Source organism: Equus asinus, chromosome 3, assembly GCF_041296235.1.
Source record: "Equus asinus isolate D_3611 breed Donkey chromosome 3, EquAss-T2T_v2, whole genome shotgun sequence".
NCBI classification, from domain to species: domain Eukaryota; kingdom Metazoa; phylum Chordata; class Mammalia; order Perissodactyla; family Equidae; genus Equus; species Equus asinus.
In genome coordinates this window covers 39,895,127-40,183,484 of record NC_091792.1, presented here as the reverse complement: position 1 = coordinate 40,183,484, position 288,358 = coordinate 39,895,127, and the positions used below count along the sequence as shown (strand labels likewise).

At 40.9% G+C, this 288,358-nt stretch overlaps 4 protein-coding genes and 1 non-coding gene across 18 annotated transcripts; 2 read left to right on the top strand and 3 right to left on the bottom strand.

Moving 5' to 3' along the window:
- Positions 1-30,188: 30,188 nt before the first annotated feature.
- On the bottom strand, positions 30,189-68,469 carry FHDC1 (FH2 domain containing 1). 4 transcript variants are annotated; one of them, XM_044767095.2, is made up of 12 exons: positions 68,098-68,469; positions 60,491-61,110; positions 53,501-53,562; positions 52,740-52,842; positions 46,920-47,005; positions 46,729-46,829; positions 44,613-44,683; positions 44,406-44,513; positions 42,274-42,344; positions 40,053-40,170; positions 36,468-36,632; positions 30,189-34,469 (listed from the first exon to the last, which is right to left on the bottom strand). In XM_044767095.2, exons 2-12 carry the CDS (start codon positions 60,977-60,979, stop codon positions 32,445-32,447), a joined length of 3,399 nt encoding a protein of 1,132 aa, XP_044623030.2. In that variant the 5' UTR covers positions 60,980-61,110; positions 68,098-68,469; the 3' UTR covers positions 30,189-32,444. The 4 variants fall into 4 exon arrangements, with proteins under 4 accessions (XP_044623030.2, XP_044623028.2, XP_044623026.2 ...); XM_044767093.2 differs by lacking the exon at positions 68,098-68,469 and adding an exon at positions 67,850-67,982; XM_044767091.2 differs by lacking the exon at positions 68,098-68,469 and adding an exon at positions 66,314-66,710.
- Positions 68,470-82,616: 14,147 nt separating this feature from the next.
- On the bottom strand, positions 82,617-204,230 carry ARFIP1 (ARF interacting protein 1). Of its 7 annotated transcripts, none has more exons than XM_014868514.3 (10): positions 204,094-204,228; positions 184,159-184,238; positions 162,245-162,346; positions 143,640-143,748; positions 137,924-138,019; positions 129,441-129,553; positions 126,236-126,457; positions 118,558-118,715; positions 112,387-112,561; positions 82,617-84,457 (listed from the first exon to the last, which is right to left on the bottom strand). In XM_014868514.3, exons 2-10 carry the CDS (start codon positions 184,234-184,236, stop codon positions 84,302-84,304), a joined length of 1,209 nt encoding a protein of 402 aa, XP_014724000.1. In that variant the 5' UTR covers positions 184,237-184,238; positions 204,094-204,228; the 3' UTR covers positions 82,617-84,301. The 7 variants fall into 7 exon arrangements, with proteins under 7 accessions (XP_014724000.1, XP_014723999.1, XP_014724002.1 ...); XM_014868513.3 differs by having other exon boundaries at positions 203,959-204,094; XM_014868516.3 differs by lacking the exon at positions 184,159-184,238 and having other exon boundaries at positions 204,094-204,230.
- Positions 91,297-91,404, top strand: LOC123284867 (U6 spliceosomal RNA). Its single transcript, XR_006526312.2, has one exon. It is a non-coding gene; the product is annotated as a U6 spliceosomal RNA (small nuclear RNA).
- A 52-nt stretch (positions 204,231-204,282) lies between the features above and the next one.
- TIGD4 (tigger transposable element derived 4) lies at positions 204,283-214,100 on the top strand. Of its 5 annotated transcripts, XM_070504915.1 has the most exons (3): positions 204,442-204,613; positions 209,018-209,111; positions 211,705-214,100. In XM_070504915.1, the coding sequence occupies exon 3, from the start codon at positions 212,253-212,255 to the stop codon at positions 213,789-213,791; it is 1,539 nt and encodes a 512-aa protein (XP_070361016.1). In that variant the 5' UTR covers positions 204,442-204,613; positions 209,018-209,111; positions 211,705-212,252; the 3' UTR covers positions 213,792-214,100. The 5 variants fall into 5 exon arrangements, with proteins under 5 accessions (XP_070361017.1, XP_070361016.1, XP_014723996.3 ...); XM_070504916.1 differs by lacking the exons at positions 204,442-204,613; positions 209,018-209,111 and adding an exon at positions 204,283-204,421; XM_014868510.3 differs by lacking the exon at positions 209,018-209,111 and having other exon boundaries at positions 204,475-204,613.
- Positions 214,101-220,813: 6,713 nt separating this feature from the next.
- Positions 220,814-225,515, bottom strand: LOC139044792 (uncharacterized). Its single transcript, XM_070504920.1, has 3 exons — positions 225,410-225,515; positions 224,802-225,314; positions 220,814-223,974 (listed from the first exon to the last, which is right to left on the bottom strand). The coding sequence occupies exons 1-3, from the start codon at positions 225,439-225,441 to the stop codon at positions 223,884-223,886; spliced, it is 636 nt and encodes a 211-aa protein (XP_070361021.1). The 5' UTR covers positions 225,442-225,515; the 3' UTR covers positions 220,814-223,883.
- Between the last annotated feature and the right edge of the window lie 62,843 nt (positions 225,516-288,358).

Here is a 288,358-nt window from a genome sequence, read left to right as displayed (position 1 = left end):
CAGTTATTAAATTAGTGTTTACTTTACTTCTATAGGACTAGGCACTGCGCTAGGATTGAGGATATAAAGACGGACTACACACCTCTCTTTTCCTTAGGGACATGGAAACTTTAAGGAGCATGCAGCCAAGTGAACTGTCAATCAAAGACTGGTCAGCGCTGTGATCACAGCGCGTAGAGGAGAACCAGAGAAACACCTGTTGGAGATTCTTGTTCCCATTCAGGCTGATTTTCAACGCTAACATCCAACAGGAGCACCAGGATGTGGCTCCAACTTTGGAAAGCAATTTTGCAATTCACAGCAGGAGCCAAAAAGATATTCATGCCCTTTGACCTAGTAATTCACTCCTGGGAATTTATCTTTTCTTTTCTTCTCCAAAGCCCCAGTACATAGTTGTATATCCTAGTTGTAGGTCATTCTAGTTCCTCTATATGGGATGCCGCCAAAGCATGGCTTGACAAGCGGTGCTATGGTCTCCAACCAGGATCTAAACCAGCAAACCCCGGGCAGAAGCGGAGCGCTCCAACTTAACCACGTGGCCCCGGGGTGGCCGCAAGGGAATTTATCTTAATAAAATCATTCAAAAGAAGAAAAAAGAACTATGATACTATAGGTTTCTTGTAACATTTTAAAAATAACAACAATAGGAAGGTGAGAGGAGGCAAGAGGCATTTCGAGACATCTGGGGAAAAAAGCTTGCACATGTGTGGCTGATCAATGAACAGGAGCAGAGGTAAAAGTTCAGCGGGGCTGATCAAATTGCTTTGTGACCGAACCTCTTGAAGCCCTGGTCCCCCTAGACTCGCCCACTGCCTCTGAGTAACAGATGTAGCCCGTCCTGGTCCCAGCATGTGTCTCTGTGACCGGCTTCACTCTGACCCAATTTGTACACGTAGCCAAGATGGCCAACCTGGGGGAAAGTTGTGTTCATAGAATATGACAGATAAACATGGTGAAATATCATTCAGCTATTTAAAAAAATAAATCAGGAAGGCTATATTGAAGTATGGAAAAATGTTTCACAGCAGAAACTGCCTAGATGACCATGAGGGGAAAGATTAATGAGCCGTGACAGATCCACACAATGGAATATTACAGCAGCTATTTAAAGAAGGGTAATCATGAAGAGCTTGTAGGGCCATGGAAAAAATGCTGGATATTGTGTTAAGCAAAACAGCTGAACGCAGAATTACATATATGAACAGACTATATAAAAGATTTCTCTAATTCTCATTTTTAAATATTAAAGACCTTTTATCATTATAAAAATAGAATATATACAAATAGAAAGTGATATGCACAATTTTTTGAGTTTGATGGAATGATTAAAACTTTCATTCTTCATTAGCATTATTTCAGTGTTTTTTCAGTAGGGTGAACAAGGCTTTTAAAAGATGATAAATTCCAAAATTAAGAGAACTCTTCTAAACCAGCAGAGAAATAAATATTTCTCAAGTATCTTCAAAAACGTTGTTCTAGGTTCTGGTGGTACAGGGTGAAGAAGCCAGACTGGTGTCTGCTCTCGAGCTGTTCACACTGTCTCCATCACTGTCGTAGATTGCCTGCAGAGATGACAGCCCACAGCTCCTCCATTCCTGTGCATGTTCCCCTCATCGAGACGAGGAGACTATTTACCTGCCCTTAAATCTGGGCTGTCCCTGTGACTTGCTTTGGCAATAGAATGTGTTGGAGGTCATCCTATATGATTTCTGGGCCTGATTCAGACCTTCCTGCTTCTGTCTTCACCCTCATGGAAGCTGCTGCCATGTAACAAATCCACCTGTTCTGCTGGAGAGAGGCCACGTGGAGAGAGAGGTGCTGGAGGACAGAGGCATCAGTTCAGCTGGCCCCTGGCTGTTCCAGCCACCCCAGCTGGGGTGCCAGACCTGAGAGCGAAGCTATCTTGTAGCCTCCAGCTCCAGCAGAGCCACTCAGCCAAGACTATGCGGAGCAGAGGCGAGCTATCTACACTGAGCCCTGCTCAAATTGCAGAATTGTAAGCAAATAAATGCTTGTTGTTTTCAGTCACTAAATTTGGGGTGTTTTGTTACATAGCAGTAGCTAACTGAAATGACTCTAATCTTGAATAGACTGAGGGACCCTAAGACCAGGGCTGAGTTACCCCTGGCTTTGCATCCCCTCCCCAGCACAGAGCCTGGCTCTTCACACACGGTGGTTGGATGGATTCAGGTGAGAGAGAAGAGAGAAGCAGAACAAGAGTCCTAACAGCTCAATTTTATTGAGTACATTATAAATCCTTTTTACATATTGACTCAGCTATTCCGCATCACCATACAGTTGAGGAAGTGTGGCACAGAGAGGATAACTAACCCAGCCAAGGTCACACAGCAGTAGATGTCGGTTTCAGACCCAGCCAGTTCAGAGCTCGTGCACTCAACCTTTTTGTTATAAGACCTCAGAATAACATGATGATGAAGATTAAGAAGGAGTCTGAATGCTGGCTCTTGACAAGCACCTTCCCGAATAAGTATAGAGAGAAGCAGGACAGGATAATTACCAGGTGAGGGCCTGTGGCAGAGGGGTGTTCATGGGTGTGAGGAGTCCATGGCCAGGTTTCCGAAAGCCCTAATTCCAAGGCAATTCTGCACACATGGCCCCCAGAGCAGGCTGGCTCCACCATGTACCTGCAGTCTCCAGGACATCCGCACACAGATTTCCAGAATTCAGGGGTTCTCACGGGCTTAGGTATGTAAATGGGATCTGGAGAAAGTTAGATAGAGAAACGAACTTCACGTTGATTTCTTTTTTTTTTTTTTTTCTGCTGAGGAAGATTAGCCCTAAGCTAACACTGGTGCCAATCTTTCTTTATTTTTTGTATGTGGATTGCTGCCACTGCATGGCTGATGAGTGGTGTTGGTCACTCATCAGACCACGTTGAGGCAGTGTCCCACATGCCACAACTAGAAGGACCCACAACTAAAATATACAGCTATATGCTGCAGGGATTTGGGGAGAAAAAGCAGAAAAAAAAAAATTTATTAATTTAAAAAAACAAACAGAAATACTTCTGTACCAATACCAACTGAGCCCCCAGGCATCCCCCTCCTCCCCCGCAGCCCTGGCCTTTCCCCCACAACCCTTTCCCCGACTCTCCCCATCATCTCTCTAATATTCAGCTTCTAAAGGGTTAATATCTGGTGCTGCTGAGCTCTCTGAGATCCTGTGGCCTCATGATGGTTGGTCAGGGCCTGTGCCTCATCAGTTGTTAAGTTTTTTAAATATCATCCTTTTCAAGAGCTCCATGCAGTAATCTACCAGCAGGATGCCTCCATTTTCTTCTAAAACACATTTTCAATCCTTGGACTTAAAATCTGTCTTCTAAAATAGTCATAATCTTAAAGTTCTGATCTTTTGTCGGACCTCAGTCCCTAAGTGAGCAGTGAAAATGAAAAACATCTTCCCAAGTGAGCTATGGGAAGGAAGGCAAGAGTGTGAATGTTCGTGGTCTCTGGCCCATTGGGTTTGGCGCCACACGGGGTGCTGAGGCTCAGAGGGAAGAGAGCTGACTAACCTGGTTGTCTGGTGAGGAGGGTTGATTCTGACAACGCCTGCTCCCCAGAGTCTTCTCCAGACAACTCCAGGTTCGTGCATCTTCTAGAATGTGCTTGCCTCCATCATATGGGTTCCCATATGAACAGGGTGAAAGAGAAAAGCGGTCTTCACCGACGCAGAGCATGGCCAGCTGCCGCATGCCAGACCTGGGCAAGATCAGGGGCTCATTCCTCAGTCGTGTCCAGTCTACTAATAAGCTCATCGAAAGCATTCTTTATTTTTGATCTCTAGCATTTCTTTTTGGTTCTTTCTTAGGATTTCCACCTCTCGGCTTATACTGCGCGTGTGCTAGTTCAAGCTGTCTACTTTGTCCGTTGCAGCCCTTAGTGTATTGATCATAGTTGTTTTAAATTCCCAGTCTAATAATTCAAACATCCTTGCCGTGTCCGAGTTTGGGTCTGATGTTTGCTCTGACTCTTCCAATTGTGTTTTAGTATGTATGGTCATTTTTTCTTGATAGCTGGGCATGATGTACTGGGTAAAAGAAACTGCTATAAACAGGCCTTTAGTAGTGTGGTGATGAGATGCGTGGTCTGATGAGTAGTGTGGTGATGAGATGCTCTGGATCCTTTGAGCTTGTCAGTCTCCATCTGTGAGTGAGCCTGTGCCTCTGGACTGTCTTCTCAGCTTTTCTCCCGGCTTCAGTGGAATAGGATGGCTGGAGATGGGTATTTCCATTTGCCCAGGCTAGGTAGGGTCTGATAAAACACCAGCAGGTTAGGCTCTGGTTAACTAGTTTCTCCTGAGGGCAGGCCTTGTCAGGAAAAACAGAGTGCGCTGTCATATTTCGAAATGGTTCCTTTTCCCCTCCCCCTGCCAGAAGTGCGAGGGGATTTTTTTCTGATATTCGTTTTGAGAACCTGGTAGAGCTCCAGGAGGTAAAACTCACAAAAGTTTGGGGATTCCCTATGCCTGGGTCCCCCTGGAGTTTTTAACGCTCAGAGTCGGCCACACTGAGCCTCCAGCAATTCATCAACTGCAGCTGAGGTTTCCCCACCCCAGCGCTGGTTCCCATGAGGTTTCAGCTCGTGGGGTTCTGGTCTGGTAAGATGTGATTCCCTGTGTTTGCCTGTCAGTCTCTCCAACTTGAGGAGAAGCACATTGCCCTGTAACATCACTTCTCTTATGGATCTGAGATGAGTTGTTGATTTTTCAGTTTGTTCGGCTTTATATCTTGTTGTTAGAAGAGAGTGGTAATTTCTAAGCTGCTGATGTGCTGGACTAGAAACTGGAGCTGAACCTTGCTTCATTTTAACCAGCTTTTCTTTATTGAGAAAAGTTGTTGTAATGCATCATGTCTCGTGCTAGACCCTGAGTGGCCTACCCCTTCTGGCTGTAAAGATGTGGAAACTGAGGCACAGAGCCGTTACGTGTTTTGGGTGCCCGCTCCCATAACATGAGCCTCAGGTGGTCGTTTTGAGGCAACATCCTCTTCTCTGATAGATAAGTTTGATGAACTGAGACCAGACACATCAGAAGGAGTCTGAACAGAGTTTCCTAGGGGACATTCCCATAAACGCTATTCCTGCCAGATGCTGAATTTTTTTTTTTTCCTTTTTCTCCCCAAAGCCCCCTGGTACATAGTTGTGTATTCTTCGTTGTGGGTCCTTCTTGTTGTGGCATGTGGGACGCCGCCTCAGCGTGGTCTGATGAGCAGTGCCATGTCCGCGTCCAGGATTCGAACCAACGAAACACTGGGCTGCCTGCAGCGGAGAGTGCGAACTTAACCACTCGGCCACGGGGCCAGCCCCAAGATGCTGAATTTTTTAAAAAGTGCTCAATGTTTCTATGGGATGACCATCACCCAAATAAAATATGGAAGCTTTCCATTATCCCTGTGCGTTCCCCCCTGCCCTTTGCTAATTCACCCCCCACCCCCAGGGACAATCACTGCTCTGATTTCTGTCACACTGGATTAGTTTTGCCTGTTCTTTAATTCCATATAAACAGACTCACACAGTAAGTACTCACTCAGATCTGGCCTTGTCCACATGTCTGTGACACTCATCCATGTGGTTGTGCATGTTGGTAGCTGGTTCCTTTTTATTTCTAAGTAGTATTCCATGGTATGACTGTACCTACCCAATTTATCTATTCATTCTCCTGTTGATAGGGATTTTGACCATTGTGAATACAGTCACTGTGAACGTTTTGTGTAAGTCTTTTTGAGGATATATGCTTTTATTTTTCCTAGTAAATACCCAGAAGCAGGAATGCTGAATGATAAGGTAGGTACATGTTAAACTTTAGAAGAAACTGTCAGATAGTTTTCCAAAGCAGTTTTACAATCACTTTGTTAAAGATTTTATTTTTCCTTTTCTCCCCAAAGCCCCCTGGCACATGGTTGTGTATTTTTAGTTGTGGGTCCTTCGAGTTGTGCTATGTGGGACGCTGCCTCAGCGTGGCCTGATGAGTGATGCTGTGTCCACACCCAGGATCTGAACCCAGGAAACTCTGGGCTGCTGAAGCGGAGCACGTGAACTTAAGCACTCGGCCACAGGGCCGGCCCCTTTTGTTTTTTTTGAGGAAGATTAGCCCTGAGCTAACATCCGCTGCCAATCCTTCTCTTTTTGCTGAGGAAGACTGGCCCTGAGCGAATGTCCATGCCCATCTTCCTCTACTTTATATGTGGGACGCCTACCACAGCATGGCCTGCCAAGCGGTGCCATGTCCGCACCTGGGATCCGAACGGGTGAACCCTGGGCCGCCAAGAAGCGGAACGTGTGCACTTAACCACTGAGCCACCGGGCCAGCCCCTACAATCACTTTGAAACATGGTTTAGCAGTTTCTCAGACCTGCATCAGAGTTTTGAGTTCGTGTATCTTTTTTTTTTATGTGAGGAAGCTTGGCCCTGAGCTAAGCTATCTGTTGCCAATCTTCCTCTTTTATTCCCTTCTCCTGAAAGCCCCAGTGCATAGTTGTATATCCTAGTTTCGAGTCAGTCTAGCTCTTCTATATGGGATGCTGCCACAGCATGGCTTAATGAGGGGTGTGTAGGTCCTCGCCCAGGATCTGAACTGGCAAACCCCGAGTGGCCAAAGCAGAGCATGCAAATTAACCACTCAGCCCCAGGGCCGGCCCCTTGAGTTTGCATCTTTTAGCAGCAAGCAGGAGATGGGTCGTCTCTTCCCTGTGTCTTCTTTCACCAGCAATGTGTGAGAGTTCTGGTTGCTCCGAGATCTCACCAGCACTTGCTATTGTCAGTCCTTTTAAGTCTAGTTCTAGCAGGTGCCAGGAGGGACAAGGATCACTTTTTTCCACCCACCAGCCTCTTAGGCTCTGGGCTTTTGTAGTGATTTCTGTGTGCCCCTTCGCCCCCCGTCTCAGTGAGGCGTCTCAGAGCTTCCTGTCTCGATCACTTTCCGGGTCCCCATCTCCAGTCTTGGCCTGTCGGAGCCATGGGAAGTGTTGCTCTGAAATGTCAGTCATTTGTGTGAAGAACTGCGCTTCCCCATGGGCCTAGGAATATGACCCGAAAGCCTTTGCAGATAAGCAAATTGAGACTTTGAAGACCCCAACAGTGTGGCCTTCACCTGCCTTTCCAATCTTACTTTCCTCAGCCTCCTTGCACACGCCATGCTCCAGCCAGCAACTGCTGCTGCTTCCTTTGCTGCCCCTGACGCCTTTCAGGGGCTCTGGGGTGGGAAGAGGGGATTACTAACCTGAGGTCACTGTATTACTTAGCTGACAAGCACAGTTGCTTCCAAGCCCTGCACCCACCCTCTCTCCTCTTCTCCTGGGTGTGAACTCTTTTAAGTCGGTTTCACAACGATTGGGAGGTGAACTTGCATGGAGGCCCCAAGTGCAGCTGGGTGCTTTTGGAGGCGGGGTATTTGCCACATAACAATTAGTGTCCCTCACCCCCTGCCCTCACATGTCCTGCTCCTCCCTCTTATCTGCCAGATCCATCCTGAGGTAGGAATTAGGAAGTGACACTCCCTGGCTGCATGTGTTATTTTCAGCACACAACCACCATTTTCCATGCTGCCTGCTCTGGCCCCTTCCTATAGCTCCTGCTGGCCAGGGTTTCTGTCTGGAAGCTGTGGACAGTATAGATAATGGCAAGTCCTAGGTGAAGAGTGAGTAGTTATGGCTGCTGGAAAGCAGAAGGGCAATGACGGAGGCTGACCTCCATCAGCTAGTCCTCGGGACCATGGGAATCCACCTTCTGGAAACTCTTGTCTCAGGCTGTCCCCGAGGCCTCTCGGAAACGGGCCTGGCTCACGCTGCTGCTCTTGGATTCAAGCCAGACTGCAAGGGCTGCGTCTCCCCACCCTACATTCCCCAGGACCTGTGTTCCAGGCTCCACAGCAGAACTGACGGGAGACCCCAGCTCCACCCCAGCCCATGCCCCGGCATCATTTATGGTGCCATTTCTGAAAACAGCACTGGAGGTGTTCCCCCCACACCTGCAGAGCACCTGCAGCGCATCACGCCCTGGTCTGAGTGGACTGCGTGTCTGACTGCACAGAGGTGGAAACGGAGCCACAGAGAAGTTCAGTGATTTGGGTGCCAAGACCCATGAAATAGTCTCAGGTGGTGGTTTTGAAACAGCGTCTTCTCTTTCTCATAGGTAGTTTTGATGGATCTAGACCAGACTCACAGGAGGGAATAGGAACAGTGTTTCCCAGAGTGTGTTCCTGTAAACACTACCCCTCCCAGATGCCCAATGGAGGAAAAGTGTCCTAATGTCAAATTTAGAAATCATTGCACACAAATTTAATTTATATTAAAAGCTCTGAGAAGTTCTGGAGTCAAGAAAATGGTCTGACCCAGGTGTGTTAGTTTGCAAGGGTGGTGTTAACAAAATACCACAAATGAGATGGCTTAAACAATAGAAATTGATCGTCTCCCAGTTCTGGAGGCCAGAGGTCAGAGGTCAAAGTGTCAGCAGGATTGGCTCCTTCTCAGGGCTGTGAGGAGGAGTCTGTTCCAGCCAGGCCTCTCCCTTAGCTTCTGGGGTTTGCTGGCAATCTTTGGTGTTCCTTGGTTTGTAGAAACATCACTCTGATCTCTGCCTTCATCTTCACGTGGTGTCCTCCCTGTGTGTGTCTGTGTCCAAATTTCCCCTTTTAATAAGGACACCAATCATATTGGGTTAGGGGTCCACCCTACTCCATTATGACGTCATCTTAACTAATGACCTCTGCAACAATCCTATTTCCCTATAAGGTCACAATCTAAGGTGCTGAGGCTTAGGACTTCAACATACGCATTTTTGGGAAATACAATTCAACCCACAACACCGCATTTCCCACATTTAATTTGGACTTAGTTCTGGAAAGAAGGTGATGATATAGCTCAGAGAACCAGAACACATACTCCTAGACTGGAAAAACCAGCCCCTACCTTTGAACCTCCCCAAACTGAGGTTTCACTGGAGAATCTGCCACCCCCTTGGATGCCTGCTCTAAGCATCAGGCCACAGCCCCTGACAGGGGAAGACTGATGATCAGCTTAGATGAGAGGAGGCGCCAACAGCTAGACAAGGAGGCAGTCCAAGTCCTGGCCCCGGGGAGAAACAGGATCATCCAGCACTTGCTTGTTCCTCACCCCGGTGCTGGGTATTGGCAGGAGGCGCTACGCCATAGTGCCCGCCCTCCAGACTGAGGAAAGGAAGATCAATTCTCTCTTGATATTCAGTGGTTCCTGGGCACTCACAGTTTCCGGTATTCAAGGGGAACCGAAGCTCTGAGACACATAGGAATGTGTCATTTGTCTGGGGCATGAATTTGACACCGTCTGGTGGGACTGACATATGAAGTCAGTGAGTGGTAGGGGCGCCTAGCTGAGCGCCCGCCCAGCAGGAGCATCTCGGCGTGGCCTTCCTCCCTCTTCCCCACACACTCTGGGGAAGTCATCAAGGGTTTCTTTGGGAGGAATGACCCTGCCGGAACTCTCTCTTCTGATTATCCCAAGAAACAGAGGGGAATAGAAGGCTTTTTATTCAAACTGTATGCCCAGCTGGCCTTCAACAAATCACTGAGGTTGACACGAGCATCTTATTAACCAGAGGCTAGCTCAGACGCCACAGTAGGAAGACTGTCCTGAGATATTATTGGCACAAAAAGTCACATTGAGGGGATTAGAAGGGTGGCATTTTGATGATCCCAGACAATCCTAGAAGGAAGGAAGCTCTGGTATGGAAGATGAAAGTCTAAGAGAGAATATGCTGGAAATTTAAGAGCTCACGGACATCTCAGAGGAGAACATTTTGGAACACTTGAACGAACAAGTATTGCCTTGAAACTTAGTAAAAGCAGCTGTAGGACAAATAAAAACAAGCAGTACTTTTAGAGAAGGTGATAAACAAAGAATTCATTAGCCCAAGGGACACTACAGGCTGATGACATTAAAAATAGGTTTGAAGAGTTTAAATCAATAGACTCAGTCCTGGAAGATAAATGTAGCTAAGCGAGGGGTAGCTAGGATTCAAAATGTTCAGTGAAAACTGCTCTAAAGTTGCACAGGCCAGCTTTGAGGCCAAAGCCCAGTGCAAATTTGTAATATTTACAAATATGGTGCTAATTTTAAAAGATCCTTCTCCTCTTCTACTCTGTGTTTTCTCCTATATTCTGGTAACCTCTGTAGCATAATATAAGGGAAAGAGAGTTACAGGCTTAAGAACCAGAGGGTCAGTTAGTTCGTGATTCTACTTCTCATAGGCAAATTTAGGTGAATTATTGAACTTCGTTCTGTCCAAAAAGGATAACATCATCAAGCTAGATTTTTATGAGTCAGCGAGATAATTTATGTAAATTGCTTGGCACATGATAGATGCTCAATAAAATTAGCTCCTTTCCCTGCTCCCCTCCTCAGGATTCTAGAGTAGAAAGAAGCTTTTCCTGAGGCAGGACCGACAAAGCACAGATGCCAGCTAGATGGAGAGATAGAGAAAGTTCATCTAAATTTGCACCTCTGTCGCACTTTCTTGCTTCTCATTTCCCTGATCTCGCGCCTGTATTAATGGGACTTCCTTAGGAGCTGGAGGCAAGGCAGGCCCTCCTCGCAACTCCCATCTCTCAAGAAGACCCAGACAATGGCCTAAGACTACATTGACCAAATTCAATACTTTTAAAAGAAGGTGTACTTGTAAATAAATAAGTTTGAACATCTCCTTCTCCTTCTCTCTCTACCTCACTTGTCATCACATGCCAACCTTGTTAAAGGCAGCCTTCTTTATTTATTTGTGTTTTCTTTGAACACGGGTTTACAAGCCAGGCTGCAGGAGACAGCAGGGCATGAGGAAGAGTGGGTCCCCACCCTCGTGGGACTCAGAGCCCAGTGAGAAGGGAGGAAAGTTAACACTGTCTATGTGAAAAGCTGTCTTTCCTTTAAACGTGTAAGAATTTCTGAGGCGGGGAGAAGGCCTGAGCCAAGGGACCTGACAAGACCTTACTCTATCCATCAGGACACAGTGATGGAGGGGTGCAGGAAGGTGAAAGAAAAAGAAATAAGAGCGAAGTGAAGAGTCAGGGAGAAAGCGATAGATTTATCAGGAGTCGAACAGGCAAGGAGAGGAGAACGCAGACAAGACAGGCCAGAGAACAGCTGCTCGCTCGCAGGGGCAGCAGCCTCGGTACCTGGCCACAGGCTTGCTCAACCCACTCCCACAGACTAAATGTCTGCTGTAGACAAAGCGTGTTCTAGCAGGAAAAGGGCAGGACAAATAGGGCCTTCATGTGGTTCTGCCCAGAAGGAGGGCTGGCTGTTCCCACCTGCATGTGAAGGCCCCAGAGAAAGCTGTGTGGGGTCCCCTAATCCTCTGCTCCCTTCTTTTCTTTACCTTCACCAGAAAACAGCTGTCCAAAGGCCTCTCCCTCCAAGGTGGTGATTTGAATGACAAAGGGGGAAAAGAAAGAAAAGAAGTGCCTCAGAGCAGCGTCTGACTTGCCTCCCTGCTCCCAGCAACCCCACTGAGGAGCCATCAGCCAGCCCCATCCACCCTTCACAGATCGCATATCGCAGATCGGAGGCCCTGGTGGCAGTGGGATCATGTTTTCTATTTTAAATGCCATAATGAGCCATGTCTCTGTATTCTGGGAGAGTGACTCTCCTTGGGCCACATCCCCCGGCTCTCCCCAGCAAGATAAAAGCTGCTGGGGGGACCAACTTGTCCGATTTGCCTGAGACTGTCCCATTTTGAGCGCTGAAAGTCACACATCCCAGGAACCTCCTCAGTCCCGGGTCACTCTAAAGATTCCTCAGGGCCGCTCCAGCTTTGGGGTTTTTCTGCAGGCTCCCCTAGACACCCATGGGATCCCAGCCTCTCACACTGGATTCCCCTCTGAGGACTTGCCCAGCGCTCCCTCACCATTGCAGAGAACCAAGGGGGCTCGCCACCCTCCCTGCCCAGCCAGGCAGTTCTCTGTCATCCTGGTCGGGTGCTTTTCCTGGGGGCCTTACAAACCAGAAACATATTATGTCATGTGATGCTGGCTCCCAGCCTGCAAAGTTGAAGAAATAAGGAAAATGAGCAAGAAGCAAGCAGTAGATTTGGGATTAAAACACAAGTCTGGCAAACTCCAGAGCCCGTTCTCTGAAAAATAAGAAAGAAAACCAGTATGTAGCATTTTGAAGGATGGTAGTGAGCCATTAAGCAGTTGGAGGGTAAGACCTGAGAATCCTTCCTTGGCTAGTCAAAGAGGCTTCCCAGAGACTTTTTTCAAAATGCCCGGCTCCCCTCCACCCCTCACCCCCAGAGAATTAGAATGGGTGGCAGAGGTGGCAAATACATTTTTAAAAAGCTCTTTTGGGGGGCCAGCCCAGTGGCATAGTGGCTAAGTTCGTGCCATCTACTGCTGTGGCCCCGGGGTTCACAGATTTGGATCCCAGGCCTGGACCTACACACCACTCAGCAAGGCATGCTGTGGCAGCACCCCACATACAAAAAATAGAAGAAGATTGGCACAGATATTAGCTCAGCAACAACCCTTCTAACCAAAAAAAACCCATCAAAATACAAAAAGCTCTTCAGGCCCTTCTGACACATCTCCCATGCCCATCAGCCACTGAGCACCACTGGGAAAGGCTTGGCTCTTCAAAACAGAAGGATGGGGAGAGACCAGCTTGAGCTTCTGTAAATGCATTTAAACTTCAGGATCTATGAATCTCTCAGGAACATTCCTCCAGCTCTCTTAGGGTCACGACTCCTCATTTCATATCCCTCCTCCCTAGGAGAAATTAGGCTGGGAGCTGATGTGTCTCAGAGACAGCTGTTTGTAACCTTTTCAGAAATGCAATGCTGGGCAGCCCAAGCTTTCTTCTGGGCACAGCTGGAAAGGGTCACCCTTGAAAATAAATGAAGCCCAAGACCCATAAGAAATTCCTGCGAGCCTTTAAAGGTAAGAGTAAAGGCCTTAGTACCCCCAACTATAATTTTTCTCACTCTCCTTGTGAATATATCAATGCTTGGCACACGTAGAAATTTTTAGGGGAGCTTGGAACCTGTCTGCCACCAGCAAAGCCTCAAGGCATTGCTAGATGGCTCAGGACTGCAGACTAAAATTTCCCAAGAATATCTCTTAATCCTTTTAGCTACAAAATGAACACATCTCTAGTGCTTTCTAGAAGTCCAGGGAAGTACTTCTTTAATATCATTTAATTTATTTTAGTTGTAAAATGGAAAAGTCTCTAGTCCTTTCTCCAATTTCAAGGACGTGCTTCTTCGGGCTATAGGGAAGAGCGAAAAGAGGCAGTCTCTTGCTGGCTCGCTGTTGTCCTTAAGACTTTCCGCCAGGAACCTTCACCAGCCATTAGTTCCCATTGGTCTCCTAGGTCAGCTTTGGCCGCCAGACCCCAGGCCTTTCACTGTTGTTTACTGAACATGGTACTCTGTACCGAGCACCTGCCAGGGGCCCTCCCATGCAAATCTTTTCCTTGAGGTCTGTTCATGCCAGTCTCTAATTTATTTGATTCTTCAGGCTGGTCACAGTGCCTGTCCCATGATTGACACTCAATCATAGTGTTTTATTAGTGTACTTAACATTATTTCACTTAACTTTCACCATAATCCTGTAATGGGCATCTCTTTGCTTAACAGGTGAGGCTCTGGAAGGTTCATTGACTCTCCCAGGGTCATGCGAACAGAAAGTGACACTGCAGGATCTCCGGGCTCTAAGCCGGTGCTCCTTGCCCCTGACTTGTTTTCACAAGTGAGCGAATTTCCTCATATAATAAGCATGCACTGGATGCCCATTGAGATAAGTGCCGGGGACACACAGAAGTACATGACACCAACAGAGTGCAAGAGGGACATAGAGAGAGATTGTCTCATCTCCGAGTGACACTGAGTGTGGAGCTGTGTTCTGCTCCTGGGAGGGACAGTGCAAAAGAGGGCAGGTCACCTCTGCTTCAGTGCGCCTCAGGTCAGGTTTCCCAGAGCAAATGACCCTTAAAATGGGTCCTAAAGGGTGACAAAGATCTCCAGACAGCTGGGGCAGGGAGGAGGCAGCTGGCCACTCCCAGACTGAGGGCGGTTTGCTTTGCCTGGAGAGTGGGTTGGTGGGGGCGGTGAGCAGTTAATGATGGAAATGAAAGGGTCCTTCTTGCCCTTCACCTGCCCCAATCATTTGCCCTCTCATAGCTCTCTCTCTCCCTCCCCAGCTTTGGGAAAGGATTTTGTCAAAGGAGCTCTGAGTGGCTGCACGGCAAGGATGGAGCACAGGGGCAGAGGTTTAGGGTAGAAGCAAGAAGGACTGAATTTGCAGCTTCTCATAATGCGTAAACCTCTTTCTTCTCCGTGAGCACCTCTGCACTTAGCCTCAGGCAGAACAGAAGTGCTGCCATCCCAGGGCCCACCCCTCACCCTCTGAGATCCCTGCCACCTCTGGTCACTGCGTGAAGGTACAGGCAGTAGAGATGTGTCCTGGGACCCCAGCCCTGAAGAGCACCCACCATTCATCTTCCCACAGTAAGTGGGAGCGGTCTGAGTGGACAGCAGGAAGGAGGGGCAGTATGAAGACACTTAACTCAAGGCCAGTCTCCGGAAACCTCAGTCAAGCTCCCAGAGTACAATCGCATTCGTTGGTGCCCCCACCCCCAACAGTGAATTTGCCACTGGAATGAGAATGGCTCTGGCAGAAATGCAGAGACAGAGAATTACAGTCCAGCTTATGTACGTACGCTCCTAAGGTACTAGAGTATGGAAAGGTTTGGCTGAGCAATGGGAGCTCTGCCTTTGGTGGGTCAGGCAGATTCCCAAGATTCCTGGCCTGGAGGGAATTTTCAGGTTTGGAGGTCACTGTCGTTGCTTCTTTCCCTTTGCCCCCATCTCCCCACTTTCCCCACCTGCTACTCCTTAGAAAAGTACAAAATGGGGAAGCTTCACCCACGACTGCCAAGCAAGAGCCCTGCTCTTTGTACGTAGACCCGTCTGATGCAGAATGTTCCTCCAATGGCACGTCCAAGGTTCAGAGACTGAAGGTGGTGCAGTGTGGTGCTTTCATTTGTTCCAACCCACCCCCAAGCTGCCTGTTTCTGGCTGTCCTGGCTCCCTGTGCAGGGTTCCAGGCCCCAGTCTCGTGAGTAATTGTATGTCACAGGAGCGGTGATATATGAATCTGTTTGACCAGCTTGCTTTCTTGCAGTAATATGTCATTCACGGTTCCTGAGCCTGCTACATTACTAATGAGTGTGAATCAGATAGGAGAGCAGGTTTCCACGGAGTCCTCTTTTTCCCCCCAAAGTAAAAGCACTATCGTTGCTGCCTTTTCAGGCGTGTGACATCCATGTTGGGCTGAGACGGGGAAACCTCAACCTGGATTGAGGTTCGAAATTCTACACCTGTTGGAGTCCAAAGAGCCCAGGGTCCCAGACCCCCAGGCACTGTCCCCACTTTCTAAGTGACAAGTGAACCTGAAAATTAAAAATAAGAGCTATCGTATGAGTCACTGCACTTGGAGGGAGGGGAGGCAGAAATCTCCACTCCTTCCTCCCACCTCTGGTTCTCAAGGCCTAAACTGGTCCTCTTCTGCAAAGCAGGATTTTCCTGGCGGTGCCTGAACTCAAGTCCCCTTTGGGCTGGCCCGGAGAACACCCGGCAAACCTGATCTGCTCACCCTGTTCGCAGCAGGGCTGTGCCAAGGGGGATTTACTTGGTGGAGCTGGGGAGTGACAGGTAGACTGGGGGCCTCTTTAGCAGGCAGGTGTGCTGCTGCTGAGGGCTCTGGTCCCCAAGGGCCCCACAGAGCTTCTGCCGCCCTCTAGGTGAGAGCCACCTTCCTCCGGCTCCCTCCCCCCCCAGCCGAGCAGCTCTGCCCCGCCCCCGTGGTTTATGACTGTGTGAGTCCAGCTGCCCAGTGCTCTCACTTCTGGAGAACCGTCCTCCCACCTGGGCGCTCAGCAGAGGCCCAGAGGGCGCAAAGCCGCTTTGAACTTCTATAGAACATATTAGTTTAGAGGCTGGGTTCCTCCTGCTGTTCTGTGTTCTCTAGAGCTTTGGCCATTGTTTGATGAAGGATTTTTACGGAGATCTCCCTTCCTAGAGGCTGCAGCCACAGACAAGGGACTCTGGGAAGAACCAGTCACCGGACATTGTGCTTGAACGTCCTGCGTGCTCTCTCTGTGGCTAGAAGGAGACATGAGGTGACCTAGGTCAACGTCTTCACTGTGCAATGGAGGAATTTGAAGTCCATGCCTTGTCCCATGTCACACAGTGGCTTCTTGGCTGGACCGGAGCTGCCCCAAGTATGCAGGTTCTCACCCCATCATATTATCTGTATGGCAGTGACCAGTGTCTAAGATGCCTTCTGTATTTCCATGATTACTTCCTGTCTTTTCTCTACCCACACGTCCACCAGCATGTAAGCTCCTTGGGATTTTGCTTGTCTCATCTCCACCACATCCCTATGCCTGAACAGGGACACACGGTAGGACCACAATAAATAGTTGTTGATTGACTAATGACCTTGGAGTCCAGTGCCCTTCCACGACCCTGAGCTGCCTTTAGTAGCCCTATGAACGACGTGTTTAAGAAGAAACCCCAAACCAGAGACTTACTCGGGTGAATAAAATGGCCTATCCTTACTAGAGCCTTCATTCAAGTGGACCAGGCTCGTCACAAACTGGACAAATAAGGAAAAGAGCGCTGTGAATCACTCTCTTCGCTCCTGTGCTGGCACCAGAGAGGTGACCTCACCCACCGCCGGGCAGGAAGAACTGCTGGATTACTCACCTGCTGGAGAGCCCAGAACCAGCTGCCAGTCCTCCCTGCATGCGCACGCACGAGGCAGTGTGGAGAAAGCAGAGGCAGTGCGGGACAATATGGGGACAATGGCACACCTGCGCCGTCTGTGTATGTGTGTAGAGAAAAAGGGCCTGAGAGACACACCTATTCCAGTAAGCGCCATTAGCCGTGAGCTCCCTGAGGAGAGGGTTAGCAAGGAGGGGGACTCTTACTTTGTGCTGTATAAATTTGCATGGCATAAGTGTGTGAAATAAAAAACTACTATGAACAATTAAAAACAAATAAACTTTCCCTCAGAATCCAGAATAGCTGTGCTGTCCCCTCCTCCTTTCTCGTCTCCTCCTTCTCCCTTCCTATTCTACCTGGGCTGTAGGCAGACCCAGGAACTCAAAAATCTGGCTCAAATCATAGCAAAACAGTTGAATTCAAAGATACTGAGGGGGCCGGCCCCGTGGCCGAGTGGTTAAGTTCACACGCTCCGCCGAGTGGTTAAGTTCACGCGCTCCGCTGCGGCGGCCCAGGGTTCGGATCCTGGGCACGGACATGGCACTGCTCGTCAGGTCACATTGAGGCGGCGTCCCACATACCACGACTAGAAGGACCCACAACTAAGATATACAACTATGTACGGGGAGGGGGAGTTGGGGAGATAAAGCAAAAAAAAAAAAAAATACTGAAAGCCTAGGCTTCAAATGTTCAGACCCTTGAGAAATGAGATCAAAGGTTTCATTGACCAACAGGCCAAATAGCTTGCTGGGTTCCATGGACACAAATTGCCCCTCCAGCCCCAAGTAACTATGTCCTCTTTTTTCTATCTGCTTTCCCAGGCCTTCACTCCCTGGAGACACAGGTCAAGATTTAGCATCTAAATGACCCGGTCCTCTCCTAGTGCAAACAGTCCGCTAACAATACGTGATGTGGCTTCTCTTTCCAAACCTTGGGTGGCACCAAATCCCCTGGGGAGCTTTTCCTAGGATCTGCACCCTACGGGGCCTTCCTGAGTCTACCTAGAGCCCAGGTAAGATGGGAAGAGAGAGAGAAGAGAAGGCGGAGGTGAGGAAAGGAGAGAAAGCAACATAGCTGTCACAGGGTGAACTTCTTTTTTTAAACAAAACAACGGAATGTATCATTTTATTAAAAAAAAATAAGCCCCCCAGTGATTCTGACATCTCCCTAAGCAGAGAGCCACAGCTATATGTCACTCTAACCAAGCTAGGTTGAAATATGTCCCCAGGTCCTGTTTCCAGGATGAGACTGAGAAAGCCTGGACTTCCTCTAGGACGGGCATGCAGGGGCTAGAGAGCTGCCTGAGGAAAGCCAGTGTCACCAACATTGAAAAGACACGAGAGGCCAATTTTTGGCACCGTTTCTAAGCGTAGGAAGCTCACTTCTGCCAGGAAGCGGGCTGTAGCCCGGGGTTTTCCTGGTCGGACAGTGTTGTGCTGACAGCGGACTTCACAGCCCTTTGGGGGGGCCCTGGCAGAGAATTGCCTGCTCTGCTGCTGCTGTTTCTGGAAGCTGGGAGGGCAGAGGAGAAGAAGGATGGCAGAGACTGCACCGGTTTTCAACTTGGCTGCATGGCAAGGGATCTGAGGTCCCGGAACAAAGGAGAGACTCGAAGGGCACAAAGAAAGAGACAGAGCTGTCAGGTGGCGGGGCAGTGGGAGGAGGATCAAGGTTTGAAGGCGCGGTAACCCCCGGACACTTTCCCAGAGAAAAGCAGAGCCTGAAAGTCCAGTTCAGTCAATGGGTGGAGAGGAAATAAAAGTGTCTTTTCTGCAAAGTGAACGTTGAAGTAAGCAGAAAGATAATTATTTCTCCCTCAGGTAATGAGGCTTCCTCAGTATGGTGTGCTCAGGAGGGTCCTACTAATTTCAAAGGCCACTCTTTAGGTTTCAGTTTCAGGAGAGAAGAAAGAAAAAGTTCCCCCATCCTGGCCTGTGAGCTCGGGTATAAAGAGAGGCGCCCTCCCAGTGCCGGGAGTGGCCCTGTCCAAGGCTCTGCCTGCCAGGCTTCAGCTGTGTGCCCTCCGCCCAGAGAGTGAGGATGGCCAGGCAGCCTGGATGGCCGTTCCTAGGGTCTAGTTTGCCCAGTGGCCTTTCTGGCTTCTGGAAAACAACTTTGCCAATGGTTGTTTGCTGTACGAGGCTGGGGACCCCTATTCCATGAGGAGTTGTCTCTTTGGCTCAAAGGGCTCTCTTTCTATTTACCCGGATGAGACCCTACCCGCTAGCTTCCCAGACGCCTCAGTTCTTCTCTGGAAACCTAGGGCTACACATTTACATACATTTGCACAAATGTGTAACCTTCTAAAGCACAAATTTGTTCCTGCCACTCCCCTGCTTATAATTCTTTGATAAATTATTGCCCCCACGATATAGTCCGTGTGGCCCCTCTGAGCCGCACTCGCTTTTACTTCTTCATTCTCCCCACATCCCTGTCCCCCTGCAGCCTCACCTCCCTGCTCCCCAGACCTGTTACCCTGCCTCCCAGCCTTGAACCTGATGCTCCAGAAGCAGACATTCACAAGCCGCTGCCCACACTCTGTGGTTCTGATTCAGGCCTTTGCACAGGTGCCCCTCCCCAGATGCCCTTCTCCTCCTGCCTTCAACCCCAGCCATCACCCCCTCCATGCTGCCTTGATAACCACCCACTCTTCCGTGCCTCCAACCTCCTGGGTGAGTGACAATTTGTTCTTTTTTTTTTTTTTTTAACTCATCTCTATGCATTATAAGGATTGCTTTCATGACCTCCTCCCCTACTGGACAGTGCCTGTGAGAGTTTCTCTAGACCAGATCCTAACACAGGGCTGGGCACACAGTGATGCCCAATGTAAGGGAAAGGAAGAGAGGGAAGTGGGAGAGGAAGGTACCAGGTTAGACACTAAACTTGAGGTCAAAAGCTTTTCTCCCTTGGAAACTGTATTTGAGGTCAGAGCTGGTCTAGCATAAGGCAAGGGAGACCCCCAATCTCAGTTCGGACATGTGCAGGTCAGCACCTGAGAGCGAGGCCTCCTTCAACTTTGTGCCCTGGGCGCCTCTCTTCCCTCACCCTGGTCCTGGCCCTGCTGAGGCTTCATCTGTATTCCTTAGAGCCCAAGCTCACTCACTGATTTCTAAATCTAATAGATATTTGCTGGGCACCTATGGTGTTAGCTCTGTCTTGGGCATCAGGCATCTCGGACATAATACAACTGTCGTGAGAAAAACCTGCCTGCAGAGCACTTGCAGTCTAGCAGGAGAAACACAATCAAATAGTCAATCAAATCACACTTAATCACAAATCATTGGGTGGGCTACAAAGGAAAGGGATACGTGGCTTTCAAAATTGGAGCCAATCAATGAAAGATGTGCCTTCTCCAGAGAAGGGAATCTGGAGCCAGCTCCAGACAACTCAGCCAAACAATGCTCTTGTTCAGCAGACCCTTTGCCAGGCTCTGCCTCCCCAGCGCTTTGCAGCTGTCCTCTGTCCCCAACCCAGAGCAATCTGGCGGTACTTAGTGACAGTGACCATACATTCATAATATGAGGTGGCAGTTCCCAAGAAGCTCTCTTGGGGTCCTTAAGGGGAGGTGTGTGGAAATGTTCATAGCGGTGCCACGTGAGATAACATGGTGTGTGAGTAACCTAGGGGTCCATCAATAGGGGAATGGATAAGAACAATGAGGTGGCCACATACTAAGGAATTCTGTGCCTCAGTAAGAATGAACGAGCTAGGCGTATACATAGCAACATGGGAGGATCATAAAAACAGAGTGTGGAGTAGAGAAATAGAACGAGATTCATAGTATCCAATCACTATGTAAATTAAAAATACACACCCAAAACAATGCTGCATATTTTACAAGGATATATCTATATCTACATATAGACATATAGATACACACACATATCTAAGAACAGATATCAAATATACGATGTTAGGTGCCTACTGAGGACTAGGGAATGTGAGTGGAGATCAGAGATGGGGGAGAAATAAAATAACATGCGTAGACTTTGCACAGATAATTGTGTGCCAAGAACTGAGTATGGTCAGCTTTATGCTGCTCCTGTGGTCCAACACAGAACAAGACAATACAAAACCAACCAACCAGTTGGTAAAAACCCTGACGAAGGATGCTTCACACGGGCACAATGATTTCATTCCATTTTTTAGGGGCCTTAGGAATTATTCCAACCCAATTCCCCACTTTAGGTTCGAAGAACTCAAGGCCCAGAGAGGGCATGTGAGTTGCTCCAGTTGCACAGCTCCTTGGTAGCAAGTTGAGGACTTGATGCTGGTTCTATCCCCCAGCTGGCACCCTGTGTCCGGTTCTGTTTTCTAATTGCTCAACCTAACCTCCCCATGGTATTTGTTTAAAGGGCTCGGCTATGTTTACCTTAGCACACGGACGCCCAGTCTGAAGTAATGCCCTGGCGTTAACTGGCCCTTCCTGAGCAGAGTTCAAGGTAAACACCTCATAGGGAGCTGGAAGGCTCAGGGACCACATTATCTTTGTTGTTTGGTGTTTCTCCTCCTTCCAGGACAACTGCCTCGAAGCTCAGATGAGCTCATGGCTCGCCTGGGCAGGTGAGTGCCGAACCTGACGGGGCTTTAACCGGAGTGGATCCTGTCGGAGGAAATGATATCATCGTGGGGCTGAGGGCAGGAGGAGGGAGTCTTTAAAGGACCCATCTTTCCCACAGCCCATTCAGTACTCGCTCTGCCTGTGGCACGTCCAGAAGCCCCTGCGCAGTGTGGGTACAATGTGCTGATGTCAACCTTTTGCTGGAACCCACAGACCCATAAAATTGCTGACAAGAAAATCCAGCAGGGTATTCACGGGGGCAGCAGGGGGAGGCTTATGACAGTAACTTTCCCGAGAGAGGGGATGAACAATGTGTCCGAGAGTCTATTGAAGGAGCAGCCTTCGAGAAAGCCTTATGTCACTAATGCCCCCAAATCCTGCATGGCCCAGTTTTTTACTAGTAAAGCACAATGGATGTTCATAGAAAACTGCACATAATATAAGGATGAATTTTGACAGATTCCACATACCCATATAATCAATACCCTGATTAAATTACAGAACATTCCCAGATGGCAGAAGTCCCCCGAGTCCCTTTCAGGTCACTCCCCACCCTCCAAAGGCTGGCCAGTCTGCTGACTCCTAATAGAACAGAAGAGTTGTGAGTCCTCATCTTAACTCCATCAGCATAAGAGTCCGCAGGTGTCAGCAAACAAGAGACCCCATGCTGGGTGACACCTGAGTTAACTCCAGACGTGTGAGGTTCCACCCGGCTTGGAGCGGGAAGCTTTTGGAAATGTCTTCCTGACATGTATGGGTCATGCGAGCAGTTCTGTCACTAGACTGAGATGCAACCAGTGTCTGGAAAATCTCTCAGAGAGGCCAATTTAGTGACCGGCAGAATGAAGAAGGAAACAAGTAGGCGGTGGCTGTGTTTGTATTTGGGGTGAACCTACAGCAAAACACCACTCATGGTTAGCTCCTGGAAAGACGATGATGTGGTTAAATACGGTTCGGTTCCAAGTTGCCTTGTCACTCAAGATTAAAGCCCTTTTAAAATATGAGTGCCTGACCCCACTATTCTCTTGTGAGACAGGCAGGTGACCGGCAATGTTCCCATCCTGGGGGCTGCTGAGATACAAAGAGAACTAAGTGGCTTGCTTCGTCACGGAGGCCCACAGTGAGTCGGCAGTAACCTGGCAGATCAGCCAGGGCCTCCCCCTGGCTCCCGGCTCCCCTGCACCATCTGACTTCCATGGGCATCCTGCAATGGGCTGCAGCTCTTTGCTGAGCCATCTGGGCCCTGCTGGGAGGGCCACAAGTTTGAGGCATGATGTAGAGGCCTGGGACAAGCTTCTGGCACTTTCCTCCAAGAGGCCTCAATGGTAAGCAACCTCAGAGCCTTAAAGATGGATTGCGGGAAACAGCCAAACATTATAGCCACGTGTGAGAAGCAATAGTCTGATGTGCTCAAATCACTCTTAGAGTTTCTCTTCTAGAAATTCCTTTGGAGCCAGATGACAAGCCAGAGTTCTCTTGTCTTGTGTTTGTAGCACATTTGTGATGAAAGCCCAGTGTAAGCTTGTATGACTACCCACCGTTTTTCTCACATGTGTGCCCAACAGGAAACAAAGCCCCAGCCCACTGTCACTAAGCACAGAGGAAATATTCATGGAACAGACTTCCCTAACAATCCCTATTCCTGTTTATTGAGTACTTCTTTGCACCAGGATACATCTCCCATTTTATTAACAACTCCCAAAGGTAAGCCTGATTTTTCCCACTTATAGAGGAGAAACCAAGATTCAGATGGTAAGCCACTTCCCCAAGGTAACCCAGTTAGGAACAGCAGAGTTGGGATTTGAACCAGGTCTGCCAGCTCCAAAACCCACTCCAAAACACACTCTCACCCATCAGTCTGCACAGGTCCCAGTAAGGCCTTCAGGGCAACCACCTCGACTAGGGATGGGCAGACTTTTCGAGTCCCTTCTGAGGAGACGTGTGAGGCCGCTGGGGTGAGATGTGAGCAGATGGAGCAGAAGGGGTGGACTGTGATGTGGCCCCAACATCTCTAACATGCTCACCAGGAACCGGACCTTTAGAATCAAAGACATCAACCCTGATGGAAACTTGGAGGGCATGGAGCCCCACCTCCCCCGGAGGAATGAGGGGACTGACATTTAGAGAAGATGTGTAACTGGCCCGGGTCATCCAGGGCAGGATGAGGAGGTCTCCCGAATTCTAGGCCTCTGGTCTTTTCCCAGTGTCTGGTGACTCCTTTCTGCCAGTGTCTGCAGACATTGGAGCTCTGGCTGTCTCTCCCTTTCTTTGCGGTCAAGGTGGCAGTTTTTATGTGGCAGAGGACACACCTGCTCAGGTGTCCACGGGGAAGCAGGTGGTCCCACGGGGGAGTCAGGAAAGAGTATGCTGGGCTGCAGACACAGCCTCCCATTCCTCATGCTTCCGCTGGGCTTGTTGACCTTGAGGGAGACTCCAGTTACAGGGAGTTTCCTTGACCTTTCGTGAACCAACACCAAGCCTGCTGCTGTGTACAGAGCATCTTCCCTCCATAGATGTGTCAGGCAAACATTTCCCTGGAGAAAGGACGCCAGGAGTCCCGGGTGGGAATCCCCTGAAGACTTTGGCCTCGAGGGTGAGATCATGGGCCTTGCAAGTAAATGCATTTTATAGATCCAATAAATGAGACACAACCCGGTCATGTGTGTACTGTCAGGTGTCACGGAGCCCTGTCTGCTTACACTGCTGGAGGAGGAAGCAAAATAGAGGCACAGCTGGATTTAGTGGACTGCGCAAGGTCACTTGGCCACATAGGGACAGGATCCAGATGAGGACCCACTGCACTGAGTCCGCAGGCTGCTGTGGAACATGCTGGCCTCCCTGCCTGATGCACATGGGTCTCCAAAGCCTTCTCAGCAAGCCAGCCCACATCCCTGAGCCCCCTCAGAAGATGCCAGGTGGGGCTCTGACCTAGAAGAGTAATAATGGCAAACATTTATACCGTCTTAGCATATTTAGTCAGTTAACCCTCTCAATTGCTCTGGAGTTACATCGGGCTATGATTCCCAAACAAAGATTTGACCAAGGTCACACAGCTAGTAAATGACCGAGGAGGCAGTAGCCTAGCTGCCAGTGGAGGACAGGCACCCAGCCATGTCTATCTCCCCAACATCCCCAGAAGTGTGCTGGGGCCCTTTGCAAATCAAAGATGGAGGGGCCATGTTTGAAATGCCTGGTGGCTGCTTCTCCTTGCTCTCAGTGCCCGGGGGAGTGGTTTAGGGGTGTCCAGGGCAGATGAATGCAGCCCTGCAATGGGGCTTGGCCACCCCAGAAGGAGCTGCCTCCCGGCAGACCTGAGGGTTTGCAGGTGAGGGTCCCATTCCTCTCAATGTAAAGCATAGGCCCAGTGCCTGGGGCACTCAGTGCTGTCTTTATCTCTGTCCTTGTCCCTTTTCTGGCCTCTAAGGGTTCTCCTCTCCCAGAAGCCCTTTGCTCCCTCCAAAGGGCCTTCAGCTGGGAGCCTTGGGTGCCACTACCTTACCTCCTAGGGCCCAGCCCAGGCAGAGCAGAGACCTGTCAATGAGGGAGGGGTCTTGGGCAGTGGTCCTCAGTCATGTGCTCCCCTGGGGCACAGGTCCCCAAATCTTCCCCTCACCCATTCAATTCCATCAGCCCAACATGATGAGCACCTACCCCGTGCCACCTAGCACCGTGGCCTCAAGGGTTCCACCGATGAAGAAGCACCCCCACCTAACCAACTCATACGCACCCCAAGGAGGCCACAGCTTAGTTCAGGAGTCAAACAAATACGACCCACAATTGTACAAGGCAGCGGGGATCAATGTTATAATCCCGCGTGCTCTGAGAGTTCAGGGGAAGGGAAGATCAATTTCCAAAGTGAGGGGTCAGAGGAGAGCTGGTGGAAGGGAAAGAAGTATTCCAGCTGGACTTGGAGGATGGTTGGGCTTCTGAGGAGCCACTAGACAATGCAGGCCTGGGCACCTGTTAGAATCCCTGCCAGACTCAGAGCTTTCCAGAATTGCAAACTTTTCTCTGACTCTTACTGAGAATAAGGTGACTGTCCTTGCCTCCAGAACCCTGCCATATGGACAAATCCAAGAGAACACACAGAGGCTGCCCATGGCAACAGTGGGCCCTATGCCCAGGAGACATTCACCAGATGCTTTTTGGTGTGATGAGGAGGATGCCTGTCATAAAGCTTCTTCTCATGACGTTATAGATGCAGCTGGGCCTTCCAGGAGGAGACCCCTGCAAGGGAAAAATGGCCATAAGGGGCTACTGGATCAACTCGGATCAACAGATCAACTCAGTCTGGGGCAGGCATCTCACAAGTTTGGAGTCTTCCAGGTAGGAGGGACTTAGAGGTCCTCCAGCCAAGGGAGGTGGACGTGCAGCTGTGGTGTGAACTCCTCCTGTACGTGAAGATTTATCTCCATTTTGCTTTGGAACAACACAGAATAAGGTTTATCCCACTACCCAGTTCTTATTATCCTTTTTCAGTTTAAATGGTCTTGGCAGACTCATCCTCAAGCTAGTCAGCCTCAAGCAAGGTGTCCAGACCCTTGGCTGTCCTGGTCATTCTCCTCTGTCATGCTCCAGCTCATTGAGCTTCTTTTTGGAAGCTGTTCCAGGGCTGGGGACAGTGTCCAGATGTGAACTGAGCAGCTGGATCTCATACTGGGTGCTATCGCTTCCAGAGATGGTACCTCGGGCAGCCATGTGAGACCACCGGCTCATATGCTCCCCTTTCACCTCTCCCAGAAGACATACCTCCACTGAAAAGTGGGAATGACAAGTTTTACCTCCCACAGGGTCACAGGGATGGTGGGTGTGTGGTGAGTAACTGCAAAGCCAGGAGCTTCTCAGGAGAAAAGCACTAGCCAGAGTTCAGCCCATTATGAGCTGGTTGAGAAAAGCAGGGGCTTGGGAAAGGGCTGAGAGCATTCGGCACCTTCTCCAGGTGCTTATCTAGTGACTGTTACTTCTATTGTATTGGAGTCGAACCTGAACTTGGGAGTTCCGGGGGTGGGGAGGCTGTTCAACTGTCTCTCAGCGGTGGCAAGAAGCCTGCCCTGCAGGCAGCCCACCTCTTCCCTCTCCTCCCTGGGGATGAATCAGCTGGTGGGAAACACTGGTGCCTTGGGAAAGAAGAAAGAGCTGACCAGCGAGCCTGACGTCTCCGCTCAACCACAGCTGAATGGAGGCACTGTTCCTTCTGCTGAGGCAACTTCCAAAGCGGAACCATCGTTTCAATCCAGATATAGCTCAAACCCCTCTACTGCACCTGCCCCAATTGGCCAAATGCTTGTCCCTGAAAGTGACAAGACTGTCCAGACTCTCTCAGTAACTTTCTCGGCCTGATGGGGAGCCATTTAGAGCACGATGCGGTGAAAAGCAAATTATTCTGTGCTGACGGCTTTGGAAAGAACCAGGGCTCAGTCCTCCTTCCAGGGAGAGTTTCCACACGCTAAAATGGGTGTAGGGGGTTGTCTTCTCACATCCCTTCCTCTGCCTGAGTTCTGAATGTTGCACGTGAGCACGCACCCAGCTCCCATCCTGCACTGAGTCAGCACCCTGGAGAGCTGCGCCCCACCCCCTTCCTAGCTGGTGAGGTCAGCCCAGATGCTCGCCTGCCTGGCCCCAGTACAGGAAGAGAAGGAACTGCAGCCACTAAGAAAAATTCCCAAGAACAGAGTTGAAGGGATGCTCATGAAGGCTGTGGAAAGCTCCAGAGGCCCAGGGAACAGGGCTCCAAAGAGAAGCTTTGCTGACAAAAATCTCACTGTGGGGACTTGCATAGGTGTGGCATTGTTCAGCACTTACTAGCAAATTGCTTCATAGACACTGAATTATAATCCTCCTAAAGGGCAGCAGCTACAAGATTCGGGTGAAGGGTCATTTCCTGTGTTCCCCTGGAACCATTGTTCCCGAAGCTCTGATGCTGCATTACTGAGATCTCCAGACTCAAAGGAGTGGCCACGTGTATGACTGAGGGTGCTTTTGTTTTAAGATCCAAATTAGACCACCTCCTCAAGCTCACATGAGGCAGCTCTCCTCCCTACCGGGCGCTGAGCTCAGAGTCAATGCCCTGCACGGCTTGCCCAGGGGAAAAAGCATCTGCATTGTCCTGACAGAGGCTCAGAGAGGGGCCCAGCCCAGAGAACACCTCATTAGCCCCACATCAGAACCCCAGCCTCTGGCCTCTCTCCAGCCCACTGGTTCTCAACAGCAGGGTGAAAATGAATCACTGGGGAGTTGTTTAAAATGCAAATTTGGGGGCCCCATCAGAAAGATTCTGATTTGTTTTACGTCTGGGGTGGGACCAGGAATCGCCCACCAGCCCCGGGGGGATACTGTTGCATATTGGAGCGCTCCACAGCGCAGCAAAGTGGGTGCCACAGGGCGCTCCAATACTGTCAGAAGTTGGGAGGCACCACGGAGAGCTCACCACCTGCCGCAAACATCCAGCTCTCACTGAAGAGGCCCACTTGCCTGGCTACCGCTACCAGCTGTCCTTGGCTCATGAAACCGTGGCCCTGGCCATAACCCCTGCCTTCTTCTTACTGGTTATCAGGAGGCTAAGAGAGTGTGGCTGAATCCAGCCTTCCTCCCAGAAAATTGAAAGCAGAGGGTATACGCCTTTCTGTGGGGCTATTAGGAAGAATAGACAAAAGGTAGTCTCTGATATATTTACTGGAGTTGGCCCCGGAGATGGGAGCTCGTGTGTCTGACCTCAGGAGTGGAGAGGGTTTTTCTCATCCAGCAGTGCAAAGTCAACATCACTGGTGCCCTCAAGCTGCAGTGCCTTAACCTCTACTTGATGCCATGAGGCAGGGGAGGAATGTTCCTGGCCTTCTGGCATTTTCCGCGGGGAACACTGCTACACGCCAGGTTCTCTTTTATAGGAACATTGGTGCCGTAGTCCACCCACAGATGGGTTAGATAGGTTCCTAATGGGTTGTCCTGGAAACCCACCTCTAACACATGAGAAGGTTGCTCTGGGAAAGTGCATTCGGAACTTCTCAAATCTAATTGCGAGCAATCCTGGGGAACGTCATCGGCTTGCGAGTTAGGGTCTGCCTGTAAGACTCAGCCCTTGAATTTTTCCGAGGAGGCTGGGGGCAAAGCCCAGACCCTAATTCCAGAGGCCTGGCATGAATGCGCCTATGGGGACCTCAAGCAGCATTCAGCCATCTTTAGTCTGCCGGCTGGCAGTCAGGTCGTGCCAGACTCCTGGGGGGCTCTGGGTCAAGGGCCCATGGATGAGTAGACGGTGAATGCTGCTTGGGGCTGCGGCCCCTCTTGCAGGGGGTCCAATTGTCTTACGTACCAACCAGGAAGCCAAAAGCCTCGTTGTAGAGCTCTGGCCTAGAAGATAGAAAAGCCATTTTCTTCAACCTATAAGAATATTACTTTTGTCTTCACTGAGGTGATCGGTGAGCCACAAGACATCTTACTGGAAGATATTTGATGATGAAAAAAAAAACCCAGGGAGACGTTGCTCTGGGTTATTCTCTCAACCCTGCCACAGATTCAGTCTGAGCTAAGTGCTACTACACCGTGGATGCTGGTAAGGTGAGTCTGCAGACCCGCTGTCCCCCATCTCCTTTGTGCTCATGGCCCAGATAATTTTACAAAGTACTGAGTGACCAGATGCAACGCCCTTTATTCACATTCGGTTTATATGTTTGATGCTTATATGTGTTTGAGGACACACACCAACAAAAAAATTTCTTCTTTTTTTTGGGCAGGACTGGAGCATAAAGCAAAAGTATAATAAAGAAGTAAGAGCAAAGTTTAAGTTTCAATAGAAATCCTGTGAAATTGCAGAATATCCTCATTGCTAGATGGGAGGAGGCAGAGGAAGGATATCGCATCCTAAGAGGCAGGAGCTGGTGAATTTGTTGATCTCGGATGGCCCAATTAAGAGTTCCACCCAACGATTCCAGTGGCCCTCACCATAATATGTAAATATGCAGAACCTTGAATGAACAATTAGGACACCATGGCCCTTTAAACTAAAAAATATCTTTAGGAGGAGCACTGGAACACAGGCTCTTGGTGAAAGCCATTAAAAAGGAAAGGTAAAAAGAAAAATACTTGAGACTCACTGTGAAAATAAAAGGCTTTTTTTGGTTATGTCGGTAACCCCTGGTACAGCAGGGTTGAAGGTATAGGGAGGGGTCTGGCATCCCACACTGCTTATAACAGGCAAACCCAGGTTCTAAATGACGACATCTATTCCCTCCTCTGTTGGTGCCCGACGCAGACATCTTCCCCTAACCTGCTTTCAGATAAAGCAGGAGAGTCACCAGGGCTAAAACTTGATATGGAACCCTGAAGTATGAGGCGCAGCTTCTGCACAATCCCCCTTTCTTTTCAAATGAGCACCAACTCTGCATTTCAAATAAAAACCACACCCCCCTCCTTCTCTGCTCATTCCTGAGCCAGCCGCAGAGGTGAGCTGCGATTTCCCAATAGTGTCCTGAGCCAAAACACATGAGGACACACAGGAGCAGATCCAGACTTGCCGGCCCCATGGAGATTACACAAAGCTTGGCCCCAAACATGGAATAATGTGATCGTGTACGAGATGCTGAACATTCCATCGACAGCCTGTGTATCAGATGCACGCCTGCGTTCCCACAGGTCTGGCGCAAGGCCCGCTCCTCAGCCCTCAGTTAAATGCAGGTTCTGTGCTACCAAGATGACACACATCAACAGCCTAATTTTGGTTCTTGAGGCTTTTGAGGATAAGATTGCTGTATCTCAACCCTTCCGCACCTCCTGCATCCACCTTCTCGCTGTGCGGGAAATTACACACCCTCCCGCCAGGATCACACGCACACCCCCACAGAAGCAGGTAAAGCATAAAACACAACTCCCATAAACAGGAACTTTATTAAACTACGTGGTATGTAAAAGAACATATAAATGGACCTTTAAATACATTCAGTTCATCTTAACAAATTTATATAGAAACTTATGTACATTTCTCCTTTATATACTTAAATTATTTTTCCAAGTTTACTACCAATAAAAGGTAATAGAATGATCACCTGCTCGCACAGATGTATACACAGAAGTCATCCACAGGGCTAAGTAAATACACCACTTCTCGGGATTTCACAGCAGCAACCCATTCTCAAGGTGCCTTCTTCCAAGCAGGCCTTTACGCGAGGCCTGTGCTGCAGAGATGCTGGGGGTTGGTTGGGAGAAGTTCATCCCAGGGCAGATGGGTCATTGGTTGCTTATGATGACTCGCATTCTTGGAGCTAGAAGGCCCTTGGAGACCATCATTGAGGCCATGTCCCCACTTCTGCAGACTGGGAAACAGGAGTTTAGGGGGAGGGAGTGACTTGCCAAAGTCACACGGCATTGGCGATGGAGCTGGGTCTCCAGATCCTGGTCCCCAGGTCCTGCCTAAGGGTCGGGACCCCATCACCATCCACAAATCCAAAAATTTTTGACCTCTTTCATCCATCTCCACCCACCCATGGGCCCTATGTTTTGAACGTTGTCTGCACGGTTAAATATGATTTCTTAGGCTTTTTTAGATGGTGACAAACAGCTCAGGATTCCATAACCATCTTTGTGCAGCCCTGGAAACAACCACTCAGGGCTATTTTTACAAGAGGTTTTTGCAGTCAGATGTCTTACTTCTTCAGCCATAAAATTTACTTTTTCAATTTAGCTGACTTATGGAAGCTCAGCTTCCAACTAATTTGGATGGATGGCCACATTTTACAGGAGGGAGACTGTAACATTACCCACACAGATTCATCACAAATACATCATATTGGCCTAAATCCACCCATCAATGTTGGATCTAACATGAGGTTTCACTAATAAGTGATCAAAAGTGAAAAAAAGTCAAGGGAAATTTTTTAAACTCAGTAAAGTTTCAAGAATTCCCACACTTCCCAATTAATCTCAGAGGACAGCAATGAATGGATACTGAGTAGAAAAGGTATGTTTTCTGCTTTCTTTTGAATGAAGCCTGATTTAAAAAAAAAAGTTTCTGATGATTTAAGTTCTTCTGAAAGCAAGTTCATATTTTTGGTCTGTTTTCAACGATTTAATTTGGTTTTTCTCGGGATTTTAAAACCACTGTATCAAAGAATAGACATCAGCATTAAAAAGTATCATCGCTGAGAGAGAGACAGAGAGACAGAGAGACTCTCCAGGCTCCAGGTCACATGAGCAAAGAAGGAAGGGCTGGGAGCAAAGAGAGAAGGGAGGAAGAAGAATGGGACACGGAAGGGCTTACTCCTCCCGTAACTGGAGTGAACCCAAGTCATAGCAGCCTTCACTCAGTTTTACAACAGACACACAAATGAGAAAACACAGATCGGGAGAGATGCGCTCAGCTGGACAGCCCTTGATGCCTTTCCATTATAATTCGGCACTTCTAAACTCTAGAAGATCCAGCATCCTCCCAGGGGCTGCCGCTCATCTCCAGGAAAGACTTGCCCGCAGCATGTGATTTCTGTCCACCAGTCTCGCTTTCCCTCCTGCTCACACGCAAACCCTCACCCAGAGTCACACAGTGAGGGGTGAGCAAGGCAGGAACATCTTCAAGGAGATGGGGCCAACCACAGAACACCAAGGGCTGGCAGAGAAGTCCAGCCGCCTGCAATGCTTGGTGTGTGGGCAGGTGGAACCCTGAGACCAGGGAACACAGGAAGATAGAAATATCTTCATATTAAGGGGTTTTTCTTCTTTTTTTCCAGGGAGGCATTTCACTCTGCAAAAGGAACCAACTGGAACAAAACTTAATTCTTATATTAAAAAATAAGTCTTTGATGTATAAAAACTGGCCAAAATTCTTTTTTTACTCGTTAGATAAGAATGACATTTTACACGTCGACTGGGTCTTCGTTTTGGGGGAGAGGGTTCGCTTGCACACACCTCCGCGGTGTGTGCGCGAGGTGCCGGCCCCTCACCGGGTGACACACGTCCAGACTCAGGATAGCAGGAGTCAGCGCAGCAGGCGGCGGTCCACCGGCCTCCCAGATTGTGCCTTCGGTGACACCAGTGGGTCACTTTACGTGGAACAAAGACATTTGGTGTTGGCCTTTCACAGAAGCCAGTCCTCTCCATCTGAACCCCAGGAGGTGACAAAGGACAGGCACCCATCACTTCCGGAAGGGATGAAGGATGTTCCTGGGCGTGGTCGCATGTGAGTCTTTCAGGCGGAGCGAGGCCCTTTCCCCAGCCCCTCTGCCCTTCAGAGGGGTCTCCGTGTTGGTACTGGAACCCGCAGAAGACTCTGAACACTTTTTGGGGGCGCGGGCGCTGCTGGCCCGCCGCAGGGCGCCGGGGTCCTTGGGGGCAGCATCCTCAGGGGTACTCTTCACCCTCAGCTGCCGCTGCGAGACTGTCCGCGTGATGCCAGGGGCTCTGGCCACAGAAGGGGCCTCTGTTCTCGTGGACCGAGATGAGGAGGCGACAGTGTTTCGGGCAAAGCTCGGGATGGGGGCTTGGACACGGGGGACGCTGGGAGCCGGCGGCCGCCTGGGCTCTTCTTGGGGTCTCCCGAGGCCCTGGGAGTTGGAGCAGCAGATCTTACTGTCCTCAGGTTTCTGTCTGGGGACGTTCCTGAGGGGCTTGGCGCTGGGCTTCCTGACGGAGCCCCTGCGCTGCAGCGGGGGCTCCTTCCCGGGACGCGCGCTGCTGGAGCTGCCGCTCGCTCGGGGCAGCCTCTGCTCCTCCGCCACCGTCCCCGGCCCCGTGGAGGGCCTCCTGGGCGACGTTTCCGAGGTCCCCCTCACAGAGCTGCGGCGCGACCACGGCGCGTCGGTGCTGCCGGGGGTGTCCCGAGGGGGCCGCGTCCAGCCCGCGGGGCCCCTGCCGGCCCGGGAGAGCGGCACGACCTTGCGCATGCTCTCGCTCTCCGACGCGTTCAGGGTCCGCACCGGCCTGGGCGCCGCCCCGTGGCCCCGCCGCGCGCTCGCGGGCCTGGAAGCCCCCTGGGACGCGTCTTTGAGGGAGTTTCTCTTCGGCCCCATCACATCCTTCCCTTTGGCGGGTCTGTCCCTCGGAAGGCCACCCTTGGAGCTAGGCTGGCTTTTCACGGAGACCGGGGCAGGGGCCTCCCTGGGGGGGCTGGAAGCGGGGTTAGAGGAGACCTGGCTGCCAGCCGTCTCCCCAGCCCCAGAGGACATGGAGCCATCTCGTTCGCCCCCCGCCTCCCGCTCCCCAGGTCCCGGTCTGGAGTCGGCTCCCTCCGAGGAGTCCAGGGTCAGCGAGCAGTCGGTGGTGTCCGAGATGTAGATCAGAGACCCCGGATCTTTGCTCTCAGGGTCGCTGCTGCCTACAGATACCAGAGCTGCGCTGCTGGGCTCATCAGGGGCAGCCCCATCACCCCCTGGGGCTGGGCTGCGACCCGCCTGGGCACTTCTGCCCACAGGTGTCAGGCGGCTCCCATCCCCCAGAGACGCCATTGGGCTGGAGTCATTCAGGATCAGCCGGGGTGTCTCCGGGCCTTTGGAACCCTGGAGGTCAAACTGGGCCAGTCCGGTCACCAGCTCGTGCTCCTTAATCCCCAGAGCCAGCGGCGAGAGTGGAGGGGACCGGGCGGGACCCAGGCCCACAGGTTCGCTGTTCCTCTTTCGGAGGATGCTGGTCCCGCCGCACCGCGCTCGGGGGGAGGCGGAGGCAGGCTCCGCAGGCCCGGGCGCTGGCGGCTGGCTCTGCCACGCTGAGGGGGGCTCGGGGGCTTCCTCCCGGCTCTCTGAGGCCCCAGGTCTGTGTGCGCGCCCGGAGTCCTGGCCCCTTGGCTCTGCAGGATCCGTCCAGGCCACGGTGGGCCCAGCGGGCCGGGGGCTGCTCCGGGGCAGGCTGTGAAACCTGGCGGGCTCCTCGGAGGGGCCGCCGGTGGAGCTCTCCAGGAAGGTGAGGAGCTCGCGGTCGGCGATGAGGCCCAGCGACAGGCGCGAGCGGCGCGCGTTGGGGGTGCGGTAGGAGGGGCTGACGGGCCTGGCGTGCAGGAACGAGGGCAGGGCCTCCGCGCCCTTCTTGGTCAGCTGCTCCACGTCATTCTCACTGCTGCTCCGGCCGAAGCCCCCAAGCTCCCCGGCTGCCCAGGAGCGACGCTTCTCCTCCAGCTCCTTTAGCCGCTGCTGCTGCCTCAGCTCCTGCACCTCCCGGTCATGGTTGTCCTGAAAAGGGGCAGAGAGAAGCCCAAGGATGCATGAGGCACGACGAGGGAAGGTCCTACGTGCAATTCCACAGCCACCTGCCCCGGTAGCCCAGTGAGCGAGACGCGCAGAGAGGAGAGGCCTGGGTCACGAGCTTCACTGAGAGAGACTGTGTGTGTCTGCACGTGCGTGTGTGTGGGGAGGGCTGGCTTCCCCCAGCCCCACTTGAGGATCTGACGGGAGGAGCACATCAGGTCTGGCCCCAACAAGCTAAGGTTTTCATCGGATCTCTGGGCCCAACTTCCATTGTCCCCTCAGGGTAGGCTGTGATTCCACACATATCTGCAACCTCAACTCCCAGGAAACCCAACCTGGTTTCTAAGCAGGGCAAGAGAGAAAGGACTTCCAGGAAAGGGCTATGTAGGCAGTGGCAGAGAGAAAAAGACCATGGGTGTTAAAAGAGGGAGCCTGAAATTGTACCTCTGAGTTGCATGGATACATGTACGCACACACACACACACACACACTCATGTGCAGCACATTCTACTTAAAAAGGATTTGGATGCATAAATGTATACCCAAGATATTAAGAGAGGCCTTTCAAATCTCTGTTGTCCTAATGCTCCCTGGTGAACATCCCTGCTCCAAGCTCCCCCAACAAAATGCAACCAGCACAAATGCACAAACCAAAGCACACTTCACCGCCTGGCTGTGCACTTTAAATATATCTGTGTCACATAAATATGTGGCTCTCACAACCCAAATCTGTTATCCTTAGTACTTTTTACTTGAAAATCACTTTCCCCAGACGGTGGACTTTCCCGTCCAAGTTTCTGTGAGGCTCTGGCTCTGGCTGGGGACGCTTGGCTTCTCCTGCAGCTCTGGTCTCAGACTCCCTGTGTTCCCAGGCCTCTGAGGCCTCTCCTTTCAAGGCTGCCTGCAGTTGGGGTAGGGCCAGCTCCTGGCTCTCAGGGCAGCTGGGCGGACAGCATCCCACAGGTGGCCTCTCCAGCCTATATGATTCTGACCCGGAGTGACGGCCTCAGAAAGAGCCGATTTCGCCTCAACCACCCACCACTGCCTCCCCTGCTGAGCTCACTGCTTGGACATGGGAGAGTAAACGTGGCCAGAGGCTTAGCTGCCTTCTCTTAGCTGGAGAGAGAAAGGAAGGGTTGAGGTCTGAAGTAACTCTGGGCTACTCACTTAGGACTGCAGAGAAATCTGGCCAGTCCTCAAAGAAATTCAGCTATGGCCAAACCTGCTTTTAAAATATAGGGAAAGAGAGGATGCACAAGTATTCGGTTCCTTGGCACCACCTGACGTGAAAAGATGTTGTTTTGTTTTTAATTGACAGATGAAAGTTTTATTTGCAAAGGCAAGCAACCCAGAGAGTCTTCTGGCTTCTGCACTGAACTCAGAGATTACTAGAATTGGTGGTTGAAGGGCAAGAAGTGTAACTGTTGTGCTCAGACGGCAATAGGTTCCCCAAATATTTGAGAATTTCAAAGCCTGCTCTGGCCGGGACAACACGGTCGCCGTGGTGCCAACCCCACCCTGGGCAAGGGCTATGGTGCTTAAAATAGGTGAGAGGGGACCTTTGGATCATCCCACCACAAAGAAATCCTCCCTGAAAGAGGAAACCTTCTCCCCTGGGGCTGGGGGGGAGGGTGAGAAAGATGTTCAGGATCTTCAGACTTTTTAATATTGTGACCGCCATTATAAATAAACTTTACCAACAAAATGCTTTCAGGCATTAAAGCGAGTGTTTGTATGAGCAGCAAAGTAGCAGAAGCAGCCAAGTGCCAGATTCCTGAGGATGCGGAAGCGCTCAGGGCTGGGATGGCACAGCCGCTTCCCAGTAACCCCAACCAAGAGCCTGGCAACAACACCCAGGCCAGACTTTCCCGGAACTGTGGCAATGCTGAACCACCTTTCCGCCGTGGGCAGAGGGCTGGGTTCGGAAGAAGAAATATAAAAACCCAAACAACTCAGAAAACACAGAGATGGCCACAGCCGTACCTTAACTGCCTTGTTGAATCTGATACAAAAGTCTCTAAATATCTGAAGGCATTCGTCCAGTTTCATGGTTTCCTTGTCTTCACAGAAAAAATCGATCAGGGTGTGGGCCTCGTCCTGGAGCTCTCCTTTCCAGCGCTCCAGTTCTGTCAGCTTTTCCACCGCAAACTGCAGGAAAACAAACAAGCACACGCTGAAGGAAACAGGGTCAGCGGGTGAGGTGCTCGGCGGCCCGACTGGTGCCCAGGGAAGACATGCTCCTGGGTTCAATTTCAGGTCTTGAGAAAGGGAAGGTTTATTGTGAGCCCAATGCACTCGGAGCCAAAAGGAAAGAAATTCAACCCAAACCAAACCTTGGGGAAGCAAGATGAACTCCTGCGTGAGCCCTGGAAGCCACAAGAGAATGCCACTAACAAAATGACTAACAAAATGTTCACCTTTCATGTCATTGAAAAAGTGACATGGGCGTACAGCTGGTTTTATTAAGGAAGACCTATTCTGCGTCTGCGTCTTCCTTCTCTTAAAACTGAGTCTTACACTGGCCAAGAGTTTACTTCAGGGTCCCAGAAGGCCCTTGTTGGATGGAGGAGTTGTCTGCTGAGAAGGCTGCCCTGTTGAAAGCGAGTTAAAATTTAACCCCAAATGAGCTGTGTCAGGGTCAGTGTCACCCCCACAGGACTGAAGCTCTCGTGCCTAGACCGACAGCCCAGCCAGGGCTACTCATGCAGGGGTCCTTACCCAAGTCAGCCACGGACCTCTGTCTACAGTCCGTGCTTGGACCCCACCCACGCAATTTAGTAGGCTTGCGGTGGACCTGCCATTAATACTTTATTAAAACTCTGATAGGTACCCACGGCTGGGAATTACTGCCCTATACAAGTCCATCCTCTTTACTTCTTCATTTTCTCCTAATTCTTCTAGACAAAGTCTGCAGGGCCCCTACAGACCCAAGTACTGCCGCAACCAAGCAGTGGGAATGAAAGAGCTTGCTTTCCTCTAGTGAGCTCCCAACGCTTCCAGGATGGGGATCCACTAGGGTCAAGGGGCACAAACACGCTTCCCTGACTGCCACTCAGTGACATCGAACGCTGAGCTGAAACGAGGACACGGCAGGTTGGAGGAGCCACCACCCCCTGGAGGCTGAATATTTGGGATCACGGTGAAGTCTCATGCTGCTTTCTTTTTCACTGGGGAATAAGGCTTATATGAGGAAGAAATGTATGAAGTATTTTACTTTATGAAATAACACATCATGTTTTTAAAAAGGCTTATATTTGAGAAAGTTCTTTTTGAGTGGGGGGACGGGCCTAGCAATGGTGAAGTTATAGGTTGCCCACTCTTGAGGAGTGGGATTGCCACTTGAACATGCTCAGAGAGTTACAGAACCGAAAGAGAAATTCCAAGAAGACTTGGAATTTCCAACGCACTTTCCCCCTTAAAAGCCCTTTTCTTACACCAAACACATTCAAGAGGTAGCAGGAAACCAACACTATTTAGGAAACCTAATAGCAGAGAAAGTAACCATCTGAGTCAGTAGCCCAAGGCAGTGTGTGCATGCATGCCATATTTTTCTTTATGGAAAGAAGGTTGTTAACGAAAGGATAAATTTTTGCCTGTCATTCTTCCACAGGGGGAAAGGTGGATTCCAGCCAAGAACAGCTCACGTGCAGAAAAAGAGGACACTTGACAAGAATCTATATGGTCGCTTAGCTCCACCCCGTAGGTCTCATCACTAGATCCCGTGGGTATTGAGAACATACCAGGAAGGAAAAACTTCAATGCAATGCAGTCACCTTTAGGACTTGGGAAAGTCCTAAACATTCCAAATATGGATCTGAAAAATCACCAAGCTCAGAGTTCTTTGCCAAGAGTTCATTTTCTACACATTTAGGGCCCCAAACGAAAAAGCCCGAAGCTACACTGACAAGTGTGATTGATGACAGATTAGCAGTTGTGGTAGCAAATTCAACTTTCCATCTCCAACTTGTTTGTTACGGACCAAAGTTCCAAAACAATTTACTCGGTATTTCTTGCCTACAGGGTCAAAATACTGACATAGATCTGCAAAACTGTGTTCCTGTCATTTTTCTGGTCAAAAATTTTCAATGGTTCTCCACGGTTCAAAGCACAAAGTCCAAAGTGTTCAGATGCATTCACAGCCCTTCACGGCCTGACCTTAACCCACCTTAAAAAATTCTCATCTCCCCTATTTAAAAAGAAATTGAATTTAAAAAAGAAAAATAAATAGCTGTGTGTAACATTTTATTTACAGAGATAAAAATGACCACCAGAAAGAAGCGTTCGGAGTTAAAAACAAGGTTGCCTCTGAAGAGCTGGCTAGAGGCGCAGCTAAGACAGACCTGATTTCATCATAAGCCTCTCTGTATTACTATTAAGCATAAGATATTCATATTTAATGTAAGAACTGGAGAACGAGACATCCAGAATTCTTATCTCGATGTGTGATGGGCCCTCTCCCTGGGTTTCTGGACTGGTTTCATTTGAATGTGCTTACTGTGGCGTACTCTCTTGCCTACTGTCAGGTATTTCTGTGGCGGCGTTTGCTCTGTGGTTTCACTTTGAGAAAAATCTGTGCACTTTAAAGGGAAAATCAGAGTTTGGTTATATTTGAAAGAAAATACGGAACACACGTTTAACGATAAAAATCAACTCACAGCAGAGCCCAACAAAATCAAATGTTTGCGATGGGAGCTGAAGCTCATAATATTTGAGGTAGCCTAATTACGAGTAAAGGCCTAGGTTGGTGCAAGCTTTGGACCTCACTGTTTCTTCCTGGTGCCAAGGGCAGCCTGCCACACAGAGTCCACCTTGCGAGTCTCAAAGCACTGACATTTACGGTAGCACGCCGTTTCACTGAAGACTGGAAGCATGAAAAGGGGCCACTTTTTTTTAAATAAGGAAGAATGAAGAAGTATGTCAGACTATGTGATTAGTGAGTCACAATGAGCTGTCACAAACACGTCCACTCTGCTGTTTTCTTGTTGATGTTATTCGGAGCAGCGCCCGACACACCCTGTGGGGCTGATGTCTCCTGGGCGTTGCTAGGCGCAGCTGTACTGTGTCTCCCGCGCTCATTAGAACACACGCCAAACACCGCTTGCTTCTTCAATAAAAACAAGGGGAGGAACAACAGCCCAAGTTCTCAGGTGTCTTTACGACTTCTGGGGAACTTCATTCTGTTGTCCAAAAGTTTGAGTGGGAGACAGGCACTCCTAAACCATGGTTTAGAACCAAAACTTGAGTTGCCAGGCATGAGCCACCATGTGTAAGCACGAGAGCTGACGCCCATTCACTACAGTGGGGTGCCATCACGCAAATGGGGCCGTGATCAACAGGGGCCCAGGCCCCAACAAACATCTTCGGTTTAGACTATATTGAATAGCCTCTGCTGAAAAAACAATCCAGCAGAGAATGAGCAGTGAAATACCAAGTTCCTTTTACTGACTTGGGGGGAAAATATGAATGGGCACCTGTTTCTTCCACAAACACACCCATGCAAATTTAACCAGCCTCAGCGGTGCTGCTGGAAGATGAAATTAGAGGGACTGACTTGAATCACCCACAAACCTGAAGGAAATCTTCCATCTGCTGACAAAGTTCACCATCCCGCTGGATGTTTTCCTTTAGAGATCTCGTCCTGACAAAGAGCGAGTGTAGCTCTGCCTCCGTGTTATCCAGAGATAATCTAAAAGAAGAAAGGGGAGAGTGGGCAGCTGGCACAGGGAAGCCATGTGTCATGCAGGTATATCAAACAAGACCAACCGTCGGACAACCCTAGAAACAGAAGGGGAGAGCTACTGTGGTCACCTTTACCCATCCCTGTATTTAGAGCTTCCTTCTATGTTTTTTTAGGAGGTGATTCCTTCCTGAAGACACACTGGGTCAGAGAGAGTACGCTGTAGCCTTGTTCTTGGTAGCGAGATAACCAAAACCATGGGACTAGTCTGAACCTTTATGCAATAAGCATTAAAAGCTAAAGCCAGCAGGACTCAGATCCTTACACGCTCCTCTGGCCACTAAACACAAACAAAAAGCTCTAACTCAGGAAAAGCAAGACAGCACGTATGTTGACAATCCCAACATTAAGGGTAACATGAAGATTCTAAGCAGACTTCATGTCGCTTGCCTCAGACAGCCAGGGTAAGCACTGCGTGCTTTAGAGAGAGCTAACACAGAGCTACCAATTCTGCAAAGCAACGGGAGGACTGATTGAAGGCTTTTGTTCTATATGTCAAACCAAGATTAGTAGAGTATGAATGATATTTTTGTCACTTGGTAAAGTGCATAAATGACATCTAAAATCCAGGTGGAATTCCATTTGCAAATTTATAAATTAGGATGCTTTCATGCTTCCATTGTCAATCTAACTTCTCTTTTTGCAATAAAGCTTTCCACTTTCATTGGTCACTGGCACCCATCTATGATCTGTTTGTACTTCACAAGCGTATTTCACCTTTCATTTCAAATAAACAAAACTTACTGAATTGGTTTTTTTCTAAGACAATATCTAGCTAACCTTCTCCATCTAACTCTGACCAGAAATGTCAGTTCAAAAATGTAATGGTTATTTCTCTCTCTCTATCTCTTAGTAACATTTCTATACTAATCAGAGGAAAAAGTATTCCCACACAAATTTCTTTTAGTAATTCAAAATCAAAACAGTCTATATCTTATAAGATGCTCGTTTTTTGGGGGGAATAATCTGATGATCTGTAAACATGCACTGTGAACTGTTTACACCTTTGGACTGATAATCTCCCTTCGGGAAAGACATGCAATTTGTGGTTAGATGTTCAAGTCAATAACATTGAGATACTGTCCAGTGACAGGGCTTAGCTCAAAAAACTACAGTTCATGTGTTTATGCACATGGTTCAGAGCCGTCCTAACTGGATACAATCACTCAGATAATAAGTATATGACACAAACTGGGTTGATCCACGAAGTAGGGTGCTGAAGCCAGCTCTCAAGAGGCGACTATGGGTATGGGTACCTCTTCCCAACTCTGCAGTCAGTGATGCCACGTTGGTAGCTTGAAATCAGCCATGGTAACAGTATTTATGCCATGGAAATCAGCAAATGCTGCAAATGAGGACTTTTTTTCCCGAAAAGCTAGTTATAGAACATTTACCACTGAATACATGAAAATGTATTATAAATTTAAAAACAGAGAAGTTGAAATAGCAGTATACACAGATTACAACTATAAAATACACATCTATATTAGGATCAGAAGAAAATTAAAGTGATGTAAATAGAGCTTTGTGTTGGGTAGGTACTTTCTCAGTAAAGTTAAGTGACTAGTTTAAAACAAAATCCTTTCACAGCCCTTGGTATGTTTCCAACTTCTTCTAATGCAATAGAAAATAAATGTTCCATGCTAGATTATACATGGGAACAGTGAGGGACGGTCCTTCAAGTTTGACTGATATGTACCAACTCCCAGGGTACAGGCTGTGTTGTTTGAGCTCTTTCTTTTGGGTGTGGAGGGATTTGAAGTTCTTAATCCATATTTTTTTTTTAACACTGATGATATTCATTAGAATAGACTGCAACAGGTTTTTTTAGATTAAAAAGAAAGATTAATTTTTCAAAACTCCCAAATTCCAAAGGTGCACACACACATCTGTAAGCAAATGAAAACAATGTCTGAAAGTTCAACAAGACAAAACTTTTTAAAGTTCAAACTTGAATGCAAAAGTTATAAAATATCCATCAATTTTCATAGGAAGATAGTTTTTAAAAAACCCTTGAATTCTCACAATTCTCTTTCAGTCTTCCTCGCTTACCTAGCAGCCTCCTGAACGTGATGCAATTTTTCAGAAAAGTTTAGAAGAATGGCATCTTTCTTTTGTGCTTCCTGGAACAAAAACAGAATTTCCTCTCACTATATGGATAAAACTGGAACAAAATCATTTTCTCAGGGCTTAAGGGAAATTTAACATCACTGTTCCCGTTTTTTTGCTTGATTCATTCAAAGCAACTCACTGAGCCATGAACTCTGATATTCTCAGTAAGACTTACCAGAACTCCCCTACTCTCAAGATACGTTTAACTTCCCAGAGCTACTGATCCTGACACAAAACACAATTCATGTGCATGAATACTCAACAGAAGGGGGTGGCAGCTTAGCAGGGCCCATTGTCTCGAAGAGAATCCAATATATGCTGATTAAATACCACCCGTACCTATGAGAATGCCTTTAAATAACTGAGATACCTTCAGCGGTTAAACCAGTTTGCAAACTGAGTTTAATCAGAAGGTGCACAAGCCACAGGGGTGTCTGGATTCTTTATCTGTGCAGAGGGGGCGAGGCAGGCAGATGGGAAGGGAGCAGTTACCAACTCGGGACACTTTTTCCCATGGGCAGGGACCTAGTTACACAGAGCACCTTGATCATGGATCTAAAACAGCTGCCTGAAGAACTCTCTGCAAACCACATGGGCCGAGGAACACATTTTCTGGTTTGAATGCCCTGAAAATTAACTTTTTTTTTGGTGCAGAAGATTGGCCCTGAGCTAATACCTGTTGACAATCGTCCTCTTTTTGCTTGAGGAAGAGTGTCTGTGAGCTAATATCTGTGCCCATCTTCCTCTATTTTGTATGTGGGTCACCGACCGCCGTAGCATGGCTTGATGAGCAGTGTAGGTCCACACCTGGGGTCTGAACCTGAGCACCCTGGGCTGCTGAAGCAGAGTGTGCAGAACTTAACCACTATGCCATCTGGCCGGCCCCTGAAATTAACTTTTAAATTAGTGCTGAGTTAAATGTGCCCTCTGTCTTCAGAAGTATATAGTAATAATAGTGTGTATTATTTATGGAGCATTTACTATATTCCAAAATTGAGCTAAGTGCTTTATGGAGTTATCTCCTTTGGCCTCGTCAATTACCTGGTTTTTGGTAAGTATCACTAACCCCATCATTAGATGAAGAAATTGAGGGTCTTAAGGTTTAAGTGACTTGTCTCAGGAAGTACAGCTAATGAAGGACAAGTCACAATCTCCCAGTTCGGCCCCGTTCTGAAGCTCACACTTGAAACAAGCATGCAATGCGGCTTCCTCCGAGCGTTCAAGTTACCTCTATGTGATTGCTGTCAAAACAACAGGGTGACTCGATGAAGGATGGACAAATCGGTACAATTCGTTATTTGAGATAATTTAACAACAAAGAGATAACTGTCCTTGGCTGATTCTTCGCTTTCTAACTAGTTATTTTGATGTCACACAGACCCAGTCAAAAATGGAAGTGATGGACAGGGTCCAGATCCCAAACTCTGTGCTAGCCTGTGGTAGGGCACTCTAACCCACAGCTCACAAAGGAAAAAAAATGGAAGTGATCTTCTTAATTGCTCTGACCCCCTCACTCTTCACACATAGTGAAAAATCAAGTCAATTCAACATCGGAAATATTTCAACACCCAGGCCTCTACTCTGCATCCTTGTGGCTATTACTCTGAATCTTAACTCTCACCAAATAATTAGAGTCGACTTCCACCAAGAGGCGTTTCTACTTCTAGTTCTCTCTCTGCCCCAACCCATCCTCCACATTGCCTCATTTTCTTAAACACAAAAACAAACCTGGTCAGGCCATTAGGCTGTGCACAGACTTCTATTGACTCCCCACTGCTAAAGCATGCAATCCAAATTCCCTAGCTTCGGGATTTGAATCCTTCCCAATCTTGATTCACCAGCCCTGACCTCTGCCTCACTCCCCTGATCCCTCCACTTCCCTCCAGTCCTATAACCCTAGGCACAGCTCAACCCAGGAATTTGCAGATAGGGCTGCTGCAAACAGAACCATCTCGGAACCCGCCATGCCCTTTCCTAACTCTGTTTGACGCCACCTCATGCCTCGTAAAAACTCCAGCCCCTCCAGGGGGATTCACATACTTTCTCTCTCTGGGTAAGTCACTTCCACATACCTGTGCGACAAAGTGCAGAAGATTCATCCCAGGTTTGTTGGCTTTTGTGTCTGCCAATTTGAGCAAAGAAGACAGTTTAAATCCTACTGCATTGCCAGCATACCCTCCCTAAAGAAGACAAATCAAAAGAAAAAAATATGCATATACCTTTAGACAGATACATAAAGTTGGAAATAGAACATTTTAATTCTCTTGAACTTTACTTACTGCATTCATGATATTCCCCGCCTGTAGCACCAAGTGTAATATCGAATGCAGCTCCTCGCACGACATCAGCTCTGTCAAAAAGAACACATCGCAGGGCTTAGAGAAGCCTTTAGCTTAAATGCACAAAAGACAGCTCCCACATCCAAGTTCAAGTGTGTCTGAAGCAGGCTCTGACCTGAAACTCTGTACAAAGACTGAGAAACAAACAGAGCAGCACATCGATGGTACATCTGATGCACCATTTGCTACTGGCAATGCGAGTCCTAGTGTTTACCTGGGAATCAAATACATACGACACCTAAATATCACAAAAGACTTCAATAATGAAAATTTTCAAGCAGTGGACAACGCAAAGGCCTGATGAAAAGCAGCACACTGTGTTATAGGAATAAGTTTCTCCTCAGCTGTTATTCCTCTGTTTTCTTCCTTTAGCTCCACTAGCCTTTGAGACTATATTTATGGAATCTGAAAACTAATAGCAAGCAACATTTTGCTTAGTCGATGAGCTACAAGGAGATAAAAAATAAACAGACTGGGATGACATGCAAATAACTTGCAAAGTACCTTCCCTTCGGGACCAGTCACCCAGAGAATCTTTCCATTTTATTCAAAACTACACATTTCATTTGGATTGGCTTAAAGATTTAAAAAGGAACTTATCCCTTGAAATATATTGGTAAACTGGTTCTTTAAACACAGAATCTTTTGTATACACACCTACACAAATAAACTATTAAAAACTGTTAATGTATAGGAAAAGGTAAAAAGAAAGTTCGATTATTAATATTACAGTCTATATCAATGATAAAATGTCACCTATGATATTTTTAAGTTAATATTCTCCATTAAGTCTGGTATTACTTTAAAAAAATTACATTTGGATCACTGCCTATATTATGTTATCTAAGAAGGCCAGTTTGGAAGGGTAACTAGATAAGAAACGCTTCCACCGTGCCTGCAAGTTTACACTGCTCAATGGGAAACACGTTCTTCCACCTCTGTTTGAACAGGAGGAACAACCCTCCCAAAGTTGCTGCAATAGCCTGGGTAATGGAAGAAATTTGAAAAGGCCTTTATACTAAAAGAAGAAAAATTCTCCTTAATTCTTTGTCTCCTCTCTCAAATGAAGAACATATGACGGGGTGAAGAGAAAAACTTTATCTCGACACAGGCCAGAGCAACTAAACAGGAAAATCACATACAAATAGACATGCTACAACAGTAACAAGAAATCTGGAAAATGACCGCGGGGAAATCAGGCTGGTGCTGAGGAATGCCGGAAAATGTGAGGGTCAGGGAGCGCCAGAGATTTTGCCTCGGAGAGGAGACCAGAAGAAGGCAAATGCAAATGCTGGGGCTGCATTCTCAGTGCCATAAATGCCAGAAGGCACAGCTCCCATCCCTGTGGAGTGAGAGACTAGAGCAACTCTGAGGGTCTACCCATGCGGGGTGAGCAAAAATGGAGCAAGTTGTACACAGAAACGGAAATGACCAACTCGCCCATCTCAAATGTAACTAGCCCACCAGATGTTAGAGTCTGGAGGGGAAGTGGGTGGTAGAAGAAACATCAGGATGCTGGGAGAAGGGTCACACTGGAGACGCCCGGGAGGAGTCAGGAGGAAAGGAGGTCTGCTTCTGGAAAAGGAAGGTCTTGAGACACCAACAGAGGCCAGAGCATGAGGAGAGATGCCACTGGCCCAGGGGCCCAGGCTGTGAGCAGACACCACCACATAAACGCCACACACACCGCAGCCCGCCCCCCCACACACATACTCCACACACACACACAGAAAGCTAACCTAGGAAAAGAACAAGAACGAGCTGCAACCAGCAAGCTTTACTCCGAAGCTTGAGATGAAAGAAAGCTGCTTTTATGGGAGGATAATACACTAATTAATTGATTGATTGGTCAGTTAATTAAATAATTCACTAACAAGGGGGGAAAGGAAATGAAAATAAGCCTTAATTGTCATCCCTGGGGACATCTCACTTCCCTTTCTAGGGTGTATCAGAAATGGGACCTTCCACTCCTAATTTCAATTGAATAGTTTTTAGAAATAAAGTGCCACCACAATTAATAAAAACAAATGACATGAAGCATCGTGTATGTACTTACCTTTTGTAGCAGTTCTTAGAATTGTTATATCTGTGTATAGAGAAGAACAAGAAGGTAAAAATTCCTTCTTTAGCACCATGGCTTCAATCCGAAGTGAATAGCTGCAAAATTTTAAAAAGCAGAACTGTAGAACTTGATGTCATTCATGTAACAACCCTACTCTGCAAAGAACAATGATGGGTGGTCCTTACTTTGGCACCTGAATTAAGCAGTGCAGAAAGGAGTCTGCCAGGGACAGCTTGCACACATCGCCACTAAATGTTTTTAATTTCTTGATCTAAAAGACAAACGAAAAAGGGGGGCAGAGAAAAAAATAACATGATTAAAATGTAACATGATTTTAAGTTTCATCTTAGAATTTAAGAAAACAGAATTTCAGTGCTAAATTCAAATGGATAAAAATGTAGACCTAAGAAAAGACAGAAAAGGAAATCATTACATCTACTACTTTTTTTTAAAAAAAGGAAGAAGAACCAAACAAACAAATCAGAAAGAGAAGAGCTGAGTCACGTCTGTGGGTATAGACAATCCCATAGAAGCCATAGAGCAGGAGCCACCAGAGTCCTCAGGAGGAAACTAAAGGGAGACAGAAACAGGGTCAGTTTGAAAGATGACAGTTTTCTGTAAATTATAATCTGGAAGAGAGAAGGAAGAGGAGACTGGGTAGTCATTATAACACGGTCCTTTAAGTCATAAGTGAAAAGCCTTACTGTTTTGAGTATTTGGGATATGAAATACTTGGACTGGGTACGGTCCAACAAGATCTCCCTTCTGTGATAAAGTCCCCTTCATATATTCTGGTGTTACAAGAAAGGACTGTTGTATGTTGAGGCCAAGACACACTAACTCTCCAGCAGGAAGATAAAAAGGAAAAAGGCTTGAACTGAAAAATCAATGTCAAGAGATCCCCCTATGAAAAAACTAGGTAATAAAGTAACAGTATGTACAGTAGGATGCCTTTTCTATAAATTAAAAAAAAAGTGTCTACCATTCCCTAACCTTCCACTGCCCACACCAGACAAGACTAAAAGGCCCCACCTCCACTAGGTAATGGGATTACAATGATTATTATTTTCTTCTGCTGCTCATTTTTATTTTCCAAAATGTCTACGATAAACATATATTACTCTTGTAAAAAAAGTTTAAACTAAAAGTTATTAAAATATTCCTCGAACTGTAGTAAAGAAAAAAAAAAAACAGTTTGACATAGGGATATAGCCAAACAGTGAGCAGGTGGGAATGGAGGCGAAGAGAAAGTTCTCAAACCGCATCACAGAGCAGGTCACGCCTCCCCTAAACAGACAACTGGATCAACCCCGTGGCAAAAACACTCCTCCGCCCACAGTAACAGAGAGTCTTTCAACAGAAACACTTGTTGCTGAGTAGCACCTTAAGACTACTAGGAAAGTAGACAGCCCCTCTTTGCAGCTAAGTGTTGTCAATAAGCCCTAACCTCTTTTTATTATTCTTTATAAAGCCTTCTCTCTTCTTACCCCCTAGATTATGTTGGGTGCCCATAAAAAGAACATGATTTTTAAGCCACTTGAAAAGTAAGAAATGACAGCTCAAAAACACAGAGAAGGGAGTATTTACAAAGATTCACAAACTGAAACATCCACGTCAATTATCTGAAAACATAAAATGTAACATGCAGATGCACACCCTAGTATGAAGACTGGTCCTTAAGACTACTTTTTTTTCCCCCATAGGCAGAAAATGGTCATTTATAGAATTGCATTATTTCCCCTACCTTTGGGGCCCCAAAGTGAATTTACCATTTTTAGCCTTACTAAATTTAAGGGGAGATGGAGCTTCTGGGTTAGCTAAACCCAAATCAGTGCCTAGTTTCTGACCTGAGAAAGCCATAGGATGAATTCTGATCCCTTCTGAACCAGAGTCTAACAATTCACTATATATGGGCAGAGGCAAAGTGAGGTTGTGCCTTTTATAAGACCATATATGCAGCATGTGCAAAACTTCTGAAAACAACAGCACAGTTTTCTGTCTAAAGCACAAGAACAGGTCACGCTAAGTAAACTTGGTAGATATTTCTATTAAACATGTGCTCAAGTGTAACTTAACAATGATTAATCTCCTTCCCTTATGTAAAGAGCTAAAAATGTTTATGGATTTCAAGAGAATGGTGATGAAAAGATAGCATTTAATTTAAATGCCATGCATACAGTTTTTAATTCCATTTCAAAATGAGATTTATGTTCATTAAGAGGGATTACTGTACCTTCACAGTGGCAGGGAGGTAAAAAAGAGAGGTGAACAAACCCTATAATTATTATGCATTCTCATCATCATCAAAAAGCATTTATCCAGCATTGTTAGGCATAATTTCGTTGGCTGAGCCAAGTGACTCTCGTCATGACCTCGCTGTGCCCGGTTTCTGCCCTAACAGCAAACAGCACGCTCCTGAAGACTCACACATTCCCAAAGGCAGGACTCCTTCATCCCATCTAATTCCACTCACATGGTCTTGAAATAGGAGGATTTCTCACCAACAGATGACCCTGGGCTTTGGTCCCTGTCACTCCCCTCCCAGGCGCAGAAGAAACAGAGAAGGTAGGAATGAGGAGATAAAAATGTCAGAGGAGGCAACTCAACCTGCTTCAAGAGAGAACAGAAAATTTCTAGCACCTTCCAGCCGTGTAGCCCTGAAACCAAGATGGAGCCACAGGGTACCAGCCTCACCAGAGGGAAGGGCTCGCAGGCTGGGAGGGGCCTCCCTCCCACCACCCCCTGGCTTCTCCTCCAGCCCCCTCTCAGGCTGAGGGAATACTGCGCGGGACAGAGAGCACTCTCCCGGTGCTTTTATTTCTGGGTCTACCTTCTTCCTCTGCAGGCTGGAATCACAAGCGTGAGGCAAGATGAACAAACATGCCAGATAAAAGATTTGTGAGGAAGGGCAGAGAAATCCTGAAAACAAATTAACCTCAGGCTGGCTTGTCAGCTGAGAACGCAGGAGAGAAAAGGGCTGTTTCCGCTCATATTTTTCTGCATGCTGATAAGATTACAGTATTATTCAAGTGACACTCAGTCAGACCAGCGCTTGGGGATGGCAGAGGTGATGGAAAGGCTGGGGGCCCAGCACGGTGCAGGGCGGGGCTTTGCAAACCTTTGCCCTTCCTTCCTCAGAGGGAGGTGGTGGACTGGAGCAGAAGGAACTGCTCTGGGGTCGGACCATCAGGGTTCAAATCCCCTTCCACTCGGGCCTATCAATCACGTAACACAAGACAAGCTCTAGCTAACTGTGTGAGCCTCAGTTTCTCCTTTGTAAAATGAGGACTATCTTATAACGTGGCTGAGAGGATTAAATGAAAAAAATACACAAAATATTCACAGTGATGATTTCTTGACTTTCTATGCCAGGCAGTGGGCAAAGCATGTGAAATATATTACCTCCCTTGATTGAATTTTGCCCTGTCCAGGTTCTGGAACATGGGGGAACTCAGTGCTTAGTCCCTTCTTGGGCTAAAAATGGGCATAGAATGTTACACACAGTCTTAGCGACACGCAGTTATGCACATGCTTATGCATTTACTAGCATACTTCTGCCACATTCCTGAACCTCTGTCACTTGGCCCTGGCTCCTCCTGGGCCTCAGCCCCATCCTCCACCAAAGCCTCCAGGGTCAGCCCGGGATCCTGGTGGTGCTAGAGGCCATGCACTCATAACAAAGCCAATCTGTCCGTGCAGTGGGCATGAGTCCTGAGGTGGCTTCAGCTCGCTCTGCCAGCATACAGTGATTTAGGGAGGGGCGCCCAGCAGCCCTGGGGACCGTCAGGGAGTTCCTGCTGAAGGAAGCTCCCAGTTGAGTTTGGAGGGTGTGGTGAGCTAAAGCCAAGACTCACTAATATAAACAAGGAGAAGTGTGACCAAGCTCGTCGGATATTCATGCTGAGGTTGACCCTGCCGCATGAGGGTGACGGGAGAAACAGCTGCAGCCTGGTTCAGTGGCAGGCAAGGCAGTTCAGGAGCTGTGGGCAAGGTTTCATCTCAGCAGGGCACTGTCTTCTGGGGTTAGCTAATTAGGGGCGGGGTGGGGGGTGGGTAGCGCCTGGGGGGCTCAGGGCAGCACTTGGGTGGGTTTTAGTCACCTTCCTTTAACATTCTGCCCTTCGAATTATATCCCACACACAACTCAAAAAACAGAGTTCTTTCAAACCTGAGAGGTTTGACAGCTAAGCTGCTTCTTTGAAAAATCCCTTAGTCTTCCACAGCCTTTGCAGTCTCTAATCACCTCTGAATTTTAAATTAGTAATGAAGATATTAAGAAAACCATACTTAATCTCCCACCTCTTCACAGCATGAAGCTGGCAGCCTCCCTCATGCCTAACCTCCGTTTAGTTAGAAATTTAGAGCTTTTCCGAGCACTTTCGCATGTGCTATCAAATTCAATTCTCCCTTGAAATCACAATGAGGTCAGTTAGGAGTGGAGACCCAGCAGTCCTAAGGAGGAGTCATGAGAAAAGCCCAAGCAGCAATACGATTTCCAGAGCAACTAAACGTTTTTAAAAGCTCAAATTAATTCCACCCTAGCCATCCTAATTAAAGATTTTGGAACTCCCATTCTTTACATAAAAGAAAGCCTAAGGAGTGTTCAGGATATAAGATCCAGGGTAAATCATGATTTACTGTACTTTTCCCTCAAGACTTTAAGACTCTTTATTAACATTAATAAATGTCATTAATTAATCTCGGCTTAGGCGAATCACACTTAATTTGCAAACAGAAAACCCACGGTAGAGAGAGCTTCAGGTTATTAGATGTACCTAGAACATCTGGCTATTCACTAAGCCCCTCGATTTGGCAATGTGAGTTTATCACTGATTGATGTAAAAGAAAAGCACAAATATATATTTCTCTTGTTGTTATTAATGGCACTAAAGTCAAGTTCCATAAATTAAGTCTAGGAAGAGGAGTGGAATGGGGACGGGAGCAACGAGCAGCATGTGTAAAAAGGGAAACAACTTTTTACTTTATAAGATTTTATAATATCCAAATGTTTACAAGCACATGTAGTCATGCAATTTCTTATTGAATGTTTTCCAAGGGTCACTTCTTCAGAAATAAAAGGCAATATCACAATTTTAGAAGGTTTTGCAAAATTGTTTTTCTGTGTTTTCCCAATAAGTTCCTAACCCTTCAAAAATTCAGTCCAAAAAACAAAAAACATTAGGGGCCAGCCCTGTGGCATGGTGGTCAAGTTCATGTGTTCTGCTTTGGCAGCCCACGGTTCACAGGTTCCGATCCTGGGTGTAGACACAGCACTGCTCGTCAAGCCACGCTGTGACAGCATCTCACATAAAAGAGGAAGATTGGCACGAATGTTAGCTCAGGGCCAATCTTCCTCAAGCAAAAAGAGGAAGATTGGCAACAGATGTTAGCTCAGGGCCAATCTTCCTCATAGACACACAAAACTGATTAACCTTATATTGTGGTACTAAATTACAATCACAGCAATTTCTACCTTCTAGTCAATTATATAGACAACATTTATTAACAGTTTACCTCTCTCTCCAATTTCTTAGAGAATCTTTATCTAAATGGGGGTTTTCTTTTTCTTTGTTAAAAAGTATACGTATTATAAAGAACCTGGGTACACCCTAGGCAAAGATCATCGGTAGATGACGGAAAAGGGAACTGAAATTTATGGAACTCCCATGTGCCAAGCACCACGTTACACGCATAACTAGGACTGAGTCATGTTGACAATCCAATGAGGTAAGCATCATTATCCTCGCTGTACAGGTGAGGAAATTAAAGCGCACAGGAATTAAGTTGCCCAAGTTTCTCAATTAAGAGTAAAGCTCCAATTTAACCCTAGACTCTCTACCTCCATAACCCATACTTTTTCTCCTGGGTCACTTTCCACTTTTATGTGAGAAAACTCTGGTTCTGGGGAGGAGGGTGCCCTTCTCACTTGAGTTTTGACATTCCCCAAAATATTATGCTTTTATCATCACTCTTAACACCTAAAACTCACGTGCCAAACTCCTTACCTCCTCTGACTCTGGCAAAAGCTTCAGAAATTCTCGCAATGTCTCTGCTCCATAATGCTCACTCTTTCCTTGATGAATATCTTTCACGATGGACTGAGGAGACCTGAAAAAGACAATTAATTAAGATTCCACTTCACATTTGCTGGAGTGCCAGAGAAACACAGGCCAGTGGAAATTAAAACCCCCTCCGCCCTCCATCCTGCTTTCTTCCCAGTCTGACAGGTGGTTTTGTGTCAGGGATCACAACAGCCCCACTGCCGGGAAAGCAGGGATCTTGATACAGCACTCAGAGGCCCCTTCACCCAGAAAACCATCCTCAGGCACCCCAGAAAGGATGACAGTGGCAGCAACACTGAGGGTCTTCTTGGTGGAAGAAAAGCAATCCCGTTTGGGCTCATGCAACTCCTGCAGAGCCTGCCCATTTCTACTTCACAACTCTTAAATTTAACCGCTGTTGGACTCACCCGTCCGACCTCCCCTCAAGGGGCAGCACCCCAGATAAACTGACAAATTCCCTCACACAGCAGTCTTGAATAGACACCCCAGGGGACAATCCCTGTACTTCAAGCCACTAGTTTATGTTTTCAGAAAGGAAAACAGCAGAAAGTGACACACACTTGCAGACTCATTAAGCTATGTGCCTAAGAAGGTATGAGGAGAGACTTTCACTCATATTGGAATCTAAATTTCAGCTCACACCCACAGCTCTGATGCTGACAGCATGGATATGACTAAAGTTTCAAATGTGTGCAAAATCTTACTTCTTAAATTGCTTAAGAAATATCCCAATGTTCATGCTCCGTTTTGCATCCAAGAGGGTAATCTGGAAAAAAATAGAGACATGTAAGATCATTAAAGTACAAATAAGAAGAGTTGGAGAAAAGAAGAGAATGAAAACATATCAAAATACAACACTAATTTATAAGAGAATAATTCCCAATATGTAAATCTGATGATTAATTGATATACCTCACATAGTTTTACGAATATTAAAATATTATCATCTTCCCAAATTTTCTGCAATGACATTCTATTTCCTTAGCTGTAATAATTTTATATCTATTTTAATATTATATAATTTTTAATAGATTATATATATTTAAAGTTTTTCATTTAAGCTGTTTCCTTTTACAGTAATATAGCCCACATTTAAAAGCCCCGATTTGGAAATAGACGTCTTAGCATAGCAAGAATCATATGAGATTTGAACTAAGGAAGTAAAAAATAACTGAAGACATTGCAGAGCGAGTCCCAACCCTGATTTAGGGATATAAACAGATCAACACTGTTATTTCCAGAAACATAATAAAATTCTTCATTTTTTTCTAAAGGAAAAATTTCTTTTCATTGAAAAAGAATATATATGTCCAACAGCCCTTTTAGGAGGAGGTAAGAAAGCATCCTACATTTTATTTACTCATAATTTAAGAAGGAAAACTCGTGCTGTAACTCACCAGGTCTAAGACATATTTTTTTTGCATGTTAACATCTCTGGAATCAGGACGTCTTACAACGCATGGCTCATCTTTGATGTAATCAAATATGGCGGCCATCCTAATGTACCATCAAAACCCAGATTTGCGGTACAATAGGTTTAAGCTGTTCAAGATTAATAATTTGGAAGGTTTTATCAGACTGGAAATTATATAGAACACTTTTTTGGTGGGGAGGGGAGATGTTTTTAAAAACCAAAGCCATTTCTTTGGAAGTAAATATCTAGGCTGTGTGGAGGAAAGACAATCTTAAAACTGCTGTAATTTTTTCCATTTGTTTTTTGGTAAAGGGAGACTAGCTAAAATAGGAATGTTGTTATAATGCTCTTCCTTTCCAAATGTATGTGATTCACTGTGAACAAAAGAGAATCAGGTTTCAGATTAAATTCCTGATGTCTGGGCCTGCTTCTAAGCATATAAGCAGCAGCAAGACTGTTAAGCAAAGTTAATGGCACTTCCTGGCTATAAGGTTAAATTTTTACAAGAGTATAGTTGCCTTCTTTTGGAAGACTAATCTTAAACAATCACATTATTTACTACCCTGGGGGTTTATTTCATGTTAACACAATCACCTGACAGCCATAAAATAAACTCCCAAACTAAAAGGGCAGGCTCCTTATTGGGATCCTCCCCAGGGATCGCAGTTCAAGTTCAGTGTGAAGGGAGGGGAGAGGAGTGGGGAAAGAAAGGCTGAGAATAAAACCTCTCCAACTTAACACCCCTTAACAAGGAAAGCTCACACCAAAAGAAGAATCCAAATTTATTAAGACAGAAAACCATGTGTTCATTATAATTCATAAATTAGAAAGCCACAAGTAAGAAGATGCATATTGACAGAGCTGCATCCACATCTGAAGACCTTTCTCTGCGCCTACTTCTCCACCCATTCTCTCCATTCTAGGGAGAAGAAAAGACTTCTTTTATATTTCTCTCATTAAATTACCACCTCCTGCTGTATTGAACCCTTGATGGCAGCACCCTCCCCGCACCCCAAGCCCTACCCTCGTCCTCTTCCCCTCCATCCCCTGGGACTCTCGGTACCCTTGGCCCAGATCCATAGCTGTAGTTGTGTGAAAAGTGATGGAGAAATTACTCTTATTTGTACTTGACAGATAATGAAACGGAGCCTTAGAGATGTCATTTTATAACTTCCCCAAAGCAATACTTGAACTGCAGTGCTAGCCCGGGTCTCTCTGACTCCCCTCCTCTCTTAGTTCCTGTGAGTTTTAATATCGCCAAGGATATGGGCATATAGAGAAGTGGCAAATGTTCCATCATCAGCCTGGTATTCACATTGGGATATTTCTCCAGGAATAGCGGCAGATCTGTAGAAGGCCATCCATAGGGTCTGGCCAAGTCCCCTGGGGACCCCAGAGATGTAAGTGTGGGGTGATGGATAGAAATTGTGTTCTCACCTGCGAAGATGGCTCCAGGAGCAGAAGCCCTGGGCCTCCAGGGGCAGCCCTTCATGCTCAACACAGGGGCAGCCACGGCCTGGAGCAGCGGTTGTCTCCACAGCTTGAAGCAAGGCTTCAGAAACTGGTCACTAGTTTAAGAGAAGTCAGCAATATTCCTAAGGAAAAACCTGGGCTGGCCGTGACTGAGCACCTCAAAGGGAAAACAAAGCCCAGCACCTCATCCAACAACAGGAACACGAAACAACTGGTACCACGGCGGGCACCATCCCACTGTCCCCGGGCATCCTCAGATTTGCCTAGCGTTGCAGCAGCCTCATTCTCACAGGTTATCATGCTTGATTCTTCTGGGGCAGTGTTAGAAAGCGTCTGTTCAAGTCCTTTCGAGAGGGTTATCACTACACATGTAAATTCGCTCATCTTACTGACCGAGTGCTTTGCCATCTCAAAAGCTGGGCAATTCAGAAACAGATACGTGTTGGACTGGGCAGTGTTTCAAAATCACTCAAAGCAGTGAACACCGTACATAGGACCCCGAGAGAGGCCCTGGCTGTGCAGGCTGAGACAAACCGCCCCAAGAACAGGGAGGAACCGACCTGGCCCCCCCCATCTCCACCGGTTCCAGTCAATCTGTATCTACTTTCCTGGACACCACAGGACATAGGGCAGGACCCTACTGAAGTCAGGGCCTGCAACAGCCGTACAGTCAGGGTGCTGGAGCTCATGAGCTTTCTTTCCCCTTAAAGGCCCACCGAAGAGTTCAACCATCCCCGGCAAACAGGGCAGCTAAAATGGAAGGTAATGTGCTCAACTCGTCCCATCCTGAGGATGGCAAACTAAGATGTGAGGGAAACCTGGCTATAATAACAGGCTCCCCACTGACTGCCAGGGTGGCCAGGTTGCTCTGAGGCCCTCTGAGGCACTGAGACAGCAGTACTATGTACTCAGTAAAGGGGGTCAATGGCTATACCACATTTCTTGTTAAAACCTCCAGATAAGCTCTCCTAGTTTTTCTACTACAATTCTTGTGCTTTCACCCAGTATCAATCCACTACAAAATCTGCCTCCCATATTCTTTAAAGGAAGAAGAAATTTTTTAGTTGTGGTAAAATACATATAACATTTCCTTCTGAACTGGGTTTGTTTGTTTGTTTGGTTTTTTGGTGAGGAAGATTGGCCCTGGGCTAACATCTGTGCCAATCTCCCTCTATTTTATATGTGGGACACTGCCATAGCATGGCTTGATGAGCAGTGTGTAGGTGTGTGCCCAGAATTTGAACCCACGAAGCAGAGCATGCAAACCTAACCACTATGCCACTGAATCAGCCCCAGTTCTTAACTTTTTTTAAAGGTAGAGTTCAGTGGCATTAAGTACATTCACACTATTGTGCAACCATCACCACCATTCATCCACAGAACTCTTCATCTTGCAAAACTGAAGCTCTATACTCATTTAACAACAACTCCCCACTTCTCCCTCCCCCCAAGTCCCTAGGAAGCACCATTCCACTTTTTGTGTCTACAAATTTGACTACTGTGGGTACCTCATAAAGTGCAATCATACAGTATTTGTCCTTTTGTGACTGGTTTATTTCACTAGGTGTAATGTCCTCAGGAGGAAGGAGAAAATTTTTTTTTTTTTTTTTTTAAAGATTTTTTTATTTTTTCCTTTTTCTCCCCAAAGCCCCCTGGTACATAGTTGTGTATTCTTCGTTGTGGGTTCCTCTAGTTGTGGCATGTGGGACGCTGCCTCAGCGTGGTCTGACGAGCAGTGCCATGTCCGCGCCCAGGATTCGAACCGACGAAACACTGGGCCGCCTGCAGCGGAGCGCGCGAACTTAACCACTCAGCCACGGGGCCAGCCCCAGGAAGGAGAAAATTTTAAACCACTTTTGTTTCAATATTTCAAAGGGGGCTTCCTCACCTATTTAAGTAACACTAAGTAGTGCTTATTTCAATACTATATCAAATTCTGAAAAGCAAAATTTTTAAAACCTTCCTGTATCCTCCAAAATGGACTTAGATTTTAGTTTTTAATGGTTTTTCATTTTCTTTTTTATTTTTGGTTGGCTATCAATTGGGAAATGTTCCTCTCTCTGTTTTAGGGAAAAAATGAAAACCCAGTTGAAGCTTTTTTTTTTTCTTTCAAATATATTTCAAATATTCTACCTAGTTCTAGATTTCTGGATGGAGCATGTCACAGAATTCTAGAACCTACAGGGATCATAACAAAAATTGAGGAAGCATGACTGACACCTGAATTACAGTGTGAGAGAATAAAGCATTTCTTCTCACAAATTTAGAAAAACCAATCTTCCTTCCATCCTTCCTCTCTTCCTCTCTCCCCCTTACTCTTTTTTTCTAGTAAGTGATTTTAGTTATTTCTTATATGGTTAATTAATTAATATTAATTGTAATATCACTACAGACATCATAGTGAACAACCTCAAATGTTTCAACATTTGTGTTTTCTCTTTCTTTTCTTGATTTCAGTTTTACTGAGGCATAATTGACAAATACAATTGTGAGATATTTAAACTGTACATCATGGTGATTTTTTTTTATAAGATGGATGTTTCTTTATTTCTTTATTTTATTTATTTATTTATTTTGGAGGAAGATTAGCCCTGAGCTAACATCTGCTACCAATCCTCCTCATTTTGCTGAGGAAGACTGGCCTTGATTTAACACCTGTGCCCATCTTCCTCTATTTTATATGTGGGACGCCTGCCACAGCATGGCTTACCCAGTGGTGCCATGTCCACACCCGGGATCTGAACCGGCAAACCCCAGGCCACTGAAGTGGAATGTGTGCACTTAACGCTGTGCCACGGGGCCAGCCCCCATCATGGTGATTTGATATACACGCTCGGCTCGCACATGCGCTCATTCACTCCTTCCTTCAAAATTCTTGAAATTCAGTAAGCAGAGCTGGGAAACAATGGTGAGAAGTGACCTACTGTATAATAAGGAACCTCTGCTGGAAGCTGGGGCAAAGGCCAGGGTACTAAGGAAATGACTTCTGGCTCCTTCCAATATTGAAAGGATCTGCTGAGAAATAAAAGGACTTTGCACGAAGGAAAAAGCAGGGAAAAGCCCATATTCAGCACCGGAGGGGCACTAAGGGTTGTCCTGAAGAATTCTGCTCCAAGTTCTTCCACCGTTCACACTTAATTCTAATCCCAGCATTCTTCGCATTTTATAATAGACTGTGTGCTCTTTCAACAGGGGACGATCCCACCAGCTTCAAGGCCTCTAAGTGAATTTTTGGAGAGAAGTTAACATGCTCCTGAGCCAGACAGAGAAAAGAAGCCAATATTGTCAGCTCAAGAATTCAATAATGCAGAGATCTGCTACTTCATTCCAGAGCCCTGCTCACTCTCTTATCTAGTCAACTCCATCTCTGACCTATCTTCTCTGCTCCTTTTACAACAGATTAAAAAATGATGCATTTCTGTTGCCCTGTTTTTTGTTTTTTCATGAGGAAGACTGGCCCTGAGCTAACATCTGTTGCCAATCTTCCTCTTTTTACTTGAGGAAGATTGTCGCTGAGCTAACATCTGTGCCAATCTTCCTCTATTTTACATGTGGGACACCACCACAGCATGGCTTGATGAGTGGCACACAGGTCAGCACCCAGGAACCGAACCCACGAACCCAGGGCCACCAAAGAGGAGCACGAGAACCTAACCACTAGGCCACCAGGTGGGCCCCTTGTTGTCTTTATTTGGTTAGTTTTTATTAGCGGGCAGCATTCTTTCCTTTTCTTTTTTTTTATTCTTCTTCTCCCCGAGGTGCCCCAGTACATAGTTGTATATTCTAGTTGCAGGTCCCTCTAGTTCTGCTATGTGGGACACCACCTCAGCATGGTTTGATGAGCAGTGCTAGGTCTGTGCCCAAGATCCAAACTGGTGAACCCTGGGCCTCCAAAGCCGAGTGCACGAACTTAACCACTTGGCCATGGGGCTGGCCCCAAGCATTCTTTCCTTTTAATTCCTAGTTTCCTAATTATTTCTTCTAACAAGCAGAAGTTTCTTAATTTACTTTCATGTTTCCAGACAAAGAGTACTTACAAATGCAATTTTTGACTCCATTTCTATAACATATGGTGATCTGCAGCCCTGAGGCCATGCTTTCAGTTAACTTCTTATAATTTGCCAGCTGTATTTTTTCCCAAATAACACATTTAGTGTTAACTGGAAATACGCTTCCTAGAAAGTCTATCTGAAAATAGCTTTATGCTTTGGCTCTCTGGAAATCTCTGTTCCACAATGGCCACAATTCAATTCAGAGATCTGAGGAATGAAGGCCATCTCAAAACAATTGTGGAAGAAAATGTGGAGGGAAAACCATGGATAAAAGTCCTAAGGATGTATATTAGTTAATGACGTTATTTAACCAAAGGCATTTTGTCCCAGAAAGGTCCAGTTAGTCTCAGATAACTGGGTTCAGGAACTTGGCTTTCTGTTTCAATAGAGACTAATAATGCTGGACTTGAGCAGAACTGCCCCACTAGGGGAACGGCAGCAGATGTGCTAGAGACAGGGCAGTGCCGGGAGGCCAGAGAGCAGTGGCCCCCGATAGCATGTTCTCTGCATGAGGTCATAATCCACTGGGATGTCTGGGAGGATACAGCACACATGCTTCTTATACTTTTTAGCTACTCGGCTCCAGCTCATCATAGAAGGCCCTTTCTATCATTTCCAGAGCACGTTCGCTTGCATCATCTTATTTCTTAGTGATTCCAGCAAGTTCTGAAACATATGCGCACATACCACCCCCCCCCCCAAAACATAAAACAACACACTGTATGGAGGCTTATCCCTCCACATTCCATTCTTACCTCTTCTCTAGCATCCCTGGAGGACGAATTTACACTTCCTCCTCTCCTAGAAGGGGAAGACTTGGTGGTATCTTCTTGCTGCCCAAAGAGCTCTTCAATGGTCTTCGTATCAATTTGGTAGTGATGCTTCTGCCTGGCTGCCAAAGTCCAGATGTTGGTTTTGCCGCGAACTTGCTCCTCTGGAATGGTTTTCCAAAAAAAGCTTCTCATCCTCTTTTTCTTACCAAGGTGGCTGTAGCCATTCACGTGAGAAGTTGGGGGTAGGCCTGGAGGGGGCGGTGGAACCAGAGGCCCCCCAGGTAGTGGAGGTGGGGGGGGAGGAGGAGGAGAAGGAGGAAACCCTTCCCCTGAATAGGGACATGGCGGAGGTGGAGGGGGTGGCGGAGGAGGAGGGGGTGGTGGTGTTTGCCCGATCATGAATCCAGCTGCCATGGCGATATTCCCATTTTCTTTATCATTGACCAAGGAGACACAATTCATAACATGCATAGTACTGCTGCCTTCTAAGGAGATAACTTCTCGACCTTGAGAAAGCAGACGCAAACATCAAATTTGCATCATACGCTTGCCAGTCTGCCGCCAGAGAAAAAGGCACTTCTGTTGTGTGTCATCTTGCAAACCTACAAAGAAAAACCAACTTTAAAATCAGCACAGGAAAACATTTTAATACTACCTATTCCCTTCAGAGGCTAGCGCCAGTGCTCCAGAGTAGTTGGACATTAACATCAATGAGGGGCAACACATCCACAAGGGCATTAAAAGGAACTAATACTTTCCCAAATGTGAACCAACTTTTACTACCTGGAAATGCTCCCAAAGCATCAGCAGTAAATCCAACTTGGAACCTTCCATTAATCAATAGAACACATATTTGTTGAGAGCCTCCTATAGGTTCAGCCAGTATTGCTCACTTTATGAATGAACCACTGTGCCCTAACTGGCTCATTTTCTTTGGGCAATGGATACCCAACCCCTAGGGAAATTACCCAAATGGCTGACGCGTTAGGTGTTAGTGACCCTGCCTTTCTCGAGTATGGACACGTCCCCTACCAATCAGTGGGTCAAAAGGCACCTTCCACCATGCACGTAATAGGCAGGGCATTTGGAGATGATAAAATAACAGCCAAACTCATTCCCTTGGAGTCAGGGCCACCATATTCCTGCCCCACTTGGTGATACAGCTTCCCTGCAAACAGAGAAAAGAGCACTAGACACAAAGATTAAAGGTTCCAGCTCTAAATCAGGCTTTCCTGCTTACAGTTTTAGACAGGTCACTTCGCCTCACTAGACTTCAGTTTTCTCATTTGTAAAATTAGGAGGTTGGGTTACATTACATGACCTCCACCATTGCTTCTGATGCTGTCATTTTTTTTTCTCTCTCTCTCTTTTTTTTTTTTGACGAAGATTAGCCCTGAGCTCACATCTGCTACCATTCCTCCTCCTTTTGCTGAGGAAGACTGGCCCTGAGCTAACATCCATGCTCATCTTCCTCTACTTTATACGTGGGATGCCTACCACAGCATGGCTTTTGCCAAGCGGTGCCATGTCCGCACCCGGGATCCAAACCAGTGAACCCTGGGCTGCTGAGATGGGGAACGTGAGAACTTCACCGCTGCACCACGGGGCCGGCCCCCAATGCTATCATTTTTGATTCTAGTTAAGCCACTCTTAAGAAACCATCAGAACTTCTCAGCTGCCTCTTTGGCTTCTCCCATGACACAATTAGCAAAGAAGACACACACATAAGGACATGCTGCCCATATCAAACCTGCCACATATCTATCCCTTATCTGCACAGCCACTGACTTATTTTGATAGCCTGTACTTTTATCAGCCTTTAAATGTCTGTTTTTGGTTTTGGGTTGTTACGGGCCTGATGTGAAAACAGGGGTCAAACAATTACATTTATTCAGCTATGAGAACAGGCAAGTGGGGATGTGGAAGAAGGGACCCCATGGGGGTACGGAGTGAGCCCTCCAACCATGTGGGCATGTGAAAAGGGGACTGTTGCCTCCAGGTCATAAAGAGCTTTTCAGATCGGACTTCTGAGTATAATCATCTTTTACAGCATCACTGTCAAAGTTCACACTTACAAATACATTGGTCAAACAATACTGGATGACACAGGAGTAAACTGTCTGATCTCACTAATTCAGATATTACAAAATGTTTACACAGAACCATATACAAAAGCCAGGACTGCCTTGGAAACAAAAGTGGAGGCTCTAGGGGCCGTATTTCCACTTCGGTGGCCAGGGTTCACCGGTTCAGATCCCGGGCACAGACCTACACACCGCCCATCAAGTCATGCCGTGGCAGCATCCCACGTACAAAACAGAGAAAGATTGGCACAGACGTTAGCTCAGGGATAATCCTCCTCACCAAAAATAGACTGTTTTCCCTCAGATCCCAGTTCTGCTACTTCCTAGATGTACAACCTGAGGTGACGTGTCTTATCCAACCTACATTTCAGCATCCTCAACTATGATATAAGGATATGCCATTTCATTGGTTTGTATAAGAAAAAATGAGCTAACAAATGCACAGCCCTTACCAAGATGCCTGGTCCATAGCCAGCTATTATTAACAAGAACAACTGGTGTCATACATACATACGATTTCTCTTTATTTTCACAGGGATTATATTTGCATTAAAATATGTATTGGGTTTATGGATAAATGCTAAGTTACCTCATGGCTACCTGAAACATCTTTTAATATTTCCACTCTCTGCTTTCTAAGTTATTAGGTTTGTGAGATTTGTCCTTTTTCAATACTCGGTGATGGTATATTAAATTATCTCCACATTACAAGAACAAATGTTTTTATGACACATTTGAAAATTTAAGCTCAGAAAATTACATATGGGTAGAAAATAGCATTTCCAATTATTAAGTGGATAATCCATGTTTTACCATTTTTAAGTGTACATCAGTGGCATTAAGTACATTCACCGTGTTGTGCAGCCATCACCAGGGGGTAAATTTTAGAAAGTAAAACTGAAAATATTTATCCAAGCCAACTTACAGCTCACTTGAGATGCGACTGGCTTTTAAAGGGAGTTTTCATAATTCTCATTAGGACACAACTAGGCTGTTTTCACCACTGGCACCCCTAAAGCCAATGAGTCATTGTCAATTACAGTTTATAGTTATATTTGAACTCTTCTTTTTTCAAGACAGTACAGGTAATCTTGGCAGTTTATCCCGACATATTTTAAAATACTTCTGTACATAAAATACCTCATGTATAGAAGACTTGCTAATCCTCCAATTCACCTCCAATCCCAGATACGCTGACTGGGTCATAGATTATCCCTGCTAAGAATGGTGATAAGCTAAGTCTCCATCCTAGAAAGCAATAACTCATTCAGTGCTACATAAGTCTATGCACAGATGTGGCCTTAAACCTCACACAGCAAATGTAGAGATACTAATGAAGAAAGACAAAGACTACACAGGCGGAGGTTGTGCAACAGTACTATCTTCTAACACTAAAGCTCTGAAGGAAGCAAGCCTTTTTGAGTCTTGTGTGTTGCACAGAGGGAGCACCAGATAAAAGCTTGTCAAAGTAAAACACGACATGTGTTAGCTATGCATTGGCTTCATTCTAACCACTGCCCTATCTTAAAAGAATGTTATTTTAAAAAGTTAAAGGAATGAAAGAAAATTTACAACAAAGTTCCTGGTATGTTGTTTGGCTGATTTTTTCCCCAGGGTAACATACAAGGATCCTAGGCCCCCAACAGCTTCTAATGAATAAGTTCTCCAGCAATGATTAGCAAATGCTTTTACTACCGGCTTCAACAGGGCTTTGAGAAGGCTGCCCCCTTGGCGAAGATTTCCAGCGGCAGGAAAAAAGAGGGGGCAGACACACACATTCCAACCCTTTCCACAGTCTCACGAGATATTTAAAACAGAGGACACGCAAAAAACATTTGATTTATTATGGTCCTGTCCACAGCAAAGATGCAGATGCATACTGTCCAAGTACGCTAGGAGAACACAGGTAACGCAGCAGCCCTAAAGACACTGGCTGTTTCACACAGCTGGCAACCACCAGCGAGGACAATGGAATTAGCCTTGGCTCTGTCTGAAAAATGTCAAGAGTCCCATCAATCTCCCCAGGGCAGACAGAGACAGACTTGTATTTAACATCTCACCTACAGGTTGGGGATCTCAGCAGCAGGGAGGGTTGCTGCTAAGGCTGACAAATGCCCAGCCCTGAGTAAAAGGCAGAGCAGCCACGGTAAGGCTCTGAGGATGAGAACTGCTCTTCAAGTCCCCTGAGAGCTCATCAGGACCCATCGGGGGTGTGTCTGAGCAATGGAGCCCCGGGGGAGACCGCGACTCAGCTGAGAATCCTTTAACTATGTGAATTTTTAATAGGGGACGCTGCGAACACGTACTTAGCCTTTAGCTGATCATAGGTAAAAAGTCTTAGAATTAGAAAGTTCCTAAGGGTCTTCAAAGAAGCCCTCTGGCCCCTCCTAAACTCTTCTTGACTAAACAGCCGGCATTACTTTGCTTTTGGGGTCAGAAACATCGCTGGAGTAGCCACCTACCCGTGGCGGAGTGGTTAAGTTCCCGCGCTCCGCTTTGGCGGTCCAGGGCTTGGCGGGTTCGGATCCTGGACGGGGTCATGGCACCGCTCATCAGGCCATGCTGAGGGGGTGTCCCACATAGCACAACCAGAGGCACTCACAGTTAGGATATACAACTATGTACTGGGGGGCTTTGAGGAGAAAAAGAAAAAAAAAATCTGGAAGCTAAAACAAAAGAAAAGAAAAGAAACATCCCTGAAGCTCTATTCTCTTGAAGGGAGTGGGTGGGAGGGAAGAAAAGAGAAAGCATGTATGCTTCATTTCACAGAGTATTTAGGAAGAAAATATGTTCCTGAACGTCAGTGCAGAGCTCAGAGCTTTCCTGAAGGAGGGTTAGCGGGGCCTTGTTGCTCAGCTAGTCACTCACTCCTTAGGTCAACAATAATCAAAAGTACACGCCAAGGAAAACCTGCCAGAAAACCATTTCTCTTGACTCCTGACATGTGTCACAGACGAGGTGGGAGCCGGCAGGGCTGGCCCACACCCTTCTGACGACAAACGGGGGCAGAGCAAGCCGGGTTTGGAGAGAACAGACAGAGGAACACACAGCACTACTTTATCTGGGGGAGAAGAAAGGGCGGGGGAAATACAGGCAATTCTCAAATACGGAATCTTTGCTCTCACTTCACTAACTTACTGGGAAAAGGCTCCTCCTCCACCACGTATCTTTCAAAACCTCTCTTGATTATTAAACATGGAATGTCAATCACACAGTCGCAGCACAGCTGGCAACATCCCACTCCTCGCCGTGGCACTCTGTCTGGCCAGCCGAGAAAAAACCCAACCCCGTCTCCAGTCGGCGCGTTCAATGGCAGCACAACACTAACATTTCACAGATGGCCCCGAGCGCGATACCCTGAGAGCGGGGACGGAACGTTTCTGAATGCGCATTGTCAGTTTCTCTCAATGTCTCCAAACCAAGGAAAAAAGCAAACAAGCGCCAAAGGATGCTCTGGAGAGAGGGAGGGAAGAGCCCGCAACTCCTTCCAGGAAGACAACTGTGGGTCGGTAGAGGGGGTCACAGACGGCCGAACACTGGGGGCAGTTTCAGCGCAAACAGATGTTTGCAAACTGACTACTAGATCCGGGGACACCGGGGGCACAATTTCTTTCAAAAACTACTGGACACACAGTAGTTTCCTAGGTCTTTGCACCGACGAGCAGTCCACCGCGTCCTTCCGCCCCCAACCCCGCGCCCGCGTCCCGCCCCAGCCACTCACCGAAGCGCCACCGGCTCCGCGGCACAAAAGACTCGGAGCGCGCCGCGAGCCCCTGGCCAGCGACGGCCACACAGCCGCGTCCGTCTGATCCGCCGGGGAGCCCCGTTCAGAGTGTGGCGGCAGCAAGAGGGACGCAAGTGGGAGGTCCCCAAGTGGGAGGTCCCCGAAGGCGGGCGCGAGCCCCGGGCGGCGTCTTTATCTGGGCCGCGGCGGGAGGGGCGCGGGCGCGCGGCGGGGAGGGACGCCCACACGCTCCGCGCAGGCTCTGCGGCGGCCGCGCGGCGGGGCAGGGTCGCGTGCCGGGGCGAGGCCGCTGCCTGCCGTGCGGGGACAGCGGGGCCGACAGCGCCGACGCCGGGCAAGGCTGGACGCGCCAGGCGCCCGCACGTCCTGGAGCAGAAGCAACTGGAGCAGCAGGCGCACCGGTTCGCCCCTCCCGAGGCCCCTCCGGCCGGCGGGTCGGGGCGGGCCATGGTGTCACTCGGCCCCGCCCCCTTGCCCCGAGGGCTCTAGCTTTATACCCGCCCCCCCCACCCCCGGACGCGGATCCTGGGTGCCCGCCCCCTCCGCGAGGGCAGCTACACGAAGCTCCCAGAAGCTGGCGGGTGGCGGGGAGAAACACGGGTTGAGTAGGGAAGGTGTCTCTGTGCTTGGAGCGAAAGGCGGGGGGTCCTCCTGGTTCGCCGACACGGGCTCCACTCTCTCCTCGAACCTCCGCGGTGAACCTCCCCAGGTCCCGGTCACGGTCCCGGGCGCGAGGGAGAAAGCCACACGGCCGCACTGCGGCTCAGCCAAAGGGAGCCTGGAAGAGCCGGCGAGAAAATCAGAGAGGGGAGACTCCTGGCGTTTGGTCGGAGGATTAAACCGAGAGCCCGCTGGCCCCGAGCTGGGGGCAGTGCAGCCGGCTGGAGGTCACCTGCCAGCCCACCGCTTCCCCTGCGAACTTCCATGAGCGCAGGGCGCAACTTCTAACTTGAACTCTCACTACCAGACGAGTGTACCCAACAGAGAGCTGTCCTGTCCTCGGTCTGCATCACCCAGACGCAGCCCTCGCCCAGCCCGCACCCACTGTCAGGAGGGTCAAGTCGTGGCTCTCCGCTGGCCAGGGTTCTGGCGCGGCGCCCCCAGTCGCGCGCTCTTGGACAGGCGGGGATCCAGTAGGGGCGCAGTCTATCCAAAAGCCCTAGCAGCTAAAGCTAAGTCAGTTGACCCACGTCCAACCCGGAGGCGGCCCGCGAGCCCCGACCTAGCTTGCTCTCCGCACGCGGGTCCAGATCCGCGCGTGTTCGCCTCAAGGGATCGATCGCTGTCCTCTGCGTCCTGGGGAACGAAGCCACCAAAGTCCCCTGGGTCGGTGTGGAGGGAGCTCAAACCTCCCCAGCCTTCCCAGTAAGGCTCGAAGGCAGCCGATACCCGGCGCCGCAGCCCCGGGTCCAGGCTGATCTCCGCCCCGCCCCTCTGGAGCCGGGGAGTCTCCGGTTCCCGGTGCCCCCGGGCCGTGGGCGCCCCTGCCTCGGCCGCGCAGCTCACACTCACCGCAGCCGGCGCTCCTCGCTACGCGCCGCCCGCTGTCTCCCGGCGCTGCCGCCTTTTCCCCGGTCACTGCAGCCCGGCTGCCCGGACCGCGAGGGGGCAGGGCGGCGCGGGGCGGGGCGCAGCCGCGGCCTCAGGTAACAATGCTGCAGGCGAGGCTGCTCCCAGCGCCAGCCGCAAAGGACAGCACGCCCTTTCCTACTTGGCCCCTTCCACCCTCCGAGCTCCTACGTCGGCGCTGAGGCGCTCACCTTCACCTGCGCGGGGCCCCGGGGACCTGGAAGCCGCCACTGGGCACGCTGCTCCCCGCGCGCGAAGGCTGGCGCGGGGCCGGCTGGCCGGCCACCGAGGGAAGTAGGGGTGGCGGGGGACGGAGAGGTGCCGACTGCGAAGAGCCAGGTGTCCTCGTGGAACCAGCAAGGGGAGGCGCCAAGCTGGCTTCTGAACCGGCAAGTGCCTTCCACAAAGGAGCCTCTGCGGCAGCCTCCCCGGCACCCTCCCCTGCGCACACGCGCGCACACACACGTGCGCACACGCACACTCATGCACGCACACACAAACGCGCGCCAGGCCACCTCTGTCGCGCACTTGTTTCTCCCCGGAGCGCTAGGCAGCGCTTGAGTGAGCCGTCCTAGCCCGTGTAGCAGAATCCTAGCTGGGCAGAGCTTCCCAAAGGTCAGCTCCTCCCCGGGGCTTGCAGACCTGTAAGTTTGTTACTTTTTTTTTTTTTTTTTAAATCGTCTCAATGATGCTGGTAACAGGGAGCTTTCGGTTATATTTAAGCACAAAAAAAGAAAAGAAAAGCTCCACTCCAAGCCTGATCGCATGAACAGACGCTGTCTGGGAAAGGCTTCTCACAGGAGGAAACCGGGGAACATGTAATCGCATCTTTTTTCAAAGTGATTTGTGACGCCGCGCAGGGAGAAACGAGCAGTCGAAGAAAACCTCTCCCGGGCACACCGGCTGATCGGAAATCAGTTGCAGGATTGGGGAGGAGCCCTCTGCGGGGGTGAAGTCATCACTACCTTTGACACCGTGATCCCAGGTAACAGACCAGAGCTTTTCCAGCCTCTGGTGCCTGATGTCTTCCACCCCTCCACCCTGGTCCTCAGCGCCTGAGCTCCCAGAACAGAATTCCCAACGTCCATAAGGATTAAAAAAAAAAAGAAAGAAAGAAAAAGAGAGAAGCTGTTAGGGTGAAAACCAAAACAAACAAAAAAACAAACAAAATCCACTCCAGCCAATAGCTCATTTCTTAGCTGTTGAGCAGGCTTACACTCACCATGAAGAGAAATAGATTCAACAGATAAAATGAAATTACAGAAAATCAAAATGAGAAGTGGAATGGCATCCTCTCCTTTTCTTTTCTGTCAGCCTCCGAAGATCAGAGGTCCACCGCCCCCGTTGCACACTTCCTGCTCTTCGAGCCCCCTCCCCCCAGCCTGGGCTTCCCTCGCACTCCACTGAGAGTGTACTCTTAACTCAGGCACTTTTCTGAGGGGTCAAGTCCAGTGACCCATCCTCTGCCCAGCATCGCTTTGATCTCCCTGCAGCCTCCTGGCCTACAGGCCTTCTGTCTGCCTCTCTGGCCTCCTCTGCTGACCCTTCTTGTCCTTTGAGGACAGTAACTGGATTCTTCCAACTCTTTATCTCCCACCATCCCATGGGTGCTGTCTTCTGACTTGAACCTGGACAGGTCCTGATTTTGTGGGGCCTGAAGCTTGTATAACTCTTGAGGGAGCTTTTTAAAGAAGAACAATAAAAACTTCCAAACACAACACTAGACATGTGTCCTTGGAAGTGTCCGGGGAAAGCGAGGGGCATGAAAACTTGAGTTCCGAGGTAAATCCACTTCTGATTTCACTCTATGATGGGGAGCCGTGAATCCTTTTTGTCCCTGGATATCTCAAGTCCAAATTTAGTGTCCAAAGTCAACTCATCTTTCTCTCAAAACTAGTCCTCTTCCTGTCCACACCCCTTACTTAAGACTTGATTTTCAAAATTTGAAATCCCAGCTTTCCTCTGGCTCTTTTTCTCTTCTAAATTCCTTATATCCAAGTGTTTGCCAAATTTGCTGCTCTTACATCTGGACTTTATAGCCACTGCCACCGCACTAGCCCCCATTACAGAAGGGGGAACTGATATCTATCTGCTGCCGGCCATGTGTCAGGCATCACACTTGATTCTCACAACAATCCTAGAAACCCTACATTCTGTATTTTTCTAGCTTAGAGAAGTTAAATTGGAGTCCTGCGTCCACTGCCTCAGTGTTCTTTCTCCTTCTCTTCTCTTCTCCCTGACTCTGCTCTCAGGTCAGTGTTTTTAAAAGTCTGATTTCATCACATTACCTACCTGTTCAAAACCTTCTGTAGGTTCCCATATGTGCCTACAGGAGAAAGATGGCATTCTTCAGCCCGACACTCCAGCAGCATCCTACCTTCATCTCCCACAGTCTCAAGCATCCTGTTTCACTCAAGCAGCGCTGGGTGCGGCCCCTGAACGTGTCATGATTATTCGACTCTTATTTTGTATGCTGTGCATATTAGGAGGCCAAAAAGTCCCCGAATAGAGCAGAGCACAGCTCTCAAATAGAGTTAATGTCTCGAGGGATTGGATTGAAGCCTGCAAATCTAGAGGACAATATATTCTTTGTCTATTAATATGCTTATTGTTAGCCACTCCCTCATCTCACCGAGGTGCATGCTTGAGGGTTAGGACTTGCCATCCGCCTCTATCTCCAGAGATGTGCCAGCCACTCTGTCAGCAAGCAAGGCTGGAAAGACACCTCGAGCCAGGGGGGCCTAAAGTCAGCCCAGCCCCTGGAATTTGCGGCTACTGCCCAGGGCTCTTGAGCAGTGCACAGTGTGGCCAGCTTGCACTTTTTCAAGCAAGCCAAACGTCTCAGGGAGAGTGTCAGTAGCTTAGCATGGCCCAGGCAACGGGCCTTACAACGTGCCAGTTCCAAGCTCTATGGAAGAATGCTCTCAGTGCAGCTTGCTCTTCCCTCTCCCCAGGCTGTCCCTTCCAGATTGCTCCATGCCCTTTGCTCAATTCATGTTTCCTTCTTCTGGTGTTATCTCCTCAGCCCTGAGAAGCTTTCAGTTTCTCCTACATGCAGCATTTTGTATTTGAATCAGGCATTAGGAGCCATGAAACAAAGATTTCAAACCAAAATGAATCAAATTTCAGGATCCTTTCTAAAAAACAATACCTTACTGTTCTAAAATAGCCTTATTTGCTTAGGGGGTAAGTCTAACCCGTGAGCTGACTTCCTGGGGCTCCAGGGAACCACAGTGGACACACTGAAATGAGTCCCCTCTGCCATGGGAGTGAGGCATCAAACTGATTTTTAAATTTCTCTCTCTCTCTCTTTCTCTTTCTCTCTCTCTGATACAGACTGAGACTTACTTAATCTTTATTCTTCTTAAAACGTATCTGATGAGATCAGTTTTTCTGTATTTAGATTATAGGCTGTGTCCTTACTCTTAAAATTGGAAACTGCAAAAGAAACGAACTCCACCAACTCTAGTTAAACAGACTTGCAGACAAAGACTCACTAACCCTTCTAGCAACAGCCATTTCTCAGAGAAGTTGCTAGACCTCGTTTCCTTCAAAGGATGGAAAGCGTAAAATAAAATCAGCACAATTGTTACTATCACTGTGAATGCAAATTTGCATCAAATGTCTTATTGGCAAAATGCACACACTATATTGCTCTAATTTCCCAAAGAACTTTGAACTGACAAAATGATGTTTTATTTTTGCAGGCTAAGAAATTTAAATAGTTGCCTTTAAATATAGTAAGTAATGACTAGGCTCTGATCATTAAGAAGGAGAAACTTTTTTTCTGGATGCTAAGTAGTGATTTCTGAAAGTTTTAAATAGAAAATGCTTCCACATGTGATGTTGATATCCATAGCAGCATCAGCAGCATTTCCCTCGCCAGAAGTAAATACAGGTACTTTGTCAATAACAGTGCCCGGTTTCTTTGAGGGTAGGATTGATTAAGGACCACGCTTACCCAACATATAGGAATGAGGTAATTAGACATCCGATGACCTTTGTCCCTGCCTATCTATGTTTCCTTACAGCAAATTGTCCATTTTCTCTTTTCAGGGGTGTGTGTGTATGTGTGTGTTTTCGAGGCAAGATGGAAGATGAAACTAGGGAAAGAGACATACTGTATATATCAGAATTTTTACCCCAAAAACCTTCAGCTAGGCCTTTTTTTTAGTTGACAATTGGTACAGTCCTTAGAAAATTGGTTGGTGTTAATTGTACATGTCGGATCTGGCTATCATCTTATTCAAATTTTAAGGAGAAAAATAGCTTTAAAACAACAAAAAAGCGAATCACTTCTTTCCACTACCCATTGTCAAAAACAAGTGTGTGAGTCTCTGCAAGAGGAATTGAGTTAAAGAGTATGTCAGATGCCAATTTCTTTTCCTACCGGTTTTAACTGTTTTCAAGTTGTTTACCCTTCTAAGAAGTGAGAAGAGCAAATAGTAATTTGAAACCATAACACACACAGTATAGGCAGTCCCCAAACAGAAACCCAATAAATCAACAATATTGGTATGTGGGGTGTGTTTGTGTGTGTGTGTGTGTGCGTGCGTGTATGTGTGTTTCCCTGGGGAAATGCTATGTGCACGTCCCATGCAAGACTTTGTAGGGCATATAAAGGTGGGCAAAAGGACATGTTGGTGGCTTTGCAATTTGTAAAGCCTTTTTTACTCCCCTTGAAATTGGGTGTATACTTCGTTTAGCAGACCAGTTATGAACAATCCCTTTGCGCTAAGCTTCTGTTTTTAGTAAGAAGGTAAATACTTTGGATATGATAGCAAACAACAAAACCAGCCCGTAACAATTAGTATCTTAATATTTCTCAAGGCAGATTTATAGAAATAATTAAAATGGACCATTTGGGGAGAAAGTAAAGAGAGTTAGGCTTTTAGTGGAAATACCATCATTCAAGTTTTGACTGGCTTAGGCCATAAAGAAATTTCCTATCAAAACTCTTAAGCATCACAGTTAGCTCACCTTTAACATCCTCTTGTGGGCCTGAGCGGGCTAAAACTAAAAGGGGTGCATTGGGGTTAAGCCAGGACTTCTCTTTCCATCCTCTCTCCTAACTTGCTGGCCGCCCCTGAACAAGAGCCTCCTGTATTTGATGGAACTCAGAGGGGTGGTACTAAGCATTCAGCCATTTGTAGTTTAAAGTGGATGAAAAAGTTTTCCCTCACTTTTCTAAGTTCCTTTTATCTAGTATTTTTGTGCGTATGATCAACTTTTGTGTGTTAAATTGTATATCAGGTCATAAAATTTATCGTACAAAGTATCTTTTGATTGGTGGTGATTTCTCAGGACAAGAGAAAAGAGTAAACGACTTTACTTTTAATTTTTCTTGAGATGTTGCTGGTTTTCTAAGTAAAACCCTGGGCTCACTCCCCACCACACCTCTTTGTTGAAGACACAGGTAAATGAATTTCTGAATTTTTGAGTTTTGAATTGAATTGTGTCAGGCTTCCTGGGGAGTGATTGATGGGCTGTGTCACTGGGGTGTCTGTGTTACATGGCAGGGGGGGTCAGAGGGGGTGCAGGGCAAGCACGCAATTAAACACCGGACTTTAATTTACACTGTACAATGGAATTATTTTTATGCCGGAAATGGCTTCACACATACACACACACAAAAGAGGTAATTTTTCTTCCCAGGGAAATTGAATACCCTCTCACTGTGGATTCTTATTTACCTCAAGTTTGGGGGCACAAAGACACATCATATTTGTAATTTTAAGAGGAGTATAAATAAGGGAAAGCAGAGAAAATGCTAGATGTTTACACATCTTCATTCACACATCTTCATTCCTCTCTCTGTACCCGCCATTATCAAAGATCTGAACATATTTTCTAGCTTTGTGTTCTTTCCTTTACAAGCATGCCCTGTTCATAGTTGATCTCAATAAGAAGTCTAATTTCTGAGGGCGTCTACTTGCCCGCTGGCCATAATCAGGTGAAACCTCGTCTACTGAAGGGGAGAGCAGAGGAAGGAATTCTACCCCAGCAGCTCCACTGCACAAGGGCTCATAAAAAAGGGGGCCCCATGTGATCCCCATGCTCACAGTACAGAGTCTACAGAAGTCATGTGATGGTTCAAAGACCTTTGTCCTGTGTGACAGGCTGGGTAGAGGCACCATAAAGAAATCAGAGGGGCTAATTCAGAAGGCTGGAGCAGGCACAGGGACGTAAGGAAAGAAGGGAAAGCCATGGAGATTATTACTCACCTCCAAATTTTTATTCCCATCCTGATTTTTAAGAGAAGTCACACGTCATTCTACTTTAGACAAAGCTCTTGAGACAACCAGCAAAGACATGTTTTGCATGTGTGTCTTCCCTGTCAAAATAAGCTTATTTCTTCTTCATTAGGCTGCAATAATTGAAACGACAATAAAGGACTTTATCAGAATTGTTTTCAAATTACAGAAAGCCATTTTTGCAGATTCTAAGGCTTCCTTAGGCGACCTTGAAACACTCATGCACCCCAGTCCTTGTGTGCCTAGTTATAACCCACACATTCAGCTAGGTAACTAGTTATTAATTTCTTTTTCTTCTTAAAAATGGGAACAATCAGGTTGACCTCCAGATGGAAACTAAGGTCACATATTAAACTGCTAAATCTTCTGACCAACAGTTCTCTCCTGATGACCTAGAAGCTGTAGACAAATTCTGCCTCTTTGTCCAAATATACTCTAGTGCTACCAGGTGAAAAAGGATCAAGCATTCTGTTAGTCTGACTGGTAGGGGAAAAAAGTGTTCAGACTCGAAGCCTACAAAGAAATAATATTGTACTATATTTAAGATTTGATTTATATGAGGTTTAGTTTGACAACATGGATAGGACCATTTCTAGTGACCAAGCTGCCATGGTAGAATGGTAAAATGCACCCTTCTGCACCCAACACACACAGATGTGCAAGACATTCCAATTTGGAACTGAAGGCTGGCTGCTTCCACACTCAACCACTAATAGTATGTTCCGCGCACTGGTCCCTCCCCTCTCCACACCAGTCATTCCCAGGATTTGTGTAGACTTTCTCCCCATTAAACCAAAAAGTTTGAGGGCATGGCTGTCTTATTCATCTTCACATCTCAGTAGTATCTACTCCAGTGCTCTGACAATAGAGTTAGTCAGTGTCTCTGCCAACTAAACTTGGTCCTCATCACCAGCAAATGACACCAGTGGACCTCTAGTCCCTCAAAGCTAGAGGCTCTGACAATGATAATCGTCATTATTGGCAAAACTGAACGCCTTTTGTGTGCAAGGCACATAGATGGCTACAAAAATGTTCAAAACAGTTCTGCCCTCAAGAGGATCGGAATGGAATTCCAGAAGGGAATCCATCAGATGAGACTCAAACTCTTTGAAGCAGGATATAAGAGCACATGGAGAAAACAGCCAGATAGCATAACATTTCATGGCGAACTGAAGAAATGTAGACGTGCATAGATCAGTCAGGGGAAACATTTCAGAAGACATGCTGATGCTCGACCCAAAGCAGTGCAGCCCAGTGCTGGCTGCAAACACCTCCAGCCTTGACACGGTTTTGCAAGAAGAGTGATTGGGATGGAGTTCTCTCTTCTGAAATTTGATAGTGGGTTGAGAATGGAAGCATGTAACTGTGATCCTCTCCTCCTTTTAGGACAACACCAAAGAGACAGGGATTCCTGATTTCAAACGAGGAGGGGCTAAGCATGCCCTTGGTAAGACAGCTGTCTGCTCCATCGCTGCTTGGGTAATCTGCTTCCATAGGCTGGGTGAACAAGATTCCAAAGAGGCTACTGTAAGGAAAAAAGATATTATAATATGAAAAGTCAGCACCCTAGAAATTAATCATGAATGAAGTTTTTCTTAATTGAGTGATCTCAATTCACCACTAGTGAATAGGAATTCACATAAAAATGAGCCAAAAGAACTAAACAGGCAGAGTTCTTCCTAGAATAAGTCAAGGTCAGTGTTGGGGTCACTGGCAAGGAAGTCTGGAGTAGCTTGGACTGCAACTATTGTCTTGGGAAAAAGACTTGTTTTCATGGCTCTAGGCATGAGCACAAATGGTGACTCCAAAAGCTTGAAAACCCAAAGAGAGCACTACAGCCTCTCATTATGTCATATATATATATTTTTTGGTGAGGAAGATTGTTGCTGAGCTAAGATCTGTACCCATCTTCCTCTATTTTGTATGTGGGATGCTGCCACAGCATGGCTTGATGAGCAGTGTGCAGGTCCACATGTGGGATCCAAACCCGCGAACCCTGGGCCTCCAAAGTGGAGTGTGCAAACTTAACCACTACACCACCAGGCCGGCCCCTGTAATTTTTTTTTTTAATTTCTAAAGGACAAAGAGGCAAATTAGGACCAGATCCTGCTGTGAAGCTTTAATACTTACTTTCTCTTCCCTTGTGACTTTAGGCAAGGTCTCCTATATTAAAAAAAAAAAAAAAAAACCATTAGACTTAGGCCGTTCATCTGCAATGTCTAACTAATTTCTCTTGTTTTATGGCTGGCTTAATTGGAGGAAAATGCTAACTGAACTTCACAAGGAAGTATAGCGAGTGTTTTTAGATAAAGTTTAAAGAACAGAAAGACATGGTTTAAAAGACAATACCATAGGAAATCTAAATGATGAATTAAGGTCTAGCCTTCTCCAGTGGCCAACACTAGTCTAAGAAGAAACTGTTAGACCCATTTCAGGGGCCATCTGAACCTCTTGAAGGTGTTACTGGAATCAGGTGATGAAAGTCAACATGGGTAAGCTGACCAGTCATTCAGCAAATACTCATGACCGTTTAAATTTACATAGATTTTTTTCAACCCACTAGATAGTACCAGTGATTATATAGTAACCATTGCCATGGTAAAAACTCACTTGTCAAAACATTGTCTCGGCTTTTTGCTGCTTCTATTATTGGTGTAAACTAGTTAGAAGATTTTAATCCACAGAATTTTCCTTGTTCTGACTTAAGGTAGGGTGAGGGAACAGGAAACAGAGAATTTAAGAACAATGTAAACATCCATTATTTATTTGGGGAGTTCTTTAAAGATTTAAACTATTTTATTAATTTAAGAAGTGTGAATTAGGGGAAATTTGGCCAGCTCATGAAATACTTTTCAGCTTGAAAATGTTATTAAAAATTATCAATGTACAGATATAATTTATTTTAAACAGTCTAAGTTGCTAAAATAAATGAAGCTATAAGCAGCTAAGTTTAAGAAATCTGGAGTAATAGTACAGAATGGTAGTACATGAATATTTATGAGAAGAGGGGAAAAAATTGAGACAGAAGAAACCATTGGCATTAAGCTAAAATAAAGTTAGTGTTTTATTTTTGGGCTTAACTTCCTATATAGTTTCCAACAGCTATTTAGAAAGTTGAGGAGAAAAAAGAGAGAGAAAAATCTAGTTTAGTAAACGTATGTTTTCCTACATGACTTTTTTCTTTTTTTTTGAAGATTAGTCCTGAGCTAATATCTGCTGCCAATCCTCCTCTTTTTGCTGAGGAAGACTGGCCCTGAGCTCACATCCGTGACTATCTTCCTCTGCTTTCTATGTGGGACGCCTACCACAGCATTGCTTGCCAAGCGGTGCCATGTCCACACCCTGGATCCAAACCAGTGAACCCTGGGCCACCGAAGTAGAACATGCGAACTTAACTGCTGTGCCACCGGGTGGGCCCCATGACTTCTTTTTTCTAATTAGTCTTGTATCCTAAACTATTTCTGCTTCTTCCATTGCCCAGTTTCTGTAATTTTTACTGATAAACAGAAAACTGTTCAACTTTACCCTTTCTTGAATTTCTCTGTCTCCAAGTACAAACCAATGTCTTTCACATGCTAGAAGGGGGATTCTGATAAGTGCAGGAGTGAAGCAAGCGGCGTCATTGGCTGTACCAAAAAAACCCTGATTGCCACCCTGGTGCAAGAGGGGAAAGTGCGAAAGAATCCTCCCTGCATTTCTGGACCAAATACCCTAGGTTTTTTAAACGAAAATTTTCAAAAAAGGAAAAGTTGAAAGTAGTACAGTGAAACCCCACATATCCACCCATTTCAACAATTGCTAACATATTTCCATATTTACTTTAAGACATCTTTCTCTCCTTCCTTTTCTCTTTCTCTCCTCCAGCTTTCCCTCTATGTGAGTATGTATGAATGTATTTGTTTTTGCTGAACCATTTGAAAGCAAATTGCAAGGGGTGGGGTGAAGGTGAAAGGGGTAAAGGGGCACACACACATAGTGACAGATAGAAACGAGACTATCGGAGGTGAGCACGATGCAGTCTATACAGAAGCTGAAATATAATAATGTACACCTGAAATTTACAGAATGTTATAAGCCAATATGACCTCAAGAAAATATAATAAAAGTAAATTGCAGACATCATGCCATTCCACCTTTGAATACTCTAGGCATGCATCTCCTATAAGGCTATTCCCCTACCTTATCACGATATAATGTCATACCTAAAAAAATTAATAAAAGTCCCTAGTGGCATCAAATACACATTCAGCCTATTCAGTTGTTCCCCAAATGTTTTACATAGCTATTTTTTGAACTGTGATCTAAAGTGTATTTTATAACAATATTTCTAAAATAATTTTTTCCTTTGTGACTGACTTTTTGAAGAAACCAAGCCAATCATTTTGTAGAATGTCCCAGATTCTGAATTTATCGTTGATTCCTCATGGTGTCATTTAACTTATTCCTTAACCCTCTGCATTTTCTGTACACTGGAATTTCAGGCAAAAGTCTTGATTAGTTTCAGGTTAAACAATTCCAGCAAAAATATCTCGTAAGTGATATTGCATAATTTATATTGCATTATATCTGGAGGCACATGATTATCAGGTGACTAGCGATGTTAACTTTGATCACTTGAGTTAGATCATAAGCACAAATCTCTCATTAATGGTATTTTTTCCCCCTTCACATTGAGTAATATGTGGTGTAGCGCTTTGGTATTATGGACATAATCTGTTTTCCCTCAATCTCTAATGATTTTAGTATCCACTGGTGATCCCTGTGTGAATCAATATTTCAGTGGGGGCTGCAAAATGATTTTTCTAATTCTGCCAATTTCTCTACATTTTCTTTAGCTGGCTATTCTTGTGTAAACATCCTGGTATCTTAGGTAACAACCTGGCATTGATTTCAAATAAATTATAAGTGTACTGCCTCCTTTGTAAGTCATTGAGATGAAACAGCAGTGCAACCACCAAATGCTTTTCTGCATTTGAATTTTGTATTAAAAAACTGAGCAAATTTTTTGGTACATGGCTCCTTTGAGGTAAGAACTATGCAAGGAGTTGGGAATAAAAAGGCACACACTACACCTTTCTCAAAAGCTTAGAGTCTAGCCATAAGTATCTATTCCTCAAAGGAAAGAATTATAATTATCTGCCTCAAACTTTGGGTAGTTTTTCATAAAAAGCTTCCTAATATAGAATTAGAAGTCATTTCGGGGGAGGAGAAAAGTAAAGTCACATATATAAATAATTTCAGTGCTTTGCTATTCTAAAAACTCCATAAGTTAAAACTTTTCAGCAAGCCGACAGGAATAAAGTTATCTTCCCTCTCCATACCCCATAATACCCTCCACTTATTTGAATGGGAAAAAAAAAGTATTTTTTACGGTCAGAGTTTGCTTTTTCTTTAGAACTTTAATAATCAAAGGCCCAAGATATAGTGAGGACTAATATGGTTTAAATTTTTCTTCCTCATGTGCCCCATGCCAGCAAGGTGTACATTTCACCCCTAAGATATTTATACAAACACGTACACCTGTACCAAAAGCAGTGATATGGAAGTCTAAATCATGGAAAGCTACTTTAGTTTAAGATCAACAAAATGGTATCTTGTTCCTCTTTCATCTTCCTCATGAATCAACACTTCATGATAAATCATAGTTGCAGAAAGCTCACAATCTTAGACAGAGGATGCTTATGGCAAAACCCAGCGTGGGCCCAAACAAAACAAACTGTGGTTTTGGTTTAGTGTGGAAGTTTCATTTGTAAAAATGTCACTGAAATTCCCAGCTCTGATAGTATATTAATCAATTAACTGCACAGAAATAGGGTTACGGTTCTCAGACTGGGTCTAATTTCCTTTCCTCACATGGATCGTCTCCTCTTTCCATTTCAGAGTTAATACTAGAAAAACAAATAGTTCTCATTTAAAATTCATAAATTACTGAGTCAATCTTTATTTCACAAAAACAAAGCTGAACTTCACAGTTTCCTGTACATTAGGAGGACCACTTGGCAATTTATTATAAAGGCTCATTTATGCCAAGAAACCTGTTGAGCAGGAAACCTTCAAGTGGGAACATGGACTAGAATTTAATGAAAGTCCTGAAAAGAGGAAAGCTGTTTGCATTGTCATTCTGTTTTAATAGGTCTTGCTATATTGTAAAAGTAGTAAAGAATGGGTGGCCTGTGGAAAAGCTTTGAACGAATGCAAAATAAAACTGGCCTTCTGATCAGAAAATAGTCTATTCACTGGATAGTCTTATTAGGCTATATAAAAAACTGCAATCTTACAGGGGGAATCAGAGTTTTTAAGTGCCCAAATTTGATTAGAATTGAGTGAAGGCTCTCTGATGGTCTCACCTCTCTTAGGCAACTAAAAGGTTCAAGAAAAGAGCTGGTGGCAAAAGATATTTAGGAATATTATTACAGAATATAGGTAGTCTTAGTACTTCACAAAAATTAGTACAAATTACATACAAATGTACTAAACTAGCAGTTTTAGATAATTTGCTTTTATTTTTCACACCTACAGTATCTCCGGTGACGGATAAAGGAGACTGGGCACATTTTGAGTTAGATACATTCTTCTTCGAATGAACAGTCCCTTAAAGAAACTTATCTTTAGCTTTTTCAACACGCATACTTTTACTTTATATAGCACTTTTCAGGTTCATATGATTTCTTTTTCAGAATACTTTAGGTTAAAGATCAGTGGATTGCGAGAATGAAGGTAGTATATACTTAGAAATGTACCTAATATGAATCCATTTGGGGGTTGATAGATTTTTTTCAACTGAGAAGACATTTAATACATATTGTACTTAACTTTAGTAGAAGAAACAATACTCTTGACATTAATTAGGCAGTTGAAATGCCAGGATTTAAAGGGGGATTCATATATTTAGTTGCAAATCATCATCTGGCATTACATTTGGAGATGGCGGGTTGGCTAAGTCAGTTTAATATACTTTTGGGCCTTTGTGTCTTCATCTGTAAAAACGGGCGTTAAAACAGATAATCTCTAAGGAAGCTTCTAGTTGCACACTCTGTGGGATAAGCTTCAGTAACATTATCAGTGTGCTTTGAATATGGAAAAGATGCTTCTTAAAGTCTAGATTTTAGCTAAATTGCTTCTGCAAGCCCAGGTCCTCCCTGGGCCCTAAGATGTGGAGGCTTTGGGATTGTTAAATGAATTAAACAAGGAAGCTATTAGATTGAGAGGGCTTTAATGCTTTAGTAGCCACACAAGCCTGAAATGCCTCCAGGTTAAGAAATCACAACTTAAGGACAACCAATCACAAACAGCCAACTTGGCTTTCCCATTAAGGCAACTGCTTACCCTGCAGCCAATCACGTCACTTCCTTGCTTTGCCTCCTTCTCTTCTATGTAAGTCTAGCCCCCTGGCTCCTGTCAGCGGAGCACTCCTAACCACTTCTGGTTTGGCGCCACCTGATTCAAACAAATTTTTGCTCAAATAAGCTGTTAAAATTTTTAATATGCCTCAGTTTATCTTTTAACAGGGTGAAGAGTTCAATTTCACAGATTTGCACTTTTTTTCTTGAATAATTTCTATTTTAATGAAAGAAAAGTCAGCCATTTCTATCTATCCCCTGGTCCATACTCCAAATCTAACCCAAATCCTGATTGTTCAGCCTTTATCTTCCTGACAATTTTTCCCTTTCCACTTAGAAAATTTATGAAGCAATGTTCTGCTGATCATACGCATTACATCCTTTTATGCATACTGGCCTGAAAAATATGCTACACAGGCACATGTGTATGCTCTTAGATGTGTAACTTGGCAAAATCTGTCTTGAAAGCAAACTGATAACACATAACAAAATCTTAAAAGTGTGTATACTTTGAGGGCTTACTTTCACTTCTAAGCATCTAACCTAAGGGAATAACCAGGTAAGAGTACAAAACTGAATGCAGGCATGTTAAGGAATTTCAAACTACAGCTTGTAATATAAATCACTGTAATTAAAATATCTAACTTCAGGGGGTTAGCTGGTTCCACGCAGTACTTACTTGGGAAGTTACTTATCTTCAATCTTTTGAAATTATCTTCCAATTTTTTTTCTACAATGAGTATGAATTACTTTCCTAACAAAATAAATACACCACTGGCTAATATTTTAATTTACTTATTTCTTTTGCACGTGTACCCACTACTCAGAATCACTGATATTGTCAGCTTATTCTGAGAAATCATCAACCCATGAAACTATTTATTTCCTTGGCTACTACAACTGTTATTAAAATGTGCTAAGAGGGGGCAGGTTGTGCTCCCAAAAGAGATTCCAGTTGAGGGAAAAGAAAAACTTACTGAGATAAAACAATTACAAGCGACAGAAGCATAATTTTTTGTTACTGTTTTTAAAGTTTGGAAAAGACAAATCATATGTCCTCAGAATTTCCAAGCAGTTGCTTCTTATTTTAAATGAGGAAGAGCCAGAGAAACAAGGTACTGCAGCAAACACTTTTAATAAGAATACAAAATTCACACCAGAGGCACATTCTGGGGAATGTCAATGAACTATCACAAGTAGTAATTCCGCTGGAAACATAAAATAAGGCTCTCTCGGAGTACAAATATACAGGAGGGAATGATTTAAAACAGCTCTATGATTTACAGTCACATTACATTGGATTAAGCACTGAAAACAGGCATATTAATTAAAAAGCCAGCTAAAAGGCATCTGAACATATATAACAAATCTTACAGGCCACAAAGTTCATGTATAACAGTAATTTAAGTAGTTCATTTCAACATAAAAGAAATGAACGGGTGAAGAGACACCTCTCAAAATATTAATTTATGTCTATGACAAAAATCAAGAGAGCTTATACTTAAAAAGGATTACATTACTGACAGAACCACACAGTGGACAGGCCACCCCCACAACACAACACCAGCAGTGCTGAGCAGCTAACACAGTACTGGCCTTTCCAATCCCCTTTCTTCCTGTGACCACGACACTGTGCCATGTCACAAATGAAAAGAATTCCTCTGTCTTCTCATTCCACAAAAGGAATGAAGAAAAACCAAACAGTAAATTCAAAAGTTGATTTCACCATAAACCTTAAATGTGGTTTAACAAATACAAAGAAACCCAACAGTTATACACAGTGCTCCTTTCCAAGGAAGGAACAGACACGTCAAACATTATCCGAAAGGGGTTTCTTTATGGATTATGTACATTGGTTGAATGAGAATTACTGTATCTGAGAAGGCACATATCTGTCATTTAAGGCTTAACCGGTATTGTTACATATGGAAGTCAATGAAAGCTGTCTAGGAATTCACTTCTGTCAAAACGGAACTTACCCAAAAACTAGCTTTCTGAGCACAGAAAAGAATTTCTATTCCCAAGTCCACCTGTCAGAAAAAATTCTCTTAAGCAGGTTTCATTAAGAATCAAAAGGAAGTGCTAATATAACTGCCCAATGACTTTGGGTGATGCAAATTCATAAGCTCAAAAGCCTCACAGAAATGACAGTGTGATTCCTGCGTCTTTAAAAAAAAAAAGTCTAAACAAAATTACAATGGTACAGATTCATTTTTAAAAAATTATTTGCTACAACTCCACAAGCCAATCACTCATTCATTAGAGCTGCCACCTCTGTGTGGATGCTGCAGGAACACCATATAATTTTACTCTGCAAAATAGTTTCTTTTTTCTTTAAGACAATAGATGAAAATGAATCTTTTAAAGATGTTTAATATATTCATATATAAAATATCTGATGTTGATACAAATCATGTAAACCTCCCTTTGGAAAAGTTACAACTGGCCCTCATTTCCAGGACCAAAAACCTTGAATTTTTGTCTTGTCAGTGCAAATCTATATTAGATGTTTTCAAACTACAGAAATAGCCATCAACCCTCACAATACAAAAGGATTTCTCAAAAAGGAAAATCATTGTGTTCAGATTATAGAAATTATGTTTACATTAAAACCACCCACCTTCCTATCAAATTTAACAGTTCAATTGTTAAAGTATGAAAAAGGGAAAAATTAAAGCTGTTTGTGCAAGAATCACTATAATGGTGTCACTCCTTCCCTCTTCCCCCAACTCTGCTTAATTCTTATTACGTTTGTTTAGAAATATAACCATGTGACTTTCTGTTTTTTTCCAGGTGTGATTTTACTGTTCTTCAAGCCAAGATGGGGCATCCACTCCAGGGGTTTTCAATTTGATATGGAACTGTTTAAGTGTCTGTTCAAGCTGCTTCTGATTCCCAGCAAAATAAGCGGCAATGGCGTTGTGGAAAAGGACCAGCTGATTGTGCAATACTTTAACCTGTGAACAGGGTAGAGTGACAAGAGCAAGCATTAACAACAATGACAATGAAATATGAGGTGACTTATTACATGTCTTAATAGCGTCTGTCTCCTCAGGAACAGCTGTTTTCAGAATGACAAAGTGCTTCACACACACCAAACGCACATTGCTTGGCAAGGTCATTGAGCCTTTGATGACTTTTTAATTTCCCTAAAGGAAATAGGTCAGTTTAAGAAACTAAATATGTACTCTGTTCATCATTTTCAAACATTATTGAGAGCATTAATTAAAAATATCATTAAATCCCACCTCAAACTAAGTATACTCAAAATCAAATACTGAAGAGGGAAAATTGTACATAAATAATGACTGTATGACACATGCTATATACCAAGTATGCACATCATCAAGGTTAAACTTTACGTAAAACTGAAAGGCTATCCACTTAAATTCTGCAGTTGTCTGCAAAGAAATAAACAAGGGGCAGCAAGTGTTGCCCAGAAAGCCTATTTACTCAAAGTTCATACAACTCTTATTTTCAATGCTTATTATTTCTAATGAGATCAAGAGAATGTTTAACCAAGTTAACACTACCTCTATGAATCCTTCTTCAACAAATCACCAAAGCATCACAAAGATTTCTGAATAAAGTTGTTTCCTGAGGTCTTATTTATAACCATAAAATGTTCAACAATAAAGTATAAAATACACTCTGATTTACCCATCCGATGCAATATTCATTAAAGCTCAGCTTTTATAATTTTTTTTTTAAAGATTTTTTTTTTTCCTTTTTCTCCCCAAAGCCCCCCAGTACATAGTTGTACATTCTTCATTGTGGGTCCTTCTAGTTGTGCCATGTGGGACGCTGCCTCAGCGTGGTTTGATGAGCAGTGCCATGTCCGTGCCCAGGATTCGAACCAACGAAACACTGGGCCGCCCGCAGCGGAGCGCGCGGACTTAACCACTCGGCCACGGGGCCAGCCCCTCAGCTTTTACAATTTTTAATGATGTAAAAACATCTGATGTATAATGCTAAGTGAAAAAACAGGTTATAACATTTTATATATATGACATTTGTATTTACTATATTATACACACACATAAACGTATACACACATAGTCTCTCTAGCCATTTCTTCATCTATCTACCTCTATAAACGAAATAACACAAACATGTTTATATTGGATATGTTTGATTTGTAAAGCCTTTATTTTTAAAATTAAAATATTATAAAAATAACATATGCTCAAGATTATAAAGTAAAATCTCCTGATCCACTCTGCACTTATCCCCCCCCCAGAGAATCACTAACATTTTATTGTGCATCCTTTGAGAAATTTTCTAGGCATATACACAATATTTAAAACATATAAATGGATTGCATTATGTACACTTTCAGTAACTGGTTTTTACTTAAAATATCTTAGATAACTTTTTATTCCATTCATTTAGTCATTCAACAAATATTAGTTAAGTATTGCCTATGTGCCAAGCACTGTTCTACGTGTTGGGGATATAGGAAAAACCCCTTCCCTCCTGAGCTTACATTCTCAGGGGGAGGGAAAAGGTAGGAGGGAGGCTAGAAACAAAGTAAGTATTGACACCCAGGGAATTAATATCTCAAGCCTTGAGAGGAAGTTGGGTTAACTCTCTAACTACTCAAACCTTTCAAGCCTCTGGCACTGCTGATTGACCTAAATGTTGTTTAAAACAAAAGGAATTTTTTCTCTTCCTCTGACAAAGAGAAAGTTTCTGGCAGGCAAATAGTTTAAGAGGACCAGATAGCATGAAACAATGCAAACTAAAACAAGTCTGTACAAACTAAAAGAGATATATCTTGAATTTATCTGGTCAGACATTTAAGGCCTGCCACCCTTCTAAATGAAACCTTTGGTGCCGAGTCAACACGGACGACAACCAAACAGTTCACACTATGCATCAGGCACTGTACTAGGGACACAAGAATACAAGGATAAGTAAAGCACAGGGCAACATAAAATGATTAGCGTCATAAATGGGGAGTAAAAATACATACGGTTAAGTTAAAAAAAAAAAAGGCACTTGTGCAGACAATACGGTTTTTCAAGAAAGACTGAGGGAGAACACTGGGACAGGAGAACCCTAACTCCTCTGCCCTCTGGTTCTGCGATCTGGGCGATATTTCAAAAGATGATGAGCCTCAACCTGGGGCAATTATTAAGGAAAAAGGATAATTATAGGAAGAGCAGGTTTCTAGAAGGCAATTCAGGAGGTGAGTGAGGTATTTCATTATAGTGGACTCTTACAATAATGGCTCCAAAGAATCACCCCTCTTAATATGCACACCCTTGGGGAGTCTTCTACCATGAAAATGAGCTTGTAATCATCACTGTTCACATTCCACACTGACTGGAGGCCCTACCTAGAGCTGTAAAACAAGATAAATAAAAGTTAAAAAAAAGAAAGAAAGAAAATGAGCTCGGCCTTGTAACATTAGAAAATGAGGCCTGATAAGCAAGTGCTTGCCCTCTTGGACTACTGCCGCCACCTTGTGAGGAAGCCAGGACTGGCCTCCTTCGGGATGAAAGCCCACAGAGAGAGAGGACAGCCATTCCTGCTGGGTGCTGCACACAGCAGGCCTTCCAGCAGAAGGTGAAACCAGAAGAATCCACCTAACAGACCCACATAATTGTGGGAAATAATAAACCATTATCGTTCTAGGCCTATGTTTTGGGTTTCATGTTATGCAGCAAAAGATAAGTGGTATATCTATGATGAAGGTAAACGCTGCAGTTTCTAGGAACGAATAAAAGGTTTTACAAAACACAGTGAAAAGGAGGAAAGTTAAAAGGGGGAGGACAGGCTTGGAAAGAGAAAAGGTTAAGCTGAGTGATAAAGAAAGAAACTGAAGAAAGGCCTGTACCTGGGAGGTTAGGAGTCAGGGGTGCTTGCGATACACGAGATAAATTGAGAGAGAAAGCAGCTAGGGAACAGAGATTCAAACAAGAAAGGCAAAAATGCTTAACCAGCCCTAAGACCTAACTGCAGTCTCAGAGTAAATGCAATATACCATCTTTGAAAATTTTTACTTCCAACTTTCTAGGAAGACCTAACAACTGTATTAGGCATAGTTTGAAATGGTCACGGCCTCCCTGAATTTGCGTTTGTTATTCACCTAGGTCATTAGTAAAATATCTTCATTATTAGTCCTAGTCCTTTATAGAAATTACCGGAAAGAGCTTTGGAATCAGGAGGCATGAGTGCCAATCTTAGTTGTACCAGGTCCCAGTTTTGTGACACCAGGCAAAGGTTACTTCTAACTTCACTGGCCAAGGTCTTCATCCGTTTATCAGGGATGCCATCACCACACTGAAGTTGTAGTGTTGTTGTAAGGGTTAAATGAAAGGAGATACTACCCGGCACACTGTGTGACACACAATAAGCACTCATTCCATTTCAGTGAAATCTAAGCTTACCTATTTGACAGTCAAATCTTCGAACGACATTGACTTTTCTTGGTAAAATAAAATTTCATGTATTTAGAACCCACTGATTAGGAACTTGTAAAAAGTAAGATTGTGATACTGTGATTTATAATAAGGAATATATATACATACTTCGTTCTCATTTCTGGCACAAAGCTCCTAAAAGCCTGGTAATTTCCTAAGTGATAAGAGTCCCGGAAGCATCTTTTGTTGTAATAGTTCATCTCTCTCGCCTGTTCCTGAAATAGCTCCAGAGCTATAAAGGTGAAAGGAGTGTCTTTTGTTTTTCATAACAAGTCCTTTTCAACCACACCTGACTTTACGTTAATGAGGAGATTTCTGGAAAGCCTCTAGATAACTACAGGACGGGGGCTGGTTGCCAAGGGAACTAAATCAATAATTGGAGGGTGGGAATTTTCCAGGGAGGGGAGCTCTACAGAGGTGAGAAGGGGCGAGAGGTTGAACTAATCACCAATGGACAATGATTTAATCAGTTATGCCTGCCTGATGAAGCCTCCATAGAAGTCTCTCAAGTATGGGGATGGGGAGCTTCTGGGTTGGTGAACCCATCCGCATGCCAGGAGGGTGGTGGGCTCCAAACTCCACGGGACAGAAGCTCTTGTGCTCAGGGCCCTTCTAGTGCCTCTTCATTTGTATCCTTTAACAATCTTTATAAGAAACTAGTGATCTAGTAAGTAAACTGTTTTCCTGAGTTCTGTGAGCCACTGGAGCAAATAATCGAACTTGAAGAGGGAGTTGTGGGAACCTTCGATTTATAGCCAGTTGGTCAGAAGCACAGGTGACAACTTGGACTTTCGATTGGTATCTAAAGGTGGAAAGGGCCCCCCACAGTGTCAGGACTGAACTGAATTGTAGGACACCCAGCTGGTGTCCAGAGAATGAGAGAACTGGTCGGTGTGGCAAAAAACACACATCTGGTGTCAGAAGTGTTTGAGAAGTGTTGTGAGTGTGAAAGAAGAAACACAGAGAGTCTTTTTCCTTTTCAAAGATAGACACTGATGTGAAGTTTACCTTAGCACAATGAAAAAAAGGTGTGTGCTAAGCAAATCCATTTTGTTGAAAAGATTGCAGGGGCACAGTCGGCTTATTAACACTGTCTGCCTTGACATGGCCTTCAATCCAAAGGCAGAAAACAGCCAGGGATGCTGCAGAAGGAATTCCTCTGCTAGACAGATCATCTCAAAAGAACCTTTAAGTATCCCTTTACAACCTCATAATTCTGTCCTGAAATGAACCCATTTTTCAAGCACTGCAGAGGCACTTAATTTCTTCCATATTATTCATTGGTTAGCACCACTCAAGTTAACAGTAGTACATCTAAAGTTTTAAACACTTTGTTGTGTATTAGTTTAATATGATTTCAAAGCAACTTGTTTATGACTTAAGTGCATATGTTTTTTCCCACTTGTTTATGGCTTAAATGAAGTTGTTTTTGAAATAAGAATGATGTCAGCTGTGTCAGGATATTACCGTATCATCTGCTCTCATTGATAAGCACTCAGTAGCTCAGCTGGATGAACGCTGCTGGGTGGCTTATCGGTAAGAGCACGTGGAGAAGCAACTATGGCAAGGGGACATTCCGATTATAAATACCGAAAGTTTGTGAGGACTATTCAAGAGTTTTCGGTCTGGGCATGGCAACTCTTTGCTGACCTAAACAACTCTGAAGATTTGGGGGCATTCAGCTCCTGCCACGATAAAGGCAGCTCTTTAAGATCAGCTTGCTGGTCAACAGTGGCACCAGTCGTTCCCTAACAATGTGCTCCAGCAACAAAGTACTTACATTTTGTGCTGGCAGCTCTTAGTTGGCCAAGCTGTCTCTCCTGAGTACCAACTCATATAAAGGTACATCTTGAACTAAATTTGGACTTTATCCTTTTCACTTCCCCTTGCCTGGAACAACAGTGTGATTAATCTATCATTGGTTTGGAGTATATTATTTCTTTATTAGTCAGCCCTAGTAGTCTAGTGGTTAAGATTCGGCGCACTCACCATAGGCGCTTGGCTTCATTTCTGGTCAGAGAACCACACCACCCATCTGTCAGTTGTCATACTGTGGCAGCTATATGTTGCTGTGATGCTGAAAGCTATGTAACTGGTATTTCAAATACCTGTTAGAAGGAGGGTCACCTGTGGCGGACAGGTTTCAGAGGAGCTTCCAGACTAAGACAGACTAGGAAGAAGCACCTGGCCACCCACTTTTGAAAAAAATTGCCCATGAAAACCCTAAGGATAGCAGCGGATCATTGTCTGATATAGTGCCAGAAGGTGAGAGGATGGTGCAAAAGACCGGGCAGGGTTCCGCTCTGCTCTATACAGGGTCACCAGGAGCTGGAACTGACCCAACGGCACTAACAACAAATTTCTTTATTGGCTTATTAGGAGACACTGTCTTGCATGCTATTGGCTTGTGAAATCATTTTAATTCCCGCAGTGAACTGGTACTGAATAAACTATTTGGCAAAGACAGTCTCAGTCTCTGAGAATAATTTTGCTGCCCAAAACAAAAGAGACTTTTACTAATTCATAATGACTTTCTTTTTCTATGTCTAGAGTGGGAAGTGCAATCACTTTTCAAACAAGCTTTAAAACGATAAACTAATTTGCATAAGTACCTACAGTTGTGTGTCAATTAACGACAGGGATATGTTCTGAGAAATGCATTGTTAGGCAATTTCATCATTGTGTGAGCATCACAGAGTGTACTTACACAAACCTAGATGGTATAGCCTACTGCACACCTAGGCTATATGGTACTAACCTTATAGGACCACTATTGAATATGGGGCCCGTCATTGACCAAGTGTTGTTGTGCAGCACATGACTGCACTAAGGTCAAATCATTCTTACTAAGGTTATACGCAGGGTTCACCTTACGATGGGTGACGTTTGATTTCAGGACCAAATCTCTTTCCTGTAAGACAGTGGTCAATTAAAATTATAACTAGCAAAAAATAAGTAAAAAAAAATAAAACATTACAGGCTCTCTCTCATCTGATTCCTTTTTACACAAAAAAGTTTTCTAAAATTGAACTGTTCTCAGTCCCCCTGCCAGTGTGACTGAGTTTCAGATCTCTTCTGGTATAGGCTGACAGAGATTGGTCCAGCAATGTTTTGAAAAAGGGCAGAAAAGTTCCCAGATGATCTTAGATATGACAGAACTTTTTAAAGATAAAAAAAATTATAAATTATAAAGGAAAAGATTGGTAAATTACATTAAAACTGAGAATTTCTATTCATCTATAGATAGTGAAAAGATAGGTTACAAACTGGGGAAAGGTATCTGCATTACATGTACTGAGAAAAGATATGTATCTAGAAAATTTGAAGAACTCCCACAAACCAAAAACTCAATGAAAAACAGCAAATAAGTGCTCACTTCAGCAGCACATACACTAAAAAACTGGAATGATACAGAGAAGATCAGCATGGCCCTGTGCAAGGATGACATGCAAATTTGCGAAGCCTTCTATATTTTTAAGGAAGGAAATAATAAAAATCAGAGCAGAAATAAATGAAATAGAGACTAATAAAACATATAAAGGATCAATGAAACTAAGAGCTGGTTCTTTCAGAAGATAAACAAAATTGACAAACCCTGAACCAGACTAGCTAAGAAAAAAACAGAGAAGACTCAAACAAATGAAAGCAGAAATGAAAGAGGAGAAATTACAATGAATACCACAGAAATACAAAGGATCATAAGAGAATACCATGAAAACCTATATGCCAACAAACTGGATAACCTAGAAGAAATGCATAAATTCTTAGAATCACACACCTTCCAGAACGGAATCAAGAAGAAACAGAGAATCTGAATAGACCAATCACAAGAGACTGAAACAGTAATCAAAAACCTCCCCAAAAACAAAAGACTGGGACTTCACTGGTGAATTCTACCAAACACTCAAAGAAGATTCAATACCTATTCTTCTTAAACTCTGAAAAACTGAAGAGGACAGGACGCTCCCTAACTCATTCTACAAGGCCAGCAACACCCTGATACCAAAACCAGACAAGGACAACGCAAAAAGGGAAAATCACAGGCCAATATCCTTGTGAACGTAGATGCAAAAATCCTCAACAAAATGTTAGCAAATCGAATACAACAATAAATTAAAAGGATCATACACCACAGGATCAAGTGGGATTTATTCTGGGGATGCAGGGATGGTCAACATGTGCAAATCAACCAACGTGATATGCCATATTAACAAAATGAAGAATAAAAATCACATGATCATCTCAATAGATGCAGAGAAAGCATTTGACAAGATCCAACATCCATTTATGATAAAAATCTTAATAAAAAGGGGATAGAAGGAAAGTCCCTCAACATAATAAAGGCCATATATGACAAACCCACAGCCAATATCATATTCAATAGTGAAAAACTGAAAGCCATTCCTCTGAGAACAGGAACAAGACAAGGATGCCCACTCTTACCACTCTTATTCAACATAATACTGAAAGCTTTAGCTAGAGCAATTAGGCAAGAAAAAGAAAAAAAGGGATCCAAATTGGAAAGGAAGAAATAAAACTATCACTATTTACAGATGACATGATTCTACATATAGAAAACCCTACAGAATCCACCAACAACTATTAGAAATAATTAATGAATACAGTAAAGTTGTAGGATAAAACATCAACGTAAAATCAGTTGCATTTCTATATACTAATAATGAGCTGGCAGAAAGAGAAATCAAGAATACAATCGCAACACAAAAGAATAAAATACCTAGGAATTAATTTAACCAAGGAGGTGAAAGACATACAATGAAAACTATAAAACATTATTGAAAGAAATCAAGAAGACATAAAGAAATGGAAAGATATTCTGTGCTCATGGACTGAAAGAATAAACATAGTTAAAATGTCATATTACCTAAAGCAATCTACAGATTCAATGCAATACCAACGAGAATCCCAAGGACATTCTTCATGGAAATAAAACAAAGAATTCTAAAGTTTATATGGAACAACGAGAGACCCTGAATAGCCAAAGTAATCCTGAGAAAAATGAACAAAGTTGGAGGTATCACTCCCTGAATTCAAAATATACTAGAAAGCCACAGTAATCAAAACAGCATAGTACAGACCAAAAAACAGACACATAGTCAATGGAACAGAATTGAGAAATAAACCCACATATTTACAGTCAGCTAATCTTTGACAAAGGAGCCAAGAACACACAGGGAGAAAGGAAAGTCTCTTCAATAAATGGTGCTGGGAAAACTAGACAGCCACATGCAAAAGAATGAAAATAGACCATTATCTTACACTATACACAAAAATTAACTCAAGAAGGATTAAAGACTTGAATTTAAGACCTGAAACCATAAAACTCCTAGAAGAAAACATAGGCATCTTTGACATCGGTATTGTTTTGAAAACATGCCTCATCAGGCAAGGGAAACAAAAGAAAAAATAAGCAAATGGAACTACATCAAACCAAAAAGCGTCTGTACGGCAAAGGACACCATCAACAAAATGAAAGGACAACCCGCCGACTGGGAGAAAATATTTGCAAATCATATATCCAACAAGGGGTTAATTTCCAAAATACATAAAGAACTCACACAACTCAACAACAAAACATCCAACAACCCAATAAAAAAATGCACAGAGGATATGAACAGACATTTTTCCAAAGAAGATATATAGATGGCCAATAAACACATGAAAAGGTGTTCAACATGACTAATTATTAGGGAAATGCAAATCAAAACTACAATGAGATATCACCTCATACCCATCATAATGGCTATTATTAAAAAGACAAGAAGTAACAACTATTGGAGAGGGTGTGGAGAAAAGGGAACCCTCAAACACTACTGGTAGAAATGCAACTGGTGCAGCCACTATGGAAAACAGTATGGAGATTTCTCAAAAAATTAAAAGTAGAAATACCATATGATACAGCTATTTTACTACTGGGTATTTATGCAAAGAACATGAAAACACTAATTAAAAAAGATACATGCACCCCTATGTTCATTGGCACATTATTCACAATAGCCAAGACTTGGAAGGAACCCAAGTGCCCATCAATGGATAAACGGATAAAGAAGATGTGGTACACACACACACACACACACACACAATGGAGTACTACTCGACTGTAAAAAAAGGCAAAATCATGCCATTTGTGGCAACGTGGTTGGACCTTGAGGGTGTTATGTGAAGTAAGATAAATCAGACAGAGAAAGACAAACACCATATGATTTCACTCATATGTAGAAGATAAACAAACACATAGATAAGAATAGATTGGTGGTTACCAGAGAGAAAGGGGATAGGTGAGGGTGAAAGGGGTAAAGGGGCACATATGTATGGTAACAGATAAAAACTAGACTATTGGTGGTGAACACGAGGCAGTCGACACAGCAACTAAAATATAATAATGTACACCTGAAATTTACACAATGTTATAAGCCAATACGACCTCAATGAAATAATTTTTTAAAAAAGAGCAAATAACATGAATGGCATTTCACAGAGGAGGAAACAGGAGTAGCCAATTAAAGCTGAAAGGATATCCAGCCTTGTTAGAAAATAGGAAAACGTAAATTAAAACTAACTTGGGACACCATTTTATACCCTCTAAATTAGGAAACCTAAAACAAGGAGAACTCTTATTACTGTTGATTGGTGTATAAACTTGTACAACTACTTCTGAAAACAATTTGGCATTAACTAATCAAATAAAAGAAGAATATACCCTCTGGAACAGCAATTTAACAAAAGAACAGGATTATGCCCTATAGAAGCTTGCATGTATGTTCCATGAGACATGTACAATTAAGTTCACAGCAGCACTGTTTTTAGCACCAAGAAAACAACCCAATATTTGTATTTACAGGTGAATGGATAAATAAACTGTGGTCTCTTCATGCAATGGGGATACTATACAGGAGTGAAAATAAATGACCTGCAGCTCCATGCAGCAACATGAACGAATCAGGAACCTCAGACAGAGCAAAGCAGAGCAAGTTGCAGAAGAACACCCATAGTAGGATTCCACCTAAATAAAGTTCGAACACATGCACAACTGAATGACACATTCATATGTGGCAAAACCATCAAGAAAACCAACAGGAACCATAAGCAAAATTCAGAATCGTGGTTGTGGAGGGAGGGGAAGGGGGAGGGTGAGGGAAAGGAAGCACAGAGGGGGCTTCAACAGTGCTGATAGCTTTGTTTCTTAACCTGGGCAGTGTGGAACAGGTTGCTACTTTTTGTTGTCGCTACTCTTTATATTTTGCTTGCACGTTAAATACTCTTTTGAATGCATTTAACACTTTCTCATTATTAAAAAATGAGAAGGCTATGAAAGATAAAGTCTGTATCATGATTTCACTGAGGATCAACATTATTCACAGTGTTCTAATGAACTACAGGCACCTCCACTCTACATTTAGAGAAAAAAATACCACACCTAAAATGTTACTTACATTCATTCATTCAATAAATATTACCAAGGGTCTCTTGGTGTCACGCACTACTCTAGTGGCTGGGATGCAAGCAATCAACACAAAAGACAACTGTGTTCTCAAGAAGCTTACATTGTATTGAGGGAAGAAAGAAAAACAAGGTAAGTAAACTACATAGTATGTTGGATGATGTGCTACAGAGAAAAAAAAAGCAGCAATGTGGAATATGAGAAGTGTATATAGGAGAGAGGGTTGCAATGTAAATAGGAAGGCTAGAATGGGTCTCCTAAGGTGACATTTGAATAAAGACCTAAAGGAAGTGAGGGAATGAGCTTTAAGATACCTGGAAGAAGAACATTCTGGATAGAGGAAACCGCAAGTACAAAGGTCCTGAGGTGGGTGGTGTGCTTGGTATGTTTGACAAACAGCAACAAGGCCAGTGTGACTGGAGAAGAGTGAGTACGGCTCTGGCAGGAGATGTGGTCAGATAGGTAATGAGGGGCTAGATGGTGCAGGACCTTAGATGTCATTATAAAGACTCTGGCTACTTTTCTGAGTGAGATAAGAAGGCACTGGAAGGTCCTGAGCAGAAAAACGACAATATTTGACTTAACTGAATAAACATGCAAGGGTGGAAGTAGGGAGACCTGTTAGAATGAGGCAGCAGTAACCCAGGTGAGATGGTGGTGGTCTGGAGTAGGGGCTAACAGAGGAAGCAGTGAGAGGAGGTGGGATTCTCAACATAAAGGGAAGGCGGAGCCTGCAGACCAAATGCGGGATGTGAGAGAAAGAGAACAAAGGGGATGCCAAGACTTTTTCCCTGAATGACTGAAAGAATAAAGTTGCCATATACTGATATAGCAAAGACTGTGAGAGGGGCAGGTGTGGAGGAGGGGGAAAGCTGGATATCAAGAGGTCAGTTTTGGACAAACTAAGTTTGAGATGCCTTTCAGGAATACACATGGGAATACTGAGTAGGTAACTGTATTTTTGAGACTGGACAGAGTTCAGGATAGCAGTCTAGAATGGAAATGTAAATTGGGAGTCAACATATATCAATACAAAATATTCAAAGCCACATGACTAGATAAACTCATCAAGAGAGTGGGTAGACAGAAAAGATATCCAAAGATTAAGTCATGAAAAATGAACCTTGATGGTCATACCTCATAACATATACAGAATTTAGTCTGAGATGTATCATAGGTCTAAATGTCAGAGCTAAAACTTCTGGGGATGATGAACATACTGTCTTGTTTTGGTGATGTTTTCAGCGGGTGTCTGCATATATCAAAACATGTCAGGGGCTGGCCCCGTGGCCGAGTGGTTACATTCATGCGCTCCGCTGCAGGTGGCCCAGTGTTTCGTTGGTTCGAATCCTGGGCGCGGACATGGCACTGCTCATCAAACCACGCCGAGGCAGCGTCCCACATGCCACAACTAGAAGGACCACAACGAAGAATATACAACTATGTACTGGGGGACTTTGGGGAGAAAAAGGAAAAAAATAAAATCTTAAAAATATATATGAAATATATATAAAATATATATAAAAATATAACCAAAAAAAGATTAGTGAAAAATATATGAAGAGCTCCTAAAAACCAATAGAAAAAAACCAAATAACACAGCAGAAGTATGGGCAAAGACATGAATTGGCATTTTCTACTGGAAGAAACACATATATGATCAACAAATAATGAGGGAAACAAAAAGTGAAGAACACACACAAAAATATCAGTTTACTCACTTGGAAAAAATATGGATCAAAGGGAATTTGTATACACTGCTAGTGAGAATGTAAACTGGTTCATCGACACTGGAAAACAATTTGGCTTTATCTTTTAAACATTCACAATTCCCTGTGAGGCATGGTCAGGAACAATTATAGTAGATACAGAAACGGTGCAAATGTCCTTTAACAGTAGAATGAATAAACAAAATGTAAGGTAGGGGACTGGTGAGAGGATGGGTTAGGGAAGGAATATGAAGATAGAAACAAATTACTGGTAATGTTCTAGTTCTTGGGTTGGGTGGAAGGGTCACAGATGTTCATTATTATGCTTTATAACATACATGAATTACATATATTATTTTGTATGTATATCAAATGTTATTTTTTAAAAAGATGAGAAAAAATAGGAAATATGAAGCTTTATGATTCATTTCAGACAGTTTCAAAAAAAGACTATAAATAAGTTGACAGATGTAAAAATCAAACTAAATCAGAAAATTTCAAATAATCTTTCCAGATTCTAATTATCTCTGAAGTTCTGTTTATATTCAAGACATTCACCTTTGTTTGTGGAGTCTGAAGTAACAGACCTCAGAGAATTCAAGGAAAACTCATATCTGTCCCTAAAATACAATGTCACAATCCTCACGAAGTGACATGTGATGTATTCTGAATTTTTGCAAAGCAGATTTAGGTAAAATTTCCTTCTCCAAAATGGCATTTTCCAGATTAGGAACAAACCGAATTTAACACAAATAAACCGTTTATTAATCTTCTCCTTTCTGTGCCATTAAGCAGATAATCCCTTTCTTTGCCTGTAGCGACTCTTGTTAACTGCAGAAGGAAGCTGATATAGTTGAAGTAGAATAAAAGACTCAGGAAAATCGGGCTCAATTCCCATTTCTATCCCAAGTTTATTATGTGAACTATCTTCTCACTTGCATAATGAAGAAACTGAGATTCAGATAATTTTTATGGTTCCTTTCTACTAAAATCTTCTGAGAAAAGTAATTGCTTTCTAAGTAGAGGTATACATATGTATGGAAACTCAAATGGCTCTCAAAAAGCCCTTCTTTTGAAAGCCTTTCTTTCAATTAAAAAAAATTTCTATTTTTAAGGACAGAAACTGGCTCCTCTTTTAGAGATTTATTAAATTCAACTGAAAGTTTATGTATCAGTTTACGAACCACCCCAGTAATTAAACGCTCTTCTCTACTTACAGTTACCGTACTTCTTTAAGGTTTTCAAGCTGGTAACCTGCCTGGATCACAAACTCATTCTCCACCTCGCTCTACTAGTATTATTTGGCCTTTCTTGTTTTCCTATTTTGGATGATCCTTGGCTCCTGGAATTACAGAACAACTAAGGGGCATCTGTATTCTTAATTCTAATTTTCAGAAGTAGGTTCTAGCCAATTACTTTACGGTTCTTTGGTCACAAAAGTTTTTTGACTTGAATGTTAATTCCCAATGTTTTAGAATTAGAAGAGACCATAAAAGCAGAAAACAGGACTTGATTCATGTCCTGCACCTGTAAGAGAGCTGTTGCAACAGTCTAGAAAGTCAGAATCAGACAGAAAGTGGGAAGAGCATAGGACAGTTTCCAGCTAACCCTGCAAATGTCAGCACACGTCAGTTGCCTCATTCCCTGGGGGCCTGACAAACCGCACACAGAGACACACCTCTCCTTGTAGCTGAGCAAGGCATGGTAGCCCACTAACAAAGCCTCAAACCTAGTGTATTAGCAGTATTTAAAATGCTTCCCCACGCCCCAAAGGAACTTAATCCTTGGGAAATCAATCAAAGAGGGTAACTTTTAGGACTGAATTCTAGTTTTCACAACAAAACAATACGTATTTTCACAAAAACATTCTCCCAGTAATTGTGAGAAGGCTGATGTGTAAGGCTTTTAAAGTATACACACACTTCAGAGCAGTTCCCTGGGAGAGAGAGAGCCTTTGGGGATTCACAGCTTTTCAATTATAACTATAGAAATAAAGTATAAAATTTCACTGTCACATTAATCTTAGAAGCTATTTTATACCAAAACAGATAACTTACCTCATTTTTCTATTAGCACTGATAATGTGTTATCCTAGTACAAGTTTTAGTTTTGGTAGTATGCCTTCAAAATCAGACACAAATTTAAATAAGAATAGTAAGTTGACTCTTTTATCCAATCAAACCATTACTAAATCAAAAATAAAGGGAAATTAAAATAAACTAATAAATCAATTTATATTGAATATATTTTCTAAACTAAATGAATTAAAAACTTAGAATATTCTGCTTTTCTGCCTATTTTTGATTAACTAACTTGCACTATAATATGTATTCATGTGGTGTCCTAAATGCAACTCTGACTGATATGCTACAAAGAATCCTCAGGATGCTTCAGTCATTAAATAAATAGAAATCAGTACCAATAAAAGGAACAATTAAGTAATATTAGAAAAGCAGTTGCAATACAATTTTAAAGATAACTAATTTTAGCAATTGTAGTAATGACGGTGCTGTTGTCACTACATATAAGCAGTTTTAAGAAGACTTACAAGTATTACGTTATTTGGCTTGGTAATCAGGTTCACTTTACTGGCTGCTTGGCCTTGTAGAGGTCAATCTAAGAAAGATTCTGGCTTCTCAAACAGAATTAGCTTAGGGAGAGAGATGAAGAAGGATGAGCGGAAGATCAAAGTCTACTTTCAGGAGAAGAGGCCAAAAGCCAAAATGTTTGAGGAAATATTTTAGGAGCATTATACTTTTTCAATTTAGTTCTATATTTATGCTATCAGATGACGAGAAGTGACGAGCACACAGAATCACAGAAACAGCCGAGTGTTTTTGGTGGAGTATTCTTTGGTAGGGTGGGTCACAGTGGATTTTGCGAAGCACTTTCTGTGTGACAGATAACGTTACCCTTACACCTACTCTGTGTGGCCTGCTATCCTCTCCATGTAACTCGGACAGTGAAGTAACTTACTTCAGCTGAGACGGCCAGACAGCAGACGAGCCGGGATTCGGGGAACTCAGGAAGAGCTACTCCAAGTCTGGCCCGCATTCTTTCACCTATTCTAATTCTAACTTGCCTCTATTTATAAAGCAATAAACATTTGGTAAAGATCTTAAATAAAGTTTGAAACAACTGAAAAAGAGATGGCAGAACACTTAAAGAAAGGGTAGAAATGTAGAAATGATATACTTTAACCTCCTTCCTAACTTTGTCTCTGGCCCTGAAGTTGCATTTCATATCCTCAGGACAAGGATCTAACACAAGGGTTGGAGTAAATGAAAGAAATAAAAGTTAATTCTTTCTAAAATTATGAACAATAATGCAATATTAAACCTTCATATAATCTTTCCACAATTACAGAGCAGGAAAAAAATCTATATTGAACTATCTATGTGTGTCCTAACTTAGAAAAGATTTAAAGTAGTTATAAGGATAAATAAAATAGAACAGAAAAGCAGAGATTTAAAATAGGAGCAAAAGAAGATAGAGGCAACAATTCCAGGCAGAAATAGGATGATGACAAATTTGACAAATTTTCAAAACCTAACATTAGAAACAATTACAGTAATTTAGAAGTACACTAAATCATTGTGAACTCAATTACAAAGAACTTACATAAAGATCTGCCAAACAATGAACAACTCAGATCAGACATAAGCAAAGCCACCATAGCAACATCTGGTGAATGACCTAAAATATACCATACAATACGTGAATTGTTAAAGGGCAAAACAAACTTCAACACTGATGACTAAGGCAGAGACAAGCTGGGCTTTCAAACAGAAAATGGGTAAGAGAAATTTAAGAGCAGGACTGATAGATGATGCCAAGTGGATTACCCTGAAAACTTTCTCCTGCCTACACAGCATGTATCAATAGAAGATAAGTGCCATTTACAAAGTTACTGACTGAAAAAACTTAAAGTATTACTTTGTCGGCATCAAAACCATAAAAAGACACTTTATTTCTACCAAATGAATTCTTTCCAAATCAAATTCAGATGGTATACCTTCTTATCAGAGACACTGAAGTGATTAAACGGAAAGAGGCAATTTTTAGTTAAAATGAAAATTAGTTGCAATATATGTACAATTGTTAAGTTCTTCAAAGCAATTATTGGCTCTCTCAGTAATTCTACAAAGTAGGGGTTTATATTAAGTGTACAACAATATTGGAGCAGTAGCTTGGCTTACACATGAGGAAAATCTGGAACAAAATCATTCTTTAGTAAGAAGTCTCCAACCACTAATATGTAAAATATTAACTCCTTTCTTTACCCCCCAACTACTTAAAAATGTATAATTATATGCCTTCTCTGCCCATCATTATCTTTTCCATTAAGTAAGAGATCAGAAGAGAAATGAGCAGGACAGTATACCTGTCTTCGCCTTTTATTAGGTTCGTGAAGTATTTTATTACTTTGTAATAGCTTTGGAAATGCCTGTCATGTCGAAGCAACTACCAGTTAAGAAAGAGAAGCACTATCAAAAATATGGGTGTGGGCATTGGGAAGAGAGTGAGAGAAGGAGAGACAAATATGAAGGACAAGTGGAGGTGGAAGAACAGATTTTATTTTTCTGACTCATTGGGATTAGTTTCAACAAATCGCTGACAAGCAGGTTAAAAAAAAAAGCATCCTATGAGAAAAAAGGGCAGTCATGTTTTGAAAAGAAGATAGTTGATGAAACATAATCTGTAAACTCCAGTAACAGTAGGTCACAAAACTGTGGGAACATGCTATAATTCTTTATCCAATGGTACATGAAAAGTCTCAATGCACTGGCTTTCTCCCCTTAACAAAAATGTCTACTGCCCTTCTGTTGTATGAGGGACAGTGTTAGCTCCCTCCCCTTCCTCCCTTCCTTCCAAGAGCTCCACGTTTAGATGTGACCAATATGGCTTCTGTTTTCCAAGGTTATCTCCCATCTTCTCCCCCCGCTATTTTAAGAACCTTACTTGGAGTAGCATTATAGCATGACACTTTACTAAAAGCAGGGCTGTGGCATCAAACAGATCTAGATTTGAATCCTGGTCTGACTGTGAAACTTCTCTAAATTTCAGCATCATCATCTGTACATTAGTATATGATCACCTAGATCACAGTTTAGGTAGATATACACAAAGATATTATACAAAATACTTACAGAGAGCTTCTTCCATATACAGGTTACTCCAAAGATCAGGGTCCATCAATTCACTTACTGTAGGAAGGGAACGCTCTATGGATGCATCCATGGAGCTTACCTCTAGGGAAAAAATTAGACCTGCAGGCATTCACAGCACAGTATGATATGTGCTTTAATTGGAAAAAGCCCTGGGCACTACAGTAATACATAGGGGAAGAAAGAAAGAAACTTTCAAGTTGATAGAGGAAATATTTAGTAGCATAAATCATTCAAGTTAGCATCTGAACTCGAAGTTCAAAATTAATTTAGGTACAGAAGAGTAGTTACGGAACTGGGTATTTCCTTTCATCAATTAGGTGACGCTGTTCTCAATGGCCTTTGGACATTTGGCAACAGGAACTTACAATTAAACCAACGGCCCATTCACACTCATGTTCACATTCAAAAAATAGTTTTCCTTCGTAAGTATGCTTCTATATTATATCTTAGAAAACTCTTTTTTAAGATTAAAAACCAAATCTCCTATATACTGTTACCTAACCTAGCAGGCACTTCTAGCCCACACTAATGTTTTCCTTCATCCACTTCGACATTTCTTCTTTCTCATGCTTAACTCAGCATTTTGTATATAACAGATTTTTATTAAATGTTCTCCATTAGACTGTAAGTTGCTTGTCAGTAGGAAGTTTGTCATAACACCTTTATACAACATTTCTTTAGGATTAGGCATTATAGTAGTCCAAAACAAGCACCTTTAAAAACGTACTGAAAAAAAAAAGCATCTTTTGAAAATTTAAGAGAAGAAATAAGGATAGGGAACCAAAATGTTTAAGGTTTAAGAGGAATAAAGAAAAACCTAGTTATCAAATGATATTTTTAATCTAACAAAGCAAAGTGTAGATGAGTCATGGAAGGAATATATATATACATGTGGTCAACAAAAGTGCTAAGTCATTACTGTGAGGACATCAAGGAAAGGCTAAAACAACACCACCAAGTCAAATTCTTAAATACTGCTAACATCTTTTGAGATTTTACTCAGAAATAATTATTAAAGGTTTTACTTTTAAGTAAATCGAAGAGATTGGAACTAAGAACTAATTTTAAAAAGTGCAGTAAAGCTACTGCCACCAAAACCAATGCAGATTATTAGTGATCTGTTCAAATCTTATATTGATCACTTAAAAACTCACCTTTATCACAAAACTGGGTGACCTGACTTGGGTGATATCCAAGCTTGGCAAAATAAGTGAAATGTGGATCTGAAGTATCACGCATTTTAGAGAACAGATATACTGTAGTAGTAATGGTTGAGAACTTTTACAAGTGAATCCTATCCACTCAAAGTGAAAGGACCAAAGAATCCCCTCCTCTCTAAAATAGAGAACACAAAATGAAGCCCAAACATCCCGCCCTACAAATGAGTTCATCACTTCTGACCAAAAACCATTACGTACTTTGTAACTGCCAAAAAATAGAGAGAACCAAATCAAAGCTATAAAAACAGCAATTCATGATTATAAAGCTATCCCCCCCTGGAAAGCTTTTAAACCCTTTGTACAAAACACCCCTCCCTTCACAAAAACTGCTTGCTGGAAATCTTAGCACAACTGAGAGAGAGACTACATGAATAACTTAATCAGACATGCTCTCTCTCCTGAATTCACTGGCTGATTGCACATTACTGACTGATTCTGGATAGGTATGGCTTGGACAATGCTAATTTCAAAATCAACCCACAACTCACAATTCTTTTTTGTTGTATGGTTTATATAAGGATAGTTAATTTCTACCTCTTTTCTAAAGAAAGAAAAGCGGCAATGCAAACCAAAGGCAAATTTTTCCTCTTCCATGTGGGTTTAGAAAAAATTTTAAAGGGATCTGGGAGCTAAACCACTAACAGCAGCAAACATGGTACTATACATGGAAATATTTTCTGATATAAATGGAAGGTACTACAGCACAGCATTTCTAATCAGCCACTGAAGAATGATGTAGGGAACTCATGTCCCAGCAAGTTAACTGTTTTTCCGTTCTCTCCAACACAGAACTGATCATTTGATTTTAAGCTAAGAGGAAAAGTATAGGCTATATGAATACATATATTAGATTGTGTTTGAAAAACAGAAATCTAGTTGAGTCTCATTTTGCAAAAAGATAAGGCATACTATTTAAAAAACATTTTCTGGCTGTACTTATTTTCCTTTCTTTTTATAATTAAATCTTATTATTTGAATAGGTAAGATCAAAGTTGAAAGGCTATAAAAAGCACATAATGAGAAGTCTCCTTCTCACTCCTGTCTCCAACTACTCTGTTTCCCTCATAGGTAACCAATTTTAATTAGTTAACTCTTCCGGTTTTTCTTTATGCAAGCACAAGAAAACAGGATTATACATTCTTATTTCCTTCTTCTTACAGGAAAGGTATTGAACCATATGGACTGTTTTGCACCTTGCTCTTTTCATTTTATAGTTACGTTCCGATGATTTTTCTAACAATAGCATCCCTATTCTTTTTTTTTTATAGCATCCCTATTCTTTTTTTTTAAACAGCTGCAAAGTATTCCATTGTCTAACTATTGGGTTGTTTCTCATCTTTTGACACTACGATGCTGCAATGAGTAACCTTGTACAAATGTCATTTCACCCTTGGGTAGGCCCCTACCTACTTGTCCAGCTTCATCCAGAGCTACTCCCCCTGTCCTCATTATGTTCTGGCCCAACTGACCTTCAGCTGGCTTTCCAAACATTTATAGCATATTTTTATAGGTACTAGGCTTGAGTATTTCCTATTACAGTACGTATGTGCATAAAGCCACTGAGTCATCACAACTACATATATAGCTGTCTCACATTACATGAGCATGTTTACTCCATTCTAGGTTTTTTATTCTCTTTGTATTCCCCTCTTTCTCCTGCCTCACCACTTTAGTTCACTGGATTTTTCTCTGAACAATTAAATACACAATAAGATACACATGAAATAAGTCTGTAATATACTAGAAAAGAAATAATGTAATAAATACTATATTAGAAAAGAAATCCTAACACACAGGAATACTATTGTATTATGATTATATATAAAATATAGTGTGAGTGAAAACAACCGTTGTTTCATCAATCTAAGATTTGGAATGATACGATTTTTAAGAAAAACATTTTTTTAAATTAGTAGCTATATTAATCAAATATGTGTCCAGGATAGATCCCAAATCTGGTTCATCTTTTCCTGCCCCCCTTGTCATCCTGTAAGTCACTGAAATCTAATAAGGGAAAAACCCCTGCATATACGGTTAAAACTAATTAACTGACATTAGCTTTAAAGTAAGAGTATATTTTATCCTTCTTAAAATAAGAATATAATGAGTAAGGACTTTTTATTTATATCTTAAGCTGCTTTGTTCAATCTTTTGACAAATTCAGGGTTTTTTTCCCCCACAGTAAACTAGTAGTCCTGAAAAGAGATTTACCACTCCCAAGTTAAATTATACTCATCTTAAGGGAAATATTAATCTAAATTACTCTTTCCACATTCTTTGTGGTTCTATGCCATATAAAAAGTTGTTTTTTAAAAAAATAAACATGAGAGTTGCTCACATTGATCTGTCTATTTTTCTCTAAATTTTTGCTTCCTCTTTCCATGCAAATAGTATCTACTGCAGACAATAGAAGCATTTCTGAGAAAGCAAGCTTTGCCCTTACTAACGCAGAGCGAGGTAAGCAGGATTCACCTTCTAGCCCATCCTAGTTGACTCTCATTTACTCTCATCTCCTTCACTTCCCTGCAGTGGACCGCTAATTCTGAAAAGAAATGCAGATATGCATTTGCTAAATGACTACTATACTTTTAACACCATTGCTAGGCATCATGATGGCTGTAAAAGAAGGCATGGTACCTACTCTCACAAATTCTGCAAAGCACCAGAAATATCTAATTCTTTCTCTTTACTAAAGTAGCCTATGTTTTGTTTTGAAACTTGAAAGGAACGATAAAAGCTAAACTGCCTTAAGTCACAAAATAGCTTAAGTTACATTATTTAAAGGTCTAAAAAAGGAGAAATAGTGATGAAAAGAGAAACATTAGAAGAGCCTAATTAACTTTGTCCTTACTGCTATGCAACTCAATGTTGTTTAGTAAACAAGGAAGAGAATATCTGAGATTAATAAGGGTTGTCTAAGTTAAAAGTAAACAATATATCAGGAGGGTGGGTGGATAGAGTATAGACTGGAAATAGCAGAAGAATTCAAGTTTTTCCATTAAGGTTAAATGACAAATACAGATATGTGCACATATCACTCAACATTCATCCATGCACATACACAGGAATGTGTATATTTTACACACCTATTCCCTTTGTTTTGCCAGAGAGAAGGAAGGCTGGACTAAGTAAATATAAACACCTCAATTTTTTTTTTTTTTTAAGATTGGCACCTGAGCTAACATCTGCTGCCAATCTTCTCTCTTTTTTTTCCTTCTTCTTCTCTCCAAAGCTTCCCAGTACACAGTTGTATATTCTAGTTGTAGGTCCTTCTGGTTGTGCTATGTGGGACACCGCTTCAGCATGGCCTGATGAGCGGTGCTAGGTCCATGCCCAGAACCAAACCAGGGAAACCCCAGGCCCCTGAAGTGGAGCGTGTGAACTTAACCACTCGGCCACGGGGCCGGCCCCTCAATTTTCTAAACTATAGCTGAGTCTACCTCCCTATCCCTCTCAAATTTTTTTTAAAAGTTGTAAGAATGAAACAAATAAAAACATTCTCACAATGTTTGGCCACTAAAATGTATTAAGACAGTCACAGGAATGGCTTTTAGTCCTTTACTCAATGACTATTTGCTTTTACTTTATGCACTATTCTAGCTGTTTGGTTGTCTGGCCTCTCATTTTAGATAAGTGTTGCTATGGGAAGACACTCCAAAAGCCATGAGATGAGAATCAAAAGAAAGCCCCCCTGCCCCAAAGAAGCTATGAAAACAGCTTTGAAGAAAGTAGTAGTCTTCAGGATGTCATCAGATTACAAAATAGCACACTCACTGATGTTTCAGATAACTCATGTTCTTAAAAAACTCAATATACAATATTTAAGAAATAGGAAGAGTATACTATATTTTATTAAAATTCAAGTGCTAAGTAGATTACCTGACAACTGCATATAAAAGAGATATTAAGGTACAAATTCAGCTGTAGTTTAACAAAAGAACAAAGAAACAGATTCAAACTGCCAAGAAAGCAAACAGGGATGATAGACAGTTCCCAGGCCCAAAGGCTTGCTTTTTCCTCCCTTTGTTAGAGCTATTAAAAATAAAAGAAAAGGGTAAAAGGTGCTTAACAACAATAATAAAAAAACAGAGAAAAGTTTTCTCAGGGATCTAAGTCTTCAAATTATATCTATTTAGTGCTTAAAATAAGAGACCAACATTATCTCTTTATAGTTGTGAAGAGTCAAATAAAAACGATAAGAAGATGAGAGGTTTTTTTAACAGATTTTATTTTAGACATAGCTGGTCTATTGAGTCCACACTGAAACTTAGCTTGATGACAACTGTGGAAAGCCAAAAACAACAGATATCTCTAGGCTATCTAAGAACATAAAATCCTTGAGAACAAAAGCAATTTTCTTTTTTTATTTTATAGTAAGGTAGGTCAAAATAAGAGCAGATGAGACAATAACAATGTTATTCTTAAAACAATGACTTCCAAACCTTTATCTCTGAAACCCTGACTCTGCTCATCCAAACTCCAAACCCACATCATTAACTTCCTACCAATTGTTTCCACTAGAAAATCTTGTCATTATCTCAAACTAAACACCGGGTTAAACACAAATTCCCATCCCACATCCCTCACAACCTTCAAGCCAAACCAGCTTCCGATGTAGATTTCCCAACCCCCGTCACACAGCCTTGAAATCACTGTACTTTTGCTTTCTACTGCTACTGTAGTGACCCTAGTCCTGACTCTTAATCATTTCATTTGGCTATGAAAGATTCCTCATGGGCTTGCGTGCTTCTACTTTCCTTCTTCCTCTAAACTACAGTGCCAGGAGAGTGTTTTTAAATCATATTTTTTCTGTTACTCCCAACTTCAAAAGTTCTTCAATGCCAACAAGATAAAATTGGATGAGAGAGCCATCTGACTGACATTAAAAATTTACAGAGATGATCTGGCTGGTGATAAAGGTGTCCCCTTCTTCCATCACTATTCAGTATGCATCCCTTTTGAGACCACAATTCAATCTTCATGTGATCAAGGCTCAATATTATCTGGCTTGCAACTACCTTTCTGCTTCTCTCTTCCTTTAAAATTTGTGATGGCTATGTCCCGTGACGGTTGTCTACTTCTCTATTAAAGATGTATATTCCTCTATTCTTACATGCAGCCACTCCCCTTGCCAAGCAAGTTCTCCTCCCAATTCTTTTAGGTCCCTCCTTCTGATCTCTCAAGGCTAGACCTGAAGTCCTCTCTCTTCCATGGATCTTGAAGATTTCCCTGAACAGCCCAGTCCACAGCACTTTTGAACTTGTCATCTGTGCCAGTAATTTGGAACTTTGCACATACTTCTTTGGATTACTTGTTAACAAATGACTAGGCAAGTTGTACATATTTTCTTTCCAACATAACTAATAAAAACACTATTGCCTCCAATACCAGCAGCTTTCATTTATTAAGTTCTTAACTTGTTGTCAAGGCATTTATTGGGAGCTTTACACATTATCACTACTACTCAAAAGCAACCTTGTAAAGCAGGTGCTACTATCCCCTTTTTATTTATAAGGAATCTGAGGCTCAGAGAGGTTAAGCAAGTTTTCTCAAATCAGAGAAATTTTAAGAATTGGCATTTGTGCTAATACAACAGCTACTAGCCACCTGCGGCTACTTAAATTTTAATTAAAATAATTTTAAACTTACTTAAACTTTAAAATAAAATAAAGATTCACTGCATTAGCAATGCCTCACGTGACCAGCAGCACACTTGGCTAGTGGCTACCAGGAAAGCACAGACAGAGAGCACTTCCATCACTGCCAAAGTTCTACTGAACAGAGCTGCTTTAGCTTTCCGGTTAATGCCTTTGGACCACCACCAATGTATCTGAAATCGTAGAAGCCTGATGTATGTCTAGATAATAGCTACTTATTTATTGCTATGAGTAGAGAATACTACAGATACTAAAATAACATAATCATACTTCTCTACAAAAATAAATACTACAACGCTAGATGAGGGATCACTAGAAGGCACATAAAAGCTATCTTAAACAACGACAAGAGAGTAAGAAATTATTGTGAGTTCCAAGTCTGAAATATTATGGCCAAAAGAACTCTATTTCCACTCTCAAATGATCAGCGTTTCTGTCTTCGGCAGCTTTTTTTGCCAACTACTTATCTTAGGTAGGAGCACTGGCTGAACGCACCTCAGACGATTCATTATCCTTATTCACCATTGAGGAAGTGTTGCTTATGTAATGACAAATTATATAATTTAACATTTCAAATAAATACATTCAAATACATACAGTTCATGTCTCCTGGCACATCTTTCTAATGTCAATTTCTGTTCATACCAGCAAAAAATGCCACAAAGCGGTCAGGACACAGGTTAAGTTTAAAAGCCACCAGGGGACAGTGTGAAGGTGATAACTTCTGGAAAACAATACCATCTTATGTTTTTCTAACCCTGTCAGGTCATGAGCTTTATCTTCCGTCTCCTTCATCCCTTCACCTACCAAAGTGCCTGGCATACAGTAGGAATCCCATAAATACTTGTCAACAGTACTTTACACTTTACAGAGAACACTGCACTTTTTTTACTTGCTCACCACAAGGTATGATTTACCCTCATTTTCCAGAGGAAAATACAAAACCTTGAAGAGACTATGCATCTTGTCCAAGGTCATAAAGCTAGTAGGTGACAGAAGTGGGTCTGGAACCCAGCTTTTCATATTGTTAATCTAGGATTTTTTGCAAAAGACACAGTCCAACTTGTCTAGTCATTTGACTACACTATTCAACTCTAGAGCAGGATAGAGGACAATAAAAACCAGGGGAGATAAAGTAAGGGCAGAGGAGAAAGGACAACTGCCACCTCTGTTCCTCCTTTCTATTTCTCACATTAGCACTACAGCTGTTTTCCAGATACAGCACAGGGTTACTTTACGCAGTAATGACACTAGATTTAGACAGGCCTCAAATCACTTTTTCAGCTTATTTTCCACAGCTCAAATATTGATTTTGATGTTCCCAGGATCTAGGAGAACTTATCCTGGACACAGGAAAAGGAAGACCATGGGTATGTCATACACCTCTTCCTACTAAGTGAGGAGTATCTTTACAGTGAAGACATCAGGAAGCTAGAGTTCCAAAAGACGAGAAGTGAAGGGCATATGTGGTCACAGAAGGTGATGTAAAACTAATTCACTCATCTGTAAAATGTGGATAATGAAAGTACCTGACTGATAAGAATGTAAACCTCAAGATGACAGAGATTCTGTCTGCTTTGTTTTACTTATTTTTTTTACTTATTCTGCCAAGAACTATATAAGCTGGTTTAGGGGTACTGATTCCAAAATAACTTTCCCTCCTATTTATAAAGGCAACACAACCTTTCAGAGAAAATGTCTAAAATACAGAAAATACATAGAAAACAAAAATTACTCATACTCTATCCAGAAATTGGCACACAATACCAATAGATCTCAGTGGAACAAAATTACCATTTTATGGATTTCCTAAAATAATTTTCTCTATTTGTAGAGATCCTGAACCCCCAAATTAGGAGAATTTCTTTCCTTCCCTTCAAATTAGCTTAGGATACAACCCATAAAACACTAGCAAATTTCATTTAGCACTACACTGTATAGTGATGATTCATCATAGGGCAGTATGTCAAAAATATTTTTATATTTAAAATATACATCTTTATCTAAGTGTTGATATATCCTTATCCATCAAAATAAACAGTGTAACTGATAAATACATATGTATATATAGATAGATACATATATGAATAACCAAAATGAACGCCATCTTACATGCTCAGCTCATGAAGGCTAAAAGGCTGCACTGTGCTCATTTGTATGATGCTGGGCAATCTGTCTGATAACTCGGCTGAGGTTTCCTTTATTGCCATGATATTGCTGTCTGGTGAATACTTTTCACCCATTGTAGCCAAATAAAAGTGAGTGATAGTGCTGGACTTGGTAGAGCCCAAGGAAATGTATCATTCTGCAGCTTTTATGGTAGCCAGACGAGTTTGTAAGGAAATGTTAAGGAAAACAAGAAGATATCAACAGACAATTAGAACTGAAGAATTATTTTTAAGAGAGTACTTGGAAAAAAGCCGAGTTGACGGCCTACCACGACTTGAGAGGATGTGTAAAACACAGGATGGGGACCACCAGCGTGCAATGGGAAGACCCTATCTCCACAAGACTGAGCTACACCTACTCTGAAATGTGCTCACTACTGGCTCTCCCATTTCCAGAGCTGCCGCCCCTCTCACAAAATTGAGTATGCGTGTGATGGAAGAAATGTTAAACGTGGGTAACTGTTCTTTACTCAAACCAAAACTCAGGAGCCTGTTATTTGAATCCATCTCCAAGTGAAGCGTATAACAGGTCCGTCTCAGCTCTCACTGTTCTAGTCCTTGGATGTGTTCACATAACATGAAAATAACATGGAAAATTAATTTCTTGGCTTGTTTCTTCGAGGTTATGCTAACTGCAGCCCTAAGCTGGGCCTTTTAGTCATTCTTCATTTACCAGTTACCGGGAAGAATGCTGTTCTCTTCCTGAAATCTGTACCTATCATTAATAAAAAGGCTTCAAAATACTCAGAGCAGAATCTATCATTATATAACTTTTTAAAGCACTTGAAACCAACACCGATCTTAAGATCAAAGGTTGAACATCAAGTATTTTTTGCCAATTGTTATATACGAAAGACTAGTACAGCAGAGCTGATGATGACTTTTATGACAGACAGGTAAATATATTTTGTGTACTTCTAAAAACTCAAACACCAATTATAAATGGAATTCTGTTTTGCAACTGTAATGAAAGAGTTAACAGAAACAAAAAATTTTCTATTTATGGCTCTTTAGGAAGACTTCATTTTAAAGTCCACAGAAAGATCTCAGAAGGTAAAAAAATAAATTTACCTTATTTTCTTCTAGAAATTTCAACTTGATAGAAACATCATTGCGCATTTTATCATATTTTTCCTTATGTGCTTGGAACAGATGCTGTGATTGCTCAATCTTTGGCAGAGTGTTTGCATCACGTGGTCCAAGATTCAGTTCTTCCAAATCAGTGCGATAGGCATCATATTCAATCCTAGAAAGAAGAGAATAAGTGAAGTACACTACAAAAACAAAGTGAAATAAGTTCAGGACGTGAGTTGGAAATACATCATAGTCTCATATTATACATTAATATAGATTAATTCTCATATGTATTTTATATCTCATGCTTTTAAAATCATGTATTTCTTTGACACGAAGAGCTCATTAATATAAGCATGGGGGGAGAAAAGCTGCTTCTTAATCTCACTAACTATTCCTCCCAAAGCACGATATTAACTGACAAGTAAAATTTCCTAAATTTAAAAACCAGTTAGAAAAAAGCAGATGTCAAAACCTAAAGCTAACAAGATCAAGAGTAGTGATCAATCCCCCATGTGAACCGGTTAATACTTATAAGTCAAAGCAGGTGAGGACAGTAGACTTCAGAATGACATACTTAAATTAACAGGCAACAGGAAGTTACAGTGAGGGTCAGTGATTCTTAAAGTGTAGTCTAGGTCACCAATGGACAACAGAATTATAATGCAAGCTACATATGCAACTTAAAATTTTCTGGCAGTCACATTAAAATAATAAAAATTAATTTCACCTGTTTTTTAATGATATATTTTATTTTACCCAATACACCCAAAATATTATCACTGCAGCATGAAATCAATGTAAACAAATTGTTGATGAACTAGTTAACTTTTTGGGGAGACACTGAGTCTTCGAAATCCATTGTGTATTTCACACTTCCATCACATCTCAATTCAGGCTAGCCATATTTCAAGTGCTCAACAGACATGTAGCTAGTGGCTACCATACGGGACACTGCAACTCTTCATGGATGTCTGTAACATTAGTATTTAGAATGTGACAATGGCATCTATTATAGAGCACTTTACCACCTTGTGTTCCCTGAGATGTCTCCCCCTAATATTCTCCCACCACTAAATGAAATAGTTACCAAATCACCATCACTCCATGATCCCATAGCACCTCATAATGCCTCTCTCACAGCATCTGTGTAAGTACAGCACTGCCTTGCTTATTAACAGTGACTTAGCCAGCAGTCTCAACTATTCAGTACTCAGCTAAGAAGCAGCAAAGTGACCTCTAATTTAGTGAAAATCAGCATCACAAAGCTTACACCCTAAAACTAAAAGTCTTTATTCAAGTACCTAAAACACAATTCCCATCTTGTATTCTGGGAATTAAGACTATTTTAAACAACATAACCTATATTGTATATATGACTTGAGAAAGAATATACCAGTCCCTCACACTGAGCCTACTTTCTTCTTAACTTATACTGAATTTAACAAACTTGATCTTTCAGGACCAAAAGAGGATCATTCATTCATTCATTGATACACTGATTTATTCACCAAATTATTAAGTGAGTAACTTCTACATTCCAGGCACTGCACTAAAAACTAGAGCTATAAAGATGAACAGATAAAGTTTATCTTCAAGAAGCTTGCAATCTAGAGGGAGAGAAGTTCTTAAACAACTACAACAAAATGAGATCATGGAAACTGCCGTGAGGGAGGGAGGATAAAGTATAGTAGAAATCAAGAGACATAATGACCAAATTAGGGATCTGGAAAGGCCTCTCAGAACATAATTAAAACACTAGAATCAACTTTTAAAGGACGGTGAAAGCTTATCAGGTGGATTGGGGCAGGGAAATTGGTAGAACATTACAGGAAGAAAATAGCATGGACAAATGCAGAGATTTCTAAGATATCATGACACATTTGGAAAGTAATTCAGTATGTTAGAACCTGAAGTTGGAACACCATAATGAAAGGAACTAAAGTCAGACAGGTAGGCAGGATTGAGATTAAGCAGGGCCTTAAAGATCATGCTAAAATAAAGGGATCAGATTTAATCCAGTAAGGACAAGTGATGGGAAGCCACTGAAGCACTTTGATCTAGAAAGTAACATGTTTTATTTGTTGGATGACTAGAAAATAGAAAGATGACTTTAGTGGCAGTATAAGGCATGGAGGATGGACTGGAGTAAAAGATTAAGAAATCAGAAGCAAGGAAACCAGTTAGGAGACTGTGGACAAAAGAGAAATGAGCCACTGAATCAGGACAATGGCAGTGGAGCTAAGAAGGAACAAACAAATACTAAAGATTTAGGAGGCAAGACTGACTTGGTAACGATAACAAGTTAGTTAAACTCCATGGGTCCTAGATAGCCAAACTGAATGACCACTCTGCCCTTCACTGGCTTTAATATCTTGAGCTACTTTACCTCTTTCTGCTTCAGTTTTTCATCTATAAATGGGAATAATCACCTCCACAAAAACTTCATATATGTAAAGTACTTAGGACACCTGGTAATAACCAATATTTGAGAGTGCTTATTATTATGGCCAAACTAGAAGAGGGACAGCCAGAAGCAAACATACTAAAAACAGTAAGAAATGAAAGAGAAAAAAGCAGAACAAAAACAAATAGTACTATGTAGTGAGTTAATGTGAAGACAAACATCCTTCAATAGCCTTGGAGCACATTTCTAAATAATAGTGATTAATGTAAACATAATCAAAGTTATAATACTGACCTTACAACCCTTAATTTTTACATCCAGAGGTTGTAGATGGTATCAAAGTAAAACTTTCCATAAGAGTTTCTCTAACAGGGCTCATTACTAGCCAGGAGGAGAAGCACACTAAGTTTTCAGAATGCAACCCTTCACTTCAAGGTTGCCAGTCTGAACTGAGTCCAATCAATAAAGTTAGTGACAGCTGGTTATTTATGGCTTATGTAAAACCTCTAGAGAACAGGTGTCCACATCTGAAAAGTCTTGACCACAACTGACTCCCTTGTCGGTGCTGCTGTGGAGACGTGTTGAATGGGCTGTCATAAGACTTTCTATACACGAAGCACCAGAGGGCTAGGAAATACTTGTACACAATGCATAATAGGCAGCATTAAAAGGCCACCCGGACATTTGCCTAAATTGCCACTTTTTGTGCTGATCAAATAGCTGACCCTTGCCCTAAAAGTCAGTAAATTCTGGTTTTGACAGAGACGACAATTCAGCTACAGAGACACTTTTAAGCTGGGATTCTTTTTGAATGTTATCCCTCAGTAGGCAATGTTTTAGTGTCCTCAGCTACTTCATAAACAGCACAGAAAAGTCAAATCCCAAACTAAGCCTAATGAATAAAATCACATATTATAATATCAACATATGACTGTTATTGGTTTTTGAAGTACACACAGAGGTTTCTAAAGGTTGCCTGATAACCAGCTACCAAGTACATATAAATTGATTTATAACTTTGTTCAAAAGTTTCAAACAAATCTATATGTTGGATAAACTGAGATTTTATATCACATTGCCTTTAAGACAGATTTCTCATTCTAAGATGTGAAAACTGTTTTTTATAATTAGACGTGAAAATCTGAGATTAATCCAGTTCAAGTTTGAAGCCTAATGATCAAAAGTAGAAGGTAGGGAGCCCATGGATTCTCATTTTGGCTTTGAAATTGGCTCCAAGAAACAAACCGTTTACTCTCTAGAGGCTTATTTTTCTCCTCTGCAAATTAAACATAAGATATTCAGTGTATGAACAGTGACTTATCTAAGAAACTTGTCTTTCTTTTATGGGTTAATATTTTTAAAAGCATGTTAGAAATAAAGGCTGAAGAAAAAGATATTACATGCTTAAAATAAAATATATTTTAAAATACACTAAACTGGTGTATTTTCTGACAGGTGGACAATTACAAGTAAAGAGACAGCAACTAGATTCATGTAGTTCTTAATTGGGAGGTGGTGGGGATACTTTTGGAACAAAATAATTTTCATCTTCAAAACTCACAAATATTAAAACAAGTGGAAAAATTAGAAAAGAATGCTAAAATGGTTAAAGAGATAAAAGGAAGAGTATTCATTATGAACAAATTAGGGCATTACGAATAAGGAACAGACAGATTTGGAAAAGAACCAAATAAAATTTATAGAAATTAAAAATATACATAATAAATCCTTTGAACAATACAGACAAAGCCCATGAAGAGATTTAAATAGAGAATGGAGAACCAATTACTGGGAATGCTATTCCTCTTGACGGATATCTTATTGAGAGATTCCTTCAATGTTCTTGAGGGATATCCTATTGATATGCTTCTGCTTGTTTTTTTTTTCTACCTTCAGATTTTAATATTATGGTAGTAAACAAATCAAACAATAAAGAAAAATAAAAAACCAAGTCCAAAACCTAAATAAGGCACACAGCCCCATCTCTGCCCTTCTCCTACCAGACAACCACAGCTATTTGTCTTGACCTTCATTTCTAAGTCATTAAGAATCTCACGTTAATACTCAAGTGAGAAGAAGATGCTTCTTTCATAAGAAGCATTTCTTCTTGTGAAAAGATCAAAAGTTAACTTTCCAAGTGATTTGGACTTTTACTTATATAAAACAGAAAGAAATACACACTTAAGAATAGCACTCAATTGCAAAAAGACTACATGAGTTTTCAGAGGCATTTCTCACATCATTAAACTAGAACAAGGGGCAAAAAAGTAAACTTATACTTCTAAAAGGTAAAGTTTGCAGTTATCTTCAACTATGCTATAGAAAGTATAACAGAGGGGCCGGCCCCGTAGCCAAGTGGTTAAGTTCTCGTGCTCCGCTTCGGCGGCCCGGGGTTTTGCTGGTTCGGATCCCGGGCGCGGACATGGCACGGCTCGTCAGGCCATGCTGAGGCGGCGTCCCACAGAGCACAACCAGAGGCACTCACTGCTAGAATGTACAACTATGTACCAGGAGGCTTTGGGGAGGAGAAGAGGGAAAAAAAAAAATGGATTGGCAACAGATGTTAGGTCAGGTGCCAATCTAAAAAAAAGTATAACAGAAAATAAGTATTTTAAGTGTTCAGAGGAAAAAACCTCAAAGGTGATTGGAATTAGTGGAGAGAAAAACTGGGTCTAGAATCAAAAGTTGAAAAATGCTACTATGTGTCAGCTACTTTTTAGACACTTATAAATATTTATTAACATGTACTTTGTTTACCTAATGGGATGCTTATGAGATAGACAAATCGTATGTGTGTCTGTGTATAAAATGTATGAAAACACTACATTACAAACAGCTATGAAGATATTAGGAAAACATTTAATTTAAGGAAAAGGTGAAAAGGTTGGTTATAATCTGGATAAATGGAAGATCAGGGAGTTGGTATCCACAACATGAACACAACCATGGAGGCAGAAATGAGTTTGTATATTGAAAAGGAATTGAAACTGAGTCTGGCTATTGTGGAAGCAGTGGTAAGAAGGGTGAAAAGGTAGGTTTAGGCAAGATTGTAAAGGGCATCTAGTATCTGCCTGGTAAGCACAAGGCCCTGTCCTCTTTTTTTTTTTTGAGGAAGATTAGCCCTGAGCTAACTTGCTGCCAATCCTCCTCTTTTTTCTGAGGAAGACTGGCCCTGAGCTAACATCCATGCCCATGTTCCTCTACTTTGTATGTGAGACACCTACCACAGCATGGCGTGCCAAGAGGTGCCATGTCTGCACCCAGTATCCGAACCCGCGAACCCCGGGCTGCCAAAGCGGAAGGTGCCCACTTAACTGCTGGGCCACTGGGTTGGCCCCACCCTGTCCTCTTCTAAGGACGCTGGAGCTGGAAGATCCTCGACCTCCCTGTTCCCTCGCAGACGGGGTTTTGTACACGACCAAGGCTCAATCAGACACTCCCTCAGGGCAATGAAGCAAAGTATTCAGGGGCCTTCCGGAAATGATTTATAGTAGCTGTGGCAGCATCAAGTACCCGAGGCACCCACCATCAGGGTCCTAATTAGATCCTTCTGAGGGATTATCTTGGCTTTGATTCTTGCCTGTTTCTAGAATCTGTTCTGCCTTTCTGTTAGTTCCATGGGCTATTCTATAACCTTCTAATACATTCAATCTTTTCTGCCCATCTTAGTCAGAGTCTGTTTCTCTTGTCTGCAACCAAAAACCTTAACTGAACTGTGTACCATCTATAAAACAGACAACATAGTGAAAATTTATACTTACCTGGCACTTTCATACTGTTTCACAGTCAATAATGTATCTTCAATTGTTTTATTCACCAAAGTGTTCACACTAGCGATGAAAAAATTAATAGCTCCAAGAAGAGTCTCTCCATTTTTAGCCAGCAGCTTCTGAGTATCTGCATTATAGCCAAATTCTTCCTAAAACAAAAAAGTCACCTTAACTTATCCAACAATAAATTAGTAAAGGTGACTAAAAAAATCTCAAACGTATCACTATTGGGAAAATACTTGATTTAGAAATCTAGTTATAGAAGTTTTTTCTTTCATTGTTTAAATAAACAGGAATCTAAATCACAACCAGTTATATAATTATTGAAAAAGTCTAGTAAACCAAAACTGTCATCAGCTCAGATGCATAGCTAAAATCAAATAATTTTAAAGTTAAACCTGTTTGTACTAGAAAGAATATTTTCATTCCTACATTCTGTTTCTATTATACTGTAAGCACAGCTGTTAAGAAGAAAAATATAGCAGATTATTAATCAGAGAAACTATAACTTTCACAACCAAATTAGGTAACAATTGGCTAAAAGTTTCAGACATAAAGTAGATTGCAATTTTTGTGTTTTGACTGAATCTCCTCCAAGTATAAATATTAACAATACACATCTCTCTGTAAATTTAGTGACCAGCTGACCCCCGAGCTCAGGTCTGTGTAGGCCCCACAGCTGAGGAAGGGTCACTCAACACCAGCTTCAGTTCATTCTTTCTGAATAAACGGAGTCTTGGCTGAGCAAACATTACACCCGACTCCTTCAGATTGGGCAAGAACAAATCAATTTTCAGCAGCAAAGGCTTTCCAGTCCAAGTTTCATTAACTAACAGATTATCAGGAACACATGTGACCAAATAAAAAATCTGATCGTATCTTATTGTAAGATGTACCATTCAATTTGAGAATTCTGAAGTTTGTTATAAAACATTAATTTCAGCTGAAAAAATAATGCAATATTAAATTAACTAGAATTTAAGAAGATGCAAATCCAATGCTAGTACTATAGTTAAAATTAAATTTCTAGGTGATAAAATATTCAATAATTAATAAATAGCAGGAAAGCAAAGTTATCTTTATTGTGTTAAAACATTTTACTTTTAAGAGCGGTCCATATAATTCTACTCTGGATTCAGTCTTCAAAATTTTATAGACCTTGATTTGCAAATATTGGCAGATATAGGATTACGTAAAAGGAATATCAATCAATGTACGTAAAAACTAAAATGAAAGGCAGGACAGCTGAAGATTTTGGCAACAAGTTTTTATAAGCTAAGCTATATACTGAAGACTAAATAAATGTTACTAGAAATAGAATACAGGAGACAGCAATTTGTACAACTTTAAGAAAAAGTTCACATACCATGTTACAACTGTGCTTATTATCTTTGGTATTTATTGAGAGGTAAAGGTAAAATAAAACATCAACAAACAAGAGGAAGAAAAATATGAAAGTTGGATTGGATATAAATATCACGTTCATAAAAAGCAAGGAAATTTCTTCTCCTCACTGTGTACCTAAGTATCTGTCAGTACACCATATCCTGGACCACTGTTCATCTCTAAAAGCTCTCAACATCCAGGATTCCACGTTATTAACTGAAAAGCTGCAAGTCCTACTTTAGCCACAGGGAGATCTACACAACCTAGCAGGCTGCTCTTTTACCAAAACAAACAAAAACACTAGAGTATAGTAAGATGAAATGCAGCAGATCAAACTGTTACACAGCAAATTTGCAATCCTATATTTATAGGTGAGAAAAATAGGCCTAAATTCAAAGCAGACAGGGAGAATAAACTGACACAGTTTTGTTTCATAAATGTAAATCTCACCCATAATTCTGTGAAGAAAATGTGTATAAAACTTAAAATTTTAATGTATAATTTGAAAACTTAACCAGATAGAATAAAAAAGCTTTTTCAGGGGCTGGCCTCACGGCATAGTGGTTAAATTCATGCGCTCCACTTCAGAGGCCCGAGGTTCACAGGTTTGGATCCTGGCACCAAGCTACACACCGTTCACCAAGCCATACTGTGGCAGCATCCCACATACAAAATAGAGAAAGACTGCCACAGATGTTAGCTCAGTGACGATCTTCCTCAAGCATAAAGAGAAAGATTGGCAACAGATGTTACGCTAAGGGCCAATCTTCCTCACCAAAAAAAAGCAGAAAGCAGCAAGCTTTTTCATAGTAAGGTCCAAGAGAGATAGCAGTGAAAGATATAAAACAATTAGGGCACTAGAAAGAAATGAATATGCATACATATATGCATTATAAATAATTAAATACGCTTTTTTGGGGGCACTGAAAATAAGATAAAACATGACTCCTAAAGTTCATTTAGTTGATGTTATTTTCGTATTCTCAGTTGGGCAGGTTGCATTTTACACATTATTATAAATTCCCTTAGCAATTATATACATATAAACTAAACCTAAAATAATCAAAGGGTATATACATCAAGAACAGGGCTGTAATTCTAATCTGCCACTGAAGAAGGAAGGCCAATACAATTTCTCGATCTAAACATCTGCTTGCTTTATATATCAAAAGAGAATAAACTTTCAAAACATTTGTATTTTTTTTCTCTTTAGCAACTCCTACATTATTTACAACATTTACCAGATGTAAATAATTACCATTTCCTATTAAACTTACACATTAGCACCAAACAGAAGCATCTGATTGGATCTAAAACACCAAGTTTTAGTAACATAAATTATTACCTAATTAATAACAAGTGGGTTATTTTAAACAATAATACAGAGCAGTAAAAAACTAGACTCACAAGGACTAATTGGTAATTGACAGTAACATGGATTGTGTGAACCTTCCTAATCTTGATGTAGATGTTACCCTCTAAACTGAGAAATCACAATTTAAAGCAGTGCTCCACTATAACAGAACTAGGAGTCAGAAGGCATGTGAGAAAATGGTAGGACTCTAGTTAGGACTCTAGTTTGAGAATTCAAACAGTCTGAGAATTCATACCTGAGTCTGCCACTGACTGCACTTGTGTCTTTCATGAATAATTCAAATTCTTTGTGCCTCAATTTCCTTACTAATAAAATGAAGATAATTCCCTTATAAGCTTGACAGGAAGTGTAATGAGATAACCTGTATAAACTTTCTGACAGCTGACAGGCATTCATTAAAAGATCATTTCCTATCCCCTTCAGGAGATCTGCTTTTTTTTAACTGCTGGATGTTGGTTGTCCAGAAAATGAAGGAATTGGACTAACCTTTAAATTCTTCCTCAATTCGCAAATGCCACAATTCCAACAACAGCTCTCACAATCATCATAACTTATTCAGTGCCACTATGTGCCAGGCCTTTTGCTAAGTTTTTTTCATGAATGTCAGTTAATATGGCATAGGGTGAGAGGAAGTGGACGCCAGCTCTTCACCATTGCACTCTATAAACTCTTCCTCAAAAAAAAAAATCAACAGACAGAGAAGGGAGTGATTTTGCTGGCTGGTGTGATGAATCCTGATTACCAAGGGGGAACTGGACTGCTACCCTGCAACGGAGGGAAGGAATGTGCCTGGAACACAGGCAATCCCTTAGGATGTCTCTTAGAACTACTATGCCCTGTGACTAATGTCAACGGAAAACTACAGCAACCCAGGTCATACAGGGCTGCTAATGGCCCAGATCCTTCAGGAATGAAGGTTTGGGTCACCTCACCAGGCAAAGAACCACAACAGGCTGAGTTGCTAGCTGAGGGCAAATGCGGTATGGATTGGGTAGTGCAAGAAGCTACGACCATGTCACCATTTGTAGAAATGAGGGCTATAATTGTTATGAGTATTTCTTATTTTGTTATAAATGTGTTTGTGTGTGTGTGTGTGTATGTGTATATAGCAAACACCTTAGTTTTCTTCCCTCTCTTATCCCCTTATCATATAACATAAGATATATTAACTTTAAACCATAGTATTTAAATATTGCTAACTTTACATCATAGTATTTAAGTTGCACGATATCAAGAAAAAAAGTGAATATCACCCAAGGTCTTCGCATCCTTTTCTGGGGAAAGGGTTAGTGTGTCTTTGATAGCATGCAGGAACAGTTGTATAATGTTAGGTGGAAGTAAGACTTGGTTATTGTCTTTATTTGGAGAAAATTGTATGGTTTAAGGAGATGTGTCTAAGTCCTGCTAAACTGACAAAGGGTAGACTGTGATGGTTAATTTTTATGTGTCAACTTGATTAGACTATAGTGTCCATTTGTCTGGTCGAATAGTCTAGATGTTGCTACGAAGGTACAGATTTTGTTGATGTGAATAACATTTACAATGATAAACACTGTAGATGTAATTTAAAGTTGACTTTAAGGAGATTATCCTCCATAATGTGGGTGGGCCTCATCCAATCAGTTGAAGGCCTTAAGAGCAAAAGACAGATTTTAGAGAGAAGGAATTCTGCTGTAAGATAGAAATCCTGCCTGAGTTTCTAGTCTTCTAGCATACCCTACGGATTTCAGACTTGCCAACCCCCAAAACTGTATGAGCCAACTCCTTAAAATAAATCTCTTTATATGTGGGTATGTGTGTATTATGTACATATCTCCTATTGGTTCTATTTCTCTGGAAAATCCTGACTGATACAAAAACATCCATCCTGTAAATATTGATTCCAGATTTCAAATACCTCTCCAATAGGATTTAGTTGACCTTATTTTTACATTTATAAACACAAATGAAAATGTTCAATCCAATGAATTTTTTTATTTCTACATTCTCTATTTCCTTCAAATCACTTTTATATACACACTTGCCTTCAGCATTTGTTCATTAACGAATTATATCAGGTACATTTTGGTGCATAAATATAAAACAAGAATATATCACATCTTTTTAGCAAAATAGGATGGTCCAGATTCTTGTTGAAAAATGTTGCATGAAGGAGTCATTCCTGATTAATGAAAATACCTATGATGGTTAATTTTATATGACAACTTGTCTGGGCGATGGTGTCCAGATATTTGGCCAAACATTATTCTGAATGTTTCTGTGAAGCTGTTTTTTGGATGAGATTAGCATTTAAATTGGTGGTCTATGAGCAAAGCAGACTGTCCTCTGTAATGTGGGTGGGTCTCATTCAATCAGTTGAAGACCTTAATAGAACAAAGACTGATTTCCACTGAACAAAAAGGAATTCCGCTACTAGAAGACTGCCTTTGGACTCAAACTGTAACTCGTCCCTGGGTCTCCTGCCTACCAGCGTGCCAGCCTACCCTGCAGATTTTGGATGCACTGAAGCTCCATAATCACATAAACCAATTTCTTAAAGTAAATCTCTATATATTTACACATCTTGTTGGCTCTGTTTCTCTAGAGAATCTTGATTAATACAATACCCTATTTCCTTTTTGTCCTTAAAAATACATTGTTATTCATCAACTCTTTTTTATTTATTTATTTTATTGAGGTAAAACTGGTATATCACTGACTTCTGAATTTAAGAAAATTCATCTAGGATATCATCATTAGAAGTCTCATGGCCTGATATTTTACTTATATTATCAACTTTTTTGCTGAGGAAGACTGGCCCTCAGCTAACAACTGTGCCTATCTTTCTTTACTTTACATGTGGGATGCCTGCCACAGCATGGCTTGACAAACCATGCATACGTCTGCACCTGGGATCCGAACCTGCGAATCCCAGGCTGCCAAAGCAGAACATGCGAACTTAAGTGCTGTGCCACCAGGCCAGCCCTACTTATATTATCAATATTGCCATCATTGTTAGGAGTCAATACTGCTGTCTCTTTGTAATCATCTTCTGATTTGTCTAATAATTATGAAATGTCTTCCTCTAGTATCGTCTTCTTTTTGCCATTATGGGCCAAAAATGAAAAATTCTAAATTCCCAACTGTGTTGCATGAAAATTAAAACAAAAAAAACCCAACTAAAGAAATGGTTACTTCAGATTTCTTTTTGGCAACGCAAACAAAAAGTATTTATCTGACTATTGTATCATTCTTCTAGCAATGCCATCATTCTTTTGTTTTCTTATTATCTTAGTCATTTTTAACATGGTTGGAAATAACTGATGAGTAAGGATGAAATAATTCCTAAGATAATGAAACAGCAAAATACAAGATATAGGAAAATAAGATCATTAAGATCCCATATTGTGTCTCTGATTTCAAATGGACCCATATGGTAGCTGCAAGACAAAAGTTTTATTCTATTAAAAAAATAAGTAAATTTTCTCATTGGAAGATCTTTAAGAAAGAATAAAAATCATGAAATATCAATCCTTACATACAATGAGAAATGCCCAAACAAGAAACTCAAAAATTAAAACTGGGTCCAATGGACTTGAATACTGAGGATTAACCTCGCAGTTCTGTAAAAAAGGGCTTTCAGATCTAGCAAGGAAAGATAATAAAAGTACCTACTAAGTAAGACTAAGCATTAGATGAGCTAATACATACAGAAATCATTTAGAACTATATCTGGCATATAGTAAGCCCCTAATCTGTGTTAACTGTGATAATTAATAGGGCCTACTGAGTGTAGCATCACTGATAACATTGCTGCAATACCTTCCCAGACCCTATACCCTGACTACTTCTTTCCATACTGTGGGGAGTTTTCTCTGGATTACAGACCCTCGAAAGATTTCGCTTAAAGAGATAGCAAGAGATCATGAAGAAACATAAGACAGGCCTGGATATAAACTCCAGTTCTATCTTTTATTTGTGTTGTGACCTTACAATAATTACCTAAGCTTTCTTGGCCTCAGTTTTCTTATGTACAAAATGGGGATAACATTTCTTGTAGTGTTGTTAGATAAATTACACGATATAATGGCTATAAAGCACCCAGCCCATTACATTAAAATGGTGGACACTCAATAATTGCAGCTGTTACGATTAGTCAGTTTCCCAAATATTAGACTACTACTTCTGTCTGTCTAATGATGCAGTTAGAACTGAATCTCAGTGTTTTTCTCTATTATGATACATACTGCTACCTCTAGCCAAATTTTCTTTGTCCAAGATTCTAGATATTATCAAATGATTTACTGCTCTAAATTATCTAACTCTTCAAGTTAGAAGTCTGTAGGCAAGGGATTTCTGCACCTTTTGGCTCCAGGTGAGGAAAAAAAGAAGACAGAAAACATAAGAGGAGTCACTTAAGATATCATAAGAAGTCTTAGGAATGCTTTGCTGAATACTTATAGAGACAGCTGCAGGAAAATAGTTTCATTCTAAAATTCGTAACTTATGTTGATTTCAGTAAAAGTATATCACGAATCCAGTCAAGCAAGTTACTATTTGTTCAAGACACTTGGAAACTAGGTAAGAGATTTTCAATAGGTGCCTGAATTTACTTTTTACCCACGCCCAGCTCGACATAGCTATGATTCTTTCTACCCTCAGGCAGGCTGAGTACTCTCTTTTTCCTTTCCATCAAACAAATTCCCTTCCCCTGAAACCTCCAGCTGACATCTTCTCTAGGGTACAACTAGATTACTATATTGAGAGAAGTGAGCTGGGCCTTCTTAAAAATTATATGAAATATCTTAAAAGAACGCCTAACGATTCCAATTTTATTAAGAGCTGAGCAAATTAGAAACGTACAAATTACCTCTTAGAATACTCCTATTGCCATTCTCCTCCCCCAACAGTTACTTAAAATAATCTTACATGGAGTTCTAGTGACTTCAGACTCAGGTCAGCAAATGCATCTCCAAGTTGCCTTTGGGTATGCACCATCTGGAAAAGCTGGGTTGACAATGTCTGAGCCAGTCTTAGAATATTTTCATATTTTTTCTTGTTATCTCTTAATATATCAATCTGAGCTTCAAGTTCAAGGTCCACAGTTCTTGATCCACGGCCTAGCTTCTCAGAAATAATTTGTCGAGTGCACTAAAAGTGGAGAGATGCACTTTGTTTAGAAAAAAAAAGAACAAAAGAAAAAATAATAATATAGCAATCCAAAGTACAATTGCTAGAGCACATGGCATACACCATTTTTGGCTTCAAACAAGGTAGCCTAACAAACTGAAAATTGTCAGCCCCTTTAGAAGTTCATCGGGACTCAGAAAGTAAATTTACCAAACGTGCCTAATAACTACTACTAATCCGAGGAAGTTTTAAGACTAGTAGCTAATTTATATAATACTGCCAGATGAGCTCTCTCACATAATCATATTTCAAGCTTAGTGCACTTGGGTAGATTATTTCAAACAACTGAGATACTTGACATTGACTTAAGAACAATACCGGACTGTTAACGTAGGAATAAGAAGAATACCAAAATTCAACACTCCTATTGGTTGCAAACGCTTTTTTTCCTTCTATCTTCCCCTTAAATACTTTATTCAGCCCCAGAAATAATGATATAGGAATTCATAATTTTTTGAAAGTACCTAATTTCAGAGCACATGGAAATAAGGTTCCTAGTAATTTTTGTTAGAAGTAAAAAATTATAAGCAACTTCACTATTCAATAATACGCTTTGAAAGTAACCATAAAGGGCATTAATTAATATACTCCTCATTATTTAAAGTTAACAAAATTATTCTTAAAAAGTAGTAAATAAGTATTGCAATTTTTAAAATTTGCAGTTTCTCTTTTATCATGTCTCTCAAAGTTTTGATTACAGAATTAATATTTGTTGTAAAAATTAAAATAATGAATGAAATAAAAGGTGAATTTCCCCTTCCTTCATTTAATCTAAGTAGTAGAAAACTACTCTTAATAGTTTGGTGGGTAGTCTAGATGCTCCTCTAAACCTATATAATCATATAGATAGTATTTTTAAAGGAAACATGAGACCATGCTATGCTATACATAATATCCTGAACATTTCTTTTCTATGAACAAATACCTTAAGACTTTTCCTTGTCAGTATACATAAACATATATATTATCCTTTTAATGTTAGCATATTATATGCTACTCATATTTTTCTATTTAAAATTGAAACAAATTCCCTGGCACATTCTCTGTTGTCATCAATTAAGGATCTTTACGAATAAACATTTTTTATAAAGAAGTTCTTTGTAAAAAAAAAAAAAGTAGAGAAATTATCTACATAGAAAATGATAGGAAAGGTGAGAGACCAAACTCACAGAAGGGAGGTAAAACTATTCCTATGGAAAACATACAAACAATGCTGGGAGATGAAAATCACACTGAGAGAAAAGTTCAACTGCAGACTTTGTGATTTTAATGAGAGAAACATCAACATTATTATTATTTCTAAAATGGTAACAAGATAAAGGAGATATACCACTCATTCCCACTTTTCATCTACACCAGGATTTTCCCTGTGCAATATTATCTGAGACATTTACTCTATTCACAAGCCAAAGCATGTGACACCTTCCATAGCAACCCAGATATAATAGTTTTTTGAAAGTCAGGAAGGCAGAATTCACTGAAGGAGCTTGGGAGACTGGGCAAAATGAAAGTAAGGTCTACTGTATTGTCTGAGTGGCCATTTTTCCACAGAAATAATGGTTACAAGCAGACAGTAGGGTCAAAGCTTTAATGAGAAATGTTTTTTTACTTCCAGGAAGCTAAGGCAATACGAAAAGTAAGGCAATAGTGATTATGAGGCATATTAAGATAAACATGGACACTTGAAACAAGTTTTGAAATTGAACTTACAGAGCTTGTATTCCAATACAGATATCTATACACTCTTAAGCACAATCTAAGTAATCAGGAAGTGAGTGTACTATAGATAACCTACATGGAGCTTTGTAAAGAAAGTTATAGTGAGAAAGTATAAAGTTGCTAGTCATTTCACCACTCATCAGGGTTCCAGAGCAAGTTTCTCATATAATCACTAAAAACCAGATTTTTATTTAAAACGCTTCCTAGTATATACTGAAATTAAAATGCAAAATTGGAGACTGGTATATATTATGAAGCAAGTTTAAAATAGAAGAGAATTAAGAATCTCAGTTCTCTACTCTTCAAGGTCCCTGAAAATGCAAATGACTTACAGTGAGCTGGTGGTCCTATCCAGTTTTCCACACTTATAAATTAAGAATTCATTTTGAAGATAATAGGACAAATGGAGCAAAGTTAAAGGGGGAGGAAGAAGCAAAAGTAAATTAGTGCTCTATGTAGATCTTCTTCTTGGGGAAGAGTGGATAAAACAAAATGATAAATACTGTGATTCATGGTATTTTGTACAATCACACAACTTATGAATTTATGAGACAGTCACCATGTACTCTGAATATTTAAACAGCACTAAGAGCTTTTTCTATGATGCCAACAAATGAATAAAAACATTTAAGTACAAGGAAAAGAATAATTTCATGGCAACAAGTGATAGATATTGAAAGAGTTACTAGGATGAAGTATAAGGAAGAAGGGAGCATAAAAGGAAATATTAGAAACTGAACAGGGAAAATAGGTCAACCAGTAAATGAATAAGGCAATATGACAAAAAAAACAGGAATGCTTAGTTGTAATGCTTAGTTATTACAATTAAATCAAAGAAATCCAAACTTTGGAAAACTAATATACCTCTCTTCACATTCAGGTACTATAAAAGTATCAAGAAGAGGAAAATGGGGACAAACGTATCTATAGCAGTTCTACAGCTAAACATATTCCACTGCGATATATTTCTTCTTCAATTATGTGTTACCCACCAACTAATAAGCATTTTAGTAGCTTTTTTACTCTTTTGCTACTGACTTTTCAAACTACATTTATGAAAAGACCAATAATAGAACAAAAGACTTCATTTTCTAATTGTATTTTTATGTTTAGATGGCATTATTCTCTCCTATATATTCATATACATGCAAAATAATAATTCGAATAACATACAAATAAAAATTCTTAGAGCTAGTTAGTGTGGAAATATTAAAAAACCACAAACCTTGTAGGTGTTTAGACTCCATTTTCTAACAAGTTCTAACTTCTCCATTGCAGGATTTTTAGTTTCATCTGCTAAAATAACTGGTCCACTTTTTGTCTGTGTTCTCTGGCCACCTGCATAATCATAACAAAAGATAAAAACACAAACCAGATAAAGACAAACAGGGAAAGAAAACAAAACATTGATGCTGTTCAAATTAAACTACTTATGCATTTAAAAATAAAAAGGTTCCCACAAAGTGAAGGACGAGAACTTCCTGGAATCATTGAGGATAATTTCCTAATGCTTAAAAAATACTTCTGTCCATTAAATACAAATGCCATGTGGTTTGTCCGTCTTCTTAGAGAAAAAAAAAAAAAAACTGCAATCAGCCTTCTTTTCTAAATAAATTGCTGTTTACTTCAAAAAACAATAAAATTCCCACAATTAATCTTATAACCTAATGACCCTAAAAAAGCTGCGTCAGTAAAAATCTGAAAGGCCGCGTACACCTCACAGTGATCTCCTTCCACTGAACTATGCAGAAAAGAACAACAACAGAACGTTACTATGATTTTGGAGGATTTAAAAATGTAACTCAAATTTCAAATAGTAATTAAAAATATCTTACTACCAGTATGAAAGACTGGGTTAAAACAAGACCTACACTGTACCTCCTTTTTTTCCTCAAGAAATCCCCTCCTCCAAAAGCCATAATTTAAAAAAGGCAATATAAAGCCCTGACAATGTTGTTCCAACAATTAAGAATTATGACATACAAGCAACTCTACAACTACATATAGTTCCTAATAGTAAAATGTTTTTCATAGAAAAAATACTTAATAAATGTTTATGATATTAATGACTTGGGATAGAAATTTTACAAAAATTTAAAAAGAACAATGAAATAAAGAAAAGAGAAAAAGCTGTAAAAAATAGTTTTAAAAATTTGGAGCTTGAGTGACATCAGCATCATGGTGGCATGAGATGCTCCCTTTGTCTCTCCCCTTCAATCTACAACTAGTGAAACATCCATAACTCTACAAAAGTTCCTCTGACAACACCAGGCCACCAGGAAGATCCATATATCTGCACATCAGGTGTGTGAATTGAAACACACAGAGCAGGAAGGATCGGGGTAACAGTGGAGGAGGTGCCTGCAATTTGGGTCCCCTACCTATGGTGGATGAGCCCACAGCCCCAGGGAACCCAGCAGCAGCAGCAGAGGCAGCACACACAACTCCAGGCTCCCAGCTGCAGTGGCACATGCAGCCACAGGGAACCAGATAGCAGCAGCAGTGGGGCCCATGAACCTGACAACCCCAGATATGGAAGAGATGCCCACAACCCTGGCTTCCTCCCTCCTTACTGTTAGTGCCCACAACCCAGGTGATCCAGCATGTGGCAGAGGCACTCGTTACCACAATGCCCCAACCAACAACACCAGTGACCACAGTGACATAGGTAGCAGCAAGCCACCAGCACCAATGAGGGCACTGGCGACACCTCTGGTGGAGGTGGTAGAGGGTGGAAAGTGCTGATTCTCAAATACAGCCAGCCACGGCTCAGGTAAGAGAAACCAAAATCTTGTGCTATAGCGCCACCTACTGAAAAACAACAACAAAAAAGACTTCTAATTACCAACCACTTGAACTGTTAGAATCAAAGTAAACAAAGCTTTACCTAAATAAGAAATGTGTTATCTACCTCAAATGCACCCAGTAGAGAACCAACTCATCAAGCACCATTAGAAATCACAGTAACACAGTATCACAAAAAGAAGATAATTCTCCACAAACCAAACTTAAACTCATGGAAGATTTTGATTTAACTGATAGAGAATTCAAAATAGCCGTCATAAAGAATTCAACAAGCTACAAAAAAACTCAGAGAGGCAATTCAATGAACTCAGGAATAAAGTTAGTAAACAGAAGAAATACTTTACCAAATAGATTGAAACTCTAAAAAAGACACAAACAGAATTTCTGGAGCTGAAGAACTCAACAAATGAAATGAAGAATACAATAGAAAACACTAGAAATAGAGCAGACTATATGGAAGAGAGAATTGGCAAGTTCAAAAACAGAAATCTAGAAATGATTCAGGGAGAAGAAGAAAGAGAACTAAGACTTTTAAAAAATGAAAAACTCTATGAGAACTATCCAACTCCATTAGAAAAAGGTAACATAAGGATAATGGATATCCCAGAAGGAAAAGAGAGGAAGAAGAGAGGAGAAAGCTTATTTAAAGAAGTAACAGCTGAGAGCTTTCCAAACCTAGGGAAGAAATTAGATATACAAGTCCAAGAGGCTAATAGAACACCTAATTATCTCAATGCAAAAAGACGTCCTCCAAGACAGAGTATATTAAAACTGTCAAAAGCCAATGATAAAGAATTTGAAATGTAACCAGGGAAAAAAGGACAGTAACCTAGAAAGGAACCCCCATTAGGCTATCAGCAGATTTCTGAGCAGAAACCCTACAGGCCTGGAGAGAGTAGAATGATATATTCAAAATACAGAAAGATAAAAACCATCAGCCAAGAATACTCTATCCAGCAAAGTTATCCTTCAGATACAAAGGAGAAATAAAAGCTTTCCAAGACAGACAAAAGCTGAGGTGGGGGGGTGGTGCTGTGGCCTAGTGGTTAAGTTTGGTGTGCTCAGCTTTGGTGGCCTAGGTTCAGTTCCTGGCTGAGGACCTACATCACTCATTGGCACCCATGCTGTCATGGTGACCCACATACAAAATAGTGGAAGACTGGCAACAGATGTTAGCTCAGAGCAAAGCTTCCTCAAGCAAAAAAAAAAGAGGAAGACTGGCAACAGATGCTAGTTCAGGGTGAATCTTCCTCAGCTAAAAAACAAAACAAAACAAAACTCAGGGATTTCATCATGACTAGACTTGCCTTACAAGAAATGTTGAAAGGGAGCTCTTCTAACCTGAAAGGAAAGGGCAGAAGTATACAAAACTTTGAGTTAGGTAATAAATAGACAGATGGAATCAGAAAATTGCAACTCTACTTCAGAACAGGTTCTTAAACACTTCTTTATAGCACAAAGGTTAAAGGGAAAAAAGCATTAAAAATAACTATAGCTACGTCAATTTGGTAAAAAACTCACAACATAAAAAGAAGTAATTTGTGACAACAAAAACACAAAAGGGGAAGAGAAAAAGGACAGAACTTTTTTAGGCAAACGAAGATAAGAGGCTATCAGCAGAAAAAGGACTAGTTTATCTATGAGACATTTTATACAAACACCACAAAACAAAACTCTAGAGCAGAGACACAAAAGAAAAAAAGCAACTTAAGAAAATCACCAAACTAAAATGGCAGACAGAAATACAAGGGAAAAGAAACAATGGAGATACAGAACAACCAGAAAACAAATGATAAAATGGCAGTACTAAGTCCTCACATATGAATAATCATCCTAAATGTAAATGGATTGAATTCACCAATCAAGACACAGAGTGGCTGGATGGATTACAAAACAAGACCCAACTATATGCTGCCTTTAGAACACTCATCTCAGCTCTAACAACAAACACAAGCTCAAAGTGAAGGGATGGAAGATGATACTGCAAATGGCAGCTAAAAGAAAGCAGCTGTAGCCACATTCACATTAAACAAAAGAGACTTCAAGCCAAAATAGGTAACAAGAGACAAAGACGGAAATTATATAATACTAAAGGGCACAATCCATCAAGAACACATAACATTTATTAATACATATGCACCTGACATAGGAGCACGAAAATATATAAACCAATTATTATCATACCTAAAGGGAGAAACTGATAGCAATAAATAATAGTAGGGGACTTTAATACCCCACTTACGTCAATGGATAGATCATTCAGAGAGAAGTCAACAAGGAAACATTAGCTTTAAATGAAACAACAGACCAGATGGACTTAATAGATATATTTAGAACATTCTATCCAAAAGGAGTGGAAGACCCATTCTTCCCAAGTGCATATGAAACACTCTCAAGGACAGACCATATGTTGGCACACAACACAAGTCTCAATAAATGCACACAGACTGAAATCATATCAAGCATCTTCTCTGACCACAATGGTACAAAGCTGAAAATCAACCACAAGAAGAAATACGGAAAAATCACAAATATGCAGAAACTAAACAACATGCTACTGTATAACTATTAGGTCAACAAAGAAATCAAAGGAGAAATAAAAAAACACTTGAAGACAAACGAAAATGAAAATATCAAAATCCATGGGATGCAACAAAAGAGGTACTAAGAGAAAAGTTTATAGCAATACAAGTCTACCTCAAGAAACAAGAAAAATCTCAAATAAACAACCTAACCTTACACCTAAAGAAACTAGAAAAAGAAAAACAAATGAAGCCCAAAGTCAGCAGAAGGAAGGAAATAATAAAAATCAGAGCAAAGTAAATAAAATAAGAGACTGAAGAGAGAATAGAAAAGATCAATGACACAAAGAGCTAGTTCTTTGAAAAGATAAACAAAATTGAGAAACCTTTAGCTAGACTAAGAAAAAAAGAGAAGGGTCAAATAAATAAAATCAGAAACGAAAGAGAAGTTACAATGGATGCTACAGAAATATATAAGATTATGAAAGTTTACCATGAATAGCTAGCTATATGCCAACAAACTGAACAACCTAGGAGAAATGGATAAATTCTTAGAATCATATAACCTTCCAAGACTGAATCATAAAGAGATCGTCTCAATAGACTGATCACTAGTAAAGAGATTGAATCAGTAATCAAAAACCTCCCCAAAAACAAAAGTCTGGGACTTTACTGGTGAATTCTACCAAACATTCAAAGAAGATTTAACACCTATACTTCTCAAACTCTTCCAAAAAATGGAAGAAGAGGGAACACTTCCTAATTCATTTTATGAGGCCAACATTACCTTGATGCCAAAACCAGACACGGACAACACAGAAAAAGAATATCACAGGTCAATATCTCTGATGAACACAGATGCAAAAGTCTTCAATAAAATATTAGTAAACTGAATACAACAATACTTAAAGGGATCATACACCATGATCAAGTGGGATTCATTTCAAGGATGCAAAAGATGGTTCAACAAACACAAATCAATCAACACGATAACACCACATTAACAAAATGTAGGATACAAATCAAATGATCGTCTCAATCGATGCAGACCAAGCATCTGATAAGATTCAACATCCACTTACAATAAAAACTCCCCAAAAAACAGGTATAAAAGGAATGTATCTCAACATAATAAAGGCCATATACGACTGTCAAAATTGACTTTAGTGAACTGTTTTAAAATGGAGTCAGAGCTGCCTTTCCAGAGAAACTGCCTTGCTCTCTTGAACCTTGGGCTGGGCTAAACCCTTGGACTGGGCCAAAACGGCAATTGTTTTACAATCAATTGTTTGAGAAGTCAGCAGGAGAATGGACATCCTGATCACAGACTGATATCTGTTGCCAATCTTCTTTTTTTTTTCCTTCATCTTCTTCTCCCCAAAGCCCCCAGTACATAGTTGTATATTCTAGTTGTTAGTGCCTCTGATTGTGCTATGTGTGACACTGCCTCGGCATGACCTGATGAGCAGTGCCATGTCCACATCTGGGATCTGAACCAGCGAAACCCTGGGATGCCGAAGCGGAGTGCGCAAACTTAACCACTCGACCACGCGGCTGGCCCCTGACTTTCTGAAGATAGACTCAATAGTCAGTCAATGGTTAGCCAAGACTAGCTCTCTGTCTCCAGCTGCAATTAAAATTTTTCTAATATAACCTCCCTTCTTTGCCTTTAAAAGCCCCTCACTTTGACTCCCTAGCGGAACACTATTTGGGTTTCTGCCTAAATCTCTGCCCCTTGAGTTGCAATTCTTTGATCCCAAATAAATACTCTGCCTCTTAAACTGGCTTCTGTTTTTGAAGGCTGACATGACAAACCCACAGCTAACATCATACACAACAGTCAAAAGCTGAAAGCTATCTCTCTCTAAGATCAGGAAGAAGACAAGGATACCCAGTCTTGCCACTTTTATTCCAAATAGTATTGGAAGTCCTAGTCAGAGCAATTAGGCAAGAAAAGAAATAAAAGTCATCCTAACTGGAAATAAACAAGTAGAACTGTCACTTTTTGCAGATGACATGATTTTATATATAGAAAAGCCTAAAGAATCCACCAAAAAACTATTAGAAATAATCAACGAATACACTAAAGTTACAGGGTACAAAATTAATATACAATAATCTGTTACATTTCTATATACTAACAACGAACTACCAAAAAGAGAAATTAAGAAAACAATCCCATTTACAATCACAAGAAGAAGAATAAAATACCTGGGAATAAATGTAACCAAGGAGTTGAAAGGCTTGTATGCTGAAAACTGTAAGACACTGTTCAAAGAAATTGAAAAAGATAGAAAGAAATGGAAAGACAGTCTGTACTTATGGCTTGGAAGAATTAACATTGTTAAAATGTCCATATTACCTAAAGCAATCTACAGATTCAATGCAATCCCCATCAAAATCCCAATGACATTTTTCACAAAAATAGAACAAAAATCCTAAAATTTGTATGGAACCACAAAAGACCCCAAATAGCCAAAGCAATCCTGAGGAAAAAGAACAAAGCTGGATAAATCAGACTCCTTGGTTTCAAATTATATTACAAAGCTATAATATGATCAAAACAGCATGGTACTGGCAGAAAAACAGACACACAGATCAAAGGAACAGAACTGAGAGTCCAGAAATAAACCCACACATACATGGACAGCTAATTTATGACAAAGGAGCCAAGAACACATAATGAAGAAAAGAAAGTCTCTTCGCTAAGTGGTGCTGGGGAAACTGGACAGCCACATGCAGAAGAATGAAACTAGACCACTGTCTTATACCATACATAAAAATTAACTCAAAATAGATTAAAAACTTGAATATAAGACCTGAAACCACAAATTCCTAGAAGAAAACATAGGCAGTATGCTCTTTGCCATTGGTCTTAGCAATATCTTTCTGGATATGTCTCCTCAGACAATGGAAACAAAAGCAAAAATAAACAAATAGGAATATACACCAACCTAAAAGCCTTCTGTACAGCAGAGGAAGTCATCCACAAAACAAAAAGAAGCCTATCAAATGGGAGAGACATTTGCAAATCATGTATCTGGTAAGGGATTAATATCTAAAATATATAAAGAACTTAAACAACTCAACAACAAAAAAACCAAACAATACAATTAAAAAATGGACAGAGGGTCTGATAAGATGATAAAAACACGAATTTGAGAAGACGTGTACACCCCTATGTTCACTGCAGCATTATTTACAACAGCCAAGATACTGAACCAACCTAAGTACTCATTGATGAATGAATGGATAAAGAAGATGTGATGTACATATGTATATACACAATGGAATGCTCAGCCACAAAAAGAGATGAAATCTTGCCACTTGTGACAACATGAATGAACCTTGAGGGTATTATGCTAAGTGAAATAAGTCAGACAAAGACAAATACGGGATGACTTTACTCATATGTGGGATATAAACACAACAAAACAAAGAAAAACAAAGACATAGATACAGAGGACAGACTGGTGGTTACCAGAGGGGAAGGAGGGCAGGGGAAGGGCAAAATGGGTGAAGGGGGTCAACTGTATGGTGACACATGGGAACTAAATTTTGGCAGTGAGCATGCTGTAGTGTATACAGAAGTCAAATTATAATGTTGTACACGTGAAACTTATACAATGTTATAAACCAATGTTAGCTCAATTAAAAAAAAAGTTAGACTCAGCAAAAACTTCCTTTCTTACTTACTCCTATAGCTAGACCAGCAAACAAATTTAATTTACAAAATTCTCACAGAAACAAAATACAAAATGTTAACATTTCATATAAAAAGAAATACAGAGTTCAATTTTTTTCCCTGTATTTACAGCCCAGCAATATTAAAGTACAGAGCAAATTCAATGCAAAGAAATGGATTTCCCCCAAGTATTTTTCACTGGGCATAACTGGTAAATTACATAGTATTTTGTTGCGATATGCAAACTATTTTTAAGCTGAGGTTGAAAATAGAAAGACACAACCTTTTCCACTTGACCTATTCCAAATAATGAACAACCCAATTGTTGAAGGCTCTTTTTCTATTTAACTGAAAAAGAGAGGAGAGCTGCAAAGCTGAGAGTTTAAGATCAAATAAGTGATCCTACATTTTCCAGAGTACAGAAAGGATATTTAAAATGAATCAAATTTTACAATGTTTTTTAAACTTAAAGTGATTAAACTTCAGGTCTGAGATGTGGCTAAGAACTCTGAAAAGCCAGAAAGACAGATAAAGCTAGAAAGATGATTTCCCCTTATTGTTAAAAAAAAGCAGCAGCCACCAAAAAAGGCAGAAAAAACACACACCTAAGAATATAAAGCAAGTGATTATGAAACTTAGTGAATTAGTTTAGCTGCAGCAGGAGCAAGGGCTTTATCCACTCAGGGCAGTGAATACCTGCAGGAACAAGTACATCACTTCCTTGTTGAGCCAGCCGACTAGCTGCAACCCTGCTGGGAGACATAACAGATGGCAATGGTGGCGCTGGGGAACCTGGAAAGGGTAGATATTTAACTGTGAAAATCCTTTTCATCCTCCATATACTGTACATTTTGAGTATAGGTTTACTGACATTTCTTTAAAATATTCAAACACTAGGATTAAAAACTGGAATTAATATATTCGCTTTCTTGCAGGAATGGACTAACAATAAATAGATGCCACTAGGCTGGGTTCTTGTATAAACTTTTCATCTAAGTATTAAAGCCAAACAAAGCATACAACTATAAGAAACTTGGCAAGATCACATCTAAACAGAACTTTAACGGGATTCTGCTATTTTCAAATCAATTAACAGAATGTGATTAAAGACCCATTGTTGAATGATTTAAAGCTTAAGTAAATATTTTATAACTTGTTAGTCTTACATACAAAGGAAAGCTATTCAAGTAGAAATCCAAAGGCATGTAATACTGAATCAAATTACAATTAAAATTCACAGGAATGTGAAATTTCAAATCATAAATCAAATACACATAGCATAGATCACTGCTATTCATAGTATGGCTGCAAGGCACTACATCAATTATTTCACCTGGGAGCTCATTAGAAAGGCAAAGTCTCAGGCCCTGCCCCAGACCTACCAAACCCGAATCTGCATTTTCACAGGATCCTCAGGTGATCTGTATGTATGTGAAGTTTGAGAAGTGCTGATGACAGGATATTATTCTGATGAATCATAAGAATCACTTTTGGAGTTTTAAGACATACCTGGGACACTCCACAAGATTTACTGATCATCAGTGAAACAGGTATCTGCAGGGATTTTTGGTTTTGGACAGTTTTAGCTTTTTTATTCAATTGTTTTTTTGCTTTTATTTACTTATTAGACAAATAAAAATTGTAGATATTTAAGGTATATGACGTGATGTTTTGTATGTATTGTGATCTGATTACCATAATCAAACTAATTAATATATCTGTCACCTCAAAGTTACCCTTTTTTGGTGGCAAAAACACCTGAGATGTATTCTCTTAGCAAATTTCAAGTACACAATACATTGTACATTCGGCACCTGTAGTTTTTTAAAAGCCACTCAGATGATTCTCAAACACAACTAAGTTTGAGAAGAGGAGGAAAGAACACAATTTTTGAGTAAAATACAACTAAGTTTTAAATTCTAACTCTTGAAATTCTAGCTCTACTTACCACACAGTATCATAAACACCCTGGCAAATTACTTAACATCTCTGAGCTTTAGTTATCTACAAAGTAAGAAAAACTGACTACCCAACAATGTTGCTCATGGCCACCATTAAACCACAGAAAACCATATAGCTTCTATTGCTTTCTTTATTTCAAATTCTAAAGGCTGTACATCTGTAGAGGAGTGATAATTAAAAAGAAGTTGAAAAAATTATTCACATCTTTCCACATTTAGCTGAGAATATTTTTTTTTAAGATTTTATTTTTTTCCTTTTTCTCCCCAAAGCCCCCAAGTACATAGTTGTATATTCTTCGTTGTGGGTCCTTCTAGTTGTGGCATGTGGGATGCTGCCTCAGTATGGTTTGATGAGCAGTGCCATGTCCACGCCCAGGATTCGAACCAACGAAACACTGGGCCACCTGCAGCGGAGCGCATGAACTTAACCACTCGGCCACAGGGCCAACCCTAGCGGAGAATATTTTAATGTCTGTAAGATACTTTTATTTCAATTACACTTTTTCCCACTTCTTTATAAAACATAATGTATCAAATTTATAATTAAAATTTTCTAATAGGACAGAATCAACATCAACTTTCTTTACTTACAATTAGTAATAATTGGTCATATCTCAGATATACTAAGTCCTGATGCAGAAAGTCACCAGTTCTAATAATATGAAAACCTTAATTTGAACTGATTGTGACATTAAAATACAAACATGCAATAGACCTAAATAGATTGGCGCTACCTTTCAAACTGAGAGAGATTTGTCTCTTTAAATCTGTTAAACCATAAAGTTTAAAACTGGAAGGGATGATGGAAATCAACTGGTCTCACATTAAATTAAAGGAGAAAACAGACCCCAGAGAGGTTAAAACAGCTTATTAGAGACTCAAATGTTCTGAATCAACACCATAATATCTCCGTTATTAAATTCAATGCAGAAAACGCCAATCCACAAATTACTCGTTGAGTTGGAAAGCATTTTAATAGATTATCCAGTCCAATCACCATTTTAAACAAAGACTATCTTTACATGAGGCAGTGTTAAATAAAAGATGACTAGTGTAGTTCCATTTCTTGATGATCCGAGGAACAGAGCTCTGTTGTTCTGGTTATCATTGTTTATCAATCTTGCACAAGAAATAATCCCATGACACAAAATGAGATGTGTATAATACATGTAACAAATGACACAGAACTTTTCAAACTAAAGTAGCAAAAGACATGGTGCTGAGGTAACTGAGTACTTCAGCTTTTCTGCTTTACTTTCAAGGGTAATTATCACTTCTCTGTATTGTCAATATTCTTTATCTTCAAATTATCACTCCTGTGTATCTTCAACCCTTTAAACCACTAATTTAGACTAAATTACTTACTAAAATCATTCACTAATATCCAATAAAAAAGAATTCTTAAGAATCTAGGATCTTGCTAATCAAATAAATTTGGAGAATTCGTTTCATTCAACAATAGAAATCCAAGAATATGAATATAAGTATGAATATGAATATGCATGCAATGACCAAAACCCTATTAAAAAAAACTCAGTTACCAAATTCACTTCAGTCTTGTAAGCTTTGATTTATTCATGATTTCCACTATTATTGATTCTGCAACACATTTGCTAGACAAATTTCAGTATTTGTTGTTGTTAGGCTGAACTTAAGTATGATTTCTTGTAACTTTGCTCTAGAGATGGAAAAGTAAATGGGTAAGACTCTTCTTTTAGTAACTGTTCAAGCAATAGAGTCATTATTAAGTTGTCATTAAGTCATTTTTTCAGAGAGCTAACACAGCTCCAACTCCTTTAACATTTTTTTCTAAGACCTATTCCCTAAATTTTAATCATGTTGCTTTTTCTCATGTTCTTTCCAATTTATCTACATATGTCTTAAAACAAGGGCACTTAACTATAACTTGCCAATAAATGCTTAACTAATTTCAGACATAAATTACTGCCATTATTATGAAACGTATTTTCATTCCAATTTGAAGGATTAGGATGTATCTATAAGCAAGTGAAATAGATTGGCATTTTCATGCTCAGGGCAAAGCACTTTACAAAGGCCAGTTGATTTAGATTCTTGTTTAATACTATTCCACTTAAGGAGAAAAAGATTAAACCAAATGTCAGCCTAAATAATTTCACTGGAAATACTTAAAGTATCTTCATAGTAAAAGTATCTTTTTATTCTATGTTGAAATTAAATTTGGGGATTGGTGATTGGTCCAAAACTGGTGTCACATTATGCAAAGTAAGCCTTATATCTTTCAGGACTCGTAATTTTAGGCACTCAGTCAACTCTTTCAAACTGAAAGTTATCCCCTAGATAAAATTGCCACAATGCTACTCAATGACTATTGATTATTGACACATATGCTCCCTTTCTAGAGCTTTATTTTTCTGAACATTAGAATGAAAAGGGGAAAAAAATGGCGTCACTAGATAGCCCATTAATTTTACAGCCTAGAGTAGAGGATATTATACAGGATTATCCTAAATGCTTGTTTCTAGGACCTAAGTATATATTTGAAAACATAAGTTGTTTTTGAATAAAGTATTGGCCATAAATTTAATAAAACTATAGAATATTACCTGCAAGAGGGCTAACAACTGCAAAGGCATGGAGATACTTTTTCATTTTGTAAAATATAATGTACTGTTAAAATTAACATACTTAATTGAACATCAACTATAGCTACTACGTTAATTACAGCTCTGTCAAGAAAACAATCCACTTTTTACATCCAAAAGTTTACCTTGTTTTACTGTCTTGCACTCAAGTGAAAATGAAAAAACACTTTAAAAAGGTTATTCTAGACAAAAGCATTAAAAAAGCAGGCAACTTTTTCTGTTATATTAAAAATAGACATATATGGAATGTGTGCAGAAAAGAGTTAAGGTAGCAGGTTTAACTGCTTATCCTTAAAAGACCAGCTTACAAGATTGGCCCTGGGTTGGCATCTCAGAACTTAAATTTTGGGAAGATCCCCTCCATTCCCAAAACAGTAGAACTGGCTCACTGTGCCTAAACTGTTTATACAAACAGTATTGTTTATGCTAAACACCTGCTTTCTTTCTGGGAGTCTGGAATCTTGGTCCATGCTGGGCAGAGGAAGCCTATGTGAGCAATCTACAATAAAAATCCTGGGCACTAATTTGCAACAACAGAGATGGACCTTGAGGGTATTATCTAGGCAAAGTCAGTCAGACAGAGAAAGACAAACACCATACAATTTCACTCATAAGTGGAAGATAAGCAAACACACAGATACAGAGAACAAACTGGTGATTACTAGAGGGGAAGTGGGCAGAGGGAAGGCAAAAGGGGTAAAGGCGCACACGTATACGGTGATGGATGGCAACTAGACTTTTGGTGGTGAACACGATGCAGTCTGTACAGAAGTAGAAATACAATGATTTCACCTGAAATTTATATAACGTTATAAACCAATGTGACCTCAATAAAAAAAAGAAAAACCCTGGGCACTGAGTCTCTAATGAGCTTCCCTGGTTAGCAACATTTCATATGTGTTGCCACAACTCAGCTGGGGAAATTAAGCACGTCCTTTGTGACTGCACTGGGAGAAGACCCTGGCAAGCTTACGCCTAGTTTCCCCTTAGCCTTTGGGCATCTGTTGCCTTTGCAAAGCGTTCTTGGCACACTTTCGCTGTACTAATCACAGCAGCGAGTGTGACTCTGTACTGAGTCCTGTGAGACCTCTTAGTAAACTGCTGAATCTGAGGGTGGTCTTGGAGCCCTCCTATACAGCATGCATAGTAGAAAAATAAAAATTTTATTTTCCTATTTGCTTTGAAATAGGAAATACCTATTTATACAAATCAATATTGACTTATAGCTATAAATTTTGTGGTTACAAGCTAAAATAATTTAAATCTGCATTTCTGATATACTTTTTTAGTTTTTATTTCAGTACTTTAAAACCAATTCTTAAACAACAATCAGTGAAATTATGCACATTGATCTATTTATATAAAGAAGACTACTGAAACAATTCCTAAATCATTTAAATTGAAGAGAAAAAGGATTATGTTTATAATTGGTGTTTTATCACAGAATTAAAGGGCTCAACTCATGCTTTATTAATAAGGTAGCATTTGGTGAACTTCTCCCTCCTCCTCCCCAGCCATCTTTAAAAATATATGGGCCTGGGTGGTGAACATGATGTAATCTACACAGAATTCGAAATACATTACAATGTACACCTGAAATTAAAAAAAACAGAAAAACGGAAAGAAACAAAAGGAACTCATAATCTAGATTGTAAACCTAAACACCACCTTTAACCTTTGTAGCCCTTTACAGTTTATAAACTGCTTTCATTCTCTTGAAAAAAAAACTTTAAAGAAAAGAGTAAACAAATAAAATATGTGGTTCAGCTACAAAAAAATATATGTATACACAGACACACAACCAAATATATATATATGGGCTCTTACCTTGAAATGCTCCTGCTTCAATAACCCCTTCTTTGGTACTGTCAAAGCCATGAGATGTAATTTGGGTTTCTGAGAGACCAAGTCCAGTGGGTATCGAACGCTTCAAATCCTTAGCAACAATTGAATAAAAGAGAAAATCTTTGTAAAAAATCTCACATCACGTAACAGTTCACTGTCCCTTTAATCACATTTTGAATTATTTTTCTCTCTACTATGTGGTATTCCCTTATGCTGTCACAGCATTTTGTAATGATGTAGAATCAGCACCAAACTCAGCAAGATTTGCTATTGAGAGGTACAGTGTCTGTCACACAACATGCTTTCGTTATTCTAAAACTAAGCAGCAGGCAGATATTAAAATTAAATTTTCAAACTTCTAATCAACTAATACATGAGGAAAATAATTTTAAAAAACAGAATTAAGATGACTACAAAGCCATGTCTAATATTAAAAAACTGACTGATGTCTAATATAATCATGATGAGCCTGGCTAATGGTCAGTATAAACAAATCATTCACTTGCAATATTAATTTCCCTTTGATTTCAAGGTTAGCCAGGCAAACAGGGCTTCTCTGACTTCAATCAGGGTGAGGTAAAGGAAATTTCCTGCTATTTAGATTTATATTCAACAGTGATATTGTCAACCTAACTGCAAATTAGCTTATAATTGGAATGTAATTGTAATAAATATAATATTCAACATTCAGTCCTATAGTGAAAAAAGTGAAAGCCAAGAAATACAGATTTCCAATTAAAAGTCCTCTCTTTTCTCTGGCTTGGATATGAGGAATTACCCAATTTTCATAATCAGAGTCTATGATAGATCCTATTGGTTTTCCACAATAATGACAAGTTAATGATGCACTAAAAGATAAATATATCTTTGAAATCCTTTCTTAATACTCTACCCCACCACATATAACGTACAGTTGTAATTTTCAAACTCAGAACATTCTGATTTTTCCAACTTGCAAAGTCAAAACTTAACAGACACAGTCTCTCATAACTGACAAGTGCTGAGAAGGGTTTTTCTTGAGAAGCTCATTAATTTTGCCTAAGCAATTACTTGATCGGTATGGTGGACTCTGAGTTAATAACTAATGAGATCAATTCTCATTTTATGTGACTTATCAAACAGCATTTGACACAGATGATTGTTCTCTCCTTGTTACACTTTCAATCCCCAGCTTCAGGACACTCTTGATTTTCCTCTTACATCATCTGATATGTTCTACTGTCTCTTTGCTGATTGCTCCTAACTCCCCAACCTCCAAATGCTGGAGTGCCCCTGGGTTCAGTCAGAGGACTTTTTTTCCTATTCTCACTTCTTGAGGGATCTTATTGATTCTTTTGGCTTTAAAAATCATCTATACAGTGACAACTCCAAAATTTATCTGTCTTACCTGAGCCTCCCTCTTTAATTCCAATACATCTAACCACATACTTGTCATTTCCACTTGGATATCAAATAGGCATCTCAAACTTAGTATGTCCAAAACTGATCGATTTCCACAGTAAATCCTCACCCCCAACAGACAGAACAAAATGCCATCACCTAGAGTTTTCACTTCTTTCAGCTCATGGCATCTCTACTACCAAAACCTTAGCCAAAAATTTAGGAGTTACCTTTGAATCTTGTTTTTCTCTCACACCCACATTCAAACCATCAGCAGATCCTACAAGAGCTACCCTCAAAATATATCCAGGATCAAACCAATTCTTACCACCTCCACTGTGCGGCTACCACCCGGGTCTACGCCACCATCATATTTCACCTGGATTATTCCAACAGCCTCCCAAATGGTCTCCCTACTTCTATCCATGACACACCTCTAACTCCAGACATCAAGCAAAGTTACCCCGTATACAAAACTCTCCAAGACCCCCAATCTCACGAGAAGTAAGACCCAGACTATCAAATGTTCCAAGGCATCACATGATTTGACTTCATCTCCCACTAGCCTGAGCCCTGGAGCCACACAGTTTCCTCAAAAACAATAAACCTAACTCTGTTTCAAGGCCTTTGTACTTGTTTTTTCTTCCTGGAGTACTCTTCTACCAGAAATCCAAAGGTCTTGCTCTTTTATTGCTCCTTTGGCCAGAGAAGTTTTCTTCCCCAACAACATTTAAAACAGCAACTCCCACAACTTTCATACTGGAACTCCTATCCTGCTTAGACTGTTCTATTTTTCCAATAGCGGTTATCACTAAGTAACATACTATGTGTATATCTGTTTATTTTTTCACCCCTCACTATACTGTAAGCTTCATGAAAGCAGGGATGTTGCCAATTTTTTTGTTTACTGCTATATATTTAGCACCTGAGACAGTACCTGAAATGTAGTAGATATTCAATAAATATTTGCTGAATGAATGAATAAATGAATTTGTTGAATGAACTAAAGGATTTATGACTCAATACCACATAGATTAAGAAACTGCTATAGCAATAGGTTTATTTTAAAATTTGATTTAATGAGTATTTTCTTACTCTTACTATATGTTAGACTTTCTGGGCAAAGAAAAAATAAGATAAGGTACAGTTCTTGCCTCACTTTATAAGACATATAAACATTAACACAGAAGTTGAACTTGGTGCCAAAGCAAAGACAATAAGTATCAGAGGAATTCAGAATAGGAACTAAGTCCATGAGAACCAAGTAAGAAAGGAGAAAGTACTTCTTGAGCCCTGGAACATAAAGGATTTATTTATTCACTGAACCAGCATTTAATGAGCACCAACTTCATGACAGCCACTGCTTTATACACAACAGATACAGCAGCATAGGAAACAGATAAAGTCTCTGCCCATGTTAGACCCATATGAGGGTAGGGCGTGGAGGAGACTGACAGTAAACAAATAAATGTATGTCAGGTAATAATAAGTGCTGTAAATACATAATAAGTACTAAATAAGTTTTTTTTTGTTTTTAAGGCAGGAAAGAGGGATAAAGAGTGACAGGCCAAGGGTGCTACTTTAGGTGGGACCTCTCTGAGGAGGTAAAATGTGGGCAGAATTCCGAACAAAGTGAGACAGTGAGTGTGGCTACATGAAGAGAAAACAAGGATTGTAAAGGTAACAGTGATGTTCTATTTCTTAACTGAGTGGTATACACACAGGTATTCACTGTACTGAGAACTCACTTCATTGAAATATAATTCCATGTCATAAAATTCACCCTTTTAAAGATTCAGTAGTATACTTACAGAGTTGTGTAGCCATCACAACTATCTAATTTTAGAACATTTTCATCACCCCAAAAAGAAACTCAGTACCCATTAGAAGTCACCCCTTCTTCCTACCTTTCCCCAGCCCCTGACAACACTAATCATCTACTTTGTTTCCATGGTTTTCCTTACTCTGAATAGTCATACAAATGAAATCATGTAGTATGTGTCTTGTAGCATCTGTGTTCAAGGTTCATTCATCTTGTAGCATCTATCAGTAGTTCATTTCTTTTTATGTCGGAATAATATTCCATAGTATAGATATACGACAATTTGTTTATCTATTCTTCAGTTGATAGACACCTGGATTGTTTCCACTTTTTGACTCTTACAAATAATGCTGCTATAAACATTAGTATACATGTTTTTGGCTGGATCATATAGTAATGTTTAACTTTCTGAGGAACTGTTAGACTGTCTTCCAGAAGGGCTGCACCATTTTACATTCCAAAAGCAATGTATGAGGGTTCTAACTTCTCCACATCCTTGCTAACACTTGTTATTATCTGTCTTTTCGATTATAGCCATTCCCGCAGGTGTGAAGCAGTAGTGTTGATTTTCATTTCTGTGACGCCTAATGACGTTGCGCATCTTTTCATGTGCTTACTGGCCATTTGTATATCTTCTTTGGAGAAATGTCTATTCAAATCTTTTGCCCTATTTTTAACAGGGTCATTTATCATTTTCCTGTTGAGTTGTAAGATACAAATCCCTTATCAGATACATGATTTGTAAATATTTTTTCCCATTCTGTGGGCTGTCTTTTCACTTTCTTCCTGGTGTTCTTTGAAGCACAAAAGTTTAAAGTCCAATTTATCTATTTTTTCTTTTGCTGTTTATACTTTTGGTGTCTTATCTAAGAAGCCAAAGTACCTAATCCAGGGTCTTGAAGACTCACACCTGTTTTTCTTCTAAGATTTTTCAGTTTTAGCTCTGACAGTTAAGTCTTTGATGCATTTTGAGCTAATTTTTGAGTATGGTGTAAGGTCTGGGTCCAACTTCATTGTTTGCGTGTGTATACCCAGTTGTCCCAGCACCATTTGTTGAAAACTATTCTTTCCACACCGAAAACTGTCTTGGCACCCTTGTTGAAACTCAACCAATCATAAATGTAAAGGTCTATTTCTGTGCTCTCAATTCTATTCCATTGATCTATATGTCTTCCGTATGTGAGTATCATACTGTTTTGATTACTGCAGCTTTGTAGTAAGTTTTGAAATCAGAAGTAGTGAGTACCACAACTCTGTTCTTCTTTTTCAAAACTCTTTTGGCTATTTTGGATCTCTTGCATTTTTTACATATGATCAATTTGTCAGGTTCTACAAAAAAGCCAGCTGGGATTTTGACAGAGATTGTGTTGAATCTGATCAATTTGGGAAGCACTGCCATCTTAATAAATTAAGTTTTCTGATCCAAGAACATGAGATACTTATTTATTTAAATCTTCTTTAACTTCTTTCAACAGTGTGCTATAGTTTCAGGGTAGAAGTCTTACACATATTCCTGAGTATTTTCTTATTTTTGATGCTATTGTAAATGGAATTGTTTTCTCAATTTTATTTTTGGATTACTTATTCCTAGTGTATAGAAATAAAAGAGTTTTGCACATTGTTTTTATATCTTGCAACTTGCTGAATTTGTTACTTCTAATAGTTTTTCTGGTGGATTTCTCAGGATTTTCTACATACAAGATCACATTGTCTGCAAACAGAGAAAGTTTTACCTCTTCCTTTCCAATCTGGATCCTTTTTATTTGTACTGTTATTCTTTGTATCTTTATTGTGTCAACATTCTTTCATATCTAATATTTAATAAAAAGATTTTTTAAAAAGAGTAGTAGTGGGGCCAGCCTGGTGGCGCAGCAGTTGGGTTTGCATGTTTTGCTTTGGCGGCCTGGAGTTCGCCAGTTCAGATCCCAGGTGTAGACCTACGCACCACTTGACAGGCCGTGGTGAGGCAGAAATCCCACATATAAAGTAGAGGAAGATGGCCACAGATGTTAGCTCAGGGTCAGTCTTCCTCAGCAAAAAAGAGGAGGATTGGCGGCAGATATTAGCTAAGGGCTAATCTTCCCCCCTCACCCCCCAAAAAAGGAAGAAAAAGAGTAGTAGTAAAATCAAAGTACACTCAACATTCAAAGTTTTTCATTAGCAAGACCAAATGCAAACTCTTTGTTAGATGATCCAGTGGAGGAGACCGATGTACTCCAAAACCGAAAACTAACATTAGTTTTACCAGGAAAATCTCTTTGAATTGGCCTTAAAAAAGAAAAAACAAAAACATACCTACTCCAATAATTTGTTACCCAAACAAAGGTATGACAGAATTTTTTTTTTTTAATTTTAAGGATCTTAACTGCTAATCATTATGGTAACAAACACAGAGTAATAAACATAAGAGCACAATAATATAATAATAAATAAAAGTAAGCTGCAAAGATGTATTCTTGCTTTCTCCACCCTAATTAGAGTTCCTGATGAAATCATCTTTTGAATTTTGTATAGCGTACTTAAAAGATGTTTATCAACAGCAAAGACTCTTAAATTACTTTTTAAAGTTTGTGATAGTCTCGTCCAGTACCAACTATACTAGAAACATGAAAGACCTGGAAAGATAACTCCAATAGACCAGTTTTCCTATTCAGTGGCTATGTGATCCTGGGCAAGTACTTGAAAACTTTCTTAGCCCTTGTTTGCTCAGCTATAAATAGAAGTTAAAATTACCTCTGAGTATTATGAAAATTAGGTGAGATAATACGGGGAAAGCACCCAGTAGATATTTTTAGGCACACAGTAATGTTAGCCATCCCTGTCCCCTACTACAATCATCCGTACAACTAATTAGTGCTATTACTAATAATTACAATGCTAAACATTTCTCGAGCACTTACTATGTGCCAGGAATTGTTCTAAGCACTTTCACGTACAGGCAGTCCTCACCTTGCACGTCAGTGCAAGATCGTAAAAATGATCAAACAAGCTGAAACAGTGGAAAGTGATTAATGGGAAAAAACGATTATTCTATGACCTTTAAAAATTCTTGTCAAAACATTAAAAACTCGTTCCTTGTTTATGTTGTTAAGTTAGCCATCACTAAGTTCTTCTGGCTCGGACCGAGAGTCCTTCAAACAGTGGCAGCATCAACATTCCTGTGGTCAGCTATTTCTTCCATAACTCCATCAGGTCTGATTGAATTTCACTTCTTCTAGTGTTATGATTTTTCATTTCTTTGCTACACTTACATCTTTGTTCATCCCTTCCCTTTTGATTATCTCTTTTTGGAAAATGTCTCATGAGTTTATGATCAGGAGACAAGAAGGTAATACAACTACAAGGTTTGCTGTCTGTGTGTGAACTGAATAACAGATATGCAGTGAACAATCACCAAGAGACTTTGAAAGAACAAAATTAGTCAATAATCATGATACACACCTGATATTTACATAGTGATTTATGGACTTAAGTGCTAACAGCAAAGTTTGTACTTTATACAATCACAGTTGATACACCGTGGTGACCGTAATTGGAGCATGTTGTTGGGGGACTGGTATTATTTAATTAAATCATGGTAACTGAAATTAATGCATATTGAACTATACAAAGCAAGAACTGCCTATGTATTATCTCATTTAATCTTGACAATAAGCAGTACTATCACTACTATTCTACAGATGAGAACACTGAGACACAAAAATGTGTCATTTAGTTACTAAATAACTAGCAATATAGTTAGGACTAAACTTCAAGAAACAATATTAACTGTAATGTATAGTAAATGTAAATAGTCACAAGCTATTAATGTACTGGAGACTTAGAATTCATTTTAGCTAGTGTGTTTTCTAAAAGATTTATTTAAAGAAATACCTTTTAAAAATCATTATTTCAGAATCTGCTAAAGTTTAAACACACTAATGCAAACACATTCTCAACTTTAATTTCCTACTGGTCAAAACAGATGAACAACTTTCATTCCATTTTACTTATTTCTTCCTGTCACTTAACACCTCTTTTCACAAGACAACATTCTTTTCATCTGTATATTGTTTTGAATAGCACTTAGAATTAAGAAAACATTCTTTACAGTTTTATTTACTTCCTATTTTTAAACCAAATCTCTGAGTCTGTTGCATTTCCCTGAATAAGTGATCTTTTCCTTTCCAGTTTATTTTTTAACATAGTAAATCAATGGTTTCTAGTTTTAAATATTAGTGATCCTTTTATTCACATTTACATTAAAACCAGACAATCTTTTCTCTCTGAAAGACAAATATATCACTTACAAAATAAATACTGTCAAACCACCAAAATATCTTTTAAACTTTGCAAGTTTAGTCATTAAAGTTGACAATTTTTTGGAATGGTTTCCCTAGGATGTTGCCCTGCTCCAAGTCGTGACAGCTTTTCAGCTCCTCTTAAGAAAAAAAGTATCAGACACCCCTCAAAATATGCGGGATAAAAAAACAACACTCAAACAACAAATAAATGGCACAGAGGTCCAGGTGAGTTGTGTTTGCTGTATCCTTGGAACTTCTCTAAAAGAACATTACTCGTTTGAATCATCTGTCCTGTCACAAAAAATTGTGTAAATTCCCAGAAAAAAAGATACAGTAGTAGTAGTTGGGAAGAGGGGAACTAGTAACAAGTTAAATAGTAAATATGATGGATATCTCTGATTACCCAAGTTTTCAAGAACTTACAGGGATGCCTTCCATCTTGTCCCAAATGGCCTCTACAAGACACTTCTGTTGTCTGAAGAATATTACACCGCATTCAAACCCCTTCCTCTGGTCTCCTGGAGGTCCTTTACTCAACAAACAAAAGTTCTCCCAGAAAAAACCTTGTGTCCTTTATGTAAAACAGCTGTAAACTCTGAAAAGCACTGAGCCCTTCCTTTGCCTAAACTGTTATTAACAGAAGGAGCATAACCCAAAGTGGTACCAAATGGGTCCATTCAGATTCTGAACAGAATTATCATTTTGATAGTGGTCTGGCAGGTAAGGGCAACACAGAATGACCGGGCTATATGAGAGGACAGCACAACTTCTGAGGTAACACTCAGTATTTTATTAACTTGTTGACCGTTTTTTGTTAAAATACACACTAAGTAATATAATTTAGCCTCATAGTTGACAAAAACTTAAAATATGCCTTTACATAACCATTAAATTTTAAAAAAGTGTCTCAGTAACAAGGTTGTGCCTAGCTTAGCAACTTTTTAAATATTTACTCCTATAGCTTCCAGAACATATTTTCATTTTTATGTCGCTGACATTCAACTTAAAATTTAAGACTTTGCAAAGTCATACTTAACAATTGTACAATAAAATGGAATAAAACAGAAGTTAACTTTCTATTCAAGCTACTAGGATAATGCTGGAGTATTTAATAGTTTTAAAAAATAAATAATTAAGCCAAAACAAAACATAATGCTTTTGGCAAAGAAGTTTCATGTATATTTTAAGTTCTTTTCAAAGGATATGATATAATATTTGTACTAATAACTTCCATAAAGCTGGGAAGGGGTGCTCATTTCAACCCAAATAACTTGCCTCTATTTTGTATATTTTCAACAGAGGTAAGAATAAGAATGAGGTTAAAAACAGAACTTTAGAACTTATGCTTTAGCATGGTACGTAATCTACTTTTGAACGAAAGTTTGTTCAAAACCTACACATAAAGAAGACAAAATGCTCAGCAAATGTGCTTTAAAATACACCTCCTCAATAAGATGCCCAACACTACAACACATAAACAGAACTAGAGATTTATTAATTAATCCTCCCTCCACCCTTTTACTTAGGGTGAGGAGAAGAAATCTTGAATAAAGGAGTGATTCTCAAAGCATGTACTGTAACCACCAATAATCCGTAAGGATTCTCCAAATAGTCTGGAAACTACACGAACTCTCTTCTCCCTTAGTTTCCTTACACTATATTCTCACAGTTTTTCTCCTATCTACAACTTTGAAAATGGCTTGGTGTTCTTTACGGGTTCTAGTTTCTCTACAGGAGAAAAGTCCCAAGTCTTCCTTCCTTTCTTCCCTTGGTGACCTAACTGATCTGTCTTCCTTGTCTCTAGTCTTATCACCCGTGAAATTCATTCTTCAAACTATAGGCAGAGACAACTTTCCAAAATGTGAATCTGGGGGCCGGCCCCGTGGCTGAGTGGTTAAGTTCACGCTCTCTGCTTCGGCGGCCCAGGGCTTCGCTGGTTCGGATCCTGGGCGCAGACATGGCACCATCAGGCCATGCTGAGGCAGCGTCCCACATGCTACAACTAGAAAGGCCCACAACTAAAATATACAACTACGTACTGGGGGGATTTGAGGAGAAAAAGCAGGAAAAAAAAAAAGGAAGATTGGCAACAGTTGTTAGCTCAGGTGCCAATCTTTAAAATGTGACTCTGATTGAGACACTTTCATTTTTATGTCATTTAGAGGCCCTCTATTGCCCTTTAGGTAAAATCCAAATTCCTCAACATGGTTTTAAAGTTTTGCAGGATCTGGTCCCTACTTATCTCTCTACCCTCACTTCTCACACATTTGCCCCCATGTTCTCCACTCCAACATTAGCGAATTTTCAGTTCTATGGTCTTGCACCTTTTTCAGGTCTTTACAGTTGCCTCTGATGGGAACACTCTTCACCCTTCATCTGGCTAGCTCAACCCTCAGATTCAGCTTGGACATCAATTCCTCAGGTAATCTTTACATACTCCTCCTACCAGTTCTCAGACGATGCTATACTTGGCCTAGCATATCACTTCTTACTTGGTGTTAAAATTAATTTGCCTATACTCCCTCTCTCTGTAGCCTGTAAGCTCTCTAAGACCAGTTTGCTTATCTATCTTATGTTCCACTTTAGTACTGCCAGCATCTAGCAGACATAATACTAATATTTCATTCACTAATAAATTTCCTCAATTTAAACATCTTTTCTCATTCTTCAGAGTAGATAAAACCTTCCAAAGCATTTACAGAATATAATTTTAAAAGAAACAAATAGAAAATTTTATGTTAAATTTAATATGAATTTTGGCAATTTAAAATCCCCTTTGTTGTTTTAAGAGTTAGCTGACTATAAGGAATATCTGCCAGAAGCAAAGCTACTATTCAAACAGACCACCACATCCCAAATTCTACTGTAAACGTATTGAAACATCCTTAACCTCCTCATAGTGGCCTCTTGCCTCTCTACAATTATCCTGAGTCAAACCTGATTATTCTCCAACATTCTACTTATCAAGCAGGTAGAAGGCAAGGTTACGATTTTCTCAGTGCTCCACTGGTACTTCTAACCTACCAGTTCTCAAACTTTAGTTTGAGAATCATCTGAGAACTTATTGAAAATGCAGATTCTTCTTAGCTGCCCATTGTGACTCTCATTAAGTTGGACTGTGAAGCCCAGGAGTTAGAATTTCAAAAAGTAAGCCAGGTGATTCTGACACAGGCAATCCTTTGTCTACATTTTGAGAAACTCTCTTGGAAAGAACTGCTTTTCCATTCTTGTGCAATACCGATGCCCATCCCCCATTTCCCTACAGGCCACCTTACCTCCTGCCCTCTTCCCTACCTTAACATGGTCATCTACCTTCTTTCCAGTGAATCCCAAATCTTTATTGAGGGCTTTGGCATATCCAGGTCTTCTGCTCTATCCTCAACTCTTACCATTATCCTGTGTTCTCAAGCATGCCACTGGGGACTTTCAGCGAATGATTCGATGTTCAGTTTGCAATTCCTTCCAAACTGTTATATAAGGCATCTAAATGGAGTTTTCATAGCTCATCAAAAACACAGTCTACAAATGGCATGGTATGTAGTATGTTGCTTTATTTTTTTAATACAAACTGTGAAATACTTAAAGAGAGATAAAATCTATTGCATGAGCCTGTCTACCTATGTTGATGCAGAATGATAGGTTGTAGTACTAACAACCTGTAAAGGTGTATGATTTTTTCTTTTCCTCACTATACTTGTAGGAAGCATAAACTTGGTAGTTTGATTCAGGTTTGGTAATTTGTGGTTGGACAAAGGGTCAGAAGAAGTGTGAGGGCAGATAAAAGATATATTAGACTAATATAGTACAACCCAACCTACACTTTAGTCTCAGATTCCATTAACCTCTTCATCTCTAATGCCTTTCATCTTTCACGCCCCATTCTACTTAGGCAGCCAAACTCCCATGGTCACTTTGGACCTTGTTATCACTCAGGAAGCAACACTTCCGGAATCTTAAGTCTAACAAATCTCCTTAGGATCACAATCTCCTCCTCTATCTTTTATTCCACTTGATCAACACAGCAAATCTCCTGACTTATCTACTTTCTCCATTTATCAACAGACACACACACACACACATTCTCAAAATCTCAACCGCATTTCTCTCGCTCTCTCCCTGCTCCCCCTCATTCATTCAATAAACATTTAACAAGAACTTACAGTATCACTATCTTTTGGCGGTTAACTGCCTACTCTCTTGGCCTTACCCCGACCCCCGCACTTCCCTAGTCTAGATTGTAAGCAGTACTGAAGTTTGACAAGAACAAAATCACGTGCCAACTTGCATCAAGGACATGCTGAATTCATTCAAAGGCTGTCATTGTGGAAACATTTGTATGTGTTTACATTCAAAACAATTCCTCCTATAGATCAAAAAACTTACTCATGAAAGTGTTTTTTATAAATAAAGGCACAATTTACAGATTATAATTAAGATAGATAAGGCTTCAGCCTTTCATTAAAAATTATATTTATTCACAATTTTCAAAAGGAATCTCAATCCAGAGTTAATTTAATAGATGTATATATATATATGACACATATATTTTAAAACTTAATTTGTGGTAATAGTACTAAGAATACATTCTATACTTGAAAAGTAAATACTAAAATGAATCTAGATTTGCATGGGTTAAACAATCCTTGAGAAACACTTACCATACCTCTTAAAGGGTCCAAGATACACATTTGGTAAAACTGGCCTTTGGAAAAAGCCCCCCATCAAATTAATGTTGCCACTGACTGTGCTACTAGATTATTTAGATGTCACTAACACAGAAATGTCATATTGTATTACTATATTGTATGAAAACAAAGTGTCATCACATGCTGTTCAAACTCTAGGATGGCTGAAGTAGAAAACACATTAAATTTTAAGTCCTTATACTGGAATTCATTCCTTTATTGACCAACCACAAACTGTGCTGTGTGCACATACTGTCTGCCCTAAAGCTGATTCCAGTCTCTCAGGAAACGCAGATAACTAAATGGACAACATTTATTGTTACAACATCAGGGTGAGGAGAGGAAATATGTCCAAAAGAGTGTTGCGACAATTTCTATTCTTATGTTCCTTCCCAAATGTTCTCCAGACTGCTAGAGTATGTAATCCAGACTGATAAGTACAGGGGAATGGGGAAACTAGTTAGTTTAACAAAAGCATTAAAGAGTAAAACAATAACTACTAGGACTGCATACACAAAAACTTCAACAACAATGCATGCTGGGAAATTAAGGATACAACCTGTATCAAGTTTAAGAGTACAATATCTCTTCCCTGTTGTTCCATAGAAGTCTAGAAACCTTGTTTCTAATCCTGGCTCTAACATGTGTTCATTCATTCACTCATTCATTCACCAAACCTTTAATGAAAGCCTCGATTATCAATTACGTGCCAGCATTGTTACCAGGCCCTGGAGATAAAGTAACTAATGGGCACATTCTTGCCCTCACTGTACTGATAGTCAAATCACAAAAGCTTTTTGGTTTTGCTAGTTAATATGGATAATTCCATCACGACCTCAAGGGCCTTTTTCCTCAGTTGTAAAATAAAGTAGCAAGACTTAGGGATCTCTAAGGTACTCTTACTAAACTAAAATCCTGTGATTTAAATAAAAATTTGTAGGCCAGGAATTGTTAAGACCCAGGAATCCTAAGGAGCCAGAGGCAGGGTTCAAGAAGTCCTAAACTCCCTAAAATTGAATGCCAAATTTGGTAGTTTTGCATATATGTACATATTTCTAGAGAACACAACCATAGGTGGAAAAACCTAAATTATGGGATTTTGGTTTGGGGCCTAACACAAAAAAAGTTTCATTTTAGCTATACCTACTAAGATAATTTCTCTAAATCTGCCGAATACAATTTAATTCACAAGAAGTTTCAACCTTGTGGAACTAACATTTGCTGCTTCTCTGTAACTCATGGCACAAAATCGCACATTTCTAATCTAATATTTTGACCAGCACTATAACAGAACAGATTGTAAATAATATGCAGTTTACAAGTCAAAGAGTAATTTGTAGTATTTAGAGATTAAACCTTACTAATCTTTAAAAAACAAGAATTACTTTTTATCTGGAAGCAAAAATATTTTTTCTGCAAAAAATTGTGAGAACAGTAAGATTATCATCCTACCCTTTCTCTGTATAGCTGTGGTCCCTCATCTTAGTAAAGAGTAACACACCTCAAAACATTAACATATGTTAAGCTGCTGCCAGGGGACTTTTAGGACAAATTCTTCCATTATAATCTCTACATGAACGTGAATGTTGAGTTAAAGTCTTACCAGGGCCTCTTGCAGGTCAGACTAAGAAGGGAAATGAAGAGAAAAATGAAACATCTGCAATGAGACACAAAAACAAGAACAGAAACATTTACAATTTCACTGCCTGTGCCACAGTGACACCAACTGGCCAGTCAAGTTATGACAACTTACTAAGCTACAATCTTAATTTTATACAAGACTTTATACTTTTTAAAGTGCATTATACAGTATGCATTAAATAAAAGCCACTGTATGATTTTAAACAAATAGGTATAAAAGGAAGATGTATATAAGTAAAACATCTCAGAAAACTCTGGTTATGATCCAGTTCTACGTGAGATCTCTTTTAGTCTACAAAACAGTCTAATGCTAAGCAATACATCTTAACACTTATTTTCCCTATGAACTTTTATCTCCATTAAAACAGAAATATGGATTTGACGTTAAAAAACAATTTCCATGTTACTGCTCAGGAAAATAAAGGAGGGAAAGTGTGCCAAAATTTAGGTAAATATATGCCTAATAGATCCTGAGTCTAATTTATTCAAAGCAGTCAAAAGATGCTTTTTTTATTGTTTTCACTCACAGTGAAAGGGATCACACAGCCAATTTTTATTTTAATCAAAGGATATTAAATATGTAAGATACTCATGTTGCATATATTTTTAATAAGAACAGGTACAAACAGAAATAAGTTTTACGATGTTGAATTTCTTTAGGGAGGTGAAGTGGGGTGTACTGGTTGATGTGGATTATTGCTTCTAAGGAGCCCTGCCTACTGGTAAAGTTCACATCCAATGAGGAGAGACCTCCAAAACAAGACCTCCTTTCTTCCTTTTCTACTTCCCAATAGAAAGTAAAATAACATTGCAGGGGAATCTCCAAAAAGAGAATTTGACATTAACCAATGAGCAAACTTACAAATAGCAAGTTAATTAGCTTTGACTGTATAAGCAAAGAACTCACTGATATATTATGGTTTAATTCACCTCATTCTAATATGACTCTTTATTCTAAAGTTAACATTTGAAAGGATTAAAAAAACCTCTTTTCAGCGCTATTCAAAGGCAAATAAAGGTTCTTAATTAAAGACTCATTAAGGGGCCAGCACAGTGGCACAGCCGTTAAGTTCACACGTTCCACTTCTCGCTGGCCTGGGGTTTGCTGGTTCGGATCCCAGATGTGGACATGGCACCGCTTGGCAAAAGCCATGCTGTGGTAGGCATCGCACGTATAAAATAGAGGAAGATGGGCACGATGTTAGCTCAGGGCCAGTCTTCCTCAGCAAAAAGAGGAGGATTGGCAGTAGTTAGCTCAGGGCTAATCTTCCTCAAAAATAAATGAATAAATTAAAAAAATAAAAAAAACAAAAAAAATAAAGACTCATTAACATGTTTAAGGTACAAGGCAACCCCGAAGAAGAGCAAAGCTGGAGGAATTAACTACCAGGTATCAAGGTTGAAGCTAATATTTGTTCCATCTTCATGATACTGGAATGGTCAAAGATTTTGCAAAAGGGTCACAAAAATCACTAAAAGGAAATACTTATAAATTGGACTTCATTAAAATTAACAACTTTTGTTCATTAAAAGATACCATTAACAGAGTGCAAAGGCAAGTTACAGGCTAGAAGACAATGCCTGCAATACACATATCCAAACAAATGACTTATACCCAGAATGTAAAAAGAACTCTCACAAATCAATTAGAAAAAGGCACAAACCAAACAGAAAAATGGGCAAAGGACTTGAAAAGGCACATCATAAAAGGTAATACCCAAATGGTCAATAAGAACATGAAAATATACTCAACATCATTAGTCACCAGGGAGATGCATACGAAAACCACAAATGAGATATCATTATGCTTCCATCAGAATAGCTAAAATTAAAAGGTATGACAACACCAAGAATTTGTAAGGATGTGGAACAACTAGAACTCTCATTCATTGCTGGTAGGGCTGTCAACTGGATCAACCACTTCAGAAAACTAGTTGATAATATCTACCAAAGCCAAACATCATGTACCCATGACCCGGCAATTCTACTCTTGGGTATATAATCAACAGAAATAGGTGATTACGTACACCAAAAGACCTGTACAAGAATGGTCATGGCAGCTTTATTCATAAGAGTAATGGATTGGAAACAATCCAGGTATCCATCAACTGAAGAACAGATATACAAACTGTGGTATATTAAAACAATGGAAAACTGTATTACAATGAAAAAACAACTAAATACTGCCACAAGCAACAATATGAAGGAATTTCACAGACATTATGTCAAGTGACAACCAGTCAAAAAAGAGTACATATTGTATGATTGCATTTAAATGCAGTTCAGGAAGAGTCAAAAGCAACCTATGATGACAGAGTTAGAGTAGTGGTGATACCCTGAGAGGGAAGGAGGTATCTTGCCTAGAAGAGGGCAAGAGGGAGTCAGGGTCCTGGAGATGCTGTACATCTTGATGTGGGCGGTAGTTCCAATGAGCTGTCTACTTATTTGTGCTCTTAACTGTGTATAAGCTGTAGTTCAACAACAACAAGAAAAAGAACAAGCTTGATGGCAGGTGAATCCCCCAAACAACGCAGCATATTCTTGTATGTATTTCGCATTCTTCTTGGACAAAGGTCCTTAGTGTTGTTAGGCTGTCTACTAGAACAGCAGCTCTCTGATGGCACGTATTTGTCATGTTTGCTCTATCTCCAGTGCCTGGTACACAGCAGATACTCAATAAATATTTGCCGAATAAATTTGCAAAAGGAGCTGTTACCAAAAATAAGATGAAGCAATCATTAACTAAAATCTTAGTATAATTAGTTATTTGAATTAAAAGAAGTTTATAAAGTAATTGGTAAAATACTTTCCTTATTATGCAGGTGTGTCTTAGTGTTTTCAAACACTAGAAAGACTAAAACCCGAAGTGAAAATTTCCTTTGTAGGCTCAGAATTTAAGTCTCTTCTGTGAGTCACTCTATACTGGGCCATAGGTGCTTAGAAACCAAGTTAAAACACTTGCAATTAAAAGAAACAAACCTCAGGCTTGAAGACACATTTGTTCCTTCTAAAGGACTGCTGAGGCAAATATAAGTGAAATTCAGTAGAATTTTCTAAAATAAATTAAAATGATCTATGTAAAATAGTGGTTCTCAACTAGAGCTTCTCCCCACTCCTGGAGACATCTGGCAATGTCTGGAGACATTTTTGCTTGTCACAACTGGAGGGTGCTACTGGCATCTAGTAGGAGAAGGCCAGGAATGCTGCTAACCATCCTACACGCCACGCCAACCCTCCTCAACAAGGAATTCTAGCTGGCCCAAAGTGTGGATACAGTAGTCCCCCCCTATACTCAGAAAATATGTTCCAAAACCCTCAGTGGATTCATGAAGCCATGGATAGTACCAAATTACCATACACACACACACACACACACACACACACACACACACAGGTTTTGTCCTATATATACACCTATGATAAAGTTTAATTTATAAATTAGGCAGAGTAAGAGATTAACAACTTCTCTTCGGCATGTTTGAATTGCCAGCAGCACTACTGTTACGCTTTGGAGCCACTATTAAGTACAATAAGGCTTACTTGAACACAAGCACTGCGATACTGCAACAGCTGATCTGATAACCCAGACAGCTCTAAGTGACTAAACGGCGGGTAGCATATACAGTGTGGGTTTGCTGGACAAAGGGATGATTCACATTCTAGGCAGGACAGAGTGGGGTGGCACAAAATTTCATCACTACTCAGAATGGCATGCAATTTAAAACCTACGAATTGTTTAATTTCTGGAATTTTCCATTTAATATTTTTGGACCACGGTTGACCATGAGAAACTGAAATGGAGGATGGGGGGACTACTGTAGTGCCGATTGAGAAATCCTGATCTAAAATATCACCTTCTGTTAAACCACGACAAAAAATTTTATTCTTAAACATACAAAGTAAAAAGAGTCCTATTTAAACTGTAAAATAATTCAAGTATCTTTCAAACATTGTTTTTTAAAGAACATGAAAAATGTATTTTTAAAGTTATTTAAAGTTGCACACATGTATCAAATGTCATAATAAGGGATGTTTCATGTAAATATCTCCAGAAGTAATAACTGTCACCATCATTTCTAGAACTATATTAGGCATATTACTTATTTTAACTATTTATATTACTACCCCCATCAAAGTAAATGATTCTCATTTTTAGAGATTAAAAAATAAAACCTACAGAGATTAAATAAATACCTGCTCAGGTTACACCACTTGAAATGGCATAGCTGAAACCTGAATCCAGATTATCTCCAAACCCATGGTGTTTCCATTAAAATGTATTAAATTTCAATTTAAAATGAGAGGCAGATCAAACTTAAAAATACCCCAACATTCATTTTCCACTAAGTCAAGTATGCCACTTTAGGAAGTAAACAGCAAAGTCAGGAGTACCCTATGACATACTAAGGATACATAGAAAAGAGATTAAACAGTGCCAATTTTTAAAAGGATAATGTATAGTTAATATCTTTTCTTATCACAAATAAAATTACATAGTTTTATAAAGTTATATGCCCAAATCATCACACACTCTTGTTGTGGTCATACAATAGAATCACTGATAGTAACATCAAAGCCTAAATGTTTACTGGCCTGGAGCTTTATACTGACAAATCAGTAACACCACCCACCTAGTCATCCCTACTTAATAACATTAGATCCCTGGTATTTCAGCCAATCTAAGAAAAGATCCCTATATTAAACTGTATTACTTTCATCTCAACATTTAAGGGCTTATCAGCCTCTTTGTGCTAAGAGAAAGAAAAGTATTCTCACCCTATTAAAGCTGTGTTCATGAGAGTCATCAACTTCTCCATTACTAGTCACTGGAATTTCTGCTGCTGAATTTTTGGGAGATTCTTGAGCCATGGTAGACTCCTAAAAAAAGGAGAAAAGAAATGGTCATAAATAACATTAAACCATAAAAGGCAAATAATCAAAGACTATCTTCATGTTTACAGCACTTAAAAGCCACATTATAACATTCTTAAAATAATTAAACCTACCTAGTACTTACATAATAATCACACCACTAATATAACAAAAAATACACCTGGCTTTTAAAACTGCACTCACCTTAAATTTTTTCATTAGAAACAAGTTACTTGTTGTAGGTACCGGGGGCAATTTTCTTGCTTCGCAGTGTTATGAAAGACTACTACTTACAACTGGAAAAATACTACAGAAAGCCAAGCTTGACTACGAATTTAACTAAAACAGCTCTATTTTTCCTGTTGTATATAATGGGCTTCTAAGTCTGCTTTTGTCAAAAGAAAGTTTCTTTGCTGTAACAACAATTTTTTAACTTCTATACTAGAAGAATTAAGTTTTACATTCTCGCTTTACTGTTCTAAAAGTTAAATAATATTTAAAAATACATTCCTTAATTTTACAACCATAGAAAATATAAATTTCTTTCAGAAACTAAATATAGTTAATCAATAATAGAACATCAATTATGATTGGTAAAAACTGTCTTGCTCCAACTGTATGTTATTTAAAAAAACACATGTGGCTTCAAGTTAAAACAAGAATTCATCTCTGTAAAAAAGTTCTTAAAAATAATCTACTTTCCCTTACTTTAAAAATTAAAAAACTTCAGAGTAAATAAACAATTTATTCAGCTTTTCATAGAGAACAGGTGCCCTTCCCTCCCCCCCCCATTTTTTTAACCAGTAATAGCTTTCAAAGTGTTATGTACACACATTTAACAATGGTGCCCACTATAATAAAGGCCTTGACAGAAATACATGTTAGGAACAGAATTAATACCTAACAATATATGTTCTAATGCTCAAACCTGAATCTAGTTGCTACTTGATACTACACAGAATTAAAAACATCAAACCAAATAATTAAGTAAATGTGTGTGTGTGTTTAATCTACAGACCTGAATCTACTGCCAAGAACATTATTAAGAGGTTCTTCGATTTTCTCTGAAAGAATTTTGTAAAAAAGAGATTCAAATAACTAAAATAGTGACATATGTAGCTGAAGTGTAACCTTTTTTAAATTAATTTTTAAGGAGTTAAAGAAAGGTGAAAGGCGAGGAAAACTTTTCAGAAAAAACCTGCACTACACTTTCATAATTTAGGGGATTATTACAGGTTAAGTCATACTACAGAAGGCAACATCAACGCAGATAGGTTTGTGGTCTGGTCTGTACTTCCATGAAACATCAAAAGGCTTATTAAAATACACTGGATGACATCCAACAACAGGTTTCACAGAGTGTTCTGTATATGAGTAAGTATGTGAGATAAAGATACTGTCAAATATTTGGAGGTATGACTGAAATAATCTATTCATAACACTACAGACCAGCAATTCTCAAACTTTCTGGCCTCAGGACCCCTTTACACTCTTAAAAATCACTATGTGCCCCAAAAAGCTTTTATTTACGTGGGTTATAGCTATCAATATTTACTGTATTAGAGATTAATGGTGTAAATTTTTAAAAATATTAATCCATTTTAAAGTAACAACTATAAGCCCACCTCATATTAACATAAAATCTTTTAATAAAAAATAATTATTTTTCATAACAACAAAAACTTAGTGGGAGCGGTAGCACACATTACATTTTTGCAAATTTCTTTAATGTCTGACTTTATAAGAAGACAGCGGACTCTCATATCTATTTCCACATTCAATCTATTGCAAAATGGTGTTTTGTTAAAAGTATATGAAGAAAATCCAGCTTATATGGCTGTCTTTTCAAATAATTATGGATATACTTCAACACTAGATCAAAACTTGACAAGTGGTAATTTCTTAAAAGTGAACTACAGTGTGGAATATAAAACTATAATGATGAACTTTTGATATCTATAACATTAAAAATCCATTGGTCTACCTTGTACTTTGAATGGGTCTTTTACATATGCAGGATTTGGTATTATATGCATTGGTCATTTAGAAAACACTGGTTCGATGAGTTATACAGATAATCCAAATATTAATGCAGTTCCATATATATATATATATATATTTTTTTTTTTTTTGGTGAGGAAGATTGGCCCTGAGCTAACATCTGTTGCCAATCTTCCTCCTTCTGCTTAAGGAAGATTGTCGCTGAGCTAACATCTACGGCAATTTTCCTCTATTTTTGTATGTGGGATGCCACCACAGCATGGCTTCATGAGCAGTGTGTAGGTCTGTGCCTGGGATTCAAACTCGCAAACCCCAGGCTGCCAAAGCAGAGCATGCGAACTTCACTGCTATGCCACTGGGCTGGTCCCTTTATACAATTTTTTTAAGTCATATTTTTATATCTGATCTTAGAAAAGTCTTTAAGTAGTGGGAAGCTGGCAAGCTCAAGTTGGTGAATACAAATTTCCCAAAATTCTAATTTTGCTTGAAAACTTGAATTTCATCACTAGCAACAAATAATGGCAGTTATTCTACTTGAAATAACAGGTTTTCCAATATATGTCTCCCAAATACCCAACTCTGAATATAACCACAGTTTGCCTGTCCTTTTTCCAAATAAAAAATGATGTTCCATAAAAAAAGCAGTTAGTTGAGCTAAAAACTCAATCACACACGTGCTTTTCCTCAAGACAACCATTGCACTTTGTCATGCAGCAGCAGTGCTTTACGTATACTTCCCACTTCATCACACAGAATATTAAAAAGACAAGATTTAAAGCTTTTACTGCTTCATTAAAGACATTCTTTTATTATTTTATTTATTTATTTTTTCTTTTTTCTTCCCAAAGCCTCCCGGTACATAGTTGTATATTCTTCGTTGTGGGTCCTTCTAGTTGTGACATGTGGGACGCTGCCTCAGCGTGGTCTGATGAGCAGTGCCATGTCCGCGCCCAGGATTCGAACCAACAAAACAATGGGCCGCCTGCAGCGGAGCATGCGAACTTAACCACTCGGCCACGGGGCCAGCCCCTTCATTAAAGACATTCTTGAGTGAAATTGGTGGTTTTCTTAACTTCAAGTTGGAAGAATATGACTACTAGTATAACTTGGGATAACTGCCTTGATTCCTGCTAAGACACCAGCAGTTTTATCTATCAATTCTCGTGCACCATCAGTGCAAATGACACAACAATGAAAACTGCAAATATCTCAGTAATATTGAAAACAGTTTTGACCTTGAGACTCCCTGAAAGATTCTTGGGGACCCTCAGGACCTAGAGACCACACTTCAAAAAACACTGGTATAGATAAATTTAACCAACATTTAGTGAAAGCTTGTTATGTGCAAGGCACTCTACTAGACTCTAGAGAATATAAAAAGCAAATAAGGTAGTCACTGCTCTGAGGGAAAGTACCACCGACTCAGCCTGGGAGACTGACCAGACTCTTCAGTAAATACCTAGAACATTAAGTATCTGTCCTTCTTTCTTGAGGATCCTCTAAAACCCAACCTATTGGAACAGTTAGAGACTGTAAATCCTAGGGTCTTCCTAGGCCATATTTCTATTTCTTGACATCTCTAGAAATGTTCTGCTTCCCAGAGATCTTTATTTATATTACACTTCCACTTCTTTTTTTTGGCTTGAGGAAGCTTAGCCCTGAGCTGACATCTGTGCCAATCTTTCTCTATTTTTTTTGTATGTGGAACACCCCCAAAGCGTGGCTGGTGAGCAGAGTAGGTCTGCACCCAGAATCAGAACTCGGGAACCTGGGCAGCTGAAGCGAAGTGCGTGGAACTTTAACCGCTCAGCCACCAGGCCGGGCCCACACTTCTACTTCTTATACAAACCTCCTTCTCTTTCTCATGACAAATTTTACACAGAATAATGTGTCTACTGTCTGACACGAAAATGAACAGACTATCTTTACATCTCCGTATCCCCAGGGTAACAGAACGAAGATCTGAGTGAATAAATGAATACTCTCCCTTTTGGTAAAGCAACGTGCTTGAGGACAGAGACAGTCTTCGCTAGCTCTGTATCCTCAGAGATTAGCCCAGGGTTTGGCAAGCAAGAAGTTCCCAATACATTTAACTGAATGGAAAGGATATCTACACCAAAAGTCTGATTTGTAGTTAAGAAGGTATTAAAATGAACATTATACAGTTGTGCTCTACACCCACTCTCTCCCTTGTCTCACCCATGGAGTACGTAATAACAATCATTACATCTGTAGACATCACTGCAGTAAAACAAACCAAGGGGAAACGTCTGACATAGCAAAAAAAAAATGTGATTTATCGAATGTCTCAAAATCAGTGTACTTCAATTATTCTGAGACAGTTATTATAAAAGACAAAAATGTGAAATTGAAATCCTAATTTGGTTAGGTCAATGAAAAAAGAACTTCAACAATAACGCAAAATCCTGCTAATGTAACTTAAAACATTTCCCAAGGAACCTTACTTATTTCCTTGCATTCCTAAATATCTTATTTAAAAAATACTGGTTTAAAAAAAGTCATATTTCAGAGTTTATGTTATCAGATTTCAAACTAGCAAGGGTATTACTAAGCGTCTCATGTAAGCCTTGGAAGTTAAAAAAACACTTCAGAGAGACAATTCCAAAAGTTAAAGAAGGGAAAACAAAAACTCCTCTGCTTTAGGTTGGGTTCCAGGGGAAAGAGTCTCTGAAATAGAAGTCTACATGCAGGAAACTTACTGGAGTCTTCCAGTGAACGAGGGCCGTAAGATCGGACAGAGCTGTGATGCTGTTATAATATTACAGGCCTTGGCCACCCGACAGGGAGCACTGAAGCTGAGGTGGCTCTCTGAAATTGCTCCAAATTAAGGCAAGGGGGCCAGGCCTTTGTACTCCCACATCTGTCTCCCTGATCATTAGATGCAGGCTATCCCATGGGTAGGGGTGTAACTGCGGACGACGCAGCTCTCTTTGCAAGAGGCAATTCCTGGGAAGACTCAGCTATGAACCCTCACCAGGCAACACTCCCGAAATGAGGGCCTTGATCCTAAACAGGTAACTGAGCCACTCACCACAGCATCCACTATAGCCTCCTTATTACTACTGTAAAGCAGTATCTGCTTTAAAAAGATGTGGAATGTTTGGTTTAAAGGCTATCTGGCTACTTGATGCATAAATTTACAGAAGTTCACTGATTTTTACTAAGAAAAACTCTCTTTCTCAGTCTCCAATTAAGGGGTGGCCACTGATTGAACCAAACAAGAAGCCCCAACTCAGGGCTGGCTGATCCACAGGTTATAAACTAAGAGAAGGCCAGGTGAGAAAAGCATTGCCCAATAGAAGAAAGAGGAATTTCTTGAAGTATGAATTGGGGATGCCGAGAGCATCAGTCAACTGGGGTACTAGGAAGACAACTGAGAGCACAAGAAGAGCAAAGAGCAGAATTGCTGATGACAGGGCACAGCTTAAAATTCACAAAACTCTAGTTGACAAGTGTTATCAAACTTGTCAACGTCTGTTGACAAAGTTTTATCTGTGTCTAGATCTTCCTCTGTTTCTAAATTATGACCTTACGACAATCTTCTATTCTTAGATTCTTTTTTTTTATTGTGGTAAAAAATGCATCACATAAAATTTACCATCTTAATCATTTTTAAGTGTACAGTTCAGTAGTGTTAATTATATTCACACTGTTATGCAACCAATCTACAGAACTTATTCATCTCGCAAAACTGAAACTCTATACCCATTTAACAACAACTCTCCATTTTCCCTTTCCCCAAGCCCTTGGTAAGCATCATTCTACTTTCTATTTCTATGAATTTGACTACAGTAGATACCTCATATCAATTGTATCATATAGTATTTGTCTTTTTGTGACTTGGTTATTTCACCTAGCATAGTGTCTTCAAGATTCATCCATGCTGTAACGCATCAGAATTTCCTACCTTTTTAAGGCTAAATCATATTCCATTATATATACACATCACATTTTATTTATCCATTTATCCATCAACGGACATTTGGGTTGCTTCCATCTCTTGGCTATTGTGAATAGTGCTGCTATGAACATGATTGTGCAGATACCTCTTCATGTCTTGCTTTCAATTCTTTTGGAAATACATCCAGAAGTGGGATTGATAGATCACATGGTAATTCTATGTTTTAATTTTTGAGGAAACACAATGCTATTTTCCATAATGGTTGCACCACTTTATATTCCCACCAACAGTGCACAAAGTTTCCAATTTCTTCATATCCTCATCAACACTTGTTAGTTACTGTTTTTTTGATAGTAGCCATCCTACTAGGTATAAGGTGATATCTCATTGTGGTTTTGATTTGCATTTCTCTGGTGACTAGTGATGTTGAGCACCTTTTCACATGCAAGTTGGCCATTTGTATATTATCTTTGAAGAAAAGTCTATTCAAATCCTCTGTCCATTTTTTAATCAGGTAATTTGTATTTTTATTGTTGAGCTGTAGGAGTTCTTTATATATTCTGGATATTAACCCCATCATATATATGGTTTGCAGATATTTTCTCTCCTTGTGTAGGCTGCCTTTCCACTCTGTTGATTGTGTCCTTTGGTGAACATAAGTTTTTAGTTTTGATGTAGTCCAATTTGTCTATTTTTACTTTTGTTGCCAATGCTTTTGGTGTCACGTTCAGGAAATCTTTGCCAAATCCAGTGTCATGAAGCTTCTCCCCTATGTTTTCTTCTAAAAATTCTATAGTTTTAGATCTTACATTTAGGTCTTTGACCCATTTTGAGCTGATTTTTTGTATAGCATAAGGGTCCAATTTCATTCTTTTGCATGTGGATATCTAGTTTTCTCAGCACCATCTGTTGAAGAGACTTTCCTTTTCCATTGAATTCTCTTGGTATCCTAGATTCTTTTGAGATTTCTATTTTCCTCACTGCCACTGCATCCTTACAATACACCCAGATTACTTGTGGCTACTGGAGTTAAGTTTCTGTTCCTTGCAAGTAAGAGATGTACAGACACTAAGTATTTGGTCTCTAATCCAACCAGAAGACTAAGATCTAGCTATCTAAAGAATCATCACTCTTTTAAATTGTTAGGTATGTTCTTACTTTCTTCCTCCTAAAAACAGCTGGTGATTCAACAGGTATTTACTATCTTCTAAGCAATGTGCATGTGATAAAATAGAAATGGAAATCAGGTCTTAGGCTTCCAGGAACTTAAAGTGTATTGGTAGATAAAAAATAATTATCATATAGTGTGGTGAGCACCAGAGGGAAGCACTTAACAATGTAGTGAGCACTAAGAGGGAAAATTTAATCAGAAGTAATATTCAAGCTACATCTTTTAGAATGACAGATGGGGACACAGTAAGGAAGAGATTCTAAATAGAAGGAATAACAGGAGCACAGTGGAAAAAGAGCCTAATATATTCTAGAATCTGCAAGTAAAGGGACTTGGCTAGAATGTTAACCACTCACTGATACATTCATTTGTTCAACTAATTTAGTGAGCTCTCTAACGTGTCAGGCACAATTTCAGACACACAGGACAGAGTGGTGAACCAAACTCCCTACCCTCATAGAGCTTACATTCTGGTTGGAGAATACAAACAAATAAATACACATGTCATACAGTAATAAATACTAATGGACATGTATAAATGCACATGTGTTCATGCATGTGCTGTTTTAAATAGGGTGGTCAGGGAAAACCTCAAAACCTCCTATTTCTGTGAGACCTGAATAAAATGAGGAAGTGAGCCATAAAGATATCCAGAAGTACAGCATTCCAGGCAGACAGAATAGTAAATACAAAGATGAGGAGGTGGGAACATGCTCAGCTTTTCAGGAACAAGAAGACCATGCAGCTTGAGGGGAAAGCTGGGGGAGAACAGTAGGAAATGTCAGAGAGGCAGCCAGTGGCAAGAACATGTGTGGCTTTAGAGACCATCAAGAGAACTTTAAATTTTATTCTGAGTGAAATGAGAAGCCACTTGAGGGTTTTGAACATAAAAGTGAAAATGATCTGACTTTATGTTTAAAAAGGATCACTCTTTTCCTGCTGTGTGGAATTAAACTATAACCGAGCAAGGGTAGAAGCAAGGAGAACAATTAGGAGGCTAATGGAATAAGCTAGGCAAGAGATGACAGTGGCTTGGAGTAGGGTGATAGATGAGGCCCAGGAGGTAAGTGGTCAGACTGTGTGTATAAAGACAGATGTGGGAGATGGGAAAAAGAGAGGAGGTCAAGGATAACTACAAAAGTTTTTGGCCTGAACAGCTGGAAAGGTGGAATTGCCATTAACAGACCTGGGAGAGACTGGGGGAGGAGCATGATGTAGAGGAAACATCAAGAGTTTAGTTTAGACATATTAAGGTTAACAAGCCTTAATATACAGGCCCTAGTATACATCCAAGTGGATAAAGTTAGAAGGCTCTTGGATATATGAGCCTGAAGTCCAGAGGAAAGCTTGAAGCTGGGGATAAGAAATTGAGAAGTCATCAATGTATAGATAACATTTAAAATCTTTTGACTGGATAAGATCACCTTGAACAGGGATCAGCAAACTTTTTCTATAAAGGACCAAATAGCAAACATTTTAGGCTTTGTAGGCCATAAGCTGTCTGTGACAACTACTCAACTCTGCTGTTGAAGCCCCAAAGCAGCCACAGACAATCTGTAAATGACTAGACATGGATTTGGCTTGATCCTTGAGCTAGAAAGTCAATGTAGATAGAAAAGAGGAGTCTGTAGACTAAGCTTGGGGATATCCCAATATTTGGACAAGGGAGGAGCCAGCAAAGAAAACTTATAAGGATTGGCAAGTAAGGTAGAAGAAAAATCATAGCAGGAGGCTTCTGAGCTTAGGTAAAAAGAAGACAGGTTTCTGCCTCTGGGACTGCTGGACTAAGAGCCTACTGAATCTCCCCATCGCTGTACAGAAAACAACTATAAAACCTGAACATAATTTAAAAAGCAATTACTTGAAGGTACTGGAGAGTAAAAAGAAGCAGAGACTGGTGGAGAGGGCATGCTTGCTTGGAGGAGGGGGCGACAGTGAGCTATACAAGCAAGTTTCCATCTTCCTGCTTTTTAGCCTAAAACTAAGTCCTATTCATGCTATGCACCCAGTATTTGCCAGAGTACTCTGGGGAAAACTGTAGTTCTTTTGAGTTGAGCTGACAAAACTAAAGGGAATGGGAGTATCCTGAAAAGGAAAGATCTAGAAAGAGGATTCCCAAACTCTGGCTACTCACATCTGTGACTAACCCCAGAACGCACTTGCACAGAACAGACTTAAAAGAGCTCAGCTAAAGACAGAAGATTTGAATTGAGACCAGAGCTGCTGCCCAAGAAAAAGTTTGTAATGCAAGTACAGCCAAGAAAATCATCTGCTAAAACAAAGGAAGCAATACTCACTGGAGAAAAATAAAATAATCTAAGAATCTCCACATCTCAATGTTCAAAACATTCAGAATACAATCCAAAATTACCAGACATGTGATGAATCAAGAAAATGAAACACATTCTCAAGGGAAAAGAAAAATCAATCTAGTCTGACTCTACAAGGAACTAGAGGTTGGAACTAACAGGAAAGGGTTTTAAACACGCTATTATGACTATTTCAATTAGGTAAAACAAAATATTTTTTGTTTCTGTTTGTTTGTTTTTGAGGAAGATTAGCCCTGAGCTAACATCTGCTGCCAATCCTCCTCTTTCTGCTGAGGAAGACTGACCGTGAGCTAACATCCGTGCCCATCTTCCTCTGCTTTATATGCAGGACACTTACCACAGCATGGCTTGCCAAGCGGTGCCATGTCCACACCCGGGATCTGAACCAGCAAACCCCAGGCCGCCGAAGCGGAACACGTGAAGTTAACTGCTGTGCCACCAGGCCAGCCCACAAAATATTTTTAATGAATGAAAAAATCTCATTGAAAAAATAGGAAATCTCAGCACAGAAACAGTAAAAATGAAGCAAATGAGAATTCTAGAATTGAAAACTATAATTTCTCAAAGAAAAGTTCACTGGATGAACTTAGCCAAATGGAGATGACAGAGGAAAGAGTAAGTGGACCTAAATATCAAAGGTAAAGAACAGAAAGAAAGAAGAATGAAGAAAAAAAGAGCTTCAGAGACCTATTCGATGATATTAAATGTTCCAATTTGCATGTAATTAAAATACAAAAAGAAGAGGAGAGAGAAAATGATACAGAAAAAGTATCTGAAGAATTAATGGCCAAAATTTTCCAAATTTGATGAAAAACAAAAATTTATAGATATAAGATGCTTAACAAACACCATGCATAATAAACACAAAGTCCATGCCAAGGTACATCATAGTCAAACTATTTATAGGCAAAGACAAAGAGCTAACCTCAAAGCAGCAAGAGAAAACAATACATTACTATCAGGGAACAGCAATCCAACTAATGGTTGATTTCTCATCAGAAACTATAAAGGCCAGAAGAGAGTGGAACATTTTTAAAGTAGTGAAAGAAGAAAACTGTCCAACCAGAATTCTATATCCAGTGAAAATATCCTTTAAGTATAAAGAGGAAATTAAGGTTATTTTCAGATAAAACTAAGAGAATTCATCACCAGTAGACCTGCACTATAAAAACGCTGAAGGAAGTTCTTCAGGCTGAAGGGAAATAAAACCAGATAGAAACATGGATGTTCAGAAAAGAATGAGGAGGAAATGAAATGGTAAATACCTGGGTAAATGCAAAAGACTATTTTTTTTTCTTTTTGCCTTTTTCTCTCAAGTTCTTTGCAAACTATATTACCTGCTTGAAGAAAATGTTATAATTTCTGTGGTTTGTAAGGTATCTAGATGCAAAATACATAACAACCATATCAAAGAACAAGGGAGGAGATAAGGAAAATATAGACCTAAAAGGTTGCAAAAATTTCTATGTTTTAAGTGAAGCAGTACATTATCAATTCTAAGTGGAATATGAAAAGTTTAAGATATATACTATAATCCTTATGGCAACCACTAAAAGTATAATGCAAAGAAGTATAGCTAAAAAGCCATCAGGAAAATAAAAATGGAATTCTTTAAAATATTCAAATAATCAAAGAATAAATAAAAAGACAGGAAAAGAGGAGAGGAAAAAAACAGACGAAAGAAAAGTATAAAGCAAAGAAACTAAAAAGGTAGATACAAATGACCCATGTCAATAATTGCATTAAACATTAGAATGAATATTTCAGTTAAAAGGCAGAGTGTCAGAACAGATATATTTTTAAAAATAACCCTACTATTCACTATTTATGAGAGATATACTTTAAAGACAAAGATATAAATAGGCCGAAATTAAATGAATGGAGAAAGATAAACCATGAAAAGAGTAGGCATAAGAAGGTTGACAAGACTTTATTAATATCTGATAAAATAGTTTAAAAAAAAGTATTACCAGAGATAAAGAGACACATTTCATGACGAAAAAAGGATCATTTCATCAGAAATATATAACAATCATAAATGTGCATGTTGATCCCAATAACAGAGCTTCAAAATAAATGAAACACTGCCAGAATTAAAGGAAGAAACAGAGAGATCCACAACCATAGGTGGAGATTTTACCACTACTCTCATAGCAAGTGAAACAACAACCAGACAAAGAAAATCATCATAGACATAGAAGATCCGAACACTATCAGCCACCTTGACTGATATTTATAGAAGAGTGACTCAATAATGGCAGAATACACATTATTTTCATGTGAACACATGTTTAGCAAAACAGATCATATTTCGGGCCATAAAACCAGCCTCAAGATTGAAACCAGGGGCCCACCCCATGACCTAGTGGTTAAGTTCGGCATGCTCTGCTCTGGTGGCCCGGACTCGGCTCCCACGTGCAGACCTACCCCACTCATTGGTAGCCATGCTTTGGTGGTGACCCACATACAAAATAGAAAAACACTGGTTTGGATGTTAGCTCAGGGTGAATCTTTCTCAAGCAAAAAGAAGACGACTGGCAAAAGATCTTAGCTCAGAGCAAATCTTCTTCAAGCAAAAAGAGGAAGACTGGCAACAGATGTTAGCTCAGGGCAAATCTTCCTCAGCAGGAAAAAAAAAAAAAAGATTGAAACCATATAGAGTATGTTCTCTGACCACAGTGGAATTAAATTACAATCAATCATAAGATATCCAGGAAAACCCCCAAAATTTGGAAACTAAACAACACATCTAAATAATTAATGGGACAATGAAGAAATCACAAAAGAAAAAAATACTTCGAACTGAATGATAAGGAAAACATAACCACTATTTGCAGGGTACACCTAAAACAATGCTTACAGAGACATTTATAGCTTTAAATGTTTACTTTTGTGTAGAAGAAAGATCCTTTTTTCTTTTTTAAGATTTTATTTTTCCTTTTTCTCCCCAAAGCCCTCCAGTACATAGTTGTACATTTTTAGTTGTGGGTCCTTCCAGTTGTGGCACGTGGGACGCTGTCTCAGCATGGTCTGACAAGCAGGGCCATGTCTGCGCCCAGGATCCAAATTGGCAAAACCCCGGGCTGTCGAAGCAGAGAGCGTGAACTTAACCACTCCGCCACGGGGCCAGCCCCAGAAGAAAGATCTGAGGTTGCACCTTAAGAAAATAGAAAAAAGCAAATTCAACTTAAAGTAAGCAGTAGGAAAGAAATAATAAGAAAGACCAAAAATCAAGGAAACAGTAGAAAAACTGGCCTCTATACTCCAAAAAGCTTAAGCTATAGAAAAAAGTACGTGAACTGCTGTAGATAAACAGAGACAAAATAAATGACAGCAAAATACAACATACAATCTGGACTGGATCACAAACTAGGCAAAAGAGTCGCTGTAAAGGACATTATCGGAACAACTGTGGACTAAATAATAGTGGCATATCAATTTTTTAATTACATTTTCTAATTTTGATAAATGTACTGAGATTATATAAGAGAAAGTCCTTGTTCTTAGGAATAAAGGGACATCATATCTGCAAACCAGTCCCAAATGGTTAAAGAAACTATATACAGAGAGAGAAAATGTTAAAGTACATGGGACAAAACAATGATTGGTAAATCTGGGTAAAGAGCTTATGTTTTCTGTATGAAATCTTATCAAAATTAAAGTTTTAAAAATAAAAATAACAGGCTAGAAAAGTATACAGAAGGCTATCGTGGTGGGCTTTATAATACCAGGACAATGACATGTGGACTGCATCCTGAAAAGGAGAAGGAAGAAGACGGTAGCAAAGAGTCTGATCAATTTATTTTAGAGAACAGTCTGGTAGGAGGTTAGACTGAGGGGAAGGAAAGAAAGACTGGAGGTAGAAAAACTACTTAGGAGGCTATTTTACAGTCGAAGTAAGAAATAGTAAAGATCTAAATTAAGGTTGTGGGAATGAAAAAAGGTGGATCCGAGAGTTATTCAGGAGGGAAAAGTAAGAGACTTACAGAGCGACTGGATTGTGGGAGAGACAGGAGGAGGAGGCATCTAGGATGACCAATGCCCCCTCCCTGTGCCCTACCCAATTTGTGGCTTGGGCAACTAGAAAGACGAACATGTGCACTAAGTGGGAAAAGCAGGTTTATTTGGCTTGGAAAGGTGAGAAAGTGAGTTCAGTTGCAGACATTCTGAATTTGAGAATGTCTGTGGGCTACTCAGGTCCACTAGTGCACTAGGACTTTGGGAACGCAGGTCTAGAGCTCCAGGCTGAAGACCTAAATCTGGGAGTTACTGCTGTAGGGATGTGGATGGTGTGAACCGATAAGAGGGACAAGAGCAGAAGCTGAAGGGAAACATCCAGTGGAACTTTAAAAGGCAGAGAATATGGAAAAAAGAGTCAGTAGGCTGGATGGCGGGGGAGGCAATCAAGTTCACAACGCAGACTTAGCAGAGAAAACTACAGTAGTGGGACTATGTGTTGTTCTAGTTTGTAACTTTATATAGGAAACAAATGTTCTGAGAATGAGCAGTACGGAGCCAGCTCTGATGGCCTAGTGGTTGAAGTTTGACGTGCTCCGCTCTGGCAGCCTGGGTTTGGTTCCCGGGCGCAGAACCACACCACTCATCTGTGAGTAGCTATGCTGTGGTGGCAGCTCACATAGCAGAAACTAGAAGAGCTTATAATTAGAATATACAACTATGTACTGGGACTTTGGGGAGGAAGAAAAAAGAGGAAGATTGGCCACACATGTTAACTCAGGGAGAATCTTTCCCAGCAAAATGAGAAGTACAGCGATAAACTAATACCATTTTATGCCATAAAGCAGGTAATAGGAATATCATTTGCCAAAAGATATACAAAAATTCCAGCTATTATCTATTCATTTTCTTACCCACAAAAAATGACCTTCTTTTAGGAACAACATTTACTAAACATTAATTATAGGAGTAAAAATTAACAGCCAACACACAAATGGGCAGAATGGGGCTCAAAACCAAAAACTCCATGTCATCTCCCTGGGCAAAAACCATTCACAGTACTTCACTCATGCTTTAAATTGAAGTTGAATTTAAATTTAAATTAAATTAGACACTCAAAATAATTACACAAAAGGCTTTGGGGAAATAATTATGTCCTTAGAAATAAAAATGGAATCTCTTTTGTTCCAAAGTTCATGTTATTTAAGATCTGCTATGGTCTGAATGTTTCTATTTCCCCGAAAATTCTTAGGTTGAAATCCTAATGCCCAATGTGATGGTATTAGGAGGTGGGGCCTCTGGGAGGTGACTGGGTCATGAGGGTGGAGCCCTCATCAATGGGATCAGTGTTCTTATAAAAGAGGCCCCGCAGAGCATCCTAGCCCTTTCCACAAGTGAGGATACAGGGAGAAGTTGGCAGTCTGCAACTTGGAAGAGAGCCTTCATCAGAACCTGACCATGCCAGCACCCTGATCTTGGACTTCCAACCTCTACAACTGTGACAAATAAATTTCTGTTGTTTATAAGCCACCCAGTCTGGGTATTTTGTTGTAGCAGCCAGAAGGGACTAAGACAAGGGCCTTCACAATAGGGGCCAATCAACTTTCAGGCTTTACTTCTCTTAACTTTACCCTTCTAAAGATCCTCTACTACTAAACCTACTTAACTTGTTATTTCTGAAATGAAATGCACTTTGACATCTGTGAAAATTTGCTCAAATGGTTTCCAATGTTTAAAATATTCTTCTAGCTTCATATCTGGTAAAATCCTGCCCATAATTTAAGGCTCAGCTCAAATGTTACCTTTTCTATAAAACTTACTCCAAAGCCTCAGAGAGACAGCAAGGTATAAAGAGAAGGGTTAAGAATTTGAACTATGAGAGACTTCAGCTAAAATCCCAGCCCTATAATATAACAGTTGCTCTGTGATCTTTGTTACTTAATCTTATTTTTCTCACCTATAAAATTAAGAAAATATTCACATCTCAGATAATACTTGAGGGAAGATATATTCAAAGCACTTATAAAGAGTACCTAGCACACAGGAGGCATTCATCAAATAACAGAAAGATGCTTCCAGTGGTGTGCCAGCAAATGTTTAACAACCAGTACTCCAAATTAAAAATAAAAATAATAATAAAGCCTAATTTGTGGCATTTGCCCATTTCCATGGTGTCAACACTCCCACTAGGGCCAATTTCAGGCTTCCAACATGACCTCACTGAATCCAGAGGTAGGAAGGGATGTGCAGTAGCACATAATTATATGGTATTTCCATCACAGAATACCATAGACATACATAACCTCAACAGTATAGATAACAGTAAAATATGTAAAATAGGAACTGAAAAGTCTTGAGAACTTATCATTGTTTTTTTTTGAGGAAGATTATCCCTGAGCTTACAACCACCACCAATCCTCCTCTTTTTGCTGAGGAAGATTAGCCCTGAGCTAACATCTGTGCCCATCTTCCTCTATTTTATATGTGGGACGCCTGCCACAACATGGTTTGACAAGCTGTGCATGGGTCCACGCCCAGGATCCGAACCAGCAAACCCCAGGCCATGGAAGTAGAGCGTGTGAGCTTAACCACTATACCACCTGGCCAGCCCCTTATCATCTTTGTTTTTAATATATGTATTTTAAATTTTAAGCTTATATAATTTAATTTTTAAGTAATGTCTGTGTTTAACAGCTGGCTTATAAAAGCTGGAAATGGTGTGCTGCTGGTATCTTGAAGGTATAGGCCAGGGATGTTGCCAGACATCCTACAATGTGGAGGATAATCCCCCACAATAAAAAATGATCTAGCCAAATATGTCATAGGTGAAAAACTCTGTAAACAGCTTTTGCTATAAATTGCTTCTTACACTAGCAGGCCCCATGGATCTTAATACTTACTCACTTTAATGTCATAAATGTAACCTATTTCAAAGCATGAGACCAACTCCATTGGGGGAGAATAACTCCCCCATACCCTCATTTGGCAAACTACTTAACACTACCCATCACTCCAGTAAACTTTCTCAACACTACAATAGCTATAACGTGACTCATAAAAGTGCTTACAGTCTGACCCCTACCTACTTTCCCAGCTGCTCCTCATACCATACTCTCCCCTAACTCTCTCCATACTGGCCGATTAGGCAACCAAATGTCTACTAACTTCATTTTCACCATCAGGATGCACAGTAACTCTTCCCCATGTCAATTCAACTCCTAGTCTATAGCTTTTTCTGTAGCTGCCTCAAGACCTAGGCTAAAAGAAAAAAGCTCGTGTAATGTTTTTCTGGCACTACTTATGTTTTTCAAATCCTGAAAATATACCTTGACATTAACATTAAAAAACACTTTACATATGATGGTCAGCATTTACAGGTGAACACCCCGTGGAAAATAAAAGACACAGCATTAACAAAAATTCACCCAAAGACTAAAAAAATCCACCTTAATAATGCAAGAGAAGGCATACTGGAAATAAGTTTCTTGCTGTTATCAATATATTACATTATTAGTGACAAAATCTAATTTCTAAAATGCTTAGAAATGAGGTAGAAATTTCCTAGAAAGGATGTAAAAGAACTTGTCTTAGCCTTAATTAGACTTCTGGAACTATACAAGGTGTTATATCTTCTAAAATACACACTTAACATTGATCTTTAATCCAATCTATCACTGAGCAAGCACAAATAAAGTGGTATAATAATAAGCTTAAAATTTTTCCAATTACTTCTTAAATCTACCATTTAAAAAAAGTTATTTGAGGGGCCGGCCCCGTGGCCAAGTGGTTAAGTTTGTGCGCTACGCTGCAGGCGGCCCAGTGTCTCGTTAGTTCGAATCCTGGGCGCGGACATGGCACCGCTCATCAAGCCATGCTGAGGTGGCATCCCACATACCACAACTAGAGGGACCCACAGCTAAGAATATACAGCTATGTACTGGGGGGCTTTGGGGAGAAAAAGGAAAAACATAAAATCTTTCCAAAAAAAAAGAGTTATTTGAAAATTCATTAAAAAGTGCTGTGAAATATTTCCCATGCTCAGTCCACTGAGTGCATATATTCAGTAGGTATTTTGTTCTGCTATCAAGTAGTTGTATTTTCTTCTAATTTAAAGGACTAAATTCTTAATTTTAGTCAATTCTAGACAAAAGAGCACAGAAGAAAGTAAACAGCGTGAAAGAAGAAAAGAAAAAAGGGGCCACAAATATTCAACACTAATTGTTCTAGTTATGGCTTCAGACAATGAAGGTCGCAGTGTGTGATGGACTAATTATGCATGTCAACAGAGACCATATTTTGTCCAGTACCAAACAGCATAAATGCCTTCCATGTCAGATGAAATCATTCAGATTTTTGTTTGCCTACAAGAAGAGAAAGCAATTCTATTAAACTTATAATTCAAATAGTCTTTGAAATTTCCTTCTGTACTAGTAAAAACACAAGCTTCTTTAAAAAATGGTTAACAAGTATGATTTCACTCATATGTGGAAGATAAGCAAAAACATGGAGAAAAGAACAGATTAGTGGTTACCAGAGGGGAAGGGGGTGGGAGGAGGGTGACAGGGGTAAAGGGGCACATGTGTATGGTGATGGATAAAAACTAGATTATTTGTGGTGAGCACGATGCAGTCTATACAGAAACCAATATATAATAATGTACACCTGAAATTATACAATGTTATAAACCAATATGACCTCAATAAAATTTTTAAAATGGTTCATATATTTATTACAAAGTGTTCATTCAACGTGGTTCAAAAGCATTAGGTGTATAAGCTTACTAGGTGAAGTCTCAGGAGAACTAACCAAGGTGTCAGGAGATGTGGATTCACGGACCAGCTCTGCCTCTTTTTAGAATCTTACAGAAGTCACTTTACTTCCCTCAACTTCAATTTCCTCACTTATAAAATGAGATTATTAACCTATATATCATACAGCTATTATAAGAACCAAATGTGAAATTGCTTGGAGAACTGAAAATGCTATTTGAAGATGTTATTATTATATCACATTGATTTCAGCTCAGGACCAACAGGACAAATACTGGCGTAGCTCCATCAACACTAGTATTTATCAGCACAGCTACTCTTCCTAACTTTGTCACTAGGAGTACCCTAATTACACTTTTCTAAAACAGACCAATTATCAAGACAGAGTTGAATTATTGTTACAAATGTTATTGCTTATAACTTTGTTCTTTTTTTTCTTTATTCTATCTTGGCAATATCACGGTTTTAAAAGGAAGATGACCCTCAAACCTATTATTATAAAAGGATGGATAAAGCTAATGCGGTAAAATCCAGATAAATATTGAATCTGGATAATGAGTATATGGAAATTCATTCACTATTTAACCTTTATTTCATCTACTGCAAATGTTTCTTAACAAATGTTCTAATCTGTGTCAACACCTAATTTGTCTATTTTCAACCACATGCTACCTGAATACTGCATCTCAAACCTTCTCCCAACCTTCTCATCTTCTGCCTGTCATTTTCATTTTTATGTCAAGCCACCATTCCTCAAACACACCAATCTTATTTTTGCCCTTACTGCTTCCTCTTCCTGGAAGGTTCTTACTCCCAGAATTCCACATGACTCCCACATCTCATTCAAGTTTCTGCTCAAACATCACTAAGAAGGGCCTTCCCTGAGCAGCTGACGTAAAACAGCACTCTTCATCACTCATTAGCCCCTTATCCTGCTGAGTGATGGTCAAGACTACTTTACACTGCATTAGAAAATAATTTATGTATATGTTTAACATGTCTGGCTCCCTCCCCAATATGGTTACAACATAAAAGCCAACTCCTCCTGACACTCAAAATCCTTCCATGATCTGAACTATCTTCTTTCCACCAATTATGCTTCTTCGGATGCCCTACTAAGTCAAACTAATTACTCATACCTCTTCATACATGTCTCTCAATCTCCCTTCTCTATGCCTTTGCTCAAGCAGTGACCATCATCACTCAAATACTCAAATTCTACACTCACTATAAAACTCAGTTTAGGGGCTGGCCCCGTGGCCGAGTGGTTAAGTTCACGCGCTCCGCTGCAGGTGGCCCAGCGTTTCGTTGGTTCGAATCCTGGGCGCAGACATGGCACTGCTCATCAAACCACGCTGAGGCAGCGTCCCACATGCCACAACTAGAAGGACCCACAACGAAGAATATACAACTACGTACTGGGGGGCTTTGGGGAGAAAAAGGAAAAAAGATAAAATCTTAAAAAAAAAAAAAAAACTCAGTTTAAATGCCACTTCCACTGATATTCCTGGCTGATATTCCTCTGAACTGCCACAGTTCTTTATCTGTACCACTCTAAAGGCATTATTATTCTACATTTTATTTATTTATTTGAAAATTTCCTCTATTAATCAACAGGCACCTTGAATGCAGGATCTTTACCCAATTCACTTTTTAGACCTCTGGGTTACTCACGTAAAAGAAGAATGCAAATATTTGTATATTCTTTTTGGCTATTAGAAATTGGTGTATGGGGGCTGGCCCCATGTCCGAGTGGTTAAGTTTGCATGTTCCACTTCGGTGGCCCAGTGTTTCGTTGGTTCAAATCCTGGGCACGGACATGGCACCGCTCATCAAGCCACGCTGAGGTGGCGTCCCATATGCCACAACTAGAAGGACCCGCAACTAAGAATATACAACTATGTACTGGGGGGCTTTGGGGAGAAAAAGGAAAAAAATAAAGTCCTTAAAAAAAAAAAAGAAATTGGTGTATGCATTAGTGTTATTATACTGAAGGGCAGAGAGAAAAGAATTCAAGCAATGAGCCCATGATACACCAATAAATACCTAACACAACTACTTTGCTTTCTTTCCTTTGTTGTTGTTGTTAAAAACAGATTTTAGGGCCGGCCCGGTGGCACAAGTGGTCACACATGCCGTTTGGGCAGCCCAGGGTTTGCCGGTTTGGATCCCGGGTGTGGACCTATACATTGCTTTTCAAGTCAAGCTGTGGCCAGCGTTCCACCTATAAAGTGGAAGAAGATGGGCATGGATGTTAGCTCAGGGCCAATCTTCCTCAGCAAAAAAGAGGAAGATTGGTGGCAGATGTTAGCTCAGGGCTAATCTTTCTCAAAAAAAAAAAAAAAAAAGACTTTAAGACTTTATTTGCTTGTTTTCCAACTTCCTGTCTTCTACCTTTAAATTTAAATAATTTTTTTCCTATTTAGTTTCTTAAATTTACTCATCTTTTCCATTTCTCTTTGGGTTCTAATCACAGATCTGTTCCTCATTAGCTATGTTAACCTCTCCAAGTTTCTGTTGCCTAATCTATAAAATGAGGGAGAAAACCTCAACTACAAACAGGGTTACTGCAGTATTAAATGAGATAATATATGTAAAACCCAGCACAGTGCCTGTCACCTAACAGGTTCTCAGTGAATGGTACCTATTAGGCCATTATTTCTTCCACTGATATAGAAGCAGCAGTTCTTGGTTCTCTTACTGAGTCCAGTCTGAGTCTTACTGAGTCTGAGCCTTCTGTTGCTTTTTCAGACCTTTCATGTCATGCTACTAAATTTAACAGCAACGTAATAATGGGCATTAGCCAGTCCTTCTAAGCCCTGCAACCAATTACTCCACGTTGTGTTCAAGCCTTGCCAGTTCCTCTAAGTCAGTCACTACCTCTCTGAAAGTTAAATATGTTCAACATATAAATGGGGAAAATAATAGTTGTTCCACTTATCTAACTGAATTATACCAAATTGTCCTAAGATCAAGGTGGGGCAATATGAAAGTGCTACTCTGTAAATCTTTAATTTAATAAATAAATAAATCTCTATAAATATGAGAGGTATTACTAGTACTAGGCATTCAAAAAACATCTGGTGACTTGAAGTCAATATAAAACTAACTTCTTAATATCTTTCTCTTTAATCTGATGAACTAGAACAGTGGTTCTTAGTGGTATATATTAGAATCACCTGTAAAATTTCCAGGAAGAAAACAAAAAGACACGGCCTAGGGTCTATCACTATAGATTCAGATTCAGTGAGTCTGAAGTGAAGTCCAGGACTCAATACTTCTTTTTTAAAAAACTCTATACTTGGATTTTGTTGCATACCTAACTAGAGAAAGAATATGGTAGATGAGCTCAAATATGGACCTATTACTACCATTATTTCAACACAAACTTCATTTCATATTTGAATTAAAAAGTATAGTTTGACTTCCACTTTTACGTTCATTTTAATGTGACAGGTATACTCTAGAATTTCAGATGCACAAATGCAAACGGTAACGTATCTCCCATTATGAAAAAATCTCTTTCTCTCTTCCCACCCCTTTCCGGTGTCTATGTGTATTAGTTTGTTTAGAATGGCACATGTTTAGACCAACTAAGTCAATCTGGACAGTCAAAAACTTTGATTGAAACGGTCTGACTTTAAACAACATAAATACCACCCAATCACCTCAGAATTAGACTTGGCTTCTTCTGTGGCTGGTTTAGATGCACCCAGAGTTGTAGTATCATTGCTGCAGTCAGACATGCCTAAAAGTAAATGTTTTAAGCACACATTAAATAATTTAGTTAACAGAGCTCTACCACCTCATCGACATTCTTACAAATACTCCACAACATAACTAATTGATTTGCAGTCAGAATTTGCTTTCCAAAACTATCTACAATCATGAGTATCTATTGATTCTAAGAGGCAAACAATTTTAAAAAAAAATCTCAGAAAAAGTATGCAGAATATAAAAATACATACCTCAATGATTAAAAAATAATTTCATAAAGTCATTTTAGATATGAAACACAATTTAAAAGATCAGAGTGTCAACCTGATTTGATAGATGAAAAAACTGAGATCCAAAGATGTCTGAAGCCAAAAATATGTTATTTATGACCCATATGAAACCGAAGTTTCAGACCTCTTCCACCTCCCTGGCCACTGCTCTTTAGTACTGATAACAGATATGACTGTCCACTGTCTAAGTCAAACACTATACTCAGATTTCATCCAATAAAAGTTTAATCTACTACTTCTGCTTTTTTTTTTTTTTTTTAAAGATTAGCACCTGAGCTAACATCTGTCGTCAATCTTTTTTTTTTCTTCTTCTTCTTCTCCCTTAAGTCCCCCAGTAAGTAGCTGTATATTCAAGTTGCAGGTCCTTGTGATTGTGCTATGTGGGATGCCACCTCAGCATGGCCTGATGAGCAGTGCCACGTCTGCACCCAGGATCCGAACCAGCGAAACCTGGGTTTCGTGAAATCCTGGCCGCCGAAGTGGAGCACACAAACTTAACCACTAGGCTATGGGGCCGACCCTTGCTACTTCTGCTTTTAACTTACTCAAAAACATTTAGAGAACACTATATATGAAGAACTCTGTTAGGTACTAAGGAGAAAGAAGAGTAAAATCTAATTCAGGTTCTAAGAGTACTCTGAATCTAATCAGGGAGACAAACAATTACAAGACACCATGTTAGGTACTATAATTCAAAGAAAAATTTTTACTCTTGAAATATACAATTTTATTATTTGCAAACTAAATCTAATACCACATTAAGAAAATAATACAACATGAACAAGTGGTATTTATGCCAGGAACACAAGACTGGTTAAATTAGGAAATCCACTGATATACACTGCATGGTAGTTACCACTTATTGGCGGGGGACACATTCCAAGATCCCAGTAGATGCCCAAAACCACTGATAATACCAAACTCTATATGTACTATGTTTTTTCCTATGCATACAGACCTATGATATGATAAATTTATAAATTATACAAAGCAAGAGATTAACAATAACTAATAATAAAACAGAACAATTATAACAATATACTGTAATAAAAGTCACATGAATGTGGTCTCTCTCTCTCAAAATATCTTATTGTATTGTACTCACACTTCTTCTTCTTTGAGGAAGATTAGCCCCGAGCTAACATCTGCTGCCAATCCTCCTTTTTCTTTCGTTTTTTTGTTTTTTTTTTTTTTGCTGAGGAAGACTGGCCCTGAGCTAACATCCATGCCCATCTTCCTCCACTTTACATGTGATGCCTGCCACAGCATGGCTTGCCAAGTGGTGCCATGTCCACAGCCAGGATCCGAACCAGTGAACCCTGGACTCCTGAAGTGGAATGTGCAAACTTAACTGCTGTGCCACCGGGCTGGCCCCTCACCCTTCTTCTTGTGATCATGTGAGACAATACAACGCCTACATGATAAGATGAAATGAGGGAAATGACTTAGGCACTGTGATGTATTATTTTTGGTCCACGGTTGACTGCAGGCAACTCAAATTGCAGATAAGGGGCCCTACTGTATTCATAAATCTCCGGAGGAACATGGTTTTCTCCATAGACATTGAGAAACCTTTTGACAAAATCCAACACTCATTCAAAATTCAACACTCAAGGAAAAAGGAATTAAGGGAGACTTTCTCAACATGATAAAATATATATGTACACACACATACATACACTTTAGTCCTACAACCATTACCTTACTTAAGAAAGAAATAATAGAGGCATTTCCACTAACATCAGAAACATTGCAAAGATGCCCACCATCTCTGCTACTGTTCAACATTGTACTAGAGGTATTAACCAAATCAACAAGATAAATCAATTAAAGAAATAATATGTAAAGAAGAAGGAAAATTATCTCTATTTGCAAATGATATGCTGGTACACCTGAAAAACTCCAAAGAATCAATAGTAAAACTAACTAAAAAAACAAAAGAATTCAATGAAAAAGTAGAATACAAAATTAACATAAAAATTAATAGTTTTCATATACAAAAACAAGAATCAGAGAACACAATGGCAGAGAAAATTTAATTTACAACAGCAACAAAGATTAAATATTTAGAAATAAACTAAATAATGTGTAAAATCTATATGAAAAAAATGTCTAACCACAACTGAGAGACCCTAAAGAAGACCTAAGGCAAATGGAAAGACATCTCATTCTCAGCTACGATGACAACATTATAAAGATGTTATTGCTTCCTTTTAAATTTACAAATTCAATGCAAGAAAAATAACAAGCTATTTTATACAATCAGACAGGTTGATACTAAAATTGATATGGAAAAATCAGATGAGCAAGAATAGCTAGGAAAACACTGAAAAGGAAAATCACAAGGGTCACAAGGGTACTACCTTTATCAGATATTAAAACATACTATAAAGCATCTATAATTAAAGCACTATGGTACTATCGCAAGACTAGGCAAAAATACCAGTGGAAGAGAATAAAAAGTCTAGAGCCAGCCCTGGTGGTCTAGTGGTTAAGATTTGGCACCCTCATTGCTATGGCCCAGGTTTGTTTCCTGGTTGTGGAACCATACCACCCATCTGTCAGTTGTCATAGTGTGGCAGCAGCTCACACAGAGAACTAAAAACCAACAACTAGGATACACAACCATGTACTAAAGCTTAAAAAAAGAGTCTAGAATTAGACGTGAATATACACAGAAATTTAGTATATAACAAAGGTGGCATCTCAAATCACTTGAGTATAGATGGACTTTTCAATAATTGATGCCAGGAAAACTAGGTAGCCATTTGGAAAAACATAAAATTAGATCCATATCTCACACCTTACACAAGAACAAACTCCAAATGGATTAGAAATCTAGACACAAAAAATGAAACCACAGAAAGTACTAAAAAAAAAGGCATGAGTGAACCGTGCTTTAAACTTGGTGTACAGAAAGGCTTTCTAATTCCAACTAAAAATCTAGAGACAATAAAAAAATTGATAAACTTGACTAAAATGTTTTAAAAATTGTGTGACATAAACACTATAAATGAAGACAAAAGAGAACTGAAAAACCAGGATAAAATGTTCACAATATATGCCACAATAGGTTAATATCCCTAATATACAGAAAACTCTTAGAAACAAAGGGAAAAAAGACCACAATTAGATAGACAGCAGGAAAAAGACATGAAGAGACAATTTACAGAAAAATACATTAAAATAGCCCTCCAAAACATACAAAATGCTCAAATTCACTCATGATTAGAGAAATCCAAGTTAAAACAACACTGAGATACCATTTCTCACCTATGAGAATGGCAAAAAAATTTAAAATATAACAAAACACTCTGTTAGCGAGGACATAAGGAAACAAGCACTTTCATACATGGCTGATGGGAAATTGGCACAACCATTCTGGAGGGAACTCTGGTAACACCTAACAAAATCACATATGCACTTAACTGTGGACCCAGCAACCCATTTCTAGGAATCCATCCTGGGAATACACCTCCAACAATACAAAAGTACATATACATTACAGCATTCTTCATAATCGTAAAATATTGGAAACAGCCTAAATATCCATACACAGGAAAGGCATTGAATAAACTATGATAACATCCAAACAATGGAGTGCTATGCAACTGCAAAAAATAAAAAAGAGGAAGATCTCTATGATATGGAGTGATTTCCAGGACATATTGTTAAGTGAAAAAAGCAAAGTCCAAAAATACCTATAGGTACGCTACCTTCATGTAAAAACAAAAGGAATATATGAAAATACATGTTTCTGATCATTGGAACAAAAGAAACGCAAGAAGAATAAACCAGAAGCTAAGGAGATAGGTTACCTATAGGAGGCAGGTAGGAAAAGAGTGGAAAGAAGCAGGAAATGGAAACAGCGTAGCAGGGATAAGGAGGGAGTGACACTTCCCTGGATGTCTTTTTTTTTCGAGGAAGGTTAGCCCCGAGCTAACATCCGTGCCCATCCTTCTCCACTTTATATGTGGGATGCCTGCCACAGCACTTCTTGATAAGCAGCGCATAGGTCTGTGCCCGGGGTCTGAACCACTGAACCCCGGGCCACTGAAGCAGAGAGGGTGAACTTAACCGCTATGACACCAGGCCAGCCTCTCCAAATGTCTATTTTTAAATGATTCTGATTCCTAGAACCACAGTAATTTTTCACATACCTTTCATTTTAAAAAATGAATAACCCAGGGAAGGGAAGGGGGAAGGGGGAGAGGGGAAGGTAGGGCAAAAGGAGAAGAGGGGGAAGGAAGAGGAGGGGAGGGAAGAGAAGGAGAAAAGAGCATCCTGACAGGACACCATAAGGAGAAAGCAGAAAGATCGTACATAAATGTTACTCTAGTTAGTGAAAGTTTTTCTCACAGGGGCATGGGTTAATAATTCTGAAATCATGTCTATAATAGAATTGACCAAATAAGCAAAAAGACTGTAGATACTGAGAGCTAGGTTTCTCACTTTTGGAGAAAGAAGTTATAAACAAAGAAAGGAGAAAGGCTAAAATAAATCCTGTGGTGTTGGACTGGAATCAGAGTTGTCAGTATAAACTCACAGTTTTTAACATATGTGTGTATACATAAGATATGTGTGTTATACACACATATGTATATCTATGTATAGGTTTCCTAGCTTTGTTCACTAAGGGGGCCTAGAAGCAGTGATACTCAGTAACAACGAGTACACCTGGTACTCAGGTCTGGTCTCCAATAAAAGAACCACAGGAGAAGTGATTGATTCTAAGGCTGGGGCAGAGATAATACAATATGAGCCTAGAACATTTTCTGGTGTCCGAAGAAAAAAGCACAAAAAGTAAGACGTGGGATTCTCAAAAGAACAGAGGAGTCACCCTGAAGGAGTCCCCAACGGCCAATGCTGAAACAAAGCGAGCAACAAAATAAATAATGGTAGTACTGGATTTAAACCCATAGATTAAAACAAATATTAATGAGTTCATCCTGATATAAATAAATAAGCAAATAAAGAAGTAAATGGGGGTAAAGAGACAACTCTTCCTCACAACAGAATCTCAATTAATAAACATAGAAAAGAAAGAGGGAAACAGAATCACCATCAGGCAAACATCACAGTAATAAATGTTGCAGACAAGATCCACTGATGGATGCTAAAATTAGAGGGCAAAAGTTTGAAAAGAAACAGCATTTACATTATCTCCAAAGATCTCCCTCAAAGAACTTATCAACAGAAAAGCGACAGTTAGTGAAGAAACTCACAGTTCACAGTGAAGAAATTTAACAGATCCAACTTAACCAAGTGACCAAGAATGACCAGCAGTAAGACGTATCAACATCATAATCCCCTTGATACATTGCACCGAGAGGGACGTACCATTTTTGTGGTATTCTCACCAAAAATGCATAAGCTCAGTCCAATCATGAGAGAACACTGGACAAACCCAAACTAAGGGACATTCTACAAAATAACTGATCAGTACTTTTCAAAAGTGTCATGGTCATGAAAGACAAGGAAAATGTGAGAAACTCACAGATTGAAAGAGACTACAGAGAAATAACTAAATTCAATGTGAATTCCTAGATAGGATCCTGGAACAGAAAAAGGACAATTAGTTGAAAACCTAGTGAAATTATAATAAGGTCTGTAGTTTAGTTAATAATATTGTACCAGTGTTAATTTCCTATTCTTGATAATTATGTTATGTTTATGTAAGATGTTAGCATTGGGGGAAGTGGGGCAAGGAATATAAGGAAATTCTCTGTACTATTATTGCAAATCCAATGTTAGATAAAAATAGAAGGTTTTTAAGAACAGTATGAATTCTGAGCAAAGGTAGAGGAATTACTCTCAGAAAGGAGGAGGAAATCTCTTCCATGAGGGAAGAATAAGAGGCAGGAATCCGTGGAGACAGCGAAGAGTGAAACGGAAAATGGAAGAAAGTTAAGGCAGTTCATTTTTGTTGTCTTCTACTTTCTTGTGAAATAGGAATTAACATGTGCTCCCCTGTATTAAACAGTAGTACCAATTGGGAAGATATATCATTACTATCCAACTCAAGAAAAAACTAAATGACCTCAGGCAGACAGGGAAACAGGGAATCAAATGTCTGAGAATTACAAAGATACGTACTAAATCTGTGTTTTATTCATATTCTTCAAATGCTCTGACCTTCTTCACATTTATTTTTAAAAAGTCCATTTGTTCATAACTTTGATAATTAACATACATAGAGAATGACAGATTTAAAAAATTAATGACATAATTTCTGCTTTCTTAAGATACACGTTTTCTGATCTTTACATGAATTCAGTTATCTTTAAAGGTTGTCTTCAAAAGAGAATGATAAATTACTATTACAAAACTACCATTAACCTTCAGGCCTCAGAGGCCAGTTTATTCTGGAGGCCAGAAACACCTTAAGTCATCTCTGGGGCTCTGCTTCTAATAAATCAGCCAGAGGTATTCATTAACTAATGAATGTAAGAACCAGTGACCTATAATGTGAAATACTAATTAGCATCTGTAAAAAACACATAAATAATATCACCTGAGGTTTATAATCCATCCAACTATTTGGGGTTGTTTTTTATTTTATTATCAAAGTCACATTTTGATTTCTACAAACTGAATAAACTAGATCTATCTGGAGGGAAACTATATTACAACTTTAACCAGAATTTAACAAGGGATAATTCTATACCTCACAACTACTAAATGCATTTAGGGTCTCCCTAGGACCCACAAAAGAGAGGGCAGGAGGTCCTAGATTTGCCAGGATCCTGGAAGATAAGAAAAACAAAAGACTCCATGGATACCAGAAAAGAAAAAACCGCACTTACAGTCTCCATGATGTCAATGAGTTAGACTCAGAAGTCTAATACTAAAGTATCTATGTATAGGATGAGTGTTGTTGAACAAAAATCATAACAAAAGTTTTTCAAATTAAGGTACTCGCATACCACAGGGGGTCTGAAACGGTATGCTCAAGGCACTTTCCATGGCAGATATGAACAGGTCAGCCATAAACAGGATAAACACGGTACATCATACTGAAATGAGAATTTACACTCTTTTTATTACAGTATGATATTATGGAATCTAAAGCAAAATTCACTTGAATAAAACAATACACATAAGTCATCTAAGAAATTTCTTGAATTTGTATGATTAAATAAGAGTCTCCAAAGAAACATGTGAAGAGTTATTCCTTTTAGGAGTACTTTAGTAAAAAAGTTGGAGAAGTACTAGAAATAATTATAATATATGAGACCAAGGAGTTCTGACTGGTGAGTCAAGGACAATGCTACAGAGGTAAATACAAAAACTGAGGGCAAAAAGTAGCAAAACATGAGCTTGCTTTGATCTGAACTTGCTTAGTTTCTTTAAATTGTTATATCGTTGATATTCTAGAGGCTGGTTCCCAAGCTAAAGATTAAAGAAAGTGGGCTATTTCTTTCATTCTTGATGGAATCTATTGGAATATGTCTATCTTTTCTTGATAATGGATAAATAGTAAGAGAATGGAAAGACTTGTTTTAATTTCATAATTCAATATTAATTTTCAAGTTGAACTGACTTGTTACCAATAAAAAATTTAGAGTTAAAATACATAGTGACTACATTAAATAATTACATATGTTTAAAGCTGAAAAATAATATCCAAAATATAGAAGCTTTCTGTTTTAGTCAAAAAAAATTTAAAATAATTTTGTTTTTTATGAAGGTAGTTTTCTTCAAACAGGGAAAAAAATCCTTTTCCCTACTGTCCAAAGCAAATGATATTGAAATGAAAATGGCTTACCCCACAATACATTCAAAGTACCTTACATTTCCTTTCATAAGTAGAATAACCAAATAAAAAGAAACGAGATAATAAAGAATCATTTACACTATGCTGCTGTCTTTAAGTCAACAAACATCTGGGATCTGTAAAAGCTATTTTGCTAGACACCTATAAGTCCTTTTAGATAGTGATAAATTAAGTTCAGGTTGCTCATTAGATAAACAAATCAGTCTAGATAACTCAAAAGTAGAAAGCTTTTTCTCCATTAAATTTAATAATGGGAAACAACTTAAAAATCAAAGTAACAGATATTCAACTATTCCCATCCCCACCATCATTAGCAATTTTTAACCAAGTAACAAAATAACTGTTTGGAGAAGTCTTTTTATATTCCCCATTAAGACTGTGTTACAGAGAAACTACTGAGAAGTAAAATGATAAGACTCTCAAAACTAAATTACTCCCTGCAAAGAAAACTAGCTGTAAATAAACTCTAAATTATTCAGTGTACTGTGGCCTCATTCTTCATAGATGGCTAGCTGAGTTCCAGAACATTAGCAGTGAAGCCAACCAAGGGAATTGGAGAGTTACTAATTCCCAAAACCATATAAAAGAAACCCCTCAATATTCACAGGTAACCTTTTTCAATGGAAAAAAGCTCAGGGTAAATAATCTAAGAACATGGCTTAATATAGATACAGATAGTTACATACAGAAATATTTATGTGTGTATATACATGAGCTAGTGTATATTTCCTAGGAGGAACCCCAACAATAACGAGCACATGTAGTACCCAGATCTTTTTCTAATACCATTCTCCAATAAACAGAACCAGTGTTCCTTGGAGAAATGGCTGGTTCTAGGACTGGGTCAGGAAATATACAAGATGATCCTGGAGCATCTTGACATGCCAGAAAGTAACAAGGTGCTAGTATCAAATAATTATCCATGAGTCAATACTGATATAAATAAATTATTGTATAAATTAATAAACAGGAGAGAGAGGCAAATCTCCTTTGCAGAAAAATTCCAAAAAATTTATGCACAAACCGTTAAGGAGGTGCAACATAAGTGTGCCCTTCACATAGTGATTTTCTTCTAAAAAGTACAATATGCAAAGAGAGGAGGGGGGAAGTAACTTTATAGTGGACAAACCTGACAAACACCATCTCAAGCCAGGTGATCAAGGTTAACATCAACAGTAGTCAGGCATGTTGATAGTATTTACTCCTGATACAACATAAGAATGGCACTTTACCGCTGTTGTCTTCCTCCCAAAAACATATTACGCAGTCTAACCATGAGAAAAGCATCAGACAAATCTCAACTGAAGGATACACTACAAAATATTTAACCAGTAATCGGCAAATCTATCAACTTGTCAGCAAAAACAAGGAGTCTGAGAAACTGTCAAACCCAAAAGGACACATGACAACTAAATGTAACGTGGTATCCTGGATGGGATCCTAGAATTAAAAAATGACATTAGGAGAAAACTGAGGCAATCTGAGCATACGTTAGTCAATAACGCATGAATATTGGTTCATGAATTGTGACAAATATACCATACTAATGTAACATGTTAATAATAGGGGAAACTAGACATGGGGTATACAGGAATCGCTACACTATCTCTGCAATAATTCTGTCTAAAATAAGAGTTTATTACAAATATCATGTGTTGCTTAATGACAGGGATATGTTCTTAAAAATGCATCATTAGGCGATTTCATTGTTGTGTGAACATCATAGAGTGCACTTACACAAACCTAGATGGTACAGCCCAGCACACACCTAGGCTACATGCTAAAGCCTATTGTTCCTTGGCTGCAAACCTGTACAGCATGTTACCATATTGAATATTGTAGGCAAATGTAACACAATGGTATGTGCATCTAAACACAGAAAAGGTACAGTAAAAATACAGTAGAAAAGATAAAAAATGGCACTCCTGTACAGGGCACTTACCATGAGTCAAGCGTGCAGGACTGGAAGTTGCTCTGGGTGAGTCAGTGAGTGAGTGGGGAGTGAATGTGAAGGCCCAGGACATCACTGTACACTACTGCAGACTTCACAAACACTGTACACTTAGGCTACACTAAATTTATTTTAAAAAATTTTCTTTCCTCAATAATAAATTAACCTTAGCTTACTTTTTTATTTTATAAACTTTTTTTTTTTTGAGGAAAATTAGCCCTGAGCTAACTATTGACAGTCCTCCTCTTTTTTGCTGAGGAAGCCTGGCCCTGAGCTAACATTCATGCCCATCTTCCTCTACTTTCTATGTGGGATGCCTACCACAGCATGGCGTGCCAAGCAGTGCCATGTCCGCACCCGGGATCCGAACCGGCGAACCCCGGGCCGCCAAGAAGCGGAACGTGCGAATTTAACCACTGCACCACCGGGCCGGCCCTTATTTTATAAACTTTTTAATTTTTTTAACTTTATGACTCTTTCATGATAACACAGTTTAAAACGTACTGTGCAGCTATAGAAAAATATTTTCTTTATATCCTTCTATAAAACGTTTTCTATTTAAAAAACTTTTTTTTCTTACTTTGTAAACTTTATTGTTGAAAACTAAGACACAAACACATACACTAGCCTAGGTCTATACACAGTTAGGATAATCAATATCACTGCCTTCCATCTCTACATCTTGTCCCACTGGAAAGGCCTCGGGGGCAAAAACAGCACAGTGAGATGTCATCTCCTATGACAAATGCCTTCTCCTGGAATACCTCCTGAAAGCCCTGCCTGAGCATCTTCTTCAGGAGGTGTCACTCTTTTCAGAAATATGTTCATGGTGGTTTGCTTGGTTTCTTTTTTCATCACAGATTTGCTTATAAGTAGATAATGCACCATGAACATTCCCCTCTAATAATGAAAACCTTTTTAAGGAGCTTGTTGAGGTGTGCAAAGGCTTCTGCTAAATCCTTCACTGGGAATTTTCTTGGGGGTTCTTCTTTTTCTTCTCCTGCAGTTTCCTCTTCTCTTGCCTCTTTCAGCTATGCATTCCCGTTCCAGTTCCAACAACTGCTCATTAGTCAATTCCTCAGGAACCACTTCTAGGCATCCTCATGGCACCCACACCCAGGTTAAAGTTGTTTGCCATCTCAAACACAGCCTTGTTGATTTTTGCAACCTCCTCATCCTTGGCAAGTCCTTTGAAGACGTGGACGAACCTCTTGAATTTCTTCTTCCAGATGCCATTCATACATTCCTTGATGCTATCACCCCAAGCCCAAGAAAGGTTCTTGATGCAGTCATACATGTTGCAATCCTTCCAGAATTGCATCAGTGTCTTCTCAGTGTGTTCCTCAGTTGCAGCAATAACCTGGGCAAAGGTCCTCCACAGGTAGTAGGCCTAAAAGCTGCTATAACTCCTTGATCCATTGGTTGGATCAAAGACGTGGTGTTTGGAGGGAGAAACACTGCTTTCATATTGTGATGAAGATCACCAATAAAAGGAGGATGTCTGGGAGCATTATCGACAATAAGCAAAATCTTGAAAGGTATGTTATTCTCAAACAGTACTTCTCCATTTTGCTGGCACAGCAATTCAGGAGGGCATCTTGGAAGAGGAGCTGGGTCATCCATGACTTCTTACTGCTCCTGTAGTACACTGGCAGTGTGTGATTACTGATACGCTTGAAGGCCCTGGGGTTCTCACTGTGCCAGATCATGAAGGGTTTCCATTTGTAGCCTGCAACATTGCCTCTAAGCAACACTCTTATCCTGTCCCTACAAGTCTTAAAACCTGTCATTGACTTGGCCTCCTTATGGATGAAAGTCCTTTCAGGCATCCATGTTCAGAACAGGGAGGTTTCATCCACAGTGAATATTTGCTCTGGCAAGTAATTTTCCTCCACACTCAGCTTATCTAGAGTTCCAAAACTTCTTCAGTTGTCTTTACATCAGCACTCACAGAGTCACTGCTCAATTTCACATTATGTAAGCAGTAATGATTCTTGAATTGTTTAAACCAGCCAGAGCTAGAAGTAAATTCAACACTGTAGGTGGGTTCAGCCTTTTCTCTCTACACAGCAAACAAACTTTTTGCTCTGGTGTGATCATCAGAGTGCTGAGAAGGATATGCTTCTAGGTCTGGTCTTCAATCTAAGTCCTTAGAAGTTTCTCCACGTCTGATACAGACCCTTCTCAAATTTTTGTTATAGTCTCGTTGCTTTAATGAAGGAGATCCTTTAACAGCTTCCATCACTTTGTTCGTGTTCTTGAAGATCATAGCTATGGTGGAATGGGACATGCCTGACTGGCAAGCAATAACCATCACTGGTAAATCCACCTTTGTAATCCTTAATCACTGTTCATTTCATTTCTAGGTCAATCACTCAACGTGGCCTCTTACTGGCAATAGTATCAATGGATTTTGTACACTCAAGGGCCATGATGAACAAAACAACACGAGATTCAATCAAGCACAAGAGAAAATGATACAGTCAAGAGACGCAGTAAACACAAGATGTATGAGGCTACTGCCAGCCTAATATGGCATAGTGTTTTACAGTAAACTCTTTTTTTGTAAGTAGAAAGAGTACACTCTAAAATATGATAAGGAGTATAGTATATTAAATATACAAACCAGTAACATAGTTGTTTATTATCAAGTGTTATGTACTGTAAATAATTGTATGTGCTATACTTTTATACAACTGGCAGCACAGGTTTGTTTACATGAGCATCACCACAAACACGTGAGTAATGTGTTGCAATAGACAGCCATGATATCACTAAGCGATAGGAATTTTTCAGCTCTATTATAATCTCATGGAACCACTGTCATATATGCGGTCTGTCATTGATCAAAATGCCATTAAGCAGCGCATAACAGTAATCTAAGAAAACTAGGCTATACTTTGTAGTAATTATTGTTTTCAACAATATTATTAATTGATAATGTAAATTTATACTATTAAAATAATAATTTGTTGCATGCACTTAAAAAAACCAGTATAACTGGCAATTTAACTAATACTATTTTAATTACCATATTTATAAATATTCATGTTCAAAATCCCATATTACAAAACTCCATGAACTGAAATCTTTAATATGATCAACTTGAAAATTCAATCAATATCCAGGTGTCAGGCACTGAGCTAAGTCCTAGGGATTCAATAATGAGCCAATAAAGAAAGAGGATGTGGCCCCTGTCTTCACAGAGTCTGGAGGCAGTACAAGAGAAAGCCAATCATATAATCATACAAATAAATGTAAATTGCCACTGTGGTAAATGTATGATGTTACTACCTAATCTGGAAGGTTAGAATATTCCTTAAGAAAGCAAAACTTCAGTTGAGGTGTGAATGATGGCTAAGAGCCAACAAGCAAAACAAAAATAAAGAAAGAGTGGTCCATTCAGGGAGAAAAGCATATACAAAGGCCTTATAGTGGCAAAGAGCAAGACAAGCACAAAGGACTAAGAGAAGGCCAGCATGGTTGAAGTGGAGAGTTAAGCAAAACATCGTAAAAGATGAGGCTGGAGGGCTAAGCAGGAAGTCGTTTTATTTTTATCCTAGAAGCAATGGGAAGCCGTAAAAAGAGTGGGGAGGAAGGGGCAGAGTGACAAGCAGATGTGTGTTTCAAAATAAATCACTAAGTCTTCAAGATAGATAATGGATTAGAGAGGGGCCAAAACAGAAGTGGGTAGACAAGAAGGGAGGCTATTGTAGAAACTTCAGGCAAGATGATGGTAACAAACTAAAGTGGTGGTAGTGGAAAAGGGAAGCAGTAGACAGATGTAAGAGATATTTAGAAAGTAAGATCAATAAAACTTGACTGGATGTATCAGGAAGAGGGTGTTAGGATCATTCCTAGTTTTCTGGATTTTACAACTGGAAAGATAGACTCATTCACTGAAATAAGAAAAAAAGAAAGAGGAGCAACATTTTGGGCTTGGTTTTTTTTTTTTTTTTTTTGAGTGAAGGGGAAATCAGTTTAGTTTTAGACACGTTGTATTTGAGGAAATATCTTTAATATATGCAAGAGAGGGTGCCAACTAGAAAGCAAGATATACAGGTCTGGAGCTCAGAGGAGACAGAAAACACTCATGCTCCTAGAAAAGCTGACATCTTTATCCTAGAAAAGCAGTTAACTATAATCCCCAAATATCCAAGAAAAACATTAGACTTTGACCATCTGGATTTAGTTAAAACAAAAAGTGGAGAAAGAACGTGGCAATAATATTTCACGGGCAAAACAAAAACTGCTAGGCACCACGGGGAACAGAGATGTTTTAAAATTCTGGTTCAACAGTATAGTAATTATTGTCACTAATCGTATAGTATTTTAAAGTTTTAGCAGGGCTGGCCAATGTTGTTAGAAATGTTCTATACCTGTGCTGTCCAATAAAGTAGCCACTAGCCACATGTGGCTACTGAGCACTTGAAATGTGACTGGTGTGACTGAGGAACTGAAGTTTTAATCCTATTTTAACTAATTTAAATAGCCACGTGTGGCTCGCGGCTCTGGTATGAGACAGCCAGTTGAGAGCTTCCTCATGAATTTCAGCTTCTCTCTAACAGCTACCTTGCGAATTAACTGGGAGCAGGTGTGGGCGACAGAGGGATCAGAGGAGTGGAAACTTCCATTCCACCTGCTTACTATACTATTTGAATTTTTATTTCAAGAATATATATTACTTGTATAATTAAAAATATTTTTAATTTTAAAAGTAATTAATATGCCATATAAAAAATTAGGAAATAGAGGAATAGAAAATAAAAATAATCTGTAAACCTACCTTTAAGAAATAAATTACAATTAATATTTAGCCATATATGAAGAGGATCTACATTTTTAACCCTTTTGTTAGAAGTAGCACCAATGGCCAAGTTACTCTCTTCGAGTTTTATCACATTTCTCTTCATCCCCATCCCCAAACATCCTGGAAATTCTATTAGATAACCATCATCTCTAGAAAGCTACCTCAAAACTGCCAAAAATTGGGGCCAGCCCTGTGGCCGAGGGGCTAAGTTTGCGCGCTCCGCTTCGGTGGCCCAGGGTTTCACCGGTTCGGATCCTGGGCGTGGACATGGCGCCACTCATCAAGCCATGCTGAGCCGGTGTCCCACATGAATATACAACTATGCAGTGGGGGGCTTTGGGGAGAAGAAGGAAAAAAAAAAGACTGGCAATAGATGTTAGCTCAGTTGCCAATATTTTTAAAAAAAAAAAAACTGCCAAAAGTAAACACTTAATAGTCCACTTGCCTCTCTCCCTTTCACCACCCTCACCATCACTCTCTGCCACCAATGTCACATAGTTTAACTGGAACCTACTCTCCACTCCCACAGTGTCATGAAATCATTTAGTTACTGCAGTGAAGAGAGTACAAGATTTGGAGTCAAGCAACTTCGCTTATGAGTCTTGTGGTTCCTCTTTTACTACCTGAGTGACCTGGGACTAATTACTTCTGCTGGTTTCTATACCTGCTTCTTCATTTGTTAACAGAAAAATAAGAATACCTAATACACAGATATCTATACAGCATAATGCCTAGCCAGAGTGCACTCAATAAATGACAATTATTATGGACTTCTATGTGTATGTCACTGCCCTAGATGTTGAAGGTAGCACTCTGAAACATTAACAGATGGGGTCCCAGCCACCCTGGCGGTTACACGCCACTGACTTAACCCCCAGGGACTCTTTCCACGTGGGACTTGAATTCCCGATCCATCCCTTATTAGGTGTGTGACCTTATACAAAGCACTTCATCTAAAATCTCAATTTCTTCTTTCTAACATGGTGATGTTATCTGCTCTACCTACTTGACACGGACAGAGTAAAACTAAACTGCGAATGTATGTGAAAGTGCTTTGTAAAACTTTATATGCTAAATAAACAAAAGGAATTAAAGACTAACGTATTCCTCTTCTCTAGGGCAAAGCTTTCCAACCAGTGTGTCAAGAATGGATTATAGATGTGGTGAAATATTGACACCCTCTCCCCCACCCTTAGCCTTTAGGGAGCTATGGTGAGCCTGGCTATAGTCTGCCATACAAATATAATCATTTTCTATGTGTGCCATGATGCAGAAAAGTTTGGAAACCCTGCTCTACAACACTATCTCATGCTAGCAGCAACTGGAGTTGGCCAGCTGACTCCCTCCTCTGTATGATTTAAGCCTCACCAACAACTCTGCTTTTCTTACCATCCTGCTCCAAAGATAGCGTGTCACAGTTCCCCAAAGGATCAGAAAGGATCAAGCCTGAACATCAAGGAGCTGCTAGTCCAACGCTATCACAGATATACAAAAATGAAACAAAATAAAAACTCTTAGGTGAGACTATGGTAAAGATATTGCCATATTTTCACAAAAGATTGGGCAATTTCCAGCAATACCTGCCTATAATCATCCTAAGACAGAGGTTTAAAAGTAATGGAGGAGAGGGCAATAAGAGATGGAGGCAAGAAGAAAGAGAAAAGGAATAAAGGAAAAAGAAAAGGAAAATATATACTTTTGTAGAGGATAGCTGAGAATCTGCAAGAGCTATTCAGCAGCTTCCATGACTATCTAAAGGTCATAGAGACAAAAGATAAGATTATTTTCAGACTCTTTTGCTTTGTAGTCTTTTTCATACATCCTAGAACTAATGCTGTTGCTTATCTGACTTTTAGACTGTCATAGTCCCTAACTCATCATCTTCCATATTATGTGGAACTACTCTTTCCAGTCTGTACATATATTATTAGTTTTCCATCCACAGCCATATTATCTTAAAGTCCCTGTTGAATTTATTCCTTCCTCCATCCTGAATTTGTTCCTTACTCCATTCCAAATTTATCATTCTGGAATGTATTTATACCTCCAGACTCTTAAAATGCCAAGTTTATTACTTAAAACATTTATTGTCACATTTTCTACTCCTCACATGTCATAGTATACACACACACAGCCACATACACATAGATTTATATCCATCCCCATGGGAAAACTCTATTAAACAACACTCCACAAGCCTCCTCCAAATTCATTTCTTTTTATCATACTTTTTGGTAGGACATTCAACTAGGTGTTCATCCACTGAAGATTAATAAAGGAAAATATCTTCTTTTCTTAATGTCTGATTCAAAATCAGGTGAGATACCCCCAACTCATGCCAAAAAAGATGCAAAGGAAACATGGTAGAAGCAGTCTAGAGTAGCAGTTACGAGATCACAGTCTGGGGTGAGACAACCTAAATTCAATCCTCTCTCCACCAGTGTTAATTCTGAGCAGATTACTTCAGCTTCAGTTAATCATTTAGCTTCAGTTTCTTCATCTATAAAAATGGGGATTTTAGCCATGTTATACGGTTGCTGTGAGGATTAGATGAGATAATTATGTTAAGTACTTAGCAATAATGCCTGGCACACAGTAAGCAAACAAAGCTTAATTACTGTTACAGTGTTAGATATAATCTATCTTCTGACTTTGTCAGTACCCTAGAAGGAAACTAATTTAGCATAATGTACTCTTTACAAAGTTATGTTTTCTGCTGCCCCAAGTGAGGATGCTAGACAGAGGGAAAATTATTTTATTCTTTGAGCAGAAGAAACTGGTTACTCTATATGGACTATGATTAGCTGTATAGGTCTCTTTGAGTTCTAACATTCTCTGAATCAATTGTCAAACATTTACAACTTCAACCTTCAATCAACAAGCACTTTACAACCAAATCACTAAGTTCAAATATGCACTTTACACTTACATTATGTTTGGAAGGATACTAACTTATTCACACAAGAGAATAATCATTAAAATACCTAAGAGAGAATGGAGGAAAAGGGGCTGGCAAAATAAGCAGCAACATATCAAAAGTTTATGGATACCACTGAAACATCTTATCTGCCCTTCCTAGCAAAGCCAAAGCCAAAGTAGATGCCTCAAGCGAAAAACAAGAAAATGAAAGCAAGGTACAACCAGAATTTAAATTTTTTACTCTGAACTGTGCCTCGTAGGTTGGTGATATTTAAAATGTATTAAATAATAATAAACACACTAATTTATAAATCCAGTGGATCTCCACAGCATTGGCCACAAACAGCTATCCCTAAAAAGAAACCTCAAAACCACAAATCAGGAACTAAATAAGTAGGCAGTCTTACTTCCTTCTCTAGGACTAGGAAGGAATTTAGTAACACTGAAGTTTTGAAGTAGTTAGAGATTTCCATATAAAGCTAGAATCTCTGCATTCTACTCTCCCAAAACAAGCTATTTACAGTTTGAAAAATTAGCCCCACAAATAGTTTTCATTAACTCCAACAAGACACTATCTAAGGAGTGGTTTTTAATCTATCTGGAGGTTATATATCTCCTTTGATAATTTGATGAAAAGAATAGACCTTCTCCCCAGAAAAAAAAGAGAATGCACTCAAACAAAGCTTTGCACATAATTTCTAGGGTAAGGAGGAGGAAGACCCTTGAAAGTCACTGACCCCTAGACCACGGACCCTAAAGCATAACCCAGGCTTAAGGCAAATTAATTCATCAACTTAAAAAGGAATGAAAGTATCTGAGGCAGAGATTTTAATCCAGAAAATAAAATAAGATCAGAATTATTTTCTCAGATAGTGAGTGTTAGATGTGGTGGTTGGGAGAGGGTGTTGGTCATGTTGAGCAAGGAAAACAAATAAATGGAAGCAAAGTGGAATCAAAACAGTACTAACATACAGTCTATTGTAGTCACTCTGAGATAGCACCAATGAAACGGCCAATTCCTGCAGCCTTAAACAGGACTGACAACTTAACCAATTCTGGTGCATATTTCCACGCCAATGAAGTTAATTAAGTGGCAAACGTGAACGCACCCTTGCAGGTGAAAGCACAAGTTTATGAAAAGTCCTGCAAATCTTCCATTTTTCCTTGTCAAACAAGAACCGAGTTACAGAAATTATATACTTTAATCCAGGAGAAAATGAAGGGAGGGGAACAAAAATCCTAAAAGGGAGTGGCTAAAGAATCTGAAGGAAGGGTAAACTACAAACAGTTTTGAGATCAAAGGACTCAAGAAGGAGATAAGAACAAAACAAAGGAAGTAATTATAAAGTAAGAAGAAAAGGCGTCTAGAAACGGTTAAAAAAAAAAAAACCAGAAAACCTCTTTCCTCTTCCTAGACACGTAAACAGTAGTAACTTGGCAAGGAGGAACAGACGAGTACACGACAGCACAACCTTCCTTCCCAAACTCCAGCGTTCCTTGAACGTCCCACAGGCACGATCAGGCTTGGGACATTTCAGAGGCAAGGCTCCTCCCAGCACCACTGCCCGGTGAACCTCTCCGAGGGACTATCACTCTCCCTTCCTCTCGCTGGGGGAGAGAGGAAGTGGGGGATGCAAGGAGAGAGAGAAACGAAGGCTGGACACCAGCCTGAAGGTGGCCCCCCTCCAAGACTTAGTCGAGAAAGACCTGGATCCTGCAGCCCCTTTTCCCACCCAATGCATGCAAAGCCAAAAGGGTGCCGCCCTGGAAGGGCCAGTCCTCCCTCTTCACCCGGCTGTTTCGGGGACACACTCAGGGGCACAAGAGGAATCAAGGGGCAGAAACCAAACGCCGAATACTTGGGCAGCTACGGCAGAGACTACGGATGGAAGTGCCCTGTGAAAGTCCGGAACGGCGAACCCAGAGGCTACGTGTCCGCCCCCGCCAACCACCTCCGCCCAGCCTTCCCCCGCCTCTTGCCCGGCCGGCCAGCTCCGCCCTCACCTGTCTTCGGGAAACCCGGCAGCTCTCACGTCGAGGATTATCCCTGCCGCCGCTCTTTGGAATCGCCGCAACCCTGGCAAGAAGCGAGCAGAAACGAGACCTGGGCCTTTTCCTTCTTCCCCTCCCCCTACGCACCTCGGCTCCTCGGGGGCGGGGAGCAACTGCAGCTGTCACCGCCTCACACTGACCAACCGCCGCGGACACTCAGACCGGCCGCCTCTCCACCCGGCCTCCAGCACCAGCACCGAGAGCAACTGAGCCGGAAGTGAGGAGACCGGAAGCAGCGTGTCCTTGGCCCTGGACGGCCTCTCTCTCCCTGAATCTGTCCCGGCCCGGCCACGTCTCGATGGTGCCAGCGCGCCTCCCACCCGGCCCCCTCCGCCCGTCTCCAGGAGGCTGGCCCCGCCCCTCCCGCTGCGGCCCTAGCAACCACATCCGGGGCTCTGCCGGTGCCGTTGCCCGGGTAATTTTCTGGCTGCGGCCGGATTAGAGAGGGGTGTGCGCGCGGGTCCCATGCGCCTACCTGAGCTGGGAGCTTGCAGAAAGGCGCGCCGGCCTGGTCTTGAGTGGTCGGAGGTCTCCAGGAGCCCTCAGCATCCCTTCTTTCTCACTCACACACCCCAGCCTCACGCGTTAGGCGTCCCCCCAGCAGACGGTGAGCCGGCGGCGGGAGGGTGGAGGTGGACGTAGCTCAACGCCACGCATATCACTGGAGAGCCAAAGCTTCTTTCTCAGCTGCCGGGGAGCACGTAGAAGGTTATTCCAGTCCCGCGAGGGTGGGACGGTGGAGGGAATGCGGGGGTAAGGGAGCAGACGGGATGCGGGCGCCTCACCCTCGCTTCCCCAGTTCCTGGAGAGCCCCCCTCCGGCCACGTCACTCACGCCCATCTCCTTCGGGAAAACCAGACCCCCACGCCCGGCATCCCTGAGTTTTATTACTTGCTCTGTCTTTCTGATCACTTTCTGCGTCTGCTCCCTCGCTGACAGTGGCTCCTGGAATACTTTTCTTTCCTGTTCCTCTTTCTTTAACCAGAGACCGATGTCTGCTTTCTTTACTTGCCCCGTTACTTCTTAAGTAGATCACTGCCCTGTTTACAGAAACCCCTGAACAATCCCTGTTCTCAGAGCCCTTTGTAGTTCCTTAAGTTGAGGCCCCAACCTGTGCTTCGGATGCTCTCCCTTATCTCCAGCACTGAATGGAAGGGAATGGACTGCTGGAGACATCCCTGAAGCTTAACCTCACATACGGTTGATCCTTCCAGACACATCTCCCTTCAGGGTTCTGCACTGCTTTTCCTTTGACAACCCTGGATGCTCATTTTTACCGCCGTTTCACTTGCAGAAATGCAAAGGATAATAGTGCACTCGTGGGATTTACCCTCCGTGAGACCATACTTCTCACCTGCCTTTCCTTGTCTCATTAGTTGACAAGACGTTTTTAATGAGTAAGTGCCCAAAGGCAGGACTCTGCCTGTGCGGATTTCTAGGAAGTTCCAGCATAGTGAACAGTATCTCCTCTTACAGATATCTTCTTCCCCATATCTGTAAATAGTAAATACCCATGACACCACAATGTTTCAAAAGTAACTAACTATTTATTGTCAGATCTCCAGGACACCTTCTCTGACAAAGAACAGTACTGAAATCCCCCAAAATAAATCTATGTATAAAGGGCCCTTATCTTAAATGGCTCTGTCTTTCACCAAAGAGCAAATATATATGCCAATTCACTCAAACTAACTGCAGTTCTGTAGTTTACTGTGGATTTTTTTGTTCAAAGCCATCCTGTTAGTCTTGTCGGTTATAAGAAATAGATCCCAAAAGAATGGAACTTTGTGGCTGAGTACAAGTGTTATTCTTAGAGTTTCAGAAGGATGACTAGGAAGAGGTGCGTGGCAGTGCTCTCTGGTGCTTGGATGTTGCATGCTTAACTGTTTGAGCTGGCTGGTGCCTTAAGGACTCCTGCTAGCTGTCTCCTGAGTTTGGGGATGCTTAGCTTCACTCAAGTTAGTCTAACTGTTAGACTGTTAGGCTCAGAGGTGTTTCTTGAACACTTGCTTTAGTTATCTGTCCTTATCTGGATAGTTTCCTTAGCAACTGCTGGTGATTTTGATGGAGATTCTGATGGGCTTGGAACCACTTGAAACTAATACTAACTTCTGCTTGGTGAAGGTGTTATTAGTTGTGTTAGGTACTCGTTAGTCCAGTGCAATTCTGGTACTGTGCATGGTTAGTCCTCATTCTTCCTAAGATTTCTGCTGCCCAGAGGGAAATTAGAATGTAGATTGGCTCGAAGAAAACACTGGAAGCTACTTCAGCTGGTGATGGAAAAAAGTGAAATTCTATACACTTTCTTTGGGAAAAAGGAAGCAGTGGCCAGTATTCTTTGGATTTGGGGAAAATTTCTTATATTAACTGAAACATCTTATTTTAAACCTAACCTTGCTCAGATGGAGAATTTTTTCCCCTCCTTTTTTCTTCCTTCCCCCTCTCCTTCCTTCCTTCCTTTCTTTCACCCTAGAGTTTGGGGAATTCTGCCTGCCCATTCTCTCTAGGAAGATTAGAAGATTACTACTTTTCTGTCAGTTGGCCTTTATATTTGGAGAGGTAAGAAAAAAGGGAATAACTGCCTGCCATATGTGCTTATGACATGAGGATTATCTACTCATGTACCTTTGCACTGCTATGGGCTATTATTCAGCTTTTGAAAAATCATGTACCATTTATTCACTTGACTTATGGGAAACTCAGGCAGCCTGTCTTTCATTTATTGACCAGGAGGGAAAGGAGGCAACAGGTTGAAAGATAGTGTTATTATTCCTTTCTGAATGAATTAAATGTATGTGTGACCTTTCCTCTTTGCTTTAAATGTTGAATACTGCATACTGCTTATCAATATTATTTCCTCAAGAGAAAGAAGAAGGTGCTACCTTCAATTCTTTTCTAGGAGAATTCTGGTAATGTCACAATAATTTCATCACTCTTTATCAACAGCTCCCTTCTCATGGAGAGTTATTTAGTTACCGATTGCATAGTATAATTCCCTGGAAACATACCTTTTATTAGGGGATACTGATTAATGGAACATTTTTAAAAACCCATGAATAGTAGAAAGAGTAGAGCATAAGAGTAGAAATTGTTTTAACTACAAGAAGAAAAAAAACGGAACTTATTCATAATTCTGTTACCTAGAGTTAACATTCGACATTTGGTCAGTCTTTTTTTTTTCTATGCATATATTTATTTTTCTTCATTTATTTAACAAATTGTTGTGAGAACCTACTGTTTGCTGGTCATGAAGCACTGTAGGAATCGCCATAAGCCTCTGCCTTCATGTAACTTTCAATATATGTTGTATTGTTGGCATATGGTTTTGTATTTTGTTTTTTTCACTTAATATATTATAGAATCTTCCTCATATCATTAACTATTCTTTCAGTGGCTCAGTAGTGTTTTAGCGTATAGATTTTCCTTAATTTCTTTACCTAATCCTTTTTGTTACACATTTACGTTATTTCGAGTTTTGTCTATAATTATAAAACAATGTTAGGAATATTCTTGTGTGTTAGAATTCTAAGATGACTTGCAATCACCCTCACCTTGTATAATTCCCTCCCCAGTGAGTATGATAGGATGTCATTCCCATGATTATGTTATATAACATGCAAAAGGGATTTTTGCACAGGTAATTAAGGTTACTAATCAATTGACATTGAGTTGACCAAAAGGGAGATAATTTGAGTGGGCCTAAACTGATTACATGGGACTTTTAAGAGCAGAGAGCTTTCTCCTGCTGGTAGCAGCAGAAGAAGTAAGAGAGATTTGAAGTGTGAGAGAGATTTGACATGAGGAAGGTTCTCTGTAGCTGAAATGAAGAGGGCCACAGGCAGAGAGCTGAGGGAGGCCTCCAGGAGCTGAGAGCAGTCTCTGCTGACAGCCAACGAAAGGCCTAGGGACCTCAGTCCTACAACCACCAGGAGCTGAATTCTGCAAATAACCTGAGTAAGCTTGGAAGCAGATTCTTCCAGACCCTCCAGATAAAATGCCCTGCCTGACTGACATTTGATTTCTGCCTTGTGAGGTGCTAAACAGAGGACCCAGGGGACCCCATCTGGACTTTTGACCTACAGAACTGTAAGATAATAAATGGGTGTTGTTTTAAGCCACTAAATGTGTGCTCATTTGTTACGCAGCAATGGAAAATGAACACATTTGTAAGTTAGACTATTTTTACATCTATAATTGTTCTTTTGGGATAAAAATCCTGGGTAAGGACTTGCTGGATAAAAGTTATGTGCATTTTTAAGGTTTTTGTATAATTTGCCCTCCATATGCTTCGTACCAATTTCTATACCTCCTAACAACCTATGTTACTACATCCTAGCACACACTAGGTGCTGCCATTCTGATAGGCAAAAATAAAAGACAAAAAAGTATCTCCTCTTTTGAAAGATTTACATTTCTCCTGTTACCAGTACAACTGGCCATTGTTCTCTTTATTTGGAGTTCAATTTTTTAATGAATTACCTATTCTTGTTCTTTAGTTAGCTTTACATAGAGAAAATAGTCCCTACCAGATAGTACAGCATTTCTCTGCTGTAATATTTTCAAGGGGTAGAATGATTAATGAGCTTAATTGAGAAAATGAGTTCTGAGAAGTATTAGCTGCTGCCATTACTTCCTGGAAACAAAAAATCCCAGACATTATACAGTGGGAGAATGGAAAATGTCAGCTTCATTGATTAGACAGTATTGGTGCCTTATTCTTTTCTAGGAAAAAAGTCTGTCTTCTCTGGTTTGGCATTAGAAATATGATTGCTTCAGGAATAAAGATATATTGTATCTTACCATGGAAAATTGTAGCATTGACTATTATTTTAGAAGGAAATATATACTGTTAACTCTCAGAAAAAAAAATTTCCTAAAAAAACATGTCACTATTTTCAGTTTGGTGAAGATAATCAGTAATCTCTGATTATATGTATTGCTTTATTTGGAATGGGGTAAGGGAGGAAATTCAAGTTACTTTTTCTGTAATCCTTGTTATTTGAGATGATAGGGTTTATTTCTGACGAATGAAATAAGGCGGAAGGAAAAAAGGAAGGAAGGAAGAAAAGAAGAAGAAAGAACAAAAGAAAGGAGGAAGAGAGAAGGTGGGAGATTCCCTTTTTTTCTTGGAGAGTAATTTTGCTTGGTTTCGTCTTTTCTTAAAAAATTGATTCTTGCTACCTCAGTTTCTTAATGTTGGTATATTCCTAATAAAAGCAAGATATTTTAAAATTTTTATTTTGAAATAATTGTAGACTTATAGGAAATTGCAGAAAAATGTACAGGGAAGTCCCATATATGAGCAAGATTTTTTTTTTTAGTTGAATGGTCAAATATTTCCTTATAAAGGGCAGCCCTCCCTCACAGTGGGATATGGCTGATATCTGTTGTTCACAGAATTCATAATGGCCTCTTCCTCTGTGGAGGCCTGATATTGGTTTCAGGGTATTTTTTGGTTTGTTTTTTTGGTTAGGTTTGGATAGGCACTGGAAATGCTGACTTGGCTTGGTGTTGGGGGTATAGAATGTGTAACTGTTCTCAGAGGAGGTCACCCCAATGTGATTCAAGGACACTGTAATATAGTGAAAAGAACAGAGACTTGACGTTAGAAAGCCTGGATTTCCAGACTGCACTCAACCACGTTATAACTGTATGAGCTTTAAAATCCAGCTATACCTTCCTCCTGAGTTGTTTGGAATACAGGATGTAAAGCAGTTTGGAAACTAAAGCCCTGGGTTATCCTAATTATTATTAAGACTTTTTTCAATAACAACAACAAAAACTCCTTTACTGGTTTTAGTTTCTATGATGAAAATTACTTGTTTTATTTGAACTACGAAGGCAGAGGAGTTTTGTCAAAAGATTTTGTGCAAAAAAATGCATGTGTTGGGCCTGGCCCCAAGGGCCTAGTGGTTAAAGTTCAGCACGCACTACTTCAGCGGCCCAGGCTCGGTTCCTGGGCGTGGAACCACACCATTTGTCTGTCAGTGGCCATGCAGTGGCAGCAGCTCACTTAAAAAAAAAAATAGAGGAAGATTGGCAACAGATGTTAGCTCAGGACAGATCTTCCTCAGCCAAAAAAAAAAAAAGGAAGAAAGAAAAAGCATGTGTCATCTTGAAACCTGGGAGACAGAAAGACAAACTAGAAGGATAGATGCCCACACTATGTCACAGGGAGTAACACTTGCTTATCAAATTAGCTGGTTACCTTGGCCTGCAGTAGGCCGAAAGCCTGTAGATCCTGGTAGGGGAGATGCTGTGTAGGAGGGTAGGGGTGAGCCCACCTGGGGCCCTGTGACTGTTCTCACAGTACAGTTTGGTTTAAGAAGAGCTCTGCTTTCAGTGTATATTTAAGGTGAGATTCTTGCTTCTACTTGCACGTAGGATTTTGTAAAATCTCTGAATTTTATAGACTGACACAGCCGAAGGGACATTAGAGAGAAGACAATGATGATGCAATCATCACCACACATTCATTGAACACTTTGTAAGTGCTGAAAGACTGTGCTGAGTGCTTTACACTCTGCCACTGAAGCTCGTTGAATGTGCAATAACCGAATGAGGTAGGTGCTGTAATGATGCCTAGTTTACAGATAAGGGAGCTGAGGCTTCTGGTGGTTAAGTAAACTACCCAGGATCACATAAGTACTAAATGGCAGAGTCGCTTGTCAGTTCAGGTTTGTCTGGCACCAAAGCCAATATCCTTACTCTATGTATGATAAGCCCTTTATTTTACAGATAAGGAAGTGGAAGTCCTAAGAGGTTAAGACCCAAGGTCACTCTCCTCTCTTTTAATCTCAGTCTTTTTCTGCATTATATCCTCTTAATAATTTTTTTAGGGGCCAGTCCCATAGCTGAGTGGTTAAGTTCACACAATCCGCTTCGGCAGCCCAGGGTTTCACTGGTTCAGATGAGCGGACATGGCACCTCTCGTCAGGCCACGTTGAGATGGCGTTGCACATGCCACAACTAGAAGGACCCACAAGTAGAATATGCAACTATGTACTGGGGGAATTTGGGGAGAAAAAGCAGGGAGAAAATAAAAATAAAAAAATAATTTGTTTATTCTTATGCATTTTGTCAAGTATTTCTGGTCTCTGTGCATCCAGCTAACGTGTCAAATTGATACAAAAGTTACTAGGATTTTAAGCATTTAGGTAAAATAGGATTTAGATTTAAAAAATTTGTAATGGGATCGCTTGATTTGACTTTTAGTGAAGCATTTTCTACCAGACTCCTATAAAGGAGACACTGTCTGCCATGTGCTATTAAAAGTTGAACCTTGTGACTACTGTCTGACTATATTTTTCTTTTAGAGAAGTCAGAGGGGGCAGTCTGTGACTTCATGTAGAAAATAGCCACCAAATATCTATCCAGCATCATTTTTAGTTCTGTAATTTTGGTAAACCCACATTTTCAAAACAGATTAAATTTGTCTGATTTATTTCAGAAGTATATATTATAAAGCACTGAAAGGCAAGTGAGTATTCAAATGCACAGAGCAGAGCTAGAGAGCTTTTTAAGAGCCCCTTTAGGAGGTAAGCATTTCTCCTGGAAGTTTAGATTATTGTATTTTCAGAAACATGTTCTCATTCTTTCATTATTATTTAAAAGCATAACTAATTCATATAAATGTTCTTTTTGATATTTAATTGACTTATCGTTGCTAAAATGACTTTTTTTTTTTACATTTTCAAGACACAGAAGATATACCATCAAGTGTTAGAAGGATTCTACCATTTTATTCTCCATCCTGAAGAGACTTGGAAATTAATGGGTAACACTTTGCATGAAAATTACTGAATGCTTTTTCTTCTTATCTCTGAGGCCTTCTGTAGAGAATTAATAGGAGGTTGAATGCGCGCATGGATAAAATGGATCATCTTAAAGGATTGAAGTTCCAAAAATATATCAGCAGGACTGGACAGGTTTGACATAATGAGATTCTATTTTAGCCTGACTTCTGGAACTCGGAATAAACTATAAACTGAGCTACACAAGGTCCTGAGAAGGAAGTTTCTCTTCTAAAATATTCTAGCTGCACGTAACATTCTTCTTATTCTAATCCTTTGAAAAAAATATATTTACTCATCAATTTCCTGAGGACTAAAACTACTAGACACTTATCAACTTTCAGTATATGAAGTGGGACAGAAAGCCGCAATTTGTATCATACTGGAAAAGAAATTTAATTAAAGAAACAGGCACCAGAAGGACGAGAAATCTCTACGTAAGCTGTGGTTGAGATGGCAGAAGCTTCCGGAGATACCTCAACTCTGCCGGTAACAGTGAAGAAAAAGAAAAGTCTATCCATTGAAGAAAAGATCGATATTATAAATGCCGTAGAAAGTGGCAAGAAAAAGGCAGAGATTGCAGCTGAATATGGAATAAAAAAAAATTCATTGTCTTCTATTATGAAGAATAAAGACAAGGTTCTAGAAGCCTTTGAATCGCTGAGATTTGATCCAAAGAGAAAAAGACTGAGAACTGCTTTTTACACAGATCTGGAAGAGGCATTAATGAGGTGGTATCGAATTGCTCAGTGTCTAAATGTACCAGTTAATGGTCCAATGTTGCGTCTAAAAGCTAATGATTTTGCCCAGAAACTGGGACATAATGATTTTAAGTGCAGTAATGGTTGGCTGGATCGCTTTAAATCCAGATACGGCTTAGTATTCAGAGCTCAACCTGTAGAAGCTACAGGAATAGCAGTAGACCCTTCAACTGTCTGGCAGCAAAACGTACTGCCTTATTATTTAAATGACTATCATCCTAAAAATGTTTTTAATATAAAAGAGACTGGGTTGCTTTACCGAATGTTACCTACAAATACATTTGCATTTAAAGGAGAAACATGTTCAATTGGAAAGTTATGCAAAGACAGAATAACTCTGGTGGTTGGGGCAAACATGGATGGCTCAGAGAAACTTCCTCTGCTTATCATTGGAAAAAACAGAAATCCACATTGTTTCAAAGGTATAAAGTCATTGCCTGTGTATTATGAAGCTAACAGAATGGCATGGATGACCTCAGATATATTTGATCAATGGATGCGGAAGCTTGATGAGAAATTTCAAGCCCAGCAACGAAGAGTGGTGATTTTTGTTGATTCTTTTCCTGCACATCCAGATGTAAAGAACCTCAAGTCCATTGAGTTAGCATTCTTTCCATCATGTTTATCTTCCAAATTTATAGCCATGAAACAAGGTGTTATTCAAAGCCTTAAAATCAGATACCGACATTGTCTTATCAAGAAATTTTTAAGCTCTGTTGAAGGCAGCAAAGAATTTACGTTTTCCTTAATAGATGCAATTGATACATTGCATCTCTGTTGGAGGGCTGTAACCCCAGAGACTATTGCAAAGAGCTATGAAGAGGCAGGATTCAAATCTCAAAAGGAAGAAAGTGACCAGACAAATGCAGAGACAGACACTGGTCTTGATTTGGTCCCCCATGCCCAGGCAGCAGGAGTGGAATTTCCTGAAGGTCTATCTGTAGAAGAGTATGCTGCCCTGGATGACGGTTTGGAGACGTGTGAAGCAGTGCCAGATGGTGATTCGGTATGGACCAAAGAAAGTAAATCAGATGAAACAGGATTTTATGCTTCTGACGAAGAGGATGACGGTGGATCTCTAGGAACCGAACTCCCTTTACCATCAAAAAATGAGGCAATAGCTGCTGTAGATACTCTTAAAAATTTTCTTAGAAGTCAAGATATAAATGATGGGCTTCATAATTCTTTAGCAGATATTGAAATTTTTATTAACTCTTTATCATCTAAATAATTATTTATTGTACAACATCTGAAGAGTAATAGCTTTTCTTGATGTATTTCACTATCTAAGATATATAAAGGGAAAATACCACTTAAACATAAAAAATGAAAAGCTAGTAATCTTTGGTTTATTTGCAAATGTCTTTGGTCTGAATCGCAAAATTCCCTAGGTAGATTAAATAATGAGTAAGTCAATGAAGAATGTGAATTTCAATTTAGCAAGGTTTTGGGGAGTAGAAAATGTATTTCAGAGGCCTTGTACTTAAAACATTTGGTATATATGTCAAAAATAAAAAGAATTCTCCAGCTATTTAATTCATTCAGGTTGAATTGTTAATTTCTGTTTTCTATTGTTTTTTTCTTTTAAATTCAGATCATGTTCTAAAATATTTTAATTTATCTACCTTGCCTAAGAAATAAAATACCCATCTATTGCTTATTTATTTTTTTAAGACATATATTCTAACTAGACTCTTAAGCATCAAGTATTAACTTTAATACTTATAATTAATTACTTTATTTTTCTCATTACTAGCTTATCTTCCTAATAAGAAATTATGAAAAACTACTGAAAATAAAATCTGATCCAATTATATACCAAAATGGTTAAAAATATATGTCTCATTACTTTCAAGTTATTTCTATATAAGGTCAAATGAAAGACTATGACCTTATCAGATTTTTTTGGTCATAATCAGAAGATAATATGGATTCTTCCTAAATATTTGTATGTATATATGTGTGTGTGATAGAAAAATACATTACTGAAACATTTATTAAACTCTTATGATATTTATGTTTCAATAAGATTACTCTTAAAAAGTACTATGAAGATACATATGCAGTTACTAAAAAAAGAAAATATCTTATGTGGTTCATAGTTTTCTAATTTTAACAGCTGAAACTTTTAATATATAATATTTAATTATTTTCTTGATTTAAACTGAGTGTTCTTTCCGTGTATTTTGATGTTTTTAATACTTTTTTTTTCACATTTAATGGGTAACATTTTGGATTAACTTTCTGCTGGAGGAAGTTTTGTCTACACAGTGTTTTAAATTGTATGAAATTATTTACTCTCCATCCATGAAATAATTTTTAAACAGTAGGAAAATATAACAATGTGTCAGACTTTTCTGTTGTTAAATTTTAATACTATGCTTATTTAACTTACTACATCTAATTTAGGGTCCCCTTTGAAAAGTATTTTGAAAAAATGTAAAACGTCATACAGATTATTTTTATTATGAATTATTGTTAGTCTGTTAACAAAAGACACATTTGGAAGGAAATATTTATAGAAAGTATTTTTATTTTCCACTGTTGATTTATTCTGCTTTTGAGCTTTAGTAAAGTAAGCCTTAAATATGTAATAAAATTAAGAGGGTTTCTTCTAGAGTGAAATATGGATCATTTAAATTTAATTTAAAACATTTTTTATTAATGATTTGATTTAAAATTTTGTTGTGATAGAATCATGGACCTAAATCAGGGACCTTAATCTCTCTTAAGAACCCTAGCTGTAACTCGAGTACCTGGCCTATATTGAGCCCTCAATAATTTTTCTCTCTTTCTCTAGTTCATACCATTTGATGTCAAATATTTTTTATTTAATCATTATGTTACCTCCCAAGAGAGGTCGTCTGCCTGCTGCAAGACATGCCAATAGTCAAGAGGCAAGGTGGTAGGAGAGAAAGGGTTTCATTACAGCCTGCTAGCAAGGGGAAAGATGGCTGACTAATGTCCAAAAGGACAGAACAAAGACCACAGGCCAATTATATAGGGGGCTGGTCTCCAGGTGGGGCAGACATCTGGTCTTAGTTCCTGATAATCTTTTGTTTTACTGTATATGCATCAGAGACTGGAGAACTGCCCTATACCCAGATCTTTCAGTTGTCATTGATGATGGCTAACTGCCCTAGAGGTCATTACATTAATAAGGAACTCAAAAAAACAAAGTTACCAATTTATTGCAGCTGGGAGGGGCCATAAAATCTACAGGGCATGTATATGTCCTGGAGGGTACATGTCCAGCTGGATTAGTTAATCAGAGATCATTCAAAGAAAATGTGGTTTCTTTTCTACAATATGGCTTCCCTTATGTCAACCTTGTGCTAACCAGTATCAATTACAGATATTCTATGACATAAGAATTATTATCTCCATTTTTCAGATGGGGAAACTAAACCCCGGAAAGATGATTTGATTAAAATCTCAGGGCCAGAACTGAGATGCCGTAGCTCCCTGTCACCTGGTCCTGCGTTCCTCTCTGTTCCACAATGCTTTTCTATAATGTATAAAAGAAAATTCTATTTTTTTTTTTCCCTTGAATTTAGGAGCCCAAGGGTGAAGTATTTCAGAGAATATGCTGGATCTGTGCTCATGACTCTATTCACAAGATCTCTCCTGAGAACACTGTTACTAGGGAAATGCCGGGACCTTCTGATTTGGTAATTCTGTACCAGTCTAACACAGAGGTTCCAGTGGAGTTCTAAAGAAAATATTTAAAGCAACTTTAATATTTCCAAAGTGCTGAGAAACTAATCTACTCGTTTATTCCCCACTCTGACATGATCCATTTTTGACTTGTGGGGCATGATAAATCTAAAGATGATAAAATGAGACAAGACTCTTGTAAAGAATAAGAAAAAGATGCCTGCAGAATTAAATTCAGAGATAAACTTTAAATTGTTAATATTGTACACTCTCTGTGTAGTTTACAAGATAAATTTAAATGATTTTCAGAATAAAAATTTTTTAAATTCACTTTTCCTAAGACAGACAGTCACTGCTGCATCCCTCACTCCTCATTTATCCTCTCTATACACAGTCAGTACAAAGTTGGGACTAAATGTCGCTTGTCTTTTAAAAAAGGAACTTACCTGGGGCCAGCCCTGTGGCCAAGTGGTTAAGTTTGCACACTCTGCTTCAGCTATCCGGGGTTCACCGACTTGGATCCTGGGCACAGACCTACACACCACTCATCAAGCCATGCTGTGACGGCAACCCACATAGAAGAACTAGAATGACTTACAACTAGGAGCTACAACTATGTACTGGGGCGTTGGGGAGAAAAGCGAAAAAAGAGGAAGATTGGCAACAGATGTTAGCTCAGGGCCAATCTTCCTCACAAGCAAAAAAAAGAACTTAACTTACAATTCACCTGTTTTTCAATTAAATGTGGCATTATTTTCATTGTTCTTGCCTTATAAATTCCTACTCTTTCAACTGTGTTTTCACCTCTCTCTACTTCATCAAGCAGCAAATTTTAGATTGAATTTGGGACATTGTTTCACTTCACTAGTGAAAAGTTTGGGGCTGGCCTGGTGGCGCAGCAGTTAAGTTCACACATTCCACTTCGGCAGCCCGGGGTTCACCGGTTCGGATCCCAGGTGTGGATGTGGCACCACTTGGCAAGCCATGCTGTGGTAGGCGTCCCACATATGGAGTGGAGGAGGATGGGCATGGATGTTGACTCAGGGCCACTCTTGCTCAGCCAGGAGAGGAAGATTGGCAGCAGATGTTAGCTCAGGGCTAATCTTCCTCAAAAAAAAAAAAAGAAAGAAAAGTTTGGTTTAGGATAAAGTAGGACAATGAATAAATCAAGGCCTGTGGGTTTCATGTGCCTGCCTGGCTTCTCATTTGGACCTAAGAGCAAATGTCAAACCTCCCTTTGACTGTATACTAAGCAGGCTAATTAGGAGGGGGAGGAAAGAAGGAGAGGAAAAGTTGAAGGAGAGTTTCCCAAGCAAACACCTCAGATGTCTGGAGAAGCCCTTTGCCGTCATTGGCCCAGTAGGGGCTAGGCAGAGACTAGCAGAAAGAGATTTGTCCCTTAGGAGAGGCAGCATCACACATCTGCCCACAGGTTCAGAGTCCAGCGATGGGTTGGATCTTTGCCTTAGAGCAAGCTTGGAGAAGTACAGCACGGCATAAGGCAGCCAGGAAGCTACATCAGTTGCTGAGAGGAGATCCCACCACCGCGGGAGAGAAGGGCCTAAGTTGGGGGCCATAGTGTACACACAATAAGTTCTCAGAAAAAATTCCTTCAATGGAATAAAATCTAGCTCTAGTTCTATGCTACCTTGCAAAAGACATTTCATTTCTCTGAATCTCAATTTGCTCCATCCGTAAATGAGACTGACGCTTCATTTAAATTTGTTTTGAGGATGAAAGAAAACTTTGTATGTGAATGCACTTAGAAAACTCTGAAGTGTTCCACAACTGAAAAGAAAGACTAGAAAAGTGCCTCCATGCTACTACTTCCAGATAGGCCCAAGTATTAACCCTGTGGTCACTAAACATCGATGACAATTTTCTCATTGGCATTCTTCTATGCAATAACATAGGGAAGCCAACATTTCTAGAAATATGCAATTCATCTGTAGAACTAAAAAATTATTTTCATTTTGAATGAGGACATAAGGTGACTTAGAAACTTTCATTTTTCCTCATTTGATCCTTGTGCAAAGCAATTCAATAAAATAAGTACTCATCACGAAGTAGCCCTTTCTGTCACCCCATTAGTTGATTCAATTGTACTATTTCCTTGGGCCGTGATTAACTTGTAAAGCCAAGGGTAACCCAGAGTCTAGGGGAAGACTAATAAACACACTACTCTAGCAGTCTGCTTGGGCTGCCATAACAAAGTACCATTGACTGGGGAGCTTAAACAACAGAAATGTATTTTCTCACAATTCTGGAGTCTGAAAGTCTGCGATCAGAGTGCGAGCATGGTCAGCTTACTGTTAGAGCTTTCACCTTGAGGTGCAGGCAGTCACCTTCTGGCTGTGTGCTCACATGACCTGTTCTTTGTGCAGGGGGGCAGGGGAGGAGGGGCGGGGCAAGCAAGTTCTCTGGTGTTACTTTGGGCTGGTCATTTTTGCAAAACTACAGACGTGGGAGAAGCGCTGAAAACCAAGTAGAAGTCACCCTTTCTAAGAGACATTTACATTTGTAAGGGAAATCTCCATTTGTAAAGGTGTCTCCTTCTCTGTACCAGGAAGAGAGGGATGACCTTTCTCTAGAAACTCTAATAGATGCAGAAGGCAAGGACTTAAATCTGCATAATAACCTTACTCTTGTTTACTGTGCTTTTCTGGGAACCTCCCTTAACTGACTCCCCCCAACCCCCAACATCCTCCTTTGTCTTTAGCTGAAGACGGTATTTAAGGTAGCAATCTCGGCCACTCTGGTGAGTTACTCGGTTTTCCTGGGTTTCTCCCATGTATACATCTTATTAAACTTTGATTGATTTTCTCCTGTTACTCTGTCTCACATCAATTTAATTCTTAGACCGACCAGAAGGATCTAGAGGGTAGAGGAATTGTCTTCTTCCCCTGCTGTTCTCAATAGATAAATTTTCAGGGTGGCACAAACATTCAGGCTATAACAACTGGTATCAATAAATATATTCAACTATTAATCAATTTAGTTTCCAATTTGCTATAAACTAAAAGGTTGCACATATTTCAGAACTTGTTAATCAGCTATAGCTATTAGCAAGGACTTTAAAGTTTACGAAACTTCAAGAAGAAATGGAGACATATTTCATGTCCTTGAATAAATGGAAAGACTCAATGTTGAAATGTGTCTCTTTCTTCCAAGTTAATCTCAGTCAAAATCCCAATGCAGGTTTGTTGAAAATTTTGCAAAATAATTCTGAGTTTTATCTGGAAGAACAAATATGTATCAATATCTAAGACATTTTTGAAAAATAAAAATAGAGAGTATTTGACCTGTATCAGAAGGTTAAACAACGTGGAGTGGGCAAGAGAATTAAGAGGTCAGGCCAAGGAATAATATATGATGTCTAAAAAAAGACAGAATTTGCATATGATAAGAATTTTTTTTTAGCTTTTGGTTTTTTGGGGTGTTTTTTTTGGCAGGGAAAGATTCACTCTGAGCTAGTATTTGTTGCCAATCTTCCTCTTTTTTTTTTTTTCCTCCCCAAAGCCCAGTATGTGGTTGTATGTCATAGTTGCAAGTTGTGCTAGTTCTTCTATGTGAGCCACCACCACAGCATGGCAACTGACAGACAGGTGGTGTGGTTCTGAGACTGGAAAGTGAACCTGGGCCACTGAAGTGGGGAGCACCAAACTTTGAACACTAGGCCCTCAGGGCTGGCTCAAGAGTGGTTTTTAACCAGTGGTGGAAAAGATAGATTATTCAGTGATGGGTTTGGGGGCAGCTGGCTAACAATAGGTGATTTTTTAAAAAAGGCATACATCAAAATGAATCCTAAAAGGATTAAACTCTGGAAGAAAGAAAGGAAGAGAGGAAAGGCAGAAGACAGAAAGAGAGAAAGGAAGGAAGGAAGGGGGAAAAAGGAGAGAAAGGAAAGAAACTTGCAAATACTGGGAAAAATATAAGTAAATGTAAATAATAATATTTTCATAGGGAAGATGTTTTAAAAAGTATGACACTCAAGAAAAATAGTTGAGTATAGAAATACTGATAGTTAAAGTATGAAGATATTTTCAACATCACTAGAAATCAAAGAAATGCAAGCAAAATAATGGGATATCTTTTGGGGAGGGACTATCATATTAGGTAAGACTATAAAGAATGGTAATACCAGATGTGAGCAAGAGCATAGAGAAATGGGTGCCCAGTTGTCACAAATACGAATCGGTACACTGTTATTATAGTTATAGCTGACGTATTAAATGCTTACGAATTACCAGACTGCTCTAAGTGTTTAGCCTGTGTTACCTACTTAATCCTCAGAATGACTTCAACTATTACCATCCCCATTTTACTGCTGAGAAAACTTAGTATAGCTACAGCTAATAAATAAAGAACTAGAATTCAAACCCAAAAAAATCTGACTTAAAAATATGTTGTAGGGCCCGCCTGGTGGCGCAGCGGTTAAGTTCTCACATTCCGATTCGGTGGCCCAGGGTTCGCCAGTTTCGATCCCAGGCGCGGACGTGGCACTGCTTGGCAAGCCATGCTATGGTAGGCATCCCACATATGAAGTAGAGGACGATGGACATGGATGTTAGCTCAGGGCCAGTCTTCCTCAAAAAAAAAAAAATATATATATATATATATAGTACATGATATAGATTTATCCTAACAAATCAAAGATATTAAGATCATTTATTGCAGCGTATACCAGTCCATAGTCCCTTATCCAAAACCCTAGGGGCAAATATGTTTCAGAAATCAGAATTTCTCAGTTTTTAAAAAGGTAATATATGCATATACTTCATGTTATATGACACCTCCAGGGTGTATAGGTCAGCATCCCACAATCAAACGTTAATAATTCTGCAGTGAAACATATTCACATGAAGTCAGATATGTAAATGTTGTAAATAACTTGACAGCGGTATAGTTTTCATTGCCAAATAAGTTCATGTCAACTCCACTTTTACCACCAAATGGATTACAAAAAGGTTTTTAGACCTTTTCACATTTCAGAATCCAGATAAAAGATTGCAGTCTTACAATAGCTTAAAAACAAAAGACTGAAAACTAGTTGAATGTTTTTTTTTTTTTTTAAGATTTTCTTTTCTTTTTCTTTTTCTCCCCAAAGCCCCCCAGTACATAGCTGTATATTCTTAGTTGTAGGTCCTTCTAGTTGTGGCACGTGGGATGCTGCCTCAGCGTGGTTTGATGAGCAGTGCGATGTCCGCGCCCAGGATTCAAACCAACGAAACACTGGGCCGCCTGCAGCGGAGCGCGCAAACTTAACCACTCGGCCACGGGGCCAGCCCCTACTAGCTGAATGTTTTTAATAGAAAATTGATTATCCATATTTTTATTGAAGGAAACATCAAAGTCCAACCTTTTTTTTTTTTTTTACTTGCATATAATATGGAGATTTACTTGCCTGAGCTGAAGTGGGTATTTTCTAAATGTGACTTGCAGATTCCGAAACTAAAATCTCTTCTTCCTCCAGTTCTTCCTGTTGAACATCTCACTGTCAGCACAAGGCTAGAAAATTCCTTGCCAAGTAAAATAGGAACTATAGCATAGTACTGAATTGGTGAAAATCTAGACGTGCTGGTTTAACCTATTATAAATTACACGTCACCTTCATGCAATAGCCCGATTTAAGTCCAAAGAAGTCAGCTTCCTTGATTAGAGAACTCTTAGCCAATGTGTCAGAAAAATTGAAAAGATAGGGGCCCCACTTCATTCCACTTGTACTTATTTTTTCTTAGTCGTCAAATCCCAACAAAGATCATGGTTTTTTTAAAAAACATGTGACTCTTGTATAAGCCCCTTATATTTCCCCATACCTATTAGATACAAGCAGGCTATTGATACAATTAAATATTTGCTCATTTGGAGAACTAAGTGAAACGTTACAGAGTCTTGTTTCCTGTATTAGAAATAAAGATTAGTCTTGTGTTTTGTTTTGTTTTCCCCTAACTTCCTCTTTTTATGCCACTAAACTCTCCTTGTTGTTAATGCAAAGTCACTGGCCATGTTATTGGTTGGTACCACGCCTTATTTTCTATATTGCAACATAAGTAACACAGCACAGAGATAAGAGCCATTTTCATGTTACTACCTGTCCCCTTTAGGAACTACTCCCCCAAAAGAATTCAGAATCACCTCTCTCAACTCTTGGAGTGGTTTGCAGAAAGATATTTGCCCCACCCCTATATTCTAAAGTGGGTATCTAAGAGAATTTCAACTGTTCATGTAATGAACAATTAATTACCAAATTAAACCCAGGAAGTTAGTTACCAAAACCTAAGGAAACAAAATAAAGCAAGTAATAACAAGGAAGACTCAGATGTTGGCACTGCAACCCTGTTAACTTTTCACAATTATTGTAAAGTCAGCCAACAATAAACTTAGAAAAAGAAGACATATAATATCACAAGAGAATAATCTTTAATTTAACATACTCTAATTTTAAATTTTTCATTAAAAAGTATGAGAAAGTATATATAATACAGATATCTATCTACCAATTTACGTAATTAATATTACCATATTTGCTTCAGATTACCAAATATATCCTTCATTTTCTTAATTAATTTCTAAGTATTTTATAGCTTCGTTGCAAGAGTGAATGGAATATTTTCCCTTTTTAATTTTCTGACTACACTCATCCCTCAATATCTTGGGGGGATTGGTTCTAGGATGCCCCAAGGATGACAAAATCTGTAGATGCTGAAGTCTCTTGTATAAAATGGCACAGTGGACTGGACCAGTGGTGCAGCAGTCAAGTTTGCACATTTGCTTCGGCAGCCCGGGGTTCACCAGTTCAGATCCCGGGTGTGGATATGGCACCGCTTGGCAAGCCATGCTGTTGTAGGCATCCCACATAGAAAGTAGGCATGGATGTTAGCTCAGGGCCAGTCTTCCTCCGCAAAAAGAGGAGGATTGGCGGCAGAAGCTAGCTCAGGGCAAATCTTCCTCAAAGAAAAAAAAAAAAGGCATAGTATTTAAAAATAACCTATGCACATCCTTCCTGTACACTTTAAATCGTCTCTAGATTACTTATAATACCTAATACAATGTAAATATTGTGTAAATAACTGTTATACTGTATTGTTTAGAGAATAATGACAAGGAAAAAGTCTGTACATGTTCAGAACAGAGACAACCTTGAATCTACAGGTGTGGAACACGCAGATACGGAAGGCTCATCATACTACAAGTACAGAGAAAAGTGAATGATTTTTGACTACAGTCATGCGATACGTAATGACGTTTCTGTTAACAACAACTGCATATATGACAGTGGTCCTATGAGATTATGATGGAGCTGAAAAATTCTTATCACCTAGTGACATCATAGCCATCATAACACTGTAGTGCAATGCATTACTCACATGTTTCTGGTGATGCTGGTGTAAACTAACCTACAGCACTGCCAGTCCCAAAAAGTGTAGCACTTACAATTATGTACAGTACATAATACTTGATAATAAACAACTATGTTATTTGTCTACATGTTTACTGTGCTATACTTTTTATCACTATTTTAGAGTGTATTCTTACTACTTATAAAAAAAAGTTTACTGTGAAACAGTATGCCGGGTTAACCATATGCCAGGTTATGGTGGCAGCGGCCTCATACGTCTCATGGTTACTGCATCTCTTGATAGCATCATTTCCTCTTGTGCTTGATTTAATCTCGTGTTTTTTTGTTCATCATGGCTGCTAAGAGTACAAAATCCGCTGCTAATGTTGCCAGTAAGAAGGCATCTTGAGTGATAGACCTAGAAACAAAATGAACAGTGATTAAGGACTACGAAGGTGGAAAATCAGTGATGGTTATTGCTCGCCAGTCAGGCATGTCCCATTCCACCATAGCTATGATCTTGAAGAACAGGAACAAAGTGATGGAAGCTGTTAAAGGATCTCCTTCATTGAAGGCAGTGAGACTACCAAAAATTCTGGAAGGGTCTATATCAGCCGTGGAGAAACTTCTAATGACCTGGATTAAAGACCAGACACAGAAGCATATCCCTCTCAGCACAATGATGATCACACCAGAGCAAAAAGTTTGTTTTCTGTGTAGAAAGAAAAGGCTGAACCCACCTACGGTGTTGAATTTACTGCTAGCTCTGGCTGGTATAAACGATTCAAGAGTCATTACTGATTACATAATGTGAAAGTGAGCAGTGACTCTGTGAGTGCTGATGTAAAGACAACTGAAGAAGTTTTGGAAACTCTAGATAAGCTGAGTGTGGAGGAAAATTACTTGCCAGAGCAAATATTCACTGTGGATGAAACCTCCCTATTCTGAACATGGATGCCTGAAAGCACTTTCATCCATAAGGAGGCCAAGTCAATGACAGGTTTAAAGACTTGTAGGGACAGGATGACAGTGTTGCTTAGAGGCAATGTTGCAGGCTACAAATGGAAACCCTTCATGATCTGGCACAGTGAGAACCCCAGGGCCTTCAAGAGCATCAGTAATCACACACTGCCAGTGTACTATGGGAGCAGTAAGAAGTCATGGATGACCCAGCTCCTCTTCCAAGATGCCCTCCTGAATTGCTGTGCCAGCAAAATGGAGAAGTACTGTTTGAGAATAACATACCTTTCAAGATTTTGCTTATTGTCGATAATGCTCCCAGACATCCTCCTTTTATTGGTGATCTTCATCACAGTATCAAAGCAGTGTTTCTCCCTCCAAACACCATGTCTTTGATCCAACCAATGGGTCAAGGAGTCATGGAAGCTCTTTAGGCCTACTGCTTTAGGAGGTTTGCCCAACCTGTTGGTGCAACTGAGGAAGACGCTGAGAAGACATTGATGCAATTCTGGAAGAATCACAACACCTATGACTGCATCAAGAACCTTGCTGGGGCTTGGGGTGATATAGCAGAGGAGTATAAGAATGGCATCTGGAAGAAGAAATTCAAGAGGTTCGTCCACGTTGTCAAAGGACTTGCCAAGGATGAGGAGGTTGCAAAAATCAACAAGGCTGTGTTTGAGATGGCAAACAACTTTAACCAGGATGTGGATGAGGATGACGTCGAGGAGCAGGTACAGGTGGTTCCTGAAGTATTGACTAATGAGGAGTTGTTGGAACTGGAACGGGAATGCATAGCTGAAAAAGAGGCAAGAGAAGAGGAAATTTCAGAAGAAAAAGAAGAACCCCCAAGAAAAATCACAGTGAAGGATTTAACAGAAGTCTTTGCTGACCTCAACAAGCTCCTTAAAAAGTTTGAAAACATGGACCCTAACACCGAAAGTTTTTCATTGCTGGAGAGGAATGTTCATGGTGCATCATCTGCTTACAGGCGAATCTATGATAAAAAAAAAAAAAAAGCAAACCTATGATGATGCGTTATCAAACCAAGCAAAACACTGTGGATGTATGTCTGAAAAGAGTGACACCTCCTCAAGAAGAGCCTCAGGCAAGTCCTTCAGGAGGTATTCCAGAAGAAGGCATTTATCATAGGAGATGACAGCTCCATACATGTTATTGCCCGTGAAGACCTTCCAATGGGACAAGATGTGGAGATAGAAGACAGCGATATTGATGATCCTGACTCTGTGTAGGCCTAGGCTGATGTGTGTGTTTGTGTCTTAGTTTTTTCTTTTGTTTTGAGGAAGATTAGTCCTGAGCTAGCATCTGCCACCAATCCTCCTCTTTTTGCTGAGGAAGACTGGCCCTGAGCTAACATCCGTACCCATCTACCTCTGCTTTCTATGTGGGACGTCTACCATAGCATGGCTTGCCAAGCGGTGCCATGTCCACACCCGGGATCCGAACTGGCGAACCCGGGGCTGCCAAAGCGGAACGTGTGCACTTAACCGCTGCGCCACCAGGCCGGCCACCCATGGGTCTTAGTTTTTAACAAAAAACTTTAAAAAGTAAAAAAAAAACCCAAAAATTTAAAAAATAGAAAAAAGTTTATAGAATAAGGATATAAAGAAAAAATACTTTTGTACAGATATGCAGTGTATTTGTGTTTTAGGCTAAGCATTGTTACAAAAGAGTCAAAAAGTTAAAAAGATGAAAAAGTTTATAAAGTAAAAAAGCTACAGTAAGCTAAGGTTCATTTATTATTGAAGAAAGAAAAATATCTTTTATAAATTTAGTGTAGCCTAAGTGTACAGTGTTTGTGAAGTCCACAGCAGTGTACAGTAATGTCCTGGGCCTTCACATGCACTCACCACTCCATCAATGACTCACCCAGAGCAACTCCAGTCCTGCAAGCTCCATTCGTGGAAGTGCCCTATACAAGGTGAGCTACTTTTTATCTTTTATGCCATATTTTTACTGTAGCTTCTCTATGTTTAGATATGTTTAAATACACAAGTACCATTGTGTTACAATTGCCTACAGTATTCAGTACGGTAACATGCTGTACAGGTTTGTAGCCAAGGAGCAATAAGCTATACCATGTAGCCTAGGTGCGTAGTAGGCTGTACCATCTAGGTTTGTGTAAGTGCACTCTATGCTGCTCACACAACGACGAAATCGCCTAATGATGCATTTCTTAGAATGAATCCCCATCAGTAAGCGAAGCGTGACTGTCTTTGTTTATCTAATCTCATCACCAAAGTTTCTTATTAATTCACGTTTGTTTTCTAGTCAGATCATTTCATTATCATTTATAAGTAGAGAAGACTTAATCTCTTTGTTTCTTTTATTTATACTATTTTATTTTTCTTGTCCCTACTTGCGAACCATGAAATATTTCTTTGTATTTTCTTCTATTAACTTACACTGGAGAGGCAAGGATCTAATCTTATTTTCCCTAAAGGGAAAGTCACCACATATTGACTAGTTTCTTCTGTTGTAATGCCTTTTCTGTTTAGAACGAGTTCTGCACCTGTACTGAGAGAACGCTGGAGAAGAGTTTAAATCCTACAATGTCCAAATAATTTCTCAGATACAATTAAGCTTTATACTAAAAGACAGTTATATTTAAGTGGAAAGATTAAGTTTGCTGTTTTTCTGCCACTAAATGCAAATGGGGACTAGCGGGCAAGTAAAGTTTACTTTTTTTTTAAAAAAAGTATATATCTGCATTCCTGACCTATAGTGTGTACAGGTTAAGTCTTCTAAAGGCTAATAACCTTTTATAACATCTACTTATACTTAGGCTATGGAATTTCAACTTTGAGTCTTTTTCTTCCAAAATTGATCATTGTCTGCCAGTTTCAATTATTCTATGGAAGAAATCATACAAAATCCTAGGAAGTCCAGATTAATCTCACCTAGTTTATTTGATTGCTCAGGAAGTTTTCTGAATAAAATTGATTCAAGCCTAATGACTCTAAAGATTGTAGTGAGAAAAAAAAGACTGCTTATTCCACGAGAGCCTAGCATGCTCATTATGCCAGGTACTGAGGTTTTAGTGGTGAGAGTGAAAAAAAATCCCTGCCATTATGGACTTGGCAGTCCAGTTGAGGAGGCAGACATTACTCAGTAATGACACCAACAAATATAAAACTGCAACTGCAATAAATATGCTGAAGGAATAGTACCTGCTTCTATAAAATCACATAATATGGGAATTTGACCTAGTCTCAAGATTAGGAAAGGAGTCACTGAAGAAGTGTCGGGAACTGAGGATGTGAGATTTGAATGACAAATAGAAGTTAACTAGGCAAGGGAGGCGAAAAGAGAAGACCATTCTGGGCAAAGGAAGGAGTGTGAATCAGCTAAGGAACTGAAAGAAAGCATCTTGAGCGAGGAAGAGTGTGATGAGGCAGGTAGGAGCCAAGCATTGCAGGGACTGGCCAGTAGTTAGGGCTGGGTAAGCATTAACTATCTCCTTTATAAGAAAAAATGCAGGAGGAAAAGGAGAACTCTTTCTATCTTTGTTTTCCAAAGCCTGGGCCATAGCAGAAGAATGGAACTCACGACATATGCAAAATGTTAGAGAGAAAATAGAGCGAGGAAAGCAGAGTCTCTTCAAAGATGAAAATTTCCCTCCAGGTGTGGGGAGAAAAGCAATAGAAAAAGACCCTGAGAGCAGAGAGATCAATGGGGCCACATAATAATGAGGAAGGTTACAGCCAAGGTCACTGACAGAGACATTATTTGAAGGCCAAGGAACTAATGGGAGTTGAACTGGCTCTGCAGTTCCTACTGGAATGAGCACTGAATGGGCAGTGTCTATTGCCTGGGCCCAGGCCTCACATCAAAGGTCCTGCCTCCTTACAGCATCCCTTGGGAAGTCTTCCTTTGACTATAGCCAGTACTTTCCTTGGTGACCACCTTGCAGAAATCATTCCAGTCTTAGCCCCAAGACCTTGTCAGAGCTTGTCCACTTCCTCACGTGAGCAACCTACCTTTTATCTGCCCAAGAGAAGGGCAGCTGGGCCCTGGACACCTCGTGAGATGGTGGGGGTGAGGAAGAGAAATCTTTCCATCCCTGAACTTGGAATAGGACCTGAAGTGAACTCATTTCAGATCCCTGTAACTGACCCTCTTCTCTGAACACATACTCCCATAGTGAAACCGTTTCCTTAACGCTAATAATATAAATTATAACCTGGAAGCAAAGAGTGTATATATGGAACAAATAAAGTCATACCATAAGATGTACACCTTACAAAACCAATAAAATAGATTTCAACGATCTCATATTAACATTCTTGACTTCCTTTCTGCCACTTCTCTGTAAATATGTGTGTGCAATGAGGAAGCACAGGTTGGATAATAACCAAGGTTCTCCTAATTCTCTGTTTTAAGCTGTGGTTTCTCATGGGGCAGCTTGAATTGTGTTAGGCCAGTGCTCTCCAATGGCCTTATTGGGAATTAACATCCCATTGGAATAAAATATCTTCCATGCTCCTGAACAAGAAATTTATAATCCACCAAAAAGCTATGTATTTTAACATTGGAGCCTCAAAAGGAAGATTTGAAAACACCTGAGGAGGGGGAAAAATGACACAAGGCGAAATAAATGCTTAGTTAAGAACCAATGATTTCTAATAAATGATTTCCTCCTCCTTTTTTTTCTTGTCTAGTATAGTAACAAGATATGTTGTTCTGTATAACAGACGGGGGCTCGGGTGTCAAGAAGGAAGAAGACAAGTATATTTTAGGACACAGAAAACACAACAGATAAGGTTCTTTCTCTCATTTTTAATTTTGGATATTTTCTTTGATATTTTAATGATATTCTGTAGCTATCCTTAACATAAAAGATAGAAAATATATTTTTAGGACCATTCACTCTTCTCTCCAAATTCTGTCATTGTCCCTGGAGTAACCACTGTTGCCAGATGGAGTGTCATTCACTGCTTGATGATGAGCACATTCGCAGGAGCCGGTAAAGTTACCTTCCCTAAAAACCGGTTTTTCTTTTCACACTGCTCCACCTCCACCCTATTTAGTTAACAAGAAGCCAGACTTCTTGAAAACTAACTTTATTTCGCACAATGCCCTCGGTTAGAAGACGGCTCTTTTGATTTTTGTTTTCTTTGAGAGCTTTTTGCATCAGCTCAGGCAACCTTTTTCACTTTCAACATGTTAATAGACACTGTGCTGAGCAGTTTGAAAACGTCTTTGGGTCTGGGAGAGGCACAGCTCCTAATTAACTGCCCAGAGAATGGTTGCATGTGTGGGAATCAGTTAAGTACTTCTAGTGGTTTTTGTGGGACCTGAGGGAGATGATACTCCATTTTTAATCAGGCAAACTAAAAAGCTGACACTTTTTAATGACTTAGCAGCCCCACTCCTGCGAGGACTCCAGATGGACAAAGCTCTCAAGAGCAACTCTAGAAATCCTTGTCAAGTTCCAGAGGCCCATGGGATCATTATGTAACCTTAGCCTTTGAATAAATACTACCTGTGGTGTCTTTTTTTCTTTTTAATCTTGAGACTGTTAAAGATAGAGAGGGGTTTGTTTACTTTGAAATAAGTTAAAAATGCACCTGAGATGTAGTTGAAATAAAGGTAATTTGGCAGCATCTTCATCCCGCCTATTAAACTCAGAGTGGTGGGTAGGAAGAACACCTGTGTTTTTAAATCTCTTCTTAAGAGCCTCCTTTGAGAATCCAAATAAAGCTTTGATTTTCCCCAGCAAAAAGACATGTATATAAAATTTGCTAAGCATTTCAGGAGATTCACTATTAAGAAACCCTGCTTCATCTTTCCATTTATAAAGTCTTCATTATTAAAAGTTATACAAAACGTTAAAAAAAACCCTCAGTCTCTGAGGAGATGGAGCTAACATCCCACATTTAATCCTTCTTTTTAAAACATGTCAGTGTTACCAATAAATAATTAAAATGATTTTAATAGAATTATTTTTCTAAACGTGTATTTGAATTATGCAATTTGGTCTTCTTTTGTGCATTATTTTTAACTTTCTTCTTTGAATGTTATTTTTAATAGCCTGCTTGTGTATTTTTACAAGGAATTAACTCCCCTTGCCAATGAATAAATAGAACTGTGTGAGGCCTTGTGCTCTCTAGAGGCTGAACACAGAGCTGGGGCTTAGTACCGGGCTGAATCTCCACACCCGGGACTCGCTCATTGTGACACTCTGTGATATTATCATCTAGTGAAGCACCAGAAACACAGTGTTTAAAAACTGAACATTACAGACCCCAAGCTAACCTCCCAGGAATGATGTGTTTTCTGTTTTCGGAGCAAGGAAAATAACGATTCCATCGTACAAGCATTATTAGTCAAGCTATTTCTGACCAGGGAGGAGGACTGCCACATGGGGTGAAATGTTATTTTGAGAGCCTTCTCCACCAGTCATCGTGTTAGGTAGCGAGAGGGGATCAAGGAGTCAAAGAGCTGGTTTCTCCCTTGGATTTTGCCGTCTAGTTGGGAAGACAGAAGACAGTGGGTGATAAGAACCATTATAAGCTAAGTTTCAACTCAGTGTGACAAAAGAATTCCAAGGGTTCAGAGAAGAGCTTGCTGTGAGCTGCAGTAGCCAGGAAGTCTTCAGGCAGAGGGTCCCAGGCCTGCACAGGTGAAGTGCGGGGTAAGTTAATCCAGGTTGGAAGAATTTCTAATGGATTTTTAGTTGGATAGTTTCAGCGTCGTATGTAAGGAGGAAAAAGTGTACATTTACAATATTTCCACATGTAGATTGCAGAAGACAAGCCCATTGGTTCACCTCAGGCTTGAGCATATTGTAGACCAATCCACAAAACTCTAGCCTTGATCGCATCAAGCTCCGATGAGAAAATGCCCTTCCATTCCAAAGGTGCGTGTAACTTTTACAATGAAACTTTTAAAAATGATTGAGATAACAATTCCTGCCATAGATATGAAAGGAAAAGTTAGGCCTAAGCTCATGCTTCCATGAGATATCCAGTGTAGGGTGGATGAAAGGATCAAGTAGGGAATACCAGAGCCCAAAGAGCACTGAGGTCAAGAAAGTTATTTTGGGAGCTCAAAGTTTCTATCAAGCATGTTAAGGAGTGGCTGGAACGTAATCCCGGGTCATGTTACTTCTTGTTCCCTGCCCCATCAGAGGCAAGGCGACTTAAGAGGAGGACGACTCTGTCTGTGCGAAGGCGTTTGAGGAAAGAGCAAATTACAAAATGCACTATCTGGTTCACTTTCCAGTAATTCAGTTTCACAGTAACTTTAACGTTTACCAATTTAAATAAAAGTCCAGAAGCTATTCTAAGTAGTATACTCAAAATCAGTTCCCACGCCCCAAATCCAAACCATTCAAACTTAAGGCTCCTCTTAAACCAGATTTGTGCTGCTAATAAGGTCTTATGCAGATGAAAAATCACAAAGTGAATGATACATTCTGGGCAGCCAGGGCTAGCTCATTTCTTGGATGGAATCGGCTAGTTTTCTCATTGTCTCACAAACTTCTATTTCTGCCCTTCTATCTCATCTGTGGTAATGGTAATGCCAGCTACCTATATGGGATGCCTACAATGCACCTGGCACTGTGCTGAGAATTTCATGTTCATTATTTCGTATGACACTCAAATAGCAATAACCCCATGAGGCAGATATTATCCTGATTTTACAGGTGAGGAAACTAGTAAACGGCCAAGCTGGAATTCCAGCATTTTAGAAGATGATTCTAACTCCATGCCCAGCTATACCTCTCGCTCCACCTGGCATGCCCTTCCCACTCCGCTCTGCCCATCCCACATTCTTGGAGGCCCAGCTTCAATCCTGTGTCTTCTGGGAAATGCTCCTCCTGCCTACACGGGTTTCATCTCAACTCGGAAAGCATTTCCGTATTGAATTCAGAAGAACAGCACATTAGGAAAACACGGAGTAGTGGGGATTTCACAACCTAATCAGTGTTAAAGCATATCGAGTGCTTACTATGTACAAAGAATTGTTCTAGAATTGTACATGGATTAGCCGATTTCATTCTCACAACAAAGCTATGAGTCAGAACTATTATTATTTTACTATTTCCACTTTATAGATGGCAAACTGAGGCAGAGAGAGGTAAAGTAACTTTCCTAAGGACACAGGAGTTAATCTGCGTGAACACATAGAACAGTACCCGGTACAGAGCATTTACGTGTTACCTATTATTACTATTTCAGTCTACCATCTCTCCAAAAGCGTTCTCTGCCTCCATCCAGTTGATTCATCTTCCCAGACAGAAAGTAACATGTCTCCAATGAGCCAGATGTTGGGTTAGAGAGTTTCATGATTATCATTTCATTTCAATCATGCAACAAATATTTATTGAGCACCTACCATGTGCTAGGTGCTGTTCCAGGCCTGGGGATACATCAGTGAAACAAAACCAAGGACTCTTCACAATAATCTTATAAAGGGGGGTTATTAGCCCCCTCTTCAACACTAACCAGTTGAAGGCTTGGGGTTTCTTTTTTATTTATTTATTTTGTTTTTTTGGAGGAAGGTCAGCCCTGAGCTAACATCTGCTGCCAATCCTCCTCTTTTTGCTGAGGAAGACTGGCCCTGAGCTAACATCCATGCCCATCTTCCTCTGCTTTCTATGTGGGACGCCTACCACAGCATGGCTTGATGAGCGGTGCCATGTGCACACCCGGGATCTGAACCGGAGAACCCTGGGCCACCGAAGCGGAATGTGCGAACTTAACCGCTGCGCCACCAGGCCGGCCCCCCAAGCCTTGGGATTTAAATGTAAATCTCTCAACCTGAAAATTTCCATGTCTCTCCCCCGCCCCCCACCCCCAGGAGATAACGCTACTTCTGCCTGTGATCCACCTGATATAAACTATTCTCCCCCATGGGACACTATGCATTTGGAAATTAGGAAGCCCTCGTTTCTCGTTCTCCTGCTGAGGTTACAATTTTGCAATAACATCACCATCCTCCCCACACAGTAGTTGTAGAATGTATGCATACTATGCCTTTGGTGAGGCTGTTCCTCCGACCCCCTGTTCGCTTGACCCCCAAGAAATTCTCCAAGCAAAGAATTATCCAGAGAAAAGTAAGCGGTAGACTTGTTCTGGTTGGCAGCATGGGGGTGGGGTGGGCCTTGAGTCCCAGTTGCGTTGCCTACTAGAGTCCCAGTGACCCCCAAAGAACTCTACTGCTCCACAGGACACATGGGAAACCATTGAGGGAACAGCTCTGTTTTTGGAATTGGAAAGCCTATTTTATTAACGTTTTTTGTGATATATTTAACGAACATCCGTGTATCATTTACTATGAGCCAGACCCTGTTCAAAGCACTTTACATATACTGACCCTTCTTAGATCGCGATTTGAGTCCCAGTTTGCCACTTACAAACTGTGTGATTATGGTCAAATCAGTCCACTTCACTGAGCCTCTGTTTCTTTATCTGTTCAATAAGGATAATAAAATGTCACAAATCGCAAGAATCAAATGAAATGAGCCACTGCCAGTGCTTTAGAAATGATAACAAATGTTAGTTATTGTCATTTTGGTAATTGTTGTTCTACAAAAGAGATAGATGTTTCTCCTCCTAGAGTCCTGATCTATGAGGCTGGGACAAGCCTGAGCTGTACAGACTGGGAGGGAGAATGAGAAACGACATCTCAGGTTTCAGAGAGCATGAAATAGTAAGATGTCAGTTACAGTTGGTCCGCAGTAGTGTGTGTGTATGTGTGTGTGAGTGATTACTACACTGATTACTACAGTAAACCGGCCAATGCTTCAGCCTTTTTTTTTTTTTTTTTTTGAGGAAGATTAGCCCTGAGCTAACATCTGCCGCCAATCCTCCTCTTTTTCCTGAGGAAGACTGGCCCTGAGCCAACATCTGTGCCCATCTTCCTCTACGTTCTATGTGGGACGCCTACCACAGCATGGCTTGCCAAGCAGTGCCATGTCCGCACCCGGGATCTGAACCGGTGAACCCCCGGCCAGCGAAGCAGAACATGCTGAACTTAACCACTGTGCCACCAGGCTGGCCCTACACCAGCCAATGCTTAATCCATGGGAAAGCTTTGATGTCGGCCCATCACTACTCCCTTATCTAAATTCTACTCACATTTCAAGTCTCAGTTTAGATATTGCTTCCTCCAAGAAGCCCTCCTGATTCCCAAGACCGGTGTAAGGGATTTTTTCTGTGTGCTCCCACAGCATTTTATACTTCTCAGCTCGTTTACTTAATAATTTTCTTATCTAGGGGCCGGCCGGGTGGCAGAGCAGTTAAGTTTGCCTGTTCCACTTCGGCGGCCCGGGATTCGCGGTTCCGATCCTGGGTGCAGACACGGCACTGCTTGGTAAGCCATGCTGTGGTAGACGTCCCACATATAAAGTGGAGGAAAATGGGCACGGATGTGAGCTCAGGGCCAGTTTTGCTCAGCAAAATGAGGAGGATTGGCAGCAGACATTAGCTCAGGGCTAATCTTCCTCAAAATAATAATAATAATAATAATAATTTTCTTGTTTAGCTCCTCAACTAGCCCATAAGCTCTGTGAGGAACTAAGCCACACCTATCATTTTCAGCATCATATCTTCAGCATTTAATAGATATTTTGGCACTTAGTAGGACCTCAATAAAAGGTCGTGTGAAAAAATGATTCTATATCTGGACTGAAGAGGTAGGAAGAATTTAAAGCCCTACATGTATTTATAGAGGACTTTCAGAAAGTTGCTATGGTAGAAATATGGATCTCTGCCTATTATCATAAAGCATATAGTGATCATGTGTTCCTAAGGTGACTTTGAGATCAACCCTATATCCAAGGTCACACTGCAGGTGCTCAGAAAATATCTGTTGATTTCTGATTTCCAGATGACCTTTGCCCGCTAGTCCATTAAGGACCTTCACATGACCACTTACCCTTGATGGTGTGTGTCTATAATGCAGGCTTATGTCCAGTTTTGAGGGTCGAGCATAGGCGGGACATGTGCTCCTTTTAAGGAACTCAGCCTCTGAAGTTTAAACTGGCTTGGAAGAGACTGGAAAGAAAGCCACGCCGTGTTGCATTATTGAACTTGTTTGAAGCGCACAAGTATCCTTGTCAGTTTCAGAAGGGTCAGCGAGTAACCTGTTCCCTGAAAAATTTCATACATTGCAAGGAGATGAAATGGTATTGAGAATGAAATGAAATGTCACCCACAGTGAAATGAAATGTCTGGGAAAGGGAAAAGGAGACAGACAAAGATGATAGAGTTGACAGTCATGGGCAGACAGCCGTTTAGCATAAGTTAATTTGCCAGCCAGCTCAATCCAAAAAGATGCTTACATCTGGCTTACACTATGATGTATTGGACTCTGACACGATGGTAGGAGGGGAGGGGGGAAAAGGCCGTTTCCAAGGACGTAATATATTTTATGTATGAATTGCAGAAGCACCGGAAAGACCAAGAAGAAACTAAGTGTTTTTCATCTTTTTTAGACTCCTGCCATCCTCGTGTCTATGCCAGCTTCTTCTCTAGAAGGCAGAGCTCAAGTGGTTTCTTTTTTTTTTAATTGAGGTATAATTGACATACAAAATTACATTAGTTTCAGGTGTACAACATAATGATTCTATATTTGTACATATTGCAAAACGATTGTCACAATAAGTTTAGTTAACACCCATCACCACATATAGTTACAGAATTTTTTTCTCTTGTGATGGGAACTTTTAAGATTTATCAAGCAGTCTGGATGCATCAAGTTAAACTGTGTATCTCCATGGAGGTGGATAAGAGATTTCATTGGGAATCAGCCAGAAACATGCATGTATCTGTACCCACATATGTAAGCACACGGTGAACTTTCCATGACAGTCAATTAGAAAGCAAGTCAGCCATGTTACACACATATCTCTTAGATTATGACTGTACCCTGGATTTTGGTAAATAAGGCCTCTGGTTGTAACTCAAACATTTAAAATGCAAGGAGTAAGACCTTGGTTTCTAAAAGCTTGAAATATTCAGAAAGACTACGAGACAGTTTAGTGCTTTTTAATTATAAGCAGCTGACAAAAACAACTCATGGTAAGGCATCCGAAACTTCTGCCTTCTCTCCCTAAGTGGACAGGGAGGGAAGCATAGAAACAATTGCACAAGAGAAACATCAAGGAGATATAGAGACAAAACATGATTAGACAATAAGCCACTCCCCTTAGAGCTCCTGGGACCGAGCAGGTGATCAATACTTCCTTTAAACGAGGGGTGAGAGTTTCTATCTGAAGGAAGACTGAGGTCTTTTGACATTTGAAAGCGATTGTAATAACTATCTAGGAACGTTGCCATCGCTATCAGTTTTTGTCGGATGGTGGTCAATCAGAGTAAAAGCCCAGGAAAAGAGAAGCCAATGTCCTGGGAAGAACAATTGTCCAGTCTGGGTATGGCTTCCACCTCAGTAGTCGTTCCACCCACCAGATCTCAAAGCCCCTGGGGAGCAGGCGGCAGGGTAGGAGAGGTGAGTGCTGTAGCCGGAATAATTTGCCTACTGCCAACAGCCTCAGGAAAGAACTGGAGGTGTAACTTGATCTACCAGTTACAAATGTTGAAATTTTGGATTTAAATATAAAATGGAATCATATTATAGATACACTTTAGGAGTTTATTGTGTCAACGACCTCCATGATGTACCTTCTGTTAAGTCCAAACTCTCTTAATTTAAAGCAAAACAATACAAATAATCATATTTTAACCAAATTGTCCTTTAAGTTTGACTTTTAAATGGCAGGCTTTCTTACGGTGAAATACTTTTATATTCTGAAATCTATTTCTGGAGTCATTCTGTGCTCCAAAGCAACTGAATAATAAATCATTGAAATGTAGAATATATTCAATAAAATTTTTTTAAAAGCATAGAACCAACAAAACGTTGCCCGCTTTATATTTTGTGAGGCAAAAATCTATTTTTACTATTATTTCATAAAGGAAATAATAATTTGACATCCCCAAAGTAAAAGGACAGATCATAAAGGACAGTTAGTATTCCGACAACAAACACAGATGAAATATATTTTTACAAGTATATATATTATTTTTGAGTTTAGGAGAATCGCAATGTAAAGTTTTATTTTACAATATCACATTGTTTGATACACATTTATCAGCTTGTGGTTATATACTCAATGGATATCATGAAGTGGAGCATAAATGTTCAATTTATTCTCATATTTTATCTTTATCATTTACTATTAAATTCAGTTTCTCATAGATTTGTTAACAAAAATGGGAGTAACGCTCTTGTGGCATTTCCCTTAATTTGGAATATTGTGTGTAAACTGAAGCAAGTTCACTGACAGCTCTGAGGGTACCCTTGTTGCTTACCAAGTCTTGAAGAATCTGAGTGGAGCCCTGGTACCTCTAAGAAACTCCTACTCAGTGGCTGCTCTTAGCTGAGGCTGGGCAGCTGGAGGCCCAGGGCCTCAACGTAGAGCCTGCAGGGTTCATGGGGTAAGATACCTCAGCTTCTGAAAACTTCCCCTCAGACCAGTGCTGTTCCATTGTCCAGCGTCTGGGAACCACTGTCCTACAGAATAGTACAGGTGAAGGTCAAGTTTGCTTTTGACTGTCCACAATCAGTAGATAGATAACTGAAGTAAGAATAACAAGTTAATCACAAATCGTAAACCAATTTCCTGTCTTCTAAATACATAATCTCCTCTTTTTGTCCATTTTCTGCAATGGGTCACACACTGTAGTAGGTTGAATAGTGTTCCCCCCAAATTCATGTCCACGCAGAACCTCAGAATGCGGACTGATTTGGACATAGCGTCTCTACAGATGTAGTTAGTTAGGGATCTCGAGATGAAATCATCCTGGATTTAGGGTGAGCCCTAAATCCAATGACTAGTGTTCTTAAAAAAGAGGAAAGGACTCAAAGAGACACTCAGGGAAGAAGGCCGTGTGAAGACAGAGGCAGAGATTGGAGTTATGCTACCACAAGCCAAAAAATGCCAGGAACCACCAGAAGCTGAAAGAAACAAGGAAGGATCCTCTCTTAGAGCCTTTAGAGGGAGCATGGCCCTGCCAAGACCTGAATTTTGGACTTCTGACCTCCAGAACTGTGATAGAATAAATTTTATTGTTTTAAGTCACGAAATGACAGCAGCCCTAAGAAAGCAATACAACCACCTTTCGCTTTTTAGGACTCATTTCTCTTTCTGCTACATCCTTTGCAAGAATGAGTTTATTCAACTCAACAAGAGATTCTTCGTGGAATCTCTTTGTCAACCGAGTAACACTTCTCAAACTCCTTGCTACTTTTCAGGCTCCATCTGTTGGTTGTCTTTCATCATCTTGACTTCTCACCCTGTGCCATTTATCCTGTCCTTCGCTTCTGTTTGCTTCCTTGTGCCCTGAGAGGCACTGGCAGGAGAGTGTTTGTGCAGACGGAGGGCGCCTTGCCTACTGCCCTCTTTTCCGTGTCAGGCCTAAGGAGACAGAACTAACCCAGTGGATTTACGTTTGGAACAGTCGGTTATGCTCGGGTCTTTTCTGAGACAGCCATGCTCTTCCGATTCATCTTCTTACATCAGCTTACAGGCATTTGCCCTTGGTATTTATAACGACTGGCCCATTTCAGAGACTCTCTTTTTTTACCGAAGCGACGTCTCCTTATTTGGTGACCCCTTCCTGGCCCTGGCCTGTCTGCTCTGGAGCTGTAGAAATCCCCTACTAAATTCAAGGCCGAAAGCAGATTCTCACTGCTCTTTTTGAACCACTTACATCAGAACTTAGTCAAGAAAGTACACACGTATTTACTGAGCATCAGATAAGGACCCAGCACTGTATCGGGGGGTTTCATGCACGCGCGTTACTATGTATCCCCCAAATAGAGAGAAGAGAATCCTTAAGTCTTCATTTCCAGCCCTCTGGCTCTCCCCAAATTCTCCTCTTCTCTCCTCTAAGTCGCCCTGGGCACCTCTGCGCCACAGACAGGGTTGTTTCCTTGCTCAGACACCTAGAGTTTCTTCAGCAAATATGAAAACAAAATACTTTCTATGCTGTTCCTGTTCCCTATTTTTGTCTTTTGGGTAATAATGCAGAGGAAAAGTGAAACCAACTATGCAGCAGACACTCCTTAAAGCCACCTGTCCTGGGCTGCCCTCTCTCCTCTGGCCACCTGCCCTGCCAGCACCCCGCTCCTGTCTCCCAGTTCCCAAAGGGAGCCTGCAGGGCTGAGCGAAATCATCACTGGGGCAGGGGCCCCTGGAGTGGCTGGGCTACAGGGAGACTGGAGGGCTTGCAGGGGAGAGGCCTGGGCAGCAGGGGAGATGGGGGTGCCTGGGAGGACTTGAGACAGCAGACAGTGCCAACCTGTACATAAAAATTTATCATCTTAACAACTAGTACGACCATGCTGGTGGGTGCCAACTGATATCAGCCCTGCCTTGCTGTATGACCAACATTGAATGCCTTAACTTCAGCGAGACCCAAATTCCTCCTGCATCCTTGGAATCACATTGGTCCTGCCTAGCTTACAGCATTATAATGGGTCATAGTCTGTAATGAATGCTTACTGCTGAGTAGCAGAATTTCGATGGCTTTTCCATAAACTTTACCTTTATAGTCACCAGCACTACCTATATGACCTTAAGCAGATTATTTAACCTGTTTGTGCCTGTTTCCTCATCTGTAGAATGAGAGGTAAAAATGGCACCCATCCCACAGGGTCGTTGTGAAGATTTCATGAGTTAATACACATAGAGTGATTGGACACTGCCTGGCACCACATAATAAGTCGGTGGCCCTGCGTTGGCAGCTACCTAAGGCCTGTAAGTTGAAGGAGAGGCTCTGGGCTCCAGTTATGAAAATGAAAGCCAAGAGGATGACCCCAAAGGGAGAATGCATTTTGTTTTGTTTCATTTGCTAGATATTTGAATTACTAGATGCTGATAGCTACCAAAACAAACAGAAAAGGCAAAAAGGATTATTTTTCAACCCTTACATGCCATCTAAATAATTCTCTCTGATTTTGAGTCATCAAATACCATGTATCATCTTTTCTTGACAATCTTGTTATTTTTTCCACTATTCCCTTATGGGACCACAGGCAAATCACTTTACTTCCTGGAGCCTCACTTTCTCTTCTATTAAACTGGGACAAACGTGAGGATCAAGCAAGATAAAGAATGCAAGATTCCTTTGAAAATGAGAAACGTTGTGTAAATGTTATGGAGGCAGAGATTTTTATGATTTATTAATTACGTAAACATATACTTCTCTTTAGGATTGGAAATGGTCCCATAAGATGCATTAAAGCCTCAAGATAGACAATAAGACCTATGGAGATATTCCAAAGGATGGGGGCTCTGTATCGCAAAGGCAGGTAGACTGGAAGGCTGGAGAGTGACTTAACATTGGTGTTCACACATAGAACGGGTCAGGGAGGATTATTCCCAACTGTTTTCTATCTTCACCGACAACAGCATAAAAGAAAATGGGCATCAATGGGAGGGATTTAGATTAGACATGAAGAACTTCTCTGCTAGTCAAGATTATTAAAAATTGAAGTGCACAGCTCAGTCTGTGTGGGATTTCTTCTCTGAAGGCCTATAGACTTGGTATGTCCTGAAGACATGAGAACTAGCACGTGAGATCAGGGGTCAGATCAGGGGTTTGCTAGGGCTGAGGAATGCTGGGTGCGCCACCCATGCCCGAAAATATCCCAGACGTTCCCAAAATGTCACATCCACATCCACACTTTTGTTGAACAAATTTATATTTTCAACCTTTGCCAATTGACTGATTTATGTGCATGCTGTATCTACATTAGCATTCACGTTTATTAAAGTGTTGTTGCGTCTAGATCTTAGGAGCACAGACATGGGAGTCAAAAAGCCTGGGTTCTAGGGCAGCCTGGTGGTGCAGCAGTTAAGTTCACATATTCCACTCCTGTGGCCTGGGGTTCACGGGTTCAGATCCCGGGTCCGGACATGGTGGGCTGCTTGGCAAGCATGCTGTGGTAGGTGTCCCACGTATAAAGTAGAGGAAGATGGGCATAGATTTTAACTCAGGGTCAATCTTCCTCAGTGAAAAAGAGGAGGATTGGCAGCAGATGTTAGCTCAGGGCTAATCTTCCTCCAAAAAAAAAAAAAAAAAAAAGCCTGGGCTCCAATCCTGACTTTGCCCCCTTTCAGCTGTATCCGCTTGGCTAATAATTGATGGCTTACGGGTTGTGGTAAGCATGCCTTTCAGGAAGCAAATGCTCAAAAGCGGTAGGGGCCTGTTAGATCTAGCACTTGGAGATTTGTTTGTTCTCTATTTCAGTGTTTTATTTGTGCCCACTTTCTAGTCTGTAGTGTGTTCTTTTAAAATCTGTTCTCACAGGAAGTACATCTCGCTCCTTGTTTACTGCAGTTGCCCTTCTCTGAACTTTCTCAAGCTCCATTACAACTGCCTTGAAGGGAAGTGACCTGGAATTGTTCAAGCGATGTCCTCCCTCCGGGCAGAAAGCCGGACTGAATAATTTATTCAGGTACCTTCTGGCAATATGAATCCACACCGTAACTCAGGTGAAGGGAACTTTCGTGTTCAGACCACTTCCTCAGATAGCAGAGATCTCTTTCCAACACTAGAGGTCACTGTTAAAGCGATATTTCCAGAGCATAAGCCTTAAACCAGCAATAAAATTGAGGGAGAATCCTTCAGAACATGAGTGAAAAGATATTATGTGGGTAGTTTGAGGGCCACAGCTGGGATTTTATCAAGTTCCTAAATTGAAATTCACTTCTAATCTCTTCTGGTTTCTCACCCCTAGAAAACAATTCCGTTTTCCCTGTGGTGGTAAGACCTGTACCTGGGGAAGATCTGGGGACTGGAAAGCTGCTCTGGCTAGGGCTGCTGGCTTCCCAACCAACCTCTCCCGCTCTGATGCACGAGCCAAGCCTACCTCTATATTTCGGACCATCTTCAACCCATTTCCACCAGTCAGTGCCCGCTGCCCGCACCTTCAACTCGAAACCTCTCGAACAGGAATCCATTTCCCAGTCCTTTCTTCCCCTCCACTTTCACACCCAAATAGGCTCCCTCGCAACGTCCTTGCTGGTGATTAAGACCAGGTTCAACTTGCAATTTAAGGCATTTATTCACCCAGTCCTGTTGGTTTTACATCCTAATTGCTTTTTGAATATATCTTCTTCTGTAAACTTGGAATAACAGTACTCACTTCACAGTGTTGTGGGATTAAATAAGGCCACTATTAGGCAGTGGCTAAGAGAGGGCCCTGCTCAGTGTAAGACCACCCCTGTGTGGGATTCCACACCTCTCCCAGCAGCCATCAAGGGGGATCCCCAGAAGCTGTCTAGCTCCTGTGAATACCCCTGGATCCCTCAGTATCTGCCTTGTGACCATCAGGACTAACCCCATCATGTCCCTTATCCCTGCTGATGTCCATCCCAAGACCTGGGGCTCTCAGGTCATCTCTCATCCCGGGAGACTAATCCCCATATGACTTTGTCCACCTTTTCTCACCTCATCTGGCACCCCTCCCCATCTCCTGAAACCTTTTCACCTCCCTCTGGAACTTGAGTCAATCATCAGCAAAATCCTCCTTCCCCAAAATCTGTCTCTCCTCTGAGCGTTCCCTTCACCCCCTAACTGAAACTTGGCTCTTTTTCCTGGGGACACTGCTTCCCCTGCCGCCCTGTGCAGCGGTGGCTGGATTCTCTCCCATGAGGCCTGGAGGTGGGGTGGGGCTCCTCTTTCTCCTCCTTGCTGCCTCCAGCCCAAGCTCGCTCAGCTTTGATGATCTTATCATCAGACCGTAACACTTAGTCTCCAGTCATTCTTATCACTTTTTGATTATTTTAACACCCCTCTCGCCTTCACTCTCTCAAAATGACCCCGCCTTGAGTCTTAGCAATTTCAGGTTACACACAGGTGACCTTTCCAACACCCTGGCCTCTCCTCCAACAGTCTCATCCTCCGCTGGACCTCAGGCACTTATTCCCATGATCATACTCTGGGCCAGCGCTGTCCAAAAGAACTTTCTGCGATGACAGGACTGTTTGATATCTGCTGTGTCTGATAGCGCAGCCCCAGTCACATGTGGTTACTGAGCACTTGAAATGTGACCAGTGTGACCGAGGAACTGAATTTTACATTTTATTTAATGTTTAACTAGTTTAAACGTAAAGCATCTCTCTGTGCTTGTATTCTCTTTGTGCTGTCCTGTCTCTATAGGTGAACTGAGCTCCTAGCTAAGGTCAACTCACAACTAGCGCCTTAGAGCCCATCTCCCTCACTACTGAAGAATTCTCCCTCCTTTCTTTATTAGTTTTTCCATCTCTACAAGGTCATTTCCATCTACCCACAAACATGCTATTACTTCTCTCATCTTAGGAAAAATCTCTCTCGACCCCAGTCCCCCATCTGGCACTGCTATATTGCCCTCATTCCCTCTAGAGCAAAACTCGTTGAAAGAATTATCTATACTCACAGACACCAATTTCTCTCCTCCTGTTATTTCTTGACTCTCCACTCAGAAACTGCTCTTAGCAGGGTACCAGTGACTCCATTTTGATAAATCTAGTAGTTATTTCCCAGTCCTCTTCTAATTTGATCCATCAGCACCATTTTACGGTGGCTTGACGCTCTCCTCCTTGAAACACTTCCTCCCCTTGGCTTCCAGAACAGCACCCTTGCCTGGTTTTCCTCCTGCCTTTCTGGCCGCTCGTCTTCATCTCCTCAGTTTCTTCTTCTTCAACTCTTCAACCTCTGAATGTCAGAATGCACAGGGGCTTGGTCCTTGGACCCTTTCTTTTTCTATTTATTCTCTCCCTACTTGATCTCATCTAGTCTCATAGCTTTAAACATCACCTATATGGTGATCATTCCTACATGTTTACCTCCAGTGCAGACCACTCCCTGAAGCCCAGGCCAATAAATCCAACCACCAACTTGACATCCTTAATTTAACAGGTTCCAAATCCAACTCCTGATACCTACCTCCCTGCAGAAATAACTTTCTCTTCCTATAGTCTACCCCATATCAGTTAAGGGCTATTCCACTTTATCCACTTGCTCAGCCAAAACCCTTAGATGTATCCTTAGTTTCTCTCTCTCTCTCTTTCTCTCTCTCTCTCTCTCTCTCTCACACACACACACACACACTGTATCTAATCCAACAGCAAATTTTGTTGACTCCATCTTCAAATTGTAATCAGAAACTGATCACTTCCCACCACCCCCATTGCAACCATTTTGGTCTGAGCCACCATAATTTCTCTCCTGGATTACAGAACTAGTGGTTTTTCCAATTCTGCCCTTTTCCCTGCAATCTATTCTCAAAAATCAGCCGGAGTGATCTTGTTAAAATTAAAGTCACATCGTGTCACTATCTTGCTCAGGATGCTCCAGTGGCTTCCATATTACTCAGAATAAAAGCCAAAGTCCTTTCAAGTCTGAATTTATCCTACCTCCAATTTCACTTCCTCTTTCACTTAAAACTGGTCAAACGGACCTCCCCACTGTTACTGGAACTTACCAGGTACACTCTTGCCTCTGGGGAGACTTTGCACATACTATTCCTTCTGCATGGAATGCTCTTCCCCCAGATATCTTTGCGGTTGGTTCCCCCCATTTCTTCAAGTCCATTCAAATCTCACCCTTTATTGAGGCCCTTCCTGGCTCTGCTATGTAAAATTTTTACACCCCTCCACCACACTTTATTTCCCCTTCCTTGTATTATTTTCTCCTTAGCTCTTAGCAGTATCTAACACACTATTAAATTTTATCTGGTTTATTGTGTATCCGTAGAATCTAAGTTTTATGAGGGCAAGGATTTTTGTTTGTTTTATTCACTGCTGTATCCTATTGCCTGGATTCGTGTCTGGCATATAGTAGACGCTCAAGAAATATTTATTGAATGAAGTAACAAAAGGAAATAATTCACGTAATGTCCTTAGAACAGTGCCTAGTGTATAGTAATATTTCTATTCATCTTACCTGGGGTTTTTTATTGCTATACTTATCATTGTCATCTTCATCACTACTGGATTTGTCCCCTCCCCTCAACCCCTACAGCAATTTTCTCACCTCAGGCTCTCACTATCTCTTGTCTAGACTATCTCACTAGTCTCAAAAGTTGCCTTCCAGCCACTGGTTTTGCCTCTTTTAGTCCCACTCATTGCTTCCATGGTTATGTTTCTTGAAAACAATTTGATCCTTTCATTCCTGTTACAAAACTTTTAGGTGACTCTCCATTGCTTTTGGATAAAGTTTCAGCACTTATGGGACAGACAGAAAAAAGAGCCACAATCGGGCCCCTGATCAACTCTTTAGTCATCTTCTCTCCACTCCCTTCCTTACCCTGAAAACACCCCGCCACACCACATTATGTCACAGTGCTTTATCTTTGTCTGCCTGAAATGCCCTTCTCTTCTTGTCTGCTGGTCAGCTCCTAATCATCCTTTAAAATCAGCTTCAGGCCAACATTTCCTCCTCTGCAGAATTCTTTACCGCCTCCTTTGTGCTGCCTCTCTTTCTCATATATATTCTGTTAGGAACGACATCATACACATTGTCTGTCTGTATATATTTTCTGCCCACTTTCTGATTTTCTCTTTTTCCTGACTGCCTCTCCTCCTTGGTGTGAACTCTTTTTTCTCTTTAAGGCCTGATATTTGTGGAGCTGAGACCCACTCTATGATCTGCTCCATCTATATTTCTCCAGTTACATTTGTTCGCAGCCCTCTAGGGTTTATGCTCCTTAGACTGGAGGATGATATAGATCATCGCAGCGTGAGAAAAAGGACCTCACCAGTTATTACTCACTTCACACAGTCATGCATCACTTAACGATGGGGATGTATTCTGAGAAATACTTCATTAGGCAATTTCCTCATTGTGCAAACATCACAGAGTCTACTCACTTACACAAACCTAGATGGTACAGCCTGCTCCACACCTAGGCTATATGGTAAAGCTTATTGCTCCTAGGCTACAAACCTGTACAGCATGTTACTGTACTGAATACGGTAGGCAATTGTAACCCAGTGGTAAGGATGGATGTATCTAAACATAGAAAAAGAACAGTAAAAATACGGTATGAGAGATTAAAAAATGGTACTCCCGTATAGGGCACTTACCATGAATGAAGCTTGTAGGACTAGAAGTTGCTCTGGGTGAGTCAGTGAGTGAGGAGTGAATGAATGTGAAGGCCCAGGACATTACTGTGCACTGCTGTGGACTTCACAGACACTGTACACTTAGGCTACACTAAATTTATTAAAAAACGTCTTTCTTCCTTCAATAATAAATTAACCTTAGCTTACTGTAACTTTTTTTACTTTATACACTTTTTAATCTTTTTAAACTTTTGACTTTTTTGTAAGAATAGTTAAAACACAAATACGTTTACAGCTGCACGGAAATATTTTCTTTTTTTATACCTTTATTCTACAAGCTTTTGCTCTTTTTTGAATTATTTATTTTTTTACTTTGTAAACTTTTTGTTAAAAACTAAGACACAAACACACACGTTAACCCAGGCCTACACAGGGTCAGGATCATCAGTATCACTGTCTTCCACTTCCATATCTTGTCCCATTGGAATGTCTTCAGGGACAATAGCATGCATGAGCTGTCATCTCCTATGATAAATGCCTTCTTCTGGAATACCTCCTGAAGACCCTGCCTGAGGCTCTTCTTGAGGAGATGTGACTCTGTTCAGAAATATATCCATGGTGGTTTGCTTCTTTTTTTCATCATAGACTATTTGCTTGTAAGTAGATAATGGACTGTGAACATTCTTCTCTATCAATGAAATCTTTCGGTACTACGGTCCATGTTTTCAAAATTTTTACGGAGCTTGTTGAGGTCTCCAAAGGGTTCTGCTAAACCCTTCACTGTGAGTTTTCTTGGGGGTTCTTCTTTTTCTTCTCCTGCAGTTTCCTTTTCTCTTGCCTCTTCTTCAGCTGTGCATTCCCGTTGCAGTTTCAGCAACTCCTCACTAGCCAATTCCTCAGGAACCAGCTCTGGGAGCTCCTCAGTGGCATCCTCATCCACACCCAGGTTAAAGTTGTTTGCCATCTCAAACACAGCCTTGGTGATTTTTGCAAGCTCCTCATCCTTGGCAAATCTTTTGAAGTCTTCTTTCAGATGCCAGTCAAGCACTCCTCTGCAATATCATCCCAAGCCCCAGCAAGGTTCTTGATGCGGTCATACATGTTATAATCCTTCCAGAATTGCATCAGTGTCTTCCTCAGTTGCACCAATAGCCTTGGCAAAGGTCCTCCTCAGGCAGTAGGCCTAAAAGCTGCTATAACTCCTTGATCCATTGGTTGGATCAAAGAGTTGGTGTTTGGAGGGAGAAACACTGCTTTGATATTGGGATGAAGACCACCAATAAAAGGAGGATGTCTGGGAGCATTATCAACAATAGGCAAAATCTTGAAAGGTATGTTGTTCTCCAAACAGTACTTCATTTTTGCTTGGAGAGCAACTCAGGGGCTTGGAAGAGGGGCTGGGTCATCCATGACTTCTTACTGCTCCTGTGGTACACTGAAAGTGTGTGCTTACTGATATGCTTGAAGGCCCTGGGCTTCTCACTGTGCTAGATCACAAAGGATTTCCATTTGTAGCCTGCAACATTGCCCCCAAGAAAGACTGTTATCCTGTCCTTAAAACCCTTGAAACTTGTCATTGACTTGTCCTCCTCGTGGATGAAAATCCTTTCAGGCATCCGTTTCCAGAATCAAGAGGTTTCATCCACATTGAATATTTACTTTGGTAAGTAATTTTCCTCTACAATCGGCTTATCTAGAGTTTCCAAAAATTCTTCGGCTCCCTTCACATCGGCACTTATCGACTCACCACTTACCTTCACATTGTGTAATGAATTGTTTGAACCATCCAGAGTTAGCAGTAAATTCAACATCATAGGCACGTCCAGCCTTTTCTTTCAACAAAGCAAACAAACTTTTTGTTTTGGCCACGATTTTCATGATGCTGAGAGGGATACACTTCTATGTCTGGTCTTTAGTCCAGGTCATTAGAAATTTCTCCACGTCTGATATAGGCCCTTCTAGAATTTTTGTTAGTCTCGTTGCCTTCAATGAAGCAGATTCTTTAAGAGCTTCCATCACTTTGCACTTGTTTTTCAAGATTGCAGCTATGGTGGAATGGGACATGCCTGACTGGCAAGTATTAACCATCACTGATTTTCAATCTTCATAGTCCTTAATCACTGTTCATTTCATTTCTAGGTCAATCACTCAACGTGGCCTCTCACTAGTAACATTAGCAGTGGATTTTGTATGCTTAGGGGCCATGATGAGATTAAATCAAGCACAAGAGAAAATGATGCAATCAAGAGATGTGGTAGACACGAGACGTACGAGGCTGCCGCTGACGTAATACAGCATCCTGTTTTACAGTAAACTTTCTTTTTCATAAGTAGAAAGAGTACACTCTAAAATAATGATAAAAAGTATACTATAGTAAATACGTAAACCAGTGACACAGTCATCTGTTATCATTGTCAAGTATTATGCACCTGACATCATTGTATGTGCACTACTTTTATACGACTGGCAGCACAGTGGGTTTGTTTACACCGGTGTCACCACAAACACGTGAGTAACATGTTGCACGATGATATTAGGACAGCTACAGCGTCATTAGCTGATAGGAATTTTTCAGCTCCATTATAATCTCATGGGCCCACTGTCATATATGCGATCTGTCGTTGACCCAAATGTTGTTGTGCTGCACGTGACTGTATCTAACATCTGGCTCATAGGAGGGGCTTCATCAACATTTGCTGAAAGAATGCTTGAAAATTTGCAGATCTCCCTGGAGAGGACAAGGCCAGTTTGGGTGGGGATATGTGAAGTCACATGGCTAAAATATATTTTCCTGTGACATCCTAATTTTACTTGAAGATTTGAGGAGAAAATATTAAAGAATTTAACTAGTATATAATCTAAATTATGTTATATATTAAAATAAACATTATAAACAAGAACATTAAATTCACAGGAACTTTAGAGACTAACTAGGACGCTTAAAAGAAGGTTTGAGTTTGTGGCGGGCTCCTCTGGGCTGCTCCTTCCGGTCCCTCAGAGGTGAAATTTCATTTTCCTCCGCCTGCTGGCCAAGCTGCTTTGGTGAGAAGATTTAGAAATGCTCCTTTCCACTCATGCCACTTTTCATTTTCATCACTCGTATAGTCACCCTCAGAAGGCTCCATCTGCGCCCTTGATCACCTACCCACTGACCCTGTGCCCATTCAGTATTTGAGGCTTTTGTCCTGTTATCCCTCACCATCAAACTCAAAACCCTAGAATCCATTCTTCCTCCCCCCAAAACATAACACCTACTTTAGTAGATATTTGCTAATCTAGGAGCTACTCAACATTTAATGCCCTTCCTATTGGGGGACCTCCTCGTTGTGTGAGTCCGGTGGAAGGCAGGACTCTGCCTGTAGTTTGGCTATAGTTTCAGTGACCCAGCTGCCCTTGGTTTCTTAATCCAGGTTTTCTTGCCTTCTGTCCATTCCTTGAGCTACCTTGTAGCCTTCTAGCAAAATTATTTTCTCCTTAAGTTAGCTAGCTTTCTGTTGCCACTAAATAAGAACCTCGATACACACACACACACACACCCTACCCTTCCTCCCCCTTTTTAAGCTAACATTCAGTGAGCATTTACTATGGGCAAGCACTATGCTAAGACTTTACAGGCATTCTCTTACTTCTCGTAACAACCTAATAAAAAATGTCGTATCTGGATTCTGCATGTGAAAAAACAAACACAAAAAGGTTAAACGCTTCGCCCAAGGTCACACCACTTATTAAGTGCTAGAGGCAGGATTTAAACCTAGGGAATCTGACTCCAGAGCACTCCGTACTTAGAATCATTTATTGCCTTCCTCTCCTGAATTTAACTCTGTCTTCAAATCCTGTGCTCTCTCAAAACTCAATTCTCACTCTTTCATGAAGCCCCCTGTCTACTCCCACACACGAGGGTCTCCTTCTCAACTCCCACAGCACTCACTACTGGTGTCAAGTAATTCAACACTTGTCAATATTCTGCACTATTGTTTCCATTCAATACGCTATGCTACAATATATCGTGCTGTTATTTAGTAGCTTCGTACAGACTCATTTTTTCTCCTTAGTTCATTTCTTCTCCCCTAGAACCAATCTAATACTTCTTTTGTATGCTGCTGCTTTAGCAACAAAGGGTTAGGCTAGAAGCGATATTGTATAAGATCCTGAGTCTCTGTCTACGGTGTGGCAGGACCTAATAACGACCAGGGATTTGTTTTTTTTGAGGTTCATTCTATTACACTCAAGCTGAATTTTCAGTACTTACAGCACAGATAACAGAGACAGCATAAGCTGTAGGGTCAGAATGGCCCAGGTTCATTCTCGTTCTGTCACTTTAGGACCTGGACAAGTGGCTTAACTTCATGGAGCCTGTTTGTTCAGTTGTATAAATGGAGAAAATGCCTGAAACACATGGTTTTGGTGAGCATTTAAGCTAAGAAGCAAAGTCTGAAGTGCTCAGTGTGATTTTTTTTATTAAGATTATGATAGTTTACAACCTTGTGAAATTACAGTTGTGCATTATTATTAGTCATGTTGTAGGTACACCACTTCGCCCTTAGTGCCCTCCCCCCACCCCCCCATCCCCCTTTCCCCTGGTAACCACCAATCAGTTCTCTTTGTCTATATGTTAACTACCGCCTATAAGTGGAGTCATACAGAGTTCGTCTTTCTCTGTCTGGTTTATTTCACTCAACATAATACCCTCAAGGTCTATCCATGTTGTTGTGAATGGGACGACTTTGTCCTTTTTTATGGCTGAGTAGTATTCCATTGTATATATATACCATATCTTCTTTATCCAATCATCAGTTGCTGGGCACTTAGGTTGGTTCCGTGACTTAGCTATTGTGAATAATGCTGTGATGAACATAGGGGTGCATGGGACTCTTGGAATTGCTGATTTCAGGTTCTTAGGATAGATACCCAGTAGTGGGATGGCTGGGTCATAAGGTATTTCTACTTTTAACTTTTTGAGAAATCTCCATACTGTTTTCCATAGTGGCTGCACCAGTTTGCATTCCCACCAACAGTGTATGAGGGTTCCTTTTTCTCCACAGCCTCTCCAACATTTGTCACTCTTGGTTTTGGATATTTTTGCCATTCTAACAGGTGTAAGGTGATATCTTCGTGTAGTTTTGATTTGCATTTCCCTGATGATTAGTGGTGATGAGCATCTTTTCATGTGTCTATTGCCCATCCATATATCTTCTTTGGAGAAATGTCTGTTCATGTCCCCTGCCCATTTTTTGATTGGGTTGTTTGATTTTTTGTTGTTGAGCTGTGTGAGTTCTTTATATATTATGGAGATTAACCTTTTGTCAGATAAATAACTTGTAAATATTTTTTCCCAATTAGTGGGCTGTTTTTTTGTTTCAATCCTGTTTTCCCTTGCCTTGAAGAAGCTCTTTAGTCTGATGAAGTCCCATTTGTTTATTCTTTCTATTGTTTCCCTTCTCTGAGGGGTTATGGTGTCCAAAAAGATTCTTTTGAAACTGATGTCAAAGAGTGTACTGCCTATATTCTCTTCTAGAAGACTTATTGTTTCAGGCCTAATCTTTAGTTCTTTGATCCATTTTGAGTTTATTTTAGTGAATGGTGAAAAAGAATAGTCAATTTTCATTCTTTTACACGTGGCTGTCCAGTTTTCCCAGCACCATTTGTTGAAGAGACTTTCTTTTCTCCATTGTAGGCCCTCAGCTCCTTTGTCAAAGATTAGCTGTCCATAGATGTGTGGTTTTATTTCTGGGCTTTCAATTCTGTTCCATTGATCTGTGCACCTGTTTTTGTACCAGTACCATGCTGTTTTGATCACTGTAGCTTTGTAGTATGCTTTGAAGTCAGGGATTGTGATGCCTCCAGCTTTGTTCTTCTTTCTCAGGATTGCTTTAGCAATTCGGGGTCTTTTGTTGCCCTATATGAATTTTAGGATTCTTTGTTCAATTTCTGTAAAGAATGTCCTTGGGATTCTGATTGGGATGGCGTTGAATCTGTAGATTGCTTTAGGTAGTATGGACATTTTAACTATGTCCATTCTTCCAATCCATGTGCATGGAATGTCTTTCCATCTCTTTATGTCATCATAGATTTCTTTCAAGAAAGTCTTGTAGTTTTCCTTGTGTAGATCTTTTACTTCCTTGGTTAAATTTATCCGAAGGTATTTTATTCTTTTCGTTGCGATTGTGAATGGGATTGAGTTCTTGAGTTCTTTTTCTGTTGGTTCATTGTTAGCGTATAGAAATGCTACTGATTTATGTGTGTTGATTTTATACCCTGCAACTTTGCTGTAGCTTTTTATTGTTTCTAATAGTTTTCCTATGGATTCTTTGGGGTTTTCTATATATAAGATCATGTTGTCTGCAAACAGCGAGAGTTTTTCTTCTTCTTTGCCTATTTGGATTCCTTTTATTTCTTTTTCCTGCTGAATTGGTCTGGCCAACACCTCCAGTACTATGCTGAATAAGAGTGGTGAAAGTGGGCACCCTTGTCTTGTTCCTGTTCTGAGAGGGATGGGTTTCAGTTTTCGTCTGTTGAGTATGATGTTGGCTGTGGGTTTGTCATATATGGCCTTTATTATGTTGAGGTACTTTCCTTCTATACCTATTTTATTGAGGGTTTTTATCATAAATGGATGTTGGATCTTGTCAAATGCTTTCTCTACATCTATTGAGATGATCATGTGGTTTTTGTTTCTCAATTTGTTAATGTAGTGGATCACATTGATTGACTTGCGGATGTTGAACCATCCCTGTGTCCCTGGTATAAATCCCACTTGATCATAGTGTATAATCTTTTTGATGTATTGCTGTATTCGGTTTGCCAAAATTTTGTTGAGGATTTTTGCATCTATGTTCATCAGTGATATTGGCCTGTAGTTTTCCTTCTTTGTGTTGTCCTTGTCAGGTTTGGGAATCAGGGTGATGCTGGCTTCATAGAATGTGTTAGGGAGTGCTCCATCTTCCTCAATTTCCTGGAATAGTTTAAGAAGGATAGGTATTAAATCTTCTCTGAATGTTTGGTAGAAGTCTCCAGAGAAGCCGTCTGGTCCTGGACTCTTATTTTGGGGGAGGTTTTTGATTACTGTTTCAATCTCTTTGCTTGTGATTGGTCTATTCAAATTCTCTATTTCTTCCTGGTTCAGTATGGGGAGGTTGTATGAGTCTAGGAATTTATCCATTTCTTCTAGGTTGTTAATTTGTTGGCATATAGTTTTTCACAGTATTCTCTTATGATCCTTTGTATTTCTTCGCTATCTGTTGTGATTTCTCCTCTCTCATTTCTAATTTTATTTATTTGAGACTTCTCTCTTTTTTTCTTAGTGAGTCTGGCTCAGTGTGATTTTATGCTCCCCTCCCCTGCCCACCTTCCCTCATCCAAGATGGCTCTCAAGAGACATCTGAAAATCACTTTCCTTTTTAACAAAATTAGATAAGGCAGGGTTTCTCGGCATCGACATTATTGACACTTTGAGCAGGATAATTTTTGTCATGGAGAGCTGTCCTCTGCATCACAGCATGTTTAGCAGTGTCCCTGGCCCTGGCCTCTACCCACCAGATGCCAGAGCACTCCCCAGCGCCAAGTCCTGACACCCCAAAAAGTCTCCAGACTCTGCAAATGAGCCCTGGAAGACAAAATGGCCGTCATAAGGACACTAAGATAAGGGATATGAAAGTATTTTGTAAGACATGCAGCCTATACAGATGACATACTATTTAGCAACTTATATTAAAATCCTTTCAACTGAAAATGACCTATTTGCAGCATAAGTAATTAGACAAAACCTTGGGGATCAGATATAGAAAACAGAATTGATAAAGAAGGCTTCACTTCTTGAGGAGGAAAATTCCTTTTGATTTTTTGCCTAAACTACCTTGCACCTCCTGCGGTGGAGCCAGCTGGGGCAGGTAATGGAAACAGATAAATTGTTTTGAAGATATGAGATACTTTCCTCTTTTCATTTGAAATTAGGATATAAAAAAAGTGGAAGGAGATCTTTTCTATTTTTTTCCTATCTGCAAAATGATGTAAAAGTCCATGTTCTTAACCTGTTTTGGTATCTTGGCAAATGTTGAAAAAAAATCTGGCTTGATTAGTTGTAATCAATAATTAAAATCATTCACAGAGCACCTGACCAGACTCCCAAGGTGAGTGCTTTGAAGAAAAGGGCAGCTGATAATATGATTGTTCTTTCTTGAGATTTAAAGAACATTTTCAATGTTTCTGAATTCAGCTTAAAATTCTTATTAGGAAAAAAAAGATATGCATTTATAGTGAAGGTTCAAATATTCCTACATATGGCAGCATTCATCCATTTCACAAAACAGGTATTTTTGTCTTTCTTCCTTTTCCATTTCAAAGAATCATAGAAATTCAAAACCAACAAAACACTTTTGAGGTTTTTAAGGAGTTTGTAGTCTTTTTGTGTCATGGATCCCTTTGGCATTCTTCTGAAGCCTACTGACCTCTTTCAGAATAATATTTTTAAATGCATAAAATAAAATGCATAAGATTCCAGAAATGGCAATCATGTTGAAATACAGTTATCAATATACATTTTTATTACTTTTTAAAAAATCATGATAAAATATACATAACATAAAATTTGCCGTCTTAACCGTTTTTAAATGTACTGTTCAGTGTTATTAAATGCATTCACATTGCTGCACAACCATCATCACCATCCATCTCCAGAGCTCTTTTCATCTTGCAAAACTGAAACTCTATACCCAGTAAGCAATAACTCCCCATTCTCCTCTCCTCCCCTGGCAACCACCATTCTACTTTCTGTCTCTATGAATCAGACTGCTCTAAGTACCTCACAGAACTGTAGTCATACAGCTTTTGCCCTTTTGTGCCTAGCTCATTTCACTTAGCATAATGTCCTCAAGGTTCATCCATACTGTAGCATGTGTCAGAATTTCCTTCCTTTTTATGGCTGAAAAATATTCCATTGTATGTATACACCACATTTTGTTTATCCATGCATTCATTGATGAACATTTGTGTTGTTTCCACTTTTTGGCTATTGTGAATAATGTTGCCATGAAGGTAGGTATACAAATACCTGTTTGAGTCCTTGTTTTCAATTCTCTTGGGTATATACCCAGAAGTGAAACTGATGGATCATATGGTAATTCGTTTTTAATTTTTTGAGGGCCCACTATACTGTTTTCCATGGTGGCTGCACCATTTTACAGACCCACTGACAGTTTACAAGTGTTCCAATTGCTCTACAGCACCTGTTCTTTTCTTTTCTTTTTTTTTTTAATAGTAGCCATCTTAATGGGTATGAGGTGGAGTTCTCAACATATTTTTAAAAACAAATGTGTAACACAGTAACATATATATGCTTTTCATTAACATATTAGTTTAAAAAAACTCTAGCAGCATGTCAAATGACTACCATAATTTCAAAGTAATAATGAACCTAAACAATAGTTCAAGACATCTGCAAAAATTGCCATATAATATGGAGATATCTGTGACTTCTATGGGTGACAAAGCACAGCCGATGCTACTGTGGTTTGTTGCCCACGTTCACAATGGAAGGAAATGCCCATTTTCAGTCAGAGGTTAGTGGAAATAAAATGCATTTTTTCCCATATAAGTTTATAGACCCTTAATATTATCCTTGAACACCTAGAGAGCCATGGACTCCAGGTTGAGAACTACTGATCTGATTTCTCCCTCGTTTTCTAGGTGAAGATGGTGAGGCCTCCAGGGGTTAAGTGATTTGCCAAGAGATGCATAGCTGGCAGCAGAGCCAGGATTAGAACTCAGTCTCCCGGTTGCTAAGTCTGCGTGTTCCTTATCCTAGACACCCATGGAAAATTATCCACATCAACTCTATACACACCAAAGCCTTTAGTTCGTTTCTTTGTACGTAGTAGGTCTCAGTAAATAGACAGAGGATGAATGGTGCATATTACAGGCAAGAGAGACCAAAATCGCACACATGATCAGCCCTCTCTGCTGAGGATCTTACTGGGGGCATTTTTTCTATCCAGTAGCAACAATAAGAGAGAAATTACTATTTCATTTATATGAATAAAGAAAAGGAGATTAAAAATTAAAGGCATTGTTTTAGTTCCAACATACACATGTAACAAACTTTTTTTTCCAAGTGAATTCATGAAAGCCTGGTCTTTTAAAAAGTTATCAGACTAATATTTAGATACAGATCTTAGAAAACAGTTTCAGATTTCAAACTATTTTAAAAAGTACTGTTATCATTTAAGTCATATGTTTTGGAGGATATTTCCACAGCCTATGTCCCTATATCTGTTCTTACTTGTCTATTTATTTATTTATTTATTTGGAGGAAGATTAGCCCCGAGCTAACAACTGCTGCCAATGCTCCTCTTTTTGCTGAGGAAGACTGGCCCTGAGCTAACATCCGTGCCCATCTTCCTCTACTTTCTATGTGGGACACCTACCACAGCATGGCTTGCTGAGCGGTGCCATGTCCACACCCGAGATCTGAACCAGTGAACCCTGGGCCGCCAAAGCAGAACGTGCACTCTTAACCACTGTGCCACTGGGCCAGCCGTGTTCTTACTTGTGTAGTTTCTAAGACAGTGACTGAGCACTGTTAAGAAAGGACTATGCCCCACCCTGAAAGCAAAAGAAACGGAGATAAAGATCCAAAGAAAAATAAGACAGTGAACTCAGCCTCCTTCCATTTCCAAGGTCTTCTTTAGAACCTTGCTTATCCTCTAAAGGAATCTGCTTGATCCTTCTAGCAGTTTTAAGTTTGTTCTTAAAACTTATGATGACTTATGATGAAAACTTAGATGACGATTCTTATAAAACAGATGTCTACTTATTGTTAGATGTATTTAGATTGGTTAGATTAGTCATTTTTATGAACAAGCTGTGCTGCAATCGAATATTTAATGCTAGGTTTTCTAGTCCATAATGGGCTGGTTGCTATAACCAACTTTCTGTTTCTTTGATTGTGAGAAAAGCTACAGAAACTTTCAAGCTGTCTGTTTGCTTCAGTGTTATCTGTCTGCCAACAGAACGCTTACTTATCCATTTGCCAAGTGGCTAGACTGATATTTGTTCCTGGAAGGGGATCCCCACCTCCATTTCTGATGTGTCTGTGGACTCGGAGTGTCTAGCTCCGGTCTGAGGCAAAGGGCCAAGTCTCTTAAGAAGTTTCATCTGTGACAAGGTCAAGGGCTTGATGTTCTTTTCTCCCTCAACGGCGGGACTGTTCCCTAAAAAGATTTTAAACTCTCCAGCAGAGAGAAATATTGGAACAATTTGGCATCATTTTTATTTTGTTTTCTTGGCTGTTGGGAATGATATGAAAAAACCCCTTTAGATTTTCAAGCTTCCAGCTCCTTCCATGCTTCAGGCATTTGTTCTCTGACATACCAGGTATATTTGGTTCATTAATCCTACTTACGTGACACGACAAGTCCTATTTTTACTTTTGAATATTCGACAATTTCAAGGTGTTTTGAGATGAGTAAATGCACACGTTTTCGCAAGGCGGGGAAGCACTCTCACCAGTTTGCCAATACCGCATGTGGTGCTGTACTTAAGAAACTTGCTGTTCTTAAAACATGTTTGACAAGAGGGCTGAGCCCTGTGGCATACCTGCAACTCTGATTTTTAAAGTCCGGAATTATCATTTTATTTGATCTCCCAGACAGTTGTTTTCATTTTCTTTTTTTTTCTTGGCACCAGAATAGGCCTGTCTGCTAAAAATTATGAGAAAACGTGGCCCTGGATTCCACTGTATTCTGCTAGATCATCAACATTCTACAGGCCAATGTCAATCTCCCTTTAAAAGCAGCCTGCTACTGTGTATTTCCAGATTGAAAAATTATGATAATAAAATCAGTCGGTGGGTTATGCCTAAACCTTAGGAGATTAATTCCACCACATTGTGAAGCCCAGTGGGGAGCCTGGTGAGGGTTCTTAGTGGTATTTTAACCCTTGGCCCTTTGCATTCCTGTTTCTGATGAGAGAGAGCTGCTGAGCAAGGATGAAATAACACCCAGAGCAACTCCTCCACCCTCCATGCATGCACATTTTAGGAGGGTCCACAGAAGGAAAGGGAGGGTGGGGTCCGAACTCTGTTTATGTGGAATGATTTGAAAAGCAGCAAAGTTCCCCTCTGTGGGCCTCCTCTTCCGCTCATCCCAACCATCTCGTCCACAGATGTCTGCAGTTCAAGCAGCAGCACTATCCCCTCCCTTTGCTTTCTTTGAGACGTCTCACACTCTGGAGAAGCTGCAGCGGGAGATCTGACCAGTCAGTTCGATTGAGATCAGATTCCTTTCTTCCCCTCCAGCCAGCAGTGCGCAGGAGGCCAAGGCAGAAATGGGCCCTGGAGACATTCTTGAGCTAAACAAACATTTTGACCATTTATTCATACATCGTCATTCAGTCAACAAATACTGATCCAGTCCCTCCTGCTGCAGCCTGTTCTAGGCTGGGAGACAGTGGTACAGGGTGAATAAGAAAAACAAGGTTCCTTCTCTAATGGGTTTGCTATGGAATCTTGGGTTCTTATCGTCACCCAGGATAGAAATCATGAGAGACAGCAAACAGGAGTAGAAAAGTAAAAGTTTATTAGCTTGTGCACAGGAGAGGCCCAAAGCAGCCGGTGCGGAAAGGAAAGGGGCAGGTGACCGGCTCCTTGGGGAGCAGGATTGTGGGGCTTTTATTAGGCAAAGGCTGGGGAGGAGGGCCTTGTCATGGCAGGTAGAGGTGGGGCTTTCCTTGTGCCTGTGCTGTCATTCAAGATGCCACCTCCTATGACGCACGTATCATTAGCATGCTAGCTCTCCACTCCTGGGTGTGATTTTTACTGTGCTAATGGGGCTAGGGTCACCTTCAGTGGACTCCAGGGTGCATGTGTAAACCCGGGAAAGCCCAGAGGCTGTGGAATGTGGATCTTGGTGGCCTCTATCTGATTCTCCCAGCCTGCTGATTGGTTAGGGCCAATCTTGTTAGGCCCAGGGCCTTGTAGATGGCCTTCTCTCCTGAGGCTGGTTCCTGTCTCAGGCTCATGCTCTAGTGGGGAGAGAAGCAAACGATTTATAGAGTAGAGTAAGTTCCTATCGCGATAAACACTAGGATGGAGGGAAGTAGGATCTGCAGGAGGTACCTGTCTGGTTTTGAAACCCTAAATTTAGGTTTTTAGCTTCACCACCCTAGCTGCCTGGCTAGGGCACCCTGGTTCAAGGCTTTGCTCCTATGGTTCCCTGTTTTGGAACACTGTTTCCTCAGATTTCCACATGGCGCACTCTTAGAGAGGCCCTCCCTTACCTCTACATATATATTGTGTATATAGTATATATATATATATATACCCTGAACCATCTGCAAATAAGTTGTAGCATTTTGATGCTCCACCTCAGATACTTAACTACGTATCTCTTAAGAATAAGAAAGTTTCCTACAAATCCACAGCACTGGACATAGAGTTCTTGGAATCTGAACTCCCCAGGTGCCATGCAGTGGAACCAGCCATGACACAGTTCCAGAGTGCCCTAGACGCAGGGCCAAGGCCTTTGCCCCACGACCTCTGGGTCTCCACGAGTCCGATGAGGGGGAATTTGTCGTGGAGGGGTGTAATGTGTCAGTGTCCCGTGTCGTTCCACAAAGGACTCAGCAGGTTCTGGCATTGAAAGTGCTCTGCTCTGCAGAGGTGCCTTTGCCTGTTAAGGGGCAGAGATAACAAAGGTATCCATCTCCTAAGGTGTATCACAGGCAGGACCTAAAGGCCACACTGGTCCCAGGCTTGAATGTGGCTCTGCCCAGACCTGCTTCTGTATCCTTGGTCACACTAACAGTATAGATAAAACTCTGTTTCACTATTCACTGACAATTGATGGATGCTTTTAAAACTACTAGCGTTCTAGATCCAGCGACCAATTTAAAAGAACTACAGAGGCTAGGGGAATACTGGACTATGCCCCAGGAATGCCATTAGCAAAATCCAGACTGGACATACAATTGATTCCTTCACCAAATAAATTGCAAGACTTTAAAAAGAGAGAGAGAGAAAGAGGGAATTTATAGATCAAAAAAGATTTAAAGAACACATCAACCAATCATAAGATATGGATCATATTCAGGTCATGATTTAAAAGAAAAGCTATAAAACATATGGTTATGAAACAATTTGAAATTTGAACATTGACTGTTTGCTCTTGAGGATTTACTGTTAATTGTCCTAGCTGTGGTCATTGTATTATAGTTATTTTTTTAAAATCCTTGTCTTTTGGAGACATATAGAAATATTTAGGGATGAAATGATATGATGTTCTGGAGGCACAGTTGCCTGTGGCTTAATGGTTATTGGGGCTGGGCGATTGGCACATGAGGACGCATTGTATTATTTTGTTTACTTTTGTTATAATCAAAATTCTTCATAATAAAAAGTTAAAAAAAAAACTATTGGTTAAAGTGTTATTGGATTTTAACCTAAAGAATAAAATAAATGTCCGTGAATCAATGTGATATGACTAAAATGACTGAATAAATAAATAAGTGGAGAAGAAAAGACAGTTGCAGAAGAACGCCAGTAATTAATGTGGACACCCTGTGCTTAAGGAGGTGGGGTGTAACTCCTCGCTCCATAAGTGTGGCCTGGGCATGGTGGCTTTCCACCTGCGAGTACAATAGAAAGGAGGGAGAAAGACAGTAACTTTACAGTGGACACATTTGACAAACACTATCTCAGGCCAGGCGATCAAAGTCAACATCAACCTTGGTAAGGCATATTGATAGCATGCGCCCTGGATGTGATGTGACGAGAATGGTTCTTTACTTCTGTGATCTTCCTCCTAAAAACATTAAGCCAGTCTAATCTTGAGAAAAATATCAGACAAACCCAAATTGAGGGCCATTCTACAAAATACCCAACCAGGACTCCTCAAAACTGTCAAGGCCATCGAAAACAAGTAAAATCTGAGAAACTGTCACAGCCAAGAGGAGCCTAAGCAGACATGACAAACTAATGGAATGTGGTATCCTGGACGAGATTCTGGAACAGAAAAAGGATATTAGGTAACAACTAAGAAAATGTGAATAATGTATTAATATTGGTTCTTTAATTATAAAAAAATGTACCATACTACTGTAAGATGTTAATAATAGGGGAAACTGGATATATGGGAACTCTGTACTATCTTCACAAAATTCTGTAAATCTAAAACTGTCCTAAAACAGAAAGTGATTTTAAAAAAACAAAACTATTGGTTATTGGGTATAGTATGATAGTATGATGTACCAAGTTCTTAGAATTTCTCGTTTCTACTTTTAATGTTCTTTTGCCCCTAGCAATCCCACTAAATCCTTAGCTAAAGACTGTTTTAAGTATGTTTGTGAGAGAAGAAATTGAAAGTGACTGAAAGTTGGTATTTCATAGGCATTCCTCTCCCTTTGTTTCAGGAGAAGGAACTGTTTGCCTCTAACTTCAGACTTACTGCTGGTTTCCGCCTCAGAGTTGTAGAGACATTGGCAGACCTGCTTCTCCTGGGGGCAGGGGGAGGGGAGGGGAGGGAGAAAACTGTGGGATTAACACAATGATGTTGTTGTCTAAGAATTCAGTCAGATTGGGACTAGGCCCTCCTCCCCTGTCTCACTAGAAACTCCTTTCATTTACACCTTTGTCGTTGTAGGGAGAAAACACTTCTCTTGGAGAACGTTCTTGAAAGACCTTGGTAGTAATGGTAATACAGAGAAAAGAAGATGATGGAAGTAGGGGATGAAAATAAATTATACAGAGAGAACATTTTTCTTTTACTCAAAATAGGGAGGGAGAAATATTATAATATTGAATTCATAGGCTCTTTACTCACAAATGGTTCCATTTGCTCGACTGTCAGCTTCTTGCTCAGGCAGTTAGGATGCATCTCGTTCATTCCCCACCTGGTAAAGTTTGTCTAGAAAGATTCTCTATGCCGGCAGTGTGTGACTCTTGTGCACGTAAATTATCTTTTTCTTACTTCCAGTGCCTGCTGAGAGAATGCAGCTCAATAACCTGAGTCTGCCCGTCCCTCAGCAAGAATGCCCAGTGGGGCTTGGAAAACAGCTTTGCTGTTAGGATCACAGGCAGGGAGAGGGTGGTCCCGTGGGTGGGGTTGTTCCAGCAGGGACAAGGTTTAGTGAGTATCTACAAAGGCAATTATTATTATTATTATTTTTTTTTAAAAGAAATGTTGGAGAACTTGGACCAGTTTTCCAATGTCTTTGGAAGCTCTACATGTTTGTTTTTCCTAAACATATTTTTTGGAGGAGCCTGGAGAGGAAAGAAAACTGGTCCAAGTGCACACAGATGGTAAACCCACAGCTCCCATCAACAGCAGCAAAGGAATCATCTTGACTCCAGCAGGCAACCTCTGAGATGGGAGATGAAGCCTGGGAGAGCTCGAGAGTGAAAGTCCCTGAGTCAGATGGTGGGCGGCTCCCGGGAGACCCACAAAATGGCACTGAGTCCTATCTTCCTCGAAAAGGGATGTTTTCTAAATAGCGGCAAAGTAGATATTGAGCTGGGCAATCAATCAAGTCATTGGATGTTGTTCTGATTTCCTGCAGTGTTCCTCACTGGATCATAAAGTCATTAAATGACGTTATTTGGAAAGAACTGCAAGAAAATAGAAGTGAATATTCATCTTCTCTTGAGATAGGAAAATCTTTTCTAAACATGGCATTAAAGATAGAACATAAGGGAAAAGACCAGTGAATTTGACACAGCAAAAACTAGAAATGTCTGTCTATTTTAAAAAACCAGTATAAACAACATTAAAAGGCAAATGACCACCCTGAATAATGTTTCCGACATACATAGCAGACATAAGATTTGAAACTTTAATATATAAGGAAATCTTGTAAATAAAATAAAAGAGAATACCCTAATAGAAAAAAACGTGTAAACAAACAAATTGGCTTTTTTATAAAAGAAAAATGCAAATAGCTGATAACTTTATGAAAAAATATTTTCTATAAAACTGGCAAACAGGGGCCAGCTGGGTGGCACAGCGTTTAGGTTCGTACCTTCCGCTTTGGTGGCCCGGGGTTCGCCAGTTCAGATGCCAGGTGTGGACATGGCACCGCTTGGCAAGCCATGCTGTGGTAGGCGTCCCACATAGAAAGTAGAGGAAGATGGGCACAGATGTTAGCTCAGGGTCAGCCTTCCTCAGCAAAAAGAGGGGGATTGGCAGCAGATGTTAGCTCAGGGCTAATCTTCCTCAAAATAAATAAATAAAAACATGAGGAAATGGACATGATATTTGAAGTGAAAAAAAAGCAGATTACAAAAGAGTCTCTGCAATACTGATAACAACTTTTAACAACTTTGTAAATACATTAAATATATATACATATATAGGCAAAGAGGAAAAGACTAGAAATGGACCAAATGTTAAGTGTTATTTCTGGGTGACTTTTATTTCTTCTTAGTCCTTTTCAATATTTTACAAATTTCCGCAATAACAATATTTTTCTTTTTAGTCAGAAATGTTAATATACGAATCTACTTTTAAACGAGCATTTCTTAGATGTAAGCCCGTTGCGTATTCCCCTGTCGGACAGTGGCAGGTGAGGGCATTTGTCCTTCCTGCTCATTTGTCACGTGTTTCATTTCATTCCACCTTGTAGTTGAGACCCCTGCCTCTTCCTCTCCCTGGCCTAAGCCTGGGCTCCGCTCTGGTCCTGGAGGAGCCAATGAGGCTGGCGGGATTCTGGGTCCCATGAGCCAGAAGCAGGCATCTGTGGGGGCGGGTGGGGGGGCTGGGATGAGTGGGGCCCACTTCTGGTCTCTAACTGCTAAGCAGTGGAAAGCTGAGAAGCCTCTAATAATGGGGCTTCTGCTGGAGCAAGGCCTGGTGTTAGATTTGAGTTTCAAATGTTACATGTACTCATTTTCCTGTTGCCATGATGAATAGCAAGAATTACTAAGCAGGTAGTGTTCATCCCCACCTTTAGATTTGGCAATCCGGGCAAGGTCTTTAAATGACTTGGCATCCTGTGCTTGCCTTTCACCCAGAATTGCCAAATGGTGGCTTTGCTCACACCCCTTAGGAGGAGAATCGGAGGGTGAGAGAGACCTGAGATCCTAATTGGTTAAAGTAAGCCCCGGTACCGAGATGTGTGAATAAAACAGGTTTTTCCTTTGCTCCTTGGCTGGAAGCAAGAGAGACTTTGGGTGTGTCAAGGTCTCTGAGTCACTGATGGGCTAGTTTCAGTCTTTCTTGAGAATTTCTCAGTGTTTCTGTCTCTTGTTTCTGGTGCCTGGCATATGGTGGTTGCTTCACAAATTTTATTGACTGTAAACAGATCCGTGAGTGATTGAGAGGATGAATAAATGAATGGATAGGTGGATGGCTGGTGGGCTGCAGAATGGGCAGCTTGAAGCTGACCTGCTTGAATTCCCTAATCTTTCTCCTGCTTTAAACCTCCCAGGAGATGGGCGGGCCCGGTGGCGCAGCAGTTAAGTTCGCACGTTCTGCTTCTCAGCATCCCGGGGTTCGCTGATCCGGATCCCAGGTGTGGATATGGCACTGCTTGGCAAAAGCCATGCTGTGGTAGGCATCCCACATAGAAAGTAGAGGAAGATGGGCATGGATGTTAGCTCAGGGCCAGTCTTCCTCAGCAAAAAGAGGAGGACTGGCAGTAGTTAGCTCAGGGCTAATCTTCCTCAAAAAAAAAAATTTCCCAGGAGGAAGGGGTGCGCCCCCACTGACCGACACTCTTCGTCACTATTTCTTCTGCTCTCAACCCCGCAGCTAAGCCAACAGCAGGCTAAGCTAAACTGGAGAGGGCCTTCACTAGTTATTGGGTGCAAATAAGGTAGGTTATTTCATAGCTGTGTGTTAAAAAGTCGTTTTCCATGTAAAGTCTCTTGGGAGAACAGCTAGCAAAATTTCCAAAACGAGTCCCGAATCCTGAGTGTCGACATTCACACAAATCTAGACGGACAGATGGTCAGCACTTAAAGGAGCTGGCAGTGGCTATCAGAGGATCCTGATGTTCAGAACTAGAAAAACCAGTTTCTTAAGATCTTTGGGTCTGGTCAAGAGTTTATCTGCAGGTGAGAATGCAGAAATAATGCCACTAGGAAACTGGGCTGCAGGCCACAGATTCGCTCTCAGGGAAACGGAGTAGGAGGGAGAAGCCACTGGTCAGGGCAGCGTGTTTCCAGGAGGACTCAGGTTCCCACCAGAATGCCTCTGACCAGGAGCCCATTTCCCAGCCCCTCCCCCCGCAAGGGCTGCAAGCACAGGTGAGGGCTGAGTGATGGCCACGTGGAGAGCAGGGTCCCTAGAGGCGAGCAGCTGAGGAGGCCTCCACACTTTCTCCCTGGAATCTAGATCATCGATTATCTCCTCAATCTTTAAACATTGCCATTCCCTTGGTTCCTTCTTCCTCTGAATACCAACATGGCCCAGACTCTCTAATCTTAAAAAAAAAAAAAAAAAAAAAATCCTAAATTGCTCTCATCTTGAACCACCAGCACTCATTTCCCCTTTTATTACCAAAATTCTCAAAAAAAGCATCTACACTCAATGGTCCTCTACTTTCTCATAACCCACTCATTCCTTAATCCCTTAGAATATGACTTTCTCTGATGCTTCTCAACTGAAGTTGCTACCAACGGTCACCGTGACTTCTTAGTCCCCAATCAGTCATTTCTGCTCAGTTTTTATCCTCCTTGACTTTTCGGTAGCATTCGGCACTGATGACCATGGCTCTCCCTTGAAACTGTTTTCTTTTTGATTTCAGGGGCATCTCAGTATCTTGATTTTCTACTCCTGGGCCCTCTTCCCCTCCCTTTCCTTCTCTGTCCAATTTCTCTCTTCTGCTTGCAGAATGCAGGCAGTCCGTAGTGGGACAGTGCAGCACAGTGGTCACAAGCCTGCAATTTGCAGTGCACAGTACACTGCCTGGGACATCGTGAGCTCTCAAGAAAAGAGCCTGCCCCAGCCTCCTCAGCCATCTCATCCACCCCAGGGTTTCGCCACGGGCAGCCATGTCCCCACAGCACCCCGAATACACCTCTCCTGCAGCCCTTGCCCCGGGCACTGGAATCTGTTATTGCAGGAAGGGCCTGTCTCCTCTACGACTCCGAGAATACACAAGGGAAGACTGTCTCTCTCACTTTTGTTGCCCCAGTGAGTAGCACTGTGTGGAGTACTAGAGAGTCTCAGCTGTTTGCTGGCTCATTTGTAGAAAGACCTCAATGTGAGTAACCTAAATGTGTGTCTCCAGGAGGCCCTGGCTCTCAAAGCTACAGATCTGTGTTTCTAACTGCCTGCTGGACGTTTTCACATACACGCCTCAGTTTAACTAAATCCAAACGCATGGTTTGGAGCTGTCATTCTACCAGAAAACTCAAAATCACAGCGTGATCACTGCCTTCTCTCCATTACCCCTGACGTAGTCACCCAATCCTGGGGCGTCTTTCTTCCCTACCCTCTCATTCAGCCCGCCGTTTCAGTTCGCAGAACCCTGTGCTGGCCGAGGCCCTTGCCTAGACTGACACAGCGGCCTCCTAACTATTCTCCTTCTCTCCTGACTCCCTCCACTCTCATCCATCAAAGCACATTGGGGCCGATCAACCTTAAAGCTCCATTTTGGTTCTGTCACTCTGTAGCCTCAGTGAGCCACCAAACACAGTTCAGGTAGAAATAGAGTCAAGGTAGGCCTCCAGCCTCCCTTCATACCTTCCTGTTCTCTTCCTCCCGACAAAAGACTGGGTGACTTCCTTTCCCTAAAGACAGCAGGCATTCCTGCCTTTGTGCCTTTCGCTTGGAATATCCTCTCTCTAACTTTCCCCCTCCCCAGCTCCTAGCGATCATTCAGGTCAATGCCACCTGCTCCTGGCTGCCTTCTCCCCCTGTCCCATAGCTAGAAGTGATCCTTCTTTTCTCTGATATCCGAAAGCATTTCATTTGTACCTCCCAACTGGGGTGAATATAGATATATGGGCTTATGTGTCATCCTCCCTTGAGGGGAAGGACTGTCCTCACAGTGCCTTGCACATGGTAGGAGATAAACACTCATGTGCGTGATTGAGTGAATCACTTTATCAGAACTTTACACGCAGAGATCTGTGGTCTCCAGTTCCCATTGCCAGCACATTTCCCTTCCAGATGAGTCTGTGATAGTCAGCCCCCACAGAAAAAAGATTCCATTAAAGTTAGGCTCTGGGTGACGTGTATACAGCCCAAAGAATGAGCCAAATGAATGCAGCCATTCCTCAAACACGGGAGTTATGGAGAGCCAATGAAAGGAAGAACAGGGGCATTTAACGAGAGTGGTGGGCCAGGTGAGGCCTATTTGGGGAGTTTTCCTGGAGGTCTAGGTTTTAGACTTCCGGCACATCTCAGATCCACCCTTCAGTCCCTGGGCCCCTCGCTGGATCAGCCTTGGGAACGCAATTAGGAGTTCCTCCTCTTTTTCCTATCAATACCCTTGTTTCTTTTCTCTTTTTTACCGCCTCTCAGCCTATCCCATAACCCAATTCGGCAGAGTCTTAGTTCCAGAACTTACTATTTCCCAGGAACTAAGGGATAAGGCAGCAAACAAGAGACACGGTAGATATTTTGCCAGTGGGAGGTGCTGTTCTTGACACTCTAAAATCTGACACCACCCAGCTCTAATGGGAGGCCCAGCTTCCAGGGAGCGTGGAGGCACTCAGCAGGCAGCCCTGGCCAATTCAGGATAGCTGCGGGGATCTCCAGGAGACGGAAGGCTGGGATTAGCCTGTATTTAGTGGAGTTTTATAGGTAGTAATTAAACACTTGTTAAAAAGCAATTATTAGATGATTAAACAGCTGTGGCGGACCCCTTCCAAGAGTGTGGTCTGAAGAGCAGCACTGTCAAATCGTCTAGGATCCTCCTAGAAATCCAGAATCTGAGGCCCCCATTGCAGGCCTACTGAATCAGAATCTGCATTTTAGCCCGATCCTATAATGATTTGTGTCCACATCAAAGTTTAGGAAGCACTGCCATAGAGATGCTATATTGGTCTCTTAAAAACATGTTCCAAGAGCCAGTATTATAAAGCTGTCAGAAGCTTACCACTCTGCAGAGACGTGCCTTCTTCTCAAAGGGCAAGCAGTGGGAGGTGTCACAATTGAATCGTTCCATTCCTCCCAGTCCTCATAGGGTCACCTCCCTTTCTGGTTCAAATCAAGGGGCAGTTGTAGGGGCCAGCCCAGTAGCACAGTGGTTAAGTTCACACATTCTGCTTCACTGGCCCAGGGTTTGCCAGTTCGGATCCTGGGTGCAGACCTACGCACTGCTTGTCAAGCCATGCTGGGGCAGGTGTCCCACATATAAAGTAGAGGAAGATGGGCACGGATGTTAGCTCAGGGCCAGTCTTCCTCAGCAAAAAAAGAGGAGGATTGGCAAAAGTTAGCTCAGGGCTAATCTTCCTCAAAAAAAAAAAAAAAGGCGGGGGGCAGTGTGATTTGAGAGGCATTGAGGATTTGAGAGGAATGGAGGCAGTAGGGAGATGGGGTGGCAGAGGGGCTGTGTGGTGAGGCCAGCTGTCCCCACAACTCCTCTCATGCTCTGTGGAACGACTCCTACAGCATCCACTGCAGCAGGTCAGGAGGGGTCAGAGCAAGAAGCCTTGGCAGTGAGGAGCTCTGGGTATTTCCTGAAGAACTTCCAGCCTAGCTGGTTTGAGAAAAAGGCTGCCCAAACCTGGAAACATTGACATGTCCCCCAAGAGATGAATGGATAACATATGGTGTAGCCATATGATGGAATACTACTCAGCAATAAAAAGGAATGAATTGTTGATACATGCTGTAACATGCATAAATCTCAAAATAATTTTTCTGAGAGCCACCAGACCAAAAAAAAAAAAGAAAAAAGAGCAAAAGGTGTGATTGCATTCATATAAAACTCTAGAAAATATAAACTAAGCTGTAGTGACAGACAGCAGATCATGGTTCTTGGGAACGAGTGGCAAGCAAAGGCAGGAGGGAGGGATTACAAAAGGGGCACCAGGAAACTTTTGGGGGTGATAGATACGTTCTCTATCTTGATTCTGGTGATGAATTCCTGGATGTATGCACATGTCAAGATTTATCAAATTATACACTTTAAAATGTGCAGCTTATTGTATGTCAATTATACCTCAACAAAGCTGTTAGAGATTGAAAGAGAGAAGATGCTGGTCAGAATAACCAAGAGCCAGGAAAGAATGACGAGGAGAAAAGATAATGGAGAGAAACCTGGAGCCAGGATGAGGTAGAAACCAGAGGTGGGGTGAGTCCTGCCACCCTTTGGCCCCCACACTGCGGGAAGATGACCTGCCTTGTTAAGGCCCTGCCCTGGGCTTGGCCAACTGGGAAGAAACTCATCTGGGAGAGCCATCCAGGCCCCAGTCCATCTCTGGCCCAAAGGATTCTTTCCAGAGCCAGTGGGAGGCTGGCTCCCAGGAACACATGCTTTCTGTGATGGAGGGAATCCACACTCCCAAACTGTCTCTGAAACAGACCTCCCTTATCAGAGAAACAAGGGACAGTGGAGGCCTGTCCATTCCGAGCCATGCCTGGCTCTCTGCTTTCTAAGCGAAAGTCAGAGAGCTCTGTGGTTGAAGAGTGAGGTGTTGCTCACCAGGACAGTGGCCCCATGGCACTGTGCACTGTGCGTCAGGGGAAGGGGAGGCATGAGGGGGGGAACCTGGGTTTGGGGACCCTCTTGAGCTTGTCATGTGCTGACCACATGGTAAGCAGAGCTGCCTCTGATCACTTTCTCCCTGGGGGTTATCCTGGTGTTAAATGGCTTATGGTGACCATGTTCAACATCAGTGACTGCCACTTACTACGTGACCACTGATTCTGTGACACTGTTTATAAAGGGCAGCTCTGACGGGCCCCTTCCAATTACATTTAGCCAGCCACACAAGCTGACTTTCTTTACTAGTGTCACCTCTGTCAACTAAGCAGCAATAGCAATTTCCTCCAGAGCTAGAAGCCTGTAGGAAAGCTGCCATTATTCTCAGTGGCTCTGAGGTGACCTTTCTCCTAGAGAGGGGGAAGAGAAAAGCAGTGACATGCCCCTTCAGGACAGCTGACTAGAGACATGGCATCATGGGCATTTACACAGCCTGCTTGAAGACAGATTCCAGCTCTGGCTTTATTTTTTTAAAATTAAGATATAATTTACATATGATAAAATTCACCCTAAGTGTATAGTTCCATGAGTTTCAATAAACGTGGACAGTAGCATAACCACCACCATAATTAAGATATGGAACAGCTCCATCACTCCCAGAATTCCTCCCTGCCCATTTGTAGTCAGTTGCTCTCCCCAGCCCCAGTCCCTGACAACCACTGATCTGTTTTCTGTCCCTAAAATTCTGCCTTTGCAAGAATATCATATAAACGGAAACATACACATGTAGACTTTCAAGTCTGGCTTCTTTCACTTTGCATGTTTTTGAGGCTCATACATGTTGTAGCATGAATCTGTGGCTCATTACTTTTCATTGCTGAGTAATATTTCACTGTAGGATCAACACTTTGTTTATCCATTCCCAGTAGAAGGATATTTGGGTTGTTTCCAGCTTTGGGCAGTTTTGAATAAAGCCACCATGAACATTTGTATGAAGGTTGCCACGTGAACATAGATGTTTATTTCAGTTAGGAGTGGGATTGTTGGGTGATATAATATGCGTGGGTTTTACTTGATAAGAAACTGCCAAGCTGTTTTCCAAAGTGGTTGTACCATTTACATTCCCACCAGCAGTGTATGAGAGTTCCAGTTGCTTCGCATCCTTGTCAGTGATTGGTATTGCTTGTTTTGTTCTTTTAAAGGCATTTTACTAGGTGTGTGATGGGCTCACACTGTGGTTTTAATTTGCATTTCTCTAATGACAGATGGCATTGAACTTTTTTTTTTTTTTTTTTGCTGCTGAGTGAGAGTTGTCCTGAACTAACATCTGTTCACAATCCTCCTCTTTTTGCTGAGGAAGATTCGCCCTGAGCTAACAGCTGTGCCCATCTTCCTCTATTTCGTTTGTGGGTCGCTGCCACAGCATGGCCACTGACGAATGGTGTAGATCCATGCCTGGGAACCAAACCCAGGCTGCCAAAGCGGAGTGCACTGAACTTAACCACTAGGTCATGAGGCTGGCCTGACATTGAGCATCTTTTCATGTGCTTGCTTGCCATCCATCTAGCTCTTTTGGTGACCTCTTCAAATGTTTTGCTCCAGCTTCATTTTTAGTAGCTGAGGTTGAGGCTCTCCACACCATAGGACTGTTTCTCTCGTACCTGTCTACATGAGCTGTTTTAGAAACTCAAAGTAAAACAGTGTACCCTGCGAAATTGGTAAGGAGAGAGCGAGCAGATAACGAAGACCTGTGTGATGCTACCAAAAGAAGGAGTGTCTGATGAAAATGTAGAAGGGCGGAGTGAACATTCTCTCAGATGGATCCACAAGACGGAGGAGGACAGGAAGGGAGAAGGAAGCCCTGGTTCTGTTCCAGGAGGGGCAAAGGTATGTTACAGTTAGCATGCAGGAGATGAGAAACAGTCTGTGACTCTAGAAGACAGCTCAGTGAGGTACTGTTCCCTTGGGTCTTTCTGGAGGAGGGATAGGCGGCCAGTGATCACATGGAGGGGTTGGGAGTTATAAACACAGAAGGTGGAAGTGCAGAATATGAGACTGTGGCTAGACAGCGACTTTGTGTCTTGTTGTGCTCAGATTGTGAGGTACAGCCACGTTGGCCAGTTCACTGCTGTCCTGCCTGCCTGTCTTTCCGGGGCTTCAGTCTGCACTCTGGACCCTCTGAGTGCTGAGGGGAGAAAGAACGCCCCATGGATAACCTGCTCACTGCTGAAGGCTTGGGCCGAAGTGTGGATTTAATTCACAGGAGGAAGGCAGGCTGGGGCGGGGAACAGAAGCCTCCCACACTCATATGTTCCAAGAGATCACCTCAGAGAGGAAGTGAGTCTGCGATACAATCAGTACAGCAATAGGGCCAAGATATAATTCAGAAGAAATATCTTCATCAAGCCCCCAGAGGAAATGTAGCAAAATGGTACCTCACTGTTGGCCATTGGGTGCCCAGCTGCAAATAGTTACCACGTTCCCTAACCAGCAGGGCAGCGGCCATGAAGTCATTTTTTGTTCATACCCAGCTCCCACCCCATGTGTCTAACAGTGACAGTGATGGATAGGGCTCAGGAGAAGGGCCAAGAATGCCAGAGGCTGACCCTCGCAGACAGAAACCATGAAATGGTTTTCTCACTTTTGCTCTCCCTGAGAGCTCCTTAGAGAACAATCATCCATTTAGAGCAACCAGCCTCCAGGCCGGCCCAGCAGGCCCCAAGGAGGGTGGCTCCTTTGTTGTCCTCAGGGGGGTTGCCTAGATGAAGTGCTTAAGGGGTGGGACCTGCGTCAGACAGTGCTGTCACCCTCATGATCTTATTCTGAGGACTCATAGATTTTTATTTGCAGGCTTAGAGATGTTCTGGTTTCAAACGTTTCTCTTTGCTCCGTGAATGATTTCTCCCTCATCCTTTCCATAAACTCACCTGAAAGAAGACAAATTCCTTCCCTTTCTGGCTCCAGTGGCATTGGAGGTCAAAGATGGTTCTGTTTGTGGGGACACCAGATAGCCACCCACTCCTTTTAACTGGGTGGGTGGTTTGACCCAGGCCATCAGATGTGACCTAGCAACCCGGGGCGTCACCTGGTGGTCCCTCTCCCACTGGAGAAAGGTCTTTACCGGAAGAGGCCTGGACCTGAGCCTGTTCCTTGAGGGGCCCGGGCGTCACACTGCACCATCCTCCGTCTTCAAACCCGCACAGCTGTGAGTCCACAGCGCACTGGAGTCGACTCACCTGGGCGCAGAATTGCTAGAGAATTTACTACTCTACCGAGGGCTTCAAACGCCAGCTATTAATTTTTGAATGTTGTTCGGGTGCTGCTGCAACATATAAGTTTTGTTCATTGATTTCGATCAGTATTTATTATGGTAGGTTTGTTTTGGTTATAAATCATTTCGATTTACAAGTTGGTGTAGTCCATTCTTCTGCATGCCCTGTGGAGCCCAGGAGTGCTGAAGAAATAATATTATATACGTTCAGCTCTCAGATGCCCTTGGATGTGCTCCCACTGTGCATATGAAATATGGGCCCCGGGGAGCTTTGCTAACTGGACATGGGTGGGAGGGTTTTTTAGTTTCTGCCCCCAAAGAACTCTTATTTTCTGGTATAGAGAAGAACATAGAGCTAAATATCCAATTGGGAGAACAAACCCCAGGAACATGTAAAGAACTCAGTGTGAAGAGAGAAGAGGGGAAAATTTAAGGGTGGGTGAAGACGGCCTTCTTACACAAAATGATGTATAGCCATGGAAGCAAACTTACGAACTTTAGAAAAGCAAATTGGAGAAAATTAAAAAGTCACCCATAGTCTCTCCATTCTGAGTTAATCACTGTTAACATTTTTTTTTTAGTGTTTTTTTGGTGAGGAAGGTTGGCCCTGAGCTAACATCTGTTGCCAAACTTCCTCTTTCCCCACCCCCCAAAGCCCCAGTACCTAGTTGTATATTCTAGTTGTAGGTCATTCTAGTCCTTCTATGTGGGATGCTACCATAGCATGGCTTGATGAACAATGTGTAGGTCCACACCCAGTATCTGAACCAGTGAGCTCTGGGCTGCCAACGCGGAGCGTGTGAACTTAACCACTCGGCCACGGACCCAGCCGGCATCACTCTAAACATTTTGATGCAGCCTCTTCTTGATTCTATATGTTGGAATGTAGTGTGTGCATTTGCATATGCATATATATGTTTACATATGATTATTTTTGTAGAAAAGATATACTTTGCATGTTTTTTAACTTGCTTTTTTGAAAATTAAATATAGCATGACAATCTTTCCATGTCAATATGTACTAAAACATCATCACATGGATGTACCACAATTTACCCAACTAATTTTCTCCCAGGTAGGTCTTTTGCATCAAATGAATCAGCCAACTAACAAATCCTAAATGATTTAGGCACCAAAGTCCAAAAAAGAGCTTTATGAATAAAAAAGAAATTAAGTATAATGCCATAGACTGGGGGGAAATAACTAACCATGAAAAGAGGGGAAAAGAAACATTGACTAATGTGCCGAGGTCCTAACAAAAATTAGGATAAGTATAACAGAAATCAGGTAAAGGATCTAAAATAATTGAATCTATGATGTCAAAGAAAAATACAGTTTGAAGCTGGATAGTCTAATTCTTTTCTTAAGCAAGTTGTATGACATTCTTTTTTTTTTTTTTTTTGAGGAAGATTAGCCCTGAGCTAACATCTGCTGCCACTCCTCCCCTTTTTGTTGAGGAAGACTGGCCCTGTGCTAACATCCGTGCCCATCTTCCTTTACTTTATATGTGGGATGCCTGCCACAGTGTGGCTTGACAAGCAGTGCATAGGTCCACACCCAGGATTTGAACCAGCAAACCCTGGGTTGCTGAAGCAGAACACGCAAACTTAACAGCTGCACTACTGGGCCAGCCTCATGTATGACATTCTTGAGCCTCAGTTTCTTAATCTGTAAGATGAGAAAATATGTTTCTATATCAAAGAATAACTGCAAACATAAAATAAATTTTTATAGGGACCAGCACAGTGGTGTAGTGGTTAAGTTCGCATATTCTGCTTTGGCGGCCTGGGGTTTGCCTGTTTGGATCCCAGGTGCAGACCTATGCACCACTTCTCAAGCCATGCTGTGGCAGGTGTCTTACATATAAAGTAAGGAAGATGGGCACGGATGTTAGCTCAGGGCCAGTCTTCCTCAGCAAAAAGAGGAGGACTGGCAGTAGTTAGCTCAGGGCTAATCTTCCTCCAAAAAAAAGACCCTGAAGAGTGCCTGCCACAGATGAGAATAAGTGCTCAATATTTCTCAATTTCTTGCTCCACCTCCACCCCTCCGGGTCATATTGTTCTGGGAAGCTGTTTGGGAAGGCGGGTTATTTTGCTCTGCTAACACGGGTCCAGTTAACAAAGGAGATCAGAAGTTAGTGAGCTCCATGGAGATGATTTTTCAAGTTAAATAAAACTTCTCTGGGTCCCAGGCCTTTATGCAATTCTTTTCCATTCCCTATGTGGTTGGCCGGCAGGGCTGGTGGTGGCTCAGTGGTTCTCTGGTTCCCAGACTGCAGCATGAGCACGACCTGGGAACTTCTTAGAAATGCAAATTCTCAGGCCCCACCTCAGACTTACTGAATCAGAAACTCTGGGGGCGATCCAGCCGACTGTGTTTTGACAAGCCCTGTAGGTGATTCTGATGTGTACTAGAGGCTGAGAACAACAAGTGTGGCAAGAGTCCTGGAAACGAAGAATCATTAGGTCTAGAATGTACTCTACCTCCACAATTTACGGTGCGACCTTGGGCAAGTCACTACACTTTTTTAAACCTCCATTTTCTCATCTGGAAAATGGGAAAAGAATATTTCCCCGCAACCTCAAATGATTGGTTCATAGACTGAATGAATCTAGGAAAGTGAAAGATAATTCGAACAGTGTCTTGTATACATGGGAGGCGCACCTGCTATTGCCTGTCCTTAGGGAGGGTGATGTATAAAGCATCCCTATTTGACGAAAAATGGTTCTATTTTGACTGGTCATTACAAGAAGAGTCTGTGACCTCCCTAGAAAATTTTGTTGGATGCTTTAACAACCCTCACAGCATTTTCTCCTGCATAAACTTCAACCCCTTGTGCAAGCACCTTCAGGATCTCAAAGATGTTGTGAAGATATCAACCAACGGGAATATTTGTTCTCCTTTTTCGGTCTTTAGTGAGAGTGGAGAACAGCGGGTCACGGCCCTGTGGGTGCAAACCCTTCATCTGCCTTAACAATCCTGAAGAGGGTTGTTAAGTTGTCTCTCAGACTTCCTTTCCTTTCAGGGTGAATAGTTCTGCTCTTTTTCACCTCTGCTCAAAGGTCTCCCTGTAATCCCCTTTCGTCATCTTTATTTCTCTTTTTCAGCCGCGGCCTCCCATCAAAGTGCCGTCCAGCCTTCTTGTGTCTGGAGCCTAGAAATGAACACAGAATGCTGGTCACCATCCCAGAGGATGCCGGGAGCGTGGCCTCATGGTTCTAGCACACCACCCTCCACGAACAAAGTTTCACTCTGATGCCTCAGAGCAAGGCTGTGGGTCCCGGCAGAGCTCGCATGCTTTCCACTTTTACTCTAATCATTCATGGTTTATTTTTCATTTCCCCTGGTACACCATCTTTTTTTTTTTTTTTTTTAAGATTTTATTATTTCCTTTTTCTCCCCAAAGCCCCCTGGTACATAGTTGTATATTCTTCGTTGTGGGTTCCTCTAGTTGTGGTATGTGGGACGCTGCCTCAGCGTGGTCTGATGAGCAGCGCCATGTCCGCGCCCAGGATTCGAACCAATGAAACACTGGGCCGCCTGCAGCGGAGCACGCGAACTCAACCACTCGGCCACGGGGCCAGCCCCGGTACACCATCTTTTATTTGTGCCTAATGATCTTTTCCATTCTCCCAACTTCTTTGATTTCTCTAGGAGAAAAATAAATTTCACGTATTTATATATGCATAGAAATTTAGAATATATGTGCATAAAAAGATTGGAAGGAAAAACACTAGACTCTTAAAGTAGTTTTTGATAGGAAGTGAGATTACAAGCGATTTTATTTATTTTCTTCTTGCTTCTCTGAATATTTAAACTTTTCTATGATTGACACATCAATTGTTTAATTTTTTAAAAGGCAAAAATTAAAATTGGAGAATGAGCTCTCTGCATGCTCACAGAACAATGACGAAAGTATGATACGCTGTGTTAAGTAAGACCTCACTGCCCCACGTGAGTTTCCATTCCAGAAGGATACAAAGCTGTGACTGGCCATAAGGCGACCAACTGACCTGGTTTTTTCCCCCAACACTGTCCTGGTTTTAGCACTGAAACTGGCAAACCAGGACAGATGGCCACCCTACCTCCCAGCCCTCTCCATCTTCTTTTCTGTCGAACCTCCACGGCTGCCTGCTGGTCTCTGTATGGCACCCCTGTCATGGATCTTGCTTCACCCTTGCTGGGGAGCCTCAGCTCAACTGAGCCTTGAGGACAGGAGGAAAGAAGCCTCGGGAGCATTATTTGTGTCTGTTGGTTCAATTGAGGCTTAGCCGTAGTCAGGGGGCAAATGTGAAGAGACAATTGACCTGAGCTCCCTATCTGGGAGAGGGAGTGAGGGCAGAGCCTCTGGGACATCACCTAGAGAGCAAGGTTCAACGGGAGAGTCGGTGCGGCTGAGGGGGCTGCTGTGGGCTCGATGGTAACGCTTCTCCAGAGGGTGAGGGCAGAGAGGAGGCAGCAGGCCGGGCCTTCTTCCCTTTGACGTGAGCTATGTGGGGACTTCTGTTAGCTGGATTTCTCCTTTTTATTTTAAATATGTTGTATTTACCTTATCTAGAGACCGGAGTTTACACAGCTTTCCTTCTAAATCGGTGGCTGCTCAGAAAAATGACCTAAGAATCTTCTAAAATGCTCAGGCACCACCTTGGACCACTCAAATCAGAATCTCTGAGAACCTAAGGAATTTATATATATGTAGACACAGTATTACAATATTATATATTTACACATGTGTATTTATATTACATAATTTTATAATTACATATAATATATAATATATAAAGGAATTTATATATATTATAATTACATATAATATATAATCATATGTAACTAATATACAATATATTAATTATAATATCACACAAATTATTTTGTATATTATATGTAATTATAATATTATGCATATATATGAATTTATATATGTACTTGTAGTCTGAGGAGTTTTATATATGTGTATGTATAACATTATAATTACACATATGTAAAGATGTTTACATATGGTATAATTACATAAAATATATAATTACATATACATATATAAGAATCAAGAATGGACCAGTGGCCTGAATTCTGGTCCTTTAATGTTCAGACTCCAGAAATCCTTCTCCAAGTGAGCAGGCAGTGTCTTACCTTGCAGGCATTCCTGATTCAATGAGGGGTCTGTGGAGTGGGCCTTGAGCCCCAGGAGTCCAGTGCCTTAGGGTAAGGGATCAAGTGAGCACATGTCAGATGTTAGAGAGGGGATGAAAATGAACTAGGAAGGATAACTAGCTAATATACTTAAGCAAGTTTGAGGTAAAAGGGTGGCCCCATTCTTGGTGAGAGAGCAAAGTACTAGATCAGCTTGAGTAGGGTCACTTTTGGAGGGAGTGCTTAGACGAGCTGTGGACCACGTGGTTTGCGTTTTTTTTTTTTTTTTTTTTTTTTGCTGAGGAAGATTTGCCCTGAGCTAACATCTGCTGCCAATCTTCCTCTTTTTCTCTTTTTTTTTTTGTATGTGAGCCACTGCCACAGCATGGCCACTAACAGACAAGTGGTGTAGGTCCCTGCCCAGGAACTGAACCAGGGCCACCAAAGCAGAGCATACAGAACTTAACCACTAGGCCACCAGGGCTGGCCTCATGTGGTTTGCTTTTGACTGCTATGTCCAGCCTCTGTGGGGGCCATGCTGAACCCATCCAAAGCAGCTGCACTGACAGGTTGCTGCTTAGCTGGAGGACTGGCCCAGTCTGGGGGTGAGGACACTGTGTTCCCAGCAAGTGTTTAGAAAACGTGAGAGACATCAGTGAAGGATTTCAGCAACAGCCTCTGCTTTCCCACACTGGGTAATGTGGGATCCAGACGGAGTTATCTGAGAGTCAGATGCATGTGGGTAGGACAGGTATGTGCAGGCTTGCTGGAGAAAAGAAATGAGCTGCGCACGTGTTCACAGTGTCTTTTCCCAAGTGTTCTTAGCCAGGCCACTGGAGTCTGAGCAGCAAATGTGAGGCAAAGGGGGCCACAAAGAGTAAGGGCCTCAGCCCTCAACCCAGAGGCCCTATGCCAGGGGCTTAAAACAACGGCTATACATGAGAATCCCCTAAGGAGTTCTTCAAAATACAGGGGCCAGGTCCCCAGCCCAGGGATTCGGACTTAATTGGCTTGAGGTAGGATCTGAGCTGTCCACGACATTTAAATATTCTCCAGCCAATTCTAAAGTGTAACCAGCGTGAGAACCTCTGACTTTAGCTTTGGCAGGACAATCAAATAGGTGGTCAGTTGGGAGCGGGTGGAGGGGTGGTGGAGGGGATCAGGGGACCTTGTCTGCCCAGCACAAGGGCGTTAACTCTGGAACTGGTCCAGTGGCCGGTTTCATTTTGTCCTTTTTGCCTCTTGATTCTTTCAGTTTTGCAACCTTAACGTTTTAAAATGTCTATTTTCCTTTTGGATCCTGGAATTTGAGCTACATCAGAATCACCAGGAAAACTTGTCAAAACAGATGGCTGGGCCCCACTCCCAGAGTTTCCGGTTCAGTAACTGATTCAGTAGCCCTGGGGTGGGGCCCAACCTTTGCATTTCTAATAAGTTCTCAGGATGAGTTGGTGCTGTTTGTCCAAAAACCATACTTTGAGAACTGCTGGTCTTAATTCATTTTATCATTTCATCCTTATAGTTTTCTGGATTTCACATTTTAGTTAGATCTTAATTTTCCTCAACTTATGTTTTCTCATTAAACTATGATATATTTAACTTTTTTCTTAATTTATATTTTATCTGGATTTTTCTTACCACCTTTCACTCTAATTTAGACTTTATTTTATTTTGTCAGTAGGTTATTTGCCCTTTTGACCCCCATGGGACAGATACCGTTAGTTGCCCGCTCAAGAGTCATTTTACGTCCCCCCTTTCCTGTTAACCAGACTCCTATTTGGTTGAGGAACTGGGTAGTCATGTGCTTCATGAGCCTCTCTAAAGTCTCAGAAGTGGCTCTTTTTTTCCAGCTTTAGCAAAGTGTAGTTGACAAATAAAGTGGTAAGATATTTAAAGTATACATCGTGAAGATTTGATATATGTGTACATTGTGAAAGGATTCCCCCACCCAGTTAATTAACACATCCATCACCTCACTTATTTGTCCTTGTGTGTGTGTGTGACAGAGAACATTTAAGTTCTATTCTTATAGCAAATTTCAACTATACAGTACAGTGTTATCAGAGGTGACTCTCTTTAGGCTAAACCAACAAAGGTAATTCCATTTCTCTTGCCAGTGACAGGTGTAAAATGGACAATAAAAAGTGAGGAGAAGTCAGCTGGTGGGTGTCTGGGAAAGGTTTCCTTATAACAGGACGCAGGAAGGTTCTCTGTGCCAGACTTCAGGCTGTTGTGTGAGCGTTTGCTCTTTGGAGGAGGAGTAGCAATCTGACATCTATGAGGCAACAAGCCTCAGGACCAAAGTCAACATCTTGAAGATGGCAGAGCAGAAAGATGGAAGGAAGCTGGGTCCTTGATGATGTCGTTGAGCCACTGAACCAACGAACCCTAGACCTGCCTTACCTACAGACTTCTGTTATGTGAGCTCTCTTTATTGTTTAAGGCCTTTTTAAGTTAGGTCTTCTGTTTCTTGAAGCCGAAAGCATCCTAGATGATACATGTTATTTTAGCCATCTTAAAATTACTATATATTTGTCTGTAGATATTTGTGTGTATGTCTCATAATAAATTCCTTGAGATCAAGAATCATGGCTTTTTTTTTGGTATTTGAAAAGAAACAGTTTTTTTAGAGCAGTTTTAGGTTCACAACAAAATTAAGAAGAAGGTACAGAGATTTCCCACACAGCCTCACCACACCTGCATAGCCTCCCCCGTTAAAGCATCCTCCATCAGTGTGGCACGTTTGTTACAATTGATGAACCTACGCTGACACATCATTATCACCCAAAGTCCATGGTTTACATTAGGATTCATTTTTGTGTTGTACATTCCATGGGTTTGGACAAACGTGTAATGACATAAATCTACTTTAATGGCATCATATGAAGTAGAGTCCCTGCCCAGAAGTCCTCTGTGCTCTGCCTATTCATTTCTCCCTGACCCAGCCCCTGGCAACCACTGATCTTCTTACTGTCTCCATAGTTTTGCTTTTATCCAGAACATCAGATAGACTCATACAGTAGGTAGCCCTTTCAGATTGACTTCTTTCACCTAGTAACATGCATTTAAGATTTCTCTCTATCTTTTCGTGGCTTGATAGTTCATTTCCATTAGCAACAAATAATATTCCATTGTTTGGATGTAACACAGTTTATTTATCCATTCAGCTACTGAAGGACATCTTGGTTGCTTCCAAATTTTGGCAATTATGAAGAAAGCTGCTATAAACATCCGTGTGCAGGAGTTTTTTGTGTGGACATAAGTTTTCATCTCCTTTGGGTAAGTAACAAGAAGCATGATTGCTGGATCATAAAGTAAGAGTTTGTTTCATTTTGTAAGAAACTGTCAAACTGTCTTCCAAAGTGGCCGTACCATTTTGCATTCGCACCACCAATAAATGAGAGTTCCTGTTGCTCCACATCCTCACCAGCATTTGGTGTTGTCAGTGGTCCAGATTTCGGTCATTGTAATAGGTGTGCAGTGGTGTATCATTGTTGCTTTCACTTGCATTTCCCTGATGACACATGATGTAGAGCATCTTTTGATATGCTTATTTGCCATCTGTATACCTTCTTTGGTGAGGTGTCTGTTAAGCTCTTCAGCCCATTTTTTAATTGGTTTATTTGTTTTCTATTGTTGAGTTTTATGAGTTCTTTGCCTATTTTGGATAACAGTCCTTTATCAGAAGCATCTTTTGCAAATATTTTCTCCCAATCTGGGTTTTATCTGCTAATTCCCTTGATACTGTGTTTTGTAATCATGACATTTTATGTGGAGTTTTCCCAAGATCTTGAACACAATGTTGTTTGAGAGAACAAATGAATGATTTCATTTCCATAAGCAGTAAAACATGCTTTGTGTCAAGCTTATGCAAATCACTGGGAATACTAAAATGAAAATGAGCATGTAGCACTTTTGATTGTTCAAAGCAAAAACAGGACGTCAGAGCACCTGAAGAGAAGGGGCTTTATTGTAAGGATGCTTATGGATGGACCTCTCACAGCTTGTCTGACTCACATGGTCTCTCTCATAGGCCTCTCCTATCTCCATCCTTGTGAGTTCTGTCCATCTCCTTCCACCAACAACTGGCCAAGGGGCTGCAAAACCTTTAGTCCAGATTTCAGAGGGACAAATTTAGATTAGTTTATTATCACCTTTATAGGGCAAAAGCCCTCAGGCCCACAACCTTGTGGGTCACTGGACAGCTTTGGGTCAAGCGCCACCTTTAGTTCAAACAATGACCGCCTCAAGGCGATAAAATATCCTGATGCATCTTCCCCAAAACTGTCAGGAGAAGTTAGGAATGCAAGGCACCATGCCCAGGATGTTTAAAAGGGTGGTTTAGAAAACAACTCTAGAACAATATCTTCAGTCACTGCTGTAGCACCTTCACTTTACTACCTGTGTGACTTGGAGGGCTGTTAAGGAGTGACACATACCGACCTCCACCCCCTCAGATTTAAAGAATGAAGTAAAATATAATCAAAGTCTCTCTTTTAGGATCAGCAACGATTCTTTTTTTTTTTTTTTTTTGAGGAAGATTAGCCCTGAGCTAACTACTGCCAGTCCTCCTCTTTTTGCTGAGGAAGACTGGCCCTGAGCTAACATCCATGCCCATCTTCCTCTACTTTATATGTGGGATGCCTACCACTGCATGGCTTGCCAAGCAGTGCCATGTCTGCCCCAGGGATCCGAACTGGTGAACCCCGGGCTGCCAAAAAGTGGAACGTGCGAACTTAACCACTGCGCCACCAGGCCAGCCCTGGATCAGCAATGATTCTTAACTTGTTTTGGCAAAAAGAAATGGAAACTAAGTTATCAGGGCTAAAACAAAAATGTGCTCCACAGGAAAAAAGAATCAATCCGCAATGTCATAATTTCTAAAGGACTAATAATATTTAGCAATGTTAAATCAGCTAGATAAGATAAAAACTATTTATGAGGCAATGTTTTAGTGTTTTTTTTAATTAAGGCCACATATTACTGTACATGTGATTATATTCCCAGAGCAAGAGATTATCACATTGGCATAAACTTCACCAGTAATAAAAAGAGTCATCTGTAACTCAACAACAAAAAATGAACAATTTGATCAAAAAATAGTCAGAGGATATGAACAGAAATCTTTCCAAGGAAGATATACAGATGGCCACCAGGCCCATGAAAAGATGTTCAGCATCACTAATTACTAGGGAAATGCAAATCAAAACTACAATGAGATATTATGTCACACCTGTCAGAATGGCTATTATTAAAAAGACATGAGGGGCCAGCCTTGTGGCCTAGTGGTTAAGTTTGGCACACTCCACTTTGGTGGCCCAGGTTTGGTTCCTGGGTGTGAACCTACACTACTTGACAGTAGCCATGCTGTAGTGGTGACCCACATGCAAAATAGAGGAAGATTGGCACAGATGTTAGCTCAGGGAGAATCATCCTCAGCAAAACAACAACAACAACAACAAAAAAGACGAGATATAACAAGTGTTAGGGAGGATGCAGAGAAAAGGGAATCCTCATACTCTGCTGGTCTGGACACAAACTTCTGCAGCCACTATGGAAAACAGTATGGAGATTTCTCAAAACATTAAATGTAGAAATACTATATGATCCAGTTATTCAACTTGTAGGTATTTATTCAAAGAACATGAAATCAACAATACAAACAGATCTATGCACCCCTATGTTCACCACGGCATTCTTCACAATAGCCAAGACTTGGAAGCAACCCAAATGCCCATCAACAGATGAAAGGGTAAGGAAGATGTGGTATATATACACAATGGAATACTACTTAGCCATAAAAAAGACAAAACTATGCCATTTTTGACAACGTGGATGGACCTTGAAGGTATTATGCTATGTGAAATAAGTCAGACAGAGAAAGACAAATACCATATGATCTCACTCATATGTGGAAGATAAACAAACAAACATGTAGACAAGGAGAACAGATTGCTGGTTAGTAGAGGGGAAGGGGGTAGGAGCAGGGTGGAACTGGTAAAGGGGTACAAACATATGGTGACGGATGAAAACTAGACTATTGGCGATGAACACGATGCAGTCTACACAGAAGCTGAATATTTATATAATGCTATAAACCAATGTGACCTCAATAAAACAATTAATGGGAAAAAAAGAGAGTTACCAGGAGGATAGATTAGGTTCATGTACTTACTTAAATGGAAAATTTTAGTTTTAAAACAGGAAAACAAATGTGATTTTAGAATTATTCTTTGAAAAAAATTATAACTTATCTTTATTAATTTGAAAAAAATAACTCTGGAAAGAAATCATGGGTGACACTTTCATTTTATGCCATCTACTCATCTGTGTTTTCTAACGTTTCTACAGTGAGCATGGATCATCTGAAAAAAATTAAAATGTTATATTAATATACGGATTATAAGTAATTACAGAGAAGACAGTTTCTATTCAGTGTCATACCCAGCATGGCGCCATAAGTAAATAAGTGCTTGCCTTTTTAAGCCTGTTAGGGTGATGATCTCCACTCCAGAGTCAGCAGATGTAAATGGCACTAGATACTCTGGGAACACACTGTGGCTTATTTTGACTCATTTGAATTTAGAATTGTAGTAATAAAGCTATTTGGGTTCGTGTCATATGATGGCTACTCACATGACTATTTGTGCTATGACTTCACTTACTATGTACTTAAATAGCCACCGAAAGGACAGCTGTGCAAGATGCTATTTTCATCTGCCTCCAATTTCTCAGTAAGTTGTTTCATCCAAATTGTAGCAAAGCACGCAGTCCTCAGTGAAAACCCACCAACAACAAATACAATGGTTTTAAAAGCAACCCATTTTCTAATGTGGGCAGGAGGAATAAATGTTATTTAAAAGAAAATGTTCTTCATGAAGTGGGCTTACTAAAATACTTGTCAAGTCACGTCACCACTGCCCTTAAAAATGTCCAGGGTTCCTCATTACCAAGAGAACACAGCTCCATCCCTCACTCGACCTCCAGGACCTTGGAAAGGACCCCAGCCTCCCTTCCCCACCTTACTGCCCGCTGTATTTCTTTATACACCCCACTTTCTAACCACATGAGAGTCCCCTTCCCTGAGCAGGCCAAGCACTTTCAGACCCCCACATATCAAAAATTCCTCCTGCAGGTGTACAAGGAAATGTGACCAAGAGCCATTACCAAACGAAACTCTGCAGCTATTTCACCGACACTTGAGTATTTTCCTTCAGTTTCTTGCGATCACTACACACTGGAATTGGGACCTTTCTACCTTTTGCTTCAAAGGGAGTCCCTTTCCCTAAGTCACCTTCTGGAGTACAGCATATATTCACTCAACCATTTAGTTCAAAGATGATGTCACTGTGTCACATGGGGCTCCACGAGAGAGTCGACAGAGCAAGGAGCTGGGGCCAAAGACCTGGATTCCAAGTTGTGTGACCTTGGGTCTGTCCCTGGACTTCTGCTTCCTCTGCTGCCACAGGGAAATAAGGATGCCTGCCCTGCCTGCCTCAGGGTTTGGGGTGAGGAGCAAAAGGATATGAAAACCCCTTGTAAACTGTAAAGCATGCACAGCGTGAGGTGTTAACGTCTTGATAAATCTCATTATTGACTTCACTTCAGTGCAGTTCCCCAGCCTCAGCACTACTGACATTTGGGGCTGGGGAATTCTTCGGGGGAGGGGAGGGCTGGCTTATGTGTTGCAGGAGGTCTACCCACTAGATGCCAGTAGCACCGAGTTGTGACAACCAAAGATGTCTCCAGATGTTGCCAAACGTCCTTTGGGGAAAAAATTGTCCCTGGTGAGAACCAGTGGTTTAATAAAAGCTTTTAGAGTTGTGTTCTGGTCACCTTTCCATCTCTTCCCTCAAGCTGTCCCCTCGGGCCCCATCCATGTCTTTCCTGGTCATTGAATAACCAAGGCTTCTCAAAATTCCATCTTGGGACACCTTCCCCCACTCTCTGCCAGCCTTTGACAATGATGCTTCTACAGTTATCAACGTGCAGACTTAGCAGCCTCTCTGGATTCTGTCAACAGAATCTCCTGGAACAAAACTTCATCTCCTGGCATTGAACTCAAAAACACTTCCTCCATTCTAGCTCACCCCTTCCATCTTTGTTTACTAGACCAGCCTACTTTTGACATACGATTTCTCTTAAAAATCCAAGTTTTTTCATCAAGTCATCTCTCCTCTTCCCCACTGGCGTGAACAACCCAACTGTAGGCCTAAAGGTCATTCTATCATTGTAGGTCTCCTTTTCTCCTCACACATCTTTTTTTGCTTGTTTTTTATATTACAAAGGTAACACGGGCCGCTACAATTTTTTCAAGTAGTACTGAAGTGGATTAAAGGAATCCGTCTCCTTATTTCCCCTTTTCCTCCTCCTTGCCATCCTCTCACCCAGCTTTCAATGTCCCTCACCAGAGAGACACTGTTAATTCCTGGTGGATCCTATGCTTTCAGTTTTCTCTGCATATTCAAGCGTATTTTTGCTCATTGCTTTTTCAACATGCTAATGTTTGTATGTGAAGATAACGATTTTTGTCTTATTCTGTCTCTGGCCAGAATAATTCTCAAACCCAAAAATGATCAGAGAGGAGGTTTTGTTAGTGCTCTGCAGGTCTGGATAAGAGACCCCCGCCTCCTGCCAAAGTCCCACAGGAGTGCCACGTGCTGGACTTGCCGACAGCCTGAACAAGCCTCCAGACATCACGGAGCAAACCGCTTCAGGCATCCACACGCAAAACCCCAAACATTAAAACCTCCATTCTATTGTGTTTGATTTAAAAAAAAAAAAAAAAAGAGGCAAGGGGTTTTTCAAAGGACCGTTAGGAGAGATGATAGATAGGTTTCTGCAATGGAAAAAAATAACTGGACAGCCAAGGAGGAGAATTTAAGCCGGGTGAGCATGGGGGCTCATTGCAATGAATGTTCTCCCTTGCAAAGTTTCGTGCCTTCAACTCCTGGCAGGGAGACAGCAAAAATTATTTTGTTTCTGATTTGTTAAACTGTGACCATTTACAAAGGCAGGTGCCCAAGTGCAAAGAAGAGATTTCTTTTTTAAATCCTATTTGAATAAGGGCCATTTTTAGATTCTTTAATTCCTTTGTTCATTCAATATGTATCAATTGGTTTTAGGCTCTCTTATGGAGCAGAGCTTTGAGTAAGGAAGGAAGGAAGGGGAGGAAGTCATAAAGTTAACTCAGACCTGGATCCTGCTTTCCAGAAGCCTGTGGTCAATTAGGGCAGAAAGATTGTCTAAATCATATAATTCAAATATAAAGTGATAAAGATCATGAGCACTACGCCCAGGGGCTATCAATATACTTCCTCCCCAGTAAACACTGCCAGGAACAGTGTTTCTAGCACAACTGTCCAGGAACTCAGAAATCCAGGAATGCCATGGGTGATAACACAGCATGACTCAGCCGTGCATATTTGTTGGCTCTGTGCTGACCAGTGGTCCCCTCAGGAGGAGAGAAGAAGATGGCAGTGGCGAGTTAAGTGTGAACAGCCCTGTCTTTACAAGCCCTGTCTTTACTGTCCACAGTAAGATGTGACAGCCACATTTCTCCAAGGTTCATGACTTTGCCAAAAGGAGCTCTTATTTTCTTTTCTGATTTTCTCCGTTCAGTTTGGCAACTTGTGAATAAAGAATCTTAAAAGACATATTAGGCAGCTATTGCTGCATTAATGCTGTGTAAAAAAACCTAAATCTCTCCACAGCTTACAATCACAAACTTTTATTTTCATGCTCATGGGTTTGTAAGTCAGCTGAGATTTG

Excerpts from the sequence above, each read along its gene's own strand:
- ARFIP1 (XM_014868514.3), bottom strand. The coding sequence starts at position 184,236 with ATGTCTGACTGCAGCAATGATACTACAACTCTGGGTGCATCTAAACCA. Across the intron at positions 143,749-162,244 it reads ATGAACACAGCTTTAATAGG|GATTTGAAGCGTTCGATACC; the intron begins GTGAGAATACTT and ends ATTGTTGCTAAG. Across the intron at positions 129,554-137,923 it reads TGATGTACTTGTTCCTGCAG|GTGGCCAGAGAACACAGACA; the intron begins GTATTCACTGCC and ends ATGATTATGCAG.
- FHDC1 (XM_044767095.2), bottom strand. The coding sequence starts at position 60,979 with ATGCATGTTATGAATTGTGTCTCCTTGGTCAATGATAAAGAAAATGGG. Across the intron at positions 46,830-46,919 it reads TGCTTAATTCAGGTGCCAAA|CTATTCACTTCGGATTGAAG; the intron begins GTAAGGACCACC and ends AAAATTTTGCAG. Across the intron at positions 44,514-44,612 it reads CGGGGAATATCATGAATGCA|GGAGGGTATGCTGGCAATGC; the intron begins GTAAGTAAAGTT and ends TGTCTTCTTTAG.
- LOC139044792 (XM_070504920.1), bottom strand. The coding sequence starts at position 225,441 with ATGTTTTCAAACTTTTTAAGGAGCTTGTTGAG. Across the intron at positions 225,315-225,409 it reads TTTTTAAGGAGCTTGTTGAG|CTATGCATTCCCGTTCCAGT; the intron begins GTCAGCAAAGAC and ends CCTCTTTTTCAG. Across the intron at positions 223,975-224,801 it reads AATAAGCAAAATCTTGAAAG|GTCTATCACTCAAGATGCCT; the intron begins GTATGTTATTCT and ends TTTTGTTTCTAG.
- TIGD4 (XM_070504916.1), top strand. The coding sequence starts at position 212,253 with ATGGCAGAAGCTTCCGGAGATACCTCAACTCTGCCGGTAACAGTGAAG.